The sequence below is a fragment of the Epinephelus fuscoguttatus genome, linkage group LG20 (genome assembly GCF_011397635.1).
Source record: "Epinephelus fuscoguttatus linkage group LG20, E.fuscoguttatus.final_Chr_v1".
NCBI lineage: Eukaryota > Metazoa > Chordata > Actinopteri > Perciformes > Serranidae > Epinephelus > Epinephelus fuscoguttatus.
Window position 1 is genome coordinate 31,672,171 of NC_064771.1, and position 268,371 is coordinate 31,940,541.

At 41.4% G+C, this 268,371-nt stretch overlaps 5 protein-coding genes across 10 annotated transcripts; 2 read left to right on the plus strand and 3 right to left on the minus strand.

The window, feature by feature from the left end:
* The first annotated feature begins 47,569 nt into the window (after window positions 1–47,569).
* Window positions 47,570–222,533, plus strand: ank3b (ankyrin 3b). Of its 6 annotated transcripts, XM_049564428.1 has the most exons (51): window positions 47,570–48,351; window positions 94,301–94,402; window positions 97,693–97,791; window positions 99,374–99,472; window positions 104,761–104,859; window positions 109,757–109,942; window positions 111,727–111,750; window positions 116,466–116,564; window positions 119,475–119,573; window positions 122,659–122,757; window positions 122,904–123,101; window positions 126,162–126,260; window positions 129,162–129,260; window positions 130,078–130,176; window positions 131,289–131,486; window positions 134,313–134,411; window positions 134,572–134,670; window positions 135,252–135,449; window positions 138,385–138,483; window positions 138,779–138,877; window positions 139,038–139,136; window positions 139,402–139,497; window positions 142,863–142,935; window positions 143,394–143,453; window positions 158,336–158,459; window positions 165,846–165,948; window positions 168,106–168,150; window positions 169,345–169,451; window positions 171,465–171,497; window positions 173,395–173,619; window positions 180,605–180,759; window positions 181,895–182,106; window positions 182,239–182,446; window positions 182,972–183,068; window positions 183,169–183,397; window positions 183,719–183,844; window positions 185,187–185,309; window positions 185,839–185,865; window positions 186,503–186,584; window positions 187,841–194,104; window positions 198,502–198,576; window positions 201,410–201,541; window positions 201,794–201,937; window positions 208,800–208,823; window positions 213,287–213,986; window positions 214,079–214,271; window positions 214,578–214,661; window positions 217,762–217,845; window positions 218,126–218,332; window positions 218,982–219,053; window positions 221,047–222,533. In XM_049564428.1, exons 1-50 carry the CDS (start codon window positions 48,235–48,237, stop codon window positions 219,027–219,029), a joined length of 12,489 nt encoding a protein of 4,162 aa, XP_049420385.1. In that variant the 5' UTR covers window positions 47,570–48,234; the 3' UTR covers window positions 219,030–219,053; window positions 221,047–222,533. The 6 variants fall into 6 exon arrangements, with proteins under 6 accessions (XP_049420385.1, XP_049420386.1, XP_049420387.1 ...); XM_049564429.1 differs by lacking the exon at window positions 214,578–214,661; XM_049564430.1 differs by lacking the exons at window positions 214,578–214,661; window positions 218,126–218,332.
* A 6,058-nt stretch (window positions 222,534–228,591) lies between these two features.
* LOC125881331 (zinc finger protein 260-like) lies at window positions 228,592–235,291 on the minus strand. Its single transcript, XM_049564443.1, has 3 exons — window positions 235,066–235,291; window positions 232,635–232,826; window positions 228,592–232,379 (listed from the first exon to the last, which is right to left on the minus strand). The coding sequence occupies exons 1-3, from the start codon at window positions 235,172–235,174 to the stop codon at window positions 230,791–230,793; spliced, it is 1,890 nt and encodes a 629-aa protein (XP_049420400.1). The 5' UTR covers window positions 235,175–235,291; the 3' UTR covers window positions 228,592–230,790.
* A 5,875-nt stretch (window positions 235,292–241,166) lies between these two features.
* Window positions 241,167–245,566, minus strand: g6pc1a.2 (glucose-6-phosphatase catalytic subunit 1a, tandem duplicate 2). Its single transcript, XM_049564462.1, has 5 exons — window positions 245,242–245,566; window positions 245,039–245,148; window positions 242,976–243,096; window positions 242,604–242,719; window positions 241,167–242,095 (listed from the first exon to the last, which is right to left on the minus strand). The coding sequence occupies exons 1-5, from the start codon at window positions 245,469–245,471 to the stop codon at window positions 241,593–241,595; spliced, it is 1,080 nt and encodes a 359-aa protein (XP_049420419.1). The 5' UTR covers window positions 245,472–245,566; the 3' UTR covers window positions 241,167–241,592.
* Window positions 245,567–248,204: 2,638 nt separating this feature from the next.
* Window positions 248,205–253,877, plus strand: g6pc1a.1 (glucose-6-phosphatase catalytic subunit 1a, tandem duplicate 1). Its single transcript, XM_049564463.1, has 5 exons — window positions 248,205–248,684; window positions 248,770–248,879; window positions 251,240–251,345; window positions 251,466–251,581; window positions 251,722–253,877. The coding sequence occupies exons 1-5, from the start codon at window positions 248,467–248,469 to the stop codon at window positions 252,228–252,230; spliced, it is 1,059 nt and encodes a 352-aa protein (XP_049420420.1). The 5' UTR covers window positions 248,205–248,466; the 3' UTR covers window positions 252,231–253,877.
* A 5,776-nt stretch (window positions 253,878–259,653) lies between these two features.
* psme3 (proteasome activator subunit 3) lies at window positions 259,654–267,098 on the minus strand. Its single transcript, XM_049564473.1, has 10 exons — window positions 266,949–267,098; window positions 264,831–264,863; window positions 264,690–264,752; window positions 264,115–264,219; window positions 263,932–263,980; window positions 263,523–263,641; window positions 261,747–261,883; window positions 261,503–261,557; window positions 260,154–260,240; window positions 259,654–260,049 (listed from the first exon to the last, which is right to left on the minus strand). The coding sequence occupies exons 1-10, from the start codon at window positions 266,988–266,990 to the stop codon at window positions 259,969–259,971; spliced, it is 771 nt and encodes a 256-aa protein (XP_049420430.1). The 5' UTR covers window positions 266,991–267,098; the 3' UTR covers window positions 259,654–259,968.
* Window positions 267,099–268,371: the final 1,273 nt, after the last annotated feature.

A 268,371-nucleotide genomic window follows, 5' to 3' on the forward strand; every position in this document is an offset into this window, starting at 1 on the left:
CCAGCGCACAAAGAAGGCAACATACAGCGTAGATGATTTAGTACATCTTTTAATATTGAGGCTACGTCCTCTTTGGAAGGAACAGAGCTTTCAGAGTTTATTTCTGTAATGATGTTTTATGTCGGTCGTTTGAAGGATGCAAATGGGCGCCACAGAGAGGCTAAGAGGGAAATGGAGCTGGAGAGAAAGGACCAGAAAAGTAGAGGAGGAGTCAGAGAGGGTGGGGAGGACGAGGAGGAGGGGATGCAGAAAATGTCAAAGTGGGGGAGATTGAGGATGGAGGGAAGAAGGGAGGGATTGTAATGATAAAGAGGAAAAAGAGAGAAGGAATGAAAACCTCACGATTCTGTTTGTGAGACGGCGTCTCGGCTGATGAGAGATGACTGTTGTGTCGCTGTGATCGTGCGGAGACGAGACAGTCGGGGAGGACAGAAAGAAGAGAGGAGAGAGGACAGCAAAAGTGGATGAAAAAGAGAGGAGAGAAGTAAAGTAACAAGGGAAGAAGCAGGGAGGAAGATGAAGAGAAGGGTAGGCAGAGTGAGGAGGAGGAAAATGGAGGAATAAAGAAGGCTATGAAAGGAATGAGTAGACGAGAGCGGAAGACGAGAAAGTAATAAATAAGAGAGGAGCATGTTTTTGCTTTGATGAGATAAGTGTTGCCTCCTCTCTCCACCTGTTGCTAGGCACACAGGGTATCTGTGGTGATAACAGCACAGTAAAAACAGTAGCACTGATGTGGATGACAACATGCAGTATGAGCATGAGTAACCAGGGAGAAACCATCACATCCTGCACAAAGGAACAATTGAACGCTTGGATGTGGGTGTGTTTAAGGTAGTGGAGATATTTACTGACAGAAAGGCTGTAATGCTTCACTTAGATGAAGCTCAACATGTCTGTAAACATACATACTGTAAGCAAATCAGTTTTTCTATTCTTTAACTAAAGAAATTATTTGTTAATACTGTGATGATAAAGGGGATATTCTGCAATATTCCTGCAATTTTGTTCATTTTCGTAAAACTGTAGGACTTGCAATGGAGATTTTAAAAGAAAAGCCCCGTTTCCAACAAACACTTTTGGTATAGTACTTTTGGAACCAACAGTAACCCTTCAGACATGGTACCTAGACTTGACGTCCGCTTACAGTTTCCACCACAAACAGTCCTCTTAAATGTGGGCGTGGTTGTTGTCATTAGTTCTTCTCAGGCAAGCTCAGGGGTTCAGTGCTGTTGGAGCCCACAGGAACTTTTTTTTTCTCCAATGAGGATTAAAATATATGCAGTTCTATGTAATCTGTCGAAATTAATTTATATTTTTGAACGTTTGAAGATCCACTCATTGCTAAAAGTGTCCGTCACCCAGAGAGACAATAAAAACTAAGGTAATGGTCACAGTGAGTTCAAATAAACACAAGAAGTTTGTGCTCTAGAGAAAGGATCAGCGCTCAGTGAATAACCTCCTAAGCCCTATGATAAACTATTATGGCAAGGCGTGTCCATGGCATGTCTTTGGGGTCATCAGGTGGGAACCTCCTTTCACCAGTGTTTTGTCTAGTTGGTCCCACGACTCCTCCAGGAGGCTAGACAGTGATCTCTTGCATCCCAGAGACACTCCCCTAATGCCAGCTCTCACTGCTCCCCGCAACGACCCAACAACCTCCTTTACCTTACTTACACATGGCTTTCTCAGCCCAAACAGCACTGCCACCTTCAACAAACCCAGGCTCCGTTTATGTGAGCTCCAGGTAGTGACCGTGCCGATACTACCTTTCCGAGCACATTCACCATACCCTATTTCACATGCTACATATCACAACTCCAATATATGCTAAAGTTAAAGGAGATAGAGAAGATAAACTCACAGGCTTTCTCAGCCCAAACAGCACTGCCACCTTCAACAAAACATTAACATTAAACATTGACATTAAAGGTTTGTTGATGGATTAATGTTATCAACTCATACATTGAGTAACTTACAAGTAAATGTTCCAACTTAAAGCATTTAATGAGACTGTGGAATAACCGCAGGTACCAGCCCTGGAAATTAACCTGACTCCTGTCTGACTGCGGAGCGTGGCCACTTCCTGTGTCTGTACTTTCAAATTAAATTCCCACATGGTCCAGTCATATAGGTTTTGATTTATTTTGACAAAGTGCAGCTCCTCATAGAGTTTCATGTTTGTTTGTTTTTTTGTGAGTAAGTAATCAATGAAATCTTGCTGACTAATAACCTTTCTGGTAGGGTTGGGTACCGAAACTTGGTACTTTTTGTACTTGGTACCAATGCGTGTTGGTACTACCGAGTACCGATTCACTTAAAATGAATCGTGCCAAATTTCGGTACCTAAGGTGGATGCGGAGCGCATGACTCGCACCTCAGGCTCTGCAACAATGGCGACAAAAAAAATGTGCAGACAAAAGTTAACGTGCAGCACTGTTCCTAAATGTTCTCAATAAAATGTTGAAATGGAGAAGTTTAGACTTTAAAAAGTACCGAAATAAGGTACCGTTTGGTACCGATACCGAATTCCAGATACTGGTACTGGTACCGTATCGGTTCAATTATGAACGGTACCCAACCCTACTTTCTGGTCATCTAACGCTTGGTCGACTGTTAGGGGGCAGCCTTAGCAACCATCACTTGTATAAGTTCACCTAAGTTGAACTCCACACAATATTCTTCCGCCAGAGGCAAATGAATAATTCGCCCCCCTGCTCTGACTGAATGGAAGTGAACGGGAGGCGAAATTCACCAATTTTAATTTTGGTCATGTGTGACCATACTCTAATACTGCTGTACCCACTGATACTAACAACTAACGAACAAACAAAAAAAACAATCAATATCAGTTGTGTGTCAGCCCATATTGCTCGTAGACCATCAGCAAACAATATCGGCGGCAAAAACTTTAAATGAAGTGAGGTCATCTTCCTCTTTGTATCTGATCATTTAAAATAGAGGTCGACCAATTCATCGGTTTGGCTGATTAATCGGCGCTGATAGGACTTTATATTAACTATCCTTAATGGCAGAACGAGGCTCTGACAGCTGTAACCTCCACTTGTCACGTGGGTACAGCCATAAGGCTTTTCAAGGAGTACCCCACATGCAAAGTCAAGGCAATGTGTGCTTTAGATAATTTAGTATGATTTAAATTAAAGTTAACTAATCTTTATTCGATGCATAATAAGGTTCCTGGTCATAGAATAGCTTTATGTGCTTTCTTTGTCTGCTAGCAAGCATGGTCGGTATAATATCGTAAGAATTAAGTAGCAAGCCTAGCACTAGCAATGTGTGTTATTGGCTGATTAATTGGCTGTTGTTTTTTTCCCGCTTGAAACTATTGTTATTATCAGCCTTTAAAAATCTGCTATCAGTCAAACTGTGATTAACATAACTGATATATAGTTAGCTTTGATCTCTGAGTGTTTTATTAGTAATAGATTGTGTTCAATTGATGATGCTTGGGTCTGTTAATTTACTGTTATTTCACTCATTGATAAAGCTAACAATGTGGAAGCCATCTTTAATTTAATTCACCTAAAGGTCATTTCAAATATTCATAAACAAGGTAAGAATCTTTTAGAGAGTGGCAAAGATAACTGTGTGACACATCCTTCATATGTACTGTCATATTTTTGTCCTCATCTGTCCACCATAGCTGTGATTTCATGCCAGTGGTTTTGTTTTTAGGTCAAAGTGTGTGAAGGAGAGAGACAGAGGAGACATGAGGGACCTCAGAGCTTCGCAGGTGTGTTAATGGATGTAACTATGACAACCAAAGACCCGCTGGGAGAAGGAGGAAGTGAGAGAACCAGTTAGGAGCTGTGGAAGTTAGTCATCAGGTAGAGAAACTGCACACAGCTCAACATCCAATATCCAGTTAGTTTACAGGAAATCTTAGAGAGCACTTCAGTGTAAACACACTCAGTGAGTGCGTCTCTGATTGAACTGGATGAACTTGAGTCCAGGAGGATGAAAATAAATTGATATGGGCTGTCACACCCTGCTCTTAGTCTGTGAGTGTGTGTTAAGACTGTGTAACTCAAATCCTCGTCTGGTTGAGCCTTGTAACTGAGGAGGGAGACAGGAAGACGGTCAGAGGACACTGCTTGTACCGAGAAATACCTCAACAGAGGGTCGAGGTGTAGATGCCACCCAGATGTCAAAATATTTGTACAATCTGTGAAAACAGCTATAGAGTTCCTACTTCTGCCAGAATATAATATGATATAATCAATATAATTAATAATTTATGAAGTATGAACTGATTTCACCACGGTAACCAGCTCTCTGCCGTCTGATAATGACAGCTCCACTTCAGTAACACATCCATCTGTTCGAGGGAGGTGAGCAGCACATATATGCATGTGTGTGTGTCACTGTTTTTGTGCTGTTTTAGAAAGAGAAGTGGACTATTGCTTATGTAACATGACTGCCCACGTTCAGTCATTTTCAACCCACACCCTCTCCAATGTCAATACTGTCAATGCTTTCAATAGGCATGAAGTGGTAGCTTCAGCACACTCGCTATCTGATTTATCCCAAGTGCAGAGTAAGAAAATAGACAGAGCTGTGTGCTGAAAGTATATTTTGTCATTTCAGATCAGTGCAGGTGTTTTACTACTTACAGGTTGTAGCTCTGTTTGTTTACTCCCAATATGAACTATACTCGATTTTATAGCAATACTTCAACCTATAACTTGTAAATTAGTCCTTTACAATGACCCGAGACTGTGGTCAGCTTCAATCCATACTAATTACAATGGAAATCAGTAGTTTCAAGTTTTTACGCCAGAAAAAAAGCCAAACTTTTCAAACCTCTCCCGCAGCATAATCCAGTTATCTAGTAATATCTTAATGTGTATTCTCAGACAATATTTTCTAAAACATACTCCCTGGTTCAACCGTCAAGGTCACCTTCTTTAATGGTGTGAATTCAGACCTGTTATAATAAAATACTGGCTCCGATGCATGTTGCTCAGTTAAACCAGTTACACCAGTCTTGAAGCACATAAGGCTCGTTTCCACCGCAAGAACTTCGGGGTAAATTTATGGGGCCGGGGCCGTTGGTGCGTGTCTCCACCGCAGGAACCACCCCTGAAGGACAGAGTTCCGGAACTTTTACAGTAGCTAAACAAGTCCCTGCCTCGGAGTAGGTACTCAGAACGGCCCCGAGAAACTCCTGGGTGGGGCTTGGGGATTACTTGGTGCTGATTGGATATACTCAAGGCGGGATGTGACGTTTTGTAAATAACAACATGGTTATCGTAGATTAGCTGGGCTAACCGTTAGCCGTTAGCGGTGTCTGTAATAACTCAATAAATGGTCCGTGAAAAAAATATTTTTTCCAGCAGATATCTTAGTTACAACATGATTGAGCTAGCAAAACAGTTTTGTGTTGCTATGTGTGGTATTTATTCAGTTTTGGGAAATCACGATGTCTAGAAAGCATCAGTGGCTGCAGCTGACAGGGACAGCTAACAGCAGCAGCAAAGCTAACATCAGGACGTCATCTGTTAAAAGCCTCCCATTGTCGGATACGACATGAAACTACTCCAGTTAGCTCAATCATGTTGTAACTAAGACATCTGCTGGAAAAAATATTTTTTTCACGGACCTTGACCAGAGTTACTACAGACACCGCTAACGGCACAAGAACTTCTTCAGTGGAAACGGGCCTAAAGTTACACGGGATGGGGGAAAAAACACCAAAAAGACACCAAGTATCTTTCTTTTATTATATACATTATTAATTTTCGCAAATGCACATTTTAATAGAACTTTTGGTCCTAGAATCATAAAACCAGTTGCTTTTTCAGGCCACTAGATGGTGCTGATGTTTTTTTTTTCCCTGGTGAGATCTCAGTCAGCAGCATTTGGCAGGAAGTTCATCAAAACAAAGATGGAGGCAACAGAGAAGAAGAAATCACAATCAGATGTCTGGACTTATTTTGGATTTTTTAACACAGAAGGAAAAGAGGACTTGGATACAACACGTGATTTATATGCAGTGTCATATGAGAATAGAATACTCTGGGAATACTACGAACATGAGGGCTCACTTCACACTCCGCCATCCAGAGATAGCGTTAACCGCTGACGGCTAAGCTAACGTTAAATATTCTTCGCCGAAAAATCAAACAACGCTGGACACATTTAGCTCGACAAAACTAGCGGCAGATCTGCTGGCTGTGATAGCAATCAAATGGTGTGCAGACCCCACCTACTGAGCGCACCGCCAGCCTGCACCGGAGTAGTAATGGTGCAGACCCAGTATATCGATCCACCTCTTGTTTCAGGTGCGTTGCTACCGTAGCAACAGCACAAGGTCCCTTTGTGTTTGTTCAGAGTATAGACTGTGTATAATGATGGACGACACGACAGCTTCCTTAAAGTGAAGCCAAAAAGCTCAATCGCCCCCTGCTGGCTTGCTGCTGTATAGGTCATATTCATGTTAGTGGATGGGACATTGGCCAAACTAAAAAATCAAAGTTCACATTTAATTTTTCCCAAAGATGATTTTTGCTATTTTAGGTTGTTATCATGCTGATGTTTGCGTAACTGTTCTTTTTTCTGAGATGTTGGTTATAACTAGTAGTTTGATGCTTTAAAAAGTGGGTTTGATGTTATGATTGATGGATGTGTGCCAACTGGTGTACTTGGATCGATGGCACTGCTTGCTTATAGTTCAGTGGTTGGAACTTGATACCACAGAGATCACTACTGTACAGACTCTGGCTCCAAATTATATCACCAGTGCAAGATGGCAGCAGCTGTATCAGGAATATTTTGGCTTCATTTTTCAATCAGATAAAGTGGAGACATGTCATCCATCTTTATAAAGCTACGGTCACTGGTTCAGACAGAAAGTGAAGCAAAGTTTTAAATTCAATACACAAACTTTGCAGACGTCAGCTGTGAGCTAGCAAAATGCACTCGCTGTGTGTATGGGAGTGTGTCTTTTTGTGAGGCAGCCAGACTCTCAGACTGAACTCAGAGCTCACCAGTAACTCCAGTTCTCTCTGACCCTCCCTCCCAGTCTCTCCTGTTTCCTCTTGTCTCTGTCTCCGAAGCAGATTCATAAAGCTTTGAGAATCTTTTCACTTGAGTTAGCAAAATTCATCCAAAAGACACTCTCTCATTTGGTGTTTGGATGATGGTGGTGAAGATAGTTGTCTAAAATCCAAAATTTGGCTAAGTTGTTCAGTTGGATTGAGATGTGATGTCTGTGAAGGCCATAGCATGTAATTCATGTTGATTTTTCATAGTAACCGAACCATTCAGTGACTTCTCTTGTGGTGCCACTTTAACATGAACCTAAGGATTACAGCAGCAGCAGTCCACATATAGAGAGTGGCACATCACTGCAGTGGAAATGTACTTTAGAAGTATGTAAACAAAATGAGACTCATCTGTGAGGAGTGCAGTTGAACCATATTCATGTTCATGCACTGTGATGGCAACATAACAGTAATTCCACCTTGGACCGAGCTTCCTCTCCCTCCAGTGGGTGGTGCTGGGTGGAGTCAGACAGGTTACTCTATACCCGGGTGCAGTCCCAGCTGGAATGCCCGGCGCGCAGCGTTTTGCAAGCATGGAGCTGGCTGCCCTCCTGCACGGTTCATCATTCCTGTTGAGACAGACATTGCCAGGGAAACACGATAACTCCTCAGGCACTATTACGAGCCATTGATAGAGTTTGGCGTGGTTGTACTACGGGTGCCACGTTGCAGGCTCTTCTCTGAAGGCAGGAAGTGTTGGCTGCAATGTGAAACATTAACTGATGAGATGTCCCATTCTAAAATTCTGCTGGCTCTCCCAGAAACTCAGCAATGTTAAACTCAAGTAACACCCTGTGGTGTGATGTACCGCTAGAGTGAAAACAGGGGAGCCGTTCAGCACCAGGGGGCACTGCAGCTTCCTGGGAAGTTTATAGTGCTGTTCCTCACAAAACTGAGATGACTCTAGAGCTGCCTGGTGTGATTAGTTTATTAAGTAGGTAGAACAATAGTCACACTCACTGAATTCATGCCATTTGCTTTGTGTCTTTGTCCCTGTTATGTATTCATTTCTTACGATGTTTGGGGAGGTCGTCTTTATTTCAGGCAAACTGAACCTCTGGTCTGGCGTTGTCAGACTAGTTTACAAATGTGAATTAAGACTCATTTATACACCCTTTGTGTACGAAAAAATTGATATGTCCATTTCAAACACTGTAAACATCACTGCCCTCATACTTCCACGCGTCCTGTATGATGGCGTAGATCCAGCCAGTAGATGGCACGAGAGGTCGGAATCAAAACTTTCACACAACCACAAACGAGGCCACAGTTGAGGGGGCTGAAATATTGTAGCTTTAAACAGAGGCAGCGTTGTAGAAGGTGGTGGTCGGTGTGGCCATTACATACATCTTGACATGTGGACGAAGAATTATTTTACCTATTTCAACTATGTATTGTCATAAATTATGGATTTGTTCCATTACGCCATTGTTTAAATGTCTTCGTAATCTCCTATGCTTGTGCTACACTACACTGCCTCCATGATCTCCAGTGGTACTGCTCGGTTTTTTCAAGATTCATAAGCAATTCATAAAACGTTCACAAATATGGATGAAATGAGTAGGGATAGAAGGCTCTGTCTGTCTCAGAGCCCTAAGTCTCAGATCAAAATGTTCTGGACCAAGCCCCTGGCACAGCGCCAGACTTTGAAGCCAATTTTACATGGTGGCCAAATGCCATGTAGCTGAAGAAGACCTTTTCCCATAAGCCCAGTTCAGACAGGAGGTTCACGACAAGACGAGTTGAAACAGGCAGCTACTTGCAATGTGCCGTTTTGCAACGTTCACACCAGTGCAACTAGATGAGACAGTGTATCATCTCTATGCAACAACTCTCTGTACCTCTCTTTTGACTGGCAGCTTTTAAGACTTATTTTGTGGCTGAATATAATTTGTAGCTTCTTAAAATATGAATGAGGATAGTGATAGTGAGATACTGGCTACAGCTGCAACATAAGGTGAGCATCAGATGGACTGTATTCATAACAGGCATTAGAAGGGAATGCTTTTCTATTGAAATATGTTTTAAACAATAGCCCATTTTAAATAGGAATTGTGCAAATTTGCAGGAAAGCCCAATCAGTCTTCGTTCGGCATTGGCAGTATAAAAGCAAAATCAGGGAGTGCAGCAAAATGCCGCCTGCCTACTTTTGTTCGTACAGAATGCGCCTTTTTCGGGGCAATGGGGGGCGTGAGCAAATAACAAAACATGTAGCTCAGCATGTGACGTAAACAGTGACGTGGGAGGGAAGCCACGGCTGGTCAGTCCTTCGGCGTTTCCCATGTAAGTCGGCCTGTCCTTCACCGTTACTGTCATCTGACGGTTAATGGCCTCTTCATTTGCGAGGGTGAGGAGGGCGCGCAATTCCTTGTCTCCCCAGTTGATGGCAAAAGCCCAGTCACCTCTAGTTACCAGCCTTGATCTAGGGACGTCTAGCGAGAGTAGGTTTGAGGATCTCAGGTCACGACTTGGAGCACAGGTAGTCAGGAGCGCAGCTATATAACTGGGGGCTAAAACATGTTGAGCTTTGAGAATCTTGAAATCAATTTGAAGCTGACTGCGAGAACTGGGGAGATATGTGACTTACGATTTGCCCCAGTTAAAATACGAGATTTACTGAGGCATGCAACAGTGTATTACAGTAATCGAGGCGCGAGAAAACGAAAGCATTAATATGTTTTTGTAGGTTAGAAAAAGACACAGCTGATTTAATTTTGGTAATATTTCGTAGGTGGAAGTGGCAGATTATTGACGTTCAATTGAAGTTCAATTGAAAATCAAAAGTGATACCTAAATTTCTCACTGTAGATTTTAACATTGTAACAAGCTGGCTGTACTTGCTACACTGATATCTCACAGATCACCACAAGGTGTGAGTTTTAATTTGTCAAAATGGCAAAAACTGTTTCCAATACTTTGTTTTTACTTCAGTAGGGTTGTCTGTGCATCTCCACCAAGACACACTGACCTGAGACGTCACACACATTAATACATTAGACAGAAACATTCGGCCGTATTGGGACTGTAATAGAAGAAATAAGGTGTACTAAAGGGATCCTAACATGTTGCTTTCAAACTCTGAAAATAAGGCAGTGACTTCTAGTCATAATGGAGCGGCAACAAAATGGCCATTCAGTCCAAATATCAGGTGCCTTTTTCAAAAGATGATGTTAATAGTGAAGGACTCTTCTTTGTGGAAAAGGTTACAGTAGCTGCAGTAATACACATCAAAAGGTCAAGAGCTTAATTCAAGAAGCGCTACTCCACATTGTGAGAGTTTGTAGTCTCGCCTGCTGAGTCAACCAAGTGTCCTTGAATCCCAGAAGAAAAGCCCACACACAAAACGTGATCATTAAAAAAAACAAATGTGAGCATGAACACAAAAAAATTCAACTAATTCTGATGCACTGATGATAAGAAGAGTACACACAGTAAAGCAAGTACGAAGCAGGAGCAGACTCAGCGTTAATACACTCTTCCAATTCATCATGCGGCGATTTTCACCACCTCCCCTGTTTATTGTCCTGCTAGATACTGTAGCCAAATAAGCAGCACACGGTATAATGAAGCTGATGATATTGTTCGGGGGGTGAGAGTTGCTGGCAGCGAGGTCCTTCAGAGCTAACATATTGTGTTTTTGCTGAGGCAGCCGTGGAGCAGAGTGCTGCGCTTGGCTCTCTCTCTCACACTTCACAGGAACAGGATGGAGCTCTGTTAGCGTGGTTTGCTCAATGTACAGGTCTCTGTTGTTACCCCCTATCTGACACACACACACACACACATACACACACACACACACAGACAAAGAGGAGTTCATTGGAGATGATAAAGTCAAAGTGTTGAGAAACAGAGAGAGCAGGGAGACGGCAACACTTATTGGCCTGCGCTCGATGGTCCAGTTCCAAATGTACATTGCTGTGTTTGCATGGCTCAGCAGTTGACTGAGACCCAGGACTGCAGACCTTTTCCTCTTAAGATCAGGGCTTTTAGTCAACTCCTCATCCTCAGCAAGAAAGGATATTAGTGTATTTATCTGTCGATCCATTTGTAATTAACACATAGATCTTATAATCCTTTTGCTGTCACTTATTCTTCAGGTGAATGTAGGGTCAATTAACTGCCTGCCGTATTTTAGTTATTGGATCAGCTTTTATTACAGCAACACTAACGAGCTGACATGAGAATGTAAATATTTTGGAGGGTAGCGGGTTGCTGGACAAATATAATACTTGTGATTACTGTATATACTTGTCTTATAATGCCTTAGGATGGGGCAGTCAATTAGTTTTCATTCCCAGGTCATCAAATTTGTTGCTTATATCTTGCTCAGGATCCCGTTTGGTTTTGTTTTTACTGCTTATAAGTTTTATTTTCTGTTTGTATTATTTTAATATGCTCAATATATTGACTAAAAAAACACAGAAAACAAATACCAATGCTTTGCCACGCCCCTTGGTGTCTGATATTGACACTAAAGTCACCTTTCAACATCTTTATGAGACGCACACCAGGCTTTAAACCAACTCCATTGTAAACCAATCCAGTGTGTGATGCTGAGAGCAACTGATGTTGTATAAAGAGAGAGAAAGTCCGGGTAGGGCGGGAGTATGGGGAGGTAGATGAGTCATCAGATACCCACGCTTTGTCACAACCCTTGGTGTGTGATATTGACACCGAAGGTACCTTTTTACATCTTTATGAGACGCACCAGGCTTTAAACCAACTCCATTGTAAACCAATCCAGTGTGTGATGCTGAGAGCAACTGATGTTGTATAAAGAGAGAGAAAGTCCGGGTAGGGCGGGAGTATGGGGAGGTAGATGAGTCATCAGATACCCACGCTTTGTCACAACCCTTGGTGTGTGATATTGACACCGAAGGTACCTTTTTACATCTTTATGAGACGCACCAGGCTTTAAATTAACTTTATTATAAACCAATCCACACCAATGTGTGACGCTGAGAGCAACTGATTTTGTATAAAGAGCAAGAAAGTCCAGGTAGGGCGGGACCAGATTGGTCAAACAAACACCGGACTTTCATCCAGGATACTACTGTTTGTGTCCCATATGAAACCAAAAGTCAGTGTAGTTTTACCCTATCGTTCTGTAGTTTTTGTGCAGTCGTTGCATACTGACTCCACTCATGTGACTTATTTACACTATTGTTACATATCAAACATAATCTTTTTTCTAACCCTAACCAAGCAGTTTTGTTAAACCTAACTGCAACCGTTCCACATTAACCATGTGCTACAATGTGTTTCAGCTGTGTGTCATGTAGAGACGCTAACTGGCTCCCTATGCTTCAGCATGAGACGCAGAGAGGCATGATGAAGTGTTGTTATTTGATGAACTGGCAATGAGAACGGGTTAGCACGATATACGATTTTATCACGGATCGCAACAGTGGTGACACTGTCCTCACAAGAGAGTACCAAACAACAGTGATGTTGGTTCTTTTAACCATGACCGCAAAGTAGCGTTTCCTAGGATAGTGAAACCATGTCTCGCCACAAGGTTCATTTCTATTCTCTTTGCCTACAAAAATGAATTCATATGTTTCAAAAATTATAAACGTCACTGCCCTCATATTTCCATGTGTCCATTATGATGGCATAGATACAGCCAATGGAATAGAAGTTTCACACAACACAAAACAAGTGCAGGAGGTCCTAATATTGTACCTTTAAAGGAGGTGGTGTTGTAGACAGCAGTGATCTGTGTGGCCAGGGCATAAAATAAACACCCGCCAAGCGCCAATGGCGGGTAAAAATTGAGTTTGGCATGTAAAACAAAAACACACACCCGCCAGTGGCTGATGGAAAATTTTGAATTGCATGTGGGTTTTTTTATGTGCTTCGACCATTTCTGCCAGCTGTGTCCATTTTAACCCTTGTGGCTTATTGTACGTGTGCAGGGAACGCATGACATCAGCTAGCGGAACCCTGGGCATTCTATGGTAAAGCCTGATTTATGGTCCTGCGGCGTACCTACGATGTACCTACGTCGTTGCCGTGACGCCGTCGTGAACCCTTCGAACTTCTCTGTCACTCCATTTCATCACAGTGCAATTCACCGCCAGAGTGGTAGGGGGCTGCCTCTTGCGTAGCCATGTACCCTACGACGTAGGTACATTGTTGATTTAACACAGGACCATAAATCAGGCTTAACTTCTGAGCAAGATGTGGCGACACATTTCTGCCGTGATGCCACCGCCAGAAGAGGAAAAACGAAGTTGAACATGTTGGATTTGGACAGGAAGAACAGACAGTTAAACGGAGTACAAATGTCGCACTGCATTTTATTGAAAAATGGAAACTAGACAACGCTGGCCAGCCGTGGTCATGGCTGACCTATGACCCCCACACCAACACGATGAGCTGCAGCCTTTGCCACAAGCACGCCAAAGAAACACGGAGGACAGGGTTGGATTTTCCTAAAGTTGGATTTTCATATGAAAAACGTAAGGTAATTATTTTTAGTCAAACAAGGCATGATTTTTTTTATTTGGCTGGTGAAAAATATGTTTGGCCGGTAAATTTTTGGAGGTCACTATCCAATGGCAGATGAGGTAAAAAGTTAATTTTACGCCCTGTGTGTGGCCATTATATACATACACCCTGACAAGAGGAATTGTTTTCACTGTATTACTGATGAGTTCTGTTCCACCATTATTTATATTTCTTTGTTGTCTCCTACAGTCATATCTTGGTTGAAATACGCTACACTGCCCCACAATCTCTGGTGGTACTGTTCTGTTTTGTCCATGTCCGTAAGCTTTCTCCATCTCTGTCTCCGTCTCTGTATCTTTATCGGTAACATTGAGCATAAATGAGTCCTAAAGGCCCAGACACACTGGCGGCAAACATTGTGCGTCCAAAAATACAGCTGTATTATTTTCAACGTACAGCCCCACACCGATGAAGGCTAGATTCGCGTTGGCGCTCCTTGATGCAGCCTCAACGCCTCAGAATTCTATTCTGTACATACAAGCTCCCGTAGCTGTCTGAATCCTTTCTTTGTCGGTGATGGTCCTTCCTGTTTCTGTCACCCTTGTAATGGCCACTTACATTACTGCTGACAGCATCACTAAGTTTAATAGCAGGATTTTCAGTTTTATTACAATCACTTTACCATCTGGTGCAGAGGACAGTGATGTATTTATAATCAATATCGAGGAGAGAAAATGTTTTTATTGTGAATGTTACAGATACAACAGTGTATACAGATGTAAGGGGTTCTGTTTACAGTATCACAGTTCAGTATGAATACAGAGGATGACCTGAGTTTGATTTGTTGTTGCACAGTTAGTGGTTTCATTCAGAGCTAAAAGGGCTGTAGCTGCAGCTCACAACACAAGGTAGGTAAGCAAGTTTTTGTGAGTACGTTTCTGCACAGTGGTGAACATATTGAGCTAGTAGTCATTTTTATAGCCTATTCCCAGGGCTCATTTCAGAATATTAAAAACAAACATACAGCTTAAATCCTGATCTTTATTTGACGTGTGGAGCCGGTGCAGCAGGTATGAATGCAATAAATCCTGTCAATGAATAAGGTTACTGCTGAGAGAACGCTTCCTCTGGTATTACTTTGTGTCACAGGCTGTAGTGAAATGTAAAATGTGCACAAACGCCATATAGCTGGTGAATTAGCTTAATGCTAGAGTGACTGAGTAAGCAGCGGCAGTCTCAGAAGGAGCCGTGGTGTGCAGAAAAGCTGGCGGAGCGTCAGCTATAGATCACTGTTCGGTACAGCAGCAGTACAGTACTGTAGCTCCACTCACATTCATTTATTATCAGCTGTAGTGTACAGCTCTGCAGCTGAGGGTCTCAAGATAAATCTCTGGGGTCATGATGTCATGATAATAACAGGAAAGCAGAAAAATGTATTTCTGCAGCATAAAAGAGACTTTTGTTTGAATTAGAAATGGTTGTTCAGCAGTTGCTAGGGCGGGGCGTCATTTATAATATAACAACACCAGCATCCTTAAAGTGATGCCAGTAGAGTCCGTCATTTGATACCTTTGTTTGTGGGGCATTCATGCCCATCACTTGAATGGAAGCCGTTATTGCATAAGATACCACCAGACGCCACATAGGCTACATGTACTTTTGGTGACATCTCAGCATGTCCGTGAAATACACCGCTCTCGACTTCACCACACCTCAGATTACAGTATATGGGTTGTAGCTACTGCGATAGTGGGCCAAACACAGGCCGTATTAAATGGAACACTTTCAGCAATTGGCTGCAAGCAAAGCCATACGAATAGTCAATTTTTGGACAAACATTGGAGACGTTTTGATACTACTTGGAACTGGGTAATTTCAGTCAATACCTTAAAGGTACTGAGCAGTGTTGGGTGAGGGTTACTTTAAAAGTAATCAAAGTACGTTACTGCGTTGCTTTTTTTTAAAAAGTAACCAGTTACTTTACTGCGTTACTCCCTGAGTAAAGTACTTCCAACGTTACTCCCTGAGAAAAGTAACTCAAGCACTTTTAAAGTACTTTTGAGTATTCTACATTTCCTATTGGGCAATGGACCACAGGGCGCTAAGCCTACATTATTTTGTCTCCAAAATTAAAGTTATAGACCACTTGCCCTTCACTGAGATCCAATTCTCCCATCACAGCCGTCACTTTGACCAGTACAAACACAGACCGATCTGCTGCCGTAGACAACTGTATGACAACAACACCCCGGCGTTTTTAATATTTCCTCTAGGGATGTTACCACACAGAGTAAAAGGGGGAAATGATGGTGTGAAACAGCAGAGGCACTTTGTCAACCCGCTGAGTTAACCTTACTGTCATTAGCATCAAGCTAGCAAACAATGGTACATCCTCACGGTCGGACATAAAGTAATAACATTAACAAATAGCGGCGGGGCCTTTACTCACCACAACTGCAGAGGCTCCCAGCTTCATGTGAAACAGACTACATTATAGACGGTCCGTTATTTATTAAACATCAACATCCCACATCACATTCCTGGGCCAAAATTACAATCAACCAATCACAGTCCTCTGACGTCATCAGTGTGCTGCTCCTGTGCTTCTTTCAAAATTGTTTTGTGCTTCTTCAGAGCTAAACTAGTTTTCCAATATTAAGTTAGTAAAATTAAACAAAATCCTCAGTAACACTGAACAAAAGACGTATAAGCCACTGCAGGGTTAGCGAGTTAGCTTGCTAACTAGGTTGGCTATGCTAACAAATCAGCTTGCTAATAGGCTAGAATATTAGCGAGTTAGCTTGCCAACTAGGAAGGCATAGGAGCCTTGCTCAACTTCACCACACCACAGACTGTTTGGGTTGTAGCTGCTGCTGTGGGAGTGTTAGCTCCACGCCAGGGATGGTTGTGAGAGTCCGGTAGGTGGAAACACAGTGAGAGAGATACCTGTTAGCATCACACGGCAAAAGTTACCTGAAGGTTATCAACAGAGTCGAGCTATTTTGGTGTGGGCGTGGTAGTTTGTTGGCACCCTTTAACAATTCGGTGTTGGATGTCAGCCACTGCTTGTGTGTTAGCTTATGCTATGCAGGTGTCATTTGACGGAAGACATTTCGATACGACTTAGTACTGAGTTATTTTGACTGATACCTCTGTAGGTACCGATTGCAGCTGAGTATTTTTGCCTGGATGTGCACACACTTGGTCCCTTTCTACTGGGCAAACTGGGCCACACCTCCCACTAAATCAAGACTCCCTGCTGTCATGTTGAACATATGTAGTTGTAGTTGAATTATATGATTGTGGACAGCTCAGTTACTTTTATTTTGTGTGCTGTGCTGCCATTTTTCCGACCCCCTGGGCCTCTCATATGTTCAGCACCCACTGTCTATGACTTGAACAGGATGTAACAATACATTTTGATAATGAAAATGTTGTGTGCATTACACCACTGGCCTCTTACCAAACTGTGCTCCTGTAATGAAGCTGCCCAGCAGAACTAATTTGCTGCCAGCTCATTCTCCAAAGTGCATTCAAATCATATCTTAAAGCAGTCTCACATCGACCTGCGGAGGGAAAAAAATACAAGACAGAAAATTACCCAGAAAATAGAGCAGCTTTTATTCAAATAAAAGACAGGAAGAGGCTGACACAAATATGAATCCTGGAGTTCATGGACGGAGCTGGAATACAGGCTAAGTGAAGGTGCCAGACGGTAGTATGATTAGGCTAATGTGACTCCGTAGCCATGGCAACAGCAGCATGCAGAAGGTGATGTAATCGTTTCAGGGGAAACATCCATCTCTTTTCCTTCACATTTGTCACTGATCATCATTCATTTTTTTCATCCTGGCTTTCTCTTTCTGTTTCTGTTCCCTTACATGACTCTTCATCCTCCGCACGTTTGTTTCACCTCTTTCATTTTCAGTCTCTCGTTCATGTGTTATTATGCTCCTGTTCTTTCTCATCCTTTGTTCCACTCTCTGTTTCCACATCCACCATTACCTCCTCCCCTCCCAGTATTTCTCTGCTTCTCCTTCCTGCCTGTTTTTTTTTTTTTTTAAAGTTGCTGAGAAGCTGGTTGCTGCTTGTTTTTACTTCCATTACAGTAGAAAAACAGACAGATGAAGGCAGAAAGATGGACAGTTAGGTCGGTCACTTATATAGGTCGGACATCTTTAGCCTTTTAACCCACATCTGTTTCCACTCCCTGTATTTAAAGGCGAGTTTGTAATGTGCTCTTGTCAGATAACGTACCATCTCCTGGCGTTTATTTCAACCACTCATTCATTGCTTTCAGTCAACTATCTCAAGTTGTTTCTCTGCTTGTTTGCTGCTAGTTTTTATATGCTTTCAACTGTGTTCAGGTGTTACAGCTGCCACCAACTAAGAATTTTCCTAGTCGACCAGTAGACGTCATTTAGGGCCATTAGTCGACTAGTCGCCCGCATGTTTAGGATATGAATGTAATTATTGAACGATATATTTTGGTGGTTTGAGTTGAAGGTGTGAGAAAGAATAGTATCAGTAACGTTGTTAACACTGTGCTACATTACAGAGAAATACAAACTGTACTAATGAACCTTCATTAATATAGGCCTATATTTTATCTCCAAGTGCACGTCACACACTGAGCGAGCCACCTGTTAATGACGCTGTGGGCTAATGGGCATGTAGCTACTTCCATGTTTCAGATGATACGTCATGTTTGTAGTCGACCAATGAAGATGAGTTTACATATCACCTTGGGTTCGTCCTTCACCTTCTCAAAATGATCCCACACTTTGGATTTCCTGCCCGACATGTTATTAACTAGCCTGTGGAATAACCGCAGGTACCAGCCCTGGAAATTAGGGGCCGTACACATGACGCGTCCTGTCCTGTAAGGGTTAACTGTGTGATGCATTTAAAGTCAGATGAAAGAGTAGGAATGATGAATGATGAAGTGAGAAAGGAAGAGGAACAAGTGCAGTAACGATGTGAGGAAAGGCAGAAGGCAGAGGGGTTTCTGGACTGGAACATTCAGAGTACTGGCAGGTCGCCTGCTGGAAATACCCAGACTGTTCCTCACACACACTGAGACGCACGTCATCATTGTGTGTGTGTGTGTGTGTGTGTGTGTCTGTGTGTGCGTGTGTGTGCTACCAGTGGAGGCTGCTGCTAACAGTTAATAGTGTCATCATCAATCATGTCATGTTATAACAACACTACAGCTAAGGGTGCAGGTAGCAAACACAAACACACACACGCACATACACATACAATCTGCTTGTTTAGTGCCATATGAAAAGCATCCTCTTGGACACAACCAAAGAAGAAAGTATGCCCTCTCTCTTTCTCTCTTTTACTCATTGGGTCTATTTGCCTCTCTAACTTTGGCACACACACACACACACCAATATCCACCATGTAAAATCAGCACAAAAACAGCTCACATGTTCAATAAAATTATTGGTTTCATTACACAGTCGAAGCAAAAATAAGTGCAAACACAACTTTCCTGAGCTGACTGTGTTTTAAGAAAACCCACAACATTAATACGGACACTTATAATATTGATTTCAATGCGGCGTCTCAACCTGGTCTCACTTTGGAGTCATGGAAATCCAGCACTTGGGCAGTTACTTCTGGTGTCAGACACCGATGAAAAAAGCAGTCCTTTAACGTCGGCATGATATGTGGCCGGTGGCTGTTATAGTTTCCAACACCGAGAGCAGTGTTCACGTCCCGTAAGATTCTAAAGCCAAACCCAGTTCTTTTTTCCTAAACCCAACCGTGTGTGTTTGTTGTTGAAGGAAGAAAACGTCAATTCGCGGTGCTGTACCGACGTTGTGCATTTATTTTTAAAGAGACTGTATGTAAACGTTGAATTTCCTGTGAAAACAGAAGTGTATCTTGAAAGAAGACAATGCATGCAACAGACATGGCGTCCCAGAACATCTGTGCTTAAATTCAACCTTGTTCTTTAAACTCAGTTCACCTTCTTCCTGTCTGCTAATGTTTCAACTATGGACTTTTAAAACTTCCTACACAGGACTAGTTGGTAAGGTAAGGGATATAGATTCTCTCATGTTTTCCCAGATTGAGTTATTGCATTGAAATATTTAATATACTGTAAGGGCCCAGAATGAGACGACATATAACATGAAATACTTCATCAAAACATATATATCAATCACATACTCACACTTTCTCCCACGCAATTTTTGAGACTTTCACTGACAGTTCATGGCGGCTTAAGGGGCTGTACATGTGCCAGGTTTTTTTGCGCCCTCGAATCCATTGTTTTCAATATAGATGCACGGCAGGAGTGCCCAATCACAGCCGACAGATATCTTTCCCTTCTTCTGTAAATATTCAGTCTGATAAATACGGAAAAGTTGATCATGTTAGTGCAGGGCTACCCAGAGCTTTACACCTGTCCCATAGACGATAGGCCCAGACACTTATAAACAGCTCCTGGAAGAAGTTCAGCTCTGCACTTGAGGTAAACAGGCTATAAGGTGCTTGTTAAGGTTACTTGGAAACCTCAGATGCAACTTGCTGCTACGCTCTTTAAAGCTGGCACGGAAAAGGCACAAGAGTAGCACCCAGCGCCTGTGGTTAAAGACGTGACATTACCACGGCCCGTAATTTCCAGGGCTGGTATCTGCGGTTATTCCACAGGCTAGTTGATAACATGTTGGGCAGGAAATCCAAAGTGTGGGATTGTTTTGAGAAGGTGGTTAAAGACGTGCCATGTTAACGGCCTCTATTGGATGATTTGCACGTCCATATGTTTACGCAGTCTTCATCAGGAGACTCGTTTTTACTCGTCATGAATTTATTTCCTCTGTGGTAATAGCACACATTACATTAGTCATAAGAAACTATGGTGAAAAAGGTCATGTTTTGGCTTATTATTATTTCCACACGCATGTGCAAGACTGAGCACCTTTAGCCAAAAATCAAATTTTGATTTATTTGAGAGGATAATAACTCTTTGCATTACATACACAGTGCAGCCTTTGGTGCTTGAACCCTGATAAAAACATCACACCTATCTGCAGTAAATAGAGACAAAGATGGTGGCTGACAGCTGAAGACTCAACAGCCTAGCGTACAAGATCATTACCTGCTTCCTTCATCACCCTCTCGCCTCCATTTTCCTGTCTCTTTTATCTTTTTGTCATCACCGCTGCTTCCTTTTCCTTTCACTCCCCCATTTCTCATTCCTCCCTCTTTTATTTTTACCTCTTCCCTCCATCCTTTCACTCCTCTCCCTCCTCCTCCTCCTCCCGCCATCGTCCCCATGAAGTGGCCACACGCTTGCCACTTGATGTGTTGCCATGACAGCCTGCCAAGGTGTCATCGCCAGGGTCATCTGCATATGCCCACCAGAGTCAGGTCAGGATACCCGTCCTGAAGTGGCTGCGTCCTGTCGAGTGTGTGCGTGTTTGTCTGTATGGAAAACACACGCCGTACTGTATGTGTGTGAATACATGGATTAGGATGAGCTATCAGTGTCTATAATGGAAAGTTCATGTGTAATTAACCTTTAATAATGTCAGCGAGGGTTATCATTCCACGTGGATTAGAGCGCAGCATCAACACACACACAGAAGGAGAGTGTGTGTGTGTGGATATGTTAGGATTTGTTCTCCAAAGACGACCAGATCAAAGTGTGATGACTGTTCAGATCCAGATCCTTAAAGGAGGTTTCGGAGGTTTACTCATTACACTGAGGGATCACTGGGGCTTCTACAGTGATGTTGAGCCTGAAAAATTTATTGAATGTAATGTTGTCTTGTTCCGAGGCTAAAAATAAAAATACACTACTTGTGCTGGTGTCGTGAGGAGACTGAGCAGACCCAGAAGTTATGAAACTTGCATCATTCCTGTTTTGAATTAAAGGCTGTGGTTGTAAAACATAAAATAAAGATACGATTTTTTGCTTCCACAAGTATTTAATACACAGATAGAGGACTGTGACTTACCCAGAAAATGATCTCACTCTGACGCCGTCAAAATACACTGTAGGCAGTGTCATAATGATGCTGGGGACACTGTTTAGTGTCTGTCTAATCCATTATTAGACACTTAGCGCAACAGGGTGAGCAAGAGGGAAGGTGGGTGGATACAACAACACAGGACTTTGACCCAGGAGACCAGTGTGTGAGACCAAGAAGCAGCAACATTGGTTGCAGCGAAAGCACAACAAACCTGTTAGTTGTCGCAGGGGCGCAGGAGCCTATCCCAGCTGACACTGGGTGAGAGGCGGGGTTCACCCTGGACAGGTCACCAGACTACACAGGGCTGACACATAGAGACAGACAACCATTCACGCTCACATTCACACCTATGGACAATTTAGAGTCACCAGTTGACCCTTCGCTAAGCCTCTCCCTTAATCAGTCACTGTCCAATCCTACGTTAGCAACTGTGTGTAGCAACCGAGAGGTCCGTCAAGCTTTCAGCCGGAGCTAATATGCCAAAGCGGCGTGCATACGGTAACGTTAACGTTACCTTCAAGTCCGACACCTGATACCCAAAAAGTGTTGAAGGTGGTGTTGAATTTTTCCCCTTCTCCAAGCCAACCCAAGGAAGATATGGCTAAAACACTGTGGAAGACCACACGAACAGCTGAATCCAGCAAAGATCAATAAAAACACATACATTTGTTCCAAGTTAAGATGCTAACTAACGTTAGCTAACGCTAGCTTTGTGTGCTAGCTGCTCTCCCTTTGTCTGCCCCAAGGAGGGAACATAACTCAACATTAACCTAAATTTAAACCATATATTGACTTACCCTGCTGTACAAGAACATTCTTTGTCCTTCACGTGAAGTGTCAAGACGTGGGGTGCCTGACGCTTGCATTGCAACTGGTGAGCTTTTCCCTCTATTTTAACGTTCTCAGGATTTATACTCTGCCAGCAGATGATATTTTGAATGTAGCTCTCACATGCATATTGAAGACCTTTCTGTCGGCTTCTCTCTGACATCTCCGAACAGTTTTTCCCGAAATTTGATGTTATTTCCTTTGGAATATCTCTCACTGATATCGCTGAAAACTCCATATTTCTTATGCTAGGAGCGAAAGCTTGACGACGTGGCAACAGTAACTAAGGGGGGCAAAATATGACGAGTATGGACGAGATAATGTTGCGTTAACAGCCCAGAGTGAGCCTTTCAGAGAGCTTGTTTTATTATCCAACAGTCCAAACCCAAAGACATTCAGTCTGCTATCATCTATGACAAAGAAAAGCAACATACGAGTATCCTCACATTTTAGAGGCTGGAAACATCAACACAAAATATGTGGCATTTTCAATTGAAAATTTAATTAAATCTAAATGATTACAGCTCTATATTGATCATGATTTGCTCTGTGGTTCCCAACTTAAGAGTCAAGACCCAGACAAGACGTCGAGGGATAAATCTTAAGCACTCATCAGATGATTTCTAGTGATTAAAAGAAGAATAAAGTCAATTCTGCTGCATAAAACTATGTTTAGTTTCAAGCAATTTTAGTTTCATCCAAATAAAACAGTCTGTGAGGGGAAAATCGCTCTTCGACTGACTCTCGGATCAGTAGCTGTTGCTACCAAGGATCCAGTAAATAAAAAATAAATAGTCACTGTTCAGATATGTAACAGAGAAATGACTGCATGCAATGAATGTGATATAATATAGGTTTCCTGATTGTCTGGGATTGTTAACTTACACTGTAGATTTCTATCAAGGGAACAAAATGTAACATTATTTTTCATATGATAAAATACTATTTATGAGACATGAGATTTTCTGATATTTTACACGTGAAATGTAAAAATATGTGAAACAGCATTTCAAATATCATGAATTCTCATGTAGGATATTATTTTTTCTTTTTTTGGGGACATCTGTCGTGGAAAAAATCGCGATACAGACACGTTTGTTGGATATGTCATGTGTGAAAATGCAAATTTCATAGCTTTTTCTCTGGAAAATAAAATCACATTTTTTCAGCAACCAAAGGTGACATCTTCAAATTGATTTTTTTTCCAACTGACTGTCTCGAACCAGGAAGCTTCCAATTTACATCTGAATAAAACAGTGAAAAAATAAGAAGATCCTCATCCTGTTTGGTATTTTTGCTTTAAATGATTAATCAGTTGAGGCTTTATTTAATTATTTTATATATTTTTAATTTCCTAAAATGTCCATTCTGTAATAAATATACATTAACAGTAAATGAATACTAAGACTTGTGGAAGAGGAGTGTTCTTCAGTCTCTTAATGAGAACTATCTGTTGCTGTGGAGGGATATGAAATGTGAAGGGATGTGATGAGGTTTGATATGGCTCCGGCACGGCGAAGGGATACTCTGCTCTGAGTTGCTATTTGTGGCTCGTGTATCCGGTTGCCAAGGAGACAACTGGCAGAGCGCCAGCAGGAGACCGAAGTTGACCTCAGACAGACAGACAGTTACAGATAAATAAATAAATAAATAAATATCCAACAGGCTGATACAAACACAACAAGCTGTTGAGTGATGAACACTGGTGATCCACCCGTGTCTGTTTTATTATAACCTCTAAAACCCTGTCGTTGTAGAGTAACAGAAGAAGAAGAGGGTGAACGTGTTGTGCAGGTGAAAAGGTGGTGGTTTAAGGTGGCGTTGAAACGTCCTCAGTTGTCCTCACACATCACAGCGCTGTACTCCTCCACCCTGTAGCCTCATCCGTCTCCATGGTGATGACACACTAATCCACACAAAGCACCTTGTCGTTACTCGCCGCCGTGATTGGTCCTGATGAGATTTGTGGCCAATTAGAAACAATTAGAGGAGAATCTCAGTGTGAGAAGGCGTCTGCTAATGTTGACAGATTTTTTTCTTTTCAATCGGAGCTGCATGTTTGAAATAGTTCAAGTCTTTTTGTGTCGTTCTTAAAGAGATATAAACATGTTTTTATACAGAGCCTTTTTTAAATTTAGAATTAAGGAAGCTCAAGTTCTCAAAGACTAAATTTGGTCTAAATTTTCAAATACTAAAACAACGAAATTGGCAGAATTTTGATTTAAATTAGCAACAAGGTTGTAAATCTGGTTCCAGCTTTCAGATGGTTTTGTAGTTTTAATTTTTAATTCTAAGCCCTAAGGGTTATTCATCTCTGCTAACGTGTGAGGACAGCTGTTTGTTTATTAGTGAAGTGATGTGTCACGTGTAGAGTTACACCTCAGGCTACACTGATGATTGTCAATCAGTCAATTAGCTGTTTGACAGAATATTAATTTAAATCATGCAACTGTTTTGGCATTGATGTGGCCATTGCTGCAACTATTTTAATAACTGATTATATCATTAATAATAATAATTAACTTTATTTATATAGCACCTTTCATTCAAGAAATGCAGCGTAAAGTGCTTTATAATAAGGGCAGCATTAGCACTGAGCGCCTCACGTGAAAATAGACAGAATGGACGGTGGATGGTGAGATTTTAAAGAGTTGCAGCAGCGTGAAGCGTAAAAAGAAGAGTTTCAGACCTGTATGAGGAAGTCAGAGCATGTTAAAGGCTAAAGTGAACACATACGTTTTTAGCTTTCTATTAAAAAATCTAGCGAGTTAGCTTCCCTGATATCTATAGGTAGTGTGTTCCATAATTTTGGGGCGTCACTGACAAAGGCTGTATCCCTGATCTTCTGGCTGTTTCTGGGAACCTCCAGTAAACCAGCAGCAGATGATCGCAATGGTCTTGGAGGCAAATAGTTAACCAGGGAGTTAGCAATGTTTAAAGCTCCGTGTACAAGGAGGAGGAGCTTAATATCAACTCTAAATGTAACGGGAAGTCAGTGCAGAGCAGCTCAGACTGGCCTGATGTGCTCTCTCCTCTTGGTTCTGGTTAAAAGTCGAGCTGCAGATTTTTGAATGAGCTGAAGTCTCTCAGTGATGTTTCTTGGGAGGCTGGTAAAAAGTGCATCACAGTAGTCGAGTCGGCTTGAAATAAAGGCATGAATCAAGTGGGGGTGGACTGTTGGCCAGATGAAACAAGTGATCCGAAGACGTCATCTGGGACTTAAAGGGATAGTGCACCCAAAAATGAAAATTCAGCCATTATCTACTCACCCATATGCCGAGGGAGACTCAGGTGAAGTTTCAGAGTCCTCACATCACTTGCGGAGATCCAAGGGGAGAGGAGGTAGCAACACAACTCCACCTAATGGAGGCTGACGGCGCCCTAGATTCAAACATCCAAAAACAGAGTTCAAATGACGTTTTTCCAAACATCTTTTTATGTCGGGGCTTCGGGACACTTGGATCACTACGGACGAGCAGTATGGAGATATTTTGTGGTTTCAATTATGTGTTTTTGGACGTTTGAATCTGGGGCGCCGTCAGCCTGCATTAGGTGGAGTTGTGCTGCTACCTCCTCTCCCCTTGGATCTCCGCAAGTGTTGTGAGGACTCTAAATCTTCATCTGAGCCTCCATCAGCATATGGGTGAGTAGATAATGGCTGAATTTTCATTTTTGGGTGCACTATCCCTTTAAGAAAACTGTGATAGTGAAAATTTGTAATTTTTTATATTTTTGTTACAAATTAATTTGGCAGCGTAGACGGTAGTTGACAAATTTGAGCATCTACAAACTTTAGGTCTTCACATTTTATCGAGGCTGCACCCCTGAAAGTTGGAGATTCGAATCATCAGTCAGAGACTTCTCAAATCAAGCAGTCTTTATTTTTGGTCAGTCAATGTGCAGCTACTTCTACGGACATTTCACTCCTCAGATGTATCCGCAGAGTCAGCACTCCTCACTTCCACGCTGCTCTCAAAATCATTACACTACATCAATCTGCTCCCTCTGCTTAATGAAGATGTCTGTGATGTCTGCACAGGCAGCTGCAGACCCAGACCCACGGTGAGTCTGAGTGAGACGGAGGCAGCTGCCGAGATAATGTTATCTTCTGCCTTCTGCTTAAAAGTGGTGAATTTACAGCTGACAGGAACTTACGATACAGCCTCTGGCTTTTGTTTGATATCTAGTGTCGGCGAAAAAATTGTTGTACTTTTGCGATTCATCATTAGCATAGCTAGCAACCATCAGCTTAGTGGGCTAGCTTAGCTCGTTTAGTATATAATGCAAGCATTGCTGTAACCCTGAACATCCGGCCAAACCCTGTCCAGAACCTGGAAGTTAAGTAATTGAATGAATGAATTTATTTCAAACCAAATTAATAAAAAAAAAGTAAAAATAAATAATAATAATAAAAATGATAATAATAATAATAATAATAATAATAATAATAATAGTGATACGAGACATAATATGGTGTCCAAAAATTTAAAAAAACATTTTTTAAAATTTTATATACTTTATTAATCCCCGAGGGGAAATTCAATTTTTTCACTCTGTTGTCAATTACACACAGGTCCAAACACACACATGCACAAACAGGACCTATACATGCACTAAGTGGGGGGATGTCAGAGTGGGTTTATAAATTATATGTCCCTACCTTTTTCTTGCATTTCTTCTTTTAACTTTTACAACTGATATACAGCTATCCCCAGTCTATTTACCACCCAATTAGATAAATAAGTATATTCACAGTCCAGGTACCACCCAGTGTTACAAAATAAATATGCACTCCCCTAACACAACTTTCCTCGTCTATATATCAGCCAAAAAATAAATAAAATGTTGCTTAATATTATGGAAAAAAGGAACAAACAGATAAATCTGATATGAATAACAAAACGCTGAGTCAGGTTCAACCCTAATTTCTATTCTTGTAATAAATAATCACTAACAAAATACCATATATTCTGTATAATATGTGCACAGTAGACTACAGAAACAAACCCATCCTCATATCACATCACACTGTATCATAACTGTTGCCTCTGCCTCCTCTTGTCTCATGTCTCTGTGAAGGCTGGAGGTTATCTGAGGTGCTTTGGGTTCAGATATGATTATTCTGCTTTGACATTTGAGAGTGAATCAGCTGCATTTCCTCTGGAGAACAGAGGGAGGATACATGTCTAATTTCTACCATTACAGCAGTCTGCCCTCCTGAACTCAGCCGTGTTGTTAATGGACATTTATCTTGTTTTATGGACCGTCTGGGACGACCACACCCAAACTGCTCCTCGTCTTAATATGATCTAATTCTGCAGGCCGGCAGACTGCAGCCATCCTCCAACAGCCACTTGAATATAACAGAGTACTGAGCACTTACATGTTTCCTTATCTGGTTTTTAAGTCCATTTACAGTGCGTCAGATGTCTGGATTCTGCTTCGTCAGTGTGGATGAGGAGCGAGAGGAAGAAATAAAGTGTGTGTGAGGGGGAGAGAGAGAGAGAACAAGGGAGAGCTACAGAGACGATATCAGACGGAGCAGAGAGGGAGGCCACGTTACGTCTCAACAATAAGAACACTTCTCATAGACGTGACAGCTGAGAGTCACCTCGAGGGATGCACTCTGTAATTTATTGATGTTTATTATGAGAGCTGGACCAGTGCTGGACATCTGAGAGCAGTGCCGATATTGACAATAATGATGAATAATATATCGCCTGATACATAAACACGTAACATAAAAGTTCTTTCCTGGTGAAGGTCCTTTAAGTTTGGAGAATAAAAGATGGTGGGCAACATATAAAGAATGCATTTTATGTCTAATATATTTGACGTTTAATAAAGTTTTGTTTTATTTATAGTTGTTATCTAAAAAGGTTTAAATTTAGATTTATTATTACTGTTTAAATATAGTAGGATATTATATTTGTTGTCCGTCTTTGATATCTAGACTTTTTTTAAAAATCATTCTCAAGTATCAATACCTGTCAAGCTTATGTCACCTTAAAGCAGAGTTAATTCTCTTTCTGGCCTCTTGGGGGCAGCAGAGCCGGCTGTGAAATGTGATATACAATAACAGGTCCTTATAATGTTTTAAGGGCAGCTTGTTCGCAAAGCAATGTTGGCATTAATTTGGAGTTGTGTTTCTGTCCACTTGAAGAGTGTGGCAAGGCATCAAGACCATCATGGCAGACTACAAGTGCAGCAATGTGCATATCAGCCATGACAGAACACTCCCTGACACCTTAAACCAGTTCTTTGCACGCTTTGATACACAAGGCAGCAGAGTGATGGTCCAACCCGCCCAGACTGAGGAGGGGCAGCAGCAGCAGACTCTCATCCTACAGTGTCATCAGGTGAAATCCACACTGAGGAAGATCAACATCACCAAGGCTGCTGGCCGCACATTGAAGTCATGTGCAGACCAACTAGCAGGTGTATTTTTGGACATTTTCAATCTCTCCCTGCAGCTAGCCACAGTCCCCACCTGCCTCAAATCATCCACCATTGTACCTGTGCCTAAGAAGTCAGCTGTCACCTGCCTCAATGATTACCGTCCAGTCACGTTGACCCCCATTGTGATGAAATGCTTTGAGAGGCTCATCCTGAAACACATCAAGGACAGTCTCCCCCCTGACCTGGACAGCCACCAGTTTGCCTACAGGGGGAACCGATCCACAGAGGACGCAGTCTCCATAGCACTCCACACAGCCATCTCTCACCTGGAGCAGCCAAACACATATGATAGGATGCTATTTATTGATTTCAGTTCCGCCTTCAGTACACTCATCCCCCATAAACTGGTATTCAAACTTCGCAATCTGGGCCTGTCCACCCCACTGTGTTCATGGATCAGTGACTTTCTCACCAACAGGCCGCAAGTGGTGAGAATAGGAGCTCATACATCATCCACACTCGTCCTTAACACAGGTGCGCCGCAGGGCTGTGTGCTCAGCCCGGCCCTTTTCACCATCTTCACAAACAACTGCACCCCCATCCATGCCTCCAACACCTTTGTCAAATTTGCCGATGACACCACTGTAGTGGGCCTCACAGACTGTTCTCTCCCCTGCCCTCAGGACGGAGGTACAGGGCCCCCAAAGCAAGGACAAATAGACTGAGGAACAGCTTTTTCCCCAGGGCTGTGGCCTCCATCAACCCCCCTGCACTCACATACACACCAGCCCCAAACTGAGGAACTGACCTTTGCACTTTGAACTGCACCGTTGCACTTTACTTCACCTTGCTGCTGTTTTTACACTGCCGGCTGCCTCTTTTATCGAAGTTTTTAGACTGCTGCTATATCTCTCACGCACTTTATTGTTTTTATACCTTACTGACGTCTTTCTATATTTATATTTATATACTGTCTGTTCTTTTATTGTGTTGTTATCTTGCCGAGGGTACTACACGTGTGCAATGCACAATGACAATAAAGTCTTCTATTCTATTCTATTCTATGTCCAAAATTCACTCCCCTTTTAGCTCTGTTTTGGTCTCCACCAACTCCTGTGAAAGGTTTTCAGATCTATTGCAGCTAAATGCTCCGCTGTGTTTATTAGCTAGTCGCTAACTGTGTCTGGTTGACAACTGGTGCCGAGCAGGTACAGCTGTCAGAACTTCTTCGCTGAAAACAGCAGCCTGCCATTGCTGGAAATAAGGTAGATGAGAGCTGTAAGAATGAACCAAAACAGTTAATTTGCAGCCCTGAAAAAAACAAAACAAAGAGCTGAAAGAAGCTAAAACGCTCCATAGAGCTAAGGGTGACAATTCTCTGTCTGTCTGTCTTGTCTGTGGGTTTGTCACTACGAGCAACATCTTCCATATTGTACAACACATTCTCACTCTGACCTCGCCACATAGCGCTGTTTGGTCACGGACTTTCCATACGTCGACTTATGACATGCAAGGTAGCCTACGTGAGTATGTAGTTGACATTTTGGGATGCCATGTCAACTTCTGTGTGTTGCATGCATTGTGTCTTTTCAAAATACCCAGTCTCTTTCAAAATAAATGCACTACGTCGGAACAACACCGCAAATTTACATTTTCCGTCAACAACAAACGCACATGGTTCGGTTTAGAAAAAAATAACAGTTTTGGCTTAACATTCATACAGGAAGTGAACACCTGCGTCCCGGATGGAAGTTGGTGATTGTTCGAACTTTCCACCACCCCTCCCACTCGCCTTAATCGGACTTTTTGCCACCTTAATATAGGTTGTTGCCCAGCTGCGATTACCCTGATGCACTGACAGCACCAGGCTGTGTATCGTACCGGTTTGAAAGGACGGCTTTTTAGTCGGTTTCTGACGTGGAAGTCAATGCCCAAGCGCTGGTATTCAGTGACTTTGGAATGAGATCAGGTTGCATTGACCCAATCACCCATTTTCAATATAGAAATATTGTTAAGTGCAGCTTTAAATCAGTTTCTGTACTAACAGTTTTAACAGTGTTGATTTGGGCTGTTCTGACTACAAGTTTTTGGGCATCAAAGCTTTAGTGAAAAAAAAGGGAGGGGGCGGGGTTGCACCTAAAATAGCATGACAGTTGGCTACTACCTTAGCATGTTAGCAGGTCGCAGTAACATTAGCCATAATAGCTAGGAAAAAGAATACTTTTCAAGACAGCCAAACTGTCACTGACAGTTTTCTGGTCATTTGCCAAGCTCGTTGTAGATTTGTGAGAAGCCAGTTTCCTTTGGCATATCTGGCACTCGACTTTTGGGGGTAACCTTCGCAAATTTTAAAACTATTCGAGGCGCTTGATTTTTTCGACATCTTGCTAGCTTATCACGTGTGGTCAAATTGTTCCAGTTTCAGTAGTGCTGGACTGCTGGTGACTGATGTTAGATTAGACAGTCACTGTTACAAAACTTTAACTAAGTTAAAATCTCTGTCTGAGAATAGCATAAAAAAATTAATGCTAATGCAGAATGAACAATGTTGGACTGCTGTTCCTTAATTTATGGGCTATTTGGAGGAATACATGTCATACACTGTAAAACTAATGTATGTGACTACGTGATGCCACCATTGGTTTGTGGATTTCCATTTTGAAGTTCGGCATTTTGGCTGTTTTCATCTTGGTGTTTTCGAGCCAGAAGTGACCATATTTGGATGAGAAGTTGGCGCTGTGGAGGAGCAAGGGGTGGATCTGACTGAGAAGCCAAGGAGACGTCAGCAGACAGCCAGTCACTCAAAATGGCTGCCCTTATTTATGCTCAGCTCTAAGCCTTAAAGGGATAGTGCACCCAAAAATGAAAATTCAGCCATTATCTACTCACCCATATGCCGACGGAGACCCTGGTGAAGTTTTAGAGTCCTCACATCCCTTGCGGAGATCGGCAGAGGGAGCAGCTTGCACACCTAATGGCAGATGACGCCCCGGACTAACGTCCAAGAACACAAAATTGAATCCACAAAATATCTCCATACTGCTCATCCGTAGTGATCCAAGTGTGCTGCAGCCGCGACATAAAAAGTTGTTTGGAAAAACGTCATATGAACTCTGTTTTTAGCCTCACTGTAGCCTGTAGCTCTGACTGCTTCTCTGTGCTCCGCGCTCACGTGTGCGTGCTTGCGCGAAACCAGCAAAAGCATGAGCTTTGCTCACCCGTGTTTACGTCACGTGACACGTGCACCACAGGAAGAGACAACGGTAACCACAGCTAAACATAATTTGCACTACGGTCTTTTAGCAAAGGACAGCCCAACATGTCTGAAGACTTTGAAAATGAGGAGGAACAGCATTTCTTTGTTGAGCCGTATTTGTTTGAGCCCGAGTATACGGACGGAACTCAGGCTACTGGACGAAGCAGCCACCGCAGCTCATGAGCCTAACCCTCAGCCAGCCGCAGAATACCGGAGTCGAGCACTGGAAACCTGGTGGTGTAGTTGTTTCAAATGCAAAGCAATGCCAACGGATGAGGAAAGTCTTTGCTGCTCAGACTGGGAATTGGCGATGCCTGCACTTGAGAATCTGGACATCAGTACTGACGAGACTGCTGCTCTTCAGAGACCGTGCATCACCGATCACCCTGAGCGCGCACACATGAGCGTGGAGCACAGAGAAGCAGTCAGAGCTACAGGCTACAGTGAGGCTAAAAACAGAGTTCATATGACGTTTTTCCAAACAACTTTTTATGTCGCGGCTGCAGCACACTTGGATCACTACGGATGAGCAGTATGGAGATACTTTGTGGATTCAATTTTGTGTTCTTGGACGTTAGTCTGGGGCACCGTCTGCCATTAGGTGTGCTAGCCGCTCCCCCCCGCCGATCTCTGCAAGGGATGTGAGGACTCTAAAACTTCACCAGGGCCTCCTTCGCATATGGGTGAGTAGATAATGGCGGAATTTTCATTTTTGGGTGCACTATTCCTTTAATAAAATGTAAATGGATGAGTTATATAAAATTCCCCCACCAGCCTCATACAGTTGTCATAGCTATAAATTGCAACTACCTGAGGTGAAACAATGATCTAATCACACCTTCTTCACCTGTTATTTTCACCACACTCAACCTGACGCATTAATTCACATGCAGACGCTGTGATTCTGGTGTAATCTGAGACACTGCACTCAGTGAAGGTTGTTTTCCCCTCTTCTGTTCTCGGACAAATTGATCTTAGAGACAAAGGGCTTGTTGCAGTGATATGATGTCATATGCTGTTGCAGTAATTTAGGGTTAAAACACTGAAGGGCAGAAGCATCTCGCAGCCTCATAGTGTCCTCAGATTGGTATCCATGTTGCTATCTTCGTTCATTGGTAGATCAGTTGCAAGGTTGTCTGTGCCCTCACACCACACACACACACACACACACACACACGCACAGTTATACAAATAGAGAGGAGTAAACAGGCTTGACAAATGTAGAAGCACCCTTGTTCAACAACAGGACGTCCGTGTGTCCTGTTCTCGGTGATAAGGACCAGATAAGGTGAACTGCTGTTTGACAAGATAAGGAACAAATGGAGCCTGAAACTGGTCACCAAAAAAACTCAAAGAGATAAATCACACCAGTGCAGGGAGCCACCACACAGTTTTATCCTACACTGGTCTCAAACTAGAGAAGAAAATCTGCTGGTGTGGTGAGATGGTTTTGTCTTGAGAGTTTTGTCTTGAGAGGGTTGCATTATATTCGGCAGTATCAAAGTTTTTTTATCCCCTATCAGCATATATTTGTGCCTCTGCAGTAAGTTGTGTATCCTGTTTGTACTGTACATGTAGCTGCTGCAGCAGAGATGAGCGTCTCTACATTCAGACTCCATGCACGCTAACTACTGACACCAAGCCAAATGATTTCTGGGTATCAAGGACTTCGAACTTCAGCTCCTCGCGGCTCACATTACAGGCAAAGTTTTCAGTGTGAGCTACAATGAAGCCGCATGTTGAGAGGATTTTAATTGCATCTAATCTGATGCACTTCCCCATTGAAGCAGGATATTGTGGTGGGACATAATGCAGGGTAAATTAGTGTTGTGACCAACGAGATGGAAATGTTGTTTTTGATTTCTCTGAGCTCCAGATGGATTAAGGGAACCACACAGGACAGTGGGAGTTGTCGAAAATCATTTAAAGTGATTCCATGAGGTATACTTTAATGGAACATCACATCACAGAGTGCTAATGTCCTGATGTTGTCATCCTCACCCACCTGGTGCTCTGCGCAGGCTGACACTATTTCTGGAATAACTTTGATCCAGGTTCACCGTTCAGCGCTTTCATTCCCTCTTCAGTGTCGATATGTTAAGGAATGTTGTCTTTAATTAGACTGGAGAATTATACAAAGACAATAACATACACATAGATGCTGCAAGCAAAAAACAACAAAACAAAGTATTTGACATTTAAAGGAGCAGTCTGTAAGATTTAGAGGGATTTTAGTGACATCTAGTGGTGAGGATTGCAGATTGCAACCAGCTGAAACTTCTCCCAGTTATAGTTCTCTTAGTTTTTATTGTTTAGGAGGTTTTTACAGAGAGCCAAATTATCCACAGAGGTCTCTTCCTCTCCAGAACAAACAGACTAGGTGATTGAAACGGGTAAAAACACTGAATAAAGAGGTTTCACGTTAGAAATCAGTGTTTCTCTGGCCCTGTTTGGCTGGTCGGAGATGGGTGGCTAACTTAGCACCTGCTAATGTGTGCTCACCTTTTTTCTATAACTTAAAGCCCCTACAAGGAACTTTCATTTTGAGTTGATTTTGGCGACCATGTGGACAAAAGCGGTAGTGTTTTGCTGGAATGAGTTTTGCCGGAATGAAGCCTACATTTCCCATGAGCTCTAGCGCGTATTGTCATAAAGACACTTACTTGGCTCGCGTATGTGTTTGTTTTGGGGATGAATGAAACAACAAAATGGGAAAACTTTGCCCCCGCTCCTATCGGGGATCCCAGCTCACCTCTGCCGCGCCCCAGCTCCACCTTTCCGGCATAAGCGCCACCGCCGCCGGGGTAAACGCAGCAGTCGGCTGGTAAGGCTGAAGGCCTGTTTGGTGAGCACTTCCATGACTTATTGGACTGAGTATGGAGCGGTGCCTCGCCTCTTTATTTCTCGGCACTCGCTGGACCCTGTCAACGCCTGGCTGGTACCTGTCGTCAGCCTGGATGAGGTGTTCCAGCCCCGCAGCTCTCCTCGTCCTTGCTGGCGCGGGGTGAATCTGCGCAACCTGCGGCCTCTGTGTGTGGCTCCCTGGACAGCTAACGTCGTGGACCCGCCAGCTCCTGCCAGGACTGGGCTGGTAAATGCTAGATCACTAGCGAACAAAATGTTTATCCTGAAGGATTTCCTGACTTCCCGAGGATTGTATTTTCTCTGTGTGACTGAGACGTGGCTGACTGTTGGTGAGTCCAGTGCTTTCACAGAACTTTTACCCGATGATTGCTGCTATTTTAACTCCCGCTGACGTTGGGTCGAGGAGGAGGAATAGCGACTATTTATAAGAGTCACTATAAATGTAAGCAGCTAGGTAAGATGACGTGTGCCGTCTGAGTGCAGTAAATCGTTTCGTCCTGGAAGCGACCTGGTGCGGACCCGGAGACAGTTTCCTAAAGGTATGGATATACACTATATAGAAATAGCTTATCTTCACACCGATGGTCTCATTTGCTGTTGTAGGTCACGCACAGACATCAGCAGAAACAAGAGACTTTTGCATATCCAGTTAAAAGTTCCTTGTAGCGGCTTTAAGGTCCAGACGTTCAGGTGTTTTTTTTTTACCAGGAGTTGAATTATCCACAGAGGTCTTCTCTTCTCTGAAACAAACAGGCCTGGTGATTTAAACTGGTAAAAACACTGAATAAAGCAGTTTCACGTAAAAGAAAATTTTTGTTTTTTTCCGACGCGCTCATCACAAAGGGGCTGCGAACCACAGTGGCTGACATAAAAACATGAATGTCCCTCTTTACAGCCGGTGTTTAGTTTGTCTGTTCCTGGCTGCTGTAGAAACATGACGGTGCAACATGGCAATCTAAAAAAAAAACATCTAAAATCCCAGTGTAGTCCCAGTGTAGGATGTACCAGTCTTTAGGGGGCCACCCAAAAGAGAGTTTCTTTGCTCTAAGTTGTAGTTAGCAGTGTAGTGTATACATTAAATTTAGCATATAGCTGGAGGGCCCACTCTCTCTATGAGCTCCCTCACCTCATGGGCCTCAGGGCAACTGCCCTGCTTGCACTGCGTTACATGATGAAGAGTAAAGTTTTGAAACAAAGACATCAGATCTCACAAACTCTGGCAGTGGGAGAGAACGCTTAGCTCTGCTGGTTTTGCTCTTGTCAGCTGGAAGATGCGAACTGGAGTGCTGCGCAGAGACTTTATAGATACAGGTCTGCCAAACTACACTTGACTTCCTCTGCAATTTAAATCTATATACATCACACCAGTGATGAGGGACCTGATGAAGGTTAAAATGGTCTTGAAGGATACGTTTGCACAGTTAAGTTTCACCATACGTCCTAAACAATAAGCCTCATATACTAAAGTCACTCTTAACAACTTGACATCCAATAATCTGACTGAAAACAAGTCCACCTGCTTTGTAACACTCATTTTCTTCTGTAGTGGCCTGATGCTGCCTCCAAGTGGTCAAAAAAAGAACTGCAACTAGTACACATTGTACTGTGTCAGATGATGTATGTTTAGTTTCACTGACACTCTAAACACATCCTTAAAATAAAGTAACACACGCTGACACACACTTTAGGATCTCTCAGTATTCCCTTGTATTGACTGCAGCTCAGACACAAGAAACATTTCCTTTTGACTACTGTCACACTCTGTATTCACTTCCACAGAATTTATTAAGGCTGTAACCTGATGCTTTGCACACATCTCCCCATCATGTGTTCATAAATAATTAACAGGGTTTATGAACACATGAAAGATTTGACATGTTCTCTGTGAGGCTGTGGTAGTCCTGTAGATGGCCACTAGAGGGAGCCAAACACCACAGGAAAAATTAACTATGTGCACATGAAGCTTTTCTGTCATTCAGTCTTCATTTTGTTTGTGTTTATGTCTTTACTGTAAACAACAGTACTTAAGTTTTGTATCCCGGCTTCGTTGTTAATTACGCTCAGTATTTCCTGCTGTGAGGGAAGTTGTTGGCTGGCAAACTGGCAGCTACTTACAGGGGATAAATCTAATCTCATCCTGTGCACACACACACACACACACACACTGGCATGCGTAAGCACACCCTCACTCTTTGTTCCCGTCCTCTCGTTGGGCTTTTACTGCCCATCCCTGATCCATTAGGCACAAACAAACACAACCAACTGGCCACATTTGGATCCATGCAGACATACGAGCCAGTGTCAGTGTGTGTGTGTGTAGGTCAACCATGAGTGTCTGTTTTTAGCCTCACATTTTGATCAGATCTACTTTCTTTCTGAATCAATACCCCGAGATCTGCCTTGAGTTTAATGTCTGTGTTGTGTATTCATCCATCAGCAGTTTGATTTATATTTAAGGTTTGACAGGATGAGTTTTTTTGTGCAGCTGTATCAGAGCCACAGTTGAAAAATTAATGTCAAATTATGTAAAAATACTTTTCAGATAATTGTTTAGTATTTAATTGTTGGAGAAATGAGCTCATATGTTGGTAGCTTTTGTACATGACGCTTAAAAACACATCAGTATGAGCAGCAGTTTGCAGTTTACACAGTGAGGCTAGTCGTGAGAAAAGTAGTCGATCAATGGATTCGTTGTGAAAGTCATTTATTTGGCACAAACGTTGTTTTCTAGATTCTTGAATGTGAAGATTTATTGCTTTTAGCTGATCTCTATCATATATATATATATATATATATATATATTCATATTGAATATTTTGGGTTTTGGACTCTTGATTGGACACAACAGGCAAATTAAATTTTGCAATTTTCTGACATTTTAGAATGATTAATTGCAAAATTATCCAACAGAATCAATAATTAATCAATAATTTTCAAAGCTCTAATGTTTTGGTTTTATTTTTGGTTGCTGGTAAATAGTACGGAAGCGTATTGCATTCACTTGACAAATAAAAAAAAGCCCTGTTTTTCTGAGTAATTTATTTATTTTTCTGTTTTTCGGGGTATTTTTTTTCCTGAATGAGGAGACAAGATACTTGAAAATCTCGCGATAAGCTCCCATCTGGCACCTGCGAGTGTCCCCTGCATCCATGGTGACTCCTGCTCATGGATGTATTTTGCATTCGTACTCCTGCTCCGAAACAATTTCAACTACAGGATCAATAAGGGTAAGGTTGTAACAACGTTAGCGGACAAACGTGTATGGGCATGATTTCAGCTGTCAGGTAACATTAAGCTAACAGTTTTTTTCCATCATGCTGGACATTGTTACTCATCACAAATTTGTCAGCTAACGTTGTTATAACCTGTTACTAACCTAACCTGCGCATTGAGCGATAGACCTACACATGAAGGATGCAGTCGAAAACATAGCTAGATTATCATACCCTGTGTGTAACTGATTACGTGCCTTACCCTTATTGATCCAAACAAAATTACCACAAAAAACAGAAAAAAAAACCCAGAAAAAAATTGCCACGAAAAACAGGGAAAAAAATTACTCAGAAAAACAGGGCTTTTTTTATTTGTCAAGGGAATGCAATACGCTTCCGTAAAATAGTCCACCTTGGAAAGTTGTCATATTTTGTTGGCTTTTTTTTTTTTTTTTTTTTTTACATTTTCTTGTCAGCGTAACTGAAACAAGCAGTCGATGAATCAATGACAATTCATTCAGTTCTTTTTTTGTTTTTTGTTTTTTTTTTTTCAGCAAAAATGCCAAATGGTGTTTGCTAGCTTCTTGAATGCTTTGCTATACTAGTATGAATATAATATCTTATAGTTTTGAACCTAAACAAACATATTAAGAATATTGTTTGGGCTTTTTTCACAGCTGTCTGACATTTAATAAATGATTATTTGCAATACGTATTCATTAGATTAATTGCTAATTAGTGTAGCTCTAATTCAGAAAATACTCCCAATAATTTTGTTTTTATTAATGGTCACAGGTCAGCAGCATGCCTTTGAAAATAACATGATGATATTGAATATTTAACTGTTGGAGACATTAGCTCTTTCTTGTGTGCATAAAGTGATAAAACAATAGTTAATTAATCAGGGACAATTCATTAAAACTTTTGTTTCAGTCACTTATTTAGCAAAAATGCTAAAAGTAAAATGCTGTTTTTTTTGTATCTTTGGGTTTTGGACTGTTATACTGTGATAAATCTCAGTGGGCATTTTTTAACAATTTTCTGACATTTAATAACTATCGCAAAATGGATTAATCACAGGGTGCTCACTAACTCACCTCGCCACAGCATCCACGGGTTAGACTCCAACCCAGGGGCGTAAATATAGACAGTGCAGGCAGTGTGGTTGCACTGGGGCCCATAAGGTGGGGGTCCATTGAGAAAGAGGGCCCTCCAACAATGTGCTGGGTGAAGCATTGGCGCTTACGATCTTAAAAACATGCCTGTGCTCAAAGAAGAACGCCCATTGAATTAGAAACAGTGCCATTTGATCTATATGCCTATCTATTAATCAACCAATTAAACTAAGTTCTTTGGTATTTTTTTTATATACAGGTATGCAATGATGAGTAACATGTATGTTGACGTTATCCAGCATCAAGTCTCTGATCATGCGACGAGACGATATGTGCACAATAGCATGCCCATCGACTGTACCACACTGCTCCAACCTGTGGCCCTTTGCTGCGTGTCACCCCCTCTCTCTTTCTCTCTTTCACTCTCAAGCTTTCCTGTCCAATTAAAGGCAAAATGCCAAAAAATAATCTTTAACAATAGATTAATCAATAACTTTAAACAGCTCTAATTCAGACAAATTCCAAAGGGGTTTGTTTTTAAGGTCAACAGTTTCCCTCTGAGTCACATGATGTTATTGAATATTTAACTACTGGAGAACGCTCGCTCCTCTTTTGCCTTTTATTGTATTTTATTTCTTTTATTTTAGTCATTTTCTTGTGAAATAAGTATTCAATCAACCGATGACAACTCACTGATAAACTTTAAGCTTTTCTGTGACTTGTATAATTGTGAGTTAATCATCTGTGGGCTCTGGACAAAACAAGCAAATTAAATTTATCGTCTTCTGCATTTCTCAGAATTTTTGAAGATTGACAGAATTTTGAGATGAGTAAATATTTAATACATTAATCAATATTTAAAATAGGGATCACCAAATTATTTGGTTTACCACTGAAAATGACCTGATGATGTTTTATTTTATATTCCTGTTGTTATATTCATGTTTTCGTTCATGAGATGATCCTCAGCTCTCTGATTAACCCCCGAGGCCACGCTGAGTTCATCCTTCCAATAGTTGCAGTATTGTCTCTACCCTGTGGAGGCCACACTTACCCACGACTTGATTAACTGCAGTTTCACAGTTGCATGCACAGAGCAGTGTGCTGCAGGCGCTGGTTAGCATTAGCAGTGGTCAGATCAGCAGCGTCAGGGCAGAACGTTTGATGGATAACAGGATGGAAAGAGGGAGCAGAGAGGATGGAGGAGAAGGCAGCAGATGATGAACAAGCGAACAAAGAAATAATACAACAGACTGGCATCTTTGCTGCTGACCCACATCTGGAGCCTGACGGTAGTCCTGAGTTTGCTGTTTCCACTGCGAGCAGAGAGAGGCGAGAGTCACGTGATGCCACCAGAGACAGCGAGCCTTAAACCTTTAGACATCATCATCTTTTGTCAGGCTCGTTTTAAACGTGTGATCCACGCACAGAGAAATCACCTGCTGTTAATCCCAGTTTGAGGACAGACGGGAAGCTGTTAAGGGCTCGCACGTCCAATTCATAAGCTCCTCTTACAGATGGAGATAATGAAGGATTAGTGCAATAAGTCCTGTCTGAAGTCACTCTCACACTGATGATTATTATGGTGCAGTAACTGGAGTTGGGCCTGTGATTAGCTGCAGATGAAAGGAGGGATGAGACATTTCACTTTTTAAGGCTGTTTGAGCGTCTGTCACAATAAACTGAGCACGCATGAACACGGTGAATCACAGGCCAGGAATAAAACAAATTATAGAGATTAAAAGACAAAATTGTGTGCACTTTAAATCAGATTCAACTTTATTGTCACCGCACAGAGTACAGGAAGTGAGACAAAGACACTTTATATACGGGCAGTATGAACAGCATCTGCAGGATCGGCAGGCAGCGCAGAAATAGGTATAAAATGTACTGCAGAGTGTAACTACAGTGAGGCTAGTAATAAGTGCAGTGTTAGGCTGGCTACTAGCTACTCTGCATCAGAAAGAAGTTTCATTGCATTGAAGCTATCCCCAAAGAAGCTAAGCTAAAAGAAAATGGCAAAAGTATCTTGCTACTTGCAAAGCTACTTTTATTTTTTGACTCTGTGTCCTTGTTTTCTCAGTGATAAGGAAAACTGTCAGCCAAACAAATAGGCAGGCACTTATCTTAATCCTATTGTTACTCTATTAGGCACTGGTTTTGCTTTTGCTCCTTGAAAACTCAGATATTTAATACTATATTTAAACTGGGCCCAGTGAGTGACCCTGACCCAGGGAACCCACTGGTTGTTCTGGTTGTTAATGGTTGTGAACTCTAAGTTGAGGTCACTGTACTAAGTGTTACTGTAATTTGAAGCATTCTCTGGCACAAGAATTTCCCTCAGGATAAACAAAGTTCTATTGAACTGAACTGAACTGAACTGAATTGAATTGAACGGAATCGAGTCAAATTGTATTGAATTGAATTGGAATTGGGCATCTTTGCTGCTGCTTTCTCTGCCTCAGGCTTTCCGCGCTTGGAAGAGGCTTTCTTTGTAGGCCCGAGGAAAGGCGGAGAGGCCCCAGAACAGAGCCATACCGCCAAATATACTGTAATACTGCACATAGAAATAAAGTTTTCTTTGACTAAAGTGTTCCTGACTGAAATGAAGACATGTTCAGTTGAACTGTTTATTATTAAATAAGAGACTTAGATTAAAACTTTCTCCTTCTTCTTCTTTTGTTTTGAAGACCTTGTGACATTTGAACATGTCCTCCAATTACATGACATCATAAGTAGGCCTATTTCTCTCAGTCCTTCTCTCTCCTCTTTCTACCTAATGCATTTCTCTGTCTCGGCCTCTTTCAGTCGGCTCTCTGGCTCTGTCAGTAATTCAAAAGTAGAATTCAAAAGTATATTTTTCAGTGAATAAAACCATCAAAAATAAAACAGAGTAATAAAATGAAAAAAAAAAAAAAATAACAGACCTAAATTAAAACTTTTATTTTTGGGAAGATCTGTCTCTCCGGCTCTTGTCTCGGCCCTTGTTGTGTCTATGTCACTAGTGTCCACTGCAAATCCACTAAATATATGCAGTCTATGGGCACATGAGACAAGTGAGAGACACGTCAAGAAGTGCACTGTAGCCAATCAGAGGCAGCGCAGGGCGAGAATTATAATGAGGTGCTGATCACCGGCAATAGACTTGTAGAAAACAAGCGTCTGGATGTGAACCCAAGATTCTAGTGTCATGGTCCTGAACTCTGTGAATCCAATGTGATACATAAAGTGTTTCATTGACTCAAAGAAATGTTGTCTATGATCATAATCCAATACCAGTATAATTGAATGGGTCCGTGAGAGTGTGGATACGGTAAGATAGTGTATGTGCAGTGGTATGGGAGTGTTGGGTGAAGTGTGATCCAGCTGTCGATGAGGCAGAGACAGTTCTTGTGCACCCAGTTACACATTACAGTGAATGTCTTTTTGCTGAAAGCCTCGCAGGTTTGAACACATTAATTAGCATCTAAACACGTTCAGAGTCAGTTTGACCTGCTGCTCCTATAACAGCTGCAGTCTGGGGCAACATCTGCTTCTGCAGTGATGGGTAGAAACTGGGAAGCTGGTTGATTACAGTCCATTCTAGTTATTGTGCTGTTGCGTTCTCCGACAGCTGCAGTATTAGGGTTGGGTATCATTTGACTTTTAAAGACTAGAGCTGATACGATGAGTTACTGTGCCACTACCTGAACAATCTTTTTCGATACCTTACTTTGAGGTTCATTTCCACTGCATGGTTCAGCTCAACTTGACTTGACTCACAGTTGGTACCAAGACCTTTTCTCCATTTTGCTTTCCACTGGGGGTCCATGTCATTGGTCCGACAGCCCATTGGTTCGACATCCCATTAGTCCGACTGTCTGCGGTGCCGAACGGCTCGCGGCGGGCATATAGTGCGCCGCGACCAGCTCTGGGTCAGCTGGGAAAGGCTTGAGGCGGAGCAGGCTCACGGCTTATGTGTTTGTCACTTTCTTTTTCATTTTAACCCACACCATGATCTTTTCCTGACCCTAACCAAGTGGTTTTTGTGCCTAAACCTAACCAGACCTTAACCACAGGGCATCATGATGATTTCGGAACGGACTTCGGAACAATGGTTTTAACATGGTCGGAACAATGGGATGTCGAACCAATGGGCAGTTCCCTCCACTGGTGGACAGTACCCACTTAGTGCAGGCTAGATATTTAACTGATTGTAGTGATGCCACTTGAAACCACCATGACATCTTTTCATCGCCAACCAAGCGTAGTCTTGTGGGCCGCCTTTTTTAAAACCTGTGTTGAGTGACTGAGAAGATTGCAGTCACTGTTGACCGGCTATCTGCTTTTTAGAAATGACAGGTTTGTGCAGGATGTCGTGTGTTGCACTAGTGCCGATTCTGTCCAACCAATCAGTGGTCTGCAGTGTTTTAACTCCACCTCCTTAGCTCAGCTCGCTTGGACCCTTGACCGAGGTGTCACCAAAAAATGTACCAGGTACTAGCCACAATTTTTGCTAATGGAAGAGCCAAGTCGTGCTGTGGAAGAGGCATAAGTCCACAGCCATGCTAGCTGCCGTGTCAGGTTGTACTTAGGCAAACATGAGACTGAACATGCTCACAATGATAATACTAACATGCAGGTATGATGTTTACCATGTCCTCCATGTTAGCTTAGTGTGTTAGCATGCTAACAGTTTAGAATTAGCACTAAACAGGAAGTACAGCTGAGACTGATGAGACTGTCATTTACTTTTGTCTTAAGTTAAAGTGTTGACCCTACGATGGCGCCAGATGAAATGTTAATTCTTAGTTAGACATAAATGTGTGTAACAAATTCAATGGACATCCATCTAGTAGTTGTTGAAACTCCAACACACAAATATCAACCTCGTTGTCGTGCTGAAGGAAAGTCAGTCAGGAGAGACTCTTTTTTGCTTTTGTGAAAACAATATTTATTTACTTGTGCACATAAATATAAAAAAATCTGTAAAGTCTTTGGCGATTAGACCCCATTGAGATGTTATATATTAAAGGTGAGTGATGAATCCACGGTTGAATAGGGAACCCCCCTGGGGTCTAGATGCTGATGGTTGTAGAGGTGGTGAAGATGAGATGAGGATGTGAAGAAGATGAAGAAGTGCTGATGATCAGGATGAGTAGAGGAATGGGCCTGTACTGAGTTCGTCCTGGACTCTGGATACGATGGTTGGAGGTGAACGGGGTGGGTGAGGGCAGATATAAAATTTTGCAGTAGCATCCTGATTGGCTGATAGAGATCGTGGCAGAAATTGATTGTATAACTGCAAGAGTGAACACCTATAATCAGCTGATTGGAGGAAGCAGTGTGAATGGATGAGCACAAAGGAAGTCTTCCTGAGCTTCATAATGAGGAGATAACCATGGACCAGGAAGACCAGGAATATCTGGCCACAATTCCATGTCCATCCATACAAAAGTTGTTGATATATTTCAGTGTGAACCAAAGCAGGGCACCGACTGACTTCAGGAATATCACCTTAATGAACCTGTCATCTTTGAGAGATTAGAGAGAGTCTTGTTTTATTCACAGGACTTGAACACGCGCTCATTATGTACAATTACGTGTAGAGTGTTGATGCTGCAGTTAGTGCCATTTAAGTCCAGTCCAAGCGTTCATTCATTCTTTGGCTCACACCCAGAGGGAAATATCTGGGGCACAGGCTGCAGAGCAGCTCAGCTGTGACGCTGAAAGGTTAGTATAACATACAAAGCACATACCCATGATGTGATGTCACCACATCTCCTGTGATAAATCATCTTCAAGCATGAAACACATGAAATATGTTGAGTCTTGTCATTTAGGTACCTGAGCTGGAGTTAAATTAACATCATTAGGAATTACTATAAGATGCCGGTTGTTTGTATTGAGACATCATCTCTCCTCTTTGTTATTCTCATCTTGTGGGCGGGACCTTCCTTTTGTATGTAGCCAATAACAGCTTTCTCACACCTCAGACAGCCAATAGCAAACCTGCTCCGATGTCACATGTCCCTGCCACCGGCTGCGATCCAATCCCCTCTCCCATGTTGTTAATATTAAAAGGCTGCAGTCTACCGACATGAGCTCATAGCAGCACACACACACACACACACACACACACACACTGGAAACAAACAATGAGACATTATAATGATGCAGAGATAAACTGATTGCCCTGAAAACACTGTATGAAAAACACTACAGCTCTTCTAAGAACATCTTTGTATTCAAAACTGTTTGCTGATATTAGTTCATGAAGCTTTGTTAAATTTGTGTGCAGGGAAAATCCCTTTTTGCCACCTCAGGCATCTCTCATTAATTTAAAGCTGATTCCTCCCTGAAAGTCGTTAATTGCACAGAAATCATAAAGGCGTCCCCTGAAGGTCTGATTCCTCCATATCTGAGTAAATCAATGTTTTGTGAATAATGTATCAGGAGCTTAATAATTGATCTTTAAGTGCACGGCAGCCTGCATGTACCTTTCTCTTTTATTTCTGGAAGTCAGATGGAAAATGTTTGTGGTTTTTCCAAATCATTTACATATATAGTATCGTATAAATATCCTGCACCCGTTGTGTCGTACAGAATCTCTTTTCCATCATGCAAAAAAGACAAAAACTTGAATGAAAGGTGTGAATTTGTTTCCTCCAGGTGCTCCAGCTTCCTCCCACAGTCCAGAGACATGCAGGTTAATTTGTGACTCTAAATTGTCTGTAGGTGTGAATGTGAGTGTGAATGGTTGTCTGTCTCTATGTGTCAGCCCTGTGATAGTCTGCTGACCTGTCCAGGGTGCACCCTGCCTCTCACGCAATGTCAGCTGGGATAGGCTCCAGCCTGCCATGACTCCAACAGGATAAGCGGTTACAGAGAATGAATAAATGAATTAATGGGCAAAAATCCCAGAATAAACATTGAGCATATTGTGATTGAAGTAGACCAAGAGAAAACTCGACTTATGCTTCTCCTTTTGGCTGTTTTGAGGCTTTAGAAAAAAAAAGAAAAGTGTCTCAGAGATGGAGAGAAAATTTTGCTAATGGTTTAGCCTTTTGCTAACTAGAGCCAAAGGCTCACAGCTGTGGCTTCAAGTCACATTTATGGAGATACCTTTAGCTAGAGCCTCAAATCACAGTCCCCCAATCCCAAATGGATCCCTTACAGACTTATTGACTCAAGCCTTAAGCCCTGACAGACGAAGGACCAATTCCATTTCTTCCCCTTAGCCCTTGTCTTGGCCCTTCCCCTTGGTTTTGTGTGTTTACGTGAGGGGAAGTGGTGTCCCAATTCTCCGTCAGGTTAGCTCTTACCATGATGGAGAATTGGGACACCACTTCCCCTCACGTAAGAAGGGCCAAGACAAGGGCTAAGGGGAAGAAATGGAATCGGTCTTCGTCTGTAAGGGCTTAGGGCTTGAGTCAACGAGTCTGTAAGGGATCCATTTGGGATTGGGGGGAGTGTGTCCTCCGCCTCACTCCCCGCCGCTACAGACCCCTCTGTCGTAAGCAGAGCAGGCAGCAGCTCTGGGGACCGACCTCCAGTCAGCAGCTGCAGCAACCCAAATACAGTCAGTGAAAACCCCAGCTCAGGTGAACTGGGCAGCATCATCTCCCTGCCAGATGAGCAAACTTTCTGTTGCTGCCATTACACAGGTTAGGCCTGGTGCTGCCCCTGGCCACCAGCCCAGGACTTCTGGTCTTGACTTAGTGCTGATTAGTTGTCATTCACTGTTGTCTCAGTTTAACAATATGTCACCAGTTCTTTTATTTTATTTTCTACTTCTGTCTTTTCCCCTTTTTACCTGTCTTGACTTTTTACATATATTTTTCTAAATATTAATTTATTTTTTTTCCCTTTCTTCCTCTTTTTTATGATCTGTAACTCCAGTATTATTATGTTATATCATTTCTTATAATGCGACAAAAACAAACAAACAAAACAATAACTGTGATTAAAGTAAATTTAGGTCGTTGAAGGGTAACTTTATCGTCAGCTCTTTTTTGAGAGGAACAGTTGGATGGAGACAGTGAAGAGGCTGAGTGAAATAAGTTTCATAACAGGAGCATCATGGCTGCACACTGTGTGATGCTGGACACCCAGTGTGTGTGTGTGTGTGTGTGTGTGTGTGCTGTAAGAGCCCAGTGTGAAGTATCATCCTCCCCTTCTCTCTCTTTATCTCTCAGCCAAAGCCAGCTGGTACTAAGCAGAGGTATTCATCCATCCCTACTCCCTCCTTTTTTCCTGCTGTCCCAGCTGCTCTCTCTACCTCTCTCTCTGCCTCCTCCTTTCTCACCCCTCCTCCTCCTCCTCCCTCCTCCTCCTCCTCCTCCTCCTCCTATCTCAACCTCCTTTCCACCGTCATTTCCCTCCTGTTCATATGTCCCGGCGAGACGTCGCGGACTGAGCCTGTGTGTGTGTGTGTACATAGAGGATGGCTCAGTGCTCAGGTGCAGTGCTCTGGGAACCAGTCAAGCAGGCAGCAGGACCAGTTCATTTACCCAGACGACAGAGCGCTCTGCTGGGTTAGGGGCTGGAGCTTGAGCCCCATCTTGGACCTCCAACCCTGGAGCTCTACTGACGTACCTGTAACTGTTTTTATACATCAATCGAGGACATTTTCACCTGACTCTGGATCATATCATTAACTGTTTTTGTATTTGCTATAACTGGCACTTGTTTTGCACTTTGAGCTTTGAGAAGTGGAAGCAGCTGCCTTCACAGCGGTGGAGCCTGAGGAGTATGTCCTGCCTGTGCCCTGCCCCAAACTGGACCTTTGCATCTGCACAGTGTGGATAGCTGCTGAGGGACACCAAGAACAAAAGACAGAGGGGGAATCTTGAAAACGAGGAGAGGAAAATCCTTCCTTCTCACACACCTGTGAGGGCTCCTCCTCTGACAAAAGCGCAGCCGAGGATACGGGAGGAACAAAAAGATAATTAGGAGCTGAGAAGAAAAGGCTAAAGAGGAGACTCTGGGTCCACCCTCCATTCATCCCTCCATCCATCCGTCCTTCTCCGGTTTCCCACCTGTGAGGATTAATTGGACTGGAGCAGCATGGCGCACGCCGCCTCGCAGCTGAAGAAAAAGGCGGATGAGAACCTCAACGCTGCGGAGGACGAGAAGGAGAAGAAGAAGGCGGCGAGGAAGCGTTCACGCGAAGTGAAGAAAAAGGTAGAGAAAGAGAGAGAGGAGGAAAATACAGGAGAGAAAAGAAAGTAATGGAGCTGACACAGGGGAGAAAGAGAAGGGCTTGAGACGTGACGGTCTAGTGGAGTCTCTTTTGTCATGATGCAGCCTCCTCACACACACACACACACACACATTCATGCACATACACACCCAGTGTGATAAGAGGGGTGGTCCCGGTGGGAATACTGGGAGGGGGGTGGGAGGGTGGAAAAGACAGCGAAAGATGGACGAGTAGAGCGCACATATAGGGAAGAAAAGAAAAGATAACGGGATTAAGCCATGGAGGGCAGATTGGTATTTTAGGCACTGGTGTTGCTATTATTATGTGAAAGAGACGAGTTCACTGGTACTGCTGAGTTATAAAATATCTCCAGTGGCATTGTTTTCATTTTAAAAAAAGGTCCCTGTACTGTATCACACACACAGATATATAATCTCACACACTTTAAATTTGTTTTCCAATTAAACCTCATTATATGTTCAGCTTTACCCCACTTTGATAGGACGCCTGTGTGTGAGTGTGTGTGTGTGTGTGTGACTTGTCCTCAGTCACCCCCGCTCCGTCTCCATGTTAACTTTCTTGTATGAAAACATTTATCTTCATCTCAACACACTTTCCCACCTCCGCTGCTTCGTCTCCCTCTGCTGAGATATACTAACGTGTGTTTTCTGGATAGTTCCATGTCAAATGTGTGTGTGAATGATCACCGGAGTAAAAAGGCGTCAGCAGTCACACCCTGCGGTTAGGTGTGGGTTGTTCCTGTGTGTGCACATGCGTCACCGTGCAAGGACAAAGTTAAGACGCACACAAACGTGCATATGAGGTGATCAATAGGTCTGACTTGAAATCGATAATCGTTCTCAGTGTGGTTTGACAAAAGTCGACGCTGATGTCGAGTGTTTGAGGAACTTTGTCGACCTGTGTGACGAACTGTGATTGGGCCCACGGTGAAAATCGTTTGCCTGAGTGTGCGCACATGTTGACATTTGGGCTTGTGCACATGTGTGTGTGTGTGTGTGTGAGCGCTAGCCTGAGGCCATAATTAGTCTGGGGTTAGCCACCTGTCACGATGAGTCAATAGCAGTGACCTCATTTGCGTCAAGGTCAACATGGAAAGAGAGGTGACTGCTTGTGGTCACAGGAAGTCGGGGGTGTTGTGAGGCAGCAGTTGTGCCTCAAAGACAGGCAACAAGAGTGTTTTTATAAGTTGTAGTAATTCTGACTCTTGTCTGTCAGGTGCAAACAAGGAAGTTTGGTTATGCTGATACAAAATACGTTTTTATCCACCTGTTTTTATGCACATTTTCAATCTGTGCCTTGAAATATTGCCAAAAGACTTTAGGGTGTAGTCACATATAGGCGATGTAGACGAGTCACTGTTGCCTGTTGAGGCAATATTCATGCTGGATGTGACGCACACGGAAAACTAGCTTGCTAACAAATATCATAAATATATCACTGCCGGAAAATGGTGGATTGCCCCCTCTGGGTTGGGAGTGCGCTCACAAGTGAGGGTGGAATAGAGCATGAAATGGATCAGCGGTTTGGTGTGGCGTCTCCAGAAGGCGAAGCTTTCGATTTACTGGTCCATCTATGTCCTAACCCTCACCTATGGTCGTGAGCTCTGGGTAGTGACCGAAAGAATAAGATCTTGGATACAAGCAGTCAAAATGAGTTTCCTCCGTAGGGTGTCTGGGCTCAGCCTTAGAGATAGGGTGAGGAGCTCAGATGTCCAGAGGGAGCTCGGAGTAGAGCCGCTGCTCCTTCATGGCAAAAGGGGTCAGTTGGGGTGGTTCGGGCATCTGATTAAGATGGCGCCTCCCATTGGAGGTGTTCCGGGCATGTCCCACTGGTAGGAGGCCCCGGGGCAGACCCAGAACACGCTGGAGGGATTACATATCTCATTTGGCCTGGGAACACCCTCGGGGTCTCCCAGGAGGAGCTGGAGGAGAGGGACGGCTGGGGTGCTTTGCTTGGCCTGCTGCCCCTGCGACCTCTTTTTTTCTAGCTACAACCCAGATTTTTAACCGCATTTGACGAGACCTCTGGGGATGGTTGACCTCGTAGGTAGAAAATAGTAGCTAATCTTAGTCAAAGTTAGCTAGTGAAGTTAGCCTGACAGCTTTGCATCCATGTGCAGAATTGGAAATATAAAGCACAGTTACACTCAAGCACATTTACTCACCTGGCCAAAAAACAAGATGGCAGCAATTTCAATTGTGGATTCAACCGCACACAAAATACTTATGGTCCACTAGACTCTTTTATGCTTTCAGCAGCATGCCATGCAACTTTAGTAACATTAGGGGGTCTAGAGGATGAAGTAAGTTGTGATAATGGTTTTGTCTGCACCGAGCAAATCAGTCAACCCAGCCATCTTTTGTATGTGGGGCCCATGCTAGTGGTAAACGGGCTGAAAAATGGGCCATGTATTGAATCGTTCATGGGTTACATATTGGCCCCATGCCCCATACACAAGTGGGCTCCAGATGAGATGCCCGTTTTGAGCCCATACCCACTCGGTAGCCAGGTAATCCTAGCATAACCATGTGGGTCCCACTTCGATAAAGCTATCATTGTGGGCAGTTGGCATGGGGCCAATATGGAGTCCATGGACGATCCCATATAGGGCCCATTTTTCAACCCATTTACTTCCCACATGGGCCCCACATACAAATGCTGGCAAGAAAGTTGTGGGAAAAATCACATTTGCTCATTTTGTATGGATCACATTCAACATGAGTATCGATTTTCTGACAATACCTGCTGCCTGTAGGTTCACTTTCCTCTATATCCAGTTCATACAGTGTCACTTCCTGCTCTCCATCTGAATTTTGCGCATCTTAATAGCCGTATTGCAAGCAAACTGTTCTGTAATTTCTCAGGTGAGGACTGTCTCTATTGTGAGTGTTTTTATTTGGTGTTTAACTTTGGCTTAACAAAACAAGACAAAAGAACAACAATGGATTTGTAATTAATCCCCTTTATGTATCCGTCACGGTTTCCACCAGTATTGTAAATTACATTACACCCAGATTTTGACTCCAGTATTGATCATAATGGATCAGTCCTGCTCAGTGTGTTGGATGAGTAATAGTACTGCATAATGACGTGCTTTCATCAAACTCAAGGCAGAGCTCTTCTTGAATTCTGACATTGAGGAATCTGAATAGCTGAATGGAGGAGATGAGGGAGGTTTGACCTTGAGGCTGAAACTCGAGCCTGTATCACAGATTTATGGTAACAGGTGAGGGAAACGTGTTGCTGTAGTAATGTGTGTGTGTGTGTGTGTGTGTGTGTGTGTGTGTAGGGTGACATCAGCAGTTTCTCGGCGTTTGTAGCGTAATGTTGGCGGGAGGGTGTCGGCTATCCTGGGCTCGCTCAAGGTAAATCTATAACACTGTCTGCCCCGGGCCAATTCTTGGCATCACGGCACAAAAAATATCCTCTCCCTCATCGGATCACATCACCTCAATTACCGTTCTCCTCTTTCCCTCCCCTCCTCTCGCTTTACCTCACCCCGCCTCGCTGTCTCCGGGCTTTTTGTCTCCCTCTCAGACAATATAGGTGTAACAGATGATAGACCTGACGCTAGATGTCGGTGTCTCCCTCTTTATCTTAGTTAAAGGTTCTTGAGGGAACAACTATCTCAGATTCGGAGACAGGGCATATTAGCGTAGCATCGCTGAAAGCCTGAAGGCAGACAAACAGCTTTCCTGATTCTATCTTAAGTTAAAAAATCCTCCAGTATGCTCCAAGTTGTCTTATTTACACATTTTATCTTGCTAATTTAACCCACACATGAACAGAAATGTGGGGGGCACGTGTGGGATTAGTTAGCCTAGCTAGCACTACAGCTAGCAAGCTAATCTGCTGCTGTAGCATGTTCTAGCTAGATCACGCTAGCTTTTTGTTTGACAGTGTCGTATGAGTTTTTATTAAAAATATTGCAATTGATACACTTTTTGTCGGCCTCTCTAAATGTAGATTTAACAGCTAGATTTCAGTGTCTCCCCCTTTATCTTAGCTAAAGGATCTTGAAGGAACAGCTATCTCAGATTCAGAGTCAGGACATGTTAGCGTAACATAGCTTGAGGTAGGGATGCACCGAAATGAAAATTTGTGGCCGAAGCCAAATAATATTAAACGCTTGGCCGAATACCGAGTACCGAATAGCGTTGTTTAGTTTTCCATTAGTTTTTGCAGATGAACCCCCTCCAGATTAGTGTTGTCACGGTACCAAAATTGGATCCCACTGTACGATACCAATGAAAATATCATGGTTCTGAGTAGTATCACGATACCACAGTGAAAATGAGGCAGATGTGCCTTTTGTCATTTATAAAAAGATAAATCACTTTTCTATAATACATCAATGATATTTCAATGGAATAAATTACTTATTGACTTATTCATACTTCAAAAACAGCATCAATGAGTGATTAACATAGGGGGGATCAAAATAAAATAAATAAATAAAATAAGAATCAACCAGCCCCCCTCCTCCCCTGACAAGTCCCTTCAGAAGTAAAGAACAGTCCCTAAAGTGCGGTGAGGTCTGTGGGCCGTGAACGGCTCGTTTCTCCTCTGACACGTCACATACCTGTGTTCGGCTGGCTCAGCTGTTCAGGTACTTCTGAGAAGTACCTGAACAGCTGGGAAGAAGAGGATATTATTGGAGCCGACTTCCCGTCGCCGGTAAGCCGATGGCCGCCGTATTTGACAGGAATACATTACTGTCTGTGTCTGTGACCCCCGTTCAACCCACAATCAGTGGGATTTGCCTTTCGTTTTTGCTGCTGGTTGAAATCTGTAGGCTGCTCGCACAGCGTGCTGAATGATTTAAGCCTATTTTGCTCGCTCAAAACTATTTTTAGTCGCAAATGCGAGTGCGGTGACAGACTGATCACCACACTGCCGACATTTTACTCCGCCCGTCACGGCACGCTGTTTGATTGCGTTATCAAAACAAGTCGCTATTATTTGGCCTTGCTTTTAACTTATTCCACCGAATACCAAATGTGTGGTTTTTTGCAATATTCGGCCGAATATATTCGGTTACCGAATATTCGGTGCATCCCTAGCTTGAGGCCTGAAGGCAACACAGCAACATTTAACAATGGTAATGTTATAAAATTAGGCTCCATTACAACTCACAAGGTTCACAGACAAAACAACTGTCTTATACTAAGCACTTTTTCCAAACAAATACAACATGCTAACATTATTAGCACAAGCCTATGGCATTTACATTGTATAAATTAGCCTAGCAGCTAGCAGAGATTTCCTCTGCTCATATGAAGCCAGGATAAATCACACACAAGACTTAAAATGCTATTTTTGTGGAGGTTTCATTGTCTTCACAGTTTATTGTTTCTTATCTGTGAAATTAAAGTAAATAAAAGCTTTGTTTCCACTGAGGAAAATGGTTTTAGCGCACAAAAATAGACAGGAGGTCTACGTTGCCGTGACATGTATTTCTGGGGAGGTGCACGTCAGGCTAAGACGTAGGTTATGGCATCGATTTGACGCAGAAGTATAAATCCCAGTTTGATAGGAAGTTTGATACTCTCTTGTCTGAGTGTTAAGTATGGATTGGAGCTAAAGCCAAGAAGTGATCAGCTTAGCTTAGCTTAGCTTAGCATAAAGACTATAAGTAAGAGGAAACAGCTAATCTAAATCTCTCCAAAGTTAAAAACCAAACAAAAGTTCACTAATTAACAAGTTGTATTCATTTTACTTTTAGTACACAAACAGAAATGTGTGAATGACAGTTTGTGGTTTTAGAGAAAGTTGCACCTTTTTGCTATTTCTTTGTTTTATTTGGTCTACAATGAGCTTGTTTTTTGTCTTTGGGTCTCCCTGCCTCTCATTTCTACATGAATTTTTAAATTATATCCAGCTTGGCATGACATATCATTCCTTTCATTCATACAGTTAATGTTGAATTGATTTAGTAATGCATTCCAGGCCTGCAGAATGTATCCAGTAGCTGATGCTGTGTGCGGTATGATGTGATTTACGGTTCTTACTGGAAGCAGAAAAACAAAAGCCATGCATGACGAGCACCACTGAGACCGATGCACCGTGCAGCAACTGCCATTAAAGCTATTAAGCTGCATGCTTCAAGTACACATGTAATATTGAACTTGAAGACATGCTGTGCTTTTAAGCATTTAATGCAGTGTGTCAGTTATGTCTCTCAGTCCAGCCTTTCAGATCAGTTGTCTGTCTGGTTGTGTGGGTGAATGGCTGACTGGCTGGCTGGTTGGCTGATTAACTGGTCTGCTAAGTTTTTGTCCGGCAGCCTGACTGATAAAACCACATATCAGTCTTTATATGCAGTGTGCATGTTGGGGCATTATCTTCTTCTCCTATTTGAAGCATGATTTATTTTGAAAACTGTAACACCAATATTGATATTGGTGCGAAAAGCCATCTGTGTGCTGACCTTCCCCGGCAATAGAAGAGGGCAATATTTCTTTCAGCAGGGACTGAAATTTGGCAACGGGACAAAGTCAGTGTGTGTAACCAAATGGGCTTCAAGGCAGAGAAGTGTAATGAAAACACTCAGTCAGAATTGTTGGCATCATTCCCCTTCGTCCAGCTCATTTCCTTTATCATTTCAGATCCTTTTAGTGATGGTGCGATTCCAGACTCTGAAGCAATTGGTGGCTGCTTCACCTCACCTCTACTCCGTCCTTGATCTTAAATCACACACACACACACACACACACTCAGACATAATGACAACCTTTTCTTTACCTCATCTGACCTTTTTTGTATTTATTAGGTTTTACAAAACAGTCACATATAAATTGGAGTTTATTTATGTGCATTTCAGCCCAAAATGGGATAAAATATAAAGCTATATTGGTAATGTTATGGATATATGCATGCTGCTAACAAGGCCTGTCCTCCACGAAGAATTTTCCTAGTCCACCAACAGTCATCATTCAGGGCCATCAGTCGACCAGTCGCTTGCATGTTTACGATATGAATGTAATGATTAAATAATATATTTTGGTGGTTTGAGTTGAAGGTGTGAGAAAGAATAGTATCAGTAACATTGTTAACACTGTGCTACATTACAGAGAAATACAAACCGTACTAATGAACCTTCATTAATATAGGCCTATATTTTATCTCCAAGTGCACGTCACACACTGAGCGAGCCGCCTGTTAATGACGCTGTGGGCTAATGGGCATGTAGCTACTTCCATGTTTCAGAAACGCTGCGTTTTCTGAGGTTTATTTTTGGGAAGGACTCGTTTCAGGCTTCTTTTTTTTTGTTCATCTGCAGCATCCACTCCGCTCCCCCCACTCACCCTATCTCTCTTTATCTGTCTCTCAATGCCTCCCTCCCTGCATCTCCGTCAGCTGGCAGGAGGCTGTATTGTTCTGCCACACTTCTGCTTCTGGGACTGCGGGGGGAGGAAGCAACGTACACACACACACACACACACACACACAAACAGAAAGGTCCCTTGTGACCAGGCATTGTACCACTTTAATCCCCTGACACTTATTTAAGCCAAGATTCATATTTGAGGCCCACTCGTTCTTCCTGCTCTACATCTCTTTGTTCCCTGTACGCCACCAGATCTGCTGCCATTTGAATAATCAATCTTTTATGATTATATAGCATGTAGAAGGTTGTTTATTTGACGGAAAAATTTAGAATACTCCACTTTTTGATGGCGAAAAGTGTTTAATTAAATTTACTGTTATAGCAGTTTATAAAACTTTTGAGTGAACATCTTTTTTTGTTTCTTTATATATTTCATACACTCAAAGAAGATTAATCAAGCTTTACATTTTATGCATTTATCACAATTAAAAAGCAGTCATGCTTGTAATGCACACAAATTAGTTTCCAAATAACCTTTTGAGTAGTGTTGCTTCCAATCATATAATAAATTATAATACTATGTTACTACGTTATGCATTGATTAAATAGTTTAGTGTGAACATTTAAACATTTTTTTTTACATTTTACTGCACAGCTTAAATGATAAATTGATTAATTGACAGAAAAAAATACAAAAAGACAAAACATACGTGTATTAAATGTGCGTAAAGAAAATAAAGGGGAAGTGAAAAAACAACAACTGAGATACAGGACTTCTTTAATCCCTAATTGACGCAAAATTAACCTGCAGTGATTTTAATTTCAAGCAAAAATGCCAAAAATTTACTTGTTAAAGCTTCTCAGATGTGAAGACTATATTCCTTTATCTCCAGAGATACTGAACTGAATATCTTTTGGTTTTTCACAGAGCTACTTCACAGGATTTCTCACATTTAATTCAATAAACGATTGATTGCTTGAGAGAATAATCATTAAATTCATAACTAATAATGGAAATAATCATTAGCCGCAGCCTTCATACCTCATTTCTCCTGCTTCTATTCTGATCCAATCCACTCTTCAATCAGTCAGGTAATCAATCACGCCATCCCCTAAAAGGCAGTTAGATGTGCAGCAGTGAAACGGAAACACAGGATAAAACACAAAGGATAGAAACATAGAGACATACTGTGTGCTGAAATATAAAATCAGAGAGAAATCATTAAAAATTGCACAAATACTGAAAATCTGCATTCAGATTTTCAAACAGCTATGCACGCTTGGTCTGATGCCATTTTTGTTTAAAGAAGTGTAAAAAAAGAAATCATTGAAGTCCAATGAGACCAGGGGTGTGTCATGCACTGTTCGTACATTTTCCTATGAAGAGTAATGCACCAAAATTTGTGACAATGAGCCAGTAATTTGTGCATAACCCATGTAAGGCTACGATCACATGACCAGTGTGCACACAGGAGTAAAGACGGCAGTGGTCCATAAGCAGGCAGGTTGGGGTGATGGTTGGATCACAAAACCCAGGACTTTCCCCAGGAGAACAGTGTTCGGAACCATGTGAACTCTGATTCATTTAAAAGCAGCGTTGCCAGGTGTACGATAATTATCGTATTTGTACGATAATTTGGCCCTCTGTACGATGTACGATCAATAATCCCATAAAAGGCCAAATGTACGATAATTTGATCATTTCATGAATGTGTGGTTGTAATCAGTATGCCAGAGTTTTTTTGTGAGCCCTGAAGGCATCCGTTCCCATGTGAGATGTTTCCAGCTAATCGCACTTTGCTTAGCGTGAGATACGGATGATGTTTGTCTCTGAACAATGAGCACGATTGGCTGAATTGTCAGCAGTACTCGCCCCACGAGGCACTAGGACCCGTCAGGAAGTCGAGCGAGAATGAGATTCAAAACAGAAGAAGAGGAAAAACAGAAGCAAGGAAAATGGAAAAAAAAAGTAAACCAAAAAAGTAAACACTAGAGTGACTATATTTGCCTATAGCACATCAGTAGGATTTTTATTTTGGTTATGATGGATGTACGATAATTTCCCACAAAATATGATAATTTTGAGTCTCTGGTACGATAATCCTACATTCCCCACCTGGCAACGCTGTTTAAAAGTATGTCCTAACCTTTCTTTCCCCAATTCCCCCAATTCCCAATCACCTACGTGACTTTACCATTTACGTTACTTTATGTTAAGGATGTAACGTTATCTGTGGGGAGCTAATTTGTAGGACATCATATGAACCAGGCCCTCAGGAAGCACGCAAGGCTTTGAAGCCATTTTTCATAGTGGCCAAACAGTAGTAGTACAATTTCCGTGGTCCATCATGTGATGCTGTTGGGCCCAAAAAGACTTTTTCGTATTAGGAAAATGGATGTCTATAAATCAGTGGGTACATTTTTTGGAGCATCAAAACCTACTGAGAAATGACTTGTTCCACTATCAAGATCTAATCCATTCGATCCGATTATATTTGGAAGGTCTAACAGAGGCACAAGATTAAATTATTCCATCCCCATTCAAGTTAGCAGAGAGCTAAACCGAAAGTCAGCTGTTTGGCCAGTGGAAGTTGGCCGCTCGGCCGCTCTCGGGCGCGCTCTGCAGCTGTAAGTCCCTTGTGCGCCTGCTCTATGGATCCAATGATATGGAAGCAGCACTGATCATCCGGGTGACTTCAGAGATTTTTTAGCTCCATGCGCCACTGAGCAACTTTCATGGGAATGAACGGGCCCTGCCGCACACGCTGTATCCAGGTCTCTAACTGTAGTATGTGCATTTTCGTTTTGTATCATACAAGCAGCTGAATGAGGTTATATTCCTCCTAAAAAGTGCCCGTATCCACTCCACACAACAAAAACTACTAAGCTAACGTTAACTACTCAAAACATTAACCAAAAACTTGATGCTAACGTTAAAGTTAGCTGTTGTCTATACCCTGTTCTGTGACCAACATGTAGCCTCATGTTAGCAAGTGCATACTGGCTACATCGCAGTCTTTATCTTATCCTGGCTGATCCACCATCGTTGCGATGTTTGTGGTACAGTATTGCGTGTTGAGAGCCCAAACTAGTAAACTGTCCCCCCATTTTGGAAGCAAGCTAGCTGTGACATGAAGGTATGACACAAGTTGGAACAAGGATTTCATTGGTCAGATGTATATTTCTGAAGGCTGCTGAAATCAAAGTCCACTTGAGTGTTTTTGGGGGGGTGCAGGCATTCATAAAAACCCACACAATCAGATTTTATAAATTTCCGTGCAAGTTTTTTGCTTTTCATTGTACAAAACAGACAAATGTTTCCGTCAAGTGCCGCTGATTTCACTGCAGATGTTTACCACCACGTCTTTGTGTTTGACGGTGAGAGAAGCAGCCTGTCAGATGAAAGACAATGTGAGATCTAACTCAATAAAGAGATCTATACAACAAAGTCATCGGGGACTTGTCAACATGAAACTCTCTCCTTTGTTGCTGCCGATTTTTGCAGCAACCAAGCTCAAACAGTTATCGCACAGTGACGAGCTAAAGAGACTTGTTTCTGTCATCAGAAAGATGCAGTCTGATATTAAGTTTAACAAAGGGAGGAACATACGTGAAGCATGCACACGAGCTATGGAGCACCAGATGCCAACTTGGACAATCTGAAGGCACTCAGCAAAGATGACAAAGTCGGAAAACCCAACTGAGGAGAGAGCGTTTATGAATTATAGAATGACTCCATTACAGAGCGGAGCAGAAACGACAGCTGGAGTGGAGAGGAGACAGAAAAGAGAGCTGGCGTGAAATGTGAAAGGAAGGCAGCGGGATGATGGAAGGTTAGAGGAGGGGAGACGGAGAAGAGGTGTCAGATAGGAAGGCAGTCATGTTTTTTACGCCACCCTCGCGGCACCAGGCCTCACTGTAACATGGATGTAGAGGGGGTTGCTGGGCCGGAGGATTGGTGCAGAGCCTGCCAAGCATCGTGATTGGTGGATGGGGGGATGACAGGGAGGGGGTTGTGCGTGGGGGGGGGGAGAGGTAACACAACGCATCCCCAACATGCTGCAAAAAAAAGAGAACGGGGAAAGAGAGGAGGGTGAAATCAAATTAAAATGAAGGGGAATTAAAGAGAGCGTGCAGCGAGAGATGGAGGAGAGCGATTGATAAAGTGGCAGAAAAAGAGGAGGAAATTGAAGAGTGGGCCGAGAGAGAGTGACGGAGAAAGATGAGGATGTTGTTAGCGAGGTCTTTTATCCTCCTTCCCTCTCTTTCTCTCTCCACAGAAGAAGATCGACACCAAGAACTGGGACAGTCCATTCATTTCCACACATACCCACACACTTGCAAATCAGCAGATTAAACCCATCCTCGTTTCACTGAACACACCACTGTTTTTGTTTTTCCTCCTCTACAGCCAGATTAGTGTTCGGCGCAATATGTTGAATTAATCTGACTGAAACGAGACACCTCCTTGTTTATGTGTGGGCAGCTGTCGTACGCAGCAGAGTTTTGTCTTGCTTATTGTCACCCAGATTTACTCAAATTGCTTTTTTTTTTCTTGGCAACAAATGTTGGTAACTGTTTATAAATGAGCTCCATCATAAACTGACAGTCTGTCCAGGGTGTACAGCAGCCTGTGTGAACAGGAATCGATAATTTGTGTATTTGTTTAATGAAATTTTGGTGCATTATGTGTAGAAGAAAAGTGCGAAATCACTGTGTCATTCTATAAGAAGTGGTGGCAAACAGCAGCAAAAAAGACCAGGAAATATATAGTTCAAACGCATTGTTCTTCTTACCTAAAGTTCTATTTATCTATTTATCTAGATTGTTTTGGTGTGAGTTGCAGAGTGTTGGAGGAACTAGATGGCACTCAGTTTGTGGTGCTGAAAGGGCAAAAAAAATCAATTTCAAAAGCTCAACATTAATGTCTCTTTCAGAAATCATGACCTGGTTACTCAAGATAATCCACAGACCTTGTTGTGAGCAGTTTCATGTAGGAACTATTTTCTTTCTGCCGAACTACACCTGCCAATCGTATCACTGTGTACAAGGAAGTGTGCATCATCTTATGGACAACATGACCATGGGCGGCTACGAGACAATAGTCCCCTGGGCACAGATAGGCGTCTCCTCTATAGGACCGAAAAACACACTCACAGACTTTGTGGTGATTTTGCTTCTCTGTAGTATTTTGTGTCTCTTCATACCTCTTCATAACATGTTTGTTCTTTTGTTCCTATTTGTTGTCCATTCATGTTTCTTTTTGTTTGTTTTGTCCCTTTTTGTAGTTCTCTTTGTTATCATTCCCCTGTTTGCAGTCATTTTGTGTCTTTTTTACTTGTTTGCTCCTTTTTGTAGTCATTTTGTGTTGTTTTCCCCCTTTTGTAGTTCCTTTGTGTCACTTTGTAGTCCTTTTTTGTGTCTTTTTGGTTGTTTGCCCCCTTTTGTAGTTCCTCTGTGTCATTTTGTAGTCCTTTTATGTCTCTTTTTAGTTGTCTGCTCATTTTTGTAGTCATTTTGTGTTGTTTTCCCCCTTTTGTAGTTCCTTTGTGTCACTTTGTAGTCCTTTTTGTCTCTTTTTGGTTGTTTGCCCCCTTTTGTAGTTCCTCTGTGTCACTTTGTAGTCCTTTTATGTCTCTTTTTAGTTGTTTGCTCCTTTTTGTAGTCATTTTGTATTGTTTTCCTCCTTTTGCAGTTCCTTTGTCTCTTTGTAGTCCTTTTTTGTCTCTTTCTAGTTGTTTGCCTCTTTCTGTAGTTCCTGTGTCTCTTTTTAGTCTTTTTGCGTCTCTTTTTAGTTGTTTGCCCCTTTCTGTAGTTCCTTTGTGTCTCTTTGAAGCCCTTTTTTGTCTCTTTCTACTAGTTGTTTGCCCCTTTCTGTAGTTCCTTTGTGTCTCTTTGAAGCCCTTTTTTGTCTCTTTCTACTAGTTGTTTGCCTCTTTCTGTAGTTCTTTTATGTCTCTTTGTAGTCATTTTTTGTCTCTTTCTAGTTATTTGCCCCTTTCTCTAGTTCCTTTATGTCTGTTTGTAGTCTTTTTACGTCTCTTTTTAGTTGTTTGCCCCTTTCTGTAGTTCCTTTGTGTCTCTTTGAAGCCCTTTTTTGTCTCTTTCTACTAGTTGTTTGCCTCTTTCTGTAGTTCTTTTATGTCTCTTTGTAGTCATTTTTTGTCTCTTTCTAGTTATTTGCCCCTTTCTCTAGTTCCTTTATGTCTGTTTGTAGTCTTTTTGCGTCTCTTTTTAGTTGTTTGCCCATTTTTGTAGTAATTTGTGTTGTTTCCCCCCTTTTGTAGTTCTTTTGTTTTTCTTTGTAGTTCTTTTTTGTCTCTTTTTGGTTGCTTGCCCCTTTCTGTTGTTCCTTTGTGTCTCTTTGCAGTCCTTTTGTGTCTCTTTCTAGTTGTTTGCCCCTTTTTGTAGTCATTTTGTATTGTTTCCCCCCTTTTTGTAGTTCTTTTGTTTCTCTTTGTAGTCCTATTGTGTCTCTTTGTAGTCCTTTTATGTCTCTTTTTAGTTTTCTGCCCCCTTTTTAGTCATTTTGTGTTGTTTCCCCCCTTTGGTAGTTCTTTTGTGTCTCTTTGGAGTCTCTTTTTGTCTCTTCAAGGTAATTTCATGTGTCTACTTGAGCTAGCTTTGTGTCTTTCTGCAGATCTTTTGCATCGCTCTGTTGTCTTTTTGGGTCTCTTCCTCGTTGGTATGTGTTCATTTGAGTGACATTTTGCAGGGGAAGGCCAGGGGAGGCCTGATACTTTGGGGCCTGGCCCTGTGCCCGGTAGGTCTGCTCAGTAATCCACCTATATTCTTGACAGCGCAAGATGTAAACGTTGATGGCATCCTCCTCCACTGAGCTGTAATGTTATCTAGCTCAGTGCTGCTAGGTGAGCAAGCAGTCGATGCACGCTTTTGTGCAATGATATGGTTTGTGGGTGTAATTCAGTAGAGAGAAAATAGTTGGTAAGAGGATTTTTGGGTGAACTGTCCCTTTAAGTTGAGCTTTGACTGGGGGAAACATTGGCATATCATAAGAGAAGAGAGACAAACAGCAGGACAGGATGATTTGATGTTTCACCCCCTGTGTGTTCTCAGTGGGTGAGGTGTTGATGCATGGCACAGGAGTCACGACGTAGACAGGATGTGAGTCTGTGTGTGTGTGTTTGTGTGAAAGGAAGAGTCTTCTCGGCTGTATTCTCTGGGTGTAGCGGACATTTTGAAGGTGAGCAGCAGGGAGGAGACCCGCCTGGATCAGACAGACAGAAATAGACAGAGACACTCAGACACAGTTCACCGGTGTGTGTGTCTGTGTGTGTGTGTGTGTATGTGTATGTGTGACAGAGGAGTTTCATGTTTGGCAGCTGCCCTGCAGGTGGGATGGACTGTACCCAGGTTCAAGACTAGTCTTCGTTTAACATCCTAATCTGGACAGACGTTTTCATAAGACACATTTTGATTGTCCAAAACCTTCAACAAGGAGCTCACCAACTCAAAATGGTTGGAATTGTGCGTTTCTGTAAACCACAGATACACTACAGATGTATGTTTCAAAACAGGTTGTTTTTAGCAAGACCTCAGCAGCATTTCCAGCCTTGATTGTGGCACTAAAACCACGTATTTTAAGCCAAGACACGATGATTTCCTAACCATGACCAAGTAGTTTTTGTGCCTCAACTTCCTGACTTCCTGCTGGAGAATCATTTCAGATGCTCATAATCATCTTTAATGGTTTTCTAACTGTTTCTTTTGTAGTGATTCACTGTAGGAAAAAATTTTTATGCTACGATCACCTCACGGTTCAGTGCTTCTCCAGGGGTCCTGATCCAAGGTGATTCCCCGCCTTTTGCTCACTGCATGCTGCTAAATCTCAATCCCTTCTCACCTTGAATAAGTACGCTACAGGAGGGTGTGTGTACTGTAGAATTGGGTGGATACATGGAGTCTGCTTGCACCACCAGACTGTGCAGGGTTGCAGTGGATACAGTGTGGCTCTGGTGAGGTAAAGCTGCGCTCATGCTTTTTGTTGAGAGGTTTTTAAGGGGCTCTTAGTTTATTCATGTCCTGGCCCACTAACATTGTGCAGAGATGTGCAGCCACTCAGGATTCATGGAGCCAAAAACACTGTCCTAATTTACACTATTCCCACTCCCTCTCTCTATACATGTCCATGGTTGCTCTCTACATCTTTCACACACAGACCCTTTTAGGGCCGACGTCACAGTGACAGCAGCATGTTAGCTGGAGGCGAAACCTGCCTCTCCCCCACAGGGCTGTAGGCTACATAGGAGTCTTAAAATGTGTTTGTCTTGTTGTGTTATTGGGGGCCGGAATAGAAGGAGTCATGGCTCAAAACCAGCCGCCACTGCCCGTCAACAAAGACAGTGGTTAAATGTGATAAGACCAAAGGACTGGACGGAGGCAAAAAGTATTTCCTGTTGTAGGGATAAATAAGGTTATGTGTATTAAGGGTTATCATGTCCACCTCATCAGAAACTGGGGAGGGATTAAGAGGAATATTGGATTTCTACATAACGCTAACTTTTTAGCGCGTTAGCTAACACTAGCTTCGATAGCAAAACAAACAAGTGTCGTCCTCTTTTGTAAGATTGGCTTCCTGTGACATCATCCATCCACTGAGTGAGAGCATACGGGTCGGCCAGTCTGGTCCCGTTGGTCAGTGTTTACTTATTCAAGTAACACTGGCGGTCCCGGAGAGTGAGTGACCTGACATGGTGCGATCGTAAATTCAGTCTGACGCTAGAAAGAAAGGAAGCGTTATATTTCTGTATGAATTAACGAACAGTTAAGTTCTCTCGGCGCTCTGCCACTCCGAACTGTACATTCTGATAGCGCTCCAAATTTCCGAAAGGTCCAGTTTGTGCCAGAGTGCACTCCGACACTCGTAATGAATATTTCCGAATGCACCACTCGCATCATCTTCCTCCATTGTTTAAAACAAGCCAATAGAACTTGCTAGCTAGTGTTAGCTAATGTCCGTGGAGAACTGTTTTGCCTCCAGCTAAGCCCCGCCCACCAAAAACATCATACTGTTTACTGACAGCAATCAGGCAAAAGGTTTGCAGCCACTGACTTAGGGTTTTTCAACACAAAGCTTCTGTAGTTCGATGCAGTCTCTTACTCAGCATTTATATCCTCAGTCCTCTTGAAACAATAAAGTATGTGTCTGGAATTAACTTTCACCACAGCAGTTGCTTTGAGAAGCTGGGACATTTGTGATTTGAACAAAGCTGATCATTTTGTAGCTTACACAAAAACTACAGCTCCAAACTTACCATGATAAGCACACACTCTCTCTTCTAAGGTCAATCTTTTGTTGTAATCTTTGACTTTCAACCTGAAATGGTGTTTGATAAAGGCCTTGAAAAGCAGAAATTTTAAGTAAACAACAATATTTGAATTTTTATATCCTTTAAATTACCCTCATTATCTAAAAATATGGAATGGACAACATGACATACTCTTTAGTCATATGCATTATTTCAAATGTCAGTGGGATTTTAAATGAGGTTTTCCTACGAAACCTCAAAGTTCTGGTTTCACTTCAGCTCTCTATACGAGAGCCGAAGGATAAACACAGAATGCAGGACGTTTAACAGAAACCACAGCCCAGTGTGGCCACGAGGCCTGGGAGTCAGCAGAGAGAGGAAACAACCGTGCTGATGTTGGATGTACAGCTAAAGTGCTTCATTGATTTTCTGAGCATTTCCTTAATTGCCTTTGGACTCTATGAGCTGTAAAGCTAAAGGCCTCTGCTTGTGCAGTGCTTCTTCTCTTCTTCTGCTGTTTTCTCTGTTTACTCTAGGTTTCATTGTTTCCTCATCTGGCTGTTTGTTTAATGTGTAACGGGGCCAGTGAGTGAAAAACTAATATTTAGTGTAGCAGCACAACAGATACTAGAGCAAGGAGAGGGGAGTTAGGAGAATTATATTGACAACTGAAATGTGCAGCTTGTTTTCTCTGGGCGTCAAATGCAGCAGCTTGGTCAGTAGCCGCTGGCGGCACAAGGCACCCTTTAGTGTTGGAGACACACCAGGCTTTTAATTAACTCCAGTTTAAACCCATCTATAGCAATGGAGAGTGAGAAAGTCTGTGAAGGGCAGGACAGAGCAGCGATGGGTGGGTCAAACAAACACAGGACTTTCACCTTAGGGACTGGCGTTCGTGTCATGCATGAAAAGAAAACTCAACATGAGTGTTGTGACATATTCATAAATTTACTTCCAAAATAAAGTTACATAACAAACGTACTTATTCCATTGTCTGACTCTTCCCACATTCTGCACACGGAGCACAAGCTTTTACCTTCGGGCAGACGATACAAAACTTAAACTGAATCATTTTAAAAATTAATTTGTGCCAACCTCAATTAAGATTTTAAATAATGTTGCTTGATGTTTTTCGGGGGGGTGTTGTGTTTTGCGTATGGCGCTCTGTTGTGTGCAATACATGAATGGCTGATGTGCAGTACTGTTATGTGTAGTATGTTTTATGATGTATCTTTTTCATTGTCTCTGGACTGTTATTGTAAGGCAGCAATTCTTGTGTAGCTCCTCAGTTCAAGACAAATCGTATCGTATTGTGTCATATCGTATCGTATCGTATCGTATCGTATCGTAACCCAAACCACTTTTTTCAAAACCTAACCAAGTCATTTGTTGCCTAAATCTAAAGTAGTTTTGGTGACGTAACACGCCATCCCCGAGAGTCCAAAACTGATGCAAGAGGGGCACCTCGAGTGTCATAGTGTGAAGCATTGTGCTGCTTAGCTATCGTATTTGAAGAGCTGGGAGAAAGGACGTTTTGAAATGGGCTATTTCATTACATGACAATCATTGCATTTTTCCATAGAGGGGAAAATCTGTCTGTGAAAATCAAAAGCTTAACACCAATCCCAAAGATTAACAAAGTCATCATCATATAAACCCTAACTTTCCTTTTTTTCTTTTTATAAAGCAATTAAGCTTTTAGTTTGTGAAATGGGAGAAAATATATTTTAAAAATACAGAAAAATGTTCATCAACAGGTGACATCTTAGAGAAGGCTAATTCAGTCAGGGCCTCTTTAGTCAAAGAAAACTTTATTTCCATTTGCAATTTGATATTTGACAGTATGGAGTATGGAGAGCACACATCTTTGCCCTTCCACGTGCATACAAGGAAAGCCGAAGGCAGAGAGCACACCTGTCTGCCCTTCCATGCGCCTACATGGAAGCCAATCCTCCAAAAGCCCAAAATATTCATTTATTTCTAATCCTCACATTTGAGAATAGCAGATGAAAGTTATCACTGCGTCCAGTTAAATATCTCAACATCCGCTGGATAGAGAGGCACAAATTTTGGCACAAATATTCATGATCCCAAGATGATGAATCCTAATGACTTGAGGTAATCCTCTGAGTTTTCCTCTAGCGCCACCATGAAGTTGACATTTTAGGCTTTTAGTGAAATGTCCCAGCATCTGTTGGATGGATTGCCATGAAATGTGGTACAATGTGAACTTTTCCTTTTGCACCATCATAATGTCAACATTTCCATTTGTCCAACACTTTGATTTATTACCAAAAACCTGCAACACTAATGACATCTCATCAGCCTCAGCTGCAATATATGTTTACCGCAGTCTCGTTAAACTCTCAGACTCTCTGTCTCTTCCTTGTTTATGTTTACTCCTCTGTTTGTGTCACGTCTCATTATAATGAGACAAAGTAGATGTTGCAGATGTCGTGATAGCAGGTCTGTGTGGGAGCAGTTTGGCTGCACCATCACACACTCGCTGCACATCCCTGCTGGTGCTCTGTGTGCTGTGTGTGCTTCTGGTCCAGGCCAGATGTTAATTTATTCATGACCAGCGCTCGTGTCTCTGTCAGAAGAGATTAACCGAGCGGAGCCACAGCAGCTTTCCTTCTTTCTTACTTGTTGTTTTTTTATGTTTAGGACCTCGTTGTGTTGGTATATTTGCAGGAGTTTTGACACCCAGATGTGAACAGCTGAGAGTGTGTGTGTGTGCTTTGAGGAACCGACAGGATCGATGTCTGTCTGTGGGTGTTTCTGTGTGATTGCCTGTTTCCCCACTGGGCTGGCAAAATGTGTCTACCTTTAAATCGACACACACACACACACACACACACACACACACACACACATATAGATTTGCACACAGCCTTACATCAGCACAGTGCCTGTAATCCAGCAGCAGCAGCAGCAGCAGCAGCGTCATCTGCCGTCGTCCAATGAGCAGAAAGCGCAGCAGCCAATTGCAAGGAGACCTAATGAGGGACGGATTCTGCAGCTGACAGTGAGAACTAGTTGAAGGGGGGGTTTCTAGATGCACAGTCTGATGTCTGGAGTTTCTACATCTTTAAAAAGAGACTAAATAATATGTCAGATTTGTGATTGAACACATATAAGATAGCACAGATGTGGAGTCTGGTCACATTCAGCTGGAAATGAAATGTGAGAGTGAAGAGCAGCGAAGAGTTTGAACGCTGTGTTTTCATCCTCCTCTCATGTGCTGCTGTGAGAGTACTGAGACTGCAGTAGCCGAGCGGCCAATCAGATCGCAGCACCGGTCGGAGACAGGACAACACACACACACAGACACACACACACACACCCTTATCTACCCATTCTCCGTTGCTTAAATAATACATACAATAACCAATGATGCGAGCCTTTTTCCAAAGAAGGAGGACATGTTTTCTTTTGTAACCAGTTCTTAATATACAATATTGATAACAGTATTGATTCTATATTGGAATTTAGTTTTGTGTTTTAGTATTTGCAACAAACTGGGACAGACAGTCGGTGTTGTTTCTGCACTTCACTGCTGCAGCTGATGCAGTAACACTGAGTGGCCACTAGGGACTGTCAGAGGACCTGAAAATTAATGACCAATAACCAAGCGAGCGGAGGTTTGTGTGTGTGTGTGTGTGTGTGTGTGTGATTTGTCCGTCACACACATTGGAGTATAGTGCATACACTTACCCAAATAATAAGGCTTTTTATCAATCCATAAAATGTGTCAGTCAATCCACATGAAATTGATCAACTACACTGATGATTGATTGATTTTTTTTCTAGGGCTGCACAACATAAGGGTCAGGCTAAAATACAACAAATCGCTTGAATAGTTTTTAAGAAAATTAAAGGAAATCATTTCCAACATTTTACTGAACGTTGAACTGAACCCAAACGGCATCAGTTAAAAAAATAAGAATGATAGTTACATTTTAAAGTGCAGTTTTCTACTGTTACTTTCAACTAACTCAAAAATGTTTGAGTGCAGTATCGAGGTCTTTCTTGATGTGTTTATTGTGTTAGTTGGCGTCATGGTAATGATAAAAAAAAAAAGATACATTCTGCTGCCCTAATTGTTTTTAAAGCATTCTTTAGTTCCAGTTTCTTGAATGTGATAATTTGCTGTTTTTCTCTGTCATATATGACATTAAATTGAAAATCTAGTCAACTAGACATTACCACAGCCTCTGAGAAACTTTGACTGCCATTTTTTTGTCATAGACCTAACCATTAATTAGTCAAGAAAATAATTGCCACATTAATCAGTTATGATTATACACAGCACGGCGTGAGCTGTCTTATCTTTAAATGGTGTTTAATCCTGCAGTTTCAGTGTTAGACCATCCACCACCTTATTAAGATCCACTCTGAGCTAACAGGGGGGTTCCACCCTTAAGCCACAAAACAACTTTTGTGATGATCCCCTCAAATACTTTTATTTTATTATCTTATTTTAATAACCATGCTCGCAGTAAACACATGGTGAAAGACTGAAAATGTACTCAGAGATTTTTTGAGTTAGCTGAAAGAGAGTATCAGTAGAAAACTGCACTTTAAAAATTAACTATTATTCTTTCTTTTTTTTTACAGTTGCTTTTTTCATTTGGATGTTCAAGTTGTTTAATAAAATAATGTTTGAAATATTTTTTTAAAAAAACATTTTTTTGATTCATTTCATTCATGATTTTTTTTTTTTTGAAACAACATAACGCAGCAGAAAACTGAGCACACTTTAATATCTGTTTATCACCAGTAATGTTGTCATTGCGATATTCTAAAACGCTATCCCATATTTTCCTCATATCGTGCAGCTCATGTCAGTGGCATCAGGTCGTTACGATGGGCCCCAGTGCATGCTGTTATGACAGGCCATAGTGCTTCTGAGATACTAGTTATGAAGCACACACAGAGTTTTAGGCCTATATATATATATGTATATTACTAGCAGTGTGTCTTACTGTATTTTATGTTATATCCACTTGCAGATGTACCCAGCTTGTCAGTCTTGAGAGATTTTGCACCTAAACTAGCTGCTGTAAATCGTATCGTCTCGTTACATGATTTAACAGAGACTTGATAATGGACAACATCAACACACATATTACCCAGCAATCATCATTACATATCTGTATTAGGGCTGCAACTAACGATTATTTTCATTGTCGACTAATCTGTCGATTATTTCTTCGATTAGTCGGCTAATCATTTTATCGAAAAATGTGTTAAAATGTCTTAAAATATTGGCATGTCTCTCCCAAACCCCAAAATGATGTCATCTAATGTCTTGTTTCGTACTCACGCCAAAGGGTTTTAGTTCACCGTCATGGGAGAGTGTGTAAAGCTGCCAATATTTGAACGTAAGAAGCTGCAATAAGAGTATTTTGGGTACTTTTATAGTACTGTTCTATGAAAAATGAAGAACCGATTAGTCGACTACTAAAATAGTCACACATTATTTTAATAGTCAATAAGTCATCGATTAGTTGACTAATCGTTGCAGCCCTAATCTGTATATGACAAAAATTACGAATAAGAAGTGTATATTAGTTTATTATTTGTTATAGGTTGATACAATTTTACAAAAAACAGAAAACCATGATGGAGATGGGTTTGCCTTTTTGAGGGCATATAGGCTATAAAAAAATCGCACCATTTTTTATTTAACGTGAGCTCTTCTTTGAACACAGGTGTATTATCAGGTGGCAGTCGGGCCCCAGTGTAACTGCATTTACGGCCCTGGCTTGTGTGCTCGCAATGTTGTGATGGAAAAACAAAATAAAACAGCAGTAGTTCAGAGAATGGAGTTGAATATTTTTGTTGATATTCTTATACGATATCAAAAACCAAAACCAAACTTTTTCCTCTATGGAAGTTGCCATGTTCTTCTCCAGTGCCCAGAACAGACAAACCAAACACTGGCTGTAGATAGGGATGTTTGCGTTTGTGTGTCAGCCAGTGTAGTTCTCCTACACGCTTGGCACGCAGGAGAAGTTTCAGTTCTGGACGTCACTAAATCCAACACACTGGACCTTTAAATCAGGAACTATCCGAAGAATTTGTCCAAACATGCAATGCCAGATTTATGTGCAGACTTATTTCAGGTATCAAGAACATATTTAGGTTTAATTACACCCCGGACTGAAATAGCTGCATAAGGGAAAACTTTGTCGGTAATGTTTGGTTAAATAAAAGGCGCCCCCGCTGGCGCCGGTGACATCAGTTTCCAGAAGGCGTAGATGTGGCATCCCATCATCATTCCTTCTGTGTAGGTTAATCCAAATGTCACTGATAATAGTTTTAACACCGGCGGGTTCTCTCCATCCCACGACAGTCACTGAACCCAATGCGGCGCTGCAAATTTAGGAGCTTCAGTTGCCATGGCAACCCATCCCTCCCTCTCACAGATGTCATAAAACACCAAAGACGGATCATTAAACTGGTGTCTGTGTGTGTGTGTCGGGGGTGGCTGGGTGATATGAGTGTGTGATGCGGCGCGGCCTTTGTCAGCCTCCTTCACACCTGCAGCGACACAAGAGACACAAATACCGGTTTTGTTTCAGAGCTGAAAGAAAGAAATCGATCAGTCGGTCAATAACAAAATAATCGGCAACAGTCAAACAGAAGCAACGTTTGCCTCTGTGTGGAGGTTTTATAATTCTGCTGGTTGGGATGCGTCGGTTAAACAAGCCTGAGCGCCGTGACTCTTGACATCATCAAAGTTGACCCAGTTCCATTTTGATGCAGCAGCCAGTCTGATCTTTATCATCGTGTTTTTAAGGAGGAATCAAACCCTTTGAAGATGTTTCACTGAACACCAGCTGCACGAGGTGACGCTCTACATCTCTGTGCCCGACATCGCATACTATGAACTACACACCCATTCAACATATGTAATGTAAATAAACAGTAGCATGTATTAGGGGCGTAATGGTTCACAAAATTCACGGTTTGCTTTGATATGATACAGTGATATCACGATATGTTTTCAATACAGCAAAAAAGTATTTCCTTGATTATTTACTCTTCATTTTATCAACAACACTATCAGACAGCTTAGCACAACATTAGTCTGGTCAACCATCAAGAATATAAATGACCCAGAAGTAAAGAGACAAAGCAACACCAATATTTTTTTCCATATCCTGCAGATTGTCCACCCAGTATGATTTTAGGACAGAGCCAGACACAATGTCTATAAGTTCCCACTGAGATTTTACATTTTAGACACAGAGGTGAAACTTGGGGTTCATTTTATGTCTTTTACTGGGAGAGATTTTATATTGTAGCAATCGAGTACAGTTACACACTGACATCTTCCCTCCATATCCAATCCCATTCTTCCTCATCAATATTTACACCAAGTTAATTTCCTCATTTTTTTGCAGCAGCTGGGACATTTAACACATCAGTCTGGTTAAAACATTATAAAAGTGAGTAATTGACTTCCTCGTTGGACACTGAGGCAATAACTGCTCTATTGAGGATATTATGGCATTGATATGACAAGGTGTTTCTCTGATTTGAAGTTATAATATAATTTTAGTTATAATTTCCTTTGTTTTTAAGTTTTTAAATTTCATTTTAATTCATGTATATATCAAAACTAACATCATAAAGTATGATGGGAATTACAGTCTGACTAAAATGGGTTCATGAAGGAATATTGTAACGGGGCTCAGTTTCATTAAAGCGACACTTTGCCAAATTTTCAACCATATTTGCATCAAAACAATGTGTAATATGTCTAAACTAGTCCATACCCAATGAGTGCACAGTTGCTCATGTACAGTTTCACATGGTGTGTGTTTGGGATACAGGTCATAGGAAATTGCAGAATAAATAGTCAACTGAACCGATTAAGAAGAGCAATGTATTCAGAGTTTTTGTGAATTTGATAGTACAATTGCTTTATTGAAAGTACAGTAGTACCATTGCCAATAGTGGGATAGTTAGTGGGCTAAAACTGTACATTAGTAGTTGAGGTAGCACGTTGAAAGGCAGATAGTTAAAGTCATTGCCTTATAGAAGCTCAGTGTTAGTAAGTTTTCCAACTTTTGCCAAGAGGGAACTTTAGATATTGCTCCCTAGATTATGTTCACCCAGTTTCATGCAGATCACTCAAACTTCCTAGGAAGAGTCTATATAAGCGGAGGTTATGGGTTCTTGAGGCAAATGTGTTCCTCATGAGGAGAGGCGTCTCTGTGCAAAGTTTCATGTCTCTACGACATACAGGGCATGAGATATGCCCATTCAAAGTTTGCAATTTCATTTGGTTGCTATAGCGCCCCCCTTTGGCCAATTGATGTAATATTGCTTCATTCACATCCTCCCATGACCCTCTACCACTGTGCCAAATTTCACATGGTCAGTGAGGAGAGAAACGTAGAACAGACACACACAGAGAGTTTTCGTCATTATATAGTATGATGACCTGTGGTAAACTCTCCTCCATCTAACTAGTTCTCCCCCTCGGCAAAACTCCACTGTATGATGCAAATGACGCAAAACGTGCCAAATTCTCCCAGGCTGTTGCTCAAACTACAGGCTATACTTCTGCATTTTTAACGCTGCCCGCCACCCGTGCCGCCACCGTGTTCAAGGTCAAGAGACAGAGCCGCCTCTCTCTTTCTCAAATTCCGATTGCAATCCAATCAAATAGTAAAACGAGACAACGCTGATCAAGTATAAACCAAGACTGTGTATGCACTGTCTGTTTCTCACATCAGACGTGGTCAGAATCATATTTCAGTGCCATGTTTAGCTGTAATAGCGAGAGTTTGTTAACAGGAAGTGGCGTCATACTGTTTCCTGCACAGTGAAAATGGAGACCAAATGGTAAAACCAAGCAGTCTGATCAAATATCAACCAAGATTCTGTTACTGAGTTGAATATTCTCACCTTGGATGTTGTCTGAAACTTAGCTCGATATGAGACTGTTTGTTGCCAGCCAGCCGCCATTGTGTCAAACAGATGAGTTCACATTACATCACCCACAGTCTCTATATACAGACTCTACATTCAGTGAATGCAGAGTCGGGGATCTTGCCTTCAGAAGAAGAGCGGAAGAGCCCTGGTTTCCGGTTGTAGGCTGTTTGTAGTCCGCGTGATGTTGACCAATCACGTTTGAGCCGGCTGCAGTTGTTGCCAGGTTAAACGGTCCGTGCAGTGAACTAACGAGGCGGAACATAATTGGCGTCACTGCAAACTCTGAATCCATCGCAATGCTTCAGCATATTTACTTATATATAAACAGAAGTCGGAAACGGAAATTCACCCCCTCCGCCCAAATCAAACCAGAATGCCAATAAATCGAGGGTTTGCCCCCAGAGGCTGTATCGCCGTCTGCCGGAAGTCAGACGCCGAATGGGTTCCGAGAATGTGTCACCCACAACCAGGAACGTTGTCTAAGAAGTAAATCTAAGAGATGGGCTGGTGTTCGGTCGTCCAGCATTTTAAAAACTAACAAGAGAATCCTAAAGTCAATTCTAAAACCAGCAGGCAGCCATGCAGTGTCTTTAAAATAGGAGACATACAGTGTGTGCTCTCTGTGTGGTCTTCGTTAGTATTCTAGCTGCTGCATTCTGGACAGGATGTAGGCGGCCAGCAGCTTTTTCAGGTGGACCAAACAAGAGAGCACTGCAGTAGTCAAGCCTAAAGGTAATAAAGGCATGCAGAAGTCTTCATGTATTAGTCTGGGAGAGAAACTGACTGATCATGGCAATATTTCTGAGGTGATAAAAAGACAGTTTGGTGATGTTTCTAATTTGTGATTCAAAGCTGAGGTCAGAATCCACGATGCTTTTTCTTCTAACCTACTGCATTGTAACGGGAGATTTACCACATTGCACTGTGGGATATTAATGCAGGTGTAGTGTGCAGTGTGTGCATTCTGTAATATTTCACTGGAAATAACATGCAATTCATACTCACATACATTCTGCTTTCCAGAATTTCTTGTAAGTCTTCCTCAGGCATTCACTCATATTCCACAAGACACTCTAAGGTTTTTGATCTTCTGTATTTTCAGACTTCCCTTTATCAATATTAATTGAATTACAGAGGACCAACTCGTTGGAACAACCTACTTCCATCACTATAATCACCATCTGCATTATCGTTAATTAAAAACCATCTCAGAACGACTCAGCAGTGAGGTCTGAAAACTTGTGTCAGGTCTTTTTTGTCTAGATGAAAATCGACTTATAAGTTAGTCATTCATTCATTCATTATCCGTAACCGCTTATTCTGTTAGGGGGTCATGGGGGGGCTGGAGCCTCTCCCAGCTGACATTGGGTGAGAGGCGCAGTACGCCCTGGACAGGTCACCAGACTATCACAGGGCTGACACATAGAGACAGATAACCGTTCACACATTCACACCTACGGACAATTTAGAGTCACCAGTTAACCTGCATGTCTTTGGACGGTGGGAGGAAGCTGGAGCACCTGGAGGAAACCCACGCTGACATGGGGAGAACATGCAAACTCTGCACAGAAGGGCTCCCCCACCAAGGGTTCAAACCAGGAACCCTCATCAGGCATTGATGAAAAACAGGCATCCTTTCATGGCGGTATGATACGCCGTTTGGGGGCATCAGTTAACGCCATCAGACAGGGTCAGTTTGAGGACCCAGGTAGTTTCCAGGTAGGACTTTCACCCGGGGGCCTGGTGTTTGTCTCCCAACAACCCAGCTGGGTGGATGGTGTAGACTCGGTCCAGGCCTGAGCCAGCTCTGCAGACATCACGACAGTCTGTGAGCAGAGACTGATAAGCTGTTAGCACATGTCTGAAGCTGTAGCACAGAGCAAAAACAAGGTGTCTCTGTCAGAGAAAGGCTTGTAGTGAAAACTGCACTATCTCACTGTCGCCTTTACCTTAATACACTTTCATATAAAGAGAGGTGAGCCTGTGTTCACCCACTTTAAACTGCATTCTGTCTGAATGTTCTTAATGTGAGCATCACTGAAGGTTGTTCTGCAGCCGATTTCATGAACGTGTGATACTTATGTGTCTAAAAGCAGCAGTGAGTGCATCTTTATGTGTCGTGTCCTACGAGCCAGGCTGACAGACACTAAGTGATGAGATGGGGACTCAGTGTCAAGCTCAAGGAGAGTTTAACACAACGAGGAGCTGTTGCCTGAAATGACCCTGAAATATGTTGCAGTCATGAGTCAGACTCTGGTATGTGATGGTCCAGTGTTCATCAGGTGACGATGTAAGGATCTGTCTATATCCTGTTTTTAGGCTTTCTGGTAATGAGTGGTCGTGTATCTGCACTCACACCATGCTGATAGGATTAATTTACCTCTTTGTCCTTTGTCATCTCAGAGAAGAAAGTGGCAGGGAAGGAATTTGATAATCTCTAAATCTCAATAATCTCCATTGTTGCAGGTTTCAAACATTACAGGCAGCCTATCCTGCTCATTTTCAGGTTCATGCTTGTATTTTGGGTTTTTGGAACAGGTTTACATGCTTTAATATTTATTGTCGTCATAGTCTCTGTGCTGGATCACCTGTATTCTCCTCCATCTGAAACACTCCTGTAACTCCTGTCTCGTTAAGCCCCCCTCCTGGAGAGCCCAGTCAGCTCTGATTGGTCAGCGTTACTGAAGCAGTATTTATACTTCTGCGTCAAATTGATGCCATACATCATAGAAGCAGAGCCTATAAGACAGCCGTTTTGTCAGTGAACCTTGTGAGTTGTAATGGAGCTGAATTTTGTAACGTTACCTTTGTTAAATGTTGCTGTTGTCCCTGGCTTCATATGAGAAGAGGAAAAGTCTGCTAGCTGCTATGCTAATTTATACAATGTAAAATGCCATAGGCTTGTGCTAATAACATTAGCATGTTGTATTTGTGGGGAAAATGTGTCCAGATAAAGATAAAGTGTTTGTCTGTGAATGCTGCAAGTTATAGTGAAGCTGATTTGTGTACTTGTGTTTGAAACTGTCTCCATTAAGCCATGTTTAATGTGTGTTTTGAGTGACACAGATACACCACTGCACAAGTATAAACTCCTGTGACATCATAGGCCACATGCGTAGGCTCTGTATAGAGCTGACACACAAGTATAAATCCACCCTGAGTCTTCCGTATCTGTACTCCCAGCATCTCTGCACGGTCACCGCAGCCGGAGAATGACTGTAATGGAGAATAGAGGCACTTTAACTGTGAAAATCACAAATAAAAGCTTCTAAACACAACCAGACATGTTCCAGCAGGAGTATGGTGCGAAATCTGGAAGAAACAACATCAGCAACCAAGATTATGTTTCCCTGATGCTAGCATGTAGCTACATGTAGCAGTGTACTCACAACCAGGGAATGGTTGTGCTAAATGCTAACATCAGGGAAACGTGAACTTTGTTGCCAGTGTTGTATATTCCTCCCTGATTTTAGATTCCTGCTGGAATGTGTGCGGTTTTGATTTGGAAGCCTTTACTGGTGATTTTAAACAAGAGAAAGTGCCACTATTCACCTTATTTTTTACGGAAACACGCGACACTTCCGGTCCAGCACTCTTGACCACTCTGTAAATGGGAATCGCCTTACTGTTTACCTTGTTGAGTTTAGCTATGTATCACATTTTTCACTTCACTATATCACCGTTTAGACTAATCTGATGTTTGTAAAGTCTATAAACACAATGATTGAACAAATGTTACTATTTCTGTGTGCACATTTTGTAATTAATAACATGGTTATCGTAGATTAGCTGGGCTAACCGTTAGCCGTTAGCCATTAGCCATTAGCAGTGTCTGTAACTCAATAACTCAATAAACGGGTCACGTTTTTTCAAACGTGAAAAAAATATCTTTTCCAGCGGATGTCTTAGTTACAACATGATTGAGCTAACTGGAGTAGTTTCATGTCGTATCCGACAACGGGAGGCTTTTAACAGATGACGTCCTGATGTTAGCTTTGCTGCTATTGTTAACGTTAGCTGTCCCTGTCAGCTGCAGCCACTGATGCTTTCTAGACATCGTGATTTCCCAAAACTGAATAAATACCACACATAGCAACACAAAACTGCTTTGCTAGCTCAATCATGTTGTAACAGCTGGATGGTTGATGCGTACATGCTGATTCAGGTGCTATCAGAGTCGCTCCGCGCATCACTATGGCTTAATGATCAACTCAGTCAATTAAAACAACCTGTCCTGTGTTAGGAGTGTATGTCGCTGACAGAAAGAAAGAAAGAAAAGGAAAAAAAGATAGAAAAGCAGCGTACACCTCACACATTTATTTCTCACAGTTGTGCACACGTTTGGCTGCCATGCAGAAGCACTGTCTGTGTGTCGAGGGTGCGAGCCGCAGCTTCAGCTGCTCAGGTAGAGAGGCTTAGCCCGGTGTGTTTTTTTGCTGATTCGGTTCTGCAGGTTCTCTGCTGGTACACTGGAGACGGGGATCAAGCAGTTTGTCTCACTCGGGATAGATTGTGCTTTTTTGGTTCATAGTTTTTGATTGACGTGCGATTTATTCGCGTTTAGAGGGAATAAATTTCCGTTATAACGGAAACATGGGCACAGTTATCTATATAAAATACACAGACTAACTAACTAACTAACTGACTGATTGACTAACTTAAACAACTGAAAATTGAAAAAAATAGCTTGCACCGTTAGCTCCGGTAAGGGAAAGCATGAGGGAAAGCGGCTGACCGGAAGTCACGCACAAAAAAATGAAAGGTTGATCACTATTTACTTCCGTGTTTAAAAATAAGGTGGATACACTGAGATTTTTTGCTCACAGGGATTACTTTTACACATGTTTATGTAGTTAAATTTGAACATCCAACATTGTGACATTACAATATGGGACAGGAAATAAGAAAAAGCACAACAGGTCAACTTTAAAGTCTGTTTACTGGTGTAAAGCCTGGCACTGCTCAAGAGGGAGCTCTGTAAAGTCTGAGAAATTTCAGGTTATGTCCCTTGAGTACCAAAGCGCTGATCCATCTCACACTCCATTCTACTCGTGAACAAGACCCCGAGATACTTGAACTCCTACGCTAGGGGCAGTAACTCGCTCTCACCCAGTATGGGGACGGATTGGGGGTTTGTCAGTGAGTGTGTGTTGGCTGGGCCATGGGTCATCGGGCCTGGTCAGGCTGCAGCCCGAATGAATGACATGGAGCGGCAGATCTGATGGCCCACCACTGCTACAAAATGACGGACTTATTTAACATATCTGTGGTTTGCAGAAAGGAACACTGCTAACATTTTTTCAGGGTCCAGGGTATAGTCAGTTTAACATAAACCAGGATCTTTCTTTAAACCTTTTGTGCCCAAACCAAACCTGCCAAACCAGAACCGTAGTGCTGTGACATCATAAAATGTGTTTATTATTCAGCAGGGATTTGTATCAGTTTTGCGATCCAGTGACAAATGACATTGGATCAGAAAAGGCCTCTATGTGTTGCTCTAAAGGACAGTTACAAACAACGTGTACCTGTGTACATCTGAACTCTCAGTGCTGAGGTCATTGTCAGGCTTACTGACCAGCTCATCTTGTACCAAGTTAACTGATGCTGTTTAACTCTTTAATACCTGAGGACAAATCCTGCTAATCTGTCTGCTGGGCTCTGGGCCTGAAGCCTCGGCTCTGTTTGTGTCTGTTTGAATCATCCTGGCTCGTTGTCTCTGCTATCAGGAGACTTCATGGTGCAGTAACATGTTTTTATGCACGTGGATAAGGAATCAGTCCTGTAGTACGCAGCTTTCTGTCTGCAGATTATTTTGGGTGCAGTGGTCTCTGTGTTTACTATGCAGCCATGTAGGAGATGATGGATGCAGATACTGTGAGTCAGGCAGGGATTCCCTCAGCATGTTTCATGCACACAGACACACAACTGGAGATATAACACAAACAGCTGCAGCTGTCGAGGTGGAGCTGGTTTTAACTACTTGTCCAAGCAGGCACAGAATAAATCTGAGATGATTCATGGGACAGGAAAGAAGGAAAAAACAAAGTTCTGCTGCAGAATTTTTTGGCTTTTCCGCGTTTAAAGTGAAAATTCTCTGCTAACAACTCATTGAAATGTGACAGCAGGTGTGAAGGTAGACTCGTCCAGTCCTGTACTCAGTGCTGGAGGGGACAACAGCTGCCTGCCTGAAAGAGGTGAAGATGGGAAGATATTCATAGATTTCAATTTCTCGGATCAATAAATCAAACAAAACGTTGTTAAAACATAAATGACGCTCCTCTCCAACTGTGGTAAAGTAGACAACAAGCTACAACTTAATTTCCATCACAACGAGCCGTCCTCAGAGTTGGATAATGACTGTATATAAAGATGGACAACACGTCTCCAGTTCCTCCCACTGTACAAAATTGAAGCCGAAATATCTCAGATCGCAGGATCACTGCCATTTCGTGCTGATGAGTCTGCACCAGGCCCCCAGGAAAGAAACTGTTTCCAATTTTTTCCCAGTGGCTGCTTGCGGTATTACAGCAAAAAAAAATTCACTGCGGCCCTAAAAGCATTTTCTCCATAGACCATCATTTTGAAAGAGACCACTGTAAAACTGTTGACAGGACACCTGGAACTGGAAACTTTTTTGTAATTCTGAATTTTCCTCAAGCCGAGAAAAGCATTTTAAAGATCTGTAAGGTCATCACAATGTAAAGTCTTTGAGACAAATGGGAGAGTAGAGTACTTGGTTTTAAAGAAAATGGTTTTGCAAGATTTTTATTGGGAAAAATATTCAATAATTTCACTTGATTATTAAGCATACCATCCCAAAAATCACTTCATACATCAGTGATCTCCAATTGGTCGTACTACAACATTTAATTAAAAAAAAACACAAGCTTTTGCATTTATTCAGTTTTATACAGTGCAGTGTCCCCAAATATTTAATAACTTCAGTCTTAGAAAATAGATGTTTTTTAATGTGCCCAATGTTCAAATTATTTTGCGGCACATTCACCATTTTAAGAAATTTGTCAAGTAAAGTGTTTCTAATTTCTTCCGACACCACACAGACATTAAAAAATGAAATGTGTGTGTTCAGGCCAACACTGTCTCCTAGGAATTACATTTGTTTGTTACTAAACGTTGTCGTGGCAACGTAATCACTGCCTGGATTATGTTCAGAGATAACCTTTCTATCAAGTATCTAAACACTACATCCATGTATCAGGTAGGCTTTGGAAGGAGGTGGTTGGACAGGATGGCAGGTGTATAAAGTACAGTATCATGGCAACAGAATTTTTTGTTTATGTCCAGACCCCTGTCTGAGGTTTAGGCAATAAAAGTACTTTGGTAAGTTCAGGGAAAGATTGAAAGATTGAAGAACTGAATCTACTTTTATTCCTGGACAAGGCACCACCCAGCTGGAAAAGTTTGTAACCACCTGTTATTAAATGTTTTTATGCCTCTGTGCCAATGATAGCCCTGGCTGAAGCACAATGTTTTTAGGTTGGTTGTGTGCAATATTTCAAGAATCCCATGAGGGAATTTTTTTAAATTTGGCACAAACACCCACTCGGACTTATGGATGAACTCATTAAAATTAGTTGGTCAAAGGTCAGGGTCACCGTGATCTTGTATTCGTCTCTATCTCATGAAAGCAACATTGTAAAGAATGCCTTGTTTGCTCAAACTTGGCACAAACATCCACTTGGACTCAAGGATAAACTGATTAGACTTAGGTAGTTGTAGGTCAAAGGTCAGGGTCACCATGATCTTGTACCCATCTCTATCTCATGAAAGCACCATTGTAAAGAACGCCTTGTTTGCTCAAATTTGGCACAAACATCCACTTGGACTCAAGGATAAATTGATCAGACTTAGGTAGTCGAAGGTCAAAGGTCAGGGTCACCATGACCATGTATCCATTTCTATCTCATGAAAGCAACATTGTAAAGAACACCTTGTTTGTTCAAATTTGGCAGAAACGCCTTGTTTGCTCAAATTTGGCACAAACGTCCACTTGGACTCAAGGATAAATTGGTCAGACTTAGGTAGTCGAAGGTCAAAGGTCAGGGTCACCGTGGTCTTGTATCCGTCTCTATCTCATGAAAGCAACATCGTAAAGAACACCTTGTTTGCTCAAATTTGGCACAAACGTCCATTTGGACTCAAGGATAAATTGGTCAGACTTAGGTAGTCGAAGGTCAAAGGTCAGGGTCACCGTGGTCTTGTATCCGTCTCTATCTCATGAAAGCAACATCGTAAAGAACGCCTTGTTTGCTCAAATTTGGCACAAACGTCCACTTGGACTCAAGGATGAATTGATTAGACTTAGGTAGTCGAAGGTCAAAGGTCAGGGTAACCATGATCTTGTATCCATCTCAGTCTCATGAAAGTGACATCTCAGGGTGCTTTCACACCTGCCCTGTTCGGTTCGGTTTGATCAAACTCAAGTGCAGTTCGTTTGGGCAGGAGTGCCCACACACAGCAATCACACTCAGGTGTGCACCAAAACAATCGGACCGAGACCTTCTTGAAGAGGTGGTCTCGGTCCGGTTACAAATGAATTCTGGTGCGATTGGTTTGTGGTGAGAAGGTGTTCCAACCTGGATCCGAACCAACTGCAGTCACATGACACATTGTTTGGGTTATCTTATATATCCTATATCAATCGCAGGCCTCTAAATTTCATCGAATCAAAATCGTATCATGGCAGACTTCGTAATATCGGCAAATATCGTATCGTTGTCCAAAGAATCGATGTAATATCATATCGTGATGGAACTGTTGATTAACACCACTGTTAAAATGTACAGTATCTCCCTCTTGGATTCAGTGCAATAAAAGTATGAAGTACAAACTTGGAGGAAACTTTAATTTTCATGTTCTGCTTTATGAAGTGGTGTGCACACACTCATTGTCCTCTGACCCCGTGTTGTTCCAGTGAGAGTTAGTTTGAGATTAACGCCGGAAACTCTTCTGTCTCCCCTCCTCCTCCTCCTCCTCCTCCTCCCCCCTCCTCCTCCTCCATGCTCTGGACTTTCTCACTGCAAGCCAGGTATTTTTAGCCGTGACATAATGCCCCTATCTCTCCCTCTGCCTCTCTCTTTCACTCACACTCTTTCACTCTCTGTCTCTCTTTCTCTCCCTCACACACACAGTGCGTCCCTCCCCCTCTCCTCCTCTCCTCCTCTCCCCCTCTCCTCTCTGGCCCCCCATCCCTCTCTCCCTAGCCTCCCAGGCTATAGGGCTAGCTGCAACAGTAATTGAGTGCTCAGGTTTCACTCTTTGAGCTGCAGGCTGAGAAACATGGCAGTGGAGGAGGCAGCAGACTATTTGGCAGAAGTAAGTCTTTCCTGTCTGTACTTTACTGTAAAGTCATCGAGCTCTCTGATTGTAAACAGACTCCTGTGTCCCGCTGCGTTGCATTCATGCTAACAAGATTTGGTGGGAATTTACAGCCAGTGGGGTTTAGAAGTGATGGCGTGTGGCGGTGGCCGGTCCCAGCGGATGTCGGATGAGGTGGGACGCTGTAGGTTGATGGGACGGCTCGCAGTGGCAACTCTGCTGCACCACTCTGCTGCAGTGTGCGTGGATCTGTGTGTGTGAGTGTGTGTGTGTGTATACATCTAACTGTCTGTAACTGCTTCACTGTGATTGTAGATGTATAAATTGCTGCTGATCATGTTTGAGCCTGTAGATTCAGTGTTGTGTGGACACAGTTTCATGCTGCAGAGGGATGTGAATGGAGGCACCTGACCTTGGATCAGTGGCACATGCTCTGTGTGTGTTTGTGTGTGTGGAAAAGGGAGTGAAATAGGAAAAAGGGAGATTAAAAGTTAAAGGCAAATGGGCGAGATTGACATTTTTACTGAGTTAATTTTCTCATTCAGTCAAATCTGCATAGTGAGGTGGTAAGACCGACCTGCATGAGCCCCTGTGATCAGAAGGGTCTCCCTAAACCTGATGATATGTGATATACACTATGCAGTAAATGCTCGCTCATCATTGGCTCACTGCAGGACCCAAGCAGCATTGTAATGGCAGCAAACTTAGCTGGAATTCGGCAACATTTATCTGACCAAGCACGAGGGCTTAAATCTGACGTACTGCTGTGTTCATAAATATTGTTTTGCTCACAGTAAACAGGTGTTTCTGTTAAATATAACCTTTACACACAAGCTAGCTGGAGGTATGAATTACTAACACCGCCTCGTCCCTCAGTCGTCGCTGTTTGCAGGGGGGCAGCTCCTATGTTGGAATGTGTGCATATCTGTCATGGATGAATAAAGTTACACAGGAGTGACACACGTCTCCACTGCACTGTTAGACTCTGCCATGATGTCAGTAAATCTTAAACTTACTGGTATGGGGTCTTTTATAGTTTCTGTGGTCATTTTGGCACCAATATGTACAGTAAAGGAAAGATTTAGTGGCATCTATTTGGGAGGATTGCAGATTGCAACCTCACTGTGAGCCAATTCGCTCACTTAACTCTTTTTGGAAACAGCTTGCACTCCAAAATGTTTGTTTAATACAGTAAAGTAGTGAACAAGTTTTGAGTACACCAGACACAAAGTAAATGTGCCACAGGAATTTTATGCCCATTTTTTTTTCTTTGTAAGCAGGAGCAGCTCTAAAAATGTCTCAGGTTTCCATTTGTGCATTTGAAAATGTCATTTTAAAAAGACAAAGAGCCAGTGTTTGGTTTGTCCATTCTGGGCTACTGTAGAAACATGGCAGTGCAACATGAACTCTGTGGATGAGGAACTGCTCCCAATGTAGAAGGTACCAAAACAACAATGATTTTTATTTTCAAACATACTTATCATCTTTCGTTTCTGACAATACATCCCCTAAATCAGGGGTGTCAAACATCCGGCCCATGGGCCAAAACTGGCAGGAGTCCGATCTGGCCCACTGAATGACTCTACACACCTTATGTTGGTGCACTTGGAAAGGCTAAAGGCTAGTTCACATTACACGATTTCCACCCTGATTTTGCGTTGCGGAGACTATCATAATCTTTTGAGTGTTCATACCTGGCGACGTGTGTTTCTGTCATCGGGAGTCTCGCCAAGTGCGCTACGACCTGTGTGTGCACACCACAAGATTTCTCCACCGAGCCCTCGCCGACAGAGCCCCAGATAAAGCGGTGACGTCACCGAACTTGGAGACGACACATCGTAAAGGCATGGATATTCTTTATTATCCTTGGTCCAAACACAATGCGTGATCCTGTGGACGCCGCCATTGTTGTTGTTGCTTGCCGGCTTGTCAGTGTTCCCAGATCTTGGGAGAGAAACAAGCAGCCAGGGCTATGGAAACAAGCCCAAAAGAAACGACTATCATGCGTTTAAATAACTTATTAGACAGATATATATAGAGGAAGGTGACGTTTAGAGAGCAAGCCCAAAGATTTCTGTCTTAAAACAATGTTGTTGAAACCCTACTGCAAAGGCTCTAAAATAACTCTTGATTTGTGACTAGTTTGTGAGGCATGAATAACTTAACCCACTTCCTTCATAGCTGCCAATTTAGTCTGGTGTGGTGATGTTGGCATTATTGCACAGGAGGTGATGACAACGGGCAGCAGACTGGCTGGATGCTGAAAAACAGGCATCTTGATTGTTTTCAGAATGTACTTGCATTTGGAGGTTGTTGTTCTTTACAGGTTATTTTGCAATGTTTCAATGGTCCATCCCACTGGAGATCAAACTAGGCTGTGTGTGGCCCGTGAACTAAAATGACACCCTTGCCGTAAATCCTACACACTGGACCTTTAAGTGTGAGTTTGCCAAAGTCCTGCATGACCACCAAATCCCAAATATGCAAATATGACCATGTCTTTGTAACTTCTTTTTCAAATACACAGTCAAACAAATGGTGCAGGGGAGAATACAACCTGTTTGCAGCAGTGAAAATTAAGTATAAGTAGACAGTTATAAGACCTTTTACAAAATATAATATACTAGTCCATACCCATTGGTAGCTTTGTCACCTTCTACCTATGCCAATCCTCAATGCCTATGTGCAGCTTCACATAGATTGACCATGTCAGTGAGTAGAAAAATGTGGTACAGACAGAATGACTGACTGACAGAATGACACACTGACAGTTTCCGTGATTATGTACAGCATACCATACCATGACTTAGTCATACCAAACATTAGAAATAAAACAACAACATTGGTCCACAGGGGGAGCCACAGCGATCGGTCACATTTTAGCCATTTTTAAGCATTTTTCTGTTGGTATAGCGCCACCCAGTTGCCAATTAGAGTTACATTTCTCCAGTCACCTTGAGGCGTCCTGTTCTACATATCTACCAAGTTTAGTAAAAATCCATATGGCGGTTAGGCCTAGATAAGAAATGAGCTCTCTAGCGCCCCCATTTTGTTTGATGGGGTCAATAATGGAGGGGTCCCCTCAGATTATGTGTGGTCATATGCCTACAAAGTTGCGTGGTGATGGGTGAAACCCTTGAGATGTTCTACACCTTTATGTGATGAGCCACGCCCTCCGCAATATTCATTGCCTTATAGAAGCTCAGTTTTAGGAAGTTTTCCAACTTTTGCCAAGAGGGAACTTTAGATATTGGTCCCTAGATTATGTTCACCCAGTTTCATGCAGATCGCTCAAACTTCCTAGGAAGAGATCGGTTTTAAGCATTTTTCAAAAAATTCAAAATGGCGGAAAATCGATATAACCGGAAGTTATGGGTTCTTGAGGCAAATGTGTTCCTCATGAGGAGAGGCATCTCTGTGCAAAGTTTCATGTCTCTACGACATACGGGGCATGAGATATGCCCATTCAAAGTTTGCAATTTCAGTCGGTTGCTATAGCGCCCCCCTTCGGCCAATTGATGTAATATTACTTCATTGGCATCCTCCCATGACCCTCTACCACTGTGCCAAATTTCACATGGATTGACCAAGTCAGTGAGGAGAAAAACGTGGAACAGACACACACACATGCAGAGTTTTCGTCATTATATAGTAAGATTATATATCCTCTCGATTAATTCAAACTTCAAAACAAATCCACCTATTTTCAGATCACAAATCCATTCGGTACTTTTTATCAAGCTGTAATGTGGACAAGAGCTGCCACTCACAATTATTTGCATTATCAGCTAACCTTCAGGTTAATTTCTAGCTAATTGTTTGGTCAGAAAATAGTGAAAAGCTCAGGTTGAGGTCTTCATATTGCTTGTTTTGTCCGTCTAAGAGTCTAAAACCTTAAGATATTTTTAGTAAATTAAAGTACCACTGAATATTTGGCTGCTTTAAAAGGATTAACAAAGTCTCAATCATAAATTCCCCTCTAATTAGTGAATATTTCAATTGTCTCTGCTCTCATATGAGACGCAGGACTAGTGTTATAAACAACATAGTGACAACTGCATTCCTGGCTCACACCAGCCAACGTGGCTCGGCACCAGAGCCGGAGCAACCTGAGAGGCCCGATGGTGAAAACAGTGGAAGAGCTGATGGCTCGAGCGTTCATTTAACAGGAAGACATTTTTATTGATTCTGTTTCTGTCGTCTGTAGTCGACCTCCAGGAGCTGTTATCAGTGGCATTCCTGCAGGCACATGTACATGCATGTAGCGTAATCTGTTGTTACTCAACACTACAGTCACACATGCTCAGAGCTGTGTTACGTTTCTCTCTTTATCTGTTTGAATATTAATTTTGAATATTAATAATTTTTCGAGATATATAGTGTAGATGTGTGTTTGCATCTATTTCTGCAGCAGGTCTTTGTGTAAAACATCATCAGAAATGTGTTTTAGAGCATCAAGCTGGGCATTTGTTTTGTAAATGCAGCCAGAAATTTAATTTAAAGAGGAGCTCCTGAAAGATTTTATTCATGAGCTGTTCAAATAACAGCTACAACAAAGATATAAAACATATCGTCAGCTCTTTCTTCAGTCCCTGATGAGAACATACAGTAAAGGCAGAGTTTACTTTCATTGTCGTGTGATGTGTAGCTTTTCGTGACACGTTTACAAAACTGTGAAATTCTCGCCGGACTTCAGCTCTGTTCTGCTCTCTGGCCGGAGTACTTTCTATGAGTGTGATGCTTTGAACTGGAATTCTGATAATGCTCTGAGTTATGAGCGGCCGAGTCCGGTGCCACATTTAACTTGAAAGGCTTGGCATCGAGCCTTACTACTGTTCACAGGGTTTATAAAACCTCCACGGCACACTGCCTCCAACACAAAGGCTCCACTGAGTTCATTAAACAGCAGGAATTTTTATTTTATTGATTATAGTTTTCTTTTTTCCTCCATTGTTGTCACTTTTGTTACTGGTTTCAAGTACTGTATGTGTCACATGTTTGCACTCCCTCTGTATGTGGATGTAGCATCTGATTTATGAAGGCAGGACCTTATTATAGAGTCATGTGGAAGGGATTCAATTCCAGGTCAGAGGGAGAGACGTCAGGTTTGGAAGGTGACAGGTGCATGCCGGGGTTTTTAAAACAATGGGATTTGGTTATTGTAGCCTGACTGTTCATCAACATGGCCGACAGTTAGCAGAGCAGCAGTGGTTGTGACACAGCTCCTGGTTAAAGTACTTTAAAACCCTTAGATAAGCACAATTTCATCAAAAACTTAATGTAAAACTTCAATTGCAGTAAAAGCCTAGTACCAATTGACCTTTTGCTAAGTCCCGCCCCCATACGCAGACTGGCCAATCATACCGTAGCATCTGGCCGGCTCAGACCAGGGTCCGACAACAACAGCTGTGCTCCATTGTTTCAAATTTCCTTCATTTTCAGGCTGGTTTTGTGGATTTGGAGCTAAATGTTGTGCCTGGGGCACGTCGTGTATTAATGATACTCGTTACCTGGAGAGGTTGGAAAAAGCCAAAACCAAAATCAAACCCTGAAAAGTGTAGGGTTAGCTAGGTAGCTACTGAAGATATAGCCTACTGAATGTATACACATGCTGCTTTTGCTTTTTAATGATTACTAGTCCATACCCATTGAGTGCAGCATACCATACCATGACTTAAGGCCCGTTTCCGCCACAGGAACTTCGGGGTAAATTTACGGGGCCAGGGCCGTTGGTGCGTGTCTCCACTGCAGGAACCACCCCCAAGGACAGAGTTCCGCAACTTTTACAGGGGCTAAACAAGTCCCTGCCTCGGAGTAGGTACTCAGAACGGCCCCGAAAAACTCCTGGCTGGGGCTTGGGGTTTACTTGGTGCTGATTGGATATACTCAAGGCAGAATGTGACGTCAACAGAAAGCAACAAAATAGCCGGCATTTTTAAAACTCAGCAGACAAGGGTTAGCTCATTCATAGCTTCCACCGCCATGTAAACAAACTCAATAACCGGTCTGTGAAAAACATATTTATTCCAGCGGATATCTTAGTTACAACATGATTGAGCTAGCAAAGCAGTTTTGTGTTGCTATGTGTGGTATTTATTCAGTTTTGGGAAATCACGATGTCTAGAAAGCATCAGTGGCTGCAGCTGACAGGGACAGCTAACAGCAGCAGCAAAGCTAACATCAGGACGTCATCTGTTAAAAGCCTCCCGTTGTCGGATACGACATGAAACTACTCCAGTTAGCTCAATCATGTTGTAACTCAGACATCCGCTGGAAAAAAATATTTTTTTCATGGGCTACTTTGTGAGTTTAGTGAGTTATTACAGACACCGCTATCGGCTAACAGCTAACAGCGTCCCTACGCCACTATGTCGCCCCGGTCAAAATGGTCGCGCAACGATTACGTCACATCCAGAGCCTGGTAACTTTACAGGAACCTTCCTCCTACTCCGCTCTCTCAGGGGAGACACAGCGGTTGAGAGGGCCGAGCGAGAGGACGTTCCTGTAGTAGTTCCTGCCCCCCAAGTACTACCAGGAACTTCTTCAGTGGAAACGGGCCTTTAGTCATGCCAAAATTACAAAAAACCAACAACATTGGGCCACAGGGAGAGCCACAGCGATCGGTCGCATTTTAGCCATTTTTAAGCATTTTTCTGTTTGTTCCTCATGAGGAGAGGCATCTCTGTGCAAAGTTTCATGTCTCTACGACATACGGGGCATGAGATATGCCCATTCAAAGTTTGCAATTTCAGTCGGTTGCTATAGCGCCCCCCTTTGGCCAATTGATGTAATATTGCTTCATTGGCATCCTCCCATGACCCTCTACCACTGTGCCAAATTTCACATGGATTGACCAAGTCAGTGAGGAGAAAAAAGTGGAACAGACACACAGTTTTCGTCATTATATAGTACAGTAAGGTAACAGTGAAACAAAGACCGACCCTGCTGTACAGGAACCAGTGAAGGGAAGCAGGGAAACTTTGCTGATATTGAACCAGCTGTGTGTCATCACAGTGTGCGCAGATGAACGTTGTTTGACTTCCCCCAGAGATCCCTGAGGTCCAGGTGCTGGCAGCAGCCAAACCGTTCATCTGCACACACTGTGATGCCACATAGCTGGTTCAATATCAGCAAAGTTTCCCTTTATATTCATTGTCTTGTGTGGCGATCAGCAGTGATGTGGTGGTTCACTTTTACACTGTGATCTGTAGCCTATAGTTCGGCTTTAGCTTCTAACTATCTTTGTCTTTTTAACCTGTTGTTGCTGCTGAGTCAGTTTGACATCCTGGATATATCCTTCAAACACAGACTGTAGACCCCTCTGTCTGCTTCTCTCTGGAATCACTCTTTCATTTCTCCAAAAAATATGATAATATTTCATCAGGGAGTGCAGTTAGTTACAGTGTGGGCTCCATGCTTACTCTGACAGCTTGACCATCACAAACTTGACTTGGTTGTTTCTTGTGATTTCCATTAGTCTTGTATTTACATTGTAATCTACAAGAGATTTATGAAAGTGATTTGATGTAAATTATGAAAAGAAACGTATTTAATATAAGCTGTGAAACCTGGTGAGGTGGTCTCCGTCTTGTTTGCGGTTTAATGTGATTTATCAGACCAGAGATGAGGATGTAGTGACACTGCATTAATGAAGTAACATGTATCAGTAACATTTGCGTGTGCTGCTGTCAGAGAGGTCTGTAAATCACTCGCTGTAGCAGTCACTGGATAGACTTGTGTGTGTGATGTCATGGAGGCAGCGTGGCGTCCGGTAAGGCCCCCTGACTCTCTGCCTTGCTGAGTGGATGCTGACACTGGAACACTCCCTGTGTGTTTGTATATGTGTGATGATGGACTGAGATAAGATCCATTCACTGAGTGGGAAATGAGCTCAGCTGTCAGCTTTAGCCAACAATCTGTCTGCGACAACAGAGATCACGCTGCGGTGAGCACGATGGGACCGTCTGTGACACTATAGAGACTTTAACTTTTGAAAGATGTTAATAACACATTCATCCTCTTACAAATTAATAGTTGAGCTCATGAGCAGTTACACTTTATTGTCGATCTAACATTTGCACTTTATTATGTCGTGGATTTGTTGAAACTGTATTCAACAAAACTGTAGTTAAGGTGTGGTTACATTGAAGCACAAACATTTTGACATGTTTTGGTTAAAACACCTGGTTTCAGGGGGACAATCCCGACTGGAAACACAGAGATGACTCGCTAAAAAATTACAGGTTTTGCTGTTTGTTGGTTTTGACCAGTGGTCTACAATTATCTGCAGCTTGGGTGACACGCCATCCACCATCCCCTCCACCTCCTGATGATAAAGCCTGCTCATACACTACGTCTTTGCAACCCTTTATATGATATGTATAGAATTTAAAAACAAAATAACATAGCTGTAGTTTAGATACATAAGAACGTATCTGTACCTACGCTCATAGCTGGAATCTAATCCCAGTACAAAATGATGATTTAGAGGTCTATCAATCCCAAATATTTTCTTAATCTCTCTTTGGATTGAGTGCCAGAAATTGACAGTTTTAGGGCACGACCACATGAGATGATTACTGTATAAGTGCCACATTCAACTCAAATTGTGAAAAAGATTTTAGGGTGCATTCACACCAGGATAGTCCGGGGGACTTGGTTCAATTGAATGCTGAAAAATTTCACACCTTCATTTGGTTCGATTCACTTTCACACTTCACTTTTTAAAGCGTCCTTTTCAGCCGGCTTGGTTACCACAAAAGCACCAAACACCAAAATGCGCTGTGCTCTATGTCACTTCCTCTCTTTGGTTTGCTGGATAGTCCGTTTGCATTTCCCATTGTAGGCGAACCGCACCAGGGTTCACTTGGAAGTGAATCGAGACCCCCAGTTTTCAAGCGTACCAGGGTTCACTCGTTTGGTCCACACCAGAGGTTGAATGAGCATTCACACCACTCCAAACGAACCGAACTATCTGTGGAAGTGGACCAGGGTTCGTTTAAAGCGGACCAAATGTGAATGCATCCTAAGAGTCCCATCTGAAAAGTTGGACTGTTGATTGGAAAAACAGCATTGTGAAGGTGTGACTTTGGTTCTTGGGACACATTTCCTCACTATTTTCAGAATTTTTACAAACCAATCGATCGATTAATGGAAGAAACGATCAGCAGATTAATCCATGATGAAAATAATCTTTAGTTAATCGTTTACAATGAGCTCTTCCTCAGCCAACTATAAAAGTAAAATCCTTCTTTTACATTAATGCATGAGTCAGAATCATCTAATGATGTCATATAAAACAGTGTAACAGCCACAGAGGACATTTTTATATGTTTAATACTTGAAGTACATTTTTCCTGATTATACTTACGTACTTTTACTTCGGGAACATTTTAAATGCAGGACTTCTACAGTGTGGGATTATACATTTTGTTCATGTAAAGGCTGTGAACACTTCCTCCAGTGCTGGTTTGTGAGTGAACACGGATGCAAAACTACACCGTCAGCCTGTTCCTTTGCCCTTTGTGCGTCTGTGTGTGTGTGTGTGTGTTTATACTTCGTAGAGAATATTGTGGGTTAATAGGCACATGAGCCGAGGGTAATTGGAGAGCGCTCATCCTGTGTGACTGTGTGGGTATCTGTTGAAACACATGGGTGTGGCAGACTGAAGCTGTGCTCTGCAATCATGAAATCAGAGACACACACAGTCGATCTGCCTTCCTGCCTCTCATATGTTTCATCCCTTCATCTCCCCTCATACATATTTCCCTCTGAATATTGAGATGTGTTCACTGTATCGACACGTTGGCACAGAGTGAACCTTCTGATCAAACAAAATCCCTCGTGTGTACGCTCGGATGTGATTTGGCAGCCTGGTTACTCTTGGCTTGTGTTGTTTGACCAAGCGGACATGTTGAAGACTTTTCACCCTCAAACCTACTGTTTAAAATTTATTGTGGCTCTTGTTCAGCTTCTCAAACAGCTCGCCAAATAAATATGCCCTAGTTTTTTTTGCAGCTATTAACATACGAGCCCTGAAGGATTTATTCAACTTATCTCTCATTGCAGGGATTCACAGAGACGCTATGACACATAACAGCTTCTGACTGATGCTCAACCCAAATAATAAATGGGCTAAAATAAGCTCTTAGTTATCAAAGATATGTAATTGCTGCTTTACAGTAATTCAGGCTTTTCTTTGCACTTAGACACAGCAAAGGCTTTTATTATTTTGGAATCTGTTTTGTGTCTTTTTGATAATTAAAACTGAAGTAAATATTTTCATTGTTATTATTATTTTCTCCAAAAAGAAGCACATTCTTCAGGGGCTTAGGGTACTTGAACAGGTCACATAATGGCCCAGTAGTGCCCCCCACAAAATTTCAACAAAGCAGCCCCCAAAGCTGGTTTCACTGACATGTACGAAAATTGGTAGGCACATGTGACACCCCAAGATGTACAAAAAAGCCTCTTGGAGCCATACTCTAAACCCAACAGGAAGTCCGACATTTTGAATTGTATGTGTAATTTTTGTGCATTTGTGGCCATTTCCAGGGGTGGTACTTTAACAAACTCCTCCTAGAGATTTAATCCGATGGACTTCAAATTTGGTGTGTCCCATCTAAAGATCTTGAAGATGAAAAGTTATTACAGGCTTGAGTTTTCGTCGATCTGTGTGGCCGTGGTGAGGCGTCAAACTTCCATGTTTCGCCACCAAACAGGAAGTAGTTTGTAACTCCAGCATACATGGTCTAGTCTGCCCCAAACTTTACAGGATTAATGACAGTCTTGTTCTGAACACATCTACATGTGTGATAGGTACAGCGCCATAAACTGGCAACAAGAAAAGGCATGTTGTTGACGAGATTCACCTCAGATTTAGCCAAAACAGCCCTAAAACCTTGGTGATGGTTTAGCACCCCGGAGTTGCGCAGAGGGCCCGTTTAAATTTTCTTTGTTTTCCTGTACCAGTAGTCACCCTCACCATCCTCTTCCTCTCTCTGTGTCCCCTTGCAGACGGATGTAAATGCCTGTTACCTGCGATCAGCTCGGGCCGGGAACCTAGAGAAAGCTTTGGACTACCTGAAGAATGGAGTCGACATCAATATTTGCAACCAGGTGAGCTTGGAAGAAAAAAAATCACTTCAACACCACTGCTTCTGTAATTAAACTCACAATAGTAATTCGTTCTTTGCTGTGGTTGTCAAAGAACAGAGTTGGTAGAGATCTTATAGTGATCAGACGTGAGCTAAATCCACTTTTCTACTGTCCAAATGTCGAGTTGTGTCCCCAAAGATATGGCTAAATGCACTGCTTCCCTGTCACACTGTTGCCCTCGTTGGAGTTCCAAACCAAGCTAAAAATGGAGTATTAATCACAGGTGTAGTTTGCATTGGTCCAGGGGAACTGGTCCAGCCACAGGGTCCAGATTTCTCCTTCGTCATTAGTTCAAGGTCCACACAGTTTAATGCATTCACCGTCATACTTGCGTTTGGCAATGTTGTTGAGATAGCTTGCTGTTTCTGTCACGTAGTCACTCACTCTACAGCAGGAAATAAAGCTTCAAAATAAAAGCTCTGTGCTGTAAATTCACTGTACTTAAAAATAAAGTGTTTTTTACAAACTTGACACATTTACGAGTCACAGAGACCCACTTTTGGGAACCACTCCAAGTGGCTGGAGCAAAAAATGCATTTAGGGATTTAAATATTATCTGTTTTTATTTTATAATAACACCGAATGTATTAGACACCACAGAGTAGGTCTGTCAACGAGTCTGCGAGAAACATTCCTTGGACACATACACATCCAGGATATTATCTGGTTTACTGTCCTGTTTTGTAGTAATTCTTACAATATTCCATCATCATGTTGCTTATTAGTCGGGATATACGGATTTATTCATAAATCCAGTCTGACACTCCATGAAAGTGCTGTTGTTAGAAGAAACAGACTTAAAACAGTGTTAAAACAGATGAAAGAAATGCTTCTCTGTTGATATGAGGGGCTATAATACAGAATGTAGCACCACTTTTGTGGGAGCTTGTTGACAGTGAAGATGATGATGTCAGTGATGATCATTATAAGACTTGATATAGACTGTAAGAATATGCCTATGAAAATAAATTACAAACTTAGTGTTGAATCATTTCATTTTGTGCCATTTCGAGGCTTTTCCATTCCAATGCTCTAACAGTAAAATTGACCGATATCCCAACATTCATTCATTCATTCTCCATAACCGCTTATCCTGTTAGGGGTCACGGGGGGCTGGAGCCTATCCCAGATGACACTGGGTGAGAGGTGGGGTACACCCTGGACAGGTCACCAGACTATCACAGGGCTGACACATAGAGACAGACAACCATTCACACTCACATTCACACCTACAGACAATTTAGAGTCACCACCAATCTTGACACAGGGAGAACATGCAGGCTCTGCACAGAGGGGCTCCTCCATCTCGGGATTCAAACCGTACCAAACTGATTCGAGCCAGGAACCCTCCTGCTGTGAGATGACAATGCTAACCACTGCACCCCCGTGCCACCCCTATATTTCAACAGCGCTCCAAATTTAAAGGGTGCCCTCTGGCGCTCGAAGCGACTATATAATGAACACCCAATGCACCTGCTCGTAGCCACAAGTGTGAACAAAGCATCTGTTGTACACATTAATCATCAGACAACAATTTGGTGGCCCCCTGCAGTAACCCTGAGGACCCCCTGTTGAAGACCTAGGAGTTAACGTTTATTGTAGCACCACAATCAGGTCAAAATTGTAATTTCTCCAGTACTTTATTGATACCCAAATACCTGCAAACTACTGACATCCCCATCAGCCTCTGCTGCACTTGTATTTATTGCTAATAAGCAGAGTTAGCATTCTAACGCCCTCAATGGTCGCCATCTTGGCTATGTAGCGGAAGGGGAGGGACCACTTTTCAAACTGGAAATAGCGGCCAAGGACTGTGCGACCTTGAACGTCGCTGCATTGTACAAATACATGTGGTTATTGTACTAAGCACCACTATAGTGTTGCCAGGTATAAGCCAGCAGTATGTTAATTGGGTTAATTTAGCAGAACGATAACGCGAATGATAATGCTAGTTTGCTAACTAGCCAATTTGCGGTCATCATTTCCGGTGAGTGCACAACGGCCGTGTTTGGTTTGAGACAACACTACCATGTCGAAATTAGCACACGACGCCAATAAGTACATAGTGCACATAGTATACTACATGGAAGTGTACTAACAGAAGTACGTGATTTGAGACAAACCACTGCATAACATCAGAATGTTAGCATTGTCATTGTTAGCATGTTAGCATGCAGATGTTAGCTTTTAGCTCAAAGCACTACTGTGCCTTTTTTCCACTTAAATCTTTATTAAAACAAATTTTGTGACACTGACATGTCAGCAACAACAGAATGTTAAAATAATTGAGAAATAATAAGAGCTAACGAAACACACATTTTTACAGCCTCGAGGATTAGTGTATCTATTGATTATTATTCCATTCCATCGTCCTCTTTTTGAGTCCAGTATAAAGTCGATTTTTCCCATTTTCTTTCTAGTTGTGCTTCTTGTAGTCTCAGTATGTGTGCTAATTTCTCCATGAAAAATATTTCTTCCACAATTGTCAGCCATTGGTCCTTCATTGGTGGTGTTTCTTTACCCCAGTTCCCAGTGATAGCTTTGTTGCTTGCTACTAGCAATACTTTGATCAAATATTTATCACTAGCAGTTTCAATTTTCTTCAGAAAATGTACGTAGATAAAGTACCAAACCTCATATCCTGGTATGTGCTTAAGGTGTTGTCATACCATTTCCCAAAATACAGTTACTTTATGACATTTGCAAAAAAAAAACAAGAGTGGTCTACACCAAAAGGCACCACTGTGCCTTAATTTGCACAGCCTCACACATCTTTCTTTTTCCTTTATCTGGACATCTTTTTTACTGTGAGTCTTCTGTTGATAAAATCTGACTTATTGTACACACAGATGGAGCATCACTGTATCTGAGCAGTCAGAGTGGACACTAACTTCATCTGCTGTTGACAATGTTTTAAAGTATACTTTAATGGATAAGACTGCGAATTTCAAAATTTTTCTTCTTGCCAACAGTTCCCATGAAAAGACCAAACCCTAACAACTAATGCATCCTACTAATGAGTAGCATTTGTGCGTTCAAAGCCTGAGCTGTCTCCTCTTATTCCATTGTCCAAATTTGAACCATTTATTTTGGGTTTATATATAAAAAGGTTTGGATCAAAGTTCTGATAACATCCAGTGTCACTCAGTAAACAACAAACAGAACCCTGAGCTATTTAAATAAAGGTTATAATATGTAAACAGGGTTTAATGTGTTGATTTTAAAAGCTTCTTTCTCTTCTCTCCCTCCAGAACGGACTAAATGCTCTCCATCTGGCCTCCAAGGAGGGCCATGTGGAGGTGGTGGCTGAGCTCATCAAGCACGGCGCCAACGTGGACGCAGCGACTAAGGTGTGTGTGCCACCCAGGAGTCACACAAACACACACACACATGCTGTAGTTTGCTTCGTCAGCTTCTTCCCAAAGTCACTTTGCTTAAGCAGCAGTGAGGGAGATGAGTGGCTGTGTGTTAGAAACAGAGCGGCTGAGTGAACTGATTTAGTGAAAGGAAACAGTCTCGTCTCATTGTCGTGTGTGTGTGTGTGTGTGTGTGTGTGTGTGTGTGTGTGACAGTGTCTCAGACATAAATGTTTGTAAATTATGTGACAGTGATAAAATTCCACACAGTAAATGCATCTATCAAGAGGAAAAGCAGTTACACTCGTTCTTCTTCTGGAGCCGCTCTGCATAAAGAAACATACACATTATTACAGCAGTGGTTTTAATCCAATAACGTCATATTTAATTTTTAGGGCTGTAAAGCAATTAAAAAAGAACAATCTAATTAATTGTCAGTGTCAGTGTATAATTTGATTTAAACAGCCAAAAAGTTGGTTACACACATGTCTACATGAAACTGTACTACAGTCTAGTGGCATGAGAGGAACAGGAGATACAGCAGTACAGATTGAGGAATGAGGGGAGGTGTGTATGTGGAGTTTCCAGTGACAGCAGCTGCTGTTTAGCTGCTTTAGCTGACACACACACGACAGGTGCGTCCATTAGAGGTTCAGTATGTGCGACTCATAACCACCCTCACATTTTATACATTCTCCTCTCTGCTTCTGTCACAAAATTATACTGTAACACAGTGTTTTATTCAGTACATACCTCTCACTGTTTCTCCTCTGCTGTACCTTTCTATAACCTCACAGTAAGAAGTGTTGATAATAATAATAATAATGTCTCAGTATTATGTAACAGAAAGTAAAACACTGACATGCTCTCTGATTAAGGGGTGTATACTGCAAGAAATATAAGTAGGACTGTACCTGAATCAGAATTATGCCAGTCAAATCAGATTTGGCTGTTCAATATGTATATTTGATGATTCTTTTTTTTTTTTTAAATATAAAGTTTTGAATTTGAATGTGCTCTGCAGGACGTTCACTGTGACAGCAGCATTCACATTATGTAGTTAACAAGCTAACTGCGCTAACAACTGATAGGAAATGTGCAACACCATTTTTTCTGCCACTAGATATCAAACAAAAGCCAGAGACTGTGTCGTGTTAAGTATCTGGAATCTCATTTTCAAGTAAAAGTTTTGGAACGACAGCTCTGATTTGGGGGCTGTAAACAGGAAGTGGCCATGGAGTCAGTTGGTTAGTCAGCCTATATTTGTTTACATTTGGTAAACAAACACCAATTGAAATATGCCAAATTAGCTATTGGCACTTCCTGTTTACAGTGTGCCCATTAATGTACAGACAGCTGTCTCTGGATTCATTCGATACCAAGGAAACTTAAAAACATGATGATTCTCAGGCAGGTTCTGAAGCTATAAGGAGCTTCCAGTTTCTATGGTTTCTAAGCAACAATATGGACGTTAATGGACAGCAGAGATACTGATGTCTTTAAAGGAGACTAAGTCACACTGTGCCTATACATACATGTGTCATGTCTGTGTTTTGTCACTTTGTTTCCCAAGCAGAAAGGAAACACAGCCCTCCACATAGCTTCCCTCGCTGGGCAGACAGAGGTGGTGAAGGAACTGGTCACTCACAACGCCAACGTCAACGCACAGTCTCAGGTAAGACACATACACACTCACGCACGGATTCTTGTAGTTCTATCTTTGTTAGGAACCTCATTGACATAATGCATTCTCTAGCCCCTTGCCCTAAACTAAAGCCCAATCCCAATACCCCCCCTTGTCCACCACCCCTTGGCCCTCGAATTGAAGCAACGAGGGGAAGGGGAAGGGTTTGGGACACCACTCACTACATCACCGCTTCGGTTACGTTCACACATACGCAACTATTTTAAACAGGAAGCTGCGAGCCATCTACATTTCCAACCTGCATCTACAATGGAGTCTCCAGTTGAGTTCATCCTACCTATCACGTTTGCTGTATTCATCATGCTTCGTTTGATGAACGAGAGACGACAGGGGACTTTTGCTAGCTAGCTAGCAAGCTAACGTTACGAGGCAGCATAGTTATACTAGCTGGCGTGTTATCGTAATGTGAAAAATCCGACAATTTTGCAGGACAGGACAGATGACAGACGCCAGATAGTGCGAGCTAGCTAGCTAGTTAACAAGCAACCTGACGACGGTAAGGTTAGCAATGTATGAACTTTTTCCCCCGTCTCTTGCTCGATGGTAGCCATGGCGACGTCTACCCTTCGCTGGCAAGTCAGCATCTGAAATCCCTCGCTCCAAAGGGCTAGTTTCATACCCACTACCCCTCGTTATGCCCCCTACCCCTACACGCAAAAAGGAATTGGGACACCACTACCCCTCGCGGGAACGCACAAATGTAGGGGTAGGGCCAAGGTGTAGGGCTAAGGGGGGGTCTTAACCAAGTCTTAACCCTTAAACAGGCCTTTGCAAAGTGAGGACCGGCCAAAATGTCCTCACTTTGCAAAAATGTCCTCACTCTGTTGCTAGAATACAGTTTTTTGGTTCTCACTATGTAGCATGTACAAGTACACACACACACACACACACACACACACAAAAACGCAGGTCTCTAACTGTGAAATTGTCAAATAATTTTTGTTGGAAATCCACGTTTGAGTGTGTGAGTTCATGCAGATGAATACGCATACAACGACTATACACACCGTCCATCTGTGTGTGTGTGTGTGTGTGTGTGTGTGTGTGTGTGCTATGTCAGCAGCTCTGCAGTGCTTCCTGGCCCACATTCATCGTCAGCACACACACTTTCACACACTTACTCACACACACACCCTGCTCTGGTCGCCACAGCAACCATAATAATGTCAAAGCTTTGGTCGGAGCTGTACAGATGAAGAAAATAAAGTTGATACTGATGAACTATGATGTTTTAGTTCTGTATTAAAACACATTAAATCATCATCTATCATTTTATTTTTGTTTTATCCTAAAAAATGATTTACATTACAGCACTTTAAGGAGAGCAGATCGCAGAGACAGATTATATAAAAATAACAAATAATGAAAAGCAAAACCTTTTTGAACATAATGTGCAGATGTTACTGTCTGTATGTAGTGAGGAGTTTCTGTTTAATTGTCACTTTTAGCCGTGCAGAGTCAAACCATGCTGCGCCAATTTGCGTTTCCCTTTGTCAGTTTAAACATGCTACACTACAAACAATTTCTGTACCATTATGCCACCTTATAGACCAAATCATAATGTTTGGTTACAGTAACTTTGGGTAGAAAACCCTTGTGTCACATACACAAAATGAAATGGTGCAGAGTGAATTCTGCCTCAATTGGTTAGTTTTTAGCCACCTAACAAAGGGCACACTTAAAAAGAAATCAATATCAATTTAAGTATGTGCTATATTTAGAATATCTTCACTGCTTTGCTGTCAGACAGCCTGTAACAATGGGGAATGGAAGCCGTTATCTCAAAGCCACCAGACTCCACTGACAACAACAGCAATTTTACTTCATCAAACATGGGGGTTGTTGGACGACTGCTGCCGCCATCAGTTAGTGTGTGAGATAATCGTGATGGGCAAAGCAGTTCTTTAGATGTTACTGAATTACTAGAATCAGTTCATTAAAAAAGATTAATTAAAAAGATCCGTTCAAAAGATTCGTTCACGGAATCGTTCAGTGCTTGGCGGGAAGAGCCCTGCGTCTGCCCTGCACTGGTGAGTCTCATTACTGGCCAGCCAAACGTTTAAAGTTTGTTTATCTGGAAACTAAGTCTGTTAAAACAATGGGGAGGTGTGTGATTGTGTTCACGTGGCTTGACTCCTGGCTACATTAGCTTGGAGAAAACTGTCCCTATGAAAGTGTATCGCTGAGAAGAAATGATTTGAATCACTAAGGGATCAGGGTTACGTCGTTCACCGAGTGATTCATTCACCAAGTGATTCGTTCACCTAGTGATTTGTTCACTGAATGATTCGTCACGCGGTAGGCAGTCCCTCCCTGCACCCTGGCTGCCTCGTGACTTGTGAGTGATTCATCGTTCGCACTGACCGAATCGGCACTTCCACTCCCGGCCTGCACGCTCGCTGCTGAGCTCAACTGAACTGAAAAATGAACGAATCAGTTCTGGAAGTGATTCAGTTCAGTACGTTCACTCAACAGATTCATTCTTTTGACCGATTCGTTCGCGAACGACACAACACTATGAGATAAAGCACAGAAAATATTCCAAATATATATCTAAACTGAAGTTGATGTTTTAGGTAGGAGGCTAACATACATTTTGCTTCAGCTTTGCCAATGGCAGTACGTTGTTTAGCCTCCGCATCTGTAGATTGTTTTGTTGAAGACATTAGTGTACGATGAGTTTTATTTTCATGAGGACTTAACCAGGAGATTGTCTTGTTTTCCTCTGTTCATTATTTTGCATCTACATAATTTAATGTTAACAACGTTCAGATATTGCTTACATATTTTATTTTGCTCTTTGCGCTAAATTTGGAACTATTTAATATCGCACACCTTCTGTGTAGGTAATGAGAGTTGTGATTAAATTTGGCGGAGTGATATATATAAAAGATGTGAGATGCCGCTATTGTTGTCGATTTTCAGTTGTCCTACGTTCTTTTATGGACATTAAAGTGGATCTAGTTACTAGGGATGGGCAACACAAGCAAAAACAGTATTTGAAAATCGTGGCAAGTATTCGACAATTTTTCGAATAATCTGATCGTGAAAAATCCCTGCGATGTGAAAAATACATGCCAAGCAGTCACTGGTGCGCGGAGCGAAGACCGCGCGGTCGTAAAATCTGAGCTTTGCACGCACAGGCCTTGCGGATGTCCGCTTTGAGTCCGCGCGGACCTCCGTGGAGTCCGTTCCGTCTATGTTCCGCCTGAGTTCAGGCCTGTAGTCTCTGCATGTTTCTCCTGTTTGTAGAAGAGCATCTCACACCGCTGTAGCAATCCTAGACTTCCCTCGTGCGGTTAGGAGCTGAATTGCATGTCAAATAAAGGGGGGGAAATAAGACGGCGAATAGTAATAGCCGCATTAAAAAATCGATTTTTTAAAAATAAAACGACTATTCGAAAATCGAAAATCGAAAATCGTGACCCATCCCTACTAGTTACACAGAGAAGCTGTTCCTGTGCTCTTACCTCACACACAGCACTTAATTTAGTAACTAGTAAGTTTATAAGTAAGACATGAGAGAGAAACCTTACATTAGCAAAGCAACCATGTGCGTAAAATAGGCAGAGCAGAAACATCGGATAGGTCGGACCACCGTGTTTTTATCTTTTAATGTTACAGTTATGGCTGAAAATGATATTAAAGTTTGCAGATTTTACAGATCTTTGCACTTGAAATCAACTGCCAGTTGTCCACCCAGAAGTGATTGTTGTTTTTAGTGCGACGTCGTTAAATTTGCAATTAATTCATAAATATAGAATCTGAACTTGCTGCAATGCAGTGTGTAAAGTGTTGCTGCTAAAAACAGACAGAAGAGTATGTGGGTGTGTAATCTGCAGTTTTTATTCTTCAAAGTTAGCTTTATTTCTTGTGTCCTTCGTCATCACTGCGACTTTGCTGTTTAACTGAAATGTGCTCTGAGAGAATCTGTTGGTGCATCGACACCAGAATAAACACAAAGAGGAGGAGAGGAGGAGGAGGAGGGTGAGCTTTTTTTTTCTCCACGCTGAAGTGATTTTGGGATCCTCGTGTTGCCATGGAGACGTATCTTCTTGGCCTTGTTCTGGTGTCACACACAGACACACACACATACACGCTCCTCTTCAACTGGAGCCTCAGGTCAGCTTTTATCTTTGCAGTTATCAGGTGTGAGGAATGTTGGGAGGTGACAGTATGTACTCTATGATAGCTCTGCTGCAAGAACACACTCAGGTGCAGCTGTAGAGGTCGTATGAGAGCGAACCATCAGTCATAGTCCTGAATGTAACAACTATAAATCATGATGAAGCAGATTTCTTTTAACTGAATTATGAAACATTTATAGATTAGAAACCCTGCTCCTTGATGAGGATGTGTTTTTGGCTGAGCCAGTAAATTAAATATCTGACAAATGAAGGTACTTTATCACATTAATGCAAAACATCCAGTAAATCCAATATCGCCATAAAGCAGTCCTGCTTATTGATTTTTAACACTGATGCAAGCAGAGATATTAATGAGATAGATCATCAGACTGACTCGCACTCTCTTTATTTTACTGCACAGGTAACATATTGTCATAATAATGTGTTAGACAGGAGCTAATATGTAATTGGAAATTCACCTGAGACGCTGTGGGCCAATGGGCATGTAGCTACTTCCACGTTTCATTTTCCTGCCCGACATGTTATTAATTAGCCTGTGGAATAACCGCAGGTACCAGCCCTGGAAATTAACCTGATGAGGACACTTCCTGTGTCTGTCCTTTCAAATTAAATTCCCACATGGTCCAGTCATATAGGTTTGGATTTATTTTGAGAAGGCGCAGCTCCTAACAGAGTTTTTTTTTTTGTTTTTCTGCAACTAAGCGACCAATGAAATGTTGCCGACCTTTCTGGTTGACTTGATAAACAAACAGCATGTAAATGAAAAATACAAAAAATGAAGCCTATACCTTATCTTGTATTGTGACTTCCATATCTCAGATTTCCAAGTAAACTATTTCATAATTGCCGTACAGTTTTGTCTCGTAATTATGAGATATGGAAGTCATAATTACAAGATAAGGCCTCCAGTTGTGTTCGTCTGTGTGTCTTCTTTTCTTTGTTGAATGCAATGCACTTTCATTCATTCTGACTTCACACAGCAGAAGATTCAACAGTTTTATCTAATGTTTAAACTCCAAGAGTTCGACAGACACTATTGGTGTAATGGCCCTTTAACGACAGACGTCATGCTCTTGATTCTAAATCAGTGTTATCCTTCCTGTTTTCCAGAATGGCTTCACTCCACTCTACATGGCGGCGCAGGAGAACCACATGGACGTGGTGCAGTTCCTACTGGACCACGGCTCCAGTCAGAGCATCGCCACCGAGGTAACTGAACAGATGATACACAGCACATACACACTTGTTCGCACACATGAGCCCAGAACAGCTTCTAATAGCCCCTCCTCATTCAGCCTCCCAGTAATTACACGGCAGCTTCTGTGGTGCAAATGGTAAATAGGTGGCTGCCACCAATGACTCATTCAGGAGACAAAGGCTGAACAACATGAAGTCTTTGTGTGCCGAGCTGTAAGAAATAAATACAGAGAGGTTATTAACAGGAGAGCATGACGACGGATTCATTCAGAGTGACCTTGACTGTCTCCAGAGGGAGGAACCAGTGACGTTAGCAGTCTGATATCTGTGTGTGTGTGTGTGAGAGTGTGTGTGAGAGAGTGCTACACTGTGAGTGTGTCAGTACCATCCATCGTCTGCTGTAGTACCGGCAGACGGCCAACTGCCACTAAAGTGTGACAAACACGTCCTCATTTTGGCCAAATCTCTCCATCTGAGGCATATTTATGAGGCCAGTGCTTAAAATATTAACCACTCTTCTTCTTCTCTTATTATTATCTCTATTATCTCTTCTCTCATTATCTTTGTATGGTTTTAAATGTTTGATTATAGTGCCAATAAAATACCTGAGTTACAGTCCAGATACCAGAACAATACTATTTCTAGTACCGAGTAGTGTAAGAAGTAGTCAGATATTTGACTGTAGTTAAGTAGAAATATTCATTAACTTCCATAACCGCTTCATCCTCTTGAGGGTCATGGCGGGCTGGAGCCTATCCCAGCTGACATTGGGCAAGAGGCAGGGTTCACCCTGAACAGGTCACCAGACTATCACAGGGCTGACACACAGAGACAGACAACCATTCACACTCACAATTTAGAGTCACCAATTAACCTGCATGTCTTTGGACTGTGGGAGGAAGCTGGAGCACCTGGAGAAAACCCACGCTGAAGGGCTCCCTCCTGGGATCAAACCAGGAACCCTCTTGCTCGCCTTGGCCTCCAGTGCAAACACACCCTTGAGACCAACGTCAACGGCCGTCCCCACAAGAGGGCTACCTGGTTGATCCTGCAGGTAGCATATGCTTGCCTCAAAGATTAAGCCGTGCAAGTCTAAGTACACACAGCCGGTTCAGTGAAAGTGCAAATGGCTCATTAAATCAGTTATGGTTCCTTTGATCGCTCCAACGTTACTTGGATAACTGTGGCAATTTTAGAGCTAATACACGCCAACGAGCGCTGACCTCTGGGGATGCGTGCATTTATCAGACCCAAAGCCCATGGGGGCTGCCCTCTATAACCTTTAGCCGATTGCTGGCCCTCGTGGCGGCGATGTCTCATTCGAATGTCTGCCCTATCAACATTCGATGGTACTTTCTGTGCCTAGGGGAGCGCGAGGAACCTCCTTACGTGGGGTAAACTGTAACACTAGCCCCTTTTACACTGCCAGATTTTCGTCGAATGTTGGGCTGTTTTGCCGGCAAGCTGCAAGTGTTTAGACACACAGAGCCGGATTGGCGAGTTGATCCGAGGTGCCCAATTTTCCGCCTCGTAGGGTAGTCATATTGGCGGAACCTTTTAGTTTAAACAGACCGAGGCGGCCTTCCGCAACAGGAGGGGCTGTTGAAGACTTGTGGGAGGAGCTGTTGATGACACCACATGTGCGACCCACTGGCAGTGGATAAACAGGAAACAGCTGATAGCAGGAATTAGCGAGCAGCTAGTAGCAAGAGGGAAACACAAACCTGACAGACACTGTAAAGACGAGCAACTGGGGAGACAAGGAATTGTGCGCCCTCCTTGTCCTCGCAAACAAAGAGGCCATTAACTGTCAGATGACGGGGACATTGAAGGACGGGCCGACTTACGAGAGAATCACCAAAGGACTGACCAGCCGCGGCTTCTCTCCCACGTCACTGTTTACGTCACACGCTGAGCTACACGTTTTGTTACTTGCTCACGCCCCCCATTGCCCCAAAAAAGGCACATTCTGTGTAAACAAAAGTAGGTAGGCGGCATTTTGCTGCACTCCCCGATTTTGTTTTTATACTGCCAATGCTGAAAAAAGACTGACTGGGCTTTCCTGCAAATTTGCACAATTCCTGTTTAAAAAGGGCTACAGACCTTTTACGTGGTTACACAGGGTCAATCCTCTCATGCTTCTGGCCAGTTGACTGCAATACTGCCAAACAGTAACCCACGAAATTTCATGAGAAACTGGACGTGTTTCAGCGTGTTGTCGGCTGACCTAAGTAAATTTCTTTGTCACAATTGTTTTTTGATCACTGAGCTGTGTCTGTAAGTCCCTGAATTCAATCATATATCATCTTAATAACTGTCTTGTTGCCTAAAACATAGCACCATTTGAGCTATGTAACCAACTCCCAGCAAGTGTTAGCTAGGTACGATACAATTTCCACACAGCAGGGGTCGTCGTAAAGCAGTGTAACAAATGTTCAGTTTGAACTAATGTCTTTAATTAAATGAGATATACTTTCTATTTTTAATTTGTCAGGTATCTTAAAGACACACAATTTAACAGTCTTGTCAATATTCATACATTCAGTGCTCATATTTGACATGTGGATCTAGATTACCCAGTCTTTGTACAACTATCGGTCCAACCACTGAATATCGACGATAGACGAACACATGGATGGATACCTTTCCTTCCCCTGATGTAGATGGACAGATAGGTATCTACATATGACACATCCGTCAATCAGTCACAGATGAAAAGAGAAAAATATGCAATATCCACACATCTATGTGTTAGACCTTCCAAACTGTCCACTGGTGGGTAGATGAGAGACGTACAGATGTTTGGATATCAAAACATCTGGGCACTGTGGTTTCTTTAGCAAACTTACTCAAACAGGAAGACATAGTGCCTTTGTTGGGGACTACTTTCAGTGGTGGATTAATACACATTTAGTGCTCTCCTGAGTATTTACAGCAGGAGGATGATGTATGTGTGACTGACTCAAAATTAACTGCTGTATGGGTGCTCCTGCCGTCCTCGTCTTTCCTTTCATCTCTCCTCCTGTCTCCTTCTCCCTATCCTCCATCATTCGTCCCTTTGTCTGCCTCCTTCTCCTCCTCACCACATCTCTCCTTCTCTCCTCCTCCGCCTCCTCCCCACAGTCTCCTCCAGCGGGAGACATGAGTGAATTATTCATGTAGGGAAATATATATCCATGTTTGAAGCAACTCACAGTGTTTAATAATTCATGTTTAACCATTTCAGCGTAGCAGCGGGCAGGACGGTTCAGAAAACCCTTTGTTTTTTAAATCTTTTGTCTGAATTTGATCAGTTTTTTATTTTAGGTATTTTATTTTCGAACATAAGTAAAAACTACAGAAATTTTCAACTTGTCATGTTCTATAGTTTTGATTTGTGTGATTTTAAATTAATATTTTCAGCTAATTTTGTTTCAGTGATGCAAAATTCTGCTGCGTCACTGCAAGTTTCCAAGCTCACAGATTGAGATCAAACCCTTTCAGTGTCTTTGTGTTCGCTGCTGCTGTTGTTGTCGTCTCTTGAATTATTTTTAGGACATTAAACTGACTTTGTGTCTTTTTTCCTGAATCCATAATGAAGCCGATGAAACAGGAGGGTAGTGCTCTGGGATGGCTTATGACTTTTGAATTTCTTTACAAGGCTAAATTTATGCATTTGAACATATTTGTGTGCCTGTGGGTGTGCTGCGGAGATGCTCGTGGATCTGATTATGAGTGTGTGTTAGCGTGCGTGTTAGTGTGCGCGTGTTAGCGTGTGTGTGTCCGTGTGGTTGTTTGTGTTCTCGCCTGTACAGTTTTGTGATCTCTGAGGGGAGCTTCTGCTTTGATGTGTGGGTGTAGTGATGCTGAGTTGGTTTTATCCAGACAGCCGGCATCCTGTGTAAACACACACACACACATACGTCTGTGCACACACATACATACACATACATACACACACACACACAAATTACCCTCGTGTTGTTTTACTTGTGAGAAATCTTTGCTTTTCTTTGATGATTCATAGATTCGGCTGCTGGTAGCCTCTGCTGTGTGTCATTTATTACACGGCCTGTGTGAGTGTGTGCAGTTAGTTTCATCTTGTTGTCTTTGTTAGCGAACATTAGCAGCTAAATTTCCTTTCGATCTGTCCGTGAGCAAGACTCTGAACTCCTCCTCAGGCACTTAAACTCTTTAGAGCATTAGCTAAACTGCCTGAATTGATAAGTGGTTATAAGATTACCCTGTACCTGTTAAAGGAGCTGTATGAGACATCCAGAGAAATCTATGAGTCAGAGTCTGACTCAGGTTGTCTGCACATGGCTCTCAACATGGAGGTGACTTACGCTACCTTGTCAAAAAAAATGCTAACGTGGCCTGAATTAATATCAGAGTCTTGCTACCCTATCGAAAAATGATTAGAAGCGGGGTTAAGTGTACTGTACGGCTGTGATCACACTACAAGTGACACAGCAACAGCGTGACCTGCTACATTATCGCCGAGTCACCACTGAAGTGTTGCTCAAGCACTCGTCTGCTACCTGCAACAAAGCACCTCCACTGAACGCCATCTAAAGTTGTATTTGGAAATAAAATATCAGCTTATGATCAGTGTCTTAGCCCCATTTTAATTTCACATTTCGCTGCTCCATTGTATTCCCATTTGCTCTGCAATACATAGAAAGCTAGCATACTGTCAGCTAATTACAGCTAAAAACAGACCACGTTATTGGTTGACGCCTCACTCCATCATCGGAGTGCTGAAAAAAGTTGAGGTTAGCGAAAATGAAATGAAAATAAATGGTTAAATAATAATTACTCAAATGTCTTGCCTCGACAGTTTACTCTCTTGTTTATTTATTTAGCTGTTAGCTATCTGCTAGCAGCTAACATGAAGTATTCACGTGTTCCTTTTGTATTTTGTTCACAGGATGGTTTCACTCCACTGGCGGTGGCGTTGCAGCAGGGACACGACCAGGTGGTTTCCCTCCTGCTGGAAAACGATACCAAGGGGAAGGTCCGCCTGCCTGCACTGCACATCGCCGCACGGAAAGACGACACCAAGGCCGCCGCGCTCCTCCTCCAGAATGACCACAACGCCGACGTGGAGTCTAAGGTACGCTGTCTGTTCAATAAGCAGGACTAGGATTCCCAACATGACCTACTAACTGACAGAGAGATTTTTTTTTTTTTCTAATTAAGATACGACCCACCTTAATCCGGGCCCCATTATGCTGTGTGTAAATTATGGGCGTGGCTTCTGGTTATTTATTCACTGAGCTGGTGTCTGCGAGTTGGCAACGTGCTGCAGGTGTAGCTATTTCATTTCCTTAGAGATTTTAGATTTTGGATAAATAAATGAAGTTTGAATAAATGAAACATGTTAATTAATATGCTTTAGGGGCCATGCTACCTGTTTCCCCCTATTTCCAGTCTGCTAAACTAAATCAGCTTAGCTTCATATTAAGCGTACAGACTCTACGCAGAGCCTACGTCGTGGCCTACACACATACCCTGCGTCACGTGTGCATTTATACTTGTGGGGTGGTGTGTCTGTGTCACTCTGTAGTTACACCTCCAAAACACTAGTCGGTGGCGGGGTTTCTGTGAAGTGCTGTACAGTTTAGTTGATTCAAAATGCACATTAAACACACATTAAACATGGCTTAATAGAGACAGTTTCAAACACAAGTACACAAATCAGCTTCACTATAACTCGCAGCATTCACAGACAAACACTTGTCTTTATCTGGACACATTTTCCCCACAAATACAACATGCTAACGTTATTAGCACAAGCCTATGGCATTTTACATTGTATAAATTAGCCTAGTGGCTGGCGAACATTTCCTCTACTCATATAAAGCCAGAGACAACAGCAACATGTAACAAAGGTAACGTTACAAAATTCGGCTCCATTCCAACTCACAAGGTTCACCAACAAAACAACTGTCTTATACTAAACACGTTTTCCAAACCAATACAACATGCTAACGTTATTAGCACGACCCTATGGCATTTTACATTATATAAATTAGCCTAGCGATGAGCGGAGATTTCCTCTGCTCATATGAAGCCAGGATAAATCACACACAACACTTAAAATGCTATTTTTGTGGCTTTTTAATTTATTGTTTCTTATTTGTGCAGTTAAAGTAAATATAAGCATTGTTTCCACTGAGGGAAATGGTTTCAGCTTACTAACACAGACAGGAGGGTTGCGTCGCCGTGACATTTCAGGGAAGGCTATGGAGCTTTCAACCTACATCCTGCATCGTCTTTTTCCTCAAAAATCTCTAAGAAAAAGAAGTACACATGCAGCATATTGCTAACTGTAACTAAACACCGGTTCAGTCAGCGAAAAATTTTAAGTTGTCTCCATAATTAACTCATGGCATCATGGGGCTAGGAATATGTTTTGTTTTAGGTGTATTTTTATTCTGAATGTTATGATGCTTTTTGTTGGTTCCTATCAAAAAAACAAAAAGTCCTGAACGTATTTTATGCAGGACAAACTTTCAACAAGCGGTTATATACCTGATAAAAGTCTCCAAACGTGTCACACTCTCAGTGCCACGCAGGGAAAGAGAAGTGTAGTTTTTGTCTTTGGTAGCTGAAAATAAAATGCAGATATATTTACCACCACAGTGCAGAAGAAGAAACAGACTATAAGGGAGAGTCTCAGTCCATCATCCAGTTGTGTGTACCTCTGTTTGCCTTTTAGTTCCTGTCATTATCTCCGGCCATGTTCTCATATATCCATCCTACAGCTTGGTGCAACTGTGGTGTTGGTGTTGTTGTGGTGCACTAACCACTCCATTCTCTCCTCCTCCTCCTCCTCCTCCTCCCTCTATACGTTCCTTTTTGTTACCCTTCCGCTTCCCCCCTTTTCCCTTCTAGATGATGGTGAATAGAACAACAGAGGTACATCTTGTCTTCTCTTCTCCTTCTCTCCTTCCTTTCCTGTCATTGCTCACTCATGGTCACCATTGCAAAGCCAAAGCCTTCTGTCTGCTAGCATGAGCGCTAAATGCTGGCATGAATGCTTTTGCTCACCTGTGTGCCTGTTTTTTAAACCCGCATCGCATTTTGACTTTTTGCTTTGTGTGCGTCCAGTGGCTTGCTGCTTTTAGGCAGAGATGAAACAAAAACCAGTAGAATTACTGTAAGTGTACCACAGAAGCCATTTTGGGGTGAGATTACCTGAAGCCAACACTCACATAGAAAATTCAGCATAATGTACATTTCCACAGCAGCAACAGAGTTGTGTTATACTCGCCATTTTGATGCTCTGGTTTCTATTTTTTTTTACGTAAATTCCAGTTTCATCCATTAATTCCAGCTTTTCTACTTTTCTGTTTTTCCGGAGCCATATTAAAGAGATAGTTTGACTTTTCTGAAGTGGGGTACTTCAGTGTTTTACCCCAGTAGATGGTGGTCAGCATGCTCCCATTTTGGAGAAGCAGACGGGAGTACTGCCACAGAGGCTGAGCAATATACTGCTGTGGATGGGGGCAGCAACAAAATATATTTCAGTCACTTAAAAAAAAATCAATAACAGTTTAAGCGTATGCTATGTTTAGAATATTTTCACTGCTTTACCTTGCCATCAGACAGCACGTTCCGACGGAGGAGGCATTAACGGCTTTAGTTCCCCATCTATGTTCTTGTCAAAGCCACCAGACTCCATTGAGAAAAACAGTAATTTTACCTTGCAGAACACAGGAGCTGCTGGTCCACCACTGCTATGTTCATTAAGTTGTGTTACCATGTGACTTTGGTGAATCTGAATGAACCCTTTTAAACACCAGAGTTGCACATAACACAAACAAACTAACTGATAGATGCCGTGGTAGACCAGCAGCTCCTGTGTTCGGCAATGTTAAATCACTGTTTTTGTTTTCTGATCTATCCCTTTAAGCTGCTTTAACTGAAACATAAGACTTGCTGAACATTTTTCATAGCAGGAGGGCTGAGTTGCAATAATGGTAGTTTAACATCAATCAAGAAAATGTCAAAGTGAAAGGACTGGAGTTAACAGGTGAATGAAAACAAGAGACACACGACTCAATATGAATCAGCGCTGTGGAAATTGTACATAATACTGTTAATCAAGATGACAGATAAACATGGAGGGAGTTTTGAGTTTGCATTAAGTGGGAAGCAGGTGAAATAAACCTGTTCTTTGTAAAGGAACAAGGCCTGGTGTTCTCTGAATTTACCGTATGCATATGGTAGTTATCCAGAGAAAAAGCTGCTGCAGCGAAAAAAAACCCTCGTTTGCACTGAAATCGATTGAAAAATTGAAACAGAAAACACTTTTTGTCGATGTGTTTGTCACATTAAAAAGATGGCAGTGACCTACTCTTGCTGCTACTGCTGTTGTGTTCACAGACGACCTGAGGGTATAACACAATGATTATTTACTGATTCAATATAAAAAGTATTCTGTGTACATTTTCGAAAGACTTCACTTCCTGCTGCCCACTGCTGGATCTACCTACCAACTTTCTAGTCAAGCTGTGTATAATGTGGACGTACTTAGTCTTTACATGATATTTTAAACATAATTATTTTCATGGCCCCATGAAGATGTAGGTCTACTGCTTAGCTTGAAAGGAGTAGTTTTACATTTTAGGAAATGCTCTTATTCGCTGTCTTGTCGAGAGTTAGATGAACAGATGGACACCACTCTCATGTCTGTATGGTTCATATGAAGCTAAATGCAGCAGTCAGTCAGTTAGCTTAGCATAGCATAAAGCCTGGAAACAGAGTGGAATAGTTAGCCTGGCTCTGTCCAAAAGGTAACAAAATCTGTTTACCAGCGCCTCTAAAGCTCACCAATTAACAGCTCTTCTTAACATACAGTGAGCGAGCAAACTCTGGCATGAAAAATTGGGCATTAACTACGTGCGCCAACATCATTCAGGAAGCCTGTGGAGCCCTGATCAAGCCTACGAGCAGTATGCTGTTGCTCTGAAAATAGGTTGGAGGTGCCAGAAGCTATGCTAGACCGAGGGCAAGCGGCTTTTCAAACAAGTGACACGTCACTTAGCGTGTTCGCTAACACAATGGGAAACACTGAAACAATCTGATGGTCGCTAGCTCACGCATTCATTAGCATTCAGTTAGGAAGAGGTGGTACACGACATAACTTGTTTGTTTAATCCATACGTAAAGCATGAAACAACCTCCTGGAGGTCCCTAACTAGCTGTTTCCCCCTGTTTCTAGACTTTACGTTAGGCTAAGCTAACTAGCTGTTCCCCCCTGTTTCTAGACTTTATGCTAGGCTAAGCTAACTAGCTGTTATCCCCTGTTTCTAGACTTTATCCTAGGCTAGGCTAACTAGCTGCCCCCCCCGTTTCTAGACTGTATGCTAGGCTAAGCTAATTAGATGTCCCCCCCTGTTTCTAGACTTTACATTAGGCTAAGCTAACTAGCTGTTCCCCCCTGTTTCTAGACTTTATGCTAGGCTAAGCTAACTAGCTGTTTCCCCCTGTTTCTAGACTTTATGCTAGGCTAAGCCAACTAGCTGTTCCCCCTTGTTTCTAGACTTTATGTTAGGCTAAGCTAACTAGCTGTTTCCCCTGTTTCTAGAATTTATCTCAGCGGAAGAACTAACATTTTGTAAAAGTGGGTTTTGAATGATCAAAAAATGATTTCCTGTTTGTGGTTTGGCCAGAAAACGACTGGCATGTGTTGCTCCTGAGTGCCATATCATCTAACCGTCACCCAAGTTTTTGTCCTCATTTACTGTAGATGGTTCAGTGTCTTTGGCAGTTGTATCAATAATTGTTACAGAAAATACGAGTACAGGTTTCCTCCACGACGTCCCTTTTTTTTTTGATATGATCCTGCTGCAGTTACAACAACATTTGTGACATCTATCAGCTAGATAAAGTGCTTTTGTTCCTCACATTGCTTGAGTGATTGCTTGTGATGCACACAGTCATGACGTTTGAACTTACTTCAGTGTTGTATATGCTGTACATGTCTAACCTAAATGAACGCTGGCTGTGCATGTGACCATCTGAGGCTCTCATTCAGCTGTCATAGAGATAGTAGCTGAGCTTTAGCATGCCAGTAGATTTTATTTAATTGCATTTATTTAACAAACATGAGTCTGACATTGTGCTGACTCTTCTTTGAGATAATTACTGTCACTGTGCCCAGAGAGCAGTTTAATCAGCATTAAATGGAACAGCTCCTTGATTTTACTTTTGATGACATGATCACTAACATGTTAATGGGTCCTGTTTGGTGTTTTGAAAAAGTAATAGAACAAGAAGTTTAACTAATTTTCATAAGTTTAGACTGAACTGTCAAAAATTATCTGAGTAAATGAGGTTTTTTGGATACAAAATTTTTCAGAAGCTTTGTGCTAAATTTGAGTTTTTATATTGATCCAAGCTGGTTACTGTGATCTCTCAAAGGCCCTGTTTATATCTGGTATGAGTACCTACTTCCACCTACACTGGGGACATTTCCGTGTGGACACATTGTGTGCACGCTGCTGAAAGACTGGTCTGAGTGATCGGATCTTAAGACACATTCAGAACGCATTGAGTGCATTCACATGTGTATTAAGGGCTGTCGACTTATGATCCCATCACCCAGGAAGCATTTTAATACCGGGTGTAAACAGGGCCAGTGTTACATAACGTTACATAACTGTTGTTAAGGCCTTTGAACAGTTTCTTAAAAGCAGACTTTAGTTCATCCCATTAAAGGTCCAGTGTGATGATTTAGGGGGATATATCGGCAGAAATGGAACATATTATGATTAGTATGTTTTCTTTAGTGTATGATCACCTGAAAATAAGAATCATTGTGTTTTAGTTACCTTAGAATGAGCTGTTCATATCTACATAGGGACCAGGTCCTCGTCTACAGAGTCCACCATGTTGCACCGCCATGTTTCTACAGTAGCCCAGAATGGACAAACCACACACTGGCTCTAGATAGTGCCAGAAAAACACTGATATTTAATGTGTAACTGCTTTATTTTTACTGGTTTAAATGAAGTGACCTCTGCGGATAATTCATCTCTCAGTAAAACCTCCTGAACAATGAACACTGAAGGAGTTTTAACCAGGAGATGTTTCAGCTTTTTGCAGTTTGCATTCCTCATCACTAGATGTCACTACATCCCTCTAAATCCTACACACTGCTCCTTTAAATCTAGATTGCCCTTAACCAATGCAGATGCATGCTCACCTGCATGTCTTGCCTCTGTATTTCCTGTCAGATGAACATCAGAGAAGAGTCTGTTTTTTTATGGAATTGAAACTTAAACTTAAATGGACATTTAATTTAAAATTAACCGTTGCATGGTTTTCATTTGACAGGAGCTTAATGTGCTCACGTTTGCTTGTATTTATAATTCCCTGAACTCCTGACTTCAACAACGTCACTGTAACTGTTACACAAGAAAGATAAGAATATATATTTTATCATAAAAAGAAAAATCCAGCATTTAAAGCATGTTTGACCTCCGCTCAGCCCTCGTCTGCTTCTGGCTAACCTGCTGTTTATTACCCCATCATGCTTTGCTCGTGGCTCGCTGAGAATCTTTGTATCTTTGTTTCCTCCATCTTCTAACTGATCCCGTCTCTCTGTGTGTCTCTCGTCCTCCCAGAGCGGTTTCACTCCCCTGCATATTGCGGCTCACTACGGCAACATCAACGTAGCAACACTCCTGCTGAACAGAGGGGCAGCTGTGGACTTCAAGGCGAGGGTGGGTACTTCGCTTCAAAGATGGCACACACACACTCGCACAGACCTTTTGAAGTGAGTGCTGCAGACACTCGCTCATATGAGAGGGCGGGACGTTGTGTGTGTGTGTGTGTGTGTGTGTGTGTGTGTGTGTGCAGGAATCCAGTACTGACGCATGTAATCCTACAGCTGTGCTCGTCAGTCTGCAGGAGGCCACATATACATGTGGTCTGTGTGTTATATGATCCAACACACTGCAGGAATGGATGCTGGGTTCATGGAGACTGGGTGTGTCTCAAATATTCAATGTTCGTCAATACTTGCAAATTAAATTCTAATGAGATTTACCTTTGAAGGCATTTTTTTGTTGTATTTTGTTGTCGATTCACTAAGCAGGTTTACCCCAACACTAAAAACTGCTTTAGTTAAAGTAGAGGTCAAGGGATTTATCGGTTTGCCTGATAATTGGTGCTGATAGGACATTTTACAAACTATAGCTATTGACAGAACTTGCTTCCAATAGTGGCTGGTGACTGCGTAGCTTTCACCAGTGACACGTGAAGGTAACTCACATCAGAGCAAAAGAGAGGAGAGTTGCGTTAAATGGAGCAACGAGGAGTTGATAAGTGGGGACAACCCTTGGAACAGCTGATCGAAGCACTCTAGTGCTATTAGCAGTAGAGCGAAAGTTCATGAATCTGGGATGCAAATTTGCGAATCCTAGGACAGTGAAAAAGAGACCCGCCCTACGCTCCCTATGATTGGCTAGCGCTTGTTTCCTTTGTTGGTTGCACTGGTTAAATTTAGGCCAATGGTTCCCAACTGGTGGGTCACGGGCTGGGGCGCCGAAAAGGGGGAGAAGGATTCTAGGGGCTCATGATTAAGAGGGGCCCAGAGAGGCCCCTAATAAAATTATAATACTGACAAAAAATAATATGACACTAAGTTATTAACTAACTTATAATCACAAATATATTTTATTTACACTATTTGTTTTGGAAACATTAACCAGCATTAAGCAGCTCATAGACCAGGGACAAAGTTAATATTCAGAAGAAGGTGATCATTTTTAGTTTGGGATGAGCAAGCAAACTTTTTTTTTTTTTTGCTGAGCGAAAACTAACTATTAACTTAAAAATTATGGCAAAAAGGTAGTTTCTTGCAACCCCAGAATTAAGATAAAAATATTCACAAACGAAAAAACACTTCTGGTTGCTGGTAAGTAGTGTTTAACTTTTGATTTAACGCTAAAAATTAAAACCCTCTGCGTGCACTGCAGCGTAAGCAGACAGATGCGCAACTCAGAGCAGCATGTGTCACTGACACCAGACTCAGAGTGCAGCAGACCGGTGGAAAATGTCACCATCAGCATATTATTTTACATCAATAAAATCTTATTTTATCATTATTTTGAGTCACATTGTTGAAAGAATTTAGTCGTCTGTGTTCAAGCAGGATAATAGGTCTCCATTCATTGCACGTCAGGCTTTCTATTTCCTTTTCGGGGATGGTGTTGCGTTCATGGTCCCCCCCAAAAAATGGGAGAAATATTCGATTTTTTTTTTCACAATCGAATCCCGTGCCATCGAACGAAGCTTCGAAGCTTCGAATTTTTGGGTCAGCCCTATAACGTGCACTCTCCAGAGTCAGGTCCAGGATCCTCTTCAAGTTTGTCAGGGAGGAATGTGGAAGTGGAGGAAGAGATTGTTCTTTTTTCACAAATGTGGGAACGATAGTCAAAAATACCATCAAAATGCATAGTTTTATGTAAAATAGCATAAAAAAATTTCAGCGGCCTCCCGGCCAGCTGTGTATAGGGCCCAGTAAAAATTCTTTTCATGGGGCCCAAAATCCCTGGCAGCACCCCTGGTCATGGGTTCATTCTGAATAGATGGCAAGTGACTTGCAAATGTATCAACTATGTAAAAAAAAAAAACACACTTTATTTTGAAGTGCAGAGAATTTCCAGCACAGAGCTTTTATTTTGAAGTGCTGTTTCCTGCTGTAGAGTGAGTGACTAACAGACAGCTGCATGACAGAGACAGTAAACCCGGCTGTTTTAGGAAGTTACTGAACTTTTTTAGAAGAAATAAACTCTTGGACGTCCACTAGCTCACGTACAAAGGCTGTGTCATTGTGTCAGCGGCTGTAGATTCGATTCCAACCCAAGGGCCTTGTGCTGCATGTCACCCCCCTCTTTCCTATGAAACAAAAGCAAAATGCCCTAAAAAGTATCTAAAGGGCTGAGTGTCTGAGACAGGGCTGGGAAGCAGGAAAGGTCATTTCATTTGTTCAAGTAGACTTTAAAGGCATGAAACTGGAATAACCACCAACCAGTTACTGCACATAACTGTGCAGATGATATGTTCTGGTGACATTACTTCAAAGACATGAAAGTCATTCAGATGATTTAATGATGAAATAGCTATCAGACCATGTTAAATGCTCCGTTCTCCACAGTGCACAGTGTCCCATTAAATCCTCCTCTTGTTTAGCCTCATAGAGGGACCCAGGGAAAACCAAGAAAGCAAGAAAACGATTAAAGCACGTAACTGTGCAGCTGCAGCTGTTGGAGTGGTTATTTTCCCCTAGAGGGGGATATTTATCCATTTTCCTCCTACACTGTCAAATAAAGCCTTTTCCCTCTAGCTGCAAATTACAGACAAGTCAGATGTATTAAATGCTGCAGGCACAGACAGGCTGTCTGAATGTGTTGGACCGCTTCATTTTCAGTGGAAATGTATTCACAGATTGTGTAATTGTAGCTATTTGTATGCACAGTTTCATTACCTGATAATATGTGCACTGAGTTAGGATGTGCTGTGTGTTGTTCCCCTTTTCTTTAAATAACAACCTAAACTGGGCTTATGAGGGTCTGAGTCGTCTTTTCTCTGTGGCTGAATGATGAAATGGTGCTTTTCTTTCTCCGCAGAATGACATCACACCGCTGCACGTAGCATCCAAACGTGGGAACAGCAACATGGTGCGACTGCTGCTGGAGAGAGGAGCCAAGATAGATGCACGGACCAAGGTAAGCACGCAGATCAGAGAGCAGCCCTGGCATTTGCAACAGACCGGCTCTGTTTTCACAAGAAGACACAATACCCCACACGCACCCCACTGAAATGTTAACGTGAAGAGCGAGAGATAAAACCAAACAGTGAATAGAATGCAGAAATACAAAGCAGAATACTTTCACCTAGCAAGAACAGCTCATTCTGTGTTGTTCAATGAGCGTAGCTGTGAGGCTGTCTGAACTCAAGTCTGATTCAAATGCATCTAGGAGGTGGCAGTAGCTCAGTCCATAGGGACCTGGGTTGGGAACTGGAGGGTCACCGGTCCAAGTCCACATCCACGTAGCTGGAGAGGTGCCAGTTTACTAGCATGTGTGTGTATTTCGGGCCTGTGTGTATATGACAACAGAGTGAGAAAAATGGATTTGAGGATGAATAGAGTATTAGTCCATACCCATTGGTAGCTTTGTCACCTTCTACCTATGCCAGTCCTCAATGCCTATGTGCAGTTTCACATAGATTGATCACGTCAGTGAGTAGAAAAACGTGGGACAGACAGAATGACTCACTGACAGTTTCCGTGATTATGTACAGCATACCATACCATGACTTAGTCATACCAAAAGTTTAGTTTGGGGCCGTTAGTGGCCGTTTTGGTAAGGAACCGGAACCAGGGCGAGTGAGACAGGATCCGGAATTCGATGGATGCGCCTTTCTGTCAAAATAAAAGCACCAAGCTAATAAAAATGCGGTGAAACTTTTTAATTTAAAGAATATAATTTACAAGAAAAGCCCCAAGCCATGAAGTTAATCGATTTTCTTACACCCCTCATCACCCCAAATTGATGGTGCGCCAGAATTTAAAGTATTTTTTTTTTGTGAACACTTTTACTTTGGTGAATTTGGTGAATTCTGCATCCGCTCTCTAGACCAGAACCAGAATCCAGAAAAAATTCTGAGTGAATAGAAACCAGGCTCTTCGCCTTACGTGAAGAGCCTGGTGACGCGAGGCTACCAAAAAATTGAAAAACAACAACATTGGTCCACAGGGGGAGCCACAGCGATCGGTCGCATTTTAGCCATTTTTAAGCATTTTTCTGTTGTTACAGCGCCACCCAGTTGCCAATTAGAGTTAAATTTCTCCAGTCACCTTGAGGCGTCCTGTTCTACATATCTACCAAGTTTAGTAAAAATCCATATGGCGGTTAGGCCTAGATAAGAAATGAGCTCTCTAGCGCCCCCATTTTGTTTGATGGGGTCAATAATGGAGGGGTCCCCTCAGATTATGTGTGGTCATATGCCTACAAAGTTGCGTGGTGATGGTGAAACCCTTGAGATGTTATACACCTTTATGTGATGAGCCACGCCCTCCGCAATATTCATTGCCTTATAGAAGCTCAGTTTTAGTAAGTTTTCCAACTTTTGCCAAGAGGGAACTTTAGATATTGGTCCCTAGATTATGTTCACCCAGTTTCATGCAGATCGCTCAAACTTCCTAGGAAGAGATCCATTTGAAGTGTTTTTCAAAAAATTCAAAGTGGCAGAAAATCTATATAAGCGGAAGTTATGGGTTCTTGAGGCAAATGTGTTCCTCATGAGGAGAGGCATCTCTGTGCAAAGTTTCATGTCTCTACCACATACGGGGCATGAGATATGCCCATTCAAAGTTTGCAATTTCATTCGGTTGCTATAGCGCCCCCCTTTGGCCAATTGATGTAATATTGCTTCATTCACATCCTCCCATGACCCTCTACCACTGTGCCAAATTTCACATGGATTGACCAAGTCAGTGAGGAGAAAAACGTGGAACAGACACACACACACAGAGTTTTCATTATTACTGTATATAGTCAGATGTCTTCTTCTTCTTCTCATTCACTCGCAGTAGAAGGCAGTGTGATCAGTAACCTACAGTAACAGAGTGACAAAAGTTGGGGATTCACAAGCACTCGGATGTTCGGCTAGCTGACCTTATATACCGGACACTTAAAAGAGTTGTTCAAAAAGATTTGTTCGTTAATTTTTGCCCATCACTACGCAGAAATTTGCAACACAGAACACCCACTCAAACGACACACACTGTAATCCCTACAGTCCCTGACATTTGCACCTGTTGTGTGACTTGTCCAGTGTCCAATTCTGATTCCTCTGTCTCTACCTCTTGTCTGCTCTGTCGTCTGTCACTGCGATGTCCGTGTTGTTGCCCAGGCTAACATTAGCGCAGCTAGCTGAAGCAGCACTGTCGCTAGCTACACCTGAACCCTGGGTGGTGACTGTCTTTAAGAGTACATCTGCTATTATTGCTAATTTTTCACCCTCAACCAGCTGAGCTTTCTTCGGTCCGATTCACAATCCATTTCCTTTTAGCCTTGCAATGCTGTTAAATTTCATACCTGCTCAGTTTCTGGTTTCCGCCATCGCTTGTCCTTTCCAATCGCTACTTTACATCGAGGGGATCATGGGGGAAAATTGAGCTTCATGCATGCAGTAAGTTTTTGAGTTAAAAATCGTTAAAGAAGAAATCATTACAATGTTTTTATGAAGGCATTGATGATGGATGGGGGGATGATTCTGAGTGGCCCGTAGTCGTACAGGCCTTCTGGTATTTGCGTATTTTCCAGATGGCCAATCTGTCGCTGTAAACATGCACACAGAAACCAACATTTTTTAATTGATGTAAATATTATTGTGCTGTACTTTTGTAAAGTTGGGTTGCAAAAGACAGATTGAATAAAGAATATTCCCGACTATAAATTTAAAACCTCCAATCTGCTTCATGCGTGCATCTGAGCAAAAGAACTCTCCAAAACACCAGCTTTTCTGTTTAAAGCTGAAGCCTGGTCGATTTATCTTCTGATACAGGCACATACAGTACCTATAATATATCATCATCTCTAAGGTGTCAAACGCAGCTCCTTTTGTCCACCACTTTTTAGGTCAGGAATTTTCTCCACCTGTAGACGGACATTTAATCTTTCAAATGAAATTATCAATATCACTAAAATCACCCCACAGCTGTACTAACCTGTGATTCATTGCACTGCTGAGGGACAGTGCTGGTGATGGTTTGAGGTTCACTGTACCTGCTCTGTTTGTTCCCAGGATGGTCTGACTCCTCTGCACTGTGGAGCGAGGAGCGGACATGAGCAGGTGGTGGAGATGCTGCTGGACAGAGGAGCTCCAATACTGTCAAAGACAAAGGTACACCTCCAACCTTTATTCTCTTTATATTCTCGCACTTCTTCTCACTGCCGTATCTGCTCTAACAAACAAACAGTGAAAATGAGTCCATTGTTCTGCTCATGTCTGCCCGTCACAGCTTCTATTAACTTCCTTCTTCCCTCCAGAACGGTTTGTCTCCGCTCCACATGGCGACGCAGGGCGACCATCTCAACTGCGTCCAGCTGCTTCTGCACCACGAGGTGCCTGTGGACGATGTGACCAACGACTACCTGACGGCGCTGCACGTGGCCGCACACTGTGGGCACTACAAGGTGGCGAAGGTGATCGTGGACAAGAAGGCCAACCCCAATGCCAAGGCACTGGTGAGGATGAAAGCATGGAGGAGAAACAGCTGGTCCTCTGTAGCTGCAGAAATAGACTCAGGAATCTGTTATAATGTGTGGAAAGAAAGAGGAGGGAGGTTAAAATCAAACAGTTACTTAGTCTGATCGAGAGACGCAGAAAGTTTAAGGAAACTGAGACATGAGGCAAAGAGAGAACGGAATAAGGTGGCGTAAGGATAGACACGTACAGTGAGGTAACAGCTGCTGATGAGGTGAAGTCTCACCCAGCCTGTTAAACTTTTTGCTGGATATTTGCTGGATAAGGTTTACGGAGACTGATGGTTAGACTTTTGTAGTCTGTAAGGATTTCTTATTGTCCATTTCGTCCTTTTTTGAAAGGTGAAAAAAAAAATCACAGTTTTATACAGCAGTGTGGCGTGAGAAGAGCCACATTCAAAGTATTTCCTGTTTAATTAAACAGATTGTATTTCTTTCTCACTATGAATTAGCCTGGATTTGGTCTGGAGTGTCTAAAGCCCCGTTTCCACCAAATACTTTGGGCATGGTACCTTTGGAACCAAAAGTAACCCTTCAGACATGGTACCTGGACCCTACGCAGTACCCTTAAATGTGGGCGGGGTTGTTGTCACTCACTGCTTCGTCAAGCACTCGCTTTATTTCCTCATTCCCGGTGACACAGATGGAAGCCTGCACCTTGTTTATCATCCACAGAACGAGGCTGCACGCCGGCATTTCCAGAACAAAATGAAACAGGCTGCAGTGAGAGTCTCTCTGCATGGGATATTTAAAAATAGCAGGTTTGTGCATTTAGTCCTTCTCAGGCAAGCTCAGGGGTTTAGTGTTGCTGGAGCCCACAGGAACGACACTCCATCAAGTGAGGATTAGAATATATGCAGTTCACATAACCAGGTCAAAATTAATATATATAAAAGCTTGAAGATCCGCTCATTAGTAAGAGAGACAATAAAAACTAAAGTGATGGTCAAAGTTGTCGCAGTGAAATTTAAGGTGTGCTGATGGATTCACGTTGTCAACTCATACATTGAGTAACATTACAAGTTAACGTTCCACCTTAAAAGTTGGTGGCAGTCGGCCCAGTGAATTAACTTTGCAAAACATCCTTTATAGTTTACTAATAAAACTCTCCACAGTATGAACAGTGGTTACATGAGCCTCAAAACCAGACACAACTCAGCCCTGAGCAGAGTGACCGTCCTCTACTGACCAATCAGACTGCAGTGTTCACAGCTCCACCTTTTAGTACCAGATCTGTGTGCTAGGTACCCCAACAGAGGGGGGACCAAACATGGGGACGGTACAGAACGGTTCCATTGGTACCATCCACAACTTTTCACATTGGGAATGAAAAAAAAAACGCACTGAACTGAACCGTACTGCTTGGTAGAAACAGGGCTTCAGTTCATGTTTGATTTCCCAAGGGGTGCTGTCAACGGCCGTACATGGACCTACAACCAATCAGAGCAAGGAAAGCTGACACAGCGCTGAGCAACAGACAAATGTAAACAGACTACAGTGTGCAGAGATGAGCGGTGCTGCCTTTTGCCATCAGAATTTGAAAACAGAAAGTTCCACATCAGCTGCAGCCATCTCTCTTCACTAAGCTAGGTTTATGTTGTCATTTACCAGACGTGAGGGCGCACAAGCCAAAAATGACTTCATCACTCTTGTTGCGTTAGGCGCAAAGCTCCACAAGTTGTAAGTCATCGTTTTAAATGCATGGATGTATGAAAGTTGCTCAGTGGTGCACGACGCCAGAACAGAAAAGCTTCCAGGTATATAATTACCCAGATCCCTTGCATCGCTGGGCCCACAGAGCAGGCACACTAGAGACTGCCGCCTGCCGAGCAGCTACTTCCGGTTTAGCGTTCTTCTAACTTAAATGGAGATAATAGATTTTTAAAATGTTATCGGACCAAATAGATCAAATCTAGATAATTTCGTGGGGGGTGTGAGGCTCAAAAAAATCTATCAACTACTTGGTACCATGTCTGAAGGGTTGCTTTTGGTTCCAAAGGTGCCATACTGAAAGTGTTTGTTGGAAACAGGGCTTATGAGGACAGAGTACAGAAGAGTATTCGATCTCTCTCTGTGTGTGTCCTCACGTTGTGCTTATGTAGCTTTGTAGAAATGTTTCCAGGTCCGACCTTGTAAGATTGACTTTAACAGAAAAGTTTAAAGGGACTTTACAGAGGAGAGTAATTGAAAAGTATTTATATTTTCTCCAGAGTTGAAGTGTAGAATAGATGAATTTGAGCTGAAGCTGCAGCGTTGTAAAGAGTTGTGTCCGTCGTGTGGAGGTGTTGCAGTCAGGTCCTGATGATTTAACCTCCCAACCCACCAAATATGTCTTCCTTCCTTTCAAGTCTTTCATCTCCTCTCTTCCTCCTCTCTTTCCTTTCTCCTTCACCTCCCTCGTTATTTCTACACCGTGTTTGTTGACGACAAAAAGAGAGAAAGTAGGGATTTTAATGGAGAGGAGAGGACACAGGAAGGAAATGAATGAAGGAAGCAGACAAGGAGACTTAACTTTAAACCTGAGCCAGTGTCTTGGTGTAAGACAACCATCTCTGTTCTGTAATGGGAGAAGTCTGGGTGTGGTTAGAGCAGTGGGACTTTATAGCCAGAGAGAATGAGAAGGGGAAAAAAAGGACACGGAGAGGAAAATGAAGTCATAGGATCGAGCCAGAAACCTCAAAGTGGAGCGAGTCAGAGACGCAGGGAGGGAGGGGGCAGAGTGGACGTGTTGGCGAGGGAAGAGTGAGTTGTAAAGAAAAGTATCTATTTCAGTACAGCATACTTTTTTCTTTACAGCTCCGAGTCGAGTCAATTATTTCCACACATGCTTGTCTGGTTTGCATGCAGCGGGTGAGAGGAGAAAAAGTGAAAGAAAGAAAGAGGGGAAAGTAAAGAAGGTCCCGCTCTGTACTGTGTTTTCCATTCGCTGCTCCAGACTTATCTTCTGCCAGCTCAGCACAGACCTGCAGAGACACACAGGGAAGTTTGGGGACTATTTTTACACCTGAAAATGTTTTTGTTTTGATTGTTTGTGTTTGTTAGAATGGTTTCACTCCCCTGCACATCGCCTGCAAGAAAAACAGAGTCAAGGTGATGGAGCTGCTTCTGAAGCATGGAGCGTCGATACAGGCGGTCACTGAGGTAGGTGTAGAGAGTGTGTGTGTGTGTGTGTGTGTGTGTAATGAGATTTTACAGCAATAAAAAAAAAATAAAGATATTGAAAATAAAAGCAGAGTTTTATAATGATTCACCCGCAGTGAGAAAAGTCACCGAGTACACTCAGTAACTGTACTTACATGCTGTTTCAACATACTTGTACTTCACTTGTGTGTTTAAATCGCCTGCTACTTAAACTCTGCCACATTTCAGAGGAAAATTCAGCTATTCTTGCACACGCTGCACGTATTTTTCATCCGCAATGGGTTCCTTAAAGTTTTATTTTCTTCATAAAGAACCTGACATTCCTGTGAGATGATTTAAATTCTTTAAACAGACCGGACATGTCTTGAATAAGATAACTTTTTTCAAGTGCAGCAATCTCATGTTCTGTCTTCTGTTAAAACAGCAACGGGCAACTCGCAGCTCTGGTGTCACATGCGGCTCTTTAGACCCTCTCCAGTGGCTCCCTGTGGCGGTTATTTTTTTAAACATTCAGATTTTCTTTTGTCAGTGTTGTAGGCCTGAAGTGATTACTGCATTCTACAGCTGTAAAAATGTGTAGCCTGTATATTGAATTAAAAATGTTCTAAGGTTTTATCAACTAAAATGTGCGTCATACATCTACTGTGGTTCGCCTGGAGTCCCTCTAGGATAGGCTAGCTATAGTCTGTATATACAGACTCTACATTCAGTGAATGTAGAGTCTGTAGGCAAACCCCGGAGATCTTGCCTCCAGAAGAAGAGCGGAAGAGCCCTGGTTTCCGGTTGTAGGCTGTTTATAGTCCGCGTGATATTGACCAATCACGTTTGAGTCGGCTGCATTTGTTGCCAGGTTAAATGGTCCGTGCGGTGAACTAACGAGGCGGAACATAATTGGCGTCACTGCAAACTCTGAATCCATCGCAGTGGTTCAGCATATTTACTTATATATCAACAGAAGTCGGAAACAGAAATTCGCCTCCTCCGCCAAAATCAAACCAGAATGCCAAAAAATCGGGGATCTGCCCCCAGAGGCTGTATCGCCGACAGTCAGACGCTGAATACAGCCGATGGGTTCCGAGAATAGGCTAGCTATGGAAACTAGACATGTACCGATACCACTTTTTCCTTCCCGATACCGATTCCGATCCCTGAACGTTATGTATCTGCCGATACCGAGTACCAATCCAATACCAGCGCATAAAATAAAAATGGATGGGACATGAATTGTTGTATGTCTCAACTCCTAAAACTCTATGTAAAAAATTAAGAAATAAATACATAATAGTAGAATGAATGCCATAAAACTTTTTTTTATTATTATTATTATTATCCAGTGTTGACACAGATCAAGACACAGGTTAAAGTGCAGCCACACAATTTAGTAAAAAAGACATTTTAAAGGCTACAGTAGAATGCTTTTTAAACTCCGCTCTGTTTCCATTTCGTTTGCCTGTAGCATGCGTATGCGTAATGACGTGAGGCATTACATGGTATCGGATTGGTCATAGGCTGTACTCGCTGATACCCGATACCGCATTTTAGGCAGTATCGGAGGCATTTCCAATACTGGTATCAGTATCGGTACAATGCTAATGGAAACCAAATCCAAAAATGGAAAAGTCTTGTTTTAAGATTAATTTGCTTTCACCACCAATGCCGTAAAGTTGAAGTACCAAATAATTACAAAAATCCCACTGCAGAGTCGCCACCTTGTAGTAAATCATATTAATGACTGGTCATTTAGACTTATTGGTAATATTGATGGGCTAATTTAGACTTAATACGCTGTTAGCTTTAATCAAATATGTTTTGCGGCTCCAGACAGATTTTTTTTTCTTCTTTTTTTGGCCAATAATGGTCCTTGTAATAGTAAAGGTTGCCGACCGCTGCTTTAAAAGAATGCTCAACCTGCTCATCATGTGTTGCCTTGAGTGTTTCTCACATACCTCCACGGTGAACGAAGAATCAGTCTTCATTAACTGAAGTCATGGGGGTCTGTGTTTAACAACAGCAAAACTATGTCAGAACATCTGTTTGCGAACTTTCACACAACTCCTCCTCTCTCACCAGCTTTAATTGTGAAATATCTGCTTCTGTGTTAATAAATTGTCGATAATAGTATTATTCAGAATGCAGGACTTTTAGTCACGACTAAGTATTGTCACACTGCTATTGATTCTCACACTAGGGCTGCCCTCGACTAAGAATTTTCCTAGTCGACCAATAGTCGTCATTTAGGGCCATTAGTCGACTAGTTGCCCGCATGTTTACGATATTAATGTAATTATTAAATGATATATTTTGGTGGTTTGAGTTGAAGGTGTGAGAAAGAATAGTATCAGTAACATTGTTAACACTGTGCTACATTACAGAGAAATACAAACCGTACTAATGAACCTTCATTAATATAGGCCTATATTTTATCTCCAAGTGCACGTCACACACTGAGCGAGCCGCCTGTTAATGACGCTGTGGGCTAATGGGCATGTAGCTACTTCCATGTTTCAGATGATACGTCATGTTTGTAGTCGACCAATGAAGATGAGTTTACATATCACCTTGGGTTCGTCCTTCACCTTCTCAAAATGATCCCACACTTTGGATTTCCTGCCCGACATGTTATTAACTAGCCTGTGGAATAACCGCAGGTACCAGCCCTGGAAATTAACCTGACTCCTGTCTGACTGCTGAGAGTGGACACTTCCTGTGTCTGCCCTTTCAAATTAAAGTCACACATGGTCCAGTCATATAGGTTTGGATTTATTTTGACAAGACACAGCTCCTAATAGAGTTCGATGTTTGTTTATAAGCAATAGGTTTGTGATTTTACACAGTTATTATTATTATTATTATTATTAATTCATGAATATCCCCTCTCCTCTGTGTCTCTTCCCCGTGCAGTCCGGTCTGACTCCGATCCATGTTGCAGCATTTATGGGACACGACAACATCGTGCACCAGCTGATCAGCCACGGGGCTTCCCCCAACACGAGCAATGTGGTGAGTTCTGTCTCCTCTTTGTTTCCATCTCCCTCGAGTCCTTCTTGTTCCCCCTAAAGGACATTTTCAGTCTCTCTCCTGTAAAGCACAGCGTGTGAAAGTAGATAAGAACAATAAATGTATTCAAGTGCTGCACTTATATCTGAGCCCCTGTGCTGCACTTTGTGTCTGAATGGTGCTTAGCAATAAACTTGCCTTGACTCAAATTCAACAGGAGGCCATAAACATGAGTCCAAATCACATTTTGATACCTAAATGAGGATGATGTGTTACAGAAGATTTCACAGACAGAGACAGACTGATACAGTCAAACACAGAGTCCTCTGAGGAGAAAACCTCTGTCACCCAGGAAGGAGAGGAAGTCTATTAATGCCATGTGTACGTAGGGAGAGGATTCATAAACACTCCTCTATAGGAGCTACGAGCGCTTACTCTTAGATTAAAGGAGGAAGAGGAGGAAAAGAGACAGAGAGGGGAAGGTGGAGGACGAGTTGAAAGAGAAAGAAGTGAGGAGCAAACAGAGAGGGGAAACAGAGCTGCACGTTCAACTCTTCAACCCCAACTATTTGGTCGCCCACGCCGTGTCTGTGGCCAGGTTACCGTAGAAACGGAGCATTATGGGACGTCATTATGGTGAGATGGGTGTGGAGAGGAAGGGGGTCTCCTTCTCTCTCTCCGTCTCTGTGTCCCATTAAAACAGAGAGAGAGTTTACATGAGGAAGGAGGGCAGAGAGGAAACAAAACTTTGGATCAACTATCAACCCCTTGTTCTGTGTGTGTGTGTGTGTGTGTGTGTGTGTGTGTGTGTGTGTTGCAGAGAGGGGAGACGGCGCTCCACATGGCAGCGAGAGCCGGACAGTCAAACGTGGTCCGATATCTGATCCAGAACGGAGCACGAGTCGATGCCAAGGCCAAGGTAGACCACATGACTGCAGGGAATTATCATCTGTCTAAACAGTGTTTGAATGTAATCAAGTACATTTACTCAAGGACGAGCACTACTTTGCTAAACGTGTTCCAGAGCTGCAACGATAAATTAGTACATCATGAGAGCCATATGAAATTGTTCACTGCATGTTTCAGAAAAAGAAACAAAAAAAGCCTTACCTTATTACACCTACCCACTTAACGGTAGTATTGCTACTTTTACTTAAGTTAAAGATCTGGAGCCAGTTGCTTAAAACACCTCAAGTTTTCTCTTGTATGTTTGACACTTGATATACTTAGATTCATAATTTCCCTGATGTTGAGGGACTTACCTAAGGGTGCTTCACAGAATCCCTTAAATTCCTGAGTAAAGTAAAAATGTTAAGGCATTTACTGCATTGAAATAGAGTTCAAATTGGTAAAATACTAGTTTCCATTAAAACCATTAGTTTGCTTGCTCTCCATCTTGTGATTCGTAAAGTCTTTTGTGTAATGGTGTAACTAACTTTAAGGGACTCCTTAAGTGTAAGACCAAGATAAGAAGAAAACCTTAAATACTTAAGTGAACATTTTAAGGAAACCTGAAGGAAAAGATGTGTTTTGTGCAACTGATTTCATTCTAAGAAAGCCTTAACATGGACTTTAAGGAAAATCTTAACTTAAGGCATTTTGTGTAACCAGCCCATGAGTACTTCTTCCACCTCTGCTTCTAAATAGAAAACACATCGAACCCATTTTGAGCCACAACAGCAAAGCCTCTACTCAACATATCAGATATATTTATCAGCAATTTTTATTTCAAGTTGTGTAAATATTTTAAATTGATTTACTTTTATTATCCGATTCGACACTTACGTCCAGTGACATTTCTCCCTCAGCTGCTGTGTCGTCTTTATCAGTTTAAATTGTTTGTTTGCTTTAACTTGTCAGTGTCACTGCAGTGTAGCCTTGCTTCTTCTTACTTCCCGTTTCGCTCAGTGTCGGGTATTTCACCTTCACCTATGATGTCCCTGCCTGTTGTAGGTTTTGTTTTGCGTTTTTCTTTTCGTAGAAACTAATAAAAATGAAGTTTAAAAATGTTTGTTTGTTTGTTGTCACCAGGATGACCAGACTCCGCTGCACATCTCAAGCCGTCTCGGAAAGCAGGACATCGTCCAGCAGCTGCTGGCAAACGGAGCGTGCCCGGACGCCACGACCAGCTCTGGATACACACCTTTACACCTGGCTGCCAGGGAGGGACACCGAGACGTGGCCTCGGCACTGCTGGAGCACGGAGCCAGTCTGGGCATCATCACCAAGGTAAACCTGACGTGTGGAGACGGATACTTATCGGACATTCACTGCTACACACACTGAACCTACTGCTCCAAAAACACATTAAAGAAACTTAGACTGAGGAAGTCAGTTACAGTTGAGAGTCTGCAGTGAGTGAGCTGGGTCAGGATAACTTCTCGAGTCTGGGAACTGTTCCTGGAGAGATTTTCTTTGTGTGTCTCATTTCCTCACTCACATCCATTTAAACGGCAGCAGAGCGTTTGATGGGCACGGCGTCGACACTGAGGAAAGTCCCTCAACTCTAAATATAGTCAAACAGAGGAGATGTTTCCAGGTGACTTTCAGCCATGACTTCATACTCGCAAAACAAAGCAACAGTTTCTGCTTGTGAAACTTTTGTACTAAATCTCTGAAGATCCTTTGTTGGGTCCCACCAATGAATTTACAAACGATTAGGACAAAGACTCAAATTTCAGTCTCGTGTGTGTGAATATATGCGGCAAAAAAGCGAAGTCATTTCTTTTCAGAACAGCTTTCGCACCAATCACATTGTGCAGCACAACAATAACATGGAGGCTCCGTAGTCCGAACCAAGATGGCAAACTTTGCTACTTCTCTCAACCTTAACAAAAGCAGTGCTTACCAGATCCACTCCTTCCATCTTACCTTTCACAATAAAAGCCCTACACATACGTAAACGCTGTGTATCTGTCAGACGCTGCTCTGGGTCAACAGGATCCTGGTAGTTGTCCCAAATTCTCATCACTGCTGGTATGAATAGTTTAGATGCAAAATATTCTCAAGCAGTCATGTTGCTTTTCCTGTGTTGTTAATTCGTCATTCCCCTGGTGTGTAAAGGCCACACACAGTTGTGTGCGTTGGTGGACGGCTGCTAATGACTCAGTAAAATGAACAACTCTGATAGTGTGTCTCAAATCACATTTTCACGTTAGTACACTTCCATGTAGTATGTACTTATTGCCGTAGTGCGCTAATTTCGACAGGGTAGTATAGTCTCAAACCAAACACAGCCGTTAGCTAGATAGCAAACTAGCATTAGCATTTGCATTATTGTTCGTGGTACCAAATCATGACAGACTGCTAAATTAACCCAATAAACATACTGCTGGCTTATACCCGACAACAGTATAGTGCTGCTTAGTGGGCCATTTCCAGTTTGAGAAGTGGTCCCTTCCCTTCAGCTACGTAGCCAAGATGGCGACCATTGAAGGCGAGAAGTGTCCGTAGTTCCACACTCAACTTCTTGACCATTTTGAGTGCACCATCCGGGTACTCATAGTGCACTGCATTTTTCCATACTTCTCAGTGTGAACGCACTTATGCACTCAAAATGTTAGCATGAGTCTTAGCAGGTATCATGTTTATACCTTAGCTACCATCTTAGTTTAGCATGTTAGCATGCTAACATTTGTCAGTGTCTAGTTTAGTTTTGCAGGTATTTGGTCATAAACTAAAGTTTTGGACAAACCGTCCAGTCCACCCAACTATTGGAAGAATCACCAAAGTCACCAGAGCTCATCATCTAGGAGCCACAAATGTCTGCATGAGTTAAATCCATCCAGTCACTGGATGGAGATATGTCACAGAATAAGTGAAAACTTTAACTTGTTGGTGACGTTAGAGGAATCGTCAGGGGATCACCGAGGTTACCAGAACTCATGAATGTCTTCAGGAAATTTTGTGCCGATTCGTCCAATAGTTGTTGAGATATTTTCAGTCTGGACCAAAGTGTCTGACGTCCCCAGAGCCATGTCGTTAGCATGCTTATCCTACCTATAAGTAGATATAACTCAACCCGTCTGTAATGACTGTAATACCCGCAATCAAATTTATAGATTATATTTTGATAAAATCTTTCCCTGTCACCTGAAAGTTGCCACATGACACAAAATGATCCTGACACACTAATGCACTGCAGAATGTGATCACGTTTAATATGGGTGATCACCTCAAAGTGTTTTAGCATCTTGTCAGCTATGTGCGTCGTACGTCGACGGCCTGTTGCCTTGTCCTAAAATTTGCTTAATCTCAATAGCGATGGCTACGCTTGAGTCTCCTTTGTGAGGCTAGCTATTGATTCCAAATCGGAAAAAGGAAATGTCTCAGATCATTAATAGCCACTGCAGAGAAGTTACTGATATCTGTCTGATATTAAACAAGCAGTTGTAGTGAGAGGCCACTGCTTTTCAAGGTGACTGGAAGGGTGTTCGCCAGACCTGCATTGATCACCAGTACAGGTCAGTGAAGGTCGTAGACGACTTAACGCCACATCTCAGGATTGATGAAGCACAGATGTGGGCCACAGTCCAGACATTACAGTGAGGTTGAATATAATCAAGTTTCAGTAAATCAAGACATGCATGATTATAGATCACTCGCCCATCCATCACCTCCACATTCACATTGTTCAGGGACCTTGAACCAGGGAGCCAGTCTGGATCCTGTCGAGTCCTGTAACTCTGACAACACACACACGGTTACACTGAAACAGAGCTGGTCGATGTGCCTCTGTTGCCTCATAGCTGAAGAATCTGATGTAACACATGCAACACACATCCCACTCACACCCCGAGCCCCTTTTTTAATTTCATCATTTTTAAGCACTGAATAATCAGTTCCCCGTGTTGTGTTGTGTCATGACATAACCCTGCAAATGACTCAATTACAGCCGATTAAACACATATGGTTTTGTGGAGCAGACATGTGTAGAGAATAAGTCATGAGAGAGCCGTGAGAAACCATTAACGGGAGGGAATTTAACAACCGGAGTACAAGTCGGATTAGATTCTGTAATAAATTTTTTTGTCCTGTCGCTGTGTGTCTCTGCAGAAGGGCTTCACTCCTCTGCACGTGGCTGCAAAGTACGGGAAGATCGAGGTCGCCAACCTGCTGCTGCAGAAGAACGCTCCGGCTGACGCTGCTGGGAAGGTAACGTTGGTGTCCGAGAGACTGATGGTTAAAGAGAGACACAGCACAGTTAATAATCTTATCTGCAACACACACACACAGACATGTCAAAGTATTCTCCTCATCACCACACTGCGCTGTCTCTACATCACCATCTAACAATCCTTGTGTGTGCACCCAGAGTGGACTAACTCCACTGCATGTGGCGGCGCACTATGATAACCAGAAGGTGGCGCTGCTCTTGCTCAACCAGGGAGCTTCTCCACATGCAGCTGCGAAGGTAAGAGTCCGCCACAGTGAGTTAGACCGAATGTTCCTTAATGCACTGATGCACCAGAACCTCTCTCCCACTCTCTCTGGCTCTGGGTGAAAGCAGGCTGACCTAGTTTCAGTCACCCACATGCAATTACACCGTGTACTATAGCTGAGCGAAGCTGATTGGCCGCTTGGATCCACTCTAACAGCATCTATCCAGAAAGAACTGCCACTGGAATTAGCCAGGCCCCAATAACTAGTCTGTGTTTTCAGGCAGTGACAGTGAATCTCCTGCCACCAAAGCTTTACTGGGTCCAGTCAGATGTCTCAGAGGACTAATCCATATCTTTAAATGGTCTCTCAGGTTGTAGAAAGGCCTCTTTACACATAGATGTGACTCTGTATGAAGGTTTGTTTTGTACACGGAGAATAAAATGCTGTGCAACTGTTCAACCAGACTGACAACTGAAAGAGCAAAAACACCACTGAGTAACAGCTGAATAAGAACAGAAGAAATCATTAGTCGTTGGTAAAAGAAACAGGAAGCTTCACATCAAAGTGTCTGCACATTTAAAAATAAACAATCTTCTGTTTCTTTGTCCCCAGAACGGTTACACTCCGCTCCACATCGCAGCTAAGAAGAACCAGATGGAGATCACCACCACGTTACTGGAGTACGGCGCCACCACCAACACAGTGACACGTCAGGGGATCACGCCTCTGCACCTGGCGGCACAGGAAGGCAACGTGGACATAGTGACGCTGCTGCTGGCTCGAGACGCTCAGATAAACACGGGCAATAAGGTACGACGTCTGTACGGGTGTGTGGGTTTTATAAGCAGACATGGGAGTAATATTTATGGTGGTTTTTCTGCACGTTCTATAAACTTGTTTTTAATGACTCGGACCTTGCTTCAAAAGTCAGAGTGTCTTTGTGTATTTGAGTAGTGCAGTGGTGACAATTTTTTTATAGGCCAACCAGGAAGTTAGCGTCAACCTGATTCCCTTGTCAAAAAGCCCCTGGAATTTTTCCATTGGATTTTAGATTACTGCAGAAAATAAGCTCTGCAGCAAACATTTATGATACTTCTGATTACTTCTACTTCTCACACTAGGGCTGCCCCCTCGACTAAGAATTTTCCTGGTCAACCAACAGTTGTCATTTAGGGCTATTAGTCGACAAGTCGCCCACATTTTCATGATATTAATGTAATGATTAAATGATATATGTTGGTGGTTTGAGTTGAAGGTGTGAGAAAGAATAGTATCAGTAACATTGTTAACACTGTGCTACATTACAGAGAAATACAAAACCATACTAATGAACCTTCATTAATATAGGCCTATATTTTATCTCCAAGTGCACGTCACACACTGAGCGAGCCGCCTGTTAATGACGCTGTGGGCTAATGGGCATGTAGCTACTTCCATGTTTCAGATGATACGTCATGTTTGTAGTCGACCAATGAAGATGAGTTTACATATCACCTTGGGTTCGTCCTTCACCTTCTCAAAATGATCCCACACTTTGGATTTCCTGCCCGACATGTTATTAACTAGCCTGTGGAATAACCGCAGGTACCAGCCCTGGAAATTAACCTGACTCCTGTCTGACTGCTGAGCGTGGACACTTCCTGTGTCTGCCCTTTCAAATTAAAGTCACACATGGTCCAGTCATATAGGTTTGGATTTATTTTGACAAGGCACAGCTCCTAATAGTGTCAAAGCAACCAGTGAAATCTTGTTGACCTTCCTGGTTGACTAAGAGCCTGTCCCAACACCCACACTTCCTCTAGAAATACCCACTTGCACTTGGTTGTGCGTGTTCACGTTTAGGCTAGTGGTGTTCCAAAACAGAACTGAGGTAGCGGAAGTGGTTTCCAACACTTAAAACCCGCCATAGATTCCAAAGGAGCTTCGACCCACACTTTCAGTGAAGTGGTAGATGAAATTTCCCAGAACACCTTGCAAAGTCAGCAACTTCAGTATGGAGTTAGATTTGTGTCTTTATTACATGCGAGAAAATAAATGATATGAGAGAAAAAAAAATGTTTGAGAGAAAACGTTTTCATACTGATAGCAAAACATATTAATATTTGAGACTAAAAAAAGTTTTGAGAGAAAGTATTTTGTCATAGAATATAAAAAAAATCATTTGAGATTTAAAAAATGATTTCCGAGAGTGTCAAGTGGCCAGTGTCAATCGAATTGACAGCTGGGTGAGGATCGTCTTGGGAGTCGAATTCAGCTGAATCATTCATCCACCATGGTGGATTCACCTGCATAGATGCGCTGTGTTATTTGGGAGCGGAGACTCCAATGTTTGGGTAAGATGATGACACAGATAATGAATGATTCAGCTGAATTCGACTCCCAAGGCGATCCTCACCCAGCTGTCAATTCGACTGAGAGTGGCCAATAGGAACGTGGCCCCGCCCATGACATTATTTTCGCAGCGAGAGCAAAGACTTAGGTTTTGAGAGAGAGAAGAAAAATGTTTTTAGAGAAACAATTTTTTTTTTTAGAGAGAGAGAGAGAGAGAGAGAGAGAGAGAGAGAGAGAGAATGTTTTCACACTGATAGCAAAAAAACCTCTATTCTTTTTTTTATTTTTATTTATTTATTTTTTCCTTGGTTGTCTGCATTTTTTTTTACAAACAGCAAGACCTCCTTGATTTTTTGTTCAATAGCAAAAAAATAATATTTGAAAGTAAAAAAAAGTTTTTTGAGAGTTTTTTTTGGTCTGGGAAATCATTTTTTAAATCTCAAATTATTATTTTTTTTTATATTCTATGACAAAATACTTTCTCTCAAAACTTCTTTTAGTCTCAAATATTATTATTTTTTGCTATCAGTGTGAATTCTGGCAGTGTCAAATATTTTTATTTCTCTCAAACATTTTTTTTCTCTCATATAATTTATTTTCTCACATGTAATAAAGACACAAATCTAACTCCATACTTCCGCAAGTTGTGGAAAACAATTTGTTTCTGTACGATTGGAATGTAGGCTATACAAACAACAGATGGTTGGAGTAGCGTAAACTCATCAGCAACTCAGTTGAACACAGTGTCAAAATATTTAAACAAATCAACTTAGCCGAACAAAATCGATCAGAACTAGAAGACGTCGTAGGCGCCTCCTGTTTTCAGCATTTCTTCACTGTTGATTCATCAGACGGAGAAGAATAAACATAGCACACGCCACAACACAAGCGCTGGAGCCGGCATTTTCACTGCGTCGCTACTACACGTGACATATGCCTGCATGTCGGCCATGCCGATTTGCATGAAGTGGTGTCTGATTTCTTAGGGAAAGATCTCTACCCTAATATTTCTCACTTCCCTCATCAAGGGTTATCTCACAAACGAGGGCACTCAATACCAAGTGGAAGATTTATGGGTAGAAATGGGATTGGGCCTAACTTTGATTGACTGTTAGGGGGCAGCCCTAGTACTTACTGATGTCGTAGAACAAAACGTGAAAGTCTCATAACCGTGTATTAACCACAGACCTTACTTCAGTCATTGAACCAAAAAAAGCTCAATGATTTCTGAGACGAGAGAACCAGGAGTGCTAAAATGCTAACTCACTTCAGGGTTTTATGACTCAGTCCTGCAGCAGTTTATTGGTCACCACAATGCACAGACTTCTGGGTTAGATTGTCCTGTATTCAACACCTTTTCATCACTCCATCTGTCTCAGTCTGTATATCTAACTGTCTGTCTGTCCGTCCTCAGTCTGGTCTGACTCCGCTCCACCTGGCCGCTCAGGAGGATAAAGTCAACGTTGCTGAGGTGTTAGTCAATCAGGGAGCAACTATAGACCCAGAGACCAAGGTAACGCTGCAAGTGTCTTCTTGTCCTTTTGCTCAAGTGATTATTAAGCAAAATGCCAAATATTCACTGCTTCTTAAATTTGAGGATTTGCTGATTTTCCCTGATTTACACTGCTGTCATTAGAATATCTTTGGGTTTTGGACTTTTGGTTGAACAAGACATGTCATCTGAGGATGTCGCTGAGAAGTACTGTAGTATAGTACATTATAGTAATGGATTACATTTCCCTTGGGGGATCATTAAAGTATTTCTGATTCTGATTCCAATTTTCCAAAATGATTTTCTGTACCATCAGCTGGGATACACTCCTCTCCATGTGGCCTGTCACTATGGCAACGTGAAGATGGTCAATTTCCTGCTGAAAAACCAGGCGAGGGTCAACGCCAAGACCAAGGTAACCATTCAGCGTGTGTGTGTGTGTGTGTGTGTGTTTATTCCTTTAACTGTGAGCAGAAGAGATTTGAGCTGTGTCATATTCTCAGACAGACTGTGTACGTCTGTGGGAGCAGATTAAATGTATTTAACTCTCACCTTTTTATTTCCCTCCTCTGCAGAACGGTTACACTCCTCTCCATCAGGCTGCACAGCAGGGACACACACACATCATCAACTTGCTGCTACATCACGGAGCATCGCCTAACGAACTCACAGCTGTCAGTACACACACACACACACACACTTGGATATTTTCAGTTTGTAGCTTGTAATGTGTTCTCTTTTTCCAAATTCTATCAAAAGTACCAAATACTTTGTACTCGTCTAAACACAAGGCATCAAAGACCTTTGATGGTTATGATTTTAGTCGACACTCAAGTTCTTGTCAAGCTGATCAAAAGAAGAGCAGTAGTTTTGATTACCTTGTACTGTTTCAATCCAATCACTCACCTCTGTTTTGTTGTGTTGTGTTTTTTTGTCCAGAATGGGAACAGCGCTCTGTCCATCGCCAGGAGGCTCGGCTACATCTCTGTAGTTGACACACTCAAAGTGGTGACAGAGGAAACTCTGACGACTCAGGTATACATGTGCTTCTGAGAGTATGTATTTGAACATATCATGCGTGGGCCTGGTTCACTGAAATGTATTTAGATCTTTTGTGATTTAAAACACTGGCTTTAGAAATGTTTTCTTATTTTATTTTCTAGTAATGTTAACTTCCATCTGAATTCTTTTTATATACAGCACACTGAAAAGTGTCCACATGAACTTTCCATAAATTCTCAAATAGCAGCTGAGGTCGTGATTTAAAACAGTATTTTTTGTTTTAGAGATTGGGTCTTTGTGCCTACTTTTGGCACAAACGTCCAGGTGCTGTCAGGTTGAAGATGTTTGTGAAGCATCCACATGTTAGAATTTGTAGTTTCTGTACAGCAACACCCATATTTAAAGGATCGTCTACTATCATAGCTACACATGAGTTCGTACAGACATGGATGTAAACTGTAACGTTCAGGCTCATGGAAGTATACAAACATGAGGCGGTAATTCTTGTTTTGTTCTTATTTTGCTGTGTTAGGGATGTTTCTTAGTGGGGCACTAAGGTGAGGTTGGTCCTTTTAAAATATTAGTGACCAGGTGCCAAACTATAAGCAGCACACACCCAACAGGAAAGTATTAAAACTGCAGACAAAGCACTGAAAAAACGCCAAACTCTTAAAGCTCATTTCAAAATGAGAGTTAATCAGAGGATGGCTTTCACCACCCATCCATCCATTTTCATCCACTTATCTAAAGCTGGCTCATGGGGGCAGCAGGCCAAGCAAAGCACCCCAGATGTCCCTCTCCCCAGCAACGCTTTCCAGCTCCTCCTGGGGGATCCCAAGGTGTTCCCAGGCCAGATGAGCTATGTAATCCCTCCAGCATGTTCTGGGTCTGCCCCGGGGCCTCCTACCAGTGGAACGTACCTGGAACACCTCCAGCGGGTGGCGCCCAGGAGGATCCTGATCAGATGCCCGAACCACCTCAACTGACCCCTTTCAACATGAAGGAGCAGCGGCTCTACTCCGAGCTCCCTCTGGATGTCCGAGCTCCTCACCCTATCTCTAGGGCTGAGCCCAGACACCCCACGGAGGAAACTCATTTTGGCCGCTTGTATCCACGATCTCATTCTTTCGATCACTACCCAGAGCTCATGAGAGCTGGGACGTAGATGGACCGGTAAATCGAAAGCTTCGCCTTCTGGCTCAGCTCCCTCTTCACCATGATGGTCTGGTGCAGCGCCCACATCAGTGCTGCACTGGCTCCCTGTAAAATCCAGAACTGAATTTAAAATCCTACTGTTAACTTATAAAGCTCTAAATGGTCAAGCTCCATCATATCTTAGAGAGCTCATAGTGCCATATTATCCCTCCAGAACTCTGCGCTCTGAGAACGCAGGGTTACTCGTGGTCCCTAAAGTCTCCAAAAGTAGATCAGGAGCCAGAGCCTTCAGCTATCAGGCTCCTCTCCTGTGGAATCATCTTCCTGTTATGGTCCGGGAGGCAGACACCGTCTCCACATTTAAGACTAGACTTAAGACTTTCCTCTTTGATAAAGCTTATAGTTAGGGCTGGCTCAGGCTTGCCCTGTACCAGCCCCTAGTTAGGCTGACTTAGGCCTAGTCTGCCGGAGGACCCCCCTATAATACACCGGGCACCTTCTCTCCTTCTCTCTCTCTCTCTCTCTCTCTCTCTCTCTCTCTCTCTCTCTCTCTCTCTCGTATCCTATTACTGCATCTAGCTAACCCGGCCATTCTGGATGTCACTAACTCGGCTTCTTCTCCGGAGCCTTTGTGCTCCACTGTCTCTCAGATTAACTCATATCACAGCGGTGCCTGGACAGCGTGACGTGTGTGGTTGTGCTGCTGCCGTGGTCCTGCCAGATGCCTCCTGCTGCTGCTGCCATCATTAGTCATTAGTCATACTTCTTCTGTTATTATACACATATGATTATTGTCACACATGTATACTGCCAGGTATTAATACATACTTTCAACATATTGTACCGCAGTAACCAGAACTATAACTATAATATTATTACTTTCAATAATGTTGTTGTAAGCTACTGTCATTACCTGCATATCTCTGTTAATTTATCATGTTGATCTGTTCTGTACGACATCTATTGCACGTCTGTCCGTCCTGGAAGAGGGATCCCTCCTCAGTTGCTCTTCCTGAGGTTTCTACTGGGTTTTTTTCCCCGTTAAAGGGTTTTTTGGGGAGTTTTTCCTTTATCCGCTGCGAGGGTCATAAGGACAGAGGGATGTCGTATGCTGTAAAGCCCTGTGAGGCAAATTGTGATTTGTGATATTGGGCTTTATAAATAAAATTGATTGATTGATTGATTGACATCACTGTAGATGCCGCACCAAACCGCTGATCCATCTCAAACATTCTACCCTCACTCATGAACAAGACCCCGAGATACTTGAACTCCCTCGCTTGAGGCAGTAACATCTCCCAACCCAGAGGGGGCAATCCATCAGGTTCGCCAGAGAACCATGGCCTCAGACTTGGAGGTGCTGACTCTCTCCCAGCTGCTTCACACTCAGCTGCAAACCGCCCCAGTGCCTGCTGGAGGTCACGGTGTGATGAAGCAAACAGAGCCACATCATCTGCATAAAGCAGAGATGCAATTATGAGGTCCCTCCCCTTCTTAGTCATTAGGTCAAGGTCCACACTGTTTAATATTCTTAGCGTCACACTTGTGTTTGGCCATGTCGCTGAGCTAGTTTGTCAAGCTGTTAGTCACTCACTCTACAGCAGGAAACAGCCCTTAAAAATAAAAGCTCTGTGTTGAAAAATCACTGCTGAATGGACCTGCGACCCCAGTTTTGGACCACGACCAACCAGCTAGGAACCACTGGTGTACATTAAAGTTTTTTAAGTTTATATATAACTTGTTTTTTATCATATGTCTCCCTGTTTTCAGATCTGCTTATTCTGTCAATGCCTAGTTGTTAGAAATGCTCTCACTAATTACTTGCACTCAGTTCTAGTTTGCCTTTCTAAATTAAGCTGGTGTCGAGGAGACTACCTGCAGTATTGCTTCACAATAAAAGCCTCCCAGTGGCTCAAAGGGCACAGACCCTCTCCTTCCTGGTAGGTTTTAATACGAAACATCTGTGTTGGATCGTAATTTCACGGTAGCTTAAAACAGATTTTAAAAAAATAAACATCGAAGTGGAAGCAATTGGAAGTAATGAATGAAAGCAGTGTTTAACAGAGAAACTGTAAAGTTCTACTGACTGGATAATTATTGTGGAAATTTGCCATGTGAGCCATTAAAGTCCAGATGATTCCACTCCTCCATCTTTGTTTCTGTTCATGCTGGTCATTATGTGAATAATTGCTTTCTAGCGTTCTGTGATCATTTACTGTTTGGGTGGTGTTTCTGTGTGACAGACGGTGATAGAGAAGCACAAGATGAACGTCCCAGAGACCATGAACGAGGTGCTGGACATGTCCGACGACGAAGGTAAAGATTCACTTCACAGCTTATTGATGTTAAAATCAGTTTAACTTTAACTCCATCAGATTGTTCTCCTCACACAACCTGTCCTCGTCACTAAATCCTGGAGAGACGTCTGTAAAATCTCAGGTTGAGTCATATTTGGCTTTTGGGGCTGGAATAGCATGAGATCCCTGTGCTCCTGTGGTTGCCAAATTTCCCCACTGTTGTCATGGAAATAGTTATTTTGTTGTTGCTGCTGAGCTTTTTTATTTCCCGTCATTAACTTATTTCATCATTTGACATTTTAGCTTCAATCATGATTTAAGCCTTTCTTTCCAAAGTGACACATCCAGCCTCCGAACGATTATTCATTCATCAGTTATTGATTCTTTCTTTGCCTTTAATTTTGTTATAAATATGATTTTCCCATATTTTTGGTTCCCTTTTTTTATCTAACCCTCTCCTCCATCCCAATCACACAGTCTGTAAAGCCAATGTCCCCGAAATGATCACAGAGGACTATATATCTGATGTGGAAGAAGGTATTTTTCATCTTTCTTCATTTTTTTGTTCTTTAAATCTTTACTTCTTTGACACCTCTTTCTGCATGTCGTCCTCTGTTCTTAACATTTCCAATCTGTGGCTTCTCTTTGTCTTTGGTGTCAAGATTTATATATTCTTTGTGTCATTTAAAATAGTGAAATATCATGATGGTTTGGGCGATATCACTGGTATTGTATCTCAACTCAGTTGTCAGGGTAAACGTTGGCACTGCATGTTTCTGCAAACCATGGATACGTCACAATTGTACATTATTATGAGGCAGATATGTTGAAAGATTACGTTTCAACAGTGCTGTGGTTAACGTGGTGAGGTTTAGGCACAGTCTTTTGGCTGCTGTGAAACTGCGCCTATGTAGAGCAACAAAAAAGTTTATCTTTACAACCAAGAAAGGACGGCAGAGGAGTTACCTGCACACCAACACAACTGGGCTGGACAGCCACAAAAAAGCTTCACAGGCTGAGATCAATGCATGGTTATGGTTTGAAAAAGATCACATTTAGGTTTAAAACACTCGCCTTTAGAGGCTAAAAAGCTGCAGGAAACGTGGCCATATTTCTGTAAAAAACAGCTGCATTTTGTGGCACAATTCTGGCAGGAAACACAGTGATGTCTCGGTAAAGAAACAGCCACTTTTGGTTTTACTGTCCCAGCTGAAAACGTAGCGATGTCTCAGTAAAATACAACCGCTTAATGACACTATCCCAGCAGGAAACATAGCAATGTCTCAGTAAAAAAACGACCACCTTTAGTTGCACAATTCCAGCAGGAAATGTACTGACATCTCGGTAAAAAGGCGGCTGCTTTTTGGCACCATCCCCATCGGAAATGCAGTGACGATATGGTATAAAGCAATCGCTTTTCGTGGCACTATCCTGGCTGGAAACATAGTGATGTCTTGGTAAAATACAACTGCTTTTCGTGGTACTATTCCATTAGGATACGCAGTGATGTCTTGGTAAGTAACAACCACTTTTTGTGCCACAATCCTGGCAGGAAACTACGGAAACGTATTGCATTCACTTGACAAATTAAAAAAGCCCTGTTTTTCTGAGTAATTTATTTATTTTTCTGTTTTTGGTGTAATATTTTCTGTTTTTCTGAGCAATTGTTTTCCCTGTTTTTGTTGTAATTTTTTTCTGTTTTCGTGGTAATTTTTTTTTCCTGAACGAGGAGACAATATACTTCAAAATCTCACGAGAAGCTCCCACCTGGCACCTGCAAGTGACCCCTGCGTCCATGGTGACTCCTGCTCATGGATGTATTTTGCCATATGTGTCCAACTGATTCTGGAGAATCACTGCAATGTCCAACAGATCTGAATGGGCTTTTCATCTGAACAACCGCAAAGTCTTAAGGTGCCCGCGTAAAGTCGACAAACTAATGATAACACCATCTATATGACTTAAAGACAAGAGTTTCTCCCAGTGTCTCAAACCCAAAACAAAGTAAAACTGGATTAAACTAAACAAGCGGGTCATGTTTGCTTCCATTATATTGAGCTCTCAAGAAAGGAATGAAAGCATCTGTTGTTCTATTGCTCTCTTAACTCAGAAAAAAATACTCAGAAAAACAGAAAAAAAATTACCACCAAAAAAAACAGAAAAATTACACTGAAAAACAGGAAAAAAAACACGAAAAACAGAAAAAAATTACACCAAAAAACAGAAAAAAATTACCACGAAAAACAGAAAAATAAAAAATTACTCCGAAAAAAACAGAAAAAATTACTCAATAAAACAGATTTTTTTTTTTTTATTTGTCAAGTGAATGCAATACGCTTCCGTAGGAAACACAGTAAACAACCACTTTTTGGCACCATCCCCACTGGAAATGCAGCGATGTTATGGTATAAAGCAAGTGCTTTTCGTGGCACTATCCTGGCCGGAAATGTAGTGATGTCTTGGTAAAAACAACCACTTTTCCCAACACTATCCCAGCAGTAAATTCAGCAAGGTGTCAGTACAAACCAACCATTCTCAATTGCACTATCCCAGCTGGATATTTAGCGAGGTTTCTTTAAAAATCAAACACTTTTCGTGGCACAATCTTGCCAGGAACCACCTTTTTTTGGGCACTATCCACAGTGAAAACACAAGGAGGACTTGCTAAAAACTACCGGTTTTGTTGTTTGTAATTTAAACCTAGAGGTCACACCATCCACCTTCCCAGTGACAGAGTCAGCTCATATATTGTGTCCAATTTGAAATGCTGATATGACACATATGAAACATGCAGTGGTTTTCTGAAACGTACAAAGCCAACATTTTCTTATCTGGCGACTGGGCTGTATTTTCTACGAGGCTATCAAGCTTTTAAATCACAGTTTTTCTGATTAATTTTTTCAAGTGTAGTCCCAAACCGTCGCACTGTACACATGTGACACATCATGCTGTACTTCAGCACTTTCAGTTGCTGCTTCCCGCTCCCAGTCTCTCATGCTGTGTCGCTGTGAAGTATCCAGTATTTCCATGCACCGAAATTCAGGGAATATGCCCTTTTTTCTCTCCTGGTTGCCATGCCAACTGTCTGCATATGGCGTTGTGGCGTGTGTGACAGATTTCTTTTCACACAGCGAAGTAGACGGCTCACACACACACACTTGATCCTTTGTCTTCAGAGGGCTTGTCAGTGACGCTTCCATTGTAGTTTCACACATTCGGGCCAAAGCAAACATGGTGTCAGCTGCTCTGTGTGTGTGTGTGTGTGTGTGTGTGTGTATCTCTTTTCTCTCGGTCTCTAGTGAGGCTAAAAAGCAGCTGAACTTGAACTTTTCAGTCACTCACTCTGTCTAATGAGACTGGGGGGAGGAAAGAAACCAGAAACTGATATATTGAGGTCTTTTCAATCAATAGCTTGTTTCATTTCCGCCCTGCAGCATTTTTGCTGAAATCTGCGTTGATGGTAAAGAATGGTTGCTTTCAGTTTCAGGCAGTCACATGTTTAATGCACATTCCAGTTTTTATAGCTGCTAAATGTCAGCAGCCTGCAGAAATATACATTTCCTCGACAGAAGTTTACCTCTCCACAGCGGCTAAAGAAATGCTGCACCACAAAATAATTATTTAGGTATCAATCAGTCATCTGGTGTTACACTGAATTTGTGAGGAAAACTGTTGCATCCCTCTACAGTGAACGAAGAATCCAAAAACTGTATTAAAACATCTGTTTACAAACTCTCACACAAGTCATGCAGTATTATCCACATCTCATTAATCATTGTTTTTGCTACAACATTAAAAATATTAAAAATTAAAACACTTCTGCATAAATAGTCTCAGGACTGAAATACATGGGGCACAGACGCTGCACGACTTGTCTGTCACCCTCACCTGGGCGACCCAGCCGGGGGGTGATCAGTCCCCGACTTGTTTCCAAGTGGCCCACTACTCCATGGATCCCCCCTCCGGATCCACAGCCATCGTGAGGCTCTTTCAGCGGCCTCGAGGATGTTTTTGACGGTTCTTTTGCACAGCTGACCTTTTACTCCAAGGAGTTTGAGGCTTCGACGCAATGACTGGCCAGCGAATCCGCGGCACCCAACCTCAATTGGTTTGACACGGGCTTTCCAGCTTTTGTGGACTCCTTTTACCGTAAAACTTCAATTAGTAGCCCGGGCTATTATTTGCTTAAATAACTGAACTCAACAGGCTTATATCTGGGACAGGCCTTTAATTCCTTTCACACAAAACTTTCGCTCAGCAAAGATGTGTTATAAAACAGTCACAACTTGGATTAAATCAAAAACTCTTTTGATTCTTTTGATCTGAGGACCCTTACGGGCTAAAGGAGTGGACACATATTCTGACTTAATGACAGCTTCTGAGGAAGGTTTTTCATCATGCTGGTAAATCCAAATGCATTACGGTCTTCTGTGGTGCTCATGGTTCCAGTAAAATGAACTGCACGACTCATTTGTGGAGACTCTAACACCAGATTTCCACTGGATGCGTGTCTGTTGCGGAACGGCAGCGCTGGTTATCCGTTGCGTGCTCTGCTGTCCGTCAATACCCACCGACTGCGTTTGTTGTACGGAGCGGTGCAGCTCCACTAGAAGGCATCTCGGTGCACTGCCATGATTAACATCTCCTCGTCCATGGTGTCAACGGGGTGAAATGACATCTGAAAACCTCTGAAATGTTGACTTCAGGCCTGCCTCTGCCCGTTATGTAGTTTTCAAGGTGTAGCGCAGGGAAATATGATCCGCCAGAAACACTGTATTTTATTTTGAAAATTAACCGGATGTTTTATTTTGTTTCTGTGCACGACTTCCTGCCCCGCACGATCTGCTCTGTGCTGAATTGCTGCGTTGTGCTCCGGCGTCCGGCAAAAATAAAAGTCCTGCGTATCTGTTGCGGAGGGCTCCGGAGTGCCGCAGCTGAGACGGAGCCGGAACGCAGCACAGCCGCAGCCGGTGGAAACACACACACATTGACTAGAATTGAATCCTATCGTCTCTGCTGCCGTGCCGGAGCAGAGACGCAACCAACACGCATCTGGTGGAAATAGGTAACCGAGTGAACAATATGCAGCATCTCCATATTGACAAAAGTTTAAACATTTATATATAACATTATCTAACGTTAGCTCAAGTGGGTAGTCAACAACCTGTTTAACATATCCAAAGAACTTCCATAAAAATAAACTGCTTGGCAACCAGACCAGGCCTCTATTAGAGATAGGCATTTATTTGTCACTAGTAAAAGGGAGTGGGTGTTAAATTAGAATTAGGCTTTTAATCGAAGTTTTACGATATTTAAATTCATCGAGAATTTTCTCTGTTTTTGGATTCTTCGTTCACCGTGGGGACATGCAAGAAAAAAACGTTTTCTTTCCTGATTCAACGTAACACGGGGCGAGTAACTGAGTAAGTGTTCCTTTATGTAACTGAACGGACAGATATAATGAGATTAGCAGGTGAACTATAGTCTCTACCAATCAGAGACTTCTGCTCGCTGCCATTTAGATTCAACACAATATATAAATGCAGTATAATGTCACATATAGTAGATGTCTACATATACCGGCCTGTGTGGGTCTGACCCATGAGTTATGGCTCTGTACTTCAATATTTAGTCTTTCTCTGGAGATGTGCTGAGCTGATGACAGAAAAGAAAAGTAAAATGTAAACAGGCTCTGTGTCACTAATATTCCTGCGTGCGTGATTAAGAAATTTTGCAGTTGTTCCAAAGGGATGAAAAGGTGTATTTCTGCTTTATTTGAACAGAGGTGGATGTTGGAAACATCTCCATCATCTACACTCAAGAACTAAACTCATTCTGTATATTTCTGTGCACGTTTGCCTTCACACTGAATTTGTGTGCGAGTTGTTGCTGTTTTGCGTGAGTCAAGTGTCCCATCTTTAATTTCGGGTCTAAAAATACATCAAGTGTAACTGTAGGCACGCACACACACGCAGTCACACACGCTTTCACGAGCTCACATAGCAGCTGCGTAACAGACATGGTTAACGTCTCCAATAACACACACACAGTCCGTGATCTAAATCCGGACGGCCCACAAACCCTCTGCAGTCTGTTATAAACTGCTGAGAGTTTTTCCACAGTTGTTAAGTTAATTAATATGTGGTTAGCATGGATATAAAATCTGAATCATAAGATAACATAACTATGTATAAGGCAATAACATAGTGACCACATGCTGGCTCATTTTAGATGCCAAGTTTTCTGCATGTTCCAAAAACTGATGTCGCACTTCATCAAATGTTTCCAGTGCTGCTTTTTAACGACGACCCAAAATCTGTCTTATGTTTTAATCTTCGTCCCTTTAATGCTGGTCCATAGCTTTGACTTTTTATATTCTAATTATAACACACTAGCTAGAGAAAATATTTAAAAATAAAAGAAGAGCAGTTATTAGAAATCAGAAATACTCTAGTGATCCCCGAGGGTAAATTATGGTTTGTCACTCTAATGTAAAGAATAGATAAGTAGTAAGAATAAGAGTATGAAATAGACGTACATAAATACAAAGCAATGAAATAGAAGTGAAAATGTGAATTTAAAATAAAAGTGAATGTGCATTATGCTACAGTGTTTAACAATAGTACTTAAGATATTAAAGATATTAAGAATAAAATATAAATCGTCACTGTTTTTACGCTGTAAATTTGAAAATTAAATTGCAATTACATCAACTGAGTAAAACAAGAATAGAATAATAATAAGAAGAAGAAGAAAAATGTGCTTTGTATGTTGAATTAGCATCTGACACTGTGAGGGAGGAGTTGTACAGGCTGATGGTGACAGGCAGGAACGACTTCCTGTGGCGCTCTGTGGTGCATCTTGGGGACAGAGTCTGTCACTAAATGTGCTGCTGTGTTTGACCAGCACATCGTGGAGTGGTTGGGAGACATTGTCCAAGATGGCACGAATCTTAAGCCCCTTTTACACTGCCAGATTTTCTTCATCTTCTTCTTCAGATTTTGCTGGCAAGCTGCAAGCGTTTAGACACACAGAGCCGGATTGGCGAGTTGATCTGAGGTGCCCAATTTTCCACCTCGTAGGGTAGACATATTGGCGGAACCTTTGTGGTATAAAAAGAACAAGGCGGCCTTCCGCAACAGGAGGGGCTGTTGAAGACTTGTGGGAGGAGCTGTTGATGACGCCGCACATGCGACCCACTGGCGGTGGATAAACAGGAAACAGCTGATAGCAGGAATTAGCGAGCAGCTAGTAGCAAAAGGGAAACACAAACCTGACAGACACTGTAAAGATGAGCAACTGGGAAGACAAGGAATTGTGCGCCCTCCTTGCCCTCGCAAACGAAGAGGCCATTAACCGTCAGATGACGGGGACGGTGAAGGACGGGCCGACTTACGAGAGAATCACCAAAGGACTGACCAGCCGTGGCTTCCCTCCCACGTCACTGTTTATGTCACACACTGAGCTACACGTTTTGCTACTTGCTCACGCCCCCCATTGCCCCGAAAAAGGCACATTCTGTATGAACAAAAGTAGGCAGGTGGCATTTTGCTGCACTCCCCGATTTTGTTTTTATACTGCCAATGCTCAAAAAGACTGATTGGGCTTTCCTGCAAATTTGCACAACTCCTGAAAGGAGCTTTAGACAGCATCCTCCTCTCTGACACTGCCACCAGAGAGTCCAGCTTCACCCCACGACATTACTGACCTTCGAATCAGTTTGTTGACTCTGTTGGCGTCTGCGACCCTCAGCCTGCTGCCCCAGCACACAACAGCTAACAGGAGAGCACTGGCCATCACAAACTCATATACATCCTCAGCATTGACCGGCAGATGTTGAAGGACCTCCTCAGAAAATAGAGGCGGCTCTGGCTGGTCTTGTAGAGGGCTTCAGTGTTCATAGTGTTCACCAGTAGGTTTACGCTTTGACTTCATCAGACAAAGTTGAGACTTAATTTGTCATCAATATGTTTTTTCAATCTGTTATGTAGGATAAAGCGTCGTCAATTTTTTAAATCAATTTTTCTGAGCTTTTGCACCACGAACAACGAGGATGATTAAACAACAACTCGGAGTTTCTGAAGAGCGTTTTTGGTCCCAACCAATACAACAGACCAATACAACCTTGACAAAGGCGGCCCATATCAGTTCATATCCGTTCATACCTTTCACAATAAAAGTCCTACACATATACTCTGCGTAACTGTTCAGCAAAAGGGACTCAAAGTCAGAGCTTTTCCCTGAAAGGAAACTCAACAGAATAGTTAACAGTCGCTCAGGCATGCATTGTTGCCAAACTAAAGCAGTAAACAGTTTGGATGCGAAATATTTGCAGGAGCAAGTATTTTGCATTTTTATGTTGTTCACTCGTCACATCCCCGGGGTGTAAAGGCCTTAAGACATGACTTACTGTGGACTTGACCTGACCCTTGAATGCAAAAACATTCAATGTTATGTTGTTTAAATGTTCCGCAGTCAGACCTGAAAGAATTGCACACTGACTTGTAAGTTTTCTTATGAGAATTTGAGCCTTGACTTGATTCTTGAGACCCAACAGTGCCCTTTGAAAAACAACATACAAATGCAATGTAGTGAAATGTAATGTGCTAAGCTCCAACACTACAGTTAAAACAATGTGCTTATGTCACAAGTGCAAACACGCAATGTGCAGCCTGGTGAATCACAGTGCTGCAAAGTTAATATAGAACTAGCCTGGGACGGTGCAGCCCTCAGCCAAGGCCAAATGCCCCATCTCACCATGTTAATGAAAGTGTAAAATAATTTATGTATGTAATTCAGATCCAGTCCAAACTTCAATGAGTTCTTCCTTGGCCCATGCTGCACCTTTTTTTTACCAAGTTTCATGCAAATTGGCTCAGTAGTGTTTTTTTATAGTCCTGCAAACAAAGAAACAAATTGAAAACATGACCTCATGGGCAGAGGTAAAAAACAGCAGCATCCATCTTTATCAAATTAGTTACACATATCACTGCTGTATGATTGACCCTCTTACATTTGTTCACCATGAAGGCATACAAGTAAGAAATGTACAAATTCGGCATAACACAGAGCGAGAGATTGATATACAAGGTGAGTAAAATTTAAATGTCCTGGGGGGCAATTTGAGATACAGACAGTAGTCATAAGTCAAACAAAACACACAGAATCCAGAATCACACACTGTCAGGGGTAAATCATGGACGATTAGTGGTCACTGCTGGTTAAGAAAAGCAATAGCAGACGGGACAAAGGACGATCTGTGACGCTTAGTGCTGCATTTAGGGAGGCAAAACCTCCGCCCTGATGGAAGCATCTGAAACCCAACATGGAGGGAATGTTGAGAGTCTGAGACAATAGACCGAACTTTAGAGGTGACCCTCTCTTCATACAGATGCTGGAGGTTATTGAATGTAACACCAGTGATCTTACAGCACAACTTGACCACTTTGTCCAACTTGTCATCAAAACTCCTCAACTTCCTTAAAAGGAACAGGCGTTGGTTTGCCTTCTTACAGATGCCGTCAGTGTTCAAGATTCAAAATTCAACCTGTCATCTAAGGGTGTTTTCACATATAGTCCTTTTTAAATGAACCGAACTCAGTCCTCTTAAAGTGCATCAAACACTGGACCAACACAAAAGGGGCTCAGTTCTTCTTGTGTCCACAGTCAGTACGTTTACATGCAGCTTGAGAGGATTGAGTTATTGGCTTAGTGTGGCTGAAACCGGACTTTTAAATGCGTCAGCTTAGTCCGACTGAAATTGGACTATCCGTAGCTCGACTAACACACCCAGATAATTCGATTGAGAATCGAAGTACTGCTGCATGTATCCACTCAGTCCGACTGGAGTGGGACTCAGCGTTCTGCACATGCATCACCTTTTTCTTTCGCAAGCTTTCACCCGGAAGAAGAAGGAGATGACGTAGCAGCAGCAGTTCAGTATATAGCAGTGCAGTACCTCCCTGAAAAACAAACAAACAAACACCATGGCGACTGAGAAGCAGAAGACGTGCTTCTGGACGGACAAGGAAACTTCATGCTCCGACAGCTAGCTTCCTCTTCGGGTCAACCGGAACTAGTTCAATATGCACTGTATTAAAAAGGATACAGTCAGACGTACTTGGTCAAAAATTCGATGTTCCCTTCTGCATGTATACTCAGACAAGACGAGAAGTCCGACTTGACTCATTAGCCGAGCTATGAGCTTAGCTCGCCTACTGCGTGCATGTAAACGTACTGATTGTCAGTTCATTAGAAAGAGGACTGCTGTGGACTGTTGCCGTTTGATGTATTCTACATTCCACATCTGGAGACGTGCAGTATCTTCCGTGGACCAAACTACTCCTCGTCTTGCGTTCTTGCAAGTGTTACAGGCCAACGTGGTTTCGCCTGTTTTTTCAAGCATCCCAGTGCAACAGCATGTGATTTAGAGGGCTGAATACACGCCAAAGAGCAAAGCGAACCTGGAGCCCTTTGTGTTCACAAGACACAGGTTAAGTGAACCGCACTGCAGACTTGAAGCAGACTTGAAGTGAACCTCCCAAGTTCGGTTCGCTTCAGAGGGTTCTGGGTTCTCTTGGAGTGTTCACATATGTGCAAAACATGTTGAGTCACAGCTCAGAGTCCACTTAAGGCGAGCTCACATTACACGATTTCCACGCGGATTTTGCGTCGCGGAGACTATTGTAATCTTTTGAGAGTTCATACCTGGTGACGTGTGTTTCTGTCATCAGGAGTCTCGGCAACTTCATTACGACCTGTGTGTGCACAACAGGAGATTTCTTCACCGAGCCCTCGCCGACAGAGCCCCAGATACCACGGTGACGTCAGCAAACTGGATATTCAACCCAGTGTTGAATCAGATCTGCCTCCAGGGCTTAGGTCCAAACACAACGCGCTCCCCGTGATCCTGTGGATGCCGCCATTGTTGTTGTTGCTTGCCGGCTTGTCAGTGTTGCCAGATCTTGGGAGAGAAACAAGCAACCAGGGCTATGGACACAAGCCCAAAAGAAGCAACTCCACTTTAGAAACAAGCCCAAAAAACGAAACCCGACTACCAATATTTGTAAGTGATTTACAAAAAAACAAGCCCAAAGTCGCGGCTAATAAGCGGACCTGGCAACCCTGCGGCTTGTCCTCATTTCTTCCGTCCTCCTGCGTGCTGACGTGGGACGTATCCCACCTCTCATTGGCTGAGGCTCTTTGTCAGTCATGTCAGACTTCTCCAGTTTTCTAGCATGCCAGATATCCAGTCCCAGTCACAGAGAAGGGGGTGACTTGCTCATAGGCTTGTTCACACATGAGGACTCATCGTGGCAGGCTACTTGCCGACTCACCTCCAACCCAAGGTGGCTCTCAAGATCCTTGAAAATTGTGTAATGTGAACTAGGCTTCAGAGGGCTGAAAAACACCCTTAGACAGTGCCCAGATACATTTTGTGGGTAAAGTATTCTTAATAGGACAGCTACACACATAAAGACAGACAAGCAGACAGATTCTGTTGTGTGAACCCATCTGGATTTGGGGAAATCCTTCGCAGAGCTGTGAATTCCTGCGATCACTCTTCTGGAGGTGACAGCAGACGTTAGTTAGACGTGTGAGTTGACACACGGAAGCGGCAGGAGGTTGAAAGATGCAGAGGATGAAGCAATGTGTGAAACACTGACAGCGAAGAATCTGTGCTATTTAGCAGATGGAGAGATAAACAAGCAGACAGACAGGCAGAGCGAGAAACAGACAGACAGACAAGACGACACACAAACAAAACATGAAGGGAGATAAATGGTGAAGCAGAGCAGCGAGGATGATACTGTGCTCTATACATGCTGCATTGGTAGAGTTTAGATGTTAGACAACTTAGTCTGAGTCACACACCCACTTACTATTTCTGTCCTGCAGTGAGCTCTAGGTGTCTGTCCCACACACACACACACACACACACACACACACACACGTACACACACACACACTGGATAATCCTAGAGCAGGGTGGGTAGGCGGGAGAAAGCCGATCTGTTTGTGTGAGCGTCGGGCTGTGAAAGAGAGACAGGCAGTGTGTGGGTGTGTGTGTGTGCATGTGTGTGTGTGTGCAGCACGGAGGGAGCGACAGAGAGTTGAAGGAAGTTGGAGAAAAGTTAGTTGAAGGTGTGAATCCTGCAAACTGGACTTTAGGCTGGATGAAGTGCTTTAAAGCAGGAGGTGAGTGGCGGCTCGGCCAGGAGGAGGTTTGGAGGCTAAAGTGAGACGAGGGTCCCGGTGAATGGGCTGGAATGTGTCCAGATGGGGTCTGTAAAGTGCGAGGGGAGAAAGTTTGGAGGGGGGGAGGGGTGCTGTAGCAGCAGGGGATGAGGGGACAGGAGGGTGAGGCGGGGGTCTCCGGTGCTTTGTGGTCTGTGGAATGCCTTCCTTTTCTTTCCTCTGTTCGTCACTCCGCCTGCATGCACTTGCTCCCCTCTCAGCCTTTTTAACTCCTCCTCTCCTGCCTTCGCTCTTTCAACCCTGCAGTCATCAGTTCATCATCTACAGTAACTCTGAGGGGAATAACATGCTGCTCACTGTTTTCCTGTAACGTATGTTTCAACTTCTTTCTCTTTTATGGCTTTAATGATCTGTTTGTGTTTGCTGTGTGTGAAGTGTTTTTATTTACTGGAAACATCCTCTACATGAGTGTGTGGTCAGTCACTTTCTGTAGATGTAAACCACCAAACTAACCTGACGCATGAAGTTACTGACAGCAGCACTGTTTGTTGTTTGCAGACTTTACTGTTGACATGTTTGTGTCATCTGGGCACTGGGACAAGAAGGCTTTAGTGGCAGCAGAGACGTTTGTTTGTGTGTGTTTTGTTGGACCACAGCTGAACTGGAAAACTGCCTCTGGCCAGAGGCTGCATTGATCTGTCTGTCTAAAAGAGCTGCTCTGTTATGGTCTGCACGCAGATGGAGAGTAGGCAAACATTTTACATTTGTATTCACACTGGTGCAGCGCTGGTTTAAAACATGCCTGGTCAGAACGGACTGACTGCTTGCACTGTGTGTTTCCACTCGTACAAACAAGTTCAACACTCAAAACTGCACTTTCTTAGATTTATTATAATATTTACCTGAAAAATATTTAATTATGTTGCTAATCTAACTCCCAACTGGTTACAAATTCAGATTTTACTCACAAAATATAACAATTAAATTACTGTAAAACTACTGTAAATCAGTAGCCCGAGGTATTATTTGCTTGAATCAGCAGGCTTATATTTGGGACAATTCCTTTCAGTAAACATGGGGACATACCATCAAATTATTTATTTAAACCAGTATGAATATTACATGTAGAAAAATTAGGCTTCAGATAATATGTCAAATATTAATAATTCATTTGATCTAGTCCCGACAGACAGAGCATCAAAGAGAGAACAAGAGTTATGACACTTGTTTTACGACACCTCTTTACCCTGTTAAAACAATATTCACAACTTGAATTCATTTTCGTGAAAGATCTGTTTGATTCTTTTGATCTGAGGACCCTTTCCGAATAAAGGAATATGAATACAGGGTAATCGAAGAATGGACACATAAATTGACTTAATGACCGTTTCAGAGGTAGAGATTGGCCACATGTTCTTTTGTCATGGCGGTAAATCTGAATGAATTATTCTTTGGCACTCATGGTTTTAGAAAATTAACTGAACGATTAAATTATGGAGAATCTAACCAAGCTAACAGCTAACTAATGTTAGCTCAAGTGAGTAGCCAACAACCCGTTTTATACATCCAAAGAACTTGTCTAAAAATGAACTGCTTATTACCAGACCAGGCCTCTATTTGAGACAGGCCTTTATTTGTCAAATTGTGTAGCTACACCGGGCTAGTAAAAGGGACTGCGCGTTTAATTGAAGTTTTACGGTATGATGCATTATTATTCATTAAATTATCTAGCATTATATTAGAATTAAAAGCTCAACATTGAACAGAGGTTAAGTAAATTTAAGCACATTACTGATATGCCTCTCTTTTCCTCCTCACTTTTAAGGAATACTTCACCGATTTTCAACCAGCTTTGTATCGTAACAGTGTGGGTAGTATGTGTAAATGACCTGTGGTAAACTGCCCTCCGTTTAACTTGTACCTAGATCTCGTTGATCGTCTCCAAGTGAAACTTCGCTAGTTGATACACATGATGCAAACCTTGTTGCTCGAACTACAGGCTGCACTTCCGCATTTTTGTATCGCCAACACGGACACGAAGAGTATATAAGTGGATCAGGAGACAGACCCGCCCCTCTTTCTCTCTCTCTCCAACGCAGACCAAACTCAAGTCAAACCTAAAACTAAGCAGCATTTATCAAATATAAACTGAGATTCTGGCACTGTGTCCCCTATTTCCCGACTCAGATCTTTTCGGAATCATGTTTTAGCACCATTTAACTGTAATATGAGACGTGACCCACCAGCGTTCTGGCAGTTGTAGGATTTCTGCCTCTTGAGAAAAAGCAAAGCGAATGCCATAGAACTTTCTCAGTTTCCTCTGGTCATGTGGCACCAGTTTCAAAACAGTTTGCGTCTTTCTCCTGCATAGACAGCCCAGTGTTATGAAAACAACGTCAAATATTTCAAGTAAAAATTTGAATGTAGGACGAGACGCAGACGAGTTTTGCAAAAGTACTTCCTCTACCACTGCCAATAATCAACCAACATTCCCAATTAGGGAAAGAGTAAAAGCCAAGCACAATGGCGTCTGCCCGGGGCCCCCAAAATACTAAATCCACCCGTGAAAAACACACACCAGTCTCGGCTACTTGAGGTCAGAAACACAGTTAAAAATACACTTAACAGATGTATTAATTTCTGTACTTCGATGTTACCACCGTAGTTATAAAGTAGAGCATGGATTAATCAGCAGAGGTTGGCCCTGTGTTGCCAACGGTAACGTTAATGGTGTTATACGTTAGTGAGGTTATGGAAAATGTCCCCAATGGATGAAGGTGAAGACATGCTCGACTCAGTTCTCATCACCATGGTTAAAGTAGAGTGTGGATTAAATTAGCGGTAGTATGGCAAACAAAAACACACCCAAGTCACGGCTACTCGTGGTCAGAAACACCAGTGTTTTAGCCACAAGAGCTGTTTGCTCGTTTATTCAAACTTTATTAATATTGAACGTGTCGTATGTCCAAATTGCACCGCATTCGACACTGCACCTCTTCAGGTCCCCAGGAATACACCCGCCAAGTGTGAAGTAGATCAGATGAATGGTTCTTGCGATACTGGAAGGACAGACAGATTCCCTGCTTTACAGTTAGATAATCACTGGTTTTAAACTGGTCACACACACCAGAGAGAAGCAGATATTCGTAAAAAGATGTAAAGACAATATATCACGTTCTTTCTGTGACCTTTCTTCATCCCTGTGTGTTTCCGTCCGGCAGGTGACGATGCGATGACGGGGGACACAGACAAATATCTGGCCCCCCAGGACCTGCGGGAGTTGGGGGACGACTCGCTCCCTCAGGAGGGCTACATGGGCTTCAGCGTTGGTGCGCGGTCACAGAGGTAAGAGAGGCACACCATGACACGTCAATATCATGACTGTTTATATGTTTGTTAAGGTAGTTGCTGTAGTGTTGACATTGATGATGTGTAAAGGCCCGGTCACACCGGCATTTCAAACTGCAAAATTTCAGAGTTTAACGTTGGTGAACTTTGACACTCAGATTCACACCTTGACAAATAGCAACCGTCCTGACAGTTGTAGCCAACAGAGACACAAAGAATCCACGGTAGACGAAGCTGCTGTAGCTTGTTAGTTTTGCTCCACCGTCACGGGCAAATCCACAATGAATGAATTGCAGCTGCAGATAGCTCCATGAATTGCACATCACTTTCAACACCTATCTCCCCGTCTCAAGGTATTGCTCTGATGTTATTACTGCCTGTTTCTGGTGTGACTGCGTCTGTAAAACACAGATCAGGTGGCCGAAGGATTCCTCATTAAAATCGTGAAAAGTAAATGATGCAGCGCAAAACAGGAAGTTGTCACCTGCTTTTTTAAATTAAAAAAAAAAGAGGAAACCTTGACCAAAAAAAGCAAAGTGTAATCTTTGACAGGAAGCAGCAGCGTATATGGAGACTGTCAAAGCTTAATCATGTTGTTTCCAGCTTATAAGTGACATCGTAACAAAAATCTTTTAAAATATTCTGTTCAAGTCTTTTGTTTTAAATCCAGGCTTCACATTATTCTGACCCCCGACACACAGATTTTCCTCACACCACCAGGAGGTCATAGTTCGCTCTCTGTGGCTGTTGAACTTTTTCGCTCACACAAAAATATTGACACTTGTGCAAGCGGCTGCAGAGGGAGGGGTTATTGAATATCTGAGCAGTGACACACACGGACATTGAGCCACAGGAAATTAGAAACATGTTCAATTTCATGGCCCTGAGCCCTGGGTTACATCAACACACTCTGTTTGAGTGGGGTGGGATGTGTGTGTGTGAATTGATTTAACAAATTGTGCTGTAGGAGGGGGTTCACATCTCTTCCAGTTCAGTCAGTTTAGGAAGTGAATTATCTATGTTGTATTTATGTCATGTATGTCTGTTTTTCAGTTATAAAACTCTTTAACATGTTACTTCATTTTCCTTTTGAACATCACAAAAAAGTAAAACATGCATATCCAATATAAAGTTGTGATGTGGGACAAGCCGCTCGGTCCAGAGGCAGTTAAAAGACCATTTTAATGTTTTATTTAAATGTTATTCTCAATATTCCTATTGCTTGAAATACTACAATACCCATGTGCCTCAGCTGCTGTTGCTATGGCAAAGACAGTGGATGTGAATAAGAGACTCAGACAATTCAGATCATTTCATGCCTAGTGAATTCAGCAAGCACTGAGTTTCATTTAGGACTATGACTGGATGTTTCTTACAGAAAGGCTTCTTGGGAGTTGTAGTCAAGTTTTCACCTTAATAGCGGGATTTATACTTTTGCGTCGACACAGAGCCTACGCCGTAGCCTGACGTGCACCTCCCCAGAAATGTAACTACACGTCACGTCGACGCAGACTTCCTGTCTGTTTCTGTAAGCTGAAACCATTTCCCTCAGTGGAAACAAAGCTTTTATTTACTTTAATTTCACAGATAAGAAACAATAAACTGTGAAGACAGTAAAGCCTCCACAAAAATAACATTTTCAGTCTTGTGTGTGATTTATCCTGGCTTCATATGAGCAGAGGGCATCTCTGCTAGCCACTAGGCTAATTTATACAATGTAAAATGCCATAGGCTTGTACTAATAGAGTGTGCCAGTAAACCCGGAACTCCGTTAGCGTTTTTAGCACTTCTGGTTCTCTCATCTAAAAGTCAATACGTTTTTTGAATGGGATTTTGGTAAAATGCCTCAAATAAGGTCTGTGGTTAACAAAAGCCTTTTTTATATATATATACTTTATTAATCCCCGAGGGGAAATTCAATTTTTCACTCTGTTGTCAATTACACACAGGTCCGAACACACACGTGCACAAACTGGACCTATACATGCACAAAGTGGAGAGATGTCAGAGTGGGCTGCCCATGACTACCCTACCAGTCCACGCTCCATATTTTTGGTCCGGACGGGGACTTGAACAGGCGACCCTCCGGTTCCAACCCAAGTCCCTATGGACTGAGCTACTGCCACCCCCAAGCCCCAAAGCTTAAGCGAGTTTCAGGTTTTGTTCTACGACATAAAACACGTCAGTAAATACCCTCCTTGTGAATGTTGAGGCTTTTACGTGTTGTAAAAAAGGCGGTTGCTAACAAGTTGCTCAATACGACTACAAACCCTGTCGGGGACATTAAACGTCATCACCCCCGAACAGACGAGAGTGTTGGCAGTCCGCCATTACAGCTTCTTATTTAGCTTAAACAGTCCGATTTCCCAATTACACAATGTTTTTAAAATAAAGCGGCTGAAATCAGTTGAAAGCTTAGTGGCAGTGATGTCAAGAGATATGATCGTGGAGTAGTCATGTAGTCCGTTAAAGCCTAACGTTAGCTTTTTAAACTGTTAGCCACGGAGCTTATTTTCTGACATAATCCAAAACGCAATGCAAAAATCACATTCACTTTCTCTTCCGGGAACCAGCGCTATGCTAACGTTAAATTTCCGGGTTTTGACGTCTGCCCTGGCACACTCTATAACGTTAGCATGTTGTATTTGTTTGGAAAACGTGTTTAGTATAAGACAGTTGTTTTGTCGGTGAACCTTGCGAGTTGTAATGGAGCTGGATTTTGTAATGTTACCTTTGTTAAATGTTGCTGTTGTCCCTGGCTTCATATGAGAAGAGAAACTGTTCGCTAGCTGCTAGGCTAATTTATACAATGTAAAATGCCATAGGCTTGTGCTAATAACGTTAGCATGTTGTATTTGTTTGGAAAACGTGTTTAGTATAAGACAGTTGTTTTGTTGGTGAACCTTGCGAGTTGTAATGGAGCTGGATTTTGTAATGTTACCTTTGTTAAATGTTGCTGTTGTCCCTGGCTTCATATGAGAAGAGAAACTGTTCGCTAGCTGCTAGGCTAATTTATACAATGTAAAATGCGATAGGCTTGTGCTAATAACGTTAGCATGTTGTATTTATGGGGAAATGTGTCCAGATAAAGACAAGTGTTTGTCTGTGAATGCTGCGAGTTATAGTGAAGCTGATTTGTGTGCTTGTGTTTGAAATAGTCTCTACTGAGCCATGTTTAATGTGTGTTTAATGTGTGTTTTGAATCAACTGAGCTTTATAGTACTGCCGCGGACTAGTGTTTTGGAGGTGTAACTGCAAATCCTCACAACGGCGTATGCCTCATGTGTAGGGTACGGCGTAGGCTCTGCATCAAGCTGACACAAGTATTAATCCACCTTAAGGCCGCACTAATCAACATTTTTAAGGCAACAGACTGTCATGTGAAGGGGGTTGCTCATAATGATGAACCCACAAACCCGACTCAGCAGTTTTTTTTGCTAATTGTGTCAGTTTTCAAGTCAGTCAGTCAGACACACAGTCAGTCAGTTAGACAGTTAGACAGACAGTCAGCATCTGGCAGCATCATTCTTCCAGCCTGGCTTTTCTCCTCTCTGCATCTCTCTCTCCACTCCTCTGTTTGTTCATGATCTTTTATTCTCTCCTCATGTCCGTTCTTAATGTTAGTCCCAAAGTCAGGTAAGGCTGAAGGCATGAAGAGGCCTCCCCCACTACCTCCCCCACCCCACCCATTCCACCCCTCTCCCTCCCCTGACACCCCCAGACTCCAGTCGCTGCTCTGTGGTCCAGTGTGATACATATGTACTGTGTATGTTTGACTACTAACTGTGTTTTTTACCTTATGTTTTTAACACTAATGTGTGTCGACATCAGGCGCTGTGTCGTGTACTGTGGTTCACGTGTGTGTGTGTGTGTGTGTGTGTGTGTGTGTGTGTGTGGTCTTACTCTCAGCTGAAAACAGTTCTGCTGTGTTTCCCTGCTTGTAAGAGACGAGCCTGTTGTGTTTGCTTCCGTGTTTGACTGTGATGGTGACTGCACCATTAACGCCTGGGTCTTTGTGGGTTAGCCACAAAGGTGGAGCTTTGCATCATTTTGGTTTCTGTGTGGAGAACTCCTTCATCGAGCTTCCAGGGACCTGAACTGATGTCATCTTCATCAGTTTAGAGTCACGTAATGGACAGTGCAGAATAATCTCACTGTTATTCTTCAGATAGGTGTGTACATGTCAGACAAACATGTACGTTTACGACCATTAAAACTGCTTTAATGGTAGGGCTGCGCAGTCAGTTGAAATATTATCGAAATGGCAACATGGCCAAGTTAAATATGCACATCACAGGAGCTGCATTTCTTTTTTGAAAAAGGTCAAATGTGTCACAACATACTGTTATAAATGAAGCGTTGTGGCGCTACAGAGATGTCCCATCCCTCAAATCAGATGTAAGGTAACATTCTTATTTGATACAGACCCCAACAAAATCAGAATCAGAGTCAGAAATACTTTATTGATTCCAGAGGGGAAAATGTGATTTGTTACAGTTGCTCTGGTGTGAAGAAAAGAAGTAAGAATAAGAATGTGAAATAGAATAATATGTAATATGAAAATATAAACCAATAAAATAAAAAAAATAAAATGTGCATTTTGCTACAGTGTTAAACATTAGTGCTGAAGATATTGAAAATATTAAAAATAAAATAAATATCGTCAGTGCGCTGAGGCTGTAAGTGTGAAAATTTAACTACAATATATACATCAATAGAATAAACAAGAATAGAATTAGAGTACAACATAACATAAGAAATATGCACAGTTATGTGCTTTGTATGGTGAATAAATACATACAAGAGGTGTTGCTGAGGATAATGTGTATTGAAAAATAAAGCACATTTGAAAAGATATTTCAATAGATTTTTTAAAATATTTTAAGTGAAAGATAAAATCCATTCCCACTAAAATTGGGATTCATATTGTAATATGATTTTTTTTTTATTGGCAATTTTTTTTTTTTTAACTTTACTTTACATATACTTTAAGAAATGACAACATATATTTATTTGAAAATAAGTTAATCAAACAGCAGGATTTGTTTCATGTTTTGCCAATTATCTTTTCAGAGGACCACCTTTTTTGCATATAACAGACGTACAACACAAACCTCTTTGCAGTCTCATAGGTGTATTACGGCTGTGTACTAGCAACAATCCAGCGATACGATATTTATCACAATACAGATTATACAATTCAATATATTGCAGTTTTTTTAAATCTGCATTTAGGAGTTAGCGACCAGTTATGATTCTCCACGTTTTACAGGCCTGTGTTCTTTGTGTGTACAGTAGCGATATGTTCTTATGTCGGAGCGGAAGAGTCAAATGGCAGCACAGTTGTCTTGCAGTCTGGGGTTTAAACACAACACAAACTCCCATGAATCTTTGCAAGTAAATTATTGTTTGAAAATTGATAGTATTTTTGAGATTCATTGTAGTCTCACAAAACATAGTATGGCAATACACAAGTGCATCGATATTTTCTTACACGCTTAAAAGACATATGTGTGTCCACTATCTTTTAGATCCCTACCATTACTTTCAATGGTCATATGTATTGTATCTTGGTTGCACCCATGGTTGCAGTTTATTTTTTTAAATCCCATTATCTCCGGATCATTTGTGAGAGATTTAAAATGCCTGAATGAAAACAAATCAAACAACTTAAGTTGTTACATATATTTCCTTTCTATGTATGCATCAACTGCGTCATCATTAAAAAAGAAACGTTTGTTAAAAGGGAAGTTATTTAGCTTTTTGTCTTTGATAACAAAATGAATGTAAATGCCACATTAAAATCATTTTAGTGATATCCAGGAGAGAGCAGTGTGGACCTGCCAAAACCAAATACAAAGCAGTGTCATTAGTTCATGAGGGGGTGTAAGGGAGCTTTTTCTTTTTTGAAATGGAAACAGGAAATGAAAAACAGTCAGCTGTCCAATCATAGTTCGGGGGTGGGGCCAAGCTTATTCAATTCAGTTCAGTTTTATTTATAAAGCCCAATATCACAAATAACAATTTGCCTCAGAGGGCTTTACAGCATACGACATCCCTCTGTTCTTAGGGCCCTCACAGCGGATAAGGAAAAACTCCCCAAAAATCATAGCTGACGTGAGTTTATGTTTTAATCCAGGTGTTTTAAATCTTCCATAACAATTGAATCTGTTTTCTTTTCTCAAAAATTAACAACAATAAAAGCTGGTTCATGGATTTACATTCCAATGTGAAGCTTTGGCTTTAGTCTTGACCTTAAATGGGGAGGACAGATTTGATAAAATGATTTCTTGAACTCAAGATAATGAGACAGCAGGATTATTACCTCATCACCTTTTTGGAGGAAATTATTTTATTACCCAAAGATAGCAAAATACTTTTGTAATTTTGAGGAAAAAACGGTTTTAAAAAATATAAATTGCAATCGTGGCCTCTCTCAGCTTCCATAGGTTTGTCATCTCAGCACAAGAGTTGTGTTTTTGCCTCTGGGCACGGGCTAATTGGTTCCTATCGGTTGACTTGTGTAGAGCAAACAGCGCTGTTGTAATTGTGGTCTGAGACGTTGCAGGCGAACATTCATCACATGTCATCACTCAGGAATGCTCTTTATTTGCCTCATAAACGTCTCCGTGAAAGCCCCATCACAAACAACATCACAGCGTGGCGTCACTGACAAACGTATTGGGACAGAAACGTAAACAATCGACTTTTTTTTTTTTGCGAGACGAAATTACAGCAGCTAATTATCTGCAAATTTATCAACATGACTCCCAGTACAAGCTTCCTGTCCTAGTACTGTGTCCATTGTCCATCATACAGTAACTACTGCTTCTCTCAGGCTGTTAGGGCATCTGAACTGTGTGCTGGCATGGTGTGAATAGCTCGGTCGCTGAGACTGAGGAGGCTAAAAAAGCTGTAACAGTCAGAAAAGGTGTAGATAATGTAGTGAGTGTACAGCCCCATGTTGTTTGCACTGTTCATCCATCATTTAAGAGATATTATTTGGATAATCAGCAGACACTGACGACTGCATCTGCATCCACAGTTTAGCTTGTTTTTTGTTGCCCCGACACATTAGTATCCTCCGCACACCAATCACTCCTCTCCAGCTCTGGTTTTTGTTTTGGAGACACTTGAATCCCCTCTTCAGGAGCGTTCTTTCTTTCCCTGTGGTTGTTGTTGTCACTGGTGGCATACAGTCAGGTTCCTGGAAGCTGCATGCATTTAATGTGTTTATGTTTGTTTTTTCTGTTCACTTTCATACCCCCCCTTTACACCCCTCCCCCTCCCAACTCCTCCTCCTCTTCCTCCTCCTCACCTCCCCTCTCCATCATTGTGACTGTTGTCTTGGTAATCCGTGACTACTACGGCAACCACACCAAGCCTCCGTTCCTTCAGTTCTGATAGGTCCAACACGCTGAACCGGAGCTCGTTCACGCGGGACAGCATGATGATCGAAGAGATGCTGGCGCCCAATAAGGAAGTGGTGCGTACTCTTTTTGTTTTGCTGGCTTCTGTCTCTGTTTCTCACGTCTCTGTCAGTCAGTAATCCACAGGTCATTAACTCCACAGGAGGCACAGTTCTGTCTCCAAATGTGCCAAGCTGTCCTGGTGCTGTGCCAAAAGTCAGACTGTCCACCAATCCTCTTACACCTGAGATGGTGTTGACATAAAGACGACCAATCCCGTTACATTTTACTGAAAGGGGAAATGAGATTAGGGGTTATTGCTGCGATCTAAGAGGGATTACCGTGATGGCCCACTTACTTTAAAGGTGCAGCGAGGTGGCACTTCAGGTAAAGTTGTTACTTTACCTAAGAAGCCAAAGACGACACAATCTGACTTTAGACAGCTTTTACCTCCTCGTGAATCCGAGTTTTAACGACGTAACAAAGATTATTTTAGCTCAGAACGTTTTTCACAATAGAAATGAATTTGTTCTCATCGTCTTATCAGATCATGATTCAAAATAGGAGGTTTTGCTGAAGCCACTTGTTGAGGTAGGTGTGGTAGTTTCTAACACCTCATTTCCACTTACATATGTGTACGGAGACGATGCAACAGGAAGTCAGTTCATTTCTATGAGAATCTCAGGGTGCTTTCACACCCGCCCTGTTTGGTTTGGTTCAGTTGAACTCTCGAAACGAAGCTTGTTTGCCCCTCAGTGCGGTTCAATCAGGCAGGTGTGAACACAGCAATAACACTCAGGTGCACACCAAAAGAACAGCAGCCTGTTAGCTAAGCTAGCACGCAGTCTCTCCGAAATCATCGCAAAAGTAAAAAATTTTAATGTACTCGAGGCAAAGTCCAGTCTAAAATAATACACAAAAAGTTTCGCAGGCAGATCGGGTACCATGGAGGCTGCTTTCAGACCTAGAGTTATCTCAGGGACTCATTTTGTCACAAAGTTGTATAATTGCCTAGAGTTGGTTGGTGTTCTCACGGCAGCATTTACAAGAGGACCAGATCAAATGCCTTGTGTGAGAAAGCTGCTCTTGATTGGTCAGAATTTCCATGTGGGAAAAATCCAGGAAGTAAAGCAAACGTTGAAGAAGAGTACACTTGCAAGATAAATGTGACACTTTCTAATGTCACAATGGAGGGACAACTACGCAGGTTGATTTTAGCGCTGCTCATCGTGGACTATATTGCTGTCATTGTTCATTTTAGTCAAACCATACAGTTTGAAAACGAGGCGCGGCTCCAACTAGAAAACAATGTTTTGATGCATTGGATGTGCTGAATGTGCATATTAAGGCAGTACAGGAGGAGGTGCACATTAATAATCCTCCAGGACTGGAACGTGCTCATGTTTACCTCTTCGAGAATGTTGGCTGGCCGGTTATAAATGAACTCTGGTGCAGTGTGTTTGTGGTGATAACATGTCCCGACTTGGATCTGAACCAACTGCACATTGTTTGGGTTAAACATGAGCATGTTACAGTCTATCTAGCTTTAAAAAACAAAAATGTATCCAGCATTAGAGGCACAAAACAAGATCAACTGTGTGTACAGATTGGGCTGCATATTGTTAGAAAATGTGCAATGTCATTGCCAAAATTATACCATGGTTTTGCTGCTGACACTGAAACTAAACATTTTTTGGTTGTAAAACGGGTGCTGCAGCTTTTTAAGTATTGCACTTATAGTGTCAAAATAGGTGCAGCACAGGCAGAGATATTGTCATTTGTAGGCCCTTAAAGAGATCCAAGAAATCCAAAACTATTTCCAGAAACGCTGTATCCCACACTTCCCATACTGCATCTCAATAAGGTCTTTGTTGCCCATGAATCCAACTGTAGACAGCTCCTCCAGAGTCACATAAGTCAGTTTTCGGGGAACTGTGACTGGCAAATGAAGCTTCATATGTAAAATAGGTGGCATGCCCCTTTAAGCTCGACCATGAAAACTTCTGAGAAATGAAGACATTAAAACATTCTCAGTTTGAAAGCAATGAGACAAAGAACTTTGAACCTTTGTGAGTAGGAGCCTGAAAACGCTGTAATATGCATGTTATTTTTTGCCTTCGAATTTAACAGACAGTGTGACTACACACAGTAATGTGCAGAGTGTAACATGATGATCTGATCTGTGAATGTAACAGCTGCTGAATAACAGCTCGTCTCCTCTCACGCTGCTGCAGATGCTCTGTAAGGAAAGGTCTTTCATTGTAGAGCATCACAATAAGGTAGATGTTCAAGTTGTCATGTGCATGTCAGAATATGTCTTTCAGACGCTATCATCATTTGTCATATGTAGTGTAATATTTTTTTTCTGTTTGGCAATGTCATCATCAGTTATGTTCAGTTGGTGCCATGCACCAATTATTTTAGAGCATGTGTACAGTTTATTCATCTGTTTGTATTCATTGTTATTAAGTGAGCTGACACGACCACCACATCAACTGGATTCCTTCTTTATTAATTGTGGGTTTAGTAAGTTTTTATTTCACAACACTGCATGGACAGTGTCAGTATTTTAATTGTATTGCTCTCATGAACTTACTAAACTTTGTAAGACGAGTCTTTAAAATGATTCCTAACTTTAACAGTTACACATGAAGCCAATTTTAAACACACCAGTGTTATTTTAAATGTTGTCACGTGTGATGGTTGTTTGATTTTTCTGTTAAGAATACAGAATTATTCTCGTGTAAGCAAACTGTGGCTTTTAACGTATCAGAGCCTCTCTAGAGTAGAAATATTGCATCTACATCATTGAATGTATGACCATGTTACCCTCCAACAGACGCCAGACCTTAGTATGATCAAACAGTGATTGCATCTATTTACTGTTTACAAGCATTCTGTTTTAGGGTATCTGATGTTGGTTTCTGTCTGTTACCATCCTTAAACAGAAGGAGTAGTGATCAGATCATCATCCCAGAGGAGGTGTAACTTAAGCTGCCTCTGTCATCGTTCACTGCTGGACCTTAATGGGACAGTTCAGTTCCCAAATCAAAAATACATATTTTAACTCTTTTCTCTGATTGTTTTGGTGTGAGCTGTCGAGTGTTGGAGATATCGGCCGTAGAGATGTCCAGCTTCTCTCCACTGAAATGGAATAAGATGGCACTCGGCTTGTGGTGCTTAAAGTGCCAAACAAATACTTCAGTTAGAGAAAACTTTATTTACATTTGCAGTATTATATTTGGCACTATGGCTTTGTTCTGGTGATGTTATGAGTTCAGACTCCACCAGTACAGGCTGCATTCTCTTCATTTTCCTTTTTTCCTTGGTTATTCAGATGCATGGCTTCATGACAAAAGCTGTGATCTAATTGTTCTCACATTATCATTTCTCTTCTTCCTCCTTGTGTGTATACAAGATGCACTCACTCACACACACTCATTGATTCAATGACCTTTTTGTCTTCCCGGCAGCATTTGGCCGTGGCTAAGGACTTTGACAACGACTCTCTGAGGAGGTACAGCTGGACTGCAGACGCACTGGATAATGTCAACCTAGTCTCTTCACCAATACACTCCGGGTAAGCACTTCCTAAAAGGATGAGCAGAGTGAGGGAAGAAGGATACAAGACATGTGCTCGTCTTTGTCTCCACCTACCTGTTATGTATTCTCTGTCTGTCTTCCTTTCTCATTTTCTTTCCCCCTCGAGAAAACTGCTCCGACCTGCAGCGGTTTCTCTTCACCCTCTCTGACTGTCTGTTCTTGATTGTAAGGCTAATGTTAGCTGAAGTTACACTTCCTTCATTTCCGTGAGTGTAAAATTACACAGTGCCAGACCTGTAAAAGGATATACTCAGAAACTGGTGAGACATGGCTCTAGTTTTTCTCTGATTAACAGTCCAAAAATCTGACCAACCAGTGCTGACCTGATGCTGCAGGTTGGTAAATCATTGGAAACAACAGAGTCACAACGAAATGCGGAAATGAAGGAGCTGTAATTTAAAGCAAAAGTTTGACATTGTGGGAAATATGCTAATTTGCTCTCTGGCTAAGAGTTGATTGAGATGATTGATTTCTCTCTCATGTCTGTCCGGTAAATAAAATTAAGACCAAAAAAAAAATGAAGCTACAGTCAGAAGATGCTTAGCTTAGCTTAGCTTAGCTTAGCTTATCACAAAGACTTAAAGCGGGGAAACAGCTAGCCTCACTCTTTCCAGCCACACCTCTAAAACTCTCAAAATAACCTGTTACAAAAATGAATGTGTAAAAACAACAATTCCAGTCTTGGTGCTAAGCTAAGCTAACGTGCTCCTAGCTGCATGGGTGTGGGAGGGTGAGTAATTCAGCACCCCCTATTGACAAAGGGTGGAACAACACAGTCTGTAAATAGTTGGCTGTTTTACTACAACTCGTGGGCTATGTGAACATTTTTAAGCGTATAAGCTGCCAGACAGTTTAATTAATTTCCCAGACCTGATGTGACCATGTCATCACATCAGGTGAGGTCACAGCACAAGGGTTGGGATCAAGTTAACTAGCGGTAGCAGGAGCGAATCAATAGTGCAGACAGGCTGGGAAAGACCTGAGCATTGCCAGGATTGTTTCTGAGCTGCTTTTTAGATCCATAAAATCAGCCTTGGACTCGAGGGACTTCCACTGCGGGGTTGTCACCATCAGGATGGAGTTGCATGGCCGACAATGACGAAGCAGATGTATGATTTGCCCAGGGGACATGAGAGGCCTCAGGGAAGAGACAACTGGATGTCTAACACCATTTAAAATGAAACATTAGAATTTTTGACACATGCAGTCCTGACACAAATTGTGTCTGAGGCGAGGGAGAGCAGATTCTTTCGACTAACGGCTGATGAAATCACCAGTGTAAGTAGGGTTGTCACCTTCAGTGTGGAAAAATAGCGGCCCCATGCCTGGGGGACTCAAATCAAGTGGAGGGTCTTTGATTCAAGTGGTAAAGCCAGCACAAGTATAGGTAACCCAACTGATTTAAGGGTGTTTCTGCATCATTTTACGTCTCACTGTAGAGATGTTTAAGATTAGATATGTAAAACTGAATCAGGTGCATGTGAGGCTTTTTAAATCCATAAGCTAAGTAGTTAAACACTCGGGTGTAAAGGAACCTTCTCATAACTTTATCAAGCAGTCAGTCAGCGGGTCAGTGAGCATGCTAATAATTGCCCTGTGTATCGGAGTCTCTGTAACCATGGCAATGACGATGCTGAGTGACAAACCTGTCATTCTTTAGTCTCTCCTGCAAAATCTCATTTCACTGCTATACCCCTTAAAACTCTTTTGGTTTGATATTTCTTGTGTCATTACTGTGTAGCACCCCTCAGTGAAAGATATGTTCCTGTGTGCATGCCTGTCTGCAGCCTTATATTTAACAGACAGGAATGAGAGTTGTATCAATCTCTTCATTTAACTCTTCACCAGAAAGTGAATAAGCGTATTTCCCAATATGTTGAACTGTTCCTTTAAAGGACTCCTTGGTAATTGTCTTCTCAGCGGTATTTCCAATGACAAAGCTCTGTTGTTGACCTGTCACTCCTGCGTTGCTTTGTCGTCCATCCTGCAGTTTTTCCTCTCCGCTCCCGCAGTACGACAGCAGGTGATTGACTGTGATTGGTTGCCCTCTTTTATCACCTCCACTACCTTGTTTGTCATTACTTCCTGTTTTCCGGTGACATCACACCCTCCCCCCATCTGTGTTTGCTCTCCTCACACATGAACTGTGTTGATACAGATTTGATGTAAAGTGGTTTGGATTTTTTTGTCCTCGTGTTTATTCCTTTTGTTTGGAGGAAATCTTTGTGAGTCTATTAACTGATCTGAGTGAGTTTGTGTTTTTTGGAGTGTAGAGACTGAAATGACATGGACCTAGTTTGAGCTGGATATGAATATTTTTGCATTTTCCAATAGCAAGACAGTCCATCAGTGGAAATACACTGCTGTTCAAAAGTTTGGAATCACCTGTCATATTGATGTTTTTCTTTTTCTCTTCAATAATAACTATTTTAGCACAAAAACAGTATCATTCAGACATCAAATGTATTATTGACTTTTGAAATAGTTTTGGCCCCAAACGAAGAAGAATTAAATGATTCAAACTTCCATATAGTCGATGTCCCCACAGTGTTGCATGACAGGAGATTACACCGTTAGGAACTTGAATTTTAAATTTGTCTTCCAGTCCAGGAAAGCATCAGTGACCACGTTAGTCAAAAGAAAACTTTATTTCCATTTGCAGAATTATATTTGGCCGTATGGCTCTGTTCTGGGGCCTCTCTGCTTTTCCTCAGGCCTACACAGACAGCCTTAAGATGCTGCCCTTCCATGTGCCTACATGGAAAGCCGAAGGCAGGGAGGAAGGCAGCAGCAAAGACCCCCTCGGGAACAGAACAGAGCAGCATCAGTGACAAACAGAAATGACATTGATAAGTCAGACACAGCATGAAAAGGAGGAGCTGGGGTGGAGGCAGAGGAAGCAGAGGAAGCAGTAACAGTAGGCAGGCCAGAGCAGTTTAGATAGGGCACCCTGAATGAGATTCACCAATTAGTTGCATAGAGAGGAATCATGTGATCTATCAGCTGACTCCCTTACATCAGTCAGCTGATCCATCAGTTGATTGGCTGTTTGAGATCAGCTGATGTAGCTGTGAGCTGAGCTTGACATTGTGTCCTGTCGGAACTAACGCTATGCTTAATTCCTCTCAGCCATCAAGCTTTTTTGGTAGGAGAATACAAACTTTTGAACGGTACAGTAGATTAGCTTAAACAATAATCAGTAGCCAGGTAATTACAGTCCTGTTCAGGATTATTGCAACCACAGACAACATGTGTGTAGTTTTCAAAGGATTCTTTTATGCAAATTTACATTTATATTCACACCATTTTTTCCAAAAGCTGCATATAACCTAACATGACATCTTGTTTACCGAATTGCATGGCGTGGCTCTGTGTGTGTGTGTGATTTCCTTCTTTGAGTTAAAGTGAACACTCAGGACTACAGTACCTTCTAATATGGATAAAACACAGGTTACATTGGAGGCTCCTGTGTCGGCATGTCGGCTCATTCATCCACACAAGAATATTTATTTCCTGGAAGTGGATATAGCAACATTGTGACATCAACTTGAGGATGTTTTCTAATTGTAACCAACATTTTCTGAAGCCATAGCCAACACAGAAAACTCTTAAATATCTGTTCTGTCTTTATCTCTCTTCTCTTTTGCTCACACTTACTTTGTGTGTGTTTTGAAGATCACAGCATGAGAAGGGACTTCACCTCAGCTAAAGCTCTTCTCTCTCCATCAATACTGCGGTTAAATTGATGTGTATTTTATTCCATTCCTTTTCTATATCCTCTCTTTCTCTGGTTCCCAACATGTTACTCTTTCTCTCACTTTTCTTCCACTTGTCTTTACGCACACTGCTTCACTGTCTCCCACCACTCTTTGTCTCTTCCTCCTTTTTTCCTTTTCCTTCCTCTTTTCGCTTTCCATCAGGTTCCTGGTCAGCTTTATGGTCGACGCCCGGGGTGGCTCCATGAGAGGAAGTCGTCACAATGGCATGCGCATCATCATCCCGCCGAGAAAGTGCACAGCGCCCACCAGGATCACCTGTCGACTGGTCAAGAGACACAAACTGGCGTCGCCTCCTCCGATGGTGGAAGGAGAAGGCCTGGCCAGCCGACTGGTTGAGGTCGGTCCGGCCGGAGCTCAGTTCCTCGGGTGAGACTTGATTTTTTTGTTGCTATTTGCAGTTTTCAGTGTTGTTGCTATTTGCTTAATTGCTTATTCTTCTGCACTTTTTGTTGGGTGACTTGACATCTCCTTCCTTCTGCTTCTTGCCATCGCCATCTCCAGCCATCTGCATTTATAGAGTGTGAATGAGTGTACGTGCATGTTTAGGTGGAATACCTGCTGTTTAATTTGCAGTTTAAGTGTAATTGTTGCAGTGTGCTCACCCTCAAGCATTAAGTCCAGCTTAAGCAAAGAGAAGGCAACATCACTAACAGTTGTAAACAGTGGAAAAGTGTAGATTGTGGAAACAAAGAAAGGCAAAGTAAATATGTGCACATGTTACAGTTTTATATACCATAAAACTCTTTAACAGGAAGTGTGTCAAAACCAACAGATATTATACATTTGGCTCAACTCAGAGGCAGGGCTTTTGATTTCTTGTTTAAAGAATGTAATTATGTATCCAAGGTGCTGTGTTGCCACAGTCTCATGTTCCCCAGGGTCCTATGTTCCCAAGGTCCTATGTTCCCTAGGGTCTTTAAGCACCCAAGGTCCTGTCTTCACTGTTGTCCAATGTTCCCAGGATCCTAAGTGCCCAAGATCCTATGTTCCCAGGGTCCAATGTGCCAAAGGTTCTGTTTTCCCAGTTGTCCTATGTTCCCAGGGTCCTAGGTTCCCAAGGTCCAGTGTTTCCAGGCTTCTATGTCCCTAAGGTCCTATGTTCCCCAGGGTCCTAAGTGCCAAGGTTCTGTGTTTCCAAGGTCCAGTGTTCCCAGGGTCCTGTGTTGCCAGTTGTCCTATGTTACCAGGGTCCTAGGTTCCCAAGGTTCAGTGTTCCCAGGCTTCTATGTCCCTAAGGTCCTATATTCCCCAGGGTCCTAAGTGCCAAGGTCCTGTGTTCCCAAAGTCCTGTGTTCCCAAGGTCCTGTGTTCCCAGGCTTCTGTGATCCTAGGGTCCTGGGTTCCCAGGCTCCTAAGTGCCCAAGGTCTTGTGTTCCCAAAGTCCAGTGTTCCCAGTTGTCCTATGTTCCCAAGGTCCTGTGTTCCCAGGCTCCTAAGTGCCCAAGGTCTTGTGTTCCCAAAGTCCAGTGTTCCCAGTTGTCCTATGTTCCCAGGGTCCCATGATCCCCAGGGTCCTAAGTGACCGAAGTTCTGTTTCCCAGGGCTAAAAAAGAGCAGATTGTGCCTTTACTGCACAGCAGAGGAAGCAGATATTGTGAGGGATGTGGCAGAGCAGAGGAGAAGGTGATAACTGCTAACACCTGGGTGAGGAAAACTGAACTCAACTCACGAAGGCAGCATGGAGGAGAACAGAGAGGAGTGAGAGTGACCAAATGAACTTTACTTGAGATATGTAGAGATTAAACCCCACTACAGTCCCCAAGGTCCTGTGTTCCCAGGGTCCCATGTCCCCTAGTTCCTATTGTTTCAAGGGTTCTAAGTGCTGAAGGTCCTATTTTCCCAGGGTCATATGTTTCCAGCGCCCTATATTCCCAGGACCCCATGTTCCCAAGACCATTTGTTTCCAGGGTCCTAAGTTCCCAATGTCCTATGTTCCTAAGGTCGTATATTCCCAGGGTCATATGTTCCCAGCGTCCAATATTCCCAGGACCACATCTTCCCTGTGTGTTGAAGGTCCTATGTACCCAAGGTCCTGTGTTCTCGGGGTCATTAACATACGATTATGGCCAAGTCTCAAGCAATTTCATGACTCTCGGAGTCATGATTATAGTCCCCTAACCCAACCCTCGCCCAGGTCATATCAAGCAAATGCAGAACTGGGGAATGTCTATTCAGGTTCCCATTATCTGCCATATAGAGCTAGGGAACACAGGACCCTTTGTCATGTTTCCATTGTGTGCCAGATAAATTTGGAAACCTAGGAATGACCCAGATTATTTTATCCAGTTACAGTGTACATACTACAAAACAAAGTGCATTGACACGTCTTTATGTTTGATGAACATTGTTCTGAATTTGTCAGAAAAGAGGATTTTCAGTGACTGTTTAGTCTTTATAAATGGTAATTATAATAGTAGCCGATATAACATCCCTCTGATTGACGCATTGCTTGAGCGCAACATGCTTATTTGCATTACTTCATACTATAATACTGTATATTTAAAGAAGAAGAATCTATGATGTACAAGCTTGTTTTGGCTTTCTTTCAAACCACATGATCACAATTGAACGTGTGTGCACTAGAAACTGATATTACATGTGAGTAGTTGCCATTTCTGATGTCACTGATGAGTACTGGAAAGAAGAAACAGGAGTCATATTACTGGTACAGATCTAGAACTGAGTGGTGTGTTCCTCAACTGACTTTGCAAGTGTGTGTTTTGTGTGTGTACGTGGGTGCGTGTGTGTTTCATTATCTTGCGGACACAGTAAACTACATCTTCCCAGAAAGCTGCCAGCCCTTAATGAAGGCGAGAGCCTGGTTAGTCCAGTGCTACAGCTGGGACCCAGAGGAACTAGATTTGTTGGGTAGGAACCAAACATAGCATCCCCCCTCCCTGCTCCTCTCCCTCCTGTACCTCCCACCTCTCCCAAGGAAACTACATGACCAAGGCTGATTCATGCTGATGGATACTATTATTTTCCCCATCTCTGTTAATTTGTCAGGATACAGCATTACTACTGTATGGTTGCCATGTAGTTTTGGGAAGAAATCAATGACATAGTGAACTCTTTCAAGGAAGGACGACTAGTTACTTACTTGTATTTAAAGATAGTTGGATGATGGGTCCACCACCGCAGAGTGGATTTGTTTTAGCCTCAGTAAAAAAGTGGAGAGACGGAGGGACGTAGAGTTTAGCTTTTACATTTGAGATTTTAAAGTTCTTCCTAAAACTACACAATATAGCTTTAAATCCATTACGGTTACTTTCCAGCCACTTTCATTTAGGCACCATTATATTTTCTTTATTTCAGAAGCTTTCAGTGGGCTTCTGATGTCACTGAAAGTAAAGGTTTGGATTGGCTGTTTGGACTGGACTGCGCTTGTTGGGCATGAGCCTTTTCCTCCTCAAGCCGAGCATCATCCTGCTTCCCATGACCGCTGTTACTTTACTTCACCTTTTAAGATCAGTTTTATGTCATCCCACAATACTTTTGTGTAATTAATTTCCAGAGACATTGTACTAGTCCATGTTACATTAACTCCTGTCGACTCCAGGATGTCTTTGCAGAGTGAAAAGGTGATTATACCATGAAATATATGCAGTTTCAGCAGCTACAGCTCAACTGTGCTGATACTCAAGCAGTAAATACAGTGACAGTGGGTATGAGACTTGTGATCTGTCATCTTATCATTCTGTTTGTCACAGTAACATCTCTCCTCTCTGAGTACTTCAAGTCAAATCAATGAGGTACATTTAACAAGGAAGGCAGTACTTCAGTGTGCTTCAGATAAAGAGCAAAGACAATACACAAAGATCACACAAGACAAAAATATATAAGAACAACTAAGATGAGACGGTATATAAAAACATGTAAGATGGGGTGGGCAGATCGATACCAAAATATCGATACTGTGGATACTACGGTTTTGTTTTGAAGATCCTAGCGTCAATAGGATTGATACAAAAAAAGAGATAAGTTTCTCTATGTTGAACCTATTTGTATTTCAAGAGTAAAATGCTTGTCGTAAACATACCTAGTGCCTATACCATTTGCTGTTTGTTGTCTGCACTCAGACAGCATAGGCCTTGCACACGTGCAGCGCATTGCCGCGTGCATCCCAACTAGTTTAATCTGACATTTAATTTCAATGATGGATGAACGCATGAGGTAAAAAAAAAACACACTAGAGAGAACTTGGTGCTGCAACAGAGGAGAAGGGAGAAGGGAAATGCCTCAGCATCCAGAGCCACGACACACAGACAAAGTTCGCTAGTCTTTTCAGAGAGGCAAGGAATATCCAGATATTTCAACCTGGATCTGACAACATGGAGCTGCTTTTATTTGTGGAAATATTTTTGTAACAAATAAAGGTTTCTGTTTTTCAATGTAATGCTGCTTCTGGGGTGTATTTACCGTAACGGTGACTAAACCAGTTGCATGTAGATGGGGTGTACCACAGTAGAGAAATTAAAATATTATGCTGTGTCTCAAAGCACATACTTTCGTCAGTACACTTCCATGTAGTATACTATGTGCACTGTGTACTCATTGGCGTAGTGTTGTCTCAAACAAAATACGGCCGTTGTGCACTCACCAGAAATGGTGACCGCAAATTAGCTCGTTAGCAAACTAGCATTAGCATTTCCGTTGTCGTTCATGGTACCAAATCATTACAGACTGCTAAATTAACCCAATAAACATACTGCTGGCTTATATCCAACTACAGTATAGTGGTGCTTCATGCAAAAAACACATGTATTTGTAAAATGTAGCAACGTTCACGGTCACATAGTCCTCGGCCGCCATTTCCAGTTTGAAAAGTGGTCCCTCCCCTTCTGCTACGTAGCCAAGATGGCGACCATTGAGGGCGAGAAGTGTCCGTAGTTCCATACTCAACTTCTTGACCGTTTTGAGTGCACCATGCGGGTACTCATAGTGCACTGCATTTTTCCATACTTCTCTGTGTGAACGCACTTATGCACTCAAAGTATTAAGTGTAAGTACAGAAGTACGTGATTTGAGACACAGCATCAGTCAAATCCAATATTCAGCACTGGTTAATTTACATTCAGTAACTGTAATTGGTCATCATTAGCTGTTACTCTAGCAGACTGATTACAGACTTCATAAATCATGACACACTGCTGCCTCCTACATGAAAGTACATAAGTGACTTTTAATAATAGAAATAGTATGAGTATGATATCAGTGATTCTGGCCCTGTATTACTTAGTATTGGATTAAAACCAAATTTTGTGATACTGCCCACCCCCATAAGAGATAAGGCTTCAAGTTTTGCTTTTTAAAATTGTAACTAACAATTGTTTAACTATTAAACCACCTATAAAATAATAATATATGTGGTTTATTATGACTGGATGAGCAAAAAGTAGTAATTGGTGCCGTCTCCATGGCAACATGAGCAGCCGGCACAACTGTCGTCGGATTCTGACTCTTGATTGGCGCATAGGAGCACGTGATCCCTTTAAAACGGCAGAGCCCCGCCCACTTCCAACAGGCAAAACGAACACAGGAAATGAAAACGTAAATCCCTCTTTCCAAATAAGGATGAATAATTTATTTATTTATATATAATAAACTACAATAATTTATTTCAAAAAAGAAATAAATGTATTTTCACGGACGTATCCGGCGGCTGTGTAGTGCTCTCAACCAACCGCCGGCCGGGTGGAGGTGACACGGTCTCACGGTCACGGTCACCAGCCTTCTTCGACAGATGAAGGTACTTTGTGTTGACGTGGAAGTTATTTAATGTCAAAACACTTGTCTGAAAGTGGTTATAACACAAGCTTTGAGGAAAAATAATAATAAACCACTCGTGTCCGACCTCCTCGGTCTGGCCGTAAAAGTTCAGTATAGAGTAGCGTGAGCTAGCTTAATTTACGGCTAATGTTAGCTAAATAAAACTAGCAGAAATCATTAACGTTACTTTCTAGCTTTTTTTGAGTAATCACACACCGTGGTCTCTCTGTGTTGTAAGCAGGTGGTTTGCATTAACGTTATTTAGTAAACACAATGAAAACGATGCTGTAAAACGGGAATTTCGGGAGGGAAACAAAAACAAAACAACTGAGAGCACCTAGCTAGCTAACCAAGCGAGCAAGAGAAACGCGAGGTGGCGACTCGCGGTCGGCCCCGTATGTCATTACGCTCGGGTTTTAGCTGCTTGTGCTCGTCCTCAAGTGGGCTGGATGCGATCCAGTCTCAGGTAGTTTAATCAGGGTTAACTTGTAATTTATGAAAAGTAAAATTAATGTTAGCGAGCAGAGGCTTGTGACATGAGTTGTCTTTCTAGAGCAGCTGATAACAGCACACAACAACAGAAGTCTCTGTTACTGGAAAGTGCTATGTAAAGAAATTGAGTATTATAGAGAAGATGTCCACCCATCTTTAATTGTCATTAAATTGACTTAATGTTGATTAAGTGTTAACGATTACTACGTCTATTTTAATGGCATGTTTTTAACATATAACCTGTAGGTATCCTGGCCATGTTTGTTGGCAACAGTGCTTAAAAAGTGAAATCCTTTACAAACATTACAGTGTCAAACACAGGTGCACAGGTGAGGTGCCACCTACAACCTAGATTTCATCTAGAGCATTGGCAAATAATAGAAAATAGTGTGTTCGTAAGACTCAGATTGAGAAAATACTACTTTTAAGATCATTTTGTGACTGTATTTGTAGAAGATTATTCAAGGCGATGATCAATAAATATAGTTCCTCTCTGTCTGTCCGTTTGTCCTCTCTATTCTGAGGAAAAATGGCCCTCAGACTAGAGTATGTTCATCCTCTTATGTTGCTATCATGCCTTGTTTGAATGAGGGCTGTGCAGCTTTCTCCCCTCACTCCTCATTCCATTTCACGTGTTTCCTGTCAAGTCATGCCACCCAGCTATGACATGCACTCTGAATGTTTCATCCCACTGCAGCACGGCCACAGCTAACATTAAGCAACACTGTCATCTGCAGAGCCCACAGTTCATTCATACTGTACCTGTACAGTATGTTTATGAGACCAGTGTCCTTCAATCCTTGATCATATTTCACTTTTTTTGTAGAATTTACTAACCGAATAAACGCCACAATTATTAGTGTTAATCCCATGCAGATGCATAAAGATAAACTGTATATGTCCTCCATCATTTTTATTTCAGATTTAATTTTTGCATTAAAGTAGCTCCAGTAGGAATTTTAAAGAAGTTACAGCTATCATTATAATCAGAAAGAGCTCAACCTTGACCCCTATTTTCTGAGTTTACCCGTCTTAAATGAATACGATAAGATTAATTAAACCATACCTCCCATGACATGTACCTTACCAGGCCTGTGATAGTGGAGATCCCTCACTTTGGCTCGATGCGGGGTCAGGAGAGAGAGCTGATCATGCTGCGCAGCGAGAACGGAGAAACCTGGAAGGAGCATCTGTACGACTACAAGACAGACGACCTCAATCAGCTCCTCAGTGGGATGGATGAAGGTAAAGCACACGTTCTTACTCTTTGTTCTTTAATTATTTTGTCAAACTTTGTCTTATTGTGGCATCCAGGCAAGTTTGTATATTCAAACTAAAATGACACAAATATTTAGGTACCTTTTTTAATGAACATCTTAAATTTGATGTAAACACTGCGGATATTGTGAAGCAGGGGCTACAGAGAAATTCCTTTTCTGTCAGTCCCGTCATCCTCTGCCATCTTGATCAGTTTTTTATTGAGAGCCTCCTGTGTTAGCCATTTATCTGCTGGTTCACAGCCTCACACTGAAAGACAGAAACAGTCTAAATAGCATTGTTAAAATCTGCTCTAAGATCACAGGAGTGACACAAAGGGACTTGGTAGGTTTTTGCAATCAACAGATCTTTCAGAAAGCACGTATTTTAGCTTCTTCTGGACGTGTTCTTGCATGCAGATTTTTTCTTTTGCCGTCAGGGCATCGTTACGTTTTACCTGCTTGCAAAATGAACCGCTAATCAAAATCCTTTATTCCCTTTGCAGTTCGTCTTTTCAGTTCTCTGTTTATAGTATGTGTGCAAGGCAAACTGTTCAAATAAAGTGGCCCTGGTGGGAATAATGAAGTAGTAGAATTATACATCATTACAGCATCTTATAAAGTCTTCTGATAGCCTCAGTTTTTGGTTGTAGAAAAATTAAACAGCCTTGCTGAAAATTGGCAGAGTCTCTGTACTGCTATGTGTTGCTTCCAGCAATTCATCCACATTGTACCTGGGTGAGATCTGGAAGGTGGAGGGACGGTCATTGCAGGATCTTAAGTCCTGAGTGATGCATCACAATAGTGACTGAACAGATGCAACTTTTGTAACATCTACAACATTTAGATGCATGCATTAATATGAATCAGTGAACAGATTTCACCCCAGTAAACCATTAATGTTTAGGATTCTTTTCTTCCTCTCCTTTGTGTTTAGGACCAATAAGGCACATAAAATAAAAAAATATGTATGTTTTTGTAAAGAATGCAAGGTATGACCAAAAAAAAGTAGCTAAAGCAAATTAAAAAAAAATAATAATAAAAAATACCCAGTACTAGTACAACCTGAAGATAAATGATTTATAATTTACATGTGATGCCAGTGAAGTATTTTTCCCCTGTAGAGCTGGACAGTCCTGAGGAGCTGGAGAGGAAGAGAATCTGCCGCATCATCACCAAGGACTTCCCACAGTACTTTGCGGTCGTGTCTCGAATCAGGCAGGAGACCAATCAAATGGGACCAGAAGGCGGGACTCTGAGCAGCCGGAGCGTCCCATTGGTTCAAGCTTCCTTCCCCGAGGGGGCGTTAACAAAGAAAATCAAAGTTGGACTGCAGGTGAGTCAATGCCTGTTGTTTTCATTTTCAACAGTGGCAGAAGCTAGAAACAATACTCAAAAATGTACATGTGAATACACAAACCTACACATGCACATATTAAACACCCATCACTGATCCCTCCTCTCCCAGGCTCAGCCGGTGCCCGACGAGACTGTGAAGAAAATCCTCGGCAACCGAGCAACTTTCAGCCCCATCGTTACCGTGGAGCCCAGAAGAAGGAAGTTTCACAAGCCCATCACTATGACAATCCCAGTCCCGCCACTCTCAGGGGAGGGGCTCAGCAACGGCTACAAGGGAGACCCTACTCCATGTCTCCGCCTTCTCTGCAGCATCACAGGTGTGTGTGGTAGTCTAACCGTCTGTTTCTAAGAACACCAATTTGAGTTTAAGAACTTGAGAGTGACTTTTTTGAAAAGTGAGGATAGAGAAGACATGATGTCAGCGTGTATATGCACTACTTTGTGAACGATTTGTTGGACTGTGCGTCAGCTCTGTTTTAAAAGTGACGAGCTGCTTTGGATATTTCATATTTTAGCTGCTGTGTGGTGTCAGCACAGTGAGCCATGAATAATTTTAGAGAGCAGATGTAATTTTAATAATTTCTAGCTTAGTAATTTAACTTTTTGTGTAAAAAGAAAAAAAAGCATGGCTGACACAAATTACTATTTAAAGTGTAGTACTTTAATAAAACATATCTGGAGGGAACCTTTGATTCATTTAACTTATTTTATCTCAACTAAAAGAAAAGCTTGTCAGAAAAATATATGATTTCTTATGTCTCTCAAAATGTCACTACATTTTCCCTGTAAAGTAGACGTATAAAAATGGATGTCATTGACAGAAAATCTTCTTCTTCCACCAGGTGGAACATCCCCAGCACAGTGGGAAGACATCACCGGCACGACTCCTCTCACCTTCGTCAATGACTGTGTCTCCTTCACCACTAATGTCTCTGCCAGGTGAGACACACCACATGTGCACCTGTGACACTGTAGTTACCCTGAATCTGTTGTATCTCTGTGTCTGAGACGTTCATCGTGTAATCTGTCATCTGTGCAGGTTCTGGTTAGCAGACTGCCACCAGATCCCAGAGACGGTGGGTTTGGCCATGCAGCTGTACAGGGAGCTGATCTGTGTGCCCTACATGGCCAAGTTTGTGGTATTTGCTAAGATGAATGACCCAGTGGAGTCCAGACTGAGGTGCTTCTGTATGACGGACGACAAGGTGGATAAGACCCTGGAGCAGCAGGAGAACTTCGAGGAGGTGGCCAGGAGCAAAGACATAGAGGTACTTAATTATTGGTTGATCATTATCAATGTTATTGCTGTACTTTATTTTCATACAGTGATTTTTTTTTTTACATAATGCACCTTTTTATTTTAGTATTGCCAATTTCTTTGGTTTGAAACAACTTAAAAGCAAGCGTTTTTCATCCTCCATGCAAAAATTATTATAACAAAGCTATATTTAAGGTGGCACTGGTGAAAAGCTGGGCTGATACTGATATTTGAAATCACAACCATCTTACAGACCTCATAAATACTTTTGAAGAATGGTAATTCTGTTGCATGTGACTGTCATTCTTACTTATGTTATGTGCGTCCTCAGGTTCTGGAGGGCAGGCCCATCTATGTGGATTGCTATGGAAACTTGGCGCCTCTTACTAAAGGTGGTCAGCAGTTAGTTCTTAACTTCTACGCCTTCAAGGAGAACCGTTTGCCCTTCTGTGTCAAGGTACTACATATAGTGCACAATGCACGGCACCTCTTTCTCAGGCTGGGATGTGGAGTTGGAAGATCTATAAATTATCATGATGAAAAACTGGTTGAACTTTACTAAAACTACACCAAAGATGTCTTAACCAAATGCAAAAGAGCACAAGACATAATGCTGCAGAAAAGCAGCAGCAGGGTTATTTTTGTTTCTGTTAAAATACCGTGTTCACCGTAATTGTTTCAGCTCTATTCCTCTTAACTGCCCTCCCCTTCCCCCCTCTAGCTTTCCATGAAATGAACCCAGTCCACAGGGTATAACCTAGTTCCCTTTGTCACTGATAAATCACGTCATTGATCGACCCATTAACCTCCACTTCTCGATAATCAGTCCTCTTGTCACGCCTCTTTATCACAACACAACTAATTGGGACCGCAGTAGCAGAGCACCACGTGTATAAGATTATGTACAAATAGAGAGGTTCTGCTAGTCATTATTTAACAAATGCTCAATTAGCGAAAGACTTGTGCGGATAACGTGAAAACAAAGTCAAAGACGTGCAGTTTTAAGGGCAGTGTTTGTTGAATTATAGTATGTGATATTCATCTTAGAGCCGTACTAGATTTAGATTCAACTTAACTGTCATTGCACAGAACACTAGTACTGATAAAATCATGTATGAACACGTGGAGGAGTTACCAAAATATAAAGCTCAGTCAAGCCTGTTTCCACATACCAATCTGGTACGGTTCAGTTTGGTACGCTTATTTCCATTTCCACTGTGAAAAGTTGTGGATGGTACCAATGGAGCCGTTCCGTACCGTCCCCATGTTTGGTCCCCCCTCTGTTGGGGTACCTAGCACACAGATCTGGTGCTAAAAGGTGGAGCTGTGAACACTGCAGTCTGATTGGTCAGTAGAGGACGGTCACTCTGCTCAGGGCTGAGTTGTGTCTGGTTTTGAGGCTCATGTAACCACTGTTCATACTGTGGAGAGTTTTATTAGTAAACTGTAACTATAAAATGAAAGGATGATTTGCTGCCTCTCACAGCAGCTGGAGTCTGAGAAAAAAATACTTCATTCACTGGGCCGACTGCCGGTGACTTTTAAGGGGGAAGGCCTGAGGGCCATGACACAGCATCAGTATATGACAACATGGGAATGAGAACAGGCTGGCTGTCAACAGCTGAACTATGTGATTATTTTAAGGGAAAATTCTGTACAAAATTTACCACAAATGTTGCAGATACACGTGTGGAAAATGTAATACTCAGGTGTCTGGGTTAAACATTGAAGTACATCAGCAGTGACTACCACTTTTATAAAAGAACAAGGTACATAAAGAAGCACTGTTCTCCCTCCAGGTGAGAGATCCCAGCCAGGAGCCCTGCGGTCGTCTTACGTTCCTCAAAGAGTGTAAGACCATTAAAGGCCTTCCACAAACTGCCGTGTGCAACCTGAACATCACTCTTCCTGCGGTGAAAAAGGTAAGGTAGCGTGAACTCACCATTCTCTGTTGTCACCTCCATAACCATACTCACAGTCAGGGTACTTTTGGCCCCGGTAACACTGATAGATGAAAGACAGAGAAAGACTTTGGCCAAACTGCCACCACTGTGTCTTTTATCTGTTTAAAGCTTCTCTCTGTGTAAATCGGTTATCTATGCAGTGGATTCTTGTCATTGGCTGTTTCATTTTGTTCCTCTCTACCTTTTGATTTGGATGACATGCTTTTGGCTGAGGGCTTTTGTGCAAAAGGCTTTTTTTGATTATCAGGCTGGCTTTTTTGTGGCTTCAGTTCATTTGCTGTTTTTGCTGCTGAGTGTTGGCGCTTTATACTTTTTCTTTTTTTTTTTGGTGTTTGTCAAGTCTGTGTTTTTATTTTGTTTGCTTAAGTGGCTTCTCTTCTGAGTTGGAGCTTCTCTCAATCACTCCTTTTTCACACCCTGATGTTTCTTTCCCCCTGCTTTCCATTATGTTACTCCCCCTGTTTCTGCAATGCATCTTGGGAACCAGGAAATGGAGTCAGATGCCGAGGATGAGGTAAACCACACCCTCCCCACCATTTGCTGTCCTCTGCGCTAGATCTGTAGCGGCCCTGCTTCATCATAGCATTATTCTTTCCGCTTCTACAAGGACAATACGAGCTTTCCTTGTTCAAAGCAACCTTTAGCTGCTCAGTTTTGCATGATATATTGTAGATATGAAAAACAATTTGTTTAATGTCCAATCCTTATCCCTTCCACTTTACAGTATGTGATATAAGTGGCTTTAGAGTAGAGGTGTACTTAAATTGTCCTTTAGTTAAGATTTAATCTTTCGTAACATTACATTAAAATTGATTATTTGCACTTTTAAGTACTTATCATTTAGAGTTTGTAGCCTCATCATGACTAACCTAAGCTAGTTTGGCTAGCTTAGCACAATAACACTGTGAGTGGTAGTTTTAGTACAAAAATAGAAGTTGAAGTGCAGTGAATACTCTTAAATGAGAATTTGCTGCTGTGTTATGTAAGTGTTAAACATGGGCTCTGTTTTTATGTGAACACCAACTACTGCAGGTTGTTGGGTTTGCTTTAATTTGACATTATAAGGTCCAAATGTTGCTCATCTGGCAGCACCATACAATGTAGGGTGACCTAAAACTAATAGGTTTTTGTGTTGTTTGCTATTGTTGCAGACTGAAAAGCCAGAGCGACGTCATACCTTTGCATCCCTAGCCTTACGTAAGCGCTACAGCTATCTGGCCGAGCCTGCACTGAGTGAGTTTTGACATTTTCACTAACAAATGATGAGTATAATAATGCCAGTATTCGTGGATAAGTTAGTGTATTAACAATTTTAATCAACCTGTAAAATGCGTGATCGATATGTCGATAGATGTGACTTACTTAATGTAATAAATGCACATTTTCTCATCCTACATAACATGCACTGTCCACATGCCTGTTTACAACATGGTACATATTTTTGCATGGGTCAGTGAGTGGTTTTTGTGCTGTGCTTGCCCACATTGTGAGTTGTACTTCTTCTGGGTTTGTTTGGTTGATTTCCACTGCTGAGTTTTTACAAGTCCAAATGCAGCAACATCAAAATTTTTCTTTGACTTACCCACGCAATGTGAAAGGCATTTGGCAGGGAGGTCAAAGTGAAATTTTCTGTATTTTCCATTTGTCCCCTCTGAGTTTAAAGCTCTTTTTGGCTTTGTGATGACGGAGCAGCTTTTTGTGGGACAAACATGCATGTTAGGAGATCCTGAGTTTGGCTTTCTTTCAGGTGTTTGTTTTCAGTTTTTCACACACTGCTTGTCACCAGTTTATATTGATCCTGCATGACAAAATGGGCCAAAACGCAAGTCTTGGAAAACACATTTTGTCATATTTTGTTTGTTACATAATAAAAGGAAAATGGAAACTACCGCAGCCCTTGGCTCTGTTGTCTAAATTGTCTTTGGGGAATCTGTCATTATGTAATTTTTTTTGGACCAAACAGATAAAAGGCACTTTAAAAAGCAGATTGAAATTAGAGCCAGAATTCATACGCTGATTTTAGAACATCTGAAGTCCAAAGAGAGAAGTTGTTTTTGTGTTAATCCTGGTGCATTTGTCTTACCATTTTTCTGTTGTCAGTTGTTAGTCTACGCCATCGTCTTTTGGAATTTTACTTTGCTGCTGTATGTGCTTGGTTCAGTTTATTCATTATGTTGTTGTTGCTGTTGTTGTTGCTGTTTGAGTCATGTCCCAATCCTGAATCACACAGGAACACAACTGTTTCTTTTCATAACTCCATCTTCAGTCAATACTCAAATATCAGCACTTCATAAAACTGCTGTTTTTCCTTCCTTGATACCAGGACTGCGTCACTGACCAACTCTTCCTCCTCTGATCTCTTCTTTTTTCATATTTTTTTCTTCCTTTTCCTTTCCCAACATAATTTTCTGTTACCTTTACTATTCCACATTCTTTTTATTATTTTTTCCATTCCTTCTCTGTCATTGTTTCTACAAAATCATATGAAGAAACAGCACTCGAACGAAGCACAGCAGCAAGAACACTGCCTGCTGGTCACCCTCACAAACCTGTCTTTCCAACCAGACCTTACCCACCATGGTCGACTGCTCCTATTACCATCCCTGGCCAAACAAGGCTCGTCGGAGTGGGGGGTTCCCTCACCTCTACCGATTCACCGGCAGGCTCACCAGCTGCTTCTCCATTGAAAACTACTTGGCCCCTTTCCTCCCCATCACCTGCATGCCCCGCAACTATCAAAGCTACCTTGGGAGCTCCACCACCGCCACCACCTACTGTGTCATCCCCAGCTAAATCACTTAGCGACCTGACATCCTCATCCCCCATCAGGTCTTACAGGACTATGCCTTCACCCATTAAAACTGTTGTCCAGCTGGGCCAGTACCCCGTTCAGGGGTCTGCCAGCCTTGTGTCCTCTGGAAGCCCAGTTAAACCTGCCACAGATCCAGCATCTATCAAAAGCCTTGCTTCGGCATACACATCAAGGACTTCCCCTCTTCACTCAATACCCAATGGTTCTATACCAGAGAGGTCAACAGCTTCAGTCACTGCTCCAGCATCGCCAAAGACACCTTACAGCATGTACAATTCTAATCTGCCTTTTAAAACTGCCCTTGGGTCCACAGTTGCGACAGATGCAGGTGCACCCAATCTTTCTCCTGTTAAGAGCATCTCCAGCCTGTCCTCTTTGAAAACCTCTGTAGATTCAACACTCTCATCCAGAGGAGGGAGGACATCTCTGTCATCTCTCTCCTCAACTGGGCAGACAACCATTACTTCCTCAGAATTGTCCATGATGAACGGATCACTCTCGCCTGTTAAATATCCATCATCCTCCTCCACGCCATCCTCTCCTTCTTCTCGGCATCTCACAGAGAGAAGTAGCAGCCTTCAGGAGAGGATCCTGGCCACCACCCAGGCTGCAACCTCCAGTGTCAGCGCAGCCATAAATGAAGCTATAGACTCATATTCTGTGTCCGGCTATGGCACTCTTAGATCGCTGTCCTCCTCGCGTAGATCTGCAGCTCAAAGCTCTGCTTATGGTTCTCTGAGATCTGGAGCTGCCTCCTCCAGTTCTGCAGTTTCTTCTAACACAGTGACTGTACCTGTGTACTCGTTAGTCAACGTCATTCCAGAGACCCCTGTCAAACCAGGGCCAGGGTCTCTCAAAATGGCACTGCCTGATTCTTCTCGTGCCTCGTCCTCGTCTTCTTCTTCTTTGTCTACCTGTGTTACCGCATCAAAAATAAAGTCCCAACTAAAATCCCCTCCGTTTATCACACCACCCATCATCCACCCAACTGGAACTTCCAACCAGGAGATACTAAAAGATGTAGCAGACATGAAAGAGGATCTGATCAGAATGACAGCTATCCTACAGACAGACACACAGACAGCAGTTAAAACTGTCCAAACATCACATACTGGCACTCCCAAAGAGAGCAAGTTAGAGGATGAGGAGCCTTTTGCTCTAGTGGAGAAAGTGAAAGAAGATTTAGTGAAAGTCAGTGAGATATTACAGAAAGATATCAAGAGTGAAGCTAAGGCCATTGCAGGTAGAGAGAGAGCCTCAGAGGATGAATGGGAGGAATTTTCAAAAGATGAGATCGAGGAGGCACAAAGAAGTGCCCTCTCAGATTATTACCCTCCCTTTGATGAAAACACACTCCTACTCAAGCAGCAGTCCATGTCAAGCAAAGACTTAGAATTGGCTAAAGTAGTAGATTTTCTAACAAATGACATTGGCGCGAGCTCTCTCTCCAGAATAGCCGAGTTGAAATGTAAGTACGAGGAGGAGGCAAAGAGGGAAGGGGAAGAGAAACAGAAACGTGTTCTTAAACCATCTATGTCAATACAAGAGCACAAACTCAAAATGCCTCCACCAGTCTCAGGCATGATCAGGTCTCCCTCAGAGAAGGATCTAAGCAAACTTGCTGAATCATCATATCAGGGGACGGACACTATTCTGGAGTCACCCGAGGACCTGTCCCATGAGCAGGATAAGAGTCCGCTGTCAGACAGTGGGTTTGAGACCAGAAGTGAAAAGACGCCCTCTGCTCCTCAGAGTGCAGAGAGTACAGGACCTAAGCCTTTATTCACAGATTCACCCATCCCTCCCTGTGTTACAGAGACCAGGACCGAAGTGGTCCATATTAGGAGCTATGAGCAGCCTGATGATCTGTGTGAGCCTGCACTCATGGAGGAGGCTGCATCTGTTCTTCCTCCAGTAGAGCCAGAGGCAGCTTCAGTAAGCTCCACAAAAGCCATACAGATGAAAATGCCAGAAGAGGACTCAATGATTAACAAAAGTGTGTGTCTTAAAGAAGAAACTCATATAACTACTACTACTAGAATGGTCTATCACAAGCCCCAACTGACTGATGGTGCAGAGATTTTAGAGGAAGGTATGTCAGTAAGGGATATCATGAAAGCTTTCCAGTCAGGTAGGGACCCATCTAAAGAACTGGCAGGACTTTTTGAGCACAAAGCTAGCCAGGATTCTGTCAAAGGCGATGAGTTGACTCCTAGATTTCTTGACAGAGACATTAAATCCAAACCTAAAGTGGAAAGGATAATAGAGGTTCATATCGAAAAGGGCCACAGCACAGCAGAGCCGACTGAGGTTATTATCAGGGAAACCAAGAAACACCCTGAGCTTTATGTCTACAAAGGGGACCATGGAATTAAGGAGCTTACTGATTACGATGAGGCCCAACAGGAAGAGGAGGAACTTACTGCAGAAGAATCCCTACCCTCCTTCCTAGAAACATCTCGCGTTAACACCCCAGTGTCACAGGAGGAGGACAGTCGCCCAAGTTCTGCCCAGCTGATGGCGGATGATTCATATAAAGCTCTGAAACTACTGAGCCAACATTCCGTAGAATACTGTGATGATGAACTATCAGAAATCAGAGGCGAGTCGTATAGATTTGCTGAGAAAATGCTCCTCTCAGAGAAACTTGACACGTCATCGCAGTCTCACTCTGACACAGAGGATTCAGCTATAGCAACTGACAAGAACCGCCACCAAGTTTCTGAGGAGAGCGGTAGCCGCGGCACAGAAAGTCAGCAGTATGGAAGCCCCAAAAGAGAGTTTGGTTCCAAGTCATCAAAAGATGGCTCCCCTATATCTGGTAAATTTGTGCACAGGGATGAACCATCTCAGTTTGATAAGGTGACAGTGCTTCATTACTCCACAGAGCAGGGCAGTCCCAAACATGCTGTTTGGATGCGATTTACAGAAGATAAACATGACAGGAGCAGGGATAAGCTTCTCTATGAGGATAGGGTGGATCAAACTGTAAAAGAAGCTGAAGAAAAACTCAGTGAGGTATCACAGTTCTTCCGTGACAAAACAGAAAAGCTCAATGATGAGTTGCAGTCCCCTGAGAAAAAGCCTGTAAGACGAGAGCCAAAGGAACCAAGGTCCTGGCCTAGCTCAGTCTGCAGTACCCCTGAGAAAACACAGCAGAAACCTAAAGCAGAAGAGGTCTTCAGTAAACTCAGGGAGCCTTCTGTTGGTAAAATGTTTGGTAGCACCACTACGGCTGAAAAGACAAGTTCTAGTTTACCAAGCAGTCCACAGAAAAGCAGGCTCCCTCATATCAGTGAGGATAAAAGTAAACAACAAACTAAAACCAGTGAATCAGAACCCTCTTCTCCCTCTCATGTAAAATCAACATCCAAAGTCAGTGCAGTGAGGATGAAGTTTGAATCTGAGGCTCAAAAACAAAGTCAATCTAGTCTAACCAAAATCCCCCCTCCAGTGCAGCCAAAACCTTCAATAAAAAAATTACAGGAAAGCAAACTTCCTGTTTATCAGTTTTTTGCAGGAGGAAAAACATCAAAAGTATCTGAAACATCAGAAGAAGTAAGCCCGAAAAAGGATGTTGAGAAGGACACAGACACCAGTAAACCTGCTTTATCACCTACATCTAAAAGCCCAAAATACACAGGAGACAAGTCGCCAAACAAAAATATCCCAGAGCCCTTGTTACAAAGACAAATAAGTGAAACTGAAACTCACAAAGCCACTACTACAGGGAAAGATGTCCCTTCCACAGTTACTCAGGAAATAAAAGAAAGCAATAAAGATCAGAAAGTCCAGGCACCTGTTGCTAAAGAAACAACTAGACTAGTAGAGAAAGATAGCGATGCTAAAAAGAGCCAACAAGTGACAAAAAGTGAGTCTGCTTCCAAAGAAGTAATAGCTGAAGTATCAAGAAAAGAGACAGACGAACCCCTTAACAAAAACCTCAGAAAAAAGGCAGAATCCCAAATTCCTGTAAGAACGTCTTCTACTTTAGATAATGACCTCACAAAGAAACAGGCAATAGCTAAACCCTCACAGATACCTACATTAGCAAAGAGCAAAATACAGACGAGTCTTGAGACAACTCCGGAAAAAACAGATTTGACTTTTGAAATTCTAGATAATGCACCCAAAGATTCAAACTCCAATAATCTTCCCAGCCCAGGAGACACACTGGACAAAGTCATAACCCCTCCAGCTGCTGCAACAACCAAAGAGAACTTTAAGGGCATCAAAACATTACCTGTTTATGTCAGTGTCCAAGTGGGAAGGCAGGGAGAGAGGGAGGCCAAAGGGACACTGTATACAGTCAAACAGAAATCAAGCTCAGCACTCAGCCCCATAAGCCCTGATGATGACACACTAGAACAGGTTTCTTTCATCGATAGCTCAGGGAAAAGCCCCCTTACGCCAGAAACCCCCAGCTCTGAGGAGGTCAGCTATGACCTCACGTCCAGGACCCCTGATGGCTTTATGGGATTCATGCCAGGGAAACCAAGCCCGATCATGGAGGTCTCTGAAGAATCAGAGGAAGATGACCAAAGCAAAGTTGTTTTCTCTTTTAAAGAGGTCCTGCCAGAACGCAAAACTAGTGTTGACACCACCAAAGCAGACCTGGCTAATGCTAATGAGCAACAAATAAAAAGTAATGATAACCAGCAGGAATTAACTTACAATTTGAACCAGGAAGAAACAATAGCCGTTGTCAGGCAGGAAGAAACAACAGAGCTGGAGCAGCAAGAGGCCTCCAAAGACAAAGGTATTGCATATATTGAGTTTCCTCCCCCTCCTCCTCTGGACTCTGCTTCAGAAATGTCAGACCCAGAAAGGAAAGGTTCTTGTGCCTCTTCAGAGACTGAGACTGAAATGATGGAAGTGAACTTACAGGAGGAACATGACAAGCATCTGCTGACGGAGCCAATTATACGTATACAACCCCCTTCACCAGTGTCCCCGGGGGAAGATGACAGTCAGTCAAATGATGAAGATGATGAGTCAATGTTCCAACCAATTCCTTGTAAGAAATTCACTTCCAAAATTCCTGATGAGGGGGAGGAGGAGAAGAGGAGGGAGAAGGAAAAGGCGTCAAAGCCCAAAAAACATGACAAAAATGGAAACAACAAAGAACCTAATGGTGAGACAAATGGCTCCAATGGTTCTAATGGCAAAGGAGAGGACTATGAATATGAACAAAATGGAAATGACCAGTCAATAACAGACTGTTCCATAGCCACAACGGCTGAATTTTCTCATGACACAGACGCAACAGAGATAGACTCCCTAGATGGATATGAACTTCAGGATGAGGATGATGGTCTGTGTGAGCAGGCAGATTTACGGCTGTTTGGTCTTCCAGACAGCCGGAGAGATGTATGGGCGACAGACACATTTAGGTCTACTGACCGCTCTTTTCCTCAGACCAAACTGGAAGTTATTGAAGAAGAGAAAACCCCAGAGGAATGTCAAAAGGACACTCTCAAAAAAGATACACCCTCAAATGGTGGAATACCTGACGCTGTTAGTAAGGATGGGGACAAAAGTCAGGAACAAAACCAGTCAAAGAAAGAGGGATTTTCAGACACTTACTTTAGCTATAAATTAGAAGAGGAGTTTAATTCTCCTTTTAAGACTGTTGCCACTAAGGGGCTGGACTTTGACCCCTGGCCCAGTAAAGGTGGAGAAGAAGAAGTCATTGACATGGGAGGGACACGGGGAAGCAATGGTGAGCCTAAGCCTTTTGGACTGGCAGTGGATGACCAGTCTCAGGCCACAACACCAGACACTACCCCAGCCCGAACGCCAACGGACGATAGCACGCCGACGAGCGAGCCAAACCCATTCCCCTTCCATGAAGGGAAGATGTTTGAGATGACACGCAGTGGTGCGATTGACATGAGCAAGAGGGACATGGTGGAGGAGAGGCTCCAGTTTTTTCAGATTGGTGAGCATTACTTCTCGGCGGGCAGGTACAGGGTCAGGGACTTAGAGGTGGATGCCTCGTCACAACACATGGATCAGTTTAACACTCAGGACCCCACAGGTACCTTAACAGTCCCGCAAGTCTCCATTCAGACTACCACTGTCCAGCTAGAAATATCAAATGCAGCTGGCAGTTATACCACATGTAGAGACTCAACCTCCAACACTGAGCCTAAATTCTCCACTTTTAGAACAGGATTCAAGTTGTCATCTGATAAAACCTCTGATGCTTCAAGTAGCAGTTCTAAATGTAAAATATCAGGCATCTTTGATCACTCGAATGACATAACCTCAGGAACAACTGTAGATACTTCTTATTCTGTAACCTCAAGCTATACCGATTATTGTACTTTTGATACGTCAGGCATGACAGCTAACTATTTGAATAATAGACCATCAGCCATCACAGATTATTATGCAGATCACAGAATTCTTTCAGGTAAATCCAACCAATTGGCTTGGACGTCAGAAAATCACACTTACTTCCAAAGCACAGATTCTTCTTCCACACCTTCACAACAAATCAGCGATCCCCAAACATGGAGCAGCAATACCAGTAGCAACATCCCTGACTCCCATTATGTTCACTCAGATGGCATGCAGGCTGGCAGTATTGTGTTCAACTTGTTGTCTTCTTCTGGACCTACTCAGCAGGAAGTCAGCAGGATAGAAGCATCCTTCAGCCAACTAGAAGAGAACAGCAAGGAAGGCAGGATTCATACTAATGTAGCAATAACAAACACAGGAGCCAAAGAGGTCAAAGGCAATATATGCAAGTCCAGGTTACCAGTGAGGGCGCCTAGCCGCAAACTATGCAGTCAAAGTCAGCCAATCATGAAAGACAATGTTGATAAATTCCTAGCCAGGAAACATGCAATGCATATTGTCAGGGAAAGATTAGACCCTTTTGCAAATGTATTTCCTAAATGTAGAATCCCAGTAATGAAAGCCATGAAATACTCTTGTTTACAAGAGGAGAAGCAGGTTCAAGCTAAATCTGCGGTTAGTGATAGAAACATTAAAACTGCCAAGGGCAATAAACAGCTAACGAAAGGCAGAGCTAGTACTGAACATAGAAACAGTACAGCGAAAATCCCAATTAGAAGTAGCAAAAATGAGACAAGGAGAAAAAACAGTGCAGTGGTTTCAAAAAGCGTTAAAACGCGGTCGGTCAATAGCCAGGCAGCCAAATGTTTGGACCAGACCATTCCCAAGGAGGCTGAAAGAAAGTTAGAGGGGAAAACACTGCCCACAGAGGACGAAGAGAGCTGCAGCCTCAGCACTACCAGGAACACTTCCTTGTCACAACCATCTAGAGCCTCTAGAAGTTCCTGCCCTTCACGCACCTCTACCTCCACCTCCACCAGCACCACCACATCAACACCATCTGCTAGAGATGTGAGAGCTGAGGTTGAGCAGGCCAGCAGTGAGAGGATGAGGAGGAGGAAGAGTAGGCGGACACTTGGAGGGGAGGAGCAAGAGCAGAAGGAGGAAGGGAGTCAGGTTGATCAACCAATCACGGCTCCTGTCACGGAGAACCAGACTAGTTTGTAAACTCTTTCTAAACACTTGATATACTTGATCTTTCTCTCTGAGATGCATGTAGCTGTTGTGGGTGCTTTGTGATGTGACTTTGTAAGTTTGTAAGTGTAGCCGTCACTACTTCTTCTTCTTCTTCTTGTCATTCTTGTTTTCTGTGTCCTGTGCTATCTGGTTTAGACAAAGAGGTAAAGGCTAAGACATGGAGAATCGATGGCAGAATCAGGAATACTCAAAATTTGTCCCTAGATCAAGTAGACGTAACTGAATTTAATGCAGTTTGGTGTTTAAGGTAAAGGGATGTTTATATATGTGCCAGGATAGTTGATTAATTACTTCATGGCTAGTGGGAGCTTTACTGTATTAATGTCTCTAGTGCGCAGGAACTACAATTTCAATACCAGCAAACACTTCGTAGCTGTCAGTATTGGTTTGCAAGTAGGCCTAAGCACACTTGAGAGGCTTAGTTAGGAGTGAGTATGCATTCCTTTCTATTACTGTGGCGGTCTTACAGGCTACCACACACATTCTCACTTTCATGTCACACTACAGATCAAGTTAGCCTCACACTTCACCACATGTCACACCACTCACTTCCACCCTCGACATGATTACGACCTGAGATGTGAAAGATCGTTTGGGGAATTATGACCTTGTGTTGTTGTGGTCTGCTTGCCTGGTTTGTAGAAATTATTTGGTGGTACTTTTGCTCTTTGACAACACTGTGAAAACAATTCATCAGAGCTGAACTTGACAATCAGATAGTTGTCAGCTGCACAGGAGTTTGTCAGTGTAGTCAGTCAGTAAAAAACTTAGTGCAGCTGGATTACTTTTGATTTCAAGTTGAAGCCATGAATTGCTTTTATCAGTGGAAGGGAATGTTGCCTGATGGTAGATCGTTTGTCGTTAGTGATGTGCTACAAAACTCTTAAACTCTTCTCTACTAATAGTACTGAACATCAAACGTTTTAGTGTGAAAATGTGATTTTTGGTTTTCCTTTTCTGGCCTCACAGATCCTCAAGCTTTCGGTTTTTACGTCCTATTATCAGTTGTCTCACTGATTCTTCAATAGTGCTAGTCTTGAAGTAGCTACAGCAACAATTAGATGAGATTTTTTTTATATTTTCTTTGTGTTTACTTAGTTTTCTTTGTTAGGCAGTGTGTCAGTTTGTGTAGTAATGATGGTATGGATATCTCTTACCTCTTAATGTCCCATCTAAAGGGCATATCTGCATTTCCAAAGGCTTAGTAATTAAGAGAAAATTCATATAATATAGTCCTATAGACAGTTTATTGTAAAACCAAAAGGAATAGTTAGGCATTTTGGGAAATATACGTATTTGTCCTGGTGATAGACTGTATAAAATAATGGATGTAGCCACCGTGACGTAACCCAGTGGTTTTTGGACTTCTGTTTTGAAGCCTCAAGTTTGGCATTTTGGCTGTTGCCATCTTGGATTTTTGAATCAAGAAGTAACCATTTGTGGACAAGAGTGTGGATATGACACTAGTTTGGTTAGCTTGGTGCATTTACAGTCTTTGGTCAGTTGTGGTAATATTAATTTTTGCTAGTGAAAATGGGCATAAAACCATTAAAACAAAATGTACTTTACAGAAAAAGTAAACATCTGACTTCTTAGAGACTTAGTCTTTAGGTACAACAGAATGCTAAACAAGACTTTTTAGATGACCAAAATGTAACAATTAACTCTCATGCAAAGGCTAAAATGGTGACAGCTATGGCTACACCTATCAGAATCCAGGGTTACACCATGGTTAAGTTACCTAACCAATGTTGTTGCTGCGATAGTAATTGAATTTCCCCTCAGGGGGATTAATAAAGTAAATAAACTAAACTAACTAAAACTTGTTAAAAGATAGCCACGTCTTTAATTATGCATAACTTTAAGCCTTAATAATATTTAAACGGATGAGATATTTAAATATTATCCCCACCCATGTTTATTTCTGTTGTTAAGTTGGATGTTTTAACATGTAGTCTATGGGGATTGACATGCTTTTGGAACCAGCCCCAAGTGGCCATTAGAGGAACTGCAGTTTTTGGCACTTTAACATTGGCTTTATTTTTCAGCCCCAGAAGTTACCTGTCAGTCCTGGCTAAGAAAATTATCTGACACATAAACCCACATGAAACTACAACTTTTTTGTTTGTTTTTACACTGGTTTTTCAATGGATTAAACAAATAAATGTAACATGTTAATCAGTGAGCTTTAGCGATGCTGGTAGGCAGATTTCCTTTTACTTGTGGACAGAGCCAGGCTGGCTGTTGACCCCCATTTCCAAGGAGAGGGGTATTGATCTCCTTATTTAATTCTCAGCAGGCAGAAGTATAGCACATTTCCCAAAATGTCAAACTACTGCTTTTAGCAAGCATCCATTATCCAAACTGAATCACTGAGGAGAGTCTGGCCAGAAAAAAATGTATTTTTGTTTTTGTTTTGTTTTTTTTCTTTTTTTCCAGAGGTAAGACCTGGGACAGTGAGCTAAAGTTAGTCTTTGTGTTTGTTCAGTCGCCAACACTACGGGTAAATGAAAAATGACAAAAACTCATTTTAATTAAATACATATTCATTAACTACCTATGTAGGAGGTCTTCTGGTTAAACCACATTACTATCGAAAGTCTGAAACAGACAAACTTTCAGTTCACAATCCCAATCTGATTCTTTTATCATTGATTTTGTAGGAGACATTTTGTATTTCTCTTACTGAGAACCACATGAAATTAATTTGGGGGTCGTTGTCATAATTTCATGTTAACTGTCTGTGTCCTGCCCTTCCCTGCCTCCTCGACACAGGCCCTCAGAGTCCCTGTGAGAGAACAGACCTCCGCATGGCAATAGTAGCCGACCACCTTGGACTCAGCTGGACTGGTGAGTCTACATACATCTCAGAATCAAGCATGAAGCGATGAAAGAGTACAGTCTTTATTATGTGCAGTGAGGAACACCTGAAATGTTCTTCTCAATCATCCTCTTATGATAACAGTCAATATATTTACTGATGTGACACCTGCCGTGCACAAAGAAGAGTCAGTATATGAATTTTAAAGAACACCCACATATATGTTTGAATGTATGAGCTGGACTGAGCCCAGTTCTCTAACCATTAGTTTTAAAGTGTTTGTTGCCCTCTGGTGGACATATAGTGTACAGATATCTTAACTGAGCAGCACTGCAGTGGCATTTATAGTTCAATACATCGTCACTACATGTGATATGACATGGGAGTAGGAAAATTCTCAAAACTTGGATTGCTTTTATTTTTTTAATAGAAATATTAAAGTGTTGAGACACATTATTTTTCGAAGGGTTAAAAGCTGTATAGAGCAATAATGTGTTATTGATTTAAAAGTAAAACACTTGCATAAGTGTGTATATATTATTTTATGTATCTCCATATTTGAGTATTTTAAGGAGCAACAGTAGGATGACGTTAGGTTTATGTTGTGTTTGAGTGCCGATAAGGGTGTGGCCTCTGCAGTTAAGTCCAAGCCTGACCACCTGCACTGCAGCACTGTCCCACGCCTGCCTGTCTGTGTGTCTGTGTGTGTGTCAGTGGGCGTCACCGTGTGTGCGCAGTAATCATGTGTATATAGGCGTCCATCTGAAGTGCATATGAGTGTGATTGTTGTGTGCCTGCCTGCCTGTCCGGTGCAGAGACTGAGTGAGTGCTCAGCAGAGAGAAGGAATCTAATCCATATTTAATGTGTGTTCCTGTTGCAGAGCTGCAGTGAACAATCTGCTGAACATTATGTTCTCGTGGTTTGAAATTTATAGCCAGCATGCTTGTCTCTACAAGCAGCACTTCACTGCTTCCTTAGCTGTTTGGCACAGTGTTATAATCGGTTAGTAACTGAGCATTGACACAAATCATGGGGATTTTTTTCAGCACCACAGTTTGATCAGATAACATGTCCTCACCCTCATGTTTCATAAGCAGTCACGTTAAGCTTGTAGCACAAGACCGATCAGTTGGAAGGTGAATTATCACTGCTGCAAACCTGAAATCTAATTTACGATGTCTTTTCCTGCAAATTATTGTTGCTGTTTTTCTGCATTTCTACCCATGAATCTGTCCCCTGTGGCAGCAACTTGTTTACACCACATCTGATGTGTTGGTCTGCAGCTTGTCATCAGATGACTGATTGTTTTCTAAAGTTTCTGCATTCGTGGAGGCATCTATGTGCTGTCACTCCCTTTTGTAGCGTTTGATTTTGGTTCTATCCGCAGAACCTGTCACTGACTGATAAATCACACTGCCTCATTGTCAGTGCAGACAGTTTTAAGAGAGGCTACTTCAGTAGGAATGAGACTTTTACGCCCTGTGGTGTGTAGCCTGGTTCAGACCAAAGATTTGCAACAAAACAAAATAATCTTAGAACATTGTGAGATAAAGCTGCAGCCATTGCTCCGTCCCAACTTGACTCGGGCCAGCTGATGTTGTCACCTGCAGCTTGGCTTGATGAGTAAGGCACATCACCTGTTTCAACAGCCAATCAGCTTGTAGCGAAATCTGCTGGTTAAGTTGGCTTAAATGCTGTCAGCATTATCTGAAAACAGCCCTTCATCCCCACAGAGCCTGACTTTCACCGTTGGTCTCTGTCCTCACATTGTCTGTCAGTGTCGGACACACGCTCAAAAAATACAAAGTACTTTGTTGTTTCTTGTACCTGGAAATCCAGACTTAGAACAGAAGTTCAGAGTCGTTTCGCCATTAAGATCATACACAGTCTTGTCTAGTTGCACTTGTATAAACTGGCAGGTTTTCAGAACACTGCAGACCAGTGCATTGCAAGCACTTGCATGGTTTTTGAAAAATTAGATATTGATATTGTGGCGGCAAGTGATTCAGTGGTTAGAATTGTTGCCTCATAGCAAAAGGGTCCCTGGTTAGAACAAAGGGCCTTCTGTGTGGAGTTTGCATGTTCTCCCTGTGTCAGCGTGGGTTTTCTCCAGGTGCTCCAGCTTCCTCCCACAGTCCAAAGACATGCAGGTTAACTGGTGACTCTAAATTGTCCGTAGGTGTGAATGTGAGTGTGAATGGTTTTCTGTCTCTATGTGTCAGCCCTGTGATAGTCTGGTGACCTGTCCAGGGCGTTACCCCACCCCTCGCCCAATGTGAGCTGGGATAGGCTCCAGCCCCCCCACATCCCCTAACAAGATAAGCGGTTACCGAGCATGAATGAATATTGTTATGTAAATAATACAGCACATCTGAAATCAATTGTTTCTTTCCTTTTTTTGCTTTGTCCCCCTCTCCACTTCTCTACACATTTTGAGTGTCATTCATTTACCAAAAAAAGAGACAACATAAACAAAACACAAAGTTTAAGATGAATTTAAGTGAAAGCATTATTATTTTCAAAATTTCTACTGAGATTGCATTAAACTCGTTATAGTGATTCTTCATGCCACGATAATCGTGTAGTGAAACTCTCACGCCGTGCCCTAGTTTCAACATGTCTCGTTACATCTTTAGTCTTAACTAGGCTTTGGTGTCAAGGCCTGACCTGTCAAGCAACAAATGACTACATCTTTTTACTGTTACTATGTTACTGTGTCTGACCTGTTTGTCTGCTTTGTGTGGATGAAGCCAAATCATCACTTAAACTGTGAACCAAATCTACCTTCGGGTACAAATAAAGTTACCTTAGCTTTTTTCTTTCTCATGAAACGTGCTTCGTGGTGTGTGTTGCCGTTACAGAGCTGGCCAGGGAGCTGGATTTCTCTGTGGAAGAGATCAACTTCATCAGAGTGGAGAACCCCAATTCCCTGACAGCACAGAGCTTCATGCTCCTAAAGAAATGGGTGCACAGGGACGGTAAAAATGCCACAAGTAAGCTGTGTTTGTCTTTGTGCGCGTGTGCGTGTGTGTGTGCATATACTGTCACGTATATGTGAGGGAGATAAATCAATACGGCTGCTGTAGGTCATACTCAGGTCTTATTCTCCCTGCTGACACTCTTGTATATGAGAATACATATTTCAGTTGCTACTTTATGAAAACAGTAAATCAGCGTGACTGACAGAAGCTTTGTGGTGTTACAACATGACTGCAAATTAATTTCTCTGTGTCTCTCCTCTCCAGCGGATGCTTTAACTGCGGTGCTGACTAAGATCAATCGGTTGGATATTGTGACTTTGCTGGAAGGGCCCATATTTGACTACGGTAACATTTCAGGCACACGCTGCTTTGCCGATGATAACGCAGTATTCCCGGATCAGTCCGATGGTAAAGTGTAGCCCACCCTAGCTGAACTCTCAGTCTATCTCTCAGTCTGTCCCTTCACCCTTCTTCACCTCCTCTCTCAGCCAGATAGTCAGACTTACTGTGTAAACAAAGAACCAATCAGGCTTGACCAAACAATGGAAGTTAATTAGAATTGAACCAAAATGACTTGACGCTCCAGCAGGTTCATTGAGCTCATATCAGTTAATGAACCATCAGGTAGTGAGACCATTAGAGTCGTCCTTATTGAGCAGTCACCCCAGTCAGCTTGTTAGTTTTCCAGCACTGGGCAGTGCAATTAATTTGTAGTACTCAGTCATTGGAACGTTAATGGCAAGTGATAGATTTATGGGTGACAATTAATTATATATCTATAACAAATCTGTACCACTTTGGGTGCATGAGACTTTTTAGTATGTGTGACTGTTTTTGTAAACTGTTGAGAAGCATGATCCTGAAGCTGCTAGTGAACTGGTGTCTCCGTCCCATCTGATAAATGTATTCATATAATCCTGTTGATAGTGAATGAAGCACATTTGTCAGATGGGTCAGGGCACCGCTTCATGTTTTGGTTCAACAATAGTTATGTTTATGTGTATGTTACTATCTAAGTATGGTTACAACACATCTCCCTTTGTCTATTTTTGCCGTATGCTGTTAGAAAATACATGAAAACATAATTATAACAACCAGTTTATAATGATGGCATGCTGGCTTTAAGCAGCATGGCGAACCTTTCTCTCTCTCTAACTTTCTCTCTCTCCTCTGAAATGAAATTTAAATGTGGCAGCTCACAGTATTCTTTGATCATGACAGACACAATGAGGGACATTTCAGAACTATGATTGATAGGTGATTAGAAAACAACAACAGTGTCACATGATCCTTTATATGTATAAACACCTTTGTTATACCAGGGGTCCGTTTCACAAAGCAGGTTCAACAAACTCTGAGTCTAATCCTGAACTCTGAGTTGATCTACTCTGAGATAGGAAACTCTGAGTTTCCGGTTCCAGAACAGCTGATTTGAATCAGTCACCTGGAGTTAAGCGCGTGCACCACAACTATAAAAAGCCAGCATCAATGGAGCCCCGATTCAACGAGTCACCATGGCAACGGGGACGGGGAGGGCTGCGTTTTTCACCCCACTAGAATTAGAAATCTTAATGCGCTCATATGGCGAGTTTGCACACGTTTTCAAAAAGAAGTGCAACACCGCTGCAGCTGCAAAAGAGAGGGAGACGGCGTGGGAGAACATTGCTGCTCGGGTCAATGCATAAGTTTACATGTAGTCCTTTGCAATCACAATAATATTACAGGGGAAAACTGCTTGAATGGTAGCCTATTAATTTATTTCATTTAGCTGCAATCCCACGGGGGAGAAGCGCACTTGGCTGCAGTTTAGGATGAAATATAAAAACATTGTTCAAACAGGTAAGACCTTGGCATAATCTCATGGGGGTACCTCATTTTGATCATGTTTTACATTTTAAAGTAAATATTAAGTGGCTGTTTGGCTGTGCAGTTGTTTTATCCCCAACATAATGCTGTTTTCACACACATAAATGTCTTCTCATCTATATCATGTTCTGTTAAATAATTAAGCCTATTGAAACTAACACAGACTTCTACTCAGCCAACAGAAAGAAGGCAGATGCCTGTAAAACGAGCACACTTTTCTGACCGCCCTGCATACATTTGCCTTACTCAAGTGCTCAGCATCTCCGACATTGTACAAAAAACTTCCATTTGCAAAGAAACGCAGCGCAACACACAATATCTGCTGGGATGTGAGAGCATGACTGCGATTGGTAATGTTGCAAATGTAAGGACGGATTAGGTTGTGTGTGTAGATGATGGACTGTGACGTGAAACTCAAAGAAAGATAATTGTGTGGAAATGCTAGAACATCTATGCGCGGTCTGATAACCATCTCCCAACGAATATTTAATTCTCTGCGCAGTAATGCTGCACCTTCATCCACGGGATCGTTATCAAAAGGACATGCCATGTTAGTGAAAAAAGTCGCCACCTACTGTGCCTAATGGACTTCTAATATACTGACTCTGATTTCTTTAATGATTTTTTTTAAATGACAGAGGGCAGAACTAGGCTTCGCCAAAACTTGCCTGCTGACTGAATGAATGAATGAGGAAATCAAATGGAGTGTGTGGCTCTGAAAGAGGGCGGAGACAGAGAGAAACTCGAGGTTCATTGACAAAAACCTGGTCCCGACCAGGTTAGGTTCATAGAGTCTGTCACTACATTAACTGACCGAGAGCTTAAGTTACCTCTCTCTCTGAAACAGGCTAGAGTTACCCCTCTTTCTCTGGTTTGAGTTACCTCCCTTTTTGAAACGGAAAACTCAGAGTTTCCCTCATTTCAGGGTTAACAGACTCTGAGTTTTCACTAAACCTGCTTTGTGAAACGGACCCCAGAAGTGAAATCTTTAATGAGAGGGGCGAAGATGGCAAGAAGGGCTAGACCAGGGGTTGGCAACCTGTGGCTCTGGAGTCATATGTGGCTTTTTGGCCCCTCTCCACTGGCTTTGACCAGAAAGAAAATGTGGAAATGGCTAATGCTTATTTTTTTTTAACATTTTAATTTTCATTTATCAATGTTGTAAGCCTAAAGACACTCTCGCAGTCTCCAATTTTAAAATGTGATGCCTTTATACACGTTTCATTTTCACACAACTAAAATGTGCGTAATATCGACTGCCTGGCACCTTTTCCTCCAAATTTGCCAAACCTAAATAGCAGTGGGTAGTCTTGAGTCTCCCTAGCTGGTTAGCTATTGAAGCCAAATCCAGAAAAGTTAATGTCTTCGAAATAATATAGATAATTGAGCAGTGCATGGACAGATTGGTTTGCTTTTCATTACCAGCTCTGCAAAGTTAAAGTACCAAATAATAGAGGGAATCGCCTTGTTGTTTACAAATACTTCCGGGTAGAAAACCAGCAGAGTTTAGCTATACATATATATATATATACATATATATATATATATATATGTATATATATATGTACCACATTTTTCACGTCACTATATCACCGTTTAGACTAATCTGATGTTTGTAAAGTCTATAAACACAATGATTGAACAAACATTACTATTTCTGTGTGCACGTTTTGTAATAAATAACATGGTTCTTGTAGATTAGCTGGGCTAACCGTTAGCTGTTAGCCGTTAGCGGTGTCTGTAATAACTCAGTAACTCAATAAACTGTCTGCTGAAAAAAAATATTTTTTCCAGCGGATGTCTTAGTTACAACATGATTGAGCTAACTGGAGTAGTTTCATGTCATATCCGACAACGGGAGGCTTTTAACAGATGACGTCCTGATGTTAGCTTTGCTGCTAGTGTTAATGTTAGCTGTCCCTGTCAGCTGCAGCCACTGATGCTTTCTAGACATCGTGATTTCCCAAAACTGAATAAATACCACACATAGCAACACAAAACTGCTTTGCTAGCTCAATCATGTTGTAACTAAGATATCTACTGGGAAAAAAAAAATTTCATAGACCGTTTATTGAGTTACTGAGTTATTACAGACACTGCTAACGGCTAACGGTTAGCCCGGCTAATCTACGATAACCATGTTATTAATTACAAAACATGCACACAGAAATAGTAACGCTTGTTCAATCATTATGTTTATAGACTTTACAAACATCAGATAAGTTGAAACGTTTTCTACCTGGAAGTATTTGTAAACAACAAGGCAATTCCCTCTATTATAAACAGTGCCCTGCACAGGAGCTGCCTTGTGGTAAAACGTAATAATAATTAATAATTAATAAAGGCTAATTTAGACTTAATAGGCTGTTTTACCTTCATTATAAAATGTGTTTTACAGCTCCACACAGATTTTTTAAAATTATTTTTAGTTTAAAAATGGCTCTTTTGATAGTAAAGGTTGCCTAACATAGGAAGTGATGTTTTGTTGAGCACATGCAGCAGGTGAGGACACTGTCATTGGTTAAAAGTGCTCCACCAATTTAGCGTTGCGTTCTTGCAGCAGAACCAAGGATATCTTTCTTATTCCCTGCTTTTTTCTTCATTGTTTAAACCAGGAGCCTACATTACCCACAATGCAACCTGATCACCCACAGTTTGTTCAAAGATTCTGACACATTTACATTTCTTTAGCTTTAATGAGGACCTACATACACCCCTTCAAAATGACATCTACTCAGTGGTGGAAGGTTGAAGTGGTGGAGGACATTTACTCAAGTACAGCACATAAAGATACAGTATGCAACTTTTCCACATTACAGTATCATATGTGTAGTTAGGTTGTGTTCTTACATTGTCCTGTCAAACCAAGAGAAATATGTAATTTTATTCTAGGAAACTGTCCGTGTCATTTGGACACCGTCCCCTGTCAGTGGTGTCATATCCTCAGACATGTTTCAGGGTTGTGGTTGTCTGCAGGAAGCTGTTATAACTTGACTTTTTATCTAGTTTTTAGCCACATTTTTACAATACACATTTTAGATCTTGGTCTTTTTAACTATATGCTTAACTGGATGAAGGATTTCAATCATTGGACGTCTGGATCTGAAGTTATCGGAAAAACATACTGACCAAATGTTAGCGGCAGCTCGGCTCTAGCTCCTGACAAGCCAAACAGCATCTAAGAAATACTGTTTTTTTAAGTGAAACTGCTTTATTTAGTGTTTTCACTAGTTTAAATCACCAGGGCTGTTTGTTTTGGAGAGGAGGAGTCCTATGTGGATAATTCGGCTCCCAGTAAAAAACTCTAGAACACACTTCTACTTCACTACATCTCACAGGGAAATATTGTACTTAGTCCAGTACATTTATCTGACAGCTTTAGTTACCACTTTACATATTAATATTTGATTTATAAATACAGTGTATAAAGTATTTAAAATTAGCTCAACCTCGACCAACTACAACACTAAAATGCTTCTTACAATGCATTTGTAGAAACAGTCATGTAATATATAACAATAAAATATTGGCAATATTGACCAACCTGCTGCATAATGAGCACTTTAATTTTGTACACTGCCACTGGGTCTGTAACCAGCATTTGATTTTTTTTCATTATTGTTCCTTTATTCATCAAGAAAACAACGAAGTTAAGAGCCCCTGAAAAATCTAATTATTTTCCTCAATCAGGGGATGAACCCGGTAGCCAGTGTAAGTCAGGAATTTTTGAGACGGACTTCTGAAATGGACCTCATTGCCAATCTGTCTAATTAGGTTTCTGAAAGTCATCTTAACACAGAGATCAGTGTCACGATTGTTTCAATAACTGAATCTTTTTGTAAAGATGATTTAAAATGAAACTGACATGTAACTGATGAAAAACAAAATGCATGGCTATGGCTTTGTGTGACGGGCTGCTGCTCTGATGTTGTTGGCTCACAGCAATAATACACTTCTAACACTCTTCAAACGGGTGGAGCCTTTTCAACACATGATGCACGAGTGTTTTTTGGCAGAGCACAGTTTGATGGATGGATGTGCTCTGTCTCAGATGACGCTCACAGATGGGTTGAAAATGAAACACCTTTTTCCAAAGTGTCCAGTGTATAATAATGCTTCTGTGTCACTGCTGTTAGCTGTACTGTACCTGTCATCTCCTGGTTCCTCCGAGCCTCCCAGCCTCTACGCTCCACTGTAGCTTCTCCTGCTTTGAGACCAGCAGACTGCCCACCTCCTCCTACTCCTCTCTCCTCTCCTCCTGCTTCTGAGCGACTAACTCCTTCAGCAAATTCCTTTGTCAGCGCTAAGCACCACTAACCAGCTTATTTCCACCAGTGGCTACCTTTTGCTAACTTCCCTGAGCTCAGGCTGACTAGAGTAAGACTGGAAGTACAACAGCGCCCCCTGTCAGCACCGACAACTGTCCACAAGTTGTGTAGGGTAGTAGGAACCTTTAGCCTCTCCTGCCTTCCTCTGCACTAACTGGATGACATCTGCAGCTAACTAGCAGCACTAACTGTAACTTTGATAAGGACATCAAGGTCATGTCAGTATTATTTCTGGGAATGTGGGGTTTTAATGACCTGAAGAGGAGTTTCTATTCTTAGATTATACAAGTTATACATGTGTTTAAGGGCTGAATCAGGTTTAATTTGACACAGCTTAAAATAATCCTATAAAATAAATCAAAGAGATTCCATACAAATTTTTGAGTTTGTAGGTTGTTAGGAGTACTACAGTTGCACTGCTTTGACATTGAGGCAATTAATAATAATAATAATAATAATAATAACAACAATAATTGTGCATTTTATTTACACCTTACAAGACACAGTTTAAAATAAACAAAAAAAACAACAAGCAGCAGGGTATCCATAGATCATAAATTCAAACAATTCTGTAATATACAATTCAAGTTAATAAAATGACTAGATAAAAAAAATCGTAGTTATAAATAACAGGTATAAAATCATTATCAGTGCAAGTCTCAATATGTGTGTCACCATTAAATCAGACCAAATATGGCAGCTTGAAAAGGTGTGTTTTCAGACGGGATTTGAAAGTGGAAATTCAGTTCTTTACACTAATCGATCGGTGTACTGACTGATTGGTGACTGTACCTTTTTACACAGAGATGCCACAATACCAACCCAATGCAGACCCTTCATTACGCTGGCTTTGCTTCTTTACACAAAATCAGCAGCACTGACATCATTCTGTCCCACTGTGTAATTTTGGATATCATGCCAACGTTGCAGCAGCAAGAGGCATGGCGGTTGTTATGTGTAACACAGCAGAATCGGCCTCGAGTGTGACATTCAACATACATGTCGGATAGCGCTTTGTAAACAATAGAATTGGCGTAACATGACGATAACAATCATTTCTCATCCCTGTGATACAGTGGCTGATCTCCTCGGCTTTGAGGGTAAGAAGCTCCCAGACCTCACTGTCTTTCCAATTTGCGGACATTTTTGCTTGCTCTTGTTTTTTGTCGAGTTAACTGCTAACTGCTATTAACTCCTCTATATATATATAACACATACAACTCCTCATCAAAACGTCACCCCTGTCCCCTCCTGCCGGCTCACACTGTTTACTCGGACGTCGAATAACAGCACAACATTCCTGCCCTGGACCTCACTGTCTCCCCAGTATGCTGACATTTCTGGTTGCTGTTTTTCTTTGTTGAGTTAGCCGCTAACTGGCACCACCTGCTTTTAAATCTCCTGGCAGTGTGTCGCACATATAACTCCACATCAAAACGTCACCCATGCCCCATTCTGCTGGCTCGCACTGTTTACATGGACGTCAGTTTGGCTCTGCCACTACCTCCAGCCAACAGCTTTGTCCCCCCAATCCATGATTGTGCCTTTTCTAAAGAACACCAAGGCGGAATAACAGCACAACATTCCTGCCCTGGACCTCACTGTCTCCCCAGTATGCGGACATTTCTGGTTGCTGTTTTTCTTTGTTGAGTTAGCTGCTAACTGCCACCACCTGCTTTTAAATCAGCTGGCAGTGTGTTACACATATAACTCCACATCAAAACGTCACCCCTGTCCCATCCTGCTGGCTCACACTGTTTACATAGATGTCAATTCAGCTCTGCTACTACTTCCGCTGTTGGCTTAAAGGCAGAACAGCTTTGTCCCCCATTCAGTTAAAAGCAAGGTGGAATAACAGCACAACATTCTTGGCTTGATCAGGCTGTGTAAAAGTGGATATAGGAGCTCTGTAAAGCTGCAAAAAAGTGAATAAATTAAGGTGACACAGTAAAAAAAAAAAAAAATCTTGGAAGACAAAAAATATTTGATATCTAGGAAGACATATTACTTTAGTTAGCAGTGACATTCCAGAAATGCAGTTTGACGGCTGAATCAAATGTTCTCATGACATGTAGTACAAAATACATGATGTATAGTATGTACTGTAAATAATTAGTATGTTGTATGGAATTGGGACACAGCGGCTTTTTTAGGCTTGCCAAAAATGTCTTGAGAGAGTGTGGGATTGTTCTGGGGAAGTTTGTTCCTAAGACCTCAGTATTTATAAAATCCTGGCTATGACCCGGCCTTTTAGCGTTCCCACTTCCCATCCTGCTTCTTCTTAGTTCTTCGCTCAAGAAACTCCAGACTTCTGAGATCCAAAATCCCGTCCTCATGAAGGACAAAGCCAGAATGTGAATTTTGCCTCCTTGTTTTCGCTCTACTGTTTAAAAACACGCTGCTGCTAATCACTAAGAAGCTTATTCTTGCTTATCAGCTGTGAGATAAGCAACCCCATCATTCTGGTGTGCAAGATCTTTGCTTCTGCAGCTTCTAAAACGTTCAGTCTTCATCAATCACACATTCACTTCACTGTCTGTGCATTAATCTGTTTTCTGTGCTGTGTCTTTTCATCCACATCTGTGTCTAACTGTTGTCTTTGTTTTGTCTCTTCTGTGATGTGTGATAATTCTAATAGCTCCCAAACTTCTTAGGTCTCCTACGCTCCCCCCGTGTCCTCAAACGCCTCCACTTGTCACTCCTCTCCCTACTCCTCCTGCCTCATCTACCTCTTCCTCTCCTTCCTTTCATCCCAGTCAAATCACCTCTTTCTCTTTCCCGTCCCCTCCTGCCGTCCCTACTCCCTCCTCTGTCTTTTACTTCCCATCTCCTCCGTCCACACCTCCTGTTTACGTCCTGCCTGTCGCTCCTGTTCTCCCTCACTTCTTCGCTCTGTCTTACTCCCCACCTCTCCCCTCCTCCCCCCGGAGCCCTTTCAGCTGCTCCTTCTTCTCTCCTCCTCCGTGTATTCCTCGTCACCTTCCTCCCTCTCCTCTCTGTCTCCCCTCATCTCCTCTTGCTTCATCCATTTCTCCTCTTGCTCTTCACCCTCCTCGACCTGTTCAATCCTCTCCCCCTCTTCCCACTCCTCCTCCTGCTTGCACCTCCCTCCCCACCTCTGCTACTTCCTCTCCCACCTTTCCATCTCCTCCTTCCCTTCCACCCACTCCTGTTTATATCCCCCTTTCTCCTCCTTTCCCCTCTCCTCCCCCTTCTCCCTCTTTAAAATGTGCCTCGTCTCCTCCTCCACTTCCTCCCACTCTTCCCTTTTCGTCCATTTCATCCTCTCCCCTTCCTTCTCCTCCACCTCATTGTTCCCCTTCTCCTCCCCTGAATCATCACTCTCCTTCTCCTTCTCCACCTCCCACCTCCCCTCCACCCTCTCCCCTCCCTCCTGGCGTCCCCTCTTACTTCAGGCGGGATCGTTCTGTTCCTGAAGTTTACATTTAGATGCCTGTTTGTTCTGCTCCTCTCTGCCTTCTGTTGAAATCAACACAACTAACCTACCTGAATTCTACTAAGGCTATTGCTTACACTCAAACATAAACATTAACGTAATTATCGAGACAATGAGCTGAAGTCAGAGTATGTTTGAAGTGCTTTTTTTTAAAAAAAAAAGGGCTTGACTGACTTAAATGCCAGTTTGAATATACAACAGTTCCTGAGGAACTTTGTGACATTAGTGTGACTAAAAGTTCATTTAAATTCATACAAATACAGGATATGTTGAGTATCTTTATCTTTTATATTCTGTCTTTGGTACTTTGGTTTCTCTGTTTCCATCCTGTGATCTGATCATGTGTCTGCTCTGTAGCGCTGGTCCAGAAGTCACACAGGAGTTCCCACATGTTCATTGAAGAAGGGAAATCCTTAAAGGAATACCTCACCCCGCAAACAATCATTTGTATGTCCTTACTCACCCTGTGTTACGATGAACCTGTAAGGAAAACTTTGCTTTTCTCGCTTGCTTCCATACTAAACGAAGAATTTAAAAAAAACAGAGAAACTTATTGATGAATTGAACAACAGCAAAACTATATCAAAACATCCATTTACAAACTCTCTCAGAATTCATGCAATATAATCCAAGTCTCATTTATCCACATATGTCCCAAACACAGCCCTGTCTGACAGGGAACTGAACGGAAGGTGAAATCTATCTGTGCTCTCTTCAAAGCCAGATTCCATTGGCAAAAAAGAGTACTTTTACTACGCTGAACACAGGAGCTGCTGGTCTACCACTGCCTCAGTTATTTAGTTTGCTTGTGTTTCTGTGTGACTTTGGTGTTTAAAGGTAATTTGGATTCACAAAGTCACACAATAACAAACTGATCGAGGCAGCAGTAGACCAACAGCTCCCGTGTTCAGTGAGGTAAAATTACTGTTTTCGTCAATGGAGTCTGGCTTTGAGGAGAGCAAAGTTTCATTTTTAGTACTGGAAATACAAATGAGTCATTTGCAGGGTGAAGTATTCCCTCAAAGCAGCATTAATTCTTTTTTTGGCCACTTGGGCAGTAGAACAAGCTGTAAATACAACAAATCTGATGACATGGCAAACACATTACCAAAGAGCAGCATATTTTTACACATCTAGCAAATATGAGGCAACATAGTGTTCATTTGGAGTGGTGTTTCTGAACACATGGCTCATGTATGTCCAATGTTCACTCTTCTTTTAGCTCTGTTTTTGGTCTCCACCCACTCCTGAGGGAAATATCTCTATTTAGCTTCTAAATGCGTCACTATGTTCACCGGGTGTTTTCTGGCTGTCCACAGAGTGATCACCCCACACTTCAGTAAACGCCGGATCAGCAGAGCTTCACAAGACACTTAAAGCTCTTGGTTTTTTGGGGCGGCAGCTTAGTTTCCAGTCAACACGAGGGAGCTGTTCTCATTGAAAAAGCACTGACAGACCTGCTGTATGCTCCTACCCAGCACCAAACAGAGGGCAAATAAAGTTAGCTAGTAGTAGGTAAAGAATCAAATATCTAGTTGCTTCTCAGGAGTCGGTGGAGACCAAAACAGAGCTTTAAAAAAAGTGCTGCCCAGCACCAAATGACAAGCAGACAAAGCTAGCAACCAGCTGGTGGACATAGTGGAGCATTTTGCAGCTAAAGAGGCTGATATCTCTAGCTGGTAGACACCAACGACAGAGCTACAAGATGAGTGAATATCGGACTTGGATTCATTGGGTTGACACAAATACGACTCCAAATAAATGCTGAAGTTACTCTGTGTTTGCTTGATGTTTAAATAGGCAACTGTTTGCTAGCAAGTTCACCATACCAGCTTTATAATTGATAATGTGTCAGAGTTGTGTTTACAGCTTGCTCTACTGCCCCCAAGTGGCCAAAAAAGTTAATGCAGCTTTAAACTGTATCTGGGTTACACTTGTGTGACTTTTGAACAAATACTACCCTTAGATGTTACAAGTGTTTCTCATTTCATCACCTCCATCACTCTACCCCCTCTATCCCTCCCTCCTTTCCTCCCTTGTTTTTTGTCTCCCCTTCCCTCGTCGATCCCCTCACCCTCTAATCCTTTACTCCTGCCATCCACCCAGGATACCACAATATAGATCTGGAGCTGCAAACCCCCTCAGACCTGAACTACGAGCCCCCCACCCCGCTGCGCTCAGACGACTTCTTTAGCGAGGGCGATGCTAGCGCAGAATCCCCTAGCAAGACCACGCTTACTAGACCTAGCGACCTCTCTCTCACTCAGACCACCAGTACCTCCAGCAGCGAGCCCATCACTGTCGCCCCAGGCCCCACATCCAATGCCATGCAGCCCCCCATCGTCGGGGCCGAAGACACAGCTTTGACTGCCGGAGAAAGAGCAAAGGAAGAAAAGACAGGTCTGGTTTATTATGAGAGGCCGGATAATGACAGAAGGGCAGTATCAGGAAAGGGAACAGACGGGCATGCTGAGGCTGTAGAGAAGGAACTGAAGGCAGGGCAAGGCGTTGTTTTGGAGCGTCAGGGAGAGACAGCTGCCTCAGATGCTGGTCATGGAAATGGAAAGCAGGAAGAAGAAGAGGAGGAGATGACCCCAGAGAGGCTGCAGAGTCTGCTGGAGGATATAAAGCAGGAGGGAGGCTTGGAGGATGAGGAGATGACAGAGGAGCGGATGAATGCTATCCTCGAACAACTGCAGCAAGCAGAAAAAGACGTGTGTTCAGTTCCAGGCTGGAGAAGTGAGACGTCTGGCGCAAGCGTAGACTCGGCAGCCCCTGGCCAAAGCTCCGGCATCAAGGAGGGCAGGTAGGAACTGCTTTTATTCTGTTTACATATTCACACACGGGGGTTTTCTGTCAGTCTAGTGGTTTTGTGATCACCATATTTAACTCCCACAGCCCCGACAGTCTGGTTGATTCGTTGGAGCAGCCCCCGCCTCTGAGTGACAAACAGAACGGAGCTCACATCGACACAGCCAGGGAAGAAAGGGAAAGTGAGGCCAAGAGGAAGGGATCTCAGGAGGACAGCAGCACAGCAGGACCAAGCAGAGGTCAGGAGGAGGGAGTTGACAGGTCCCAGCACAAAGTCCAGGTGAGAGTCGCTCCTCCACACAGGGTATCAACTGACAACTTTATATTCATTTAGTTGTTTATGTTTTCTTGAATTTATGCACACACACACACACACACACACACACACACACACACACACTGTGGTGTCTGTGGGCCGTTGAGAAGTCAAATGTGTTTTATTGGGTTTAAAATGTTTACAGTTGGTCCAATATTTCATTTTAACCTCATGCTGACCATTTAAATGATCCCACAAAGTCATAAATTCAAAACACATGCACACACTGGGGTGATTAATGTTACACTGCTGCTGGGCTGCCTTCGTCAGGGGAGTGTTAGAGCTGACGAGTCCGGCTCCGATGGGGAGACCACTGTTACCACCAGGGTGTACCGCAGACGAGTCATACTCAAGGTTTGTAAGGCCTGGTGTGTGGACAGCTCGAGGCCGAGTGAACTTGCATAAAGCTTTGAGACAGAGCTAAAGTGTGTGAAGAAGAGTCCGTCATGGAGATAGAAAGATTGTGAACAGAAGTTATTTGCTGTGCTGGTGTGCATTTGACAGCCTGTGTGTGTTTTGTAGAGTGAAAGTAGGAGAGTGACGGTTTGTGTGCTGCTTTAGTGTTTGTAAGTAAAACAAAGTGATAGAGTGTATCTTGAAGTTGACTTCCATCCAACAGCTTTTTCTTTTGTATCAAGAAGCCCAAATAACAGCCAGTATATTGTCAAAGGGACATGACAAGGACAAAAAAGGGACAAAAGTACAGATGAGCCGAAAGTCAGGCCCAATATTAACAAAGAGGGGGAAGGATGTCTATGTAAAAGGCAGGTTCAGAATAATGGGGTATTTTATCAGAGTACACACTGACAGAAAGCAGCAAGAACAAGAAACAAACACAGAAGGGCGGCGGTGGACTCTGGGGTTTTTTTGGACCTAATTGTATTGCGGAGTTTTGCACGGCGGCGACTGGATCTTTGCTCTCAAACCACAAAAACATGTGATGGCACAACAGTCTCCTTCAGTACATTATTCTATGATTTCTTTTGATTTTCACATTGGCTAGTCATCCTGTTTAATTTGTCTTCTGATTAACTCGGAACCGTTGAAACAAGTTGTAGAAAGCCTCTGCAAGTAATTGGTTGCTGGCAGACACTCAGTGCTGCAATAAAATGGTTAATCAGCAGTGCCGTGCACTGTAGAGCCGATGTGCTGCTAGTTCTGCCGACCTGAATAGAATATAATGTCTATAGCCTTACTGTTGTGTGTACAGCCTTATAGACTGAGCTGAGTAGTGATGCGCGGGTCGACCCGTAACCCGCGGGACCCGCAAATGGACCTGCGGGTCGGGCAGCAGTGATCGTCTGTTAAATCGGTCTGTAAATGATATTTTGACATTTTTGGCTATTACTGTCATGGCATCCAAATGTACTGATGCGTTGAGCAGGTGACAGTCCGCGGCCATTTTCAAAACACACTTGTGTCACGCACTCCAAAAGAAACTTGTTGAAACTTTAAACAATAATTTATTGTACAAAACGGGGGAAACAAACGTTGACAAAAACGGTTCCATAATTCATATTAAATTCAAAAGATAACGAAAAAACAGCTACAAGTTAGAGGGAATAGTGATGAAATGGTAAAACTTGGTATTGATCCACAGATGGATGCGCTCAAGTGTGCCGTGCGCACAAGATCCGTTGTTAGGATATACTATATTTTCACATTTTTAACAATGCGATTTAAAAGTTTTGATTTTTATTGATAACCTACATTTACCAACAACAAAAAGACTACATTTAGCACCAAAAAAAAATGTGTAAAAAAAAAAAAAAAAAAAAAAAAAAAGTAAATAAAAAAGCGAATATCAAATACAACCCTAGAAAATATTGGTGATATGTTTTGGTCCAAAACATTTTTCCAAAAATACTAGTAAAATAGCTGACGTTTATCAGTAACATTTCTAAAAAAAAATCTACAGGAAAAAATGTAAAATATCAGAATTTTTTCAGCAAAACAATGTAGTAATAATTAGAGGTATTTTAATTATATTGTGCTTTTTTCTTTTGCATTTTTTTAATGGCACCTAAAGGAGAATTAGAGCCACTGACTGTTTTCCTGATTTAACCGACTTATTCTTCTGAAAATGTTCTACAGATTTGGTCAGAAATCGTGCTGCATTTGGATTGACTGTAGTTGGATAGACAGTGTGTGTGACAGACAGTAATTGTGTGTGTGTGAGGGACAGCGTGTTTGGATTTGTAGCCCTGCTACAGCATGAAGTGCTACTCACTGCTCGTTGGTGTGAGCCAATACACCACAGCCGTGCTGTATGGTGTTTGCCGTTGCTTCCTGGTTGGCTGACTGTTGGTTGTGCTGTGTGTTTGGCTCATATACAGAGTGTCATACTATTTATAATTCTGAGGCTGGATTTCCACAGGAGCAGAAATCTGTAAAGGTATTTTAAACCCTCTTCTGATGCTTGACAGTGTGTCTGATCAGATGTCCTCCAGTGAGACACTGAAGCTTTTAACAGTTATTTTAATTTCGTCAGTTAATCTGATGATTATTGTCTTCAATAATTTGGTCTATAAAATGTCAGGAAACAGATTTTATGTCTCATTTTGTCTGACGAACAGTCCAAAGATTTTCAGTTTACAATTAAGATAGCTAATGAAACCAGGTAATATCCACAGTTAAGCTGGAAACAGATTTTTTTTGTAGAGAATGACTAACCAATTATCAACTGTTGCTGAATAATTTTATGCCGATTAACTAATCATTCCAGCTCTTAAAAAAACAGGTGATCTGTCTCTGTGTAAATGGAGCCTCAGTTAGGCTGACAGTGTGATACATGTGGGCAGATTTTATTGTTGAATGAGGAAATTCTTCCTGAGCATGACATACTGTGGGTTTAGAAAACATCTTTTTTGAGTATGTAACCAAAAGTTTGGAGCTTTCTTTGCCTTTTGTTATTTTAGTTCTGCAGTGATTGACATGCTTTTACAGTATAATAACATACATGCAAACATGTAAAACAATGAATTATAGCTTTGGTATCATCGTGCGTCTGCTACTGCAGGCGTGTGTTTTGAAGTGTGTATGTTAGAGACATGTTAACATGGAGACAGCCTGTGTAATGCACCAGCATCAGTTGGGTTTCCTCAGTCTTACCCTGCCGAAGAGCAGGTTTTATGCATCAAAGACTAACACTGTTAAGAACTTCAGTTTTAGTTTATGTTTTTATCTATCTGAGAATCTGCAATAATTAATTTTTTTATGAAAACCGTAAAGAACTTGAATCATGACAAATTCTGCAGTTCTCAAATCTTTATTCTTGATTTTAACAGTAGGAAACCCATCAGCTGTTGCAGGCAAGCAGTCTGTCGATATTATCCATACTCTAAATAACCAGATGAATAACAGTTTAATTGATAACTTCTCAAATCTCCTCCCAACCTGTATCTCTATCCCTCCATCCTTCCCATCTCACTCCTTCATCCACCCTTCACCTCAGGGAGAGGAGGCCAAAAACATTCCTGGAGAGTCTGTGACGGAGGAGCAGTTCACAGATGAAGACGGGAATCTGGTCACCAGAAAAGTAACCATCCTCACCCGCCTCCATCACCTGGCACCTCTTTACCCTCACCTCACACACAAATATACACACCAGTAACCCAGTCACACATCACATGGAGAGAGGAGAGCGTATTGAAATAAACCAGTGTCACTATGACACAGAAACAAAGGCTGTATCACACAGCATTATATACACAGATACACACACCTCCTCATCTTCCTTTCCATTATTTCTCCTCACAAAATCCTCTCCTGCCTCCCTCCTCCACCTCCTCCCGCTGACATGCTTCTGCCTCCTACAGGTGATCAGAAAGGTGGTGCGCCGTGTGTACAACACGGACGAAAGGAGGGAGAGTGAAGGCGACACTCTAACAGAAGAAGCTGGTGCTGGTGCTGGTGCTGGTGGTAGTGGTGTAGCGACAGCAGGAGCCACAGGGGGGAAGGGCAAGAAGAGGGGGAAGCGCTCCCGACAGGGTCAAAAGGCTGAGAAGTCTGGAGGAAAATCTGAGGTTGGCGTTTAAAACCAGGCACCTGAGCAACTGTGGTTCACTCACACCTGCATGACGCTGTGATTGTTTGCAAACACTAAACAGATCACAGGTCACAGAGTGATGTGACAGAATCAGTCTCAATGAAGAGCTGAAGTAGCATAGTGGTGAAGGATGTAGCTGAAACTTTGTGCACCAGCTGATTAATCTAAGCTGTTTGCGGTCATGCTACGTGCTGTGTGACAGAGCAGCAGGGTCATTCAGATGGCCCGTTTAAATACAGTTTGCAGTGGTTGTGTTGTGCTGTGTGTTTCCTCTGTGCTGCAGTGTATCAGTAGTCCAACAGTCGTACAACAATCCTGGCTCGTTGACTGGCTGTGAGATCTACTAATATAACATGTTTGAACTAATATAGAAAAGTGATTGTTTTTTCTCTCTTTTAACATGTATTAAGGCATGTGTGTAATTTCAGATTTTAACATCTCTTTTCTCTCCTTGAACTCATCTCTCTTGCAGCACGCTGCCTGCGATCCGCTCGACAGTAGTTGAGCTCATCTGTGCTTCATTAACACACACAGGGCAAATTTAGCCTGAACACAACGCTTACTTTGTTTTCTGTTTGTTTTCCTCTCTTTTGACGAACCTCATTCCTCATTCTTCCCCTGCCAAGCCTGGAGACAGTGCCAACAAGAAACAAGGGAAGAAGAGTCAGTCATAACAGTAGAGCTCTCAATTAAACCAGGTAAGAGGCTAACAACTTCACTTTGACAATTATCCATTCATAAAGTATACTATGACCTTTTTTTCACATACTATACTATGACCTTTTTTTCACATACTATACTATGACTTTTTTCACATGCTATACTATGACCTTTTTTCCCCCACATGCTATACTATGACTTTTTTCACATGCTATACTATGACCTTTTTTCACATACTATACTATGACCTTTTTCCCCCACATGCTATACTATGACCTTTTTTCCCCACATGCTATACTATGACTTTTTTCACATGCTATACTATGACCTTTTTTCACATACTATACTATGACCTTTTTTCTCCACATGCTATACTATGACTTTTTCCCCACATGCTATACTATGACCTTTTTCCCCCACATGCTATACTATGACTTTTTTTTCCCCCACATGCTATACTATGACCTTTTTTCCCCACATGCTATACTATGACCTTTTTTCCCCACATGCTATACTATAACTTTTTTCACATACTATACTATGACCTTTTTTCCCCCACATGCTATACGACTTTTTTCACATGCTATACTATGACTTTTTTTCACATACTATACTATGACCTTTTTTTCCCCCACATGCTATACTATGATCTTTTTTCACATACTATACTATGACCTTTTATCCCCCACATGCTATACTATGACCTTTTTCACATACTATACTATGACCTTTTTTTCCAACATGCTATACTATGACTTTTTTCACATGCTATACTATGACCTTTTTTCACATGCTATACTAAGACCTTTTTCACTGTGACTATGACTTTTTTCACATGCTATACTAAGACCTTTTTTTCCAACATGCTATACTATGACTTTTTTCACATGCTATACTATGACCTTTTTTTCCAACATGCTATACTATGACCTTTTTTCACATGCTATACTATGACCTTTTTTTCCAACATGCTATACTATGACCTTTTTTCACATGCTATACTAAGACCTTTTTCACTGTGACTATGACTTTTTTCACATGCTATACTATGACCTTTTTTTCCAACATGCTATACTATGACTTTTGTCACATGCTATACTAAGACCTTTTTCACATACTATACTATGACCTTTTTTTTCCAACACGCTATACTATGAACTTTTCCCACATGCTATACTATGACTTTTTTCACATACTATACTATGACCTTTTTTTTCCCCCACATGCTATACTATGACTTTTTTCACATGCTATACTATGACCTTTTTCACATACTATACTATGACCTTTTTTTTCCCAACATGCTATACTATGACTTTTTTTCACATACTATACTATGACCTTTTTTTCCAACATGCTATACTATGACTTTTTTCACATACTATACTATGACCTTTTTTTCCAACATGCTTTTTTTCACATACTATACTATGACCTTTTTTTCCAACATGCTATACTATGACTTTTTTCACATACTATACTATGACCTTTTTTTCCAACATGCTTTTTTTCACATACTATACTATGACCTTTTTTTCCAACATGCTATACTATGACTTTTTTCACATACTATACTATGACCTTTTTTTCCAACATGCTATACTATGACTTTTTTCACATGCTATACTATGACCTTTTTTTCCAACATGCTATACTATGACTTTTGTCACATGCTATACTATGACATTTTTTCACATGCTATACTAAGACCTTTTTCACATACTATACTATGACCTTTTTTTTCCAACACGCTATACTATGACCTTTTCCCACATGCTATACTATGACTTTTTTCACATACTATACTATGACCTTTTTTTTCCCCCCACATGCTATACTATGACTTTTTTCACATGCTATACTATGACCTTTTTCACATACTATACTATGACCTTTTTTTTCCAACATGCTATACTATGACTTTTTTTCCCCGTACTATACTATGTCTTTTTTAACATGCTATACTATGACCTTTTTATATATTCACACCACCTTTAGATTTTAATATGTTTGTTATCCTTCATCCTCCAGGTCCACTGACGTCCACCTGCGACACCACACACACATTCTGGGAGGAAAAACAAGACTGGAAGCCTCGTCAATCGGCCAAAACGTGTCTGAAGCTTTCACTTGCAACGCATGGTTTTTTCAGCAAGACAACGCAAAACAAGTTACTTTTCTTTGATTTCGCATGAGCATGTCACCAAAACTCACTCACTGTCGGAAGTAACACCGAAAGGACACGCATGGACGTGAGCTGGAGCTTTCTCATCTTCGATGAAGGAAAGGCGCCTGTGACCAAAGATGGCGCAAACAAGGAAAACTAAACGCTGACTGATAAAGAAGACGTGTGATTCACTCTCTCTCAGACACTCGCCTTATATGGTCTATTTTTTCCTCCTGGACCCACAGTATTGGGGTGTACCATGTGGTTCTTTTTTAAAAAATGAAATATAATAGTAAATGGGTGATTTTTGTTGTATATAAATGACACTGTATAAAATACAAAAAAAAAAAATCAGTAGCTTCACAGATTGTTTATGCACTGATTTGAGTTGAAGCTTTGCAGAGTCGGTGCATTTGTATTGAGAGGTCGACACTGTTTGAGCAGCCTTGAGTGTGCGACCTGACATGCTCTTCCCAAATGAATATATCAAAAGAAACAAAAAAAAGCTGTATGTAAATGAGAAACGAATGGAAGAAAAAAATAACTGCTTGATTTTAAACAAAGGACGTTTCTTTAAAGCCAACAGCTACTTCCGCTCTGTCTGTGGAACATTATTTGTCTTCAGAGAAATAATATTTTGCTGCATGTGACGTCACTTTATTTTTAATGCTTTCCTTTTTATTTTCCTCCTAATTCAAAAGCACTGTAATACAATTAGAGAGATGGTACTTCTGTCTTTGTGAGCACTCATAATAACCCAACCATCTGTCATCTATAACTGTTTTTATTTTATTTTTTACGAACCTGAAAACACACACATACTCCAGATAGCAAAGCTTCAGGGAGGTACTGACGGTGTCCCCGAATGTAACCCGCAGACCGGCACATTGTGTTTTCTCCTAACTGCTAGCAGCCCCGTGTGTGTGAAACATTAAATACAAATGTCTATCTGTAAGCCCATCATGCATACTAGAAGTGTAAGTTAAAGCTTTCAGGTCTGCTGTGATTTTAAAAAGGGGACTTTTATTTTGACGGTTTGATGACTTTTATTTAACAGGTTGTATTTACACGAGGACAGAGAAGCTCATTTTTAGCCCCATTATCCAAATACAATGCTTTTTATTAACAGCTAAATCACAGTATTGATCACACAACATGAAAAATCTGATCTTCTGTTCGTGTGTAATTTTATTTTTTGTCTTTTTTTTTTTCTTTTTTCGTACAAAACCACCCTGAGCATCCATTGTTGATGATAAATCTGGTACCAACATGTATGACGAACCAACATAGCCTACACTGGATGATCCAACTAATTATTTAAGCAGAAAAATAAATTGTGTTAAAACTGAAAGTCTCTGAGTTTTTGTCTTTGTAATTCTTTTTTGTACTTGTGATTTGCAGTTTTGTAGTTTGATCAAGATAGATCTCATGTTTTCCAGATCTTCATATACTGCCATACTGTGACATTTTGTTAAACATTTTTTCAATTTCATACTGTATCGTTTTTATGCCATTTTGAGTGCCATACCATGCTATGACGTTTTTAGGACATTTCGAGCGCCATACTATACTATGACGTTCTTATTCCAATTCGGGCGCCATACTATACTATGACGTTCTTATTCCAATTCGAGCACCATACTATGCTATGACGTTTTTATGCCAATTCGAGCGCCATACCATGCTATGACGTTTTTAGGACATTTCGTGCGCCATACTATACTATGACGTTTTAAGGACATTTCAAGCGCCATACTATACTATGACGTTTTAAGGACATTTCTAGCGCCATACTATGACGTTTTAAGGACATTTTGAGTGCCATACTATACTATGACGTTTTAAGGACATTTCAAGCGCCATACTATGACGTTTTAAGGACATTTTGAGTGCCATACTATACTATGACGTTTTTAGGACATTTTGAGCGCCACACTATAGTATGACGTTTTTATGCCAATTCAAATGCCATACTATACTATGACGTTTTATGACATTTCAAGCGCCATACTATACTATGACATTTTTATGACATTTTGAGTGCCATACTATACTATGACATTTTTATGACATTTTGAGTGCCATACTATACTATGACATTTTTATGGACATTTTAAGTGCCATACTATACTATGACGTTTTTAGGACATTTTGAGCGCCACACTATAGTATGACGTTTTTATGCCATTTCAAGTGCCATACTATACTATGACATTTTTATGACATTTTGAGTGCCATACTATACTATGACATTTTTATGACATTTTGAGTGCCATACTATACTATGACATTTTTATGACATTTTGAGTGCCATACTATACTATGACATTTTTATGGACATTTTAAGTGCCATACTATACTATGACGTTTTTAGGACATTTTGAGCGCCACACTATAGTATGACGTTTTTATGCCATTTCAAGTGCCATACTATACTATGACATTTTTATGACATTTTGAGTGCCATACTATACTATGACATTTTTATGGACATTTTAAGTGCCATACTATACTATGACGTTTTTAGGACATTTTGAGCGCCACACCATAGTATGACGTTTTTATGCCAATTCAAATGCCATACTATACTATGACGTTTTATGACATTTCGTGCGCCATACTATACTATGACGTTTTAAGGACATTTCAAGCGCCATACTATACTATGACGTTTTAAGGACATTTCTAGCGCCATACTATGACGTTTTAAGGACATTTTGAGTGCCATACTATACTATGACGTTTTTAGGACATTTTGAGCGCCACACTATAGTATGACGTTTTTATGCCATTTCAAGTGCCATACTATACTATGACATTTTTATGACATTTCAAGCGCCATACTATACTATGATGTTTTTATGCCAATTCGAGCGCCATACTATACTATGACGTTTTTATGACATTTCGAGTGCCATACTATACTATGATGTTTTTATGCCAATTCGAGCGCCATACTATACTATGACATTTTTATGACATTTCAAGTGCCATACTATACTATGATGTTTTTATGCCAATTCGAGCGCCATACTATACTATGACGTTTTTATGGACATTTCAAGTGCCATACTATACTATGACATTTTTATGACATTTCAAGTGCCATACTATACTATGACATTTTTATGACATTTCAAGTGCCATACTATACTATGATGTTTTTATGCCAATTCGAGCGCCATACTATACTATGACGTTTTTATGGACATTTCAAGTGCCATACTATACTATGACATTTTTATGGACATTTTAAGTGCCATACTATACTATGACATTTTTATGACATTTCAAGTGCCATACTATACTATGACATTTTTATGGACATTTCAAGCGCCATACTATACTATGACATTTTTATGGACATTTCAAGTGCCATACTATACTATGACATTTTTATGACATTTCAAGTGCCATACTATACTATGATGTTTTTATGTTAATTATGAGCGCCATACTATACTATGACGCTTTTATGGACATTTCAAGTGCCATACTATACTATGACATTTTTATGGACATTTTAAGTGCCATACTATACTATGACATTTTTATGACATTTCAAGTGCCATACTATACTATGACATTTTTATGGACATTTCAAGCGCCATACTATACTATGACATTTTTATGACATTTCAAGTGCCATACTATACTATGATGTTTTTATGGACATTTTAAGTGCCATACTATACTATGACATTTTTATGGACATTTTAAGTGCCATACTATACTATGACATTTTTATGGACATTTCAAGCGCCATACTATACTATGACATTTTTATGGACATTTCAAGCGCCATACTATACTATGATGTTTTTATGGACATTTCAAGCGCCATACTATACTATGATGTTTTTATGGACATTTCAAGCGCCATACTATACTATGACATTTTTATGGACATTTCAAGCGCCATACTATACTATGACATTTTTATGACATTTCAAGTGCCATACTATACTATGACATTTTTATGGACATTTTAAGTGCCATACTATACTATGATGTTTTTATGCCAATTCGAGCACCATACTATACTATGACGTTTTTATGACATTTCAAGCGCCATACTATACTATGACGTTTTTAGGACATTTTGAGCGCCACACTATAGTATGACGTTTTTATGCCAATTCAAGTGCCATACTATACTATGACATTTTTATGACATTTCAAGTGCCATACTATACTATGACGTTTTTATGACATTTCAAGTGCCATACTATACTATGACATTTTTAGGACATTTCAAGTGCCATACTATACTATGACATTTTTATGGACATTTCAAGCGCCATACTATACTATGACATTTTTATGACATTTCAAGTGCCATACTATACTATGACGTTTTTATGCCAATTCAAGTGCCATACTATACTATGACATTTTTAGGACATTTCAAGTGCCATACTATACTATGACATTTTTATGACATTTCAAGCGCCATACTATACTATGACGTTTTTATGCCAATTCAAGTGCCATACTATACTATGACATTTTTAGGACATTTCAAGTGCCATACTATACTATGACATTTTTATGGACATTTCAAGCGCCATACTATACTATGACATTTTTATGACATTTCAAGTGCCATACTATACTATGACATTTTTATGGACATTTTAAGTGCCATACTATACTATGACATTTTTATGACATTTCAAGTGCCATACTATACTATGACATTTTTATGGACATTTTAAGTGCCATACTATACTATGACATTTTTATGACATTTCAAGTGCCATACTATACTATGACATTTTTAGGACATTTCAAGTGCCATACTATACTATGACATTTTTATGGACATTTCAAGCGCCATACTATACTATGACATTTTTATGACATTTCAAGTGCCATACTATACTATGACATTTTTATGGACATTTTAAGTGCCATACTATACTATGACATTTTTATGACATTTCAAGTGCCATACTATACTATGACATTTTTATGGACATTTTAAGTGCCATACTATACTATGATGTTTTTATGCCAATTCGAGCACCATACTATACTATGACGTTTTTATGACATTTCAAGCGCCATACTATACTATGACGTTTTTAGGACATTTTGAGCGCCACACTATAGTATGACGTTTTTATGCCAATTCAAATGCCATACTATACTATGACGTTTTTATGCCAATTCAAGTGCCATACTATACTATGACGTTTTTATGACATTTCAAGTGCCATACTATACTATGACATTTTTAGGACATTTCAAGTGCCATACTATACTATGACATTTTTATGGACATTTCAAGTGCCATACTATACTATGACATTTTTATGGACATTTTAAGTGCCATACTATACTATGATGTTTTTATGCCAATTCGAGCACCATACTATACTATGACGTTTTTATGACATTTCAAGCGCCATACTATACTATGACGTTTTTAGGACATTTTAAGTGCCATACTATACTATGACATTTTTATGGACATTTTAAGTGCCATACTATACTATGATGTTTTTATGCCAATTCGAGCACCATACTATACTATGACATTTTTATGACATTTCAAGTGCCATACTATACTATGACATTTTTATGGACATTTTAAGTGCCATACTATACTATGACATTTTTATGACATTTCAAGTGCCATACTATACTATGACATTTTTATGACATTTCAAGTGCCATACTATACTATGACATTTTTATGGACATTTTAAGTGCCATACTATACTATGATGTTTTTATGCCAATTCGAGCACCATACTATACTATGACGTTTTTATGACATTTCGAGCGCCATACTATACTATGATGTTTTTATGCCAATTCGAGCGCCATACTATACTATGACATATTTATAACATATCGAGCGCCATACTATGCTATGACGTTTTAAGGACATTTCGAGCGCCATACTATGACGTTTTTATGCCAATTCGAGCGCCATACTATACTATGATGTTTTTACGCCAATTCGAGCGCCATACTATGCAATGACGTTCTTATGCCAATTCGAGCGCCATACTATGCTATGATGTTTTTATGACATTTTGAGTGCCATACTATACTATGACATTTTTATGTACATTTCAAGTGCCATACTATACTATGATGTTTTTATGCCAATTCGAGCGCCATACTATAACGTTTTTATGACATTTCAAGTGCCATACTATACTCTGACGTTTTTATGACATTTCGAGTGCCATACTATACTATGACATTTTTATGTACATTTCAAGTGCCATACTATACTATGATGTTTTTATGCCAATTCGAGCGCCATACTATAACGTTTTTATGACATTTCAAGTGCCATACTATACTCTGACGTTTTTATGACATTTCGAGTGCCATATTATACTATGTTTTTATGCCAATTCGAGCGCCATACTATACTATGACGTTTCTATGACATTTTGAGTGCCATACTATACTATGATGTTTTTATGCCAATTCAAGTGCCATACTATACTATCACATTTTTATGACATTTCAAGTGCCATACTATACTATGACATTTTTAGGACATTTCGAGCGCCATATTATACTATGATGTTTTTATGCCAATTCGAGCGCCATACTATACTATGACATTTTTAGGACATTTTGAGCGCCATACTATACTATGACGTTTTTATGACATTTCGAGTGCCATTCTATGCAATGACGTTTCTATGACATTTCAAGTGCCATACTATACTATGACATTTTTAGGACATTTCGAGCGCCATACTATACTATGACGTTTTTATGACATTTCGAGTGCCATACTATACTATGACGTTTTTATGCCAAACCAAGTGCCATACTATACTATGACGTTTTTATGCCAAACCAAGTGCCATACTATACTATGACATTTTTATGACATTTCGAGTGCCATACTATACTATGACGTTTTTAGGCCATTTTTATTGACATACTATAGTATGATATTTATTTTCACATTATATGATAAACTATACAACGACTCTTTTTATGATATTTTTGTGGCAGATTATACTATGACATTCTCAATGACATTGAGATGGGGATACAATTCTATGTCCTTTTTCATTATCTTTATTGTGGCATAGTGTACTATGACTTTTTCGATGAATGCAGTTGTGGCATTTCGTTTGGACTTTTTTATGATATACTATACCAGGTCTTCTTAAGACAGAATATTAATGTTTAAGTTATAGTGCTCATATTCAAACAAAGGTTACAAATTGCATCACAGTTCAGGATAAAAATCAAAAGATCATTAGCAGGGAAATAACGGCTAAAATGTCCATAAATATAATCAAATTTTTTTTTATTATATTACGATTTTATTGTTTTTAAAGATCTCAAGGCATTGGCCTGAGGCTGCTTCTTCAAAACAATGTTCGCAATAATCAGTCAAGAACAAAATGTGACATTTCCTGCATTTATTGATGATTTAAAACAGGGTAGCACCATTTTATGAGACGTTGAAAAAGAAATTGTGAAATGAACATAACCAAAGTCTTAACTGTGAATTTTAAAAAGCAGTTTCATATAAACTTTAAATAAAGAGAAACAATTAAAACATTGGCTTGAAACAAAACATTTTGTAAAATCTCTCCATTAAGACAAACTATTAAAAAAAAAAATAAAATAAACGAATCTTGGCGAATGTAAGAATTTTAGTCGGTGATCAGACTAAGAAACATGCATGGGTTTTGTCTATCAAAAACATAAAACAGGCATATGTTTTATATGATCTACAGCACATATCATTAAATGCTACATCTTTGTAGAAAAATCCCAGCCTGATATACTCAAATATTGTTAAAGCTTTTAATATTTCTTTGTGTTTATTTGTGTCATTTTGGTCTAAATATCAATAACATGGTGTCAAGTCCAGACTTATATCACAGGAGTTTAAATAATAATAATAATAATAATAATAATAATAAATTTTATTTGTAACACACTTTATATTTAAGGAAAAATCTCAAAGTGCTACAACAGCAAGAAAAGAAAAAAAAAATAAGTTAAAACAAGAGTTAAAAGCAGTTATCAAAGTAACACGAGCAAAAATTGAAAAAACAAACAAACAAACAAACAAACAAAAATCGATAGATAACAGGCAGCTGCAGAAATAAGAGAGGTGACAGTGTTCTCAACAGATTCCCTTAAAAAGGAGTTCCCTTTATCTTTCTTTAATTAAATTTGGACTTAGTTGGCACATATTTTTGCAAACTATGCAATTAAATCTAACACTTGCCAGGTCAGAATTATCCCACCTTATAATGTTTTAGATCTGCATCAAATTGTGGATATTGTGTCCTTTTTTTCCTTCCAAATTTGGCAATATAATTGCTTTTTGAATGTCACTATACAAATTATAATAAATAATTTTGGAATTTTCTATATAAAAAGATTCAGAAAATCAGTTTACTTGTACAAATGTTCATCCTCAACAACGCAAAAAAAGGAAGACTCTTTTTTTGTTTGATGCCCACATTGTACAATGACAAACATTTAAAACACATCAAGCTTCAAAAAAGTATCTCAACTACCTGTTTTTAATGAACCAAGTTCTACAAAAAAGTTGCATTAAAAATGCCACAAGTATCAAAACATTCTGATTTAATAAGATCTTAGGGTTCACTGAGTGTGCCAAAAATCTTAAAAAGGCACAGAGACTTGTTCTGGTTGTGTGAGTCAGCACAGTATTGACTGTAACAGTACAAAGATTTATTTTTTCTTAATTTTTAAAAGTGATGTTTCTAAACCTTTTTTTTTTTACAGAAAACATGCAAAACCATATGAATATAACAAGTAAAAATACATGTCAAACCAACATGTCAGGATTTTTCCTTTTGAGGCGTAAAATGTTATAAAGTGCCACTTAAAGGAATAGCTTCACATTCAGGAAAATATCTGCTTTCTTTCCTAAAAGTAGATTTCAAGGTATTCTTCAACTTTAGACAGCTGCTTTCAGTCTTCATGCTAAGATAGGTTAACCACGTCCTAAACCCAGCTCCATATTTAATACACACACAACATTATATCAACAATTATTTCTGTCATCGACTGATCTGCTAATTATTTTCTTAATAAAATGGCTGTTTGCTTTATAAAATGTATATTATGCTGACAACTTTGTTCAACCTGGAAAGAGCCTTAATGAGATCATAAATCTCTAAGTGTCCAGAATTTGCCCTCAACAATACAGTGTTGAATGTTAAAGGGACATTTCACCCCAAAAATTCTGGGACCGGTTGCACAAAACATCTTACGTTTTCTCCTTAAGTATCACCCTTAAGGCTGTAAATGCTGAGATGCTGAAGCTGTCCATTTCGCCCAGTCCTATGTGACGAATGTCAACAACAAAAAAAGACGCGAAATGCCAATTTTCTGAAGCCCAGTCTGATCGGGTCTGATCAACAGTCCATAATCCCACAAATCATCAATTAACTTTTAGATAAGACAGTAAAACAGCAACAGTAAATTGGGCAGGGTTTGGCGTTTGCTTGAAAAATGACAAACAATTGGTCATAAATTTTCTGTCAATAAATTATTTGCCTGATCCTTCTCTTGGAAAGAAAGCAAATCAGCGTACAGCCTAAAATGTTGAAATATTCCTTTAACAGGCATTAAAGACTCGTCAGCTGTGTGGACTCGACCTCGTGAGTCTGAACGTGTCTGTTCAGGTCCTCCCTCCTCACGAACCCTGTCCCGCACACGCTGCAGCTGTGCGTCCGCTCCCCCTCGTGGACGCCCATGTGTTTCGTCAGCGAGCCGCTCGCCGTGAAGCTTTTCCCACAAACGTTGCACAGATACGGCTTCTCCCCCGTGTGCGACCTCATGTGGATCTTCAGCGCTCCGCTCTTGTAGAACTTCTTGTCGCACACGCTGCAGCGGTGCGTGGACTCCCCCGTGTGGATCATCATGTGTGTCTTCAGAGTACCCCGCTGCCTGAAGCCTTTCCCGCAGACGCTGCAGAGGAACGGCTTCTCGCCCGTGTGGATCCTCATGTGAGCGGTCATGTATTCTTTGAAGCCGAAGCTCTGGCCGCACACGCTGCAGACGTACGGCCGCTCCCCCGTGTGAACCCTCATGTGACCCATCAGGTTTCCGTTCTGGGCGAAGGCCTTGCCGCAGACGGTGCAGATGTACGGCTTCTCTCCCGTGTGCGTCCTCATGTGCATCTCCAGCTGTTTGTGGGCCTCGAAGTGTTTGCCGCAGACCTCGCAGTCGTTCGTCCGGATGTAAGTTTGCAGGTGAAGCCTCAAGCTGTCCTCAGACTCAAAACGTTTCCCGCACACGCCACAAAGATCTGTATCCCGCTCGTCCTCTAACACGTGCTTCAGAAACGAGGCTCTGTAGCAGAAAGACTTGGCGCAGACTTTACAGCGGTATTTCAGATTTGATAAATCTTTGTTGTCATTATTTTTAGGTCCTTTAGGTTTGTTTGATCCTTTTGATTTTGACTTTGGTCCGTCTTTGCTCTCTTCTTTCTCGCTGTCTCCATCGTCACCGTCACTTCCCTCGCTGTCCCTCCACTCCTCATCACTGTCCACTTTACTCTCAGCGTCAGAGCCCTCAGCCTCCGACTGTCTGTCCTCCGTCTGGTCCCTGCAGCTGTTTTCTTCATTGTGGGTTTGTAAATGCGCCGCCAAGCTCTCGTCGGAGCCCAGGTGTTTCCCGCAGGCTCCGCACAGATCTGAGCTTTGTTCATGAGTGAGCACGTGTTTCAGAAAAGATCGTTTGTACTGGAAAAACTTCCCGCACACTCTGCAGCAGCTCTGCCCCGCCGTCAGGCTTCTGTTTGTTGCAGGAACTTTCTTGTCCTGCTTTTTTATTTTCCTCCCTGCGACACTTTTTGGGAAAGACCTTCCACACATTCTGCAACACTCCTCCCTCTGACTACGAAATGTTTTTCTTTTGTTTGATTTCAGATGTTCATCGTCACTGTCATCATCTTCACTCGCAGCTTCTGAATTGTTTGATGAGAGACTGTGGTCTCTAGGTGGCAGCGTTTCCGTCACAGTGGAGGTGCCCCTCTCTGCTCTTTGTGTCTGGTGAAGATGTGAGGCCTTACCATGGATCAACTCACAGTCCGTCTCTGTGGACGCGTCTTTGGTCTGCGGCAGGTTTGACGTTTTCTGGACCTGACTGCAGCTCCTGCTCTGCTCAGAGGAAACGTCCATTTCACAGTCCGACCCAGAGAGTGTCCGTCTGTCTGAGGGGAAGATCGTAGAGACAAGTCAGCACGGAAATGATGAAACTGCACCACGATATCTGACCACGTTTAATATTACACTGATAAATTTGGGAATTAAACTTAAGTTACTAAATGACGATGACACTTTCATCAATTTCACTTTCACCTAATAATTTATTAAATGATGACAAATTAAATGACACCAGCAGCAAACTAAATCAATGACACCTGTAAAAGAAAAGAAAATCATTCTTGTCTCGATGTCTAACGCACCTGATCTGTGAACATTTGTCTCCGTCTTCGACATGACGTCCAGCAGTTGCCGTTGACGTTGGATCTCCTCGTGGGAGCTGGACACTTCTGCCTCGTATTCTCGGATCATTCTCTCCAAGATCCTGAAGATCTCGTCAGCAACCGCCGACAGACGCTTGTGAACAGCTGCCTTCTGCTGCTCAGCTGAAACATCTGGACGAAGATAGAGAGGAAAATATCAGACTTTCATGTTGTCTTATTCTGCTCCAAACAGCACAAGTCATTTACACTTTGTCCTGTCACTCAAAAACATTTTTAGTGTGGGTGCAGAAAGCATCTTTAACCCTGTTTTTTTATTAAAATAATAATGATATAAACAATACCATTTCCTGTCAACGTTTTCAAAGCGGTTCATGTAACTGAGTTACTAAATAATGTTTCTAAAACGTTTGTTTCTTTGTGAGCAGTGGTGGAAGAATTACATCTTATCTGACTATATAATGAAGAAAACTGTGTGTCTGTTCCACATTTTTCTCCTCACTGACTTGGTCAATCCATGTGAAATTTGGCACAGTGGTAGAGGGTCATGGGAGGATGCCAATGAAGCAATATTACATCAATTGGCCAAAGGGGGGCGCTATAGCAACCGACTGAAATTGCAAACTTTGAATGGGCATATCTCATGCCCCGTATGTCGTAGAGACATGAAACTTTGCACAGAGATGCCTCTCCTCATGAGGAACACATTTGCCTCAAGAACCCATAACTTCCGCTTATATAGATTTTCTGCCATTTTGAATTTTTTGAAAAACACTTCAAATGGATCTCTTCCTAGGAAGTTTGAGCGATCTGCATGAAACTGGGTGAACATAATCTAGGGAGCAATATCTAAAGTTCCCTCTTGGCAAAAGTTGGAAAACTTCCTAAAACTGAGCTTCTATAAGGCAATGAATATTGCGGAGGGCGTGGCTCATCACATAAAGGTGTAGAACATCTCAAGGGTTTCACCCATCACCACGCAACTTTGTAGGCATATGACCACACATAATCTGAGGGGACCCCTCCATTATTGACCCCATCAAACAAAATGGGGGCGCTAGAGAGCTCATTTCTTATCTAGGCCTAACCGCCATATGGATTTTTACTAAACTTGGTAGATATGTAGAACAGGATGCCTCAAGGTGACTGGAGAAATTTAACTCTAATTGGCAACTGGGTGGCGCTATAACAACAGAAAAATGCTTAAAAATGGCTAAAATGCGACCGATCGCTGTGGCTCCCCCTGTGGACCAATGTTTTGGTTTTATTTCTAATGTTTGGTATGACTAAGTCATGGTATGGTATGCTGTACATAATGGGCATGGACTAGTTTTACTTTAAATAAAAGTAGCAATTAAAATACTCTGTTACAGGTTAAAGTCCAGCATTCAAAATGTAGTAGAGTAGAAGTCTGAAGTAGCATAAAACAGAAATAATAAAGTATGAGTACCCAGTGGCAGTAACTGTCATGTAGTGTATTGACTGCAATTTTCATGCACTTGTACATTACTTGGGTATTTCTATATTATGCTGCCTTATATTTCTGCTGACTCCACCACATGTCAGAGGGAAGTACTGTACTTTTTAACTTCACTACGTTTATTTCCCACAGATTAAGATTCATGATACAAAATATAAATATCGCAGTATCACAGAATTAAAACATTTACATATTACTATCATCAGTCAGAAGGAGCCTTAAAGGAATGAAAACAAGCGGGTTATTTTTTGTTAAACAAACGTTTTATTTCTATATTTGAAAGTTGAACCATTTTTTAATGTTCGCATGTAAAAAAAAAAAAAAAAAAAAAGTCTCCCTTTTTCCCCAATATCACAGATAAGCAAATGTACGTGGTACAATAACTGTTAATTTAAGTAACATGGTATACCTTCAACCGTTGCAACCCTAATGATGTTTTATTATGGATTATTTTATAAAATACTTTATTGATCCTTTGGTAAAACTCACAAGTCACCCAGCTTGAAGTAAGTAAAATAAGCTGCACCTTTATCAGCTGCAACATTAAAGTGATGAACATATTAATGCATCAATAATTATGATCCAATTATCTGTTATATCTGAAATAAGTCATTCTGCATTATGAGTGCTTCACTTTACATATTTTCAGTGCATTTTGAGGTTAAAACTTTTCTGTTTTTGCCTAAGTATTATTTTAAAGGCACAGATTTTACTTGTAACAGAGTATTTTTACACTGTGGTACTTTTACTCCAGTAAAGTATCTGAGTACTTCTCCCACCACAGAGTAACAGATGATGTCTCTGATAACAACCTGCCTGTCCTCTGAATAATACACTTTTATATTAACTGAATAAAACCAGGCTGTGTTGACTCCTCTGATGAGCGCAGGTAGTGCTGTGTTGTCTGATTAAAGCAGGTGTGTTCAACCAGACCTGATGTTTGCAGCAGCTTCTCCTCCTCCACACAGCGGAGTATCTCCTCCTCCGCAGCAGCCAGGCTCTCCTCCACGCGCCTCCGCACCTCCTCAAGGTCACACATCATGGACTCGGTCTGAATTCAGCCTGTCACCGTGTCACAGCCTCAACACACACATTTTAATAAACCTTTAACAGGCTACAACTAAAAACACTCAGCTGCGAGCAGTACAGCTTCCGGGGACGTCTTCTTCGGCACCGTATAAATGTTTCTGTTGATGGTCAAACACCGCCACCCGCTGGTCACACACGGTACTACAACCTGGTATATCATGGGGGAAACAGAGGGGGCGGTGGAAGGAGATACTTTATTTAAGTAAAAATACACAATGGAGGAATGTAACTAGGTCTCAAGTACTGTATTTAGATACAGTTTTCAGATACTTGTTCTTTACTTGAGTATTTCATGGTATGCTTTTTTTATTACTCATATTTTGTTCTACATTTTGTAGGCAAATATTGTAGCTGTTTTTGTTTTATTCTGCTTAACTACATTTATTTGAGAACTTAAGTTGCTTTGCAGATATAATTAATTAGCAGATAAATTATGATACTATGATTTGGATTAAAATAAGACTGTAGATAATCCTTCATCCATTCATCCCACAGCAGAGATGTTCGCAACATTACAGCAGCAGAGGGACAGTGAAAACAGGAAGCATCAGTAGAAAGAAAAAAATAAAAATAAATCAACCAAAATAAACAAAATACCCAAAGCAATATATAAGTACGTGTCAGTAAAAAAAAAAAAACACAAGTCGGTGTGATAAGTATATTGTACAAAACAAATAGCAATATAAAAGAAGCAAAATTTAACTAAGAGACATACTGAAAGGTCCTCTTTTACCAGCTGCAAATTTTATAATAGGTATAGTATAAGTCACGTTGGAGATTTTTGGAGAAATTAGCCCCTCCTTAGGGACTGTTTGTTATTTATGAGGGGAGAGGGAGTGGTTAAAAAGGCGGAGGTATGTCAAATAATTTATTAAGGACTGGGAAGGGGCTTATTATTATTATTATTATTATTATTATTATTATCATTATTATTATTATTATTATTATTATTATTGTTGTTTTCTTTTTGGTTTAGGGGAGGGGCATACAACAACAACACAGCCAGAAACTGCAAAAACAGAAATCATCATTGGATTTTCAAATTTCTGACAGTCTTTGGACACATCATGCATGACGGAAAAAAAATGACCTCAGCTTGAAATATTCGCGTTTCATCAAAATCACTTCATTCTATGTCTCATTTAAAAGTATGCTAAAATAAGCCAATGGCACAAACTACCCAGGCTTTTTTCAACTCCATGATTTCGTATTTTAACTTTTAACTTTCAAACATTAAAGGGTAAGTTTTAAAACTCTAATTTCCAATTAATAGTGGAGGGAGGTTTGTGCATTTTCATTCATTGTAGTCAGTCAGCGAGGCTCAAGGAAAAATATTTGCAGCTTCGGGACGGTCAAAGTAAAAAATAAATACATTAAAAAAAGAAAGCAGTCACTCCTCTGCCACCTCTCTCCTCTGATAAATAAAATACAGTCCCTTAACAGCTGCAATATTAAGGTGATAAACAAATTAATACAACTCGACATATAATTAAATAATATAATGTGTATTATTCTGAAATGGGCCTCCTGCATAAAGAATACTATTATTTTTAATACTAAATACATTATGATGCCAAAACTTTTGTAGGCTACATTTATTCCAGTAAAATATCTAATGCAGGACTTTTACTTGTAAAGTAGTATTTCTACACTGTGGTGCTGCCACATGTCTGAAATAAGTACAATACTTCTTCCACCACTGCAGGTACCTCAAACATTATATAGTACAGTTGTTGAGAAAAAGTTGGTACTCTGCTGTCTTTGCCTTCAGAAGCAGAAGATACAAACCTGATTACTGCTGCTAAATAAATACTTTTACTTGTAGTACTTTTACTCTGCAGTCCATCCTTGATTGGTTCATTGTTGTATTTTCTTGCAGTATGTATTCAGTGTACATTTGTCCCTGGTTGCTGTTAAAGCAGGCTGAGTTTTCTTGTCATAAGTTGTGTTATAGAATAAAACATGGCCTCGGCTCGTCTTGATAACTGCCTTCCTTCAGTATGATCACAGAGCAGAGTTGCACAGTCTTTTGGGAGAGTAATTTTAATACCTTTTTACACCCAGAAGATTTTAAACATTGTAATCTGCTACATGTGAAACTAACAGGTGAAAAGGTCGAGCTCTGGAAACAAGTAAAGGCTCAGCCACCTACATGCAGGTCACATAAACCAGTGAACTGTGGGTCGGGCCTTATTATAAACTGTTCTGGTAGTTTGTAAAGAAGTTCACTGACATCATGGTCAGGTATTAATACCAACGTGTGGTGAGAGTCACATGTCTGGGTTTCACCTCTGCAGTCTGTGTACACACTCATGACGCTGCAGCATAAGCACTTCAACTGAACTGTAAACAGAGAGTGTTTAATTCATTTCTTTGTATAATATGATGTTAATTCAACGACAGAAGAGACTTGATGATCACTGAAGTAGGTGTGGGAAAAATTGATGTATTTATTGATGTAATTGATGTATATCGTGCATCCCTAGTTTGTTTAAAGCTGTCTCGTATTCTTAAGATCCCTTTTGTTCAACTACAAACAGCCTTGAAATCGTCATTGTCAAACCCACCAGACTCCATTTGAATAAACAGTCATTTTAATATCAACAGACACACTTCATTCAAAGACGACAGAAACAAAATAAAACTCACAACAACCATCTTGGTTCATCTTTTCACTGTTCCAACAATCACCAAGTTTGGTTTGATTGAAATAAACCCTTTAATTCACCCGATTAGATGTGAAGATATGCTGCCTCTATACACGCTACAATTACTGCTTTTTTAAACGGAGTCTGGTTGGTTTGGCGATGGAGATTTCAGGGCTGTTTCTGGTTGAATAAAAAGGATCGGTAACACTTTACTTGAAGGTATCGACATAAGGTTGACATGACACTGTCATAACTATGACATGACACGGTCATGAACCTGTCATGAACATTATGTACATGTCATAAACGTTTATGACTGCTGACATTAAGTGTTTTTAAGGGTTTTTGTCATGACAAGTTGACATTGTTTGGGTTGTCTTGATTATGACAACTTGACATTAATCAAAGAGACATTACCAGAAATTGTCTTAGCAATGACAAGTTGACATTGTCTGGTTTGTCTTGATTATGACAACTTGACATTGATCAAAGAGACATTACCAGAAGTTGTCTTTGTCATGACAAGTTGACATTGTTTGGGTTGTCTTGATTATGACAACTTGACATTAATCAAAGAGACATTACCAGAAGTTGTCTTAGCTAGACAAGTTGACATTGTTTGGGTTGTCTTGATTATGACAACTTGACATTAATCAAAGAGACATTACCAGAAATTGTCTTTGTCATGACAAGTTGACATTGTTTGGGTTGTCTTGATTATGACAACTTGACATTGATCAAAGTGACATTACCAGAAGTTGTCTTTGTCATTATAAGGACATCCCAAACAAATTTAATGTCATCTTGTCATGACAAAGACAATTTCCGGTAACGTTACTTTGATTAATGTCAAGTTGTCATAATCAAGACAACCCAAGCTATGTCAACTTGTCATTACAAAAACCGAATGACACTTAATGACAGCAGTCATAAACGTTTACGACATGTACATAATGTTCATGACAGGTTCATGACTGTGTCATGTCATAGTTATGACAGTGTCATGTCACTCCTATGTAGATACCTTCAAGTAGAGTGTTACCAAAGGATTTTACTCTCTAACATAAAGGTCTACCTGTGCGGGGATCTTTCCATAATGTTGCCTGACAGTGTCAAAAACAAGACAACATGTCTGACTCAGTACTCAATATGTCGTTCCCATCAGTCACTTGGACACAAAAACATTTAAAAACAGGACCCAGGCTGAAAAATACTGAACTCACTCTGAGGTTAAGTCTTGACCCAGTTCTTGTGACACAACACTGAGCAACGGTGACACACTTTTTTGTTCCCAAAATCAGTGTCAATCAAAACAGACAAATATTGAATGTTCAGACAGTTGATGACGTGTGGACCTGTATCATTGCAGCATGTGAGGTCAAAGGTCAGGGCTTTGGTGCTGAGTTAATGATTCATATCTCGATCTGACTCTGGGAAAATTATATTTTTCTCTTTATGGACCTGAACATGTGAATTTCTGGAATAAACGTGCTTCACTTGCTGACTGGTAGAAAAATGTGTCACTAAGTAAGAAAGGTAAGATACTAAGATAATCAATGTGCGTGCAGGTGCCGTGTCAGTAAACAGTGTGAGGTCTAAGGACTGCTGAGGTTAGCGTGTTTTTGGTCAAATATTTAGTTTATCCAGTGTTTATTTTTACAGGCAGTGGTGGAAAGTAACTAAGTATATTTACTTAAGTTTGATGTATTTCCATTTTCTGCTACTTTAAATTTATACTCCACATTTTAGATGGAAACACTGGATTTTTTACTCCACTATATTCATTTGACAGCTTCAGTTGCTTTACAGATTCAGATTAATAATACAAAATATAATCAGGATATGATGCGTTATTATAACAGACAGTCGGCCCCTGGGCACAGATATACAAAAGGCTCCACCATGTCCCCTTCACAGGAGCAAGGCACAGACTTTGTGCTCTATTTGTGGTTGGTAATTTGAGTGTCATTTTGCAGGTGAAGGCCAGAAGGGGCCCCTGACACTCTGGGCCCCTGGGCCTGTGCTGGGTGGACCCGTTCTGCAATCCATCCATGATTATTATGGATTAAGATGAGATAAGCGAGGAAATCCTAAAACTGACAAGCAGTAAGAAATGCACTGTAGAGTGGGGATACATTTTGTGGCAGGTTAGAAATACAGTCTGAAAGAAGAATGTGTGTCCCCAAAAAACGTCACAAAGGTTATTAAGGCCGGATTAAACTTGTGCGACAACTCTATGCAAAGTGTACTGCGGGTAGTTTGATGTGCACCTACTTTGAAACGTAACCACGACATGTAGGCTGAAACCATTTCCCTCAGTGGAAACAAAGCTTTTATTTATTTTATTTTCACCCTAGTGCAAATATCAACACATTGCTATTTGTACCCTGGTGTATAGCAGTGTATGCTATCTTTAAGTGGATTTATGGTTGTGTGTAGACCCTACGCACATGGCCTACGCCGTTGTGAGCATTTTTACTTAGGCGGTGGTGTGTCTGTCACTCTGCAGTTACACCTCCAAAACACTGGTCAGCGGTAGAGGTTTCTGTGAAGTCCTGTAAAGTTTAGTTGATTCAAAACACACATTAAACACACATTAAACATGGCTTAATAGAGACAGTTTCAAACACAAGTACACAAATCAGCTTCACTATAACTCGCAGCATTCACAGACTAACACTTGTCTTTATCTGGACACATTTTCCCCACAAATACAACATGCTAACGTCATTAGCACACACCTATGGCATTTTACATTGTATAAATTAGCCTAGCAGCTAGCAGACTTTTCCTCTACTCATATGAAGCCAGGGACAACAGCAACATTTAACAAAGGTAACGTTACAAAATTCGGCTCCGTTACAACTCACAAGGTTCACTGACAAAACAACTGACTTATACTAAACACGTTTTCCAAACGAATACAACATGCTAACGTTATTAGCACGACCCTATGGCATTTTACATTGTATAAATTAGCCTAGCAGCTAGCAGAGATTTCCTCTGCTCATATGAAGCCAGGATAAATGACACACAAGACTTAAAATGTTATTTTGTGGAGGCTTTTCAGTGTAAAATGCCAGAGGCTTGTGCTAATAAAGTTAGCATGTTGTATTTGTGGTGAAAATGTGTCCAGATAAAGACAAGTGTTTGTCTGTGAATGCTGTGAGTTATAGTGAAGCTGATTTGTGTACTTGTGTTTGATATTGTCTCTATTAAGCCATGTTTAATGTGTGTTTAATGTGAGTTTAATGTGTGATTGCATGATGCAGTAAAATATGAACAGAGACATTTAACACATTTTCAAGATATTTTTTATTAAAAATATTCAAAACAGTTTAAAAATACTTTCTATAACATTTAAAATACATTACTGATACAGTTGAAATATCATATGAAAGCTGGTTTTGTCTTTAAAATGAGGTTTAACAGCAGCTGCAGCTCGTCTGTTCATCATTTGTCCTCCAAGACTCTGAAACTGTTGTAATGATCGTGTTTGTTAAATTCAGAATTGCTCTTTGTAAGCGCCGCTGCACATCGTGGATAGTGCTTTCACTTAGTGTCACACAGAGTTCAGTGTCCAAATCACACCGTGAGTATTTCCCTTTGATCTTTTCCTGAGGATCAGTTGGACGTATGAATCAATGAGCACCTGAGGAAAGTTTATTTTAAAGTTCTGGAGGAGACTCCATTTCATCAGTCTGTATAATCTGAGGTCACTGCTCACACTGCCTTTTTGTTCTGCAGGCTCAGAGCACTGTTCACACAGTATGGGATGATGCTGACAGTGACCAGAGGCACGGTGGCGCTCTTGCAGAAGGACAGCAGGTAGTAGAGGGCCACGGTGTGCGTGGGAGGCTTGAAGGAGTCAAACAGGTGCAGCAGGAACAGAGAGCTGATGACGCAGCCGACTTTGACCAGCGTGTTGCTGCTCTTCTTGGTCTCAGTATAGAGGGGCGAGTGCAGGCCCAGGCCCAGGCCGAACAGGGTGCCCATGTTACGCAGGAGGCTGGCGAAGGGCGTGCTGTCCAGGTGGACCCACTCGGGCCTGTCGCACCACCTCTGGGCTTTCTCCAGGGTCCACAGCAGGTCCACACCCACAGCTTTGAGGAGGACGTAGAAGCCCAAAGCGAAGGAGGTCAAGAAGAGAGTGGTGTAGAAGTATTTCTTCATGCTGGCGTTGTAGATCCACTGAGTCCTGTTGAAGGCTTCGGCCACGATCATACCTGGAAATATCCAGTGAAATGTCCAGGTCAGTATGATGTGTTAACAGTGAACATAACAGCACACTCCATAGTACCTCCAGTCGCACTCCAGAGTTGAAATAAAGCTCCTTTAATGTCATAAAATTTGACTGGATCATTCCTCTCATCTTCAAGAGCATATAAAAATTTTTTGAGATGTTTTCACCTGACAGGATTTTTTCTTTTTTTTACGAAAACTTGTTAGAGGACTTTATGATGCACAAAAAATCCCTAACAAATTATTTCAGTTTGGGGGTGCAACTGGGCTTGGGCGTGGCACGTCAGCTCTATAGCACCCCCAGCCTTCTTTTTGCGTCTGAATGAATTATGACGCCCTTCCTGTCCTCAAAAACTCACAAATCCTGCAATTTTTCTCTCGTCTGTTTTTACGTTTTTTTTGTCTATGCACCAAAACAGAAGCAAGTTCTTCATATGTGAAAAACAACTTGGCAATAAACATGGTTTTATTCTTCTAATTCTTCGTACTGACCTGAAATGACACCAGCAACGACCTGATGGGGGAAGTGGGCAGCGATGAAGACCCTGGAGAGACACACGCACACCTGGACTCCGCAAAACAGCGTCCATAAGGCAGCCTTCAGATACCTGTAAAAACAAAAAAAGATAATATTATTTCAAAGAAGGCAGCACAACAAATCAACCTTATATAACAATATAACAACACAGTTCTTCTCTGCTGGTCATGAGAACCTCAGCCGCCTGGACGTCAAAACAACTCGTGTATAATCTTCAGGAGTCAATGATCAACCACAGAGCAGAGAGCAGATAGTGTGTCTGTGATGATAAGCTCAGGGTGGGAGAAAATGGAAAACAACTCAGACCACTAAGATTTGAGACTCACCAGTCCTTGTTGGTGGATTTCTTGCTCCCAAACTTCTTCTTGCTGGTCGCGATGGCGAGGATGGAGGTCACCAGGGTGTAGTAGACACCTGCAGCGCCCATGGCGTGGCCTGAGGGGCTGCCTGTATGACACAGACACAGAGGGTGGATAATATCAGCAGCTGATTCACTCAAATAGAACAATGACTGCAATGTGGAACAGCCTCTTTTAATGTTACCACGGTTACAGACAGAGGTGGAAAGTAACAAAGGTGGAAAGTACATTTACTCGAGTACTGTGCAAAATGGTGGCGGCTCAGCTCTCTCCCTCAGAGACAGCAACTACAGACATGACTTATAAACAAATATTTAACATCTATTAATTAAACAGTTAACATTTACCTGTAAATGTGTAAATTGAATGTGTCCTTTTTATTTTATTTTATTTTTAAAGTCATACCTACAAAAGTTTTTATATACTGCTGCAACTGCTTTTATTTATTTATTTTATTTTATTCTTATTTTTTTTAATACTTTATATTGTCATATAATTTCATGTATCTCATTACGAAGCTCATGTACCAATGACATTTCCTCCTTTTTTTAAAGTGAGAAATTATGTAAATAGGTGTGTCACTCAGTGATACATATAATAATAAACTATTGATATGCAATGATAAAAATAAATAAATAACAACAACAGTTACGGTACAGGTTTGAATTTTAAAGTATGCTATCGTAATTTTGGTGTCATAGAAAAATATCTTTGATTCCATTTCATATCATATTTAAGGTTTTGTCTGCTATATTTCATGGCTCATAATATCACAGTTTTCCTTCTTTCAGTATTTCAAAAATTAAGAATAAAAAAGAATAATAAAAGAATTTAAAAAAGAAAAGAGAAAAAAATTAACAAAAAAAAGTACCCACACACGCTCAAAAAAATAAAATAACATAAAATAAAAATGATTTAACTACGGAGGGAAGCCTTGCGAAATTTCGTTACCTGAGTTTCATGGCAACAAAGATCATTCATTCATTCATTCATTGTATTTTACTTCAGTTTTCATATTTAATGGAGGAAATATTGTTCTATTTACATTTATCTGCTATAGTTACAAGGTACTTTTCAAATAAAGATTTTACATTTAACAACATATAATAAGTTTATACATGATATAAAACATCTTAAAAATATGTCATGTCTATATATCTACAGTACGAATTGTTCTACCAAATGATTATTTCCCCTTTAAACCTCTAAAATGGCCCAAAGAGGTAAAATTATTATTAATATGTCGCAAAAAGTGCAGATTTAATTGTAAATAAATTGTTTTCACTTCTTTCCAAACGACCTAACTGTGTGCGAAGTAGTTAAAACTGTAACATATGATAATTTATCAGCTACAGAAGCTACTTAAAATACACTTTGTTGTTAATACTGATTTATACATTTGAATGCAGAACTTTTTCTTGTAATGGAGTGGTTTTACTTTGCGGTTTTGGCACTTTTATTTGAGTATTTCTTCCACCACTAATTAAAGACAAAACCTGTGCTTTACAAGCAGAGAAAAGCTGGTAACGGCCCTGAATCCCAAAAGCTTCAGGTTCACTGTGTGGTAACTGGTTTCACTAAATAACAACATTAACGGACAGCTTAAAGGCCTTAAGATGGGTCCTGATACACCAGATCCATTGGTGTAGATTTTAGGGGGGAGCCGGGGACACGTCCTTCTCACTATGTACAGAGGACTTAATTGAAGGGACATAATTAAAGATGTTTACACCCTAAATTGACACTTGGAAAGTCACCATAATGCAGGAAAGGTAGTGTGACATCCCAAAATATTCTGGTGGAGGACGCATGTGTATCCCTGCTAATGTTGCAACAAAATCTACCCCCTTAACCAGATCTTGAGGCCCCGTGTGTCAAAACCTGCAGCCCACAAAGCTAAATTTACTTGTGTTTACTCAAACTGCCACAAAGCAAAGCTGCAGCTGTGTTCCAGGAGAGTCAGAGGAAAGGGTGGGTTAACAGGAGCCCTGCAGCAGAAACATGAATGTATGTATAGTGTGGTTTCTCACCTGGCCCAGTCTCACAGGTCATGGGGTACTGCTCAATGTGAGGACGGACTGTGTTTGCATAATAAGGCGTCTCATGGACCCACCAGTACGGCCGCTCCCCAAACAGAATCCTGAAGGAGACGAAAGAAACATGCACTCCGTTATAGTCAATAAAAAAAACATTTAAAGGACATTTAAAGAGTTAAAGGATTTACTGGACTCACCATTTGAACACCAGGTTGAGCCAGTCTCCGATCACAGCCACCCAGATGAGCTTGATGCCCACTGAGGAGCGCAGGTGAAACCACAGCGGGAAGAAGATGAAGAAGGTGTTCCTGAGGTCAGCCGCCCAGGAGACCCAGAGAAACAAACCCTGGGCGTCCTGATAGTTGGTCTGCAGGTAGCGGGTGGTGCTCACCCCAAAACCCTGCAAGGTGTCCATTATAGCATTCATCTTTGCCTCAGAGGAGGGAGAGAAGGAGGGAGAGAAATCTCAGTCTGCTGCTGTGTGACAAAAAAACCCAGACTGTTGCTATCAGTCACTCAGCTGGTTGGTTTTATACCAGAGGGACCCACTACCCAAACGCATGCTCACACTGATCTTTGGACCTTGCACATGTGTAATAAAACACAGGGAGTCAGGGGAGTTTGGGAGGTTTGTCACACAAACAAGCTGAAAAGATACAAAAGACGTCAATTGTTATCTTTGTCGCTGAACTGCTGTACTGTACGGAGACAGAGAGAGGAAGTCAGTTGACCAATAACTAGATTTCACAATTATGACCTAAATGTAATCGATCACAAACAAACCAAGCAGTTTGCAGAATAATGTGCTGTTAGTCAGGGCTGTAGCCATGGAGTCAGCACAGGGAGGAGGGCATTGGATGGGAGTCTGAGGGTCATCATAAGTCAAAGAAAAACTAATTTCCTATTATATAATTTATCATAAGCAAGTACATCTATACAGCATACTATACTAATACAGCGTGTATCTCTGCCAAAAAGTTGCACTTGAACACACCGCAGCCAACTGGACCTATGTTCTGCGCATGTGTGAGAGAAAATAGGGATATTGGACCCTTCAAAATGTCCACCTGTCAATTAGCCATTTGTTATTGTTGCTGGGATAAGAATGCATTACAGGGTCAAATAACGGATTTTCATGCTGAAAGTTGGGATTTTGAAATTTCACCCAGAATGACACCCCCATGCAATAAATCACCCCCTTGACCTGTGACCTTTTAATTTGTCTGTGAGGGAGTTTTGAATTTTGGAAATGGACAAAAATGTTTAGGGGTAACAAAGGGGAAAGACCGCCAGGATCGATTCAAGATGCTAGCAAGCCAGTTTGCACATTAACAACTCAACCAGGTGCTATAAAGAACAACGCATGTTTACTGTGTGATAGCGCAACACATTCTCACTCCGACCTCGTCACATATTGACGTTTGGTCATGGACTTTCCACGTCCACATACGATGAGAGGTACCCTGGGTGTGTTGGTTGTTGACGTTCTGGGACGCCGTGTAAAGTTCTGCCTGTTACATTTATTGTCTGTTTCAAAATACACTTCTGTTTTCACAGGAAATTTACTGTTTGCATACAGCCTCTTTCAAAATAAACGCACTATGTCGGTACAACACCGTGAATTGACTTTTCTTTCCTCCAACAACTAAAGCATATGCTAAGGTTTAGAAAAAAGAGAACCGGGTTTGGCTTCAGAATCGTACAGGACACAAACACCCCTCTCCCGGGTAAAAGTCAATGTTATTTGGACTCATCCACCACCCCTCCTGCCTGGACCCAAACAGACTTTCGCCGCCTTAACTTTAATTTTAGTCCCACCATGTTTCCCCCTTACACCACTGAGCACAGTTAAATTATAACGGTGTCCGGCTGCGTATCATGGCAACGTTGAAGGATGTTTTTTTCATTAGTGTCTGACGCCACATGTCACTGCAAGCCCTGGATTTTGATGACTTTGGAGTGAGACCGGGCTCGCTAGCAAACAGTAACACAAACAGTTACAAAGTGTTCTTGCTAAAGAGCTCAATGGCTAAAAAAATAATCCATCTTTATATAACAAGTTTTTATTTTGATCTCATTACCACTTGACTTTAGTCTTTTGTTTACTTTCCTCACTTCTGTGTCTCTTCTCGGTCGCTGAGCTGAACTGCCAATCAGAGTGATTTCACTCACCTATGGGCTTCCACTGTCTCAGACTCTGATTCAACATGCTGAGTTGGCCAAAAAGTGCTGACAAATGCAGACGGTGCGGGAAACACCACAAAAACTAGGGCAACAGACATTCTTCATCGAATTGGTGTGTCTGGGCCTTGCTCTGACCTGAGGTGGGGGGTTCGAACCCTGGAGTGGGGTAACACTTCTGTGCTGAGTTTGCATGCTCCTCCTGTGTCATCGTGGGTTTTCTCTGGCTACTCCAGCTTCCTCCCACAGTCCAAAGACATGCAGGTTAACTGGTGACTCTAAATTGTCTGTAGGTGTGAATGTGAGCGTGAATGGTGTCTGTCTCTATGTGTCAGCCCTGTGATAGTCTGGTGACCTGTCCAGGGTGAACCCTGCCTCTTGCCCAATGTCAGCTGGGATAGGCTCCAAAGTTTAAGACTTGGGACTTGTCGGTCTTGAGGTGGGACTTGACTTGGGATGTGTCCTCCTCAGGAAATATTAAAATTACTGCCTTGCTTTTAATTAAGCTGCAACATTTATTTATTTTTTTAAATATCAGATGTGTCCTCGTTCTTCCAGTCGTCCCTCTTTCCTCATCATGCAGTCAGTGAGTAATAATTTGTCAGTTACGTAATTGTGTTTTTTGATGATTTGGTGGAAGCATCTCACTGGAGGAGCGAGCAATTTGTGGGTTACATAAGATGATCAATGATTAAATGATTGGACTGAAGCTGAAAAGATAGTGATAAAACAGAAGCAGCAGATTGGCAGGTTGTAGGTCAAGCACAGGCTGCTGCTCTGTCAGGACAAACAGGGACGTCCCCATAGATGAGCTCATAATTGATCTCAAATTGTGATAAGAATTTCTCACACTGGGGTCCCAACCCTGAGTAGGAAGAAAATAGTGACGCACTCTGCACTATCCCTGGCACACAGACGATTAACTGTGAGCCAAGATCAATGGATTTCACAAGCTTGAGCTCAGAACAGGAGCTTCTAAAAAAATTCTTAGTAATCTGTGATCCGTCAGAGGGGTGGCAGGTGATCTCTGTAGCACAGAGGCGCCTCAAGGGGTGTAAAGGTTAAGGAACCTGTCTGCACTGTCCCAAAGGCAAACAAACTTGCTAGCCTTGAGTAAAGTCCGATGGGGGTCACAAAGAGGCAGGACAGAGGGGGCTGTCCGGCCCGGGAGAGCTTGGCTGCAATCTAACTGACAAAAACAAGACCCAGATTCAGTGCATCACCCTCAGGAGGAGGTTATCATGGATCTTCTCCACAGTTGGGGGATCGAGCTGGCAGTTCATCTGCAGACCACATACAGCAGGTATGAGGGTTTGTTTAGCCTGGCGTCCTCAGTGGCCGACCTGCACACGGCATTCTTCTACTTCTTCCCGATCTGGTTCCACCTGCGGAGGGACACTGCGCTCAGGCTCATCTGGGTGGCCGTCCTTGGAGACTGGCTCAACTTAGTCCTGAAATGGTAACAACGGTTTAAATGTAATGTTGATCTAAATACATACAGAGAGAAGAGTTGTATTTTGAGTTTCTTGGTGTTTCTGTGGCAGGGTTCTGTTTGGGGAGAGGCCGTACTGGTGGGTCCATGAGACCCGGTTTTATGAAGCAGGACAGGCCCCTTCTCTGCAGCAGTTTCCCATCACATGTGAAACTGGACCAGGTACAGTTCAGACCTGCAGTGGGTCACAAGAGGATTCCTGAAGAATTGATTGTTCTATTTATTGATTTATCTTCAGCCTGGTTAATAGTAGGGCTGCACGATATGACGATAATATGCGTTAACACTGTTGATTATTGTGATAGGGATGTTACTTAAGATAAATAAAAAGATGTTAAAATGTTGAGTTTTGAAATTGGTCCAGTGTTTCGGGAGACGTCTGTAGCCAGTGGCCATGAAACACGCTGCAACGTATTTACTCAGCGCATGTTCGCACTGTCAATTTACGTCCAATAAAAGTTTCTGTTTTTGCCAATTAGGGCTCAGATTGTTATGGCCTGGGTTGCAGCCTGTTTCCCAGCTGCTGGATGCAGTGATGTTATTCAATACTAGCCAAATTCAAAAATTGTTGTTCCCATTCGTCACTTAGACACAAATATGGGAAAATAGGGTCCAGGTTTAAAAATCCCAAAGTGTGCTCAGTTATGCCTTTCTTCTGCTTTTAGATTACTGCTCAAATACGACAAATTTGCTTGTTGAATTTCAAAATATGAAAGGAAATTATTTCCCAAATTATTTTACAGTCTAGTTTCCTAATGATACTCTCTTTCAATTGACTCAAAAAAATCCTTGACTGCAATATCAGTCTTTCTCAATGTGGTGTCCCCCCCGCACACGTTGGCATCGTGATGACAATAAAAAAGTACCCTAGTATGGTAAGGCAATTCCTAGGTACATGATCACCAGATGATATCTACAGTGTTTGGCAAGTGCTCGAATCTTTCTTTGAATGAATATGATCTCAGATAACTACGTCATAAACTCCAGTACCTTTGGCCTTTTGTGGTGTTTCTTATCTATTAATTTGTTTAAAGGCATTTCAGAATGGATTGCACAATATCTCCTTCTGTCATGTTGTATTTGCTCCAGTTTTCTTCTCTGTGTACATATATACAGTGGTGGGATGTATCTTAGTACATTTACTCAAGTACTTAAGATCAGATCTGGGGTATTTGTATTTTACTTTTTTCTGACCATATAATATTTAACATTATGTGCAATGGAGTTGCACATAATTACATTAGTAAAGGGTCTCAATATTTCATCCACCGCTGCATATACAGTATGTTTTTGCTTTGTCTAACAAGAGGATATTCTGGGACAGCTGTAGCTCAGGAGGTAGAGCAGGTCATCATCCACTAATTGGCGACATAGATCAATGGTTCGATCCCAGGCTCCTCCAGTCTGGGTGTAACCTTGGGTGCAACACAGAACCCCAGATTGCGTACAATGCTGTGCAAGTGAATGTCTATGCTGAGTAGCAGGTGGCATCCTGTATGGTAGCCTGGGGAACCAGTGTATCAATGGGTGATTGTGACATGCAGGCGAACGTATAGGCGTTTTAAAAGACTCGAAAGGTGCTATACAAGTGCAAGTCCATCCATCCATCCATTTTCATCTGCTTATCTGGGGCCGGGTTGCAGGGGCAGCAGGCCAAGCAAAGCGCCCCAGACGTCCCTCTCCCCAGCAACGTTTTCCAGCTCCTCCTGGGACCCTGAAGTGTTACCAAACCAGATGAGATATCGGATCCCTCCCGTGTGTTCTGGGTCTGCCCTGGGGCCTCCTACCAGTGGGACGTGCCCGGGACACCTCTCATGGGAGGCGTCCAGGAGGCATCCTGATCAGAAGTCTGAACCACTTCAACCTATTCCTTTCAACACAAAGGAACAGCGGCTCTACTCTGAGCTTCCTCCGGATGTCCGAGCTCCCTACACTGTCTCTACGTCTGAGCCCAGACACCCCACGGAGGAAACTCATTTCGGCCACTTGTATTGACCTCATTCTTTTGGTCACTACCCAGAGCTCAGGACCATAGGTGAGGGTTGAGACGTAGATGGACCAGTGAATCGAAAGCTTCACCTTCCGGCTCAGTTCCCTCTTCACCACAACAATCCGGCGCATCACTGCAGACACCGCACCAAACCACCGATCCATCTGATGTTCTAATCAACCCTCACTCATGAACAAGACCCCAAGATTCTTGAAATCCCTTGCTTGAGGCAGTAAATCTCTCCCAATCAGGAAATCTATCTAAAGGATATTTGCAGATGGAATCAACGCTTATTACAAAGATTAAAGTGATTTCAGGTTAGAATTAGGAATTTTAAGTCAAATGCTGGAGAGGTGTGCAGGGTTAAAATAGGATCATATCTTATTTTAACCCTGCACAGCTATATGGTTAAATAACTTTTGTTCTAACATGGGATAATATAACTACAATAAATCTGCTTTGAGATTGCATCTCTGCAGATGACACTGTGGTTGATAAACCCCGAGATTAAGCCTAAATCTTCTCCTTGCAGGCAGCCCTTCAGGTCATGCTATGGGTGCAGCTGGTGTCTGGTATGTCATGGTAACGGCGCTACTCGGTATAGCAACAGAGAAGCGATGCCCCCCTTTACTATACAGGTTAGTCTGTGGTGATAAAACCATTCATTCCTCTAAAACCTTTAAATAAATCTGCCATCTTCAAATGTGTTTTTAATGATTCTTTAAACTCTGTGCACTCATATATTCACTCTCTATCAGATTCTTGCAGTTAAATCTGTGGATGCTAATGGGTCTGGTAGAGCTGGTGGTCTGCATGTCCAGGGTCTACATGGCTGCCCATTTTCCACACCAGGTCATCGCTGGAGCCATTACAGGTAAGTCTGCCTGATGTTTGATTTTTGTGAAGACTCATGCACATCGAATAACATGCTATAAAAGCCATTGCTTACCCAAAAGCATATTCAGGAGCTCCTCTGGCCCTCTGTTTGATTGATCCCTTATGTTTCTGTGTCAGGTATACTTGTCTCTGAGGTTGTCTCGAAGCAGAAATGGATCTACAACGCCAGCATGAAGAAATACTTCTACACCACTCTCTTCTTGACCTCCTTCGCTGTTGGCTTCTACGTCCTCCTCAAAACTGTGGGTGTGGACCTGCTGTGGACCATTGAGAAAGCCCAGAAGTGGTGCGTGAAGCCGGAGTGGGTCCACCTGGACAGCACGCCCTTCGCCAGCCTCCTGCGTAACATGGGCACCCTTTTCGGCCTGGGCCTGGGCCTGCACTCGCCCCTCTACGCCAAGACCAAGAGGAAGAAATCAAGCACCAGTTTCAGGCTGGGATGTGTTATCATCTCCTTGTTCCTGCTCCAGCTGTTGGATGGATGGACTTTTCCCTCTGAATATCTTATGACTTTCTATTTCCTGTCTTTTGGTAAAAGTGCAGTTGCACTTTTAATCCCAACCACTCTGGTTCCCTGGGCGCTCAGCTGGATTTGCAAGGCAACGAGAGAAGACAAGAACTTGTGATTCTGTTACAACAATTCAAAGTCACTTATTGTATTAGTTTAAACTTCTATATTTACTTGTTTCTTCTTATGTTTAATACACAAGGACATTTATAGTTTTTTGGACAATATCCCTGAAGTTATTGTGCCGGCCTGGATATCACTTCCTTTGAGGAATATGTACTGTAGTTTGACAATTTGGGAAATATTCCCTTTCTTGTCAAGATTTAGATGATAAGACTGGTACCAGTTTAATGTCTGTACGCTGGATATGATGCTACAGCTAGCAGCTCGTTAGCTTAGCTTGACGGGGAAACAGCTGCCTTGGTTCTGTTCAAAGATAAGAAAATCCACCCAACAGTACCTGTAAATCTCATCAATGTAAAAATAATATATATAATTTGTTTATTGAACAAGTTTAAAAATGTCAGTATGTGGGTTTATGGGGGTTGTGTCAGAAGCACCTACTTCCTGCAGTCTCCATGAATTACCTTATGGGGAAACAATAAATCCTCCTTTGTACACTAAGGTTTCTCCATCCATCCATTTTCAATCTTATCCAAAGCCGGGTTGCGGGGGCAGCAGGCTGAACAAAGCACCCCAGACATCCCTCTCCCCAGCTCCTCCTGGGGGACCCCAAGGTGTTCCCAGGCCACATGAGCTATGTAATCCTTCCAGTGTGTTCTGGGTCTGCCCCGGCGCTTCCTACCAGTGGGACGTATCCAGAACACCTCCAATGGGAGGCGCCCAGGAGGATCTTGATCAGATGTCTGAACCACTTCAACCGATCCCTTTCAACATGAAGGCGCAGCGGCTCTACTCCGAGCTCCCTCCGGATGTCTGAGCTCCTCACCCTATCTCAAAGGCTGAGCCCAGACACCCCACAGAGGAAACTCATTTGGGCTGCTTGTATCCGTGATCTCATTCTTTCAGTCACTACCCAGAGCTCATGACCATAGGTGAGGGTTGGGCCGTAGATGGACCACTAAATTGAAAGCTTTGCCTTCTGGCTCAGCTCCCTCTTTACCACAATGTTCCGGCACAGTGCCTGCATCACTTTAGATGCTGCACTGAACCACCGATCCATCTCACGCTCCATTCTACCCTCACTTGTTTTAAGTCGCTCGTTTTTGTTCACATTAACAAAGAAGATAGAGCATGTCAACTGGTGATCTCATTGTGTTACCTTTGGACAGAGCCAGGCTAGCTGTTTCCCCCCTGTTTTCAGTCTTTATGCTAAGCTAAGGTAAATCTCCACTGCCGTGCCAATGTTTAGACAGCTCAAATTTCCAAAGCCCCATTAGTCTAAAAATGGCCCTTTGGAATGAAAGTCCATTTCTCTGACAGATGATCCCAAAAACAAACGCCCATTGCTCCAAAGTCCAGTTTCTCTAATAATACCCAATAGCATATGACGGTGCTGTCACATCTCAATTGTTAATTTCGGTTGAAATGAACTCAGGTCTGTTTGTGTGGTTAGTATGGTTTGTTTGGGCTTGTGTGAAAGTTTTCAATCGAATCCTGCGGCGGACCAAACAACCAAACCGAGACCGCTCGAAAAGGTGTCTCGGTGAATCCCATATAGGGACCATTTTTCAACTTGTTTACTACCCACATGGGCCCAACATACAAATGTTGGCGGGTTAATGGGCGTTAGAGAAATTGGCTTTGGATCGTTATTTAGACTAACGGACTTCAGAAGTTTGGGGTGTTGGGACATGGGCAGTCCCCACAATCCCCTGGTTCAGGGACACAGAAAGTGGTATCACAACAACTGCAGGGACCAAATTATGGTTGTTTTTTGGTCTGTATTCAGCCTTCAAGGTCTTTCTGTCTGTTCAGGGCACATACAGGTCTGCAGACATTGCAGCCTCCTTTAATGTCAACCTGAGTATCATCAAGTAAACACATTTTTATACAAACGCAGCTGGCAACTCAATAAACAAAAGTTCTTTTTCAGCCGAGTAATGTAAACACGCTGAAATAAAAACTGTGTTATAACCATCTGAGTTGTGCTTATTTTAGAAGTACCTGGTTTTCTCAGAATGTCTCAGACTGATACTGATTAATTCTCTGGCAGGAACAACCATTAAATATTAACCAGAGCATGCTCTCTTCACTCGGCAGTCCCACATAGTGACACAGCCTTACACCACAGCCATGAGCTTTCAAAAGAGACACACAGGGTCAAGGGGCAGAAAGCACTGCAGACAACACGTGTGCCCCTGAAGGCTCTCGAAGCTGTACATTGTTCAGGGCGACGTATCAAAGGATGAATGGTACTGAGATCAGCAGGATTGTAGAGATGTGACACGCCTCTGCAACTCTGCTAATGAGATTATAAACTCACCTGAAGTCACCTAAAGTCACTATTATATAAAAGGAGGATCATATCATAACATTTTCAAAATATCAAAATTATGTTTTCTTTTTGACTTAAAAAAATATCTTTGTATGGTCTTGGACATATTTTTATCATATTTTCTAAATGAAAACAACAGATATTCCATGGACGTCATTTTCTGCCAATGTGATGGCAAAAAAAAGATCCTGTAAGATTTTTTCAAATAATGACTTAGTATCTCAAAATAACAACATAATATCGTAAAATAATGAAAAATATTGACATACTTATTTCAAAATAGGCATGATATCTCTGATATTAAGAACATTTCTCATTATTTTTGAAATACTCATTATTTTGAGAAAGCATCTCATTATGTTGTGATACTGACTCATTTCTATTTCTATTTGGAGACACTTAGTCATTATTTTGTGGTAGGTTTGTCATTATTTTGCAATACAAAGTCAATTTGAGATACTACGTCATTATTGTGAGGTACAAAGTCATTATTTTGAGATAAGTGAGTCAATATTTTGAGATAGTATGTCATTATTTTAAGACAAGTATGTCATTATTTTCTAGATAGAGTCAATATTTCACAATACATCAAGATTATTTCAAAATACAAAGTCATTATTTCGAGATACTACGTCATTATGTCAAGATTAGTTCGACATTATTGTTGAGATACTGAGTAATTATTTCTAAATGGTAAGTCATCATTCTAAGATAGTTCTTTGTTTCCAAAGTACAAAGTTATTATTTTGAGACAGTGAGTAATTATTTCGGGATAAATATGTCAATATAACGAGAGACTATGTAATTGTAATTGTATTTCAAGATATTTATTAAACATTTCAAGATACTATGTCATTATTTCAAGATATGTATTAAACATTTCAAGATAGTATGTCATTATTTCAAGATATTTATTAAATATTCCAAGATACTATGTCATTATTTCGAGATATTTATTAAACATTTCAAGATAGTATGTCATTATTTCAAGACATTTATTAAAGATTTCAAGATACTATGTCATTATTTCAAGATATGTATTAAACAGTTCAATATACTATGTCATTATTTCAAGATATTTATTAAATATTCCAAGATACTACGTCATTATTTCAAGATATGTATTAAACATTTCAAGATACTATGTCACTATTTTGAGATATTTATTGAACATTTCAAGATACTATTTCATTATTTCAAGATATTTATCAAATATCCCAAGATACTATGTCATTATTTTTGAGATATTTATTAAACATTTCAAGATATTATGTCATTATTTCAAGATATTTATTAAACATTTCAAGATACAGTGTCATTATTTCAAGATATTTATCAAATATTTCAACATACAATGTCATTATTTTTGAGATATTTATTAAATATTCCAAGACACTATGCCATTATTTCAAGGACCAGAATACTAAGTCATTATGTCGAGATTAGTTTGACATTATTATTTAAATACTGATGAACAATTTTGAAATATAAAATCATCATTCCAAGACAGGATTTTTTTTCCAAGGTATAAGGTCTTTATTTTGAGGCTAGTATGTCAATATATCAAGATACTATGTCATTATTTCCAAGATACTTAGCAATCAATGGTTTTGAAATACAAAGCCATTAATTTGAGATTATTTGTCATTATTTTGAAATAAGTGAGTCAATATTTCAAGATACTAAGCCATTATTTAAAGATAATTATCCAATACATTGAGATACCAAGTCATTATTTTGAGATACTAACTCATTGTTTTGAAATAATTGGTTTTTATTTTGAGATAACTATTCAATATTTCAAGATACCGAGTCATTACTTTGAGATAAGTGAGTCAATATTTTGACATACTATGTCATTATTTTTGAGATGGAGTCAATATTTAAAAAAAAAAAAAAAAAGGAGTCATTATTTCAGGATACAAAGTCAATATTTTTAGATTCCAAGTCATTAATTTTGAGATACTAGATCCTTATTGCTTTAGAAAGTTTGCCATTATTTTGCAATACAAAGTCATTTTGAGATACTTAGTCATTTATTTGAGAAAGCCTCATTATAATAACTGACAGCATCTTTGTTTTTCATTACACTGGCAGAAATGGGCTTATATAAACACTGTAAACACCACAGCAGACGGGGTCAAGGTGAGACCCTTGGTGACATAATAGTCGTGGCCGTTTGACATTTCCCATGTGCAGGTCTCCTTTTTACCATCTTATCTCTGACGCCCCTCTTTACTGTTTTCCGGTGCTTATGTCATAAGGTCATATCAACAGGGCGCTATACGGGCAGACTGCATTATGGGAGAGTACAACAGACAGAGAGGGGAGGGAGGGGGAGGAGGACGCATAACAACTGTGTCAGGGCCGTTGAGCAACACCATGCTGTTTACATCAGTTTATATTTAACAGCTCAGATTGGTTGTTTTTCTCAGTTAGGATGTACAGATCTAATTTTATCACTCCTCCAGAAAAACAGCAACAACCTCAAAGTATGTCAGGTGTACATGGAGTTTCCCAACTTGACTTTATTCAGGCGGTTCACCCAGATACATTTGACCCCTGACAAATATTTTCATGGAAACCTCTGCTGTATAAATGCACTATGATCATGTTTAGTTTGCTTCATAGAGACTTATTTATGACATCATGCTTGTATCGTTACTGCAAAGAGCTCTGTGTTCACTGCCTTGTATCGGATAAATGTTCCTCTTTAAAATCAAGATCATTTCTTTTACCTGAAAAACACTCAGAGGTCTTGTAAGTACTTCTCTCTGACCTGAGTAGTTACACAGCTTCACACTTGGCTGCACACCGCCCCAGTGCATGCCGGTCACAGTGTGATGAAGCCAACAGAATCTGCAAAAAGCAAAAACCAAGTCCAGCAATAAAAATCACATTACAGTGATGTCGCGCTGTTCAGTAATGATCTGTAAAAGTTAGTGACAGGAGAAGTACTCAAATCTTTTACTTATGTAAAGTAGCCACACTCTATTACAAGTGAACATCCTGCATCAAAAATAAAGTATGAAGTATAAAGATATTAAAATACTCACCTGCCACTTTATTAGGTACACCTGTTCAACTGCTTGTTAACACAAAGAGCTAATCAGCCAATCACATGGCAGCAACTCAATACATTAAGGCATGTTGACATGGTGAAGACGATCTGCTGCAAAGTGAGCATCAGAATGAGGAAGAAATGTGATTTAAGTGACTTTGAGCGTGGCATGGTTGTTGCACTGCTTTATAAATGAGACCCCAGGAATCTCAAATTGTACTTAAGTGCAGTACTTGAATAAATGGACTTAGTAAATTAAGTTTCTCGACAGTCGAGGCCTGCTGACTCATAATCTACTGGCAGTCACAGTCAACAGATTACATTTTAATCCAGATTTGCCAACAATTGAAAAATTATTTATTTATTCTTTGTGCACTCAGACATTTTGTGCAAAACTAACTGTACACATTACAAAGAACTTAATATTTAAAAAACAATCAAACATATCTGTGGGATTACATCAGTGTTCTCAGTATTTATTTAGTTGAGTGTCGTGTGTTTAGCCGTGTGTCGCCCTCTCAGTGCAGCTGTTTCCAGATCCCACAGTGACATCTGCAGGTCAAAAGAAGACACAGCGACCCAAAGCTTTCCTCCATTCTAATCATAGGGACTGTACTGTACTGTGCTGTACTTCACTGTATTCCTGAACATAAACCTACCAGGGCTGCAATTTACAATTATTTTCATTATCAATTAATCTGCCCATTATTTTCTTGAGTACTTGTTTTGTTAATAAAGTGTCAGAAAATGGTGAAACACACCCTAAATAATTTCCCAGAGCCCGAGGTGACGTCTATAAATGGTTTGTTTTATCTGACCAAGAGTCCAAAAATCCAAAACTATTCAGTTCATCATGAAAAGCATCACATTTTTTAAAGAAACATGAAACCAGCAAATGTTCTGCTTTTTTTGCTTAAAAAATTACGATAATACAAATTTGACGATCAAAATAGTTGCAAGTTAATTTTCTGTTGATCAACTAATCGATTTATCAACAAATCTTTGCAGTTCTAGAACCTAAGTAATGTATAAATTATGCGTTAAGTTAGTGCTGGTTATCGTTTAAAAAATTATACCAGTACCGATACCAGCAACCTGTTGCACAAAACATGACACTTGAGGCTTAATTTCTCCTTAGCCAGGGGACTGACAATTACACAGAATCCTGTAAAAGGTTTCTTTAGTTACGTAAAAACATTAACTAACTTTCTGTGTTCAAAGAGATTTTATACATTTTCCATGGAAATTGTTTTACTTGCTTTGGTTGCTAAGGTCTTCTGTGCAACGGTCTAGGGATTCCTTAAGTATAAGACCAAGACAAACATAAAGCTATAAATACTTAAGTGAACATTTTAGGGAAGCCTTAAGAAAAGACTTAAGTGTTTTGTGCAACTGGTTTGATTTTGAGGGAACCTTAACTAGGACTTTAAGGGAAATCTTAACTTCTGCACTCAGCCCCAGGACCCTTTAAGTGACATCGACACCAGTGGAGTATATCATTTGATACCTTTTTTGGTTTGTTTTTCCAAACATCATTTGACATTCATTTTGTGAATGGAAACATTCAATTGGGTAAAATTCTATCGGACTACTAAGGGAATTTAGCACCGACACCCAAACACTAATAAAAATGCATAAAAAATTATCTGATATTAAATAGGGAATTTTTGTAGACACACAAATGCAAAAAATAATTAGCAAAAAATGTTTTATTCAATAGAATCAATGCCTCGACATTAGGGATGCTTTGGTGACTTGTGAATTTTCACTTAACACTATTAAGCCTTTGGACCTAAAACCTGCTCAGTATTCCTACGTTATGATTATATCATGTAATTTATAACATTCAGAGAGACAAAACAAAACAAAACAGCACTGGAGTTGCACGTCCCTCTGAACGACAATCCTCCAGCTGCAGCAGGAGTCTAAGACTTAAAACATTCAGTGAAGCCATGGTAACAAAACGAACCACTCTGCTCCCAGTTTTTCTGAAGAGCGATAAATGAAACAATTTGACAAAGATCAGAGGACGAAATGTTTAATTAAAATTAAAAAATACATAGCGCTTTTTGTTGTCTATGATCTATTTCCCCATTTTCCTTCAAAGGGTTTAAAACAAGAAAAATATTTTACATTTAAAACAAAAACATGTGCGATGTGTCCGTCTATGGGGGCTAATGTTTCTGTACAGGGCTGTGGTGATTGTACTGAGGGAGATGAATGTCTAGTTGTAGTCCTGTGTGTGGACCGACGCCGGGCTACTATAGCTCAAGAGGCATGGCAGAGAGACGAAGGGTGGAGACGAGGGGTGGAGACAGGGGGGCAGCTGGATGAACATCAGTACAACGCGTCGGTATTACTGCTTCGAGGCCTCTTGATCTTCTCAATGTTCTTCAGGATCATGTCGTGTAACGTTACCTGCACAGGAAAATAAAGACACGTTATAATCATGTGGACGACACAGAAAAATACTTCCAATAATTAAAATAAACTTCAGTGGTTTGTGATACGAGGAAACTTACGTATTGATTTCTGAGCTCAGAAACTATGATCTTCAGACTGATGTACTCCTTCTCGTCAATCTCGGTTACTGTGCGCCGATAGTCCTCCTAATAAGAATAACGATTAAAAAAATTTGATTCCATGTCAACATTTAATCTACAGAAATATATCTGCCTGCCACAGTTTCACAAAGACTAAACTACTTTTATTTATTTCACTACTTTGTGGCCTAAAATGACCAATTTAAAGATTTTCTTTGGGATAAAGCAACATGCAAAAACTTCAATATGCTGCCGCTGACAGTTGAGCAGCGTCTGGAATTCCATACTAACATCAACAAAGTGTTTGGTGTCATGTTGAAACACGCTGGTTGTTACTGAGGCTGCCCTCTAACAGTCGACCAGAAAGGCTGACTGACTGAAAGTCGGCAAGATTTCGTTGGCCGCATAGTCGCAGAAAAAACAAAACAAAAACAAACATGAAACTTTTAGGAGCTGCGCCTTGTCAAAATAAATCAAAACCTACATGACTGGACCATGTGTGACTTTAATTTGAAAGGGCAGACACAGGAAGTGTCCACGCTCAGCAGTCAGACAGGAGTCAGGTTAATTTCCAGGGCTGGTACCTGCGGTTATTCCACAGGCTAGTTAATAACATGTCAGGCAGGAAATCCAAAGTGTGGGATCATTTTGAGAAGGTGAAGGACGAACCCAAGGTGATATGTAAACTCATCTTCATTGGTCGACTACAAACATGACGTATCATCTGAAACATGGAAGTAGCTACATGCCCATTAGCCCACAGCGTCATTAACAGGCGGCTCGCTCAGTGTGTGACGTGCACTTGGAGATAAAATATAGGCCTATATTAATGAAGGTTCATTAGTACGGTTTGTATTTCTCTGTAATGTAGCACAGTGTTAACAATGTTACTGATACTATTCTATCTATCGTTCAATAATTACATTCATATCATAAACATGCGGGCGACTAGTCGACTAATGGCTCTAAATGACAACTATTGGTCCACTAAGAAGATTCTTAGTCGAGGGCAGCCGTACAGTCCGAAACAGGCATCTTTAATTTGCTCCCAAAATGCACAATGTACCAGATGGTAACATGTATGTTAAATGTAGTACTCATACACACAGTCCAGAAGAGTAAAACTAAGAGAAGCTCCAGACTGAAAATATTAAGTGAGGTGGTTTAGTGTTGTGTCCCCAGTGTTGGAAGGATGCTATGAGCTTCACTGACCACCAGATGTCACTGTTTGTTGAGTTTACATAATGAAAACCAAATAATTTAAAATGTTTTATATCTCCTGTTTTCCGTCAAGATTTTCCATTCTCTTTTAGATAATATTCACTTACCACATGTGGATATTTTGCTATTTTAGAAACCAGCTTTGCCCTTGTGATGTAGTATCTAAAAGTAGAGAACAGACAAAATGTTGGGTTTAAATGTTAACGTAAAAAACAATGCAGAACCAATCCTATTATAAAGACACAACAAACAAACAAACAGTAAAGAAACTGTAGCAGCTGAGCGATCTGATGTGGCACCACGCTCACGGCTCAGAGCTTATTATAAATGATACTTGGGACTTTATCAAACCTTGATATCTGGTCGAGGTAAGACGCTGCCTCTCCTTCGACTGTTCTCAGTTCAGCTACCGTCTCCTCCTGGATTGACACTCCGAAGTTGTTGCCATCCTCTATCCTGGGGATGAGCAGCTGAACCCACATTTTGACCTGCAGAGGAAAATAAAACTGTTGTTAGGGAAAAGGGAGAATGCAACATCTGGGATGTTATCAGTCAAGTAAAGACGTACAGAGGTCATATCTAAACAGCAGACACAGTAACAGTCAGTGAAGGAGTGTTCACAGTTTTTTCACAGCGATGCTCCACATGCAGTCACATGATAAGGCCTTAAAACTTGAAGCTAGGAAACTTTGTTATACAAAGCTGTTAGAAGTCTCACATGATAAGATGTACTGCAGAGTGAGTTTTGAGTGTCAGTAGCAGTTAATTTTGCTCACGATTGTCTGACACAAATTAACCAGTGACTAACCGGTTACCATTTAATGGGAAATAAAAAGAAGTAATATTATGTTAAATACAAGAGGCCTTTCCTTTCAGTCTGGTGCTCTATTGACCCAGTGAGCTCTAGCGCTGCATTTCAAAGCGCTGTCCATTTAGAGGTGGTGAAATTTAAATTTTTTTATGTTCCATATGTCTTTTATTTTCTGTTGGTTTTGCTGATGGACCCTCCAGTCTCCACTGGTAAGCTAACATTAGCCTTGGCTGCTCTGCAACACGCACAAAAGGAGTCAGGGGGAGCTAGCTAGTGGCACCACTCATTCAGCGATTACCGCTGGTAAAGGATATTGGGGGGGGGGGTGATCTCAACACCTGATCTTATATCCACGTTTCCCTCACTTGTGTCCCTTTCTCGCATCTTTGCTCCGCCCCTCTTAAGACACGGAGATGCGACGAGAGACGAAACACGGCAAATCAGTAACACACTGAGAGTGGATGACTAAACCCTGCCCAATGCACTCTGATTCAATTCTGCCATCTAGTGGACACTTACGGGAATACAATGTATATTGAATTCTATTTCATCAGTTCCCCTTCTGCAGCTGCACCCAATACAAAACATCTTAAGGCGTCAGAAATGCACCTGTTACCAGGTCATTTTCTGTCGTCTTAATGCGTTATAGTTTTACCTGTTTAAACGAACAAATCTGACTTATTTATACAAACGTCAAAACAGACGTTTAGAGCCCGTCAGTGTTCCATAAAGAAACAATGAAGTATGCCTTTAGAGAAATGAGAAGTCTTTTCCTCTGAAGCGTAACGTGAAGCGACATCCGTTTCTGATGACAGCTGCAGCTGATTACAAGTGGATCAGCGACCAGGCTTTATTAACAGCTGTAGAAACTTTTATGTGTGCAAACATGCGGGCAACTAGTCGACTAATGGCCCTAGATGACGACTATTGATTGACTAGGAAAATTCTTAGTCAGGGACAGCTCTAGAAAACAGGAGTGTGGTTTAAAAAAAAAACGCTGAAGTTTTCCTTAAAGTTAAAGAGAATCTGGTTGTGGATGATTTAAACCTGTTGAGTGAACTCTCACTGGAGACATTTTTATGTTAAACAGCAACTCCATTAATTTTGTTTATTTAAAAAGATCCTTGAGAGAACTACTACATGTGTGATAAAAGTGAATCCTTCTTAAATCTTTATTAGTCCTTCATTTATTTTACATATTTTTTAGCTGTAACACTTCATGACAGGTTCCTGCTGCCAATCCCAACAAGAATACAACATTCCCGAGATACACTACTGATGCAAGAGCACAGTGTTTGACAAAAGACCTTACTTACTGTGTTACATTTCTCTATGAGCGTCCTGATCTCTGGTTTGACCTTTTCAATAAGATCAACAAGGTTTCCGTTGCTCTTCATCATCCCACCGGGCATGACGAAGACCTTAGTTCCAGTCACTGGGTCAGAAAAGAAACAATAGAAGGTAAAACAATTAAGTTTACAACATAAAAAAAGACTGATTCTTACATATAACCAAACAATCTCTCCTGCAGGTTAAGAAAAAAAACTGCAAAATGCCTTTTAACTGTACGTTTGTCTTGCAAGAAAAACAAATGATTCCCATTCAATCAATATTCTTTATCCTAGAAGATACTTAAAAAATTGTGTCCAGCCAGAAAAAACAGTGTCGCAGCGAGGACTCTACTGCTTTAAATCTATTTGACCTACTTCACAGTCTTATACTCACCCATGTCCTCCCCACCTCCATCCTCCAGCTTCCTCTTTTTGGCATTTTGCTGTGAAACAGATAAAAACCAGATCAGATTTCACCTCTCACCTTTGACCTCTGCTTCACACACAGCAGCTATCATCATCATCATCATCATCATCATCACTGAGGATTTAATTCAGCTTTAAAATGAACCCTCACCGCTTCTAGACCGTCGTGCAGGTTTGAGAGCAGGATGGGGTCGGGCACCGTCAGGTTTATCTCGGAGTGGATCTCCTTCAGTTCAGCGATGTTGATGATTGGATCCTGAAAACCAGAGTACTAGCCTTACTATTTTTCCTTCACAAATATATATAACTTAACAAGACGAGAGGTTGGGTCATGTGACAATGTACGACGTAGACCATACAAATTTCTCAACTGAAAACATTTATGTTGTGGTGGCTCATCCTTTAATATGTCTTATGTCAGTGTGGGCAGTGTTACAAATCTGTGAGCGAACCTCCCACTGCGTTATAATTTTTTAAAAATGATGCCAAAATTTCATATCTTGATACTCGTGATATTTCACCTTGTTGAAATATTGACATCATACTGTTACCCATGGCAACAACAAGCATGGCTGAGCAATTGAATTTCAAAAAGTCCGCTTCATCTTGACGTCTATCGTATAAAACCACACATTCTGTGACACAGATCTATTTATAGCACACTGCCAAGATTTACACAAATGTAAGACTAATGAATGTGTTTAGTTTGATGAACATGTGACTCACCTTTAAGAAGTGATCAAGTTCCAGCAGCTTCTTTGGGAAAAAATTCGCAACTAGATCCTCTGCCTGAAAGAAATGCAAAGTTTTAGCAGCTTGAAAATGAAACGGTTTTGAAAGGGTGTGGAACGTGTTCATCATACTTACTTCTGAAGTGATACGTTCCCTGAAAGCATCAACCTGCAATAAAACAAGAGTCCAAATATCAGACTGGCTTCAACAGTCCACATGTAAAACCACTAAATTCTAACTGCCTAACTAGTGTTGTCACGATACCAAAATCTTTGTTTCGGTACCGACACCAATATGAATTTCAATACTTTTCGGTACTTTTCCTAAGGAAAAGTCCTTTTGGATACAAACCTTTAGAACAATAAATAGTAGGGGTGTAACGGTACCAAAAAATCATGGTTTGGTAAGTACCTCGGTACGGACGTCACGGTTTAGTTGCTCAAATGTTTCACCAAGTTTGCGTTGTCTCGTGTTGTCTCCCTTTGCAAGGCAGACTTTCTCTTGTCTTTTTTCACGTGCGCCAGCTGCGAATGTTGATGCAGGTGTTGTCATACACACCACTTGTGCAATCTGTGCTCCAATAGGAACAAGAAAAGCGTTTGTGTGCATAAATGAATTAAATAAATTAATGAACTGAATCAATTTAAAAAGTACCGGTATTTTCCAAATGCACTATAGTACCGTTTGGAATACTCTAGTACCGCGGTACTGTTTTAGTACCGGTATACCGTGCAACACTAAGCCTAACACAGTTGTAGGCTTTGGTTTTATTACAAATGAAGTAGTTATTGCTGAATAAATGAGGTAGAAAAATATAATAATAAATGAAGAATGTTTCTGCGGTTCCACTCACTACATGGGGGACAGTGAACACACTTGTCTGAGCACAGGGGGAGTGATTTTGCTTTTAAGTGTCTTTTTAAGTTTGTTACAAACATTTATGAGTGCACATTTATGTCATGTTAATACTGTTATTTGTTTTACCTCAGTTTCTTGTTTTTATTTTGGTTTATTTGCTTCTATTTTATCTGTTGGTATTAGTCAATCTTTACCTATTTTTTCCTGCCTGGTGTTTTTTTTCCTCCTCTTGAGGTGGTCTGGAGTTGTTAAAAATTAGATATTTGATCATCTTAAGTCATAAAAAAAGCAGTACAATTACAGTGGGGCACAGCATACAGAAACTCTAGGATTCATGACCCTACGTGTTAAATCACACTGTTACAATACGACTTCTCTTGTGCAAAAATATCACATTCAAAGTCTATTCAAATATAATTCCAGCTAACTGGCACACATGGAGGGAGAGACAGGAAGTGGGGAGAAAATGAAACGTACATGATGGTAAACAAAAAGTTGACACACATGTTACATCAGTAGCTAACTTACAGGAAATAAATTCACTGTTACGTTTCATTATGTGGACGATTACTGTAACAATTAATTTTATTATACACAACAAAATTACAACATTTCCAGGCCTGGAAAATAGGACAGTGAAATTCCACAACTATTCCAGGTTGTCCATGACTGTGGGAACCCTGTATAAAGGAGTCAAAATTACCACAACCTTAAATATCTACAGCAGTAAATGCAACTTACACATTAATGCAGCAACAATATTAATCCAAAATCATCAGGTAGAATAGTAAGACCCTGACAGGGAACACTTTACTTGTTATTTAAGTAAAATTTGTTGATAATAGTAACATATTTGTACTTAAGTAAGGCTTTGAATGCAGGACTTTTACTTGTATTGGAGTATTTTTTACAGTGTTACTCCTTTTACCGAGGCTAAGCAACATATTTTAATACTCCCTCCTTTGTTACTTAGTCATCACTATGATGTCTGTGAATGTGGCTTATGTGTAAGTATAAATGTAAAAAGCTATGACATGACGCAGGTGTGACAAAGGCAGCTTGTTGAATGGCTAACTTGGTAGCTAAGGCCTTTTTGTACATGTGCTCCTCCATCAATAACTGTTATTTATCCACGCGGCGCTGTAACGTAAACTCCCCTCCACCCCTCGTGAAGCTTAACGCCACCGTGACACAGCACCTGTCGGACGGTTTGACAGGTGTATCGTAACAGGCGGGAAACAAGCCGGTTAGCCGCTGTTAGCTAGCCGCTGTTAGCCTGGCCTTATCAGTGCTCTCACATCATGCTACCAAAAAAACGTGGCTAACATGCTAGCAGGCAAATGGCAACAACACGTCGCTTAACGTCAGCCGGCGTTTCAGAAACACGAAACTCACCTTGGTTTTAATTTCATTGTCCACCTTGAGGAGTGAAGACATCTTATGTGGTCAAATAGGCGAAGAACGATTGTCCCAACAGCATTAAATTCACCTGTAAACGTGTGTGTGTGGCTTTATTACCTGTCAGCCACACTTTGTGAGCTTAGTGATGACGTCACTGACACGCGACAGAAAGAGAGGCGGAGAGAAAAAAACAGGAAAAGGCCATTTTTATTTTTATTTTTATTTTTATTTAGAAACACGGCAGGTTGAACACAGTGATAACATCTTTCTGTATCTGAGTAGTAAAGATAAAATAAAATGTAATATTTAGATGAAAGTGTATAAATTGTAAATAATAAAATAAACAATATAATAAATAAATAAATAAAAGGCGATTTTTAATCTATTTATTGATCACATATTTAAAGTAAAGACAGCAAAGATAAAATAGAATATAATATCTAAAATAAAATAATAACTAATAAGAAAATAAATTAAAGTGTATAAATTAGAAATAATAAAATAAATAATATGATTAAATAAATAAATACAAGGATCCTCTTAATCATTTATACTGAACAACAAACTTACAACCAAGGCAGATTGAACATAGTATCTGTATCTGAGTTGTAAATAAAAAATAAAAAATATGATATAATATAAAATCTAAAATAAAAATGCAACAAATAAGAAAACAATTGAAAGTGTATAAAATAGAAATGACAAAATTAACAATATTATAACAAAAAACAAAACAAAAATAAAATTAAAGAAGATTTTTTTTACCCTCTTTCTTGAACAACAAATTTATAAACAAGGCAGACTTAACACAGTATTAAAATCCTTCTATATCCGAGTACCATATAATATAATACAATATAATGTAATATAATATAGTATAATATTTAAAAAATAAAACTGTAACGAATAAGAAAATAGATTAAAGTGTAGAAATTAAGTAAAGATAAAGTTTTTTTATCCTCTTTTACTGTTGAACAACGAATTTACAAAGTGGCAGACTGAACACAGTATTGAAATCCTTCTGTATCTGAGCACCATATAATATACTATAACATAATAATATAATATAATATCTAAAATAAAAGTGTAACGAATTAGAAAATAGATTCCAGTGCATACATTAGAAATAATACAAATAAAATAAAAAATATATAATACCTAAAACAATTAAGAAAGGCAGAGAGGCGATTTTTTTTATCCTCTTTTACTATTGAACAACGAGTTTAAAAAGTCGCAGACTGAACACAGTATTGAAATAAAGATAAAAACATATATAACATCTGAATTAAAACAATAATAAGAAAACAATTAAAGTGTGTAAATTACAAACAATAGAATAAACATGAAATAATCAAATAATTATTTTTTTAGTTTTCAAATCCTCTTTATTGTACAATAAAATCACAAACAACAGGGC

Excerpts from the sequence above, each read along its gene's own strand:
- ank3b (XM_049564428.1), top strand. The coding sequence starts at position 48,235 with ATGGCGCACGCCGCCTCGCAGCTGAAGAAAAAGGCGGATGAGAACCTC. Across the intron at positions 138,878-139,037 it reads GGGTCAACGCCAAGACCAAG|AACGGTTACACTCCTCTCCA; the intron begins GTAACCATTCAG and ends CCTCCTCTGCAG. Across the intron at positions 143,454-158,335 it reads TATATCTGATGTGGAAGAAG|GTGACGATGCGATGACGGGG; the intron begins GTATTTTTCATC and ends TCCGTCCGGCAG.
- LOC125881331 (XM_049564443.1), bottom strand. The coding sequence starts at position 235,174 with ATGATGTGTGACCTTGAGGAGGTGCGGAGGCGCGTGGAGGAGAGCCTG. Across the intron at positions 232,827-235,065 it reads GAAGCTGCTGCAAACATCAG|ATGTTTCAGCTGAGCAGCAG; the intron begins GTCTGGTTGAAC and ends ATCTTCGTCCAG. Across the intron at positions 232,380-232,634 it reads GACAAATGTTCACAGATCAG|ACAGACGGACACTCTCTGGG; the intron begins GTGCGTTAGACA and ends TCTTCCCCTCAG.
- g6pc1a.2 (XM_049564462.1), bottom strand. The coding sequence starts at position 245,471 with ATGAATGCTATAATGGACACCTTGCAGGGTTTTGGGGTGAGCACCACC. Across the intron at positions 245,149-245,241 it reads CTCAACCTGGTGTTCAAATG|GATTCTGTTTGGGGAGCGGC; the intron begins GTGAGTCCAGTA and ends CGTCTCCTTCAG. Across the intron at positions 242,096-242,603 it reads CGTTGCTGGTGTCATTTCAG|GTATGATCGTGGCCGAAGCC; the intron begins GTCAGTACGAAG and ends GGATATTTCCAG.
- g6pc1a.1 (XM_049564463.1), top strand. The coding sequence starts at position 248,467 with ATGGATCTTCTCCACAGTTGGGGGATCGAGCTGGCAGTTCATCTGCAG. Across the intron at positions 251,346-251,465 it reads TGCCCCCCTTTACTATACAG|ATTCTTGCAGTTAAATCTGT; the intron begins GTTAGTCTGTGG and ends ACTCTCTATCAG. Across the intron at positions 251,582-251,721 it reads CATCGCTGGAGCCATTACAG|GTATACTTGTCTCTGAGGTT; the intron begins GTAAGTCTGCCT and ends TTTCTGTGTCAG.
- psme3 (XM_049564473.1), bottom strand. The coding sequence starts at position 266,990 with ATGTCTTCACTCCTCAAGGTGGACAATGAAATTAAAACCAAG. Across the intron at positions 264,753-264,830 it reads GGGAACGTATCACTTCAGAA|GCAGAGGATCTAGTTGCGAA; the intron begins GTAAGTATGATG and ends CATTTCTTTCAG. Across the intron at positions 260,241-261,502 it reads TAGCAAAATATCCACATGTG|GAGGACTATCGGCGCACAGT; the intron begins GTAAGTGAATAT and ends TATTCTTATTAG.